Source organism: Homalodisca vitripennis, chromosome 4 (assembly GCF_021130785.1).
Source record: "Homalodisca vitripennis isolate AUS2020 chromosome 4, UT_GWSS_2.1, whole genome shotgun sequence".
Lineage (NCBI taxonomy): Eukaryota > Metazoa > Arthropoda > Insecta > Hemiptera > Cicadellidae > Homalodisca > Homalodisca vitripennis.
In genome coordinates, this window is record NC_060210.1 from 51,264,669 (window position 1) to 51,553,026 (window position 288,358).

Here is a 288,358-nt window from a genome sequence, read left to right on the forward strand (position 1 = left end):
GGTGAATCAGCGGCCTGGGGTAGAAAAGGAACGCAGGTTCTTTAAGCATTAATAATGTAATATGAACATTTCAAGCTCGGAGAATCAGATCCCTTAGGTAGAAAAGCAACAAAGTTTCTATCTGGCCTGTAAAAAATAAGAATGTAAATGTCAATTTAAAGTTCAGTAGATCAATTAATCAAAACAGATTCTACAATAGAGGGTGCAACAAAACTCTATACACAAACATCAGGATATTTTTCCATGGACCAATAGGAAATAAAAACTAAATTTAACCAATCGTGCATCTCGTTTCATTTTCCCTTTGTCTTTTAGAGTTTTTATTTTTGTTTCAGAAACCTGTGAAGATATAACATTCAAATCTGGTAAAATAGTATTTCTTGCAGTGTTAAGATAAGACAAAAATCTATATTATATTACAATATCAAGTTTTCAGATGACTGGCAGTTGAAGTGTTTAAAGTGTAATTCCGTAAAACTTAACAACATGATCAAACTTTAAGATTATCACATTTTTTTTAAGATTAATAAAAGTTCCACGATCTAATTACAAACATTTTTAAACCTTAAACATATACATCGGCCAAGATATAATGGAAGTTTTAGGGTTTAACTGATCTAATGCAGGGACAAATTTGCTTGTTCGTATGCTACAATATTAACCAGTGCATTACAAGCGTCGAAACATTATATCAACATACTTTCTTGGCTGATTTTTATGTCTTAGGAGGCAAAATGATTGTAATTAAATTTAGCAATTTTTATTATTCTCTACAACTTTAAACGTTTTTAGTTTACTACGATAAATTTACTAACTTCAAAAATCTTGATTTGTACGCTGTCTTGAAACGTGATATGATACTAAATTATAAATTTTTATCTTAATTTGAGACGGCAAAAAATATAAATGTACTAAATCCGAGTTTTATATCCTTACTGTGTTCTAAAAGAAAAAAGAAAATCTCAAGATTACATAAAAACAAACAGACAATAAACGAAGAGTGATAGACCATTGATATATAGACAAAAACTTTCTGCATCATAAGTTATAATTGCCTCTATATTTGCTCTAATATTTTATAACCTTACGCTTCGTCTTAACCTTTATTTTAAAGGACTAATGTAGTGGGATTAATTTCTTATGCGTGTAAAAGAAATATACATTTAAACTTAAAACTCTGTGAAACGAATCCCTTAGTTCAAAAGGCAACGCTTATTTCTATGAGAATATAATAGTAATATGAATGTATATCTCAATTTAAATCTCTGTGGTTTTGGGCCTTTAAAAGATAGAAAAATAAAACAATTTCCAAGATCATCTATAAATAGTGTGAATGACTGTCATATTAATACTCAATGGAGTAGATAGAAACTTTAACTTGAAAAGCGAAATAGCTTTAAGAGCATCTATAAGGCAATATCAATGAATGTCTTTGTAAATTATAGATAAATCTATTAACTTATTTAGGGTATTTCTACCGCATCTTACTTTATACTCCCGTTGAATTTTGCTGTTATTATTCATTCCTAGCTTTGGATAAAAGCTAAATGAAATATGGAATATTTCATTTAAAATGAAATGGAATTTTTCATTTAAAATGAAATGGAATTTTTTTAATGAAATGAAATATTTGGATAAAAGCTTTGGAGTATGTAAATGAAATATTTACATACTCTTAATTAAGTTTTTAAATTAAACGTTACACTGAGCGTCAGCAGAAGCGGGATGTGGACGTTTAATTGCGGATTGTCAGCCATGCTGGCCGAACCTCGGCCCCTGCGGTACTGTGGTGGGCTCTTCTGCATACTAATCCTCAGATTTTCACTTTATTTATTGTTTTTCTCCATTTTATTTAGATAGAATAAACAAACTAGTAATATACGTTTTTCTGTTGAACATATTTGCTCGAAGTCTAATTGATTCGTTGATGAAAACTAACGGTTCCTCACATATTATCTGAATACGAATTGAGTCATTAATTGGCGAGTAGCCCCTTTGGATGAAAATAAAATTAATAAAATCTTTGAATATAATTTCATTTATACCAACCATTGCATATATACAATCTCCTGATAATTCTTGACCTATAGTCTTTGTTTGAGACTTCACAAACGAGGACAAACGAGTGCTTATTACTAACTAGGACATTTATTTTAACTGTATGTGCTATATATTCTTGAAGTTTTTTCATTGAGTAATTCCAATGCTAGTTCCCAGAATAATGAAAAGTACAAAATGACATGTAATATTCCTGGTGGAGAGAACAGAAACTGAGTTTTGAGGGAAGTGACTGATACACTTTCTCTCTCCCACGCAAACAACTGTTAACGTTCCCGGCCATATTTACATATCCCCGTGGATAGCTGTCGGGCATGTAGGTTGAAACTTATCCAAGGAATGCCGCACCGTGCCTTGCCTCGCCGCGCGTCATCTGTCGGGTGTCTGACAGCCGAAATGCATCAGTAATTAGATTAATGCTTGGAACAGAGTAGCCCTGACCTGAACCATGAGGCACGCCATTAAAGCCATTATCCAATCCAGACCTGTTACATTAAGTGACTTGCTATTCGACCATTAAATACCAGGAGATTGCTTTATGCCTATGTCATAAGAGAGCTTTACATCCGGTCCAGCCGGTCATCAATCTAGAACCTTTTTTAATTAAGGTTGTCAAAAAAACTCTGTAAATAATAATTTAGGATTGAAATCCCTTAGTAAGTGATGTCTTATCCCTTCAAATGGACACACATACACTTTGTTAGTGCTCATACTACAAAGTGAGTGCAGCTCCCTCAAACGTTGTAATTAGTATGAAGACACTGTGTAAGTTATGTTCTGTCAACACATATGTTAACTTACTGCAAACATTGAGAAGCAGCTTGTAGTGAAGAAATTTCAAATTACACACAATAATATATCCAGGAAGGTAAAAAGGCTAGGCATAAAGGTGCATTCTGTCCGGTAATTACTTCCATTAACTCAACTCACAACCGCTTTGGTGGAGCCGTCACTTGATGCATTGCAAGGTTAACCGCCATATAATTACTGGGAATGCTCAGAATCCGAGGAGGTAATTCGAGAATGGACCTTGCGGACATTAATTGCGAGGTTCCCACCACGCGGCAGAGAAAGCGCCATAAATAAAGACTGGCCCGATCTGCATTCCTACACAAATTTGATTTTTCAACGACCGCCGACGCGACTCGACGTTACGTTACGTTATCAGGGGTTGTACAACTGGACAGTATTTACGTCTTGCGCGGCACCGCGCGGTACTGCACGTAACCGACACAATTATCTGGCCGTTGTATATCACACTAGATTAACACCGGGCTAGCCGTTATATATGGGTGGTATATAGGCCACCACCCCAACTCTGTTGATTAAATCATCCACATAAATTGCGACTGGATTGTCGCAAACTGGTTCCTCAACGGAAACATAAACTCGGGTTAATAACTAGCATTGACTGCGATAACACCGGTGTATTAACACGCGCTGCTCTCTGCTCCTCGATATTGTAATTAACCCGGCTACCAGTTGTTATTACGTTGGAGATGATATCGGTCGCACTATATTACTCTAAGCAAATGTTAATGTGTAAGGGAGGTGAATATTGGTGATATTGTAATTATCTACAGCAGTGTCTCAACCTAGCCATTCTAGTTCAGAATAATTTTAGTAAGAATTCAAATTTGTTCTCAAATACTGTTGTGGCAAGATAAAAGAAAATTGCGGTATTCTTGGGATTTTGTTGACGTTACTTCAATGAATCAACCGACACAAGATAGACGCGAAGAACGAAAAATTTATCGAACAGATGGACCTTTTAGCTCCAATACAGTTTTCCTAGGACCTTTATATCAAGACGGACAAAGTCACGAATGTGAGAATTAATTTAATAGTTGTTAAAAACTTCACGAGTTTTGAACATGAAAAATGTAGTTTTAAGTCTATATAACATGGACCGCATTTACGTTTCTCAAGATATCTGTCTTTTTCGTGTTAAAATATTTATTTATTCACTATTTATGATTCACTGTACAGAATTTACAGAGAAGAGAAATTACAGAGAACTATGACGTGGAAAGTTTGTTCCGCTTCATGATTTAACGTACTCATTAAAAGTAAACGTTGGATTCCGTAAAGCGCTTAGTGTGTAAAAGCTCTAACTATAATTTCCAGCATTTCTCACGTTAAATAACAGGCTATGGATGTTGTTTATTTTTAATGACGATAACACTGACGCTATTACACGGTAAGGTGTGTCGGCGACCGTCTGTCTGGAATCGAATAATTACCGGCAATGAAACCTGTTTTGCGGTCGGCAGCGGTTATTTGTCTGTACAAGAGTGATCGCACCTCGCCGGGCCGACAATCGCACGGTTTGTGATGACACAGACAGCAGCAGACAAGTTAACCGGATTTGATTTACAGCTACGGCGGTGTGGGCCGGCGGACCGGGCGATCTCGGTGTGGCCGCAACACCGTGTCGGATGGTATCGGCCTACAAGCCCCCGACACAACTCACACCTTGTACGACACAGCATTAGCATCCTCAGCCTCGGGCACAGGCACAAGCTCCCTGTTGGTGTCGGAGTACAGAGGGTGCTTTCGTGACGTCTTGGCAGGACTGATTTCTCTGAAATTAGAAAATATTTTCAGTTGAAGGAATTAGTTAACTAAAACGAAAGACATGGATGGTAAAATTTAAAAAGTTTTTACACATGATATTTCTGTTTATTAATCAATTCTGTAGATCAAACGCCTCAATATTATTCTGTTAGGAGAATTTGCCAGATATACAGGTCAACCTGCGATACAAGGAAATGTGACCGAACCATTGAGATCCCTGACAATAATAAAATGGATTATAGACGAACAGAGTTGTGGAGAGAGAGCGTCCCGAGGGTTTGTGCAGTTTCTTTATCTAACCCTACCGCCCCAACTAACATGAGCGATAGGTGGAAACTGTGACCCTTCTGCTTTTTTCTAGTAAGTTCTCGAACTTGAATGTTCTGACAGCGCCAATTACTTATGACGAGCTGTAAGGAGGGACATAGAGAGCCATTGGAGTATTAGAAATATACTTGTGAAGTAACAGAATTATTAGTAATTTCGTTATCCTGACAGGTGGAATTGTGTCAATAATTATTGACTGTGTCAGTGTTTTGTGTAATTAGATAGTCAATTTGGTTAGTAATAGATTGTGACAAATTAGTAACAGTTTTATAAACAATCATTTTATTAATAGCCTGCTTAGTTTTAAGCATGTATATATTATATTTAGACTTATTTATAAGATAAATAAATATTTAGTGGATTCAATATTTACCGAGTTTTCCATTTCAGCAAACATTTTTCCTAAAGTAAATGCCTCTCAATATCATGTACATTTTATCAGGCAATATAATCAAATAAAATTTATTATATTATTATATTATAAAATACGTGTCGCTCAGATTAAAAAACCAAGAAAAGTTTATAGTAAGGTGAACAAAACACATAGAGGAATAGTTTACTTACCACAATGTAAAAGTGGTACTATACAATTGACTGACCCACCGCTCGATGTTCGCACTGCCGGTAGCCCGTATTTGAATTGCTAATAAATAGCACGTCACTTAATATTTGGGTATGGCAGATTTAAGGTGTTCCTAAATTAATAGGTAAATATTTTGCACGTTTCGGTGTGTCATATTATTTAGCTGTCAGCAAACACGTTTTGTCACTGACGACTAATTTGTTTACGCAACTGAGCCCGACGGCGAGGTCTTGTCTGAGTTTACGCTGTCCTGTCCAGGTGCTGGTCCGGCCACGCAACTTTACACATTGGAGTCAAGCATGCAAGGCCATTGTGCACCCCAAACCTCTAATAAAGTATTATCTCAGATAAAAGTATTTGTCGTGTTTTTCGGCTTACAGCAGTCACGTTGTGTCCGTGATGACTAATTTTTGCGCAACTGGGGCCGACAGCGAGGTCTTGTCTCTGTTTACACGGCCCTCTCCAGCTGGTGGTCCGTTCTCAAAATTTGTCGTAGGCCGAACATAGTTCTTACAATTCCTCGACCTAGTCCAAATGTGTTCCAATACTAGAATAAAATATTATGTGTATTTTAGTTTCTGCTGTGTTATTCAGCTCTCAGCTGGCACTTTGTGTCCCTAATGACTAATTTGTTTACGCAACTGAGCCTGACGGCGAGGTCTTGTGTCTGTTTGCACGCTCCTCTCCGGCCAGAAGTCTATCCTCGCAACCAGATTCCGCCTTTTCTAAAATCTTTAATAAGTAATATAGGTTTCCATTACGCAATTTACTAAAAACTACATTGACTCTTACAGAAACAACAATAAATTAACTATTTTAGTAACTTTGTTTCGATATATTAGTAGTAATCAGCGTTTTTAAAGTTGTAAACTTACTATTTGGATTTGAAATTGTGTTGATAATAACTCCAATCTTGATAGATATTTATATAAAGGATGGTTTTTGGTTGAAAGTCTTGTAACAGCAAGTACACTTTCACTCAGTGCGGGAGAGGATAAACTTAATTTGCTGAATTGAAGTCCTTTGCTGTCAGATAAGGCATGGCGACAAAAGATGGACTGCCTACCACATGATAACTTACCACTTTGTCGGCCAATTGCTCCGCGGCGCTGCAGTCCGAGTAAATCTCCACAGCCGCAGTGTGTTCGCAGCACTGCACAGTGTGTCGCAACTGATGGACGAGAACCCCTGTAATTGGCGGCCATTCGTAGACCAGTCTCCAGACCATTACAATTTCAAATGGTCGCTGTAAAATTAAAAGTCGATAAGGTCGAGTTGATAAGTGTTCAGAGCCGACAACGTTCCAGTCTTGTCTCATTCAGCCCATGTGAACGAGGAACGTGGAACTCGGACGAGTGTCTACGCACAGCGGTAGGTCACTACGTGTCACTTCAATCGATGTCTGACAGTTGACTAACACGAGTTAAGCACCATCTATAGAAAAAAACAATTCCTAAGAATTCAATAATTTCATGTAGACACAAGTACAAGTAAAATAATGCACGAAAGCTTTTATTATTGGAAAATATACCCTGTTATTGTATAATTCTATTCTGGGCAATGGAAGCATAGAAATGGTTTGTTAAATTTACTAATCTTTGAACTAATGTAAATTATATTTAAATATATAAATAAAGAAAAATGTAACATACAACAGAACGTAACAAAATAGGTAGCGCACATAGAGACAGCCAGACGTGGACCATATTTCCTTAATTGTTATAATTACTTTTAATTTACAATATGGAAGGACTACAAATTAACTTCAATGCAGCTTTATATGAAACCTTTCCCGAACAATTTAAATTTATAATTAACAGAACTGTATGTTTCTAAAGACATAATCACAAGCTGAACGAGAAAAAATATATTCAAATGAAGTTGACCACATTTTTATCTTCTCCTAAAAAGAAATATCATTATAAAAATCGAAGTGTAGTTTTGTTTTGTCAACAAGTTTAATAGAAAATTGTCTTTAGTACAATATTTTAACCTTCTCTGTATTGTTAATAGTATAAACCGTTATTTATATAAAATTCAACTAGAGAAATATACCATAGTACACCACCCAAGCCTCTGTAATCTTATATTAATTTTAACATTACGGACCTAGCTTATGATCTGCCCAATCGTGGAGCCAGGCGTTCTGAAAACTAGAGAGTACAGAGATAATAAGTGTTTTATGCTGAAAAGTTAACTTTTAAAAGGAATCACTGGTATAGTGTTATTTTATTAATTAAAACCTTTACTGTGACTCAACAAATTGCATACAGCGTAAGACTTACATATTGTTGCACTACAGCGTAGAGTAGAAATCCGTAAGAGGAGAAACGATGAAGTAGGCCTACTATCGTAGTTAAACTCACTTCTTCAATACCTTCTAATGCTGTAAAAACTATATCAATAAAACAAACGGGCATGTGTAAATTAAAAAAAAAACTGCCGTTTTCCTTTTCCCCTGCAGATTTTACGACCATTATTGTAACAATTTTATCTCAGAAGCAAAGCGAAATCACGACCCTGTCTAAATTCCTGAGTGATTATATACGTGGGGTTCAATGAAGGAAGTGCAGGCACAGACGTTGATCAGCTTTCCTTTTCACAGTATTATAGAGCGATTTAGTGTTGGTTGATCCCAGTGTTTATCACAGCGTCCAACACATTCCGGCACGCGCTATCAAATACGAGGTGAATAGCAAAGTGTTCTTTGCTTAACCTCTTCTAATATTCACCGAAAGTCCGAAATTTACAATAAGCAATATTGAGTTTGATTATCGGAGTATAAAACTGGTCATTAAATCTTTATAGATGCACTGCTATTTGTGACATTCGACAGCCCCTATAGCGGTATTTATTATTCTTTGATGGCTAATTGTGATGGTGTTACGAACGCAATAAAGTGGCCGTAAATTTCCACGTTAAGACTCCTCTAGGTTCGTGTTCACTTTCTAGGCGTGTTTATTTTATGAGGGAACGGGTGAAATCGTAAATCGCTGTGACCTTGATGGTCAGCTTCCTTGCTGCAGTTGCAGAAATTTCTTTTACGTCTGCCATTAGCTTTCCGATTCAGCACTTTTGGAAATGGGCAATTTTCTGTTGAGTCTGAACATTGTTTTGTGCCAACATTATTTTCTCGTTAGGAATAAGTCCCGATTTACTGATAAACAGCTATAACTATTATCGTAATACATCGTTTGGCCAACAACCCCAAAACACATACGTGTGTTGTACTTGATTAGTTTGTCTTTCGTTGGATACTCACTATAAGGTACAGGATGTACCATGAGTTACTGTGTCGTGTATGTAACTAACGCGAGGTTTCTTAGTTAAAGCCAGGCAGCACTGAAGGCGTGGGACTCTTGTGTGTTCAACCCTAAACTTGTCTGGGGTTGTTATCAAGTCGTTTATTCCCTTGCCAGAATCAATGATGTGACTGTTTGTTCGATTCCTGGCCGTGAGGGGATCTCTGGAAACAAAAGAGCTGATACTCTGGTCAACTTGAACTCATCGTCCAATATGGTGGGACCTCAACCGTTCTTTGGCATTTCTAGGTGAGAATCCTTGGGGGCTGTCTCCAAATGAGTTCGCGCTGAATATGAGAGAAGGTGGAGGCTGCATCCGGATCTGCAAATGAGCAGAATGGTTCTACAGTCGTCTTTCCCAAGGGTGGTGTCTGACCTTCTCTCGCTAAGTAGATCAGTGTCTTCTCAGGCTTTGGGTCTGATTACGGGACATGGTCATTTGAAGAAGCATCTTCACAGAGTCTGTATTCTTCGGGAGGATCTGCTCCGTAGAATGGGTGACGAGCAGCAGGAAACTGCTGAACACCTGCTCTTTGATTGTCCTGCAATAGCATGGGAGCGATATGCCACCTTTGGTAGTTTGGGCAAGGTTAGTGAACTTCCCCAGAACAACCTGTTCGATTGTTTATGGCGGTTTGTAGAACCGATGAAACCTTAGACTAGTCGGCTTCATGGTGTGCTTTCGCAGTGCGCAAAATATCCTTGAGGCTTATGTTAATGGCAATAGGCTGTCCCATAGAAGAAGAAGATGAACGTGAAGAAAGTGTGAAAGGTCTCAATTTAAATATGTGACAATGAATTGGAACAACTCATACTTTTCCGAACCCTCTCACGCTTACCAAAGGCGTAGTGTAGCGGGTACAAAGGTTATCGCAAGATAACAGAGGTTGGCTGCTGCCTGGATGGTGACTGCTGAGTGGTCCTGTCATTGCAAGCCATCCGTTTGCCTGGTCATCAGTGGTTGTTCGGAAGTCACCTTAGAGCCTTGGTTATAAGTGTAGATAAGGCTTCTTAGCCATAACCTCGGCTGGTAAAATAAGACATCTTTTTATTTTACCTGTTTTAAGTTTTCAGCCATCCTGATAACCACTGTAAAAAGACAATAAGATTAACCAGCATTTTGTAACACTCGGTTCTGATTATTATTTGAATAAAAGTACTTCAAAGTACCTATGTATGAATTATAAAGCTAAGAATTCATCCCAACTTTTTCTCTTTCGTTCAGAAATTTTTTTCATACTTTAAATTTTTTAATAGTGTAATTAATCATCAAACAATAGGTTGTTATATCGAGCCTGGGCTGTATGGAACGGTTATTACATATACTTAATACTACAGTTACTTGTTGACAAAAGATTTAGAATGGTTTACGTGTTCAAACAAACATCAAAACCTAATTTTATTCAAATTGTGTGAAATAAATTTGTTTTATCTCAGTACCAACTATATGCGTTTAGTCAGCTCAGAGTTAGCACGCTTATTCAGTGTACTATATTGGAAAACAATCTTCAAGTATTGTGAGGATACGTTTTAAAACAGTAAAACGAAGTCACTTTCTAGGAATGTTTGCAGGAATGAATCTATGATTTACCTTGTTGTGTAAAAGCATGATAAAAATGTAATATTTAGACCATATATTTTAGGAAATACGAAAATGTTAGTTAGTGATAAAATTGACCTTTTCTTTCAAGTTTGAAATCAAAATGAGAGGAACTAAACTCAAAAATAAGTTATCGAATTAGATGCTTCCAATATCAGCCAGGGCACAGAAAACGATTTGTTACGGAGTATATATTTAGCATTTGGCTTGCATTAATGTTTTGTCTACCGTAATAGGTTGAAGTTATTTTTACGTCGTGAGCTCTTTGTCTCGAAGTCTCTGACACTCTTGCCGTCATTACTGCTGAAATGTTTATTCAATACCTTACGTCACTATGTTGTTTATTTTTACGACGTCACAATGCATCAATTATTGGGCTTGCATTGAAAGCGGCTATTCTGGTTAACCAAACCTGTATTCTAATTTATTTTGTAAGAAACAGAAGTGTCTTACGACGAATTGGTAAAATCATATTTTAGCCATGTTTTTCAAAACTTAAAAAGAAAAACCGTAACAACTTTAACGATATGGATAGTTTTGCATAGTAACTTACAGAACATTTAGATCATAAACGAATTCTTTTACTTGTAAAATTACGTTCGTCGGAACCACGTTAGTTTCTTATTTAATAAATAGTAATATTACCTCTCTTCAACTTCCTCGGTGTACGTTAGCCGTCTACTCCTCCATTGTATTACGTATTCGCGGTCAGTCGTGCGTTCAACTCCCCCCTGCCCTCTCCCCCAGCGCCGACCCTCTTCGCCTTATCGGGTCCCCCAGTATCTGGGCCAATTACCGCGTATCTCATCCATCCATGCCATCCGTCAAACTTCCACGTCCTCAAGAACTTTCAGGAAGGTTTTCACATTATTCTAGAGGACGATAAGGATCTCTAGTGTTTCTACTAATTAGGATATCCGCATTCAGATCAGCCTCTTTGCCTGAAGTGGCGGCTACTCTCAATATCGAGACGTCTTAAACAAAGCCCACTGGAGTGTTTTCAAAACGAATTTAACCGATATTGTTCTGTACATTTAAATGGAAGTATATAGTATATTATATGGAGTGCAGAAAATCCTAAATAACGTTATGAAATTAAACTTATACTTAAATAGAAAATTAAATATATAAGTAATAGACTGTTTTATATCTGCTCTTTGACCTTTTGAAACCAAAATCCATGCAACTCTTTATTGGAACAAGCGGAACTTAAATACCAAGCTTAAACCATCTATGATCTTCCTATCAAGAGTTCAAAGACAGGATGGAGAGAGAAACATACGGACGGAATACCTTTTAAATGCCAAATCTTATATCAATGGCGTCTTTCTTTGGCCTAAAATGAAATTACGTTCCAAGTTTCAAGCGTCTAGAATCTTTCTATCAAGAGTTTACAGACAGACGGGATCGGCTTTTACCCTTTAAGACTAAAATCCATACGGTTCTTCCTTGTACAAGAGGAAAACTGGGTTTAAAGTCAATTTTCTTTCCAAAGTTATTACACAAATGGACCTCAATAAGGCCTCGTCAAATCCTTAATAAGGGTACTTACAGGCTTTACATTTTATAATAGAGACTGCACCATAGTTGCACATTAATATTGTGAAAACTAGCTTTTAATAGAAACTATTAGCTGAAATTGTCAAAATAAACGATACTATAACATTCTCTACAATCATGTACTCAGAACTCCAAAATTCAATATTGCTAAAGTAATATTATATTCATGCGTTTACAGACTTTCTATTACTTGTACATACAATTTGTAGATAGCCTTTTAATTCTCATAAAGAAATAAAGCTGTCATATTTTTGAACTATTTTTATTGATGAGCTTGTCCGCAACGTCTTTGTAAATATGTACTCTCTCTGTAGGAATACAAAACTAATAAACTGAAGCCAGCCAAAAAATGAGACATTAAATAAAACGGTACCATGACTTGTGCACGATTTTAGCAACACCATATAAAACAAACATACATCGTAACATGTAGTGCCAGTAGTACCAAACCCAAGCTATTAAGTATATGATCGAAATGTATAAAGACTATTTACAGAGTAAAAGTAATTGTCGGTTATTAACAACTTTTATATCATTATATTTCATGGAAACGTGTTGCCAGTTTGCAGTGAGTGCGTCATCCTTTGGTATAACCTATGCATATCCTCAAATAGGTGCAGGAACTTCGACTGTGTGCTCTCTTCTCCTTAATTCCTCAAATGAAGAAATAATAGAATTTTCAGGATATTAAGACCCATTCATTGAGAGTCTATTTGAGGAAGGAAAAGTAAATTGATTCTAACTGTTATTTTCTAGGCCCATGGTGGAAAATAATCGATATAAATAATAGTCGAATATATAATGAAACAACACTGTTGCACGATTGTTGCAATAACGTTTAAACATTTCATAAAAAATATATATATTTGGAATATATTTGATCTATTGGTTGCGAGACTCGAGTGAGGGAACGATTTATTCGATGAAAGCCTGTTTATTCGTTCCAGTATGGCATCGTGTAACAGTTCATTAGCAGTGACACTGCCACGGTGACCGTTGACCGGTGACCGGTGACCCAGCCGTGCTCGGGTAAGCTCGAATTGCGGTAACGGGCTAGTTAGTGTGAAGGACCTACTCACCATCGGTTGAGGACCGTGGCGCGGGCGTGGTAACTCACTACCGACACTCTGTTGGCGTGCCGACCCGTCAGGCGCGGGTTTCTCCTCTACACTCAGTCTTCTTGTCTTACAGAAACTAGTTTCCTACTAAACTGGTTGCGTTTCTATAAATACCTGTGCTTACATATTAAATTACCTCTTGTATATTCACTTCAAGGACGTAGACAGTTTATTCTCAATAAACCGGATAATCTCGACCAGCATTGTCAGTTATGCCCTACTAATTTTTCACATCTACACTGTAACTAAGAATATCCTAAATCGGACGATATACTCGAGACAAATAACGCGCATACATCCAGCCATCCTCGTCAGTTATGTCTAGCCCTCCTCCTACTAATTTTTCACATCTACACTATAACTAAGAATATCCTAAATCGGACGATATACTCGAGACAAATAACGCGCATACATCCAGCCATCCTCGTCAGTTATGTCTAGCCCTCCTCCTACTAATTTTTCACATCTACACTATAACTAAGAATATCCTAAATCGGACGATATACTCGAGACAAATAACGCGCATACATCCAGCCGTCCTCGTCAGTTATGTCTAGCCCTCCTCCTACTAATTTTTCACATCTACACTATAACTAAGAATATCCTAAATCGGACGATATACTCGAGACAAATAACGCGCATACATCCAGCCATCCTCGTCAGTTATGTCTAGCCCTCCTCCTACTAATTTTTCACATCTACACTATAACTAAGAATATCCTAAATCGGACGATATACTCGAGACAAATAACGCGCATACATCCAGCCATCCTCGTCAGTTATGTCTAGCCCTCCTCCTACTAATTTTTCACATCTACACTATAACTAAGAATATCCTAAATCGGACGATATACTCGAGACAAATAACGCGCATACATCCAGCCATCCTCGTCAGTTATGTCTAGCCCTCCTCCTACTAATTTTTCACATCTACACTATAACTAAGAATATCCTAAATCGGACGATATACTCGAGACAAATAACGCGCATACATCCAGCCATCCTCGTCAGTTATGTCTAGCCCTCCTCCTACTAATTTTTCACATCTACACTATAACTAAGAATATCCTAAATCGGACGATATACTCGAGACAAATAACGCGCATACATCCAGCCATCCTCGTCAGTTATGTCTAGCCCTCCTCCTACTAATTTTTCACATCTACACTATAACTAAGAATATCCTAAATCGGTCGATATACTCGAGACAAATAACGCGCATACATCCAGCCATCCTCGTCAGTTATGTCTAGCCCTCCTCCTACTAATTTTTCACATCTACACTATAACTAAGAATATCCTAAATCGGACGATATACTCGAGACAAATAACGCGCATACATCCAGCCATCCTCGTCAGTTATGTCTAGCCCTCCTCCTACTAATTTTTCACATCTACACTATAACTAAGAATATCCTAAATCGGACGATATACTCGAGACAAATAACGCGCATACATCCAGCCATCCTCGTCAGTTATGTCTAGCCCTCCTCCTACTAATTTTTCACATCTACACTATAACTAAGAATATCCTAAATCGGACGATATACTCGAGACAAATAACGCGCATACATCCAGCCATACTCGTCAGTTATGTCTAGCCCTCCTCATACGCATTTTTTTAATATGTACTCTGTAACTACGTTATCAGTTTTAGTGTGAAGTTCATTTACTGAATGTTAAAGTAGTCCTTGATAAAAATAAGGCATGACGTTACCTTAAGTAGAAAGGTGGTAGTAACTTCCCACAAAGTAAAAAAATATAGGCGGTACCAATATCGGAGGAAAAATTTCCTATTGGGCTTTCCTTGTAATAATTGACAATATTCTGGGAATTAACTGACGGCCTCGGGGAGTCAACCACCTGTCGCCCGCGCGTCGGCCTCCTGCCACGGTATTGTGCCGAGGTAAACAAAGGTCCAGGAGCAACGATAATGGGAACCAGGTGGAAAGTCGGGAAAGAAGTGTGTGTAACGATGGCGAGTAACGCGCGTGGCTGTCGAGGTCTTTGTCTGGGAATTTGGGGCAGAACGAACTCAAGGCTGATACGCGTTATATTTTCATTTATAACAGAAAACTGCTTGGAGACACCAACGCTGTGTGAAGGGTGACGTAACCCCGTAGCCGCGGTAGTAGCGTTTACCTACGGTCAAGTGGGTTTGACCCTACCGACAATCATGATACGGCGTTTTTACTTTCTCCTACACAATGTCTTCGGGGAGAAAGTGTGACTGAAAAAAGGTTTATTTTAACATTGTGGAGGAAGTTCAAGATGCTGCTAATGGTACGACGACGGTGGTCTATTCAATCGTACTCTTGTGTTAGCAATCAAGAAAGTAAATTAGGTAACAATCTAGGTTACATCTCAATGTATTCTTAATAAGAAAACGAGTATAGTTTGTAGTATTGTAGTTTCTGCTCGTAAATATCCGAAAACATTTTACTATTTACGCTTTTAAAATTGAGACAATTACTAAAGAAATCGTCAAGAAATGAAATAACAAATAGTTGATTATGAGTTATTCCTAAACTGAGCATACCATATAATAAAACGTGTAATTATTTTAAATAACGGGATATTGCTAACCAAAACTTTCCACTCTATACTAATACAAGTTTTTAAGAGTTTCTTACTAATATTAAAAGAATAAAATCTACCTACTTAAAAAATATTCTATTGAATTCATTCACTTTTTATTTTAAATTTCAAATTAACATTAAGTTACAAAAGTAATAAATGTAATTAAAGAAACAATTACGTTTCAATTATCTGTTAGTTACGTAAAAAATATTAATTTGTCGAAGTGTAAATATTTGTGTAAAAATAAGATACAGTTCTTACATATCCTTATATTTAATTCACGTATTGATCAAATATCCGTTAAAACAATTAAGGAGAGTCTTTGTAAAAAACTAAACTAAATGGACATACACAAAGAATAACTAATTAAGTGCTCCATTGGCCACAATGTGCTACCGGATTTGGAAATAAGAAATGCATTCCATTCCCATTCTCTCTGTTCGCCACCTAAACAATAATGACTGATGGCGGATCAGTTAACACTTACACCAGCACCTGATTATCAGGTGATTAATAACACCTGAAGACCCTAGCCCGACCCTGCGGCACTAATCTTAATTAAATCTCTTGTGCATGTCGAGCCCCGTGTAACTGGTCTCTCTGGCCGGCCGGTCGTCTCTTCACCTCTCCGATCTCTTTGTCCAACATAATCACTTCATTGTAACTCATATCTGCCTCGTTATATTGTCCACTGCTCTGGACAAAAATATTGGTTCCAGAAGTGCGTTTCCTACTTGAATATTTACATCATCATCATCATAGTCTTGTTCTATAGATCGTACATAAAGTTGTTGAACAGACTTACATAAAGACGGACTGTCATTTTTAACTTTTAAAAATTAACATCAATACAGCTCTTCCTTGGATCAAGAGGATCTTATGTAACAAGTCTGAAGCCTCTAGGTAGAAGAAGTATGTATGTTTTGTAACAACTGAAATATTAATATTGCTTGTTATAGAAATACAGGATCCCAACTAAATTTTTTTTAAAGAATAGTTTTCTAGGACCTATGAATATTGTAGTTGTAAATTATTTTCAAGTTTGAAAAACCGCCATATTGGAACGCAATTACGCTTCGTTTTATCTTAGCCAATATATTTATAAGACTGTTTGATCTTGTTTCACTATTTCTTTCGGCAGTTCTCTATGATTGAAAAATTCTGGTGGCATTCACATGTAATAGAAATTTTGAACACCTTACAAGATGGTTTATACCAAACGATTAAGGAAATGGCTGATTCAATGTGAAAGTTTAATCCAGCTCCAGTTCGCCTTCCACTTAATGCAGCGTCTGGAATCTGTGCAGTTGTGCACCTGATCTAGACTATGAGAATGCCCCTTCACCTACTTTTATACTACTGTATTTTGTAGTTTGGTTTTACCTGATGTCGGAACGATATAAAGAGTTCGTTTTAGAGCTTATTCGATGGTGACTTTTTCATCTCTTCAGTCAGATATAACTTAGATACTAGCATTAACTAGACTATGAGAATGCCCCTTCACCTACTTTTATACTACTGTATTTTGTAGTTTGGTTTTACCTGATGTCGGAACGATATAAAGAGTTCGTTTAGAGCTTATTCGATGGTGACTTTTTCATCTCTTCAGTCAGATATAACTTAGATACTAGCATTAACTAGACTATGAGAATGCCCCTTCACCTACTTTTATACTACTGTATTTTGTAGTTTGGTTTTACCTGATGTCGGAACGATATAAAGAGTTCGTTTAGAGCTTATTCGATGGTGACTTTTTCATCTCTTCAGTCAGATATAACTTAGATACTAGCATTAACTAGCCTATGACAGTGCCAGGTTCCAGACGCTGGACTAAGAGGAAGGTGAACTGGAGCTAGCTCAAATGCACGTTTAGGATATGTTACATGTATTGCAAACCGATGTTTATTCTTCTTAGGTCTATAAACAAGGAGTTATACATTTTATCTTAATGGAATGGAATGACAATAATTTGATAACGAGTTTAGACAAGATAAAGATACATTTTTTAACCTATTTAAACCTGTTTGGCCTTTTTCTGACAGTTATTATTTCCAAAATCTGCGTTATTGCCTATGTAACCTTTAAAACTTAGGCCTCTTTTGCTCATATTCAAGTTTCGTAAACATGTTCCATAAGAAGTAATTTACTGTGTACTAGTTTTTGAATTTTGTATGTAAAATTTCCTTTAAATAATATATTTGTCGAAATTAACAATACCAAAGTAATAAAATAAACATATTACTTTTTGTTTTATTGATATTTCGTTTGTATACCATGTACCGTGTCTATCAAAGAATCAGGTAAGTTATTGAGTAAATTAAGCTGAAAACTCGAGTGGTATTACCAAAAGTGTCTTCTTTAAACGGAAGTAATTTATTGTATAGATATCCTGATAAAATAAATACATTTTTCTTGTAAGATGGTTCTCCAGTAATATATTTCGGCAATTAATGGCTTAAGAGAAGCGTTTTATCTGCCTAAAGGTGGCAGCGGCGCGACCACGCACATTACAAATGTCTTTCGTACCCGACTATTCTTTAATTTGCATACCTGTTAGGAGGCGTATAAATGTGTCCGGTTTTGCATAAAGCCTCATTATGCTGGTTCCTCTCTCATATTTGGCTGCTATGGAGACGTTCACTTGATATTATGACCATGAAATTATTTGGTATTTTATTCATAGCTATAGCGGATGGTGAATTTCATGAGACTTGTAATGAGTTAATTAGCAAGTATACAATTCTCGTACATTGATTGTGCTCGTCTCCACTATCTCATCCTGAAATATGATTCGGAACAGACTTGTATACATCAAGCATAGACCATCCATGTATGTAAACATTAACTGTCCCTCCAGGAGGGTCCATTTGTGGCCGGTATAAATAGGTACGAAGAAACTGTTGTGTCACTTATATCTGGGCAACTCAGTGGGGATGTTTAACAACAGCACAAACTAAGTGTAAATGCCGAGATATGCAAAGGATGCCTAATAAAACTAGTATACAACGGAACATTACAGTTGAGTTAGACGAGACTCCTTTCGAGTTACAGGTTTAGTAAGCTTCGAACAGAGCTTAGGTATCAGACTGATATTGTAAAGTGTGATGTTTCTCAGCTTCTTGTCTTCCGGGATAGAAACAGTTAACTTAAGCTCAAAGTATTATCGCCCTAGACCTCTTGAAAAGGCAAACGAATTCCCTTCTTCCAAAGTGACTTGGCCAAAGTATAGATCCATCTATCCCTTCTCGTGATGTCTTCACGGGAAGTGGCCAGTATCATCAACAATACTCAATACTCATCCCTATTATCTTGCCACTGCAGAAGCAAATGCTTTTTCGTCATATTCTTGTGCTAAGTAAAAAACGGCTAGGCTGAATTAATCCATATCTTTTGGGAAGTATCTTATTCTATATGGTTTACGATTTGCAAGCTCATTTCCTCAACAGACTGCCCAATTCAATTAAAGATGCTCCTCCTAAGGCGTTAAAGACTCGCCTTAAACGCTTCTTGGTGACGCAAGTATTCTATAATGCAGGTGATTTTTTGGCATTCAACTGGGGAACCGCCCAATTAGAAAACTGACTCCGCTATACTAAGTGGGTTTTATTGGTGACGGATGAAAGAGGAGTAACTGTAAACTTGTGTGCGCGAGTGTGTATTGTTGTATGAATGTCAAAAATTAAAAATCCCATGACTTTTGCCATACAATGTAAATATTGTCACCGCAATAAAAAAGGTTTTATTTTATTTGAATTTATGAAAATGTTTGTAACATATTTTAACAGCTTTAAAACATCTAGTCGTTTTACCAAGTAAAACTTATAAACCTTTGTTCAAAAATTCAATACCTAATCCATAGTACAAAGGTAATGTTCTAGATTTCTTGTGACATTTAAATATTTAGAACGTAAGAACAAAGTTGTTAACATTAGCCCTATCTATTTGACTTTTCTATTCAACACGAGGTGTTTACCGATTCATCTAAGTTCAAACGCGTGGAGAGTTTGAATCAAGATGACCCAATCAAAAGAAACTGTGGTAAATACGAAATCACGAGACACCACAAAGCAGCCGGCTCCGACCGTTTCGCAAGGCACGATATATCACCACGATGGTCGATAAGCGGTCGTGTTAGGGCGCGATTTATTGCGATCCCAGCGCTATCAGCCCGCGGGCCGCGGTCTGCGGGAGATCGGACTAATTATACAAGATCGGTAACACTGACGTACTTGAGATAACCGATATCAACGTGCGTAACACCGAATTTCAATGAAGGATAATTGAGGATATTATAATATGTTGGGGAAGCAGTTTTGTGGTATATACTATATATCAGTTAAACTGACTTGCAAATGGCCGATTAGGAACAGGAGTACCACATATTAAAACTGCTATTCGAAGAGAGATCGGAAGAAATATTGCAACATTACACTATTGCATACTAAACTCACATTCCCAAACTAATATAATATTAATCATCTTTACTGATGCCCGGGAGAGATTATTTTAGATTTGTATATAACTGCCAGTAGCACATACACTGGCTATAACAAAAATAGATGTTGTCACCACCATGGATTGTAAATATCAACTTATTTTGATAAAGAATAACTTCACTGATCGGAATAATGTACTGTGGAAAAGGATAGTTTAAGTGGTTGGGGGTGCTCTCATTATTGAAGTCTTAAGGAACCCTAAATCTGAGCGAGGCCTTGCCCATTTTTACTGGCAGTCGCTGGAACAGAGAAAGATCGCCTGAGATGTTACCCATTACCTTCCTCTTAGTGACTTTATCATAAAATCTCGGCAGGAGGCAGTCCTCTACCCTTACTTATTTTGGAAACCTCAAGAAACCATGATATCACCTGCAGAAAATGTATGCGGTATATCTTTCCTACCTTCTTCTCATACAGAAAACACATTGAATTGTAAGTACTGTAAAGTCTGATTTATGTGAAGATTCAGTACCTATATAATTAACTGATTTCCCACACTGACGATGAGCACCAAGTGCCAACAGAGGCGTGTACCGTACTTGCGGCCTGGCCAGGGGGTCGTCGGGCCGCGTGATTGTGGTCACTTTTGGACTTTTTACCACAAAAAACTATTACGGGCGCGGATCTCCCGTTGACTACCCATACAACCCCCCCCCCCCCCCCCCCGTTACTAATAACACTGTCTCAATGACTGTCTATTATCTTAGTCTGTCAGTGTGACGTCCCGGCCATTTACACAACTTTGGCTATTGATATTGCTGGCTGCTGTTGTAGACCTAGTTGGACACCAAGATGGTTATATCCCGACTGTCTATTACCTCAGTCTGTCAGTGTGACGTCCCGGCCATTTACACAACTTTGGATATTGATATTGCTGGCTGCTGTTGTAGACCTAGTTGGACACCAAGATGGTTATATACCGACTGTCTATTACCTCAGTCTGTCAGTGTGACGTCCCGGCCATTTACACAACTTTGGCTATTGATATTGCTGGCTGCTGTTGTAGACCTAGTTGGACACCAAGATGGTTATATCCCGACTGTCTATTACCTCAGTCTGTCAGTGTGACGTCCCGGCCATTTGCACAACTTTGGATATTGATATTGCTGGCTGCTGTTGTAGACCTAGTTGGACACCAAGATGGTTATATCCCGACTGTCTATTACTGCAGTCTGTCAGTGTGACGTCCCGGCCATTTACACAACTTTGGATATTGATATTGCTGGCTGCTGTTGTAGACCTAGTTGGACACCAAGATGGTTATATCTCGTTAATATTTTAAAGCTTCTACGGAACAAAATAACTATTACTATTATCATCAAATAGACAAACCTGTGTTATACATTGAATAGATTACATGGGATTTGTCGCATACAACAAACTGTTAGTTATATTAACTAAAATATTTTTTTGAAAATTAATAATTACTTAGTGTGAAAAATATCTTTAAGTATTGAATACAAAATTAGTAATATGAAATTGTAAAACTATTAAAAGAGGCAAAATGAGGTGAACCCAAATCATCAAGTGCAAATGGTGACGAGGGAACCGAAATCTTGATTAATCCAACATTTAAATAAAATAAAATTAATTTTAAATTATATTGACTGTTGTGTTAATAAAGAATTCTGGTGTGCCTTTTTGATAGGCAACAGTCGATAGATTGAGCTCACTACAAGTCTATATCTATAAATCAGTAAATAACAATTTTCAAGTAAACACAATAATCAGCGCCCTTCCAATTTGTAAGTAAATGAACGAACAAACTATTCTTGTCGTTTTATTTATATTGCGAGTACAATATTGCCCCAGTAAGTTCGTACTTAAACACTTCCTGTTTGACTTACTAAAATTCCTTAACTGAACTTTAAACCCATACCCGAGAAAATATAGTTTGGATTAAATATACGTCTTAAGGATACGTCTTTGTACATATCAAGTTTTAGAAATGGTTTAAATTAAAAGAACGTATTCGATTTTTTATTTGTGATTTCAAACTATTTTAGTACTCCTGTTTGATATAGATTGGTATAGTATTAATATGTATATTTATATGAAATATCTTATAATATTTAGTTATTGCTCAATTTATGCTATTAGATAAGTTGGGGAGAAAATGTTGTTTTATTTTTTTAATGACAATTAACATTTATCATCTATTGACTGCAGTAGTTAAGGAAATCATTAGCTAGAACTGCGCCCGCAATCTGTTGCGCCGCTATCTCCTTTTAAACGATACATTCAGCCATTTGTGCAGACTTAATTTTTTACGTGATCGATCCACGACTCTCTCTTCACGAGAAAGTATAAAGACAGCCGTCCGAGAGTCCAGAGGCGGAAGTCCAGTTGGGATTGGACGAGATCGGTATTGGGCATGCCTTGCTGTGATACGGTATTTAAACTCTGTTGAATACTTTAAACCGCATAATTGTAATATAGCTTAGTATTAAAATATGTATTGCAATTTACTTAAAAGTTATATGAAGAAATACCGCGTATGAACTACAATAATAAGTGGTACAACAATACCCACTCTATTGTTATTAACTCTTACAGTTCATAGCAGTCTGCATATAAAATAAACAAACATTATGGTCCACCTCTGCAGGAAAGTTCACGTCGGGCTGCAAGGTGTGTTTAGCTGGCGGAAGCAGACCCCGTGCTCTCGTGCTCCACGGCATCTGGCCTTGACATATCACAGAGCCACAACGGTAATGCGGCGTCAAATTACTCCTCGGCCTCATCTCTCGCCGGCCTTCAACTCTTCTCCAATTTCCGATATCGGCCACCCTTTATTTCGGGGCTCAATTTACCGAAGGCCGGATAGAATATATAATGATTATTAGCTACAGTTGGATGACTGATATACATTCTTGCAATCCTTGATCTTTCTGCTACAAGGCAATGAAAATAAAGGTGGTTTCAAAATAAATTGCTTTAAAGATATTCAAATCTATTGTTCTCTCTAAGGGGTCAACGGAGCTACAGCTCTGAAAGCCTCACCGCTCCGACTCCTCGGTCTGTGTAATATGTGTAATCACTGCAGCCTTGAGCTACCGTTCCTGATACCATCAGCAGGCTCATTAAAGACAAGGTCACCCGGAATGTCGTACAAGGGGTCGGTCCTGACAACAAGTGTGTATCGATGATCGTGCATCGGGTTACACGGGACATATCATGATTTTGCTCTTTCCGTTAGCTTGCTACGATGTCTGAGCTGTGGCACTTGTTAAACTATTTAATAGAGAAGCATAATTTTTGCACAGATGCTCAACGGTACTATTGAGTGGGGCGTATAGGCTTAATTTAGAGGGATGGGAAGACCACGGCATGACAAATTACTCCCAGCTGGTGTAACTAACAAAGGTATTGCATTATATTTTACTTCTCGTATGAGTGCCTATGAGATAACAGTAAGCCTTACTGGATTGATAAGGCATTAACATATATAGAAGACTAGTGGTCTGTACACTAAATGTTTAGGAATATCTAATCTTCCGTACCACTGGTGTACTTAATACTGTAAAACACATAATTCTGGATGAGTGAAATTGTACAGGATTGGATGCGGAGGAAGTCATATCTTCCATTGTCGGTCAGTTAAAAACTTGGTGATATCTCACCACCAGAGTCATCGTGCTTCATACAATCAGCTGCAGTACAGTGAGAAGTGAGATCTAAGTGGCCATTGTAGATCACAAATATACTAAGGGAGATCTTAAAATTCTGTCTGGCCAACTACGTATTCCGTCAACCTAATAGCTGCAAGAAGGACCTTTTACATTTCTTCCACTAGTTTAAGTGGTTAGTAGACAGTTGTCGTCCATGTCATGGTGCAGGGTGTTGTTTTTAGAGGTAACGATGAATGAGAGGTCCAGTGTAATGAGACGGAATGAGGTTTTCTCCCATGATATGCATGGACTTAGGAAAGAGTTAGAGCTATCTCGCCTTCCAAGTAAGGATACTTAAAACGCGGCCACGCTGAAGTTCATGAGGTCTGAGCTCTCTTCTAACACTTGGAGAAGGTGTTATTATCTTTTTGCCAAACTTTCATAGATCACCTAGATTCTCAGAGTTGTTTTTGTTTGTAAAGTCATATAATTTATAATGATTTTGTAATTTGTTATTTTCATTATCAAATTTAAGAACATAAATACCTAATATTTTTATTGGTACGATCTGTGAGAAAATAACTTTATATCCAATGTTAATGCTAATAAACTTTAAAGTCGAGAAACCCCTAACTCTACTACTAGACACTATCAGTAATACTGCAGTACCGCCTCGTTACAAACTCGGCAGTTGACCTTCACGATGTACTTTAGGAGAAATCAGGCGAAAATCACGAACGAGCTCGTACCGAACAACATTGTTCTCGGTAACAAGTACGGAGCTATCGCCGACCCCTATGGTACGCCCTCCGCCTTTCTTTACGAAGCTATTCAATCCGTGCATAAGTAATTGATAGGAGCATAAAATTGAATTTAAATTTATAACTCGAAATACGATACATAATAACAGCGGACACGAGGTTTCTAATGGATCACCGAGCCGTGTGATGTACTCTCAGCTATTACCGAGAGGTACGGCCTAGTTCGTGCAGGTCGGCTGGCTTTATGGCTAATGATGAGAAAACGATGCCATATGTTAAACTATCAAATATCGCGGCGAGGCGACGGCGCTGAGAGGGGTTCGCACCCCGGGATCTGGAGCACAACGACGCGGGAGACTTGAACGATGGGTCAGAGAGGTGAACCTTGTGTTGCTCGCCGTCCTAAATAAAATGTAAGCTACCACCTACTTTATACTCTTTTAACCAGAGAATGTTTTCACGTACGTCGCTAATGACGGAAATACAGTTGTTATGCATTGCGTGTATTTAAAACTCTTGAGGATGAGCAAATCATTAGTTTGTCTTCCTTCGTTTTTAATCATGTAATAAAAACACGCATAAAACTAGTTTCCTTATTTAACTAGTATTATTTAAAAAAAACTCTTACGGATTATTAAAACATACTTTTATAAATTAATGCTACTGGAATGATTTACAGCATTAAAAGTTGTATATAGTTATAACACGTCTATGAAGTTATACAACTTTCTTTACAGTTTAAAAGCAACTGCATGATCTCATTGTTAAGAGAAAAGCATAATTGTTTAAAGTAGAATCCTAAGTTACATGGTTTTATAAGGCCTATAAATTTATTAATTTTTAAATAAAAGTTTTAAACAATATATATATATATATATATATATATATATATATATATATATATATATATAATGTTTCCGATTCAATTATTTTGTATTTGGCCGTATCTGTCACATATGTGTTTAAATAAGCAAACTAACATATGATCGGAAGACCAAATACCTGTCAAACGAAATTTATTTTCATTAAATTGTATAAATGGCAATAGCCTTATTTAATTTCAATAAACATTGAATCACAAAAAGTACTTGCTCCGCCGGGAGTCGAACCCGGATCTCTCACTTGCCGGGTGAATGTGCTAGCATTACACCACAGAGCGCTTCCTTTTTACTTTACACCAAAAGTAAGCGCTCTGTGGTGTAATGGTAGCACATTCACCCGGCAAGTGAGAGATCTGGGTTCGACTCCCGGCGGAGCAAGTACTTTTTGTGATTCAATGTTTATTGAAATTAAATAAGGCTATTGCCATTTAAACAATTTAATGTGTATATATATATATATATATATATATATATATATATATGTATATAACCTTTAGTTATCTAGAGAATACAAATTCGCCATTTTCTATCATTTTAACAAGGTGAGCTCAAAATGAGAGAAAGTGAGAGAAAAATCGATAATATTCGTTAGATACTATATTAGAAAGATTCCGCACATAAATTGCAAGGTAATGATTTTATTTAATACACTAAGTCCATCAGCATGTTCTCATAATAAGCTCGACCGTTACAGGCAATAAACAAGCATCAGACAAGGTTTTCACGCTGTCACAACAATAAACAAGCCATGAATGACAATTACAATAAAATGAGGCGTGCAGCTTATCTTCCATCAGATGATGTACGAGTGCATTGTTGGCAGCCATTGTTGTAGTTCATTGTAGTAATTTGATTGTTGACTTTGATTGTTGTAATTCAGTTGAGCCAACAAAGGTTGTAGAACAGGTTGCTGGCTACGGGTTGTAGGCTTACTCCTACGCCACCTTGACATTTGGCGCATAGCGGTCTGCTAGACCCTACTGACCGTCCCATTCTAACGTGTGTTAACCGACCATTGTCTGATTGCGCGGCACGGCTCGACATGGAGCGGTGCGGTGGTCGTGCTAGTATTCTCGCCCTCATGCTGATTTCTCATTATGCTGCTGACTCACCCTCCCCCCCCACCGTAACTCTTTCTCTCTCTCCGACTAATTTGCCCGCAGAGGGGTTTTGTGTGTGCGATTAAATACAAATATAGTCTAAGTTTACTAACATTGCTTTAACCTCAATTATGATATAAAAATTACCAAATTCATATTCTTACTGCTAAAGGAGCAATCATGACTAATTGTAGTACCCGGCGAGATTTTATTGAGCAATTCATGTATACATTGTTATTTACTTCTCAATAAATTATACTGAAACTGCAATTGAATTGAATCGCTCTTTTTGCTTGTTTGCTTTTAAAAATCCTGATCTTGAATGTTAAAACTACCCACAAGGCGATACAAAAATGTGTTCTAAAATAAATCAATTATGTTTCTTTAATCTTTTTTCAGTTATGTGTTACCTTCATTAACCATACATGCATTTATTCAATGACGGATTTGAATTAGATTTTAGCTTCTTACATATAAATGTTTTGTTATTACAGATCATAATCCTGCTGATTGACTATTTTTTAGCTTAGACTTTGTTGTTCTTTGATTAAGAAAAAGGTCTACTAATATCATTAACATTGAATTTGAAGAAGCAAACATTGTTACGGCCAAGTGTGGATGGTTTTATTTTCTCATCGTGATGCGTGGTATAAGGAAGTACAATTAATTTTATTTCCTATTTGGATCGGTTCCATAGTTGTTTTAGATCGCCCACATAAAAAACTATGAACCAAATCCTTTTTAATAATATTTGGGTCAGAATTATATGCAATTTGTTATACTAGCATTAAAAATGGTAAAGTAAAAATATTGTCCATATTACAAGTTTGAGATAGTAAAAAATAACGATTCTTTATAAATTATGTTTTGTCTATTGTAAGTTAGTTCTTATACTCTCCTTATAGGTACATATAATACTTATTTGCGCCTTCAATAACGTAAAATGAACTTACGATGATTTTAAGTAGTACTTTAATAGCTTTGTTCACTCATTTTATTCTTGTCAAGCCATTTAAACATGCATGCATCATTATGCTAGATGAAAATATAGCATCAAATTCAGTTGCTTATACTAGTAATATTTTAAGTTAGGCCGGTTTTAATCTTAGCGACTCATCTTCAAAAAAGTTAGTATAGAACATTAGACGTAAGGTACGTAATCCTCCCACTCACAAATTAAAGGTAGCAAAGTGATAAATGTTAATAAAAAGGATATATTGTTTCAACACAGTGACAAATATCTTGACGATCAAACTGAAATATGTAGAAGAACGTAACTGAGAACCATGGTTTAGGTCACTTTTTAAGACAATAACAAAATAAATAATAAAATAACCCTCCCAATATTACCTACAACTGTCCAATCGTTGTATAATCGGCAATGAATATAACTCGAAATGCCTAGTTAACTGTTGAAGACATTCACTGTTATAAAATTAAAGAGTAGCTAAAAAACCATAACGTTCTCTCGTAAAATCTATCAAGTAAATAAAATTTACTGCTTATTTCGTTATGTAGATTACAAAGTTATATAGCTGTATAATTTCTTAGTGTCACTCAGCTGCGTCTTTAAAATGAGTATGTTTATTGTGGGTCAAGTAATACCGACAGCAGTGGGCCATAATTTTTAATTTACGTTGTGTTTTTATTTATATTAGTAGTATTTTATATAAGTAGAGTACCCGCTGCAATTTACGTGTAAGAGACCGTAAACGTTAAAACTGAGTTTTTGTACGACTAAGATACAGTCGGCAAATCATTCACAGTTGTCAACACATAACACAGCTTTGATTATAAGGATCGATTTAATGTGAATGTTGATTCATTTCAACTGTCGTTTAGAACACTGACATGATTATAGACTTGACTTCTGGAATCTGAAGTCCAAGTCTGTCTGAAGACACTCAGCAAGACCACAATAGTAGAGAGACTTGGCAATACTAATCAGTACTATTCAGTACTTAATACGTGTATAAAAGGCCATCCCAATAGTTAACAACCAACCTAGGCAGCCACGAAAACATCAGAGAATTGAGCACCTGATGAGACAAACCTCTTCTGTAGCCTACGTGTCTTTGATGTAGAAACGGTGCAACTCGAAAACAACTAAGAATTTTTTATGTTGTCGAGAGTACGTTATGAAGGTCTTCGTCACAGATTGGCTAGCAGATTCAAGCATCACCCCTTATCTTAATATTTGGGTGATGCTTGAATATTTGCCATAAGTAGTATTGTCAAGAGACTTGGTATTTCTGGATCTCGTCAGACAGAAGTGTCGCGAGATTCAAGAAGTCAAGTTTTTGACAGAGACAGATTTCATACGTTCTAATGTAGTGTTGGCAAATTGTGACTGCGGCTTGGACTCAAGTAGTTTACACCAACACACACGCACACCCCACACTCAAGAGCAGGATATTAGGACCGACCGTATTTCAGCCCTATTTGTTTATGTTACTTAGTGCATTATACAGGGTGTTTCCTAAAGGTGTTCCAATATTGTGGTATTTTGTTCTAGACTTGAAAATGAGCAAAAAACTTCATATGGAGGTATGTCCTAAAACTTTTAGTTTTCCGTCTATCTGTCTGTATGTGATTTTTACAAAAAAAGTTTGTTATTCGATTTTAATGAAACAACCACTGTTAGATTTATAATAAAGTTTACAACATTTTAATATTCTTGTAAAATTTTCATACAGGGTATCGATTTTGCGGAATTTAACATCAAAATTTAGGATTGGCTGCCATTTTGAAACGCGTAAAGATAATTTGTTAATATTTTTTTTCAAATGGGCCAACACAACTGCAAAGTTTTTACTTTACTGGTATAAAAGATATAACTTTTTTGGTAAAAACCACATACAGACAGATAGTCGGAAAACTAATAGTTTTAGGACATACCTCCATATGAAGTTTTTTGCTCATTTTCACGTCTAGAACAAAATACCACAATATTGGAACACCTTTAGGAAACACCCTGTATATGATAGTTTATATTACCTAGGTTTTTGTTACCCAGTGTAACCTGTTGTTATCTAGTGCACCTCCCCAATCATAGCCAGATTTTTCGTTTTTGTAGTTTTACCAAAAGGTGATTACTATGTAGATTGTAAACATCATAAGAAGAAACATTATGCCAAACAATCTATAATACACTGAAAAATCCGGGATGGAAAACAGCAGGTACTGGGGTGGCCCCAAACCTCGCATGTGAGTGTGGAGCTGCGTGCGTGCGTGCAACTACCTGACCCTTCAGAAGGAATCCCTAATTACTAATTATGTAAGCTGTAGATGAACTGGTCTCAATTTAATATTGTTGTTGACAGTTTGCAGCGAATAGTGGTACCATTGAGTTCCAGCTTTAAATGACTTTTAAACCCAGTAAATTAAATATAATAATTTTTTCTGTATGTGGAAGTCTATTTCAGGCCCGCGGTGGTAAAGGGGTGGTGAGCGGTCATGATAGCTGTGTCTGCACAATCATTACTAACGCTGCACGCTTTTGGGCTGAATCATTGTAATCGAGACAGTTTTGGCCAGAGACGGATTTCACTTTCTTTGGCCCGTAGGCAAGAATAAATTTGTGGCCTCCTGTAGAAAAAAGCTTGAGTTATGTTAAAACTGTCTACTAGAAGGTAAATAAAAGAATGCATTCTTAATAATTACGCAAGTAATTTTCATTAAATTTGAAGAACTATAAAAGAAATTACATTATGTTTTTAATAAAAATCATTAGTGCATAGCAAATTAACAATAGTAAGTCACTGCACATTTTCGTTTCTTGTTTTCTTTCACTCCTTCAAAATTCATGACAAATATGCGTTGAAATTAGTAAGGATAAGTCAGGCCTGTAGAGAGGCTATTTGTAAATCTTTCATTTATTTTGGCAGTGCCATACAAATTGTGAAAATTAAAATCATATCAAATTCATTACTATTAAAACAGAATAAATACATATACTAATGCTTGTTTGTAAAAATAAAGAAACGCAGCAGATTCCATACATGACCATGTAAAATAGTTATTAATCTGTAAAATAATATAATCGCATACAATTATATCAATCTTACACACGGTTACAATTGTAATTTAGTTCTCAATTGAACACGGCTCTATGTTAATTACTACTAAACATGTTATTATGCAGAGAAAGCCCAAGGCCTGATTATTATTGTAATTTAAAGATCCAATAAGGAAGTCCGGTAGTAAGTTTGTTTTAATGACGTCTTACTCCATTTCATAAATATTCCATACCGCTCGATTTTAGCCGAGCGTGCTTTCATGTGCGCATTATTAATAAATATTCTATTTAGTATTTATTACTCATTATAATTATTTATGAGGACGCGATTGATCGCTTCTTGCACGGTTTAATGTACCGTTAAAAGTTAGGTTTAAACCCATACAATTCATTCTTTTGAGAATCCAATTACTGCTGTGTCCATTAATTTGGCACTTGGACTATTCTTTATGGAATTTGATAAACATTTATACTGATTTGTTTTTAATAACAGTAATAATGTTAGAAGTTCACTACAACGTTGTTGGATTCCAAAAAGAGCTACACACTGAAACTTAACAACGATTCTACTAAATAGCATATCAATACAACTGAAATAAGATTACGGTATGAAATAAATTAAGTAAACTTAAACTATTAATTTAATACATTCTAATAATTTTGCAAATTCCTGCGAGTTACGCTCCAATCGTCCCTAAAGCAATTAAAAATCTTATCTCGGTCTCTAAATTTGCGAAATATTAACTTACCTAAAGAGCCTGTTAAATCTTATCGCCTTATATGTGTAGACATTGTATTATGACAGCATAATTGCGTGTTGTGTTGGTTTAACTACTAGTTTAAATTTGTTTACACTTATAGAGTGAAACCAAAACAAAAGTAACAACACTTCTTATTTGTACATCGTGTTAACAAGGCTAACCAATTAATTTATTCTGTATTTTACCTCAATGAACTAAATGAGAAAATGTACATGTAATGTATTGAATTTGGTTTCATTAGACATTGAGTGACGACATATTATTACAGCACCTCAAGGAACAGAAGTTGAGGGACTGTGCATTAGCATTATTCAACAGACCACTCGCTCCGTTATTCGAGGAAACAAGCAAGCCCAGTGAGACCGTGTATATAGCAAGTGAAACCACTAAGCGATACACGAGACACAAATGCAACGTTTATGACAGAAACTCGTGAAGGGGACATCGCATCTGTTTCTCACTGATGAGGTCCACGATCCTGATTAGGTATATAAATACAGATATATTTTTTAGACTGGACGGAGGAGAAGTATGGTAAAGCGAATATGGGTTGGAAAGAAAAGGATATAACAACTGCCATAATGCAAGAACTAAAATGTGTTAGTATTATTGATGTTAGTTTCAGTTTTAAATTTTCAATAACAATATCTACATCCGATCAATTTAGAAAACTTTAATGCTTTGAATGCAAAATTATTAGTTTCCTGTTTCTCGAGAACAAATAAGGCACTCAAATTTTTCATTGGAAATATAACTAGAACTAGAAGTGCAAAACCTGAAATACAAATTATTTGCAATTTTGCTTAACTTCTGGCCCTCTCAATTATGAACACTAAAATAATAATTCTATTTTTAAAATATTATAGGACACTATCGTATTACATCACAAGTGCTTTCACCAAGAAAGCTACGAACTTCGACTTTGTAGTTCCTCTAAAACAGTCTAGTGTTACTGAAATCATGGGAGCAGGTCAATCAAATACTCGGAATGTGCATAGAAATTGCGATCGAATCCACTGGTGTGCTAATTTTTAAATAGTTTCTCAAGACAAATTACAGTGTTTATTTGTATTTTTTAATTAATATATATATTTTTTTTTCAGGCGTATGTTTGCCAATGGATCCAAGACAAGTGTATATCTAAACACAGTAATTATTTCTTCAAATTGAGAAGCTCAAATATTTCGCTTGAAGAAATGAATTAAAAAGGTACCCAAAAAAGGGTAACATAATATACTTCGTATAAATATACCACTTCTAAACAAAAACAAATTAACCAGGTATCATATGTTTTTATAATATAGTAGTATCAGGCAGGTTCTATCCTTTCCAACAAAACCTCGTTGTATCAAAAATAATCCAAGTTTACTCTTCTTTTGCCCAGGACTACTCATGGCAGTTTCTGAAAGAAAAGATCAAGGGTTAAGTTCGAGGTCAATGGTCGAATTTGCGTTGCAATTATCAATATTCATAATATGACTCTTTTCGAATCACTAATTGAGGAGCTAGTTACTAGTAATACTACTGATAAAATATTAGAATAACATTAATAAACCTCTCACGCAACTTTCCTAGCTGATTAAAGTGGTCTTGACATAGTTGAATAAAGCAACATAAAAGCCGACCATGCATGTAGTAGACAGCTGACGTATCGCCTTGAGCAACCGTTCACACTCGATATGCATTACTATCGACTTTAAAAGTGACAACCGGAACGGAATCAATTTTTTATTTATCCAGCCTGGAGGACCAATCGGCTACTGAGATACTTAAATCGATCGCCCACAGCCAGTCGCAGATACATACACGCGTTCTATGTCGTGACGGAGGCGGAGGTGTGGCGCTGATAACATCGATCTAGTTATTGATTTATTCCTAACGTCTTATTGTCTTTAATTGGCTGTTAATTCCTTAATTAGTGCGGCAAATTCATTATTCTGTCGTCACGCTTTCACCGCTGAACAGTCACTCGCTTATTAAACATCGAGTGCATATCCGATCATGTCAACTAGAATATAATGATGTTCTACATGTAATAAGTAGGAGAGTCCAAGTTATGTATACTGAATATTGTATTAAAGTCCTTTTCATCCTTTACAGATGTATTTGTAAGAACATTTGGTGTTTGTTTGTTTTATTTTTTTGTTACGTAGGAAAAAGCTTCACAAACAGTTGTCTATGTGAGTAATAACGTCAACAACACCTAATATACATACATCGTTGCGTAGGAATAAAGCCACTACTTTAACTGAGAAGTCATGGGTTCGATTCCCGGACAGGTCAATAAAAAATATGCATTTGGGTGAGGACCATTTTCCCATAAAATGGTTTGTGTGACTAATTAAAATTCCTCTGACGTAAGAAAACATCCCTTAAAACAGCATACTTGTCTTTTCCGATAAGACTAACCATCTACTACCTGCGCGATAAGGGTAGCCAATAATATACGAGTATCACGAAATAAAAAATAGATGTAAATAAAGATTACACTAAAGAATAACCCACTTCTTTAGTAAATATTAAATTTGTGGTTTCTTTAGTTTGGCGTAGAAGCAGAAATTTTGAAACAATTATTCCAGATCCAATTCCCTTATTGGGGAAAACATCACCTAAGACATAAAATCATTGCACTGAAAAATCGGTGTTGACAAGAAGGCACATAAAATATAACATTATAACAATAATATTTTTCTATTTTACATTAAAATTAGCTTTTAAACAGATCGCAGTATTTTCAAGCCGATAAAAAAATTATTGAAAGGATGTTCATTGAAATTTCGTTCAATGTAATTTTGGATGAGTGGTAAGAAACTTTAACTACTATTAATACGGTTTAGTTTGATATTTCAAAATTTCCTTCTCCCCCCATTTTTACGTTACATTGAAGATGTAAGGGAAATCAAAACTACAAACAACAATTCGGTAGTTATTTACAAATGTTTGATACCTGCCTGGTCTTCGGTCAATATTCAATAAGTTTTCAGTAAGACTATAAGTAAAACTGTTGAATTCTTAAGAGAAGATTGTGAATAAGATTAACATATTCGGTTTGGGCGGTACTGGCCTCCCAGTACAACTCCGAGGAGACCAGACCTAATCTATGGAAATGCTATCACCTGACCAGCTGTAAACACATCGTTTACAATGTCACGTACTTTACAACGTACCGTTACTTGTCCATTCCGGCTCGCTTTACGTGCCGCGGTTCTCGATAAGGCACTTATCTGGTACGGTCCCGTCTGATTGTTTACTGTCGTCGACAACGGAATATTGCCAAACAGGGCAATCACTATCAGTGGCGTCATTTATATACGAGCTTAGGTCATTCCCTCTAACCATCATTCGTTTACATACTGTAAAATGTTAACCTCATCTTCAACTGTTTCTTAGTGCCTGATTATAAGATTCCCCTAAATCATACTTACAATTCTTCTCTGAATGATGAAAACAGATTTTATATTTTTTTCTGCATTCATATCTTAAAGAACTGTGGGCAAGATTTCTATAGCATCACATTTAGCTACATCTATCATTTATAGGATAATAGGATTTCGAACATTTACCATTGTTATAACTAATAAAAAATAAAAATAATAACTATGCTTTGAGTATTGAAATATACTCTATTCAAAAATTGTAAAATTTTCTAATCAATTCAAAAATAACTAATTTCCCCCCGTGAAATCACAGAGAGTGGCAACGTTGATTTTTCCAGTCTTCCTAGATGGTGCGTGAGACACGTGTTGTGTAGTGTTCTTGGTTCTGAGCAGTGACGTCGCTTGGGTTCATTCTCACCAGTCTAGAATTTATGCTGTTGTATCTATGACATATATTCTAGATTTTTGCCATTTAATGCTTTGTTGTTAAAGTTAGTTTAGTTTGTAACAAGTTTGTATAACGTATTAGTTTTAAATTTGGCGTAACATTTTAATATTTTGCACATATCTTAAAACTATAGCAAACGACTGAAATCTTGTAATCCTTTGAAATCAATCATCGTTTACAACAAACTTAAAACAACGAATTAGAATTTATGTATAGCATATTCGATTAAAACATCAGTTATCCACAAATATATAGTAAGAAATTAATTACATCAAGGAAACGACGGTGGATGATGCACGTTCTGCAATAATGACGAATGACTCAAAGATCGAGCTGAACTAACACTGTTCCTATAGTGGATAAACAACACGGGACCGGGAAGCTTATTAGAGAAAGCGACGGGAAAATTTGATTACGTGGTGAAAAATTACAATAGCAGAGACCGAGTAAACGGCCGGCTAAGTGAGCCTAATTGGTGGCGAGTTTTAAAAGTACGCTCGTGCCAGTTACATGGCCCATTGTTCCGACATTTTCCCAACCAGTATCTCAAATTGCAGGCCACCAGGAGTTCGCCAACCTTGGAAAGACCATTAAGGACTAATAGGGACACTTTTTGTCTAGTCACACGTACATAGCAGAGTAAAGGACCTCTTCACAAGTGTTTATTTGTTGCGGTGTCTTTTTCGTACTTTAATTTATTTCGTGCAGATAATTAATTCTTAAACGAGTACAAATTTTCATAAAATGTCGAAGTCCACGTCATGAGTAACTGAATGGAAGGAAAACCTTACGACACTTTTGTAAATAATCCATACTCCTATATTACTCCAAATGATAAACAGTGTGTTTTATCCCCACCCTGCAGGCCTGTAATAGATAAATAACTGAGCATTACGTAATTAGGTGTACCAGCCACAAATCAAACTATAATCAATTTAACCCAGGGTAGGTCTATCCACTTGGCCACGCTGTTAAGACGTTTATCGTCACAAGTGCGGGTTATAATGAAACATTACAGCAAGGTTCACGGTCGGCTGCGGACAAAATGGATCATTTTTGGCGATCGTGCTCTGGTTTTCTCAAACCCTGTGGTTTAGGTTAGGCACCGTTACGCAAATTATATTGCACTCAGGTCTTGCAGAATCCGGGGCGTGTACCATTGCCAAATACCGACAGAAACTCCCTAGTGTTAAGGTTACTTGTTGTCAATTATTGTTAAATCATTTCGTTTTTAAGTTGCTATTTTGACGGTAATAAGGTAATACGGTAAAAAGGTTTAGTTCTTATTTAGTGAACGATCTAATGTTGTTTCTATGTTTGTTTTTTTAGAAAAGGATAATTTAAAAGGATAGTAAGATATTTGTCATTTTCTATCATTATAAAAATAAATAAATAAAGACTACGTTCCAAGGATTCCATCTCTCAGCTTTTATTAGAGGACAGAGACATCAAAGCGCAATATGTATGCACTAAAATTTAAAATTCTAGTAAATATCAATCGATAATCCCATCATGAATTACCACTGAAACATATTGTACCCGAAATGTATTTCTGTGCAAGCAAAACCTTTCATCTAATAAATAAAATAGCTTCCAAACTACGAAAAGTAGTGTTCTCTTTTGTAACATTTATATTACATACAATTTGTATTATTATTTTTTGTTATTATTATTCCTGTTATGATGTGTTTGAAAATAGACACAAAGATAAATTACCAAACCAAAGTAGTACTATTTAATTTCTGTCTTAATTGTACACAAGTATTGTACAAAAAGTTTTTGAGGATGGTTGATAATAAAACAACCAAAACAACCCTGCTTATACCCGAATAAGAAGGAAACATAAATATTTGTATATCTGAAAGATAAATTATATAATATAAGTATGAATAAATTGTACAAAAACAACACAAATTTATTGATAAAAAATATATAATTATATCAAAAAGGGAAAAAATCAATGATTCATTTGATTCTTCAGAAATTGAAGAAACGAAAATAACAAGTTGTTGTGAACTAAATAGATCTGATAGCAGTACAGTTATTCCTTACGGTGACATGTTGGTCTGTGACCCACCTTGTCAACATCCGTATGACAAGGTGTGGGGCGGCATCGTGGGGGGGCTGGGGCGGGGCGGGGCGGTGTCAGACGACTTCCAGACATATTAATTGTACTAATAGCTATCGACTGAACGATTCAATTCTGCCATGGTTGTAATTTGTCGACGTATATAATTAAATCTGCGTGTTGTGACGTTGTAATACTAAAAACGTAGCTAATTTCTTCTGATTAATGTTATACTAGATTCAATTTGAAATAAAATAAAGGTCTGAACAGTACCGTTTTATCTGAATGCCTCATTTCAAATTTAGTGGTACTAATATGAAAACACTTTTACATAATGATATGTTAAGTTATAGGCTCTAATGGTGAACAACTTTGTGCATAACATATGGAATGTGGAATAGCGGTATACAAGGTGTATAATTTAGACAACGCTTTGCACAATTGTGAGGACTTACAGTTAAAGTGAGGTAAAACTTGAGTCTATCTCATTGTGTATACTATCCACTCATAACCGAGTTTAACGCTATCCAGTCGTTGTCATAAGTCCATGTTGCAAATTATGTTAAATGAAAACTTTTAGCATTTATTTAGTATTTGTGGATGATGATAACTTATCCATATGTTACATGAAACTGATTAGTTTTAACCATTGAAAATCTGTTGCCTACTGGACCATTAACAAGTTTTACTCAACCATTATAAGTGAGTGTAGGTGTGAACTGGGCGAGAATCCAGCGAAAGCGTAATCGGTTGATTTATCAGGTGGCCAAATTGAAAGCAACGTGCTCAACTCGTGATTCGAAAACACAGCCTCGCTTTGGAATATTTATTGCATGATTAGCGAATGGTTAGCAATTAGCACCAATTACAACTCTCCCACGTGCACGCGCTTCCACACGCGCTCTCACACACGGGGTGGCGTGAAATATAGGGACCTAACACTTCTACAGTCTTGGCTGAGTTTCAATTAAATGGAAAAGAAGTACTGGATTCATTCGAATTATTCTGGGACGTCAAAATCATTAATTTTATAGTTATATACCTTGCCTACAAACTGACCGTCTGGATACTTGAGTTTTAAGCTTCAAATGTGGGATGAAATTGGCCAAACCATGTTTAATGCCAACACTTGCCTACTTTGGAATTGGCTAATAGAGTTTCTGTTAGAAATGTATGTGTGCAAATAGAGAAAATAAAACTTTTTGCCTAGATTCAGAAGCAATGAACGAAATCTTACTAAATGTTTACATCTGCGGCTTTTGCTTTTGGAGATTGTGCTAATATTAACTAAAATATTCGTCAAATCAAAATATAAATGTAGTAACAATATAATTATTACTCTCGTCATAAAATACTGAAGCGCGACCTAGAGGGTTATTTTTATAAATATTACCAACTTTTAATATATTTATTTTAATACAGTTTGTATTTTGCTGTTACAGGTATACACAAGCTCTCAATCGTCTTATTGCTAACCTGTAAGTGATAACTTATCTACTAAACAACTAGCACAGAAGAAAAGCTTTCCAGTTGAACTGAAATATATTGTATTGTTATATCGCTTAGTAATTAGCCCAATGTGGGAATGAAACACTGACTATTTTCTCATAGTTAACATTTACATGGAACTGAACGTTATATTGTAGGTGAATGTATTATTTAACTTTTGTATAACTGTTAATTTGTATAAACATATTTAACTGTCAATCAATGATCTATAAAATCCGTTTGCATGGAAAACACGATATATGCAATGCAACTATTTTTATCTTACATTGACCACAGCCTTTACAATAGTTATTGTACAAAGTAGTTATTTATAATTAGCAATCAGATGTTAAATTCAACAAGAGATGTATAGGAATATATACATAAGTATGAAAAAGTATCCTATTAAATTTGAGTTTAGCTCTTGCTCATGTTCTTTTATTGCAGCGTTTGGTATGTGACGCTGTCTGAGACTTGACGTCTGGAGTCATACTCGTCCAAAGAAAGTTGACGACGAAGAAGCTCAAAACGAAACATTTATGTCGTTTCGACAATAAAAACACCTATAAAAAGATGAAGTGGTAGTCTCATTGGGTCATCAGGTACATAATTGAGTGCACTACGATGTGATGGACACTATGTCTAAGCACGGCGGAGCAACCAATTGAATTTTGCGTTTGTAGGTGTCTCTGATATCGAAACGATGGAGATGTTCCGTTTTGGGCTTCCTTGTCGTCGGCTTTCTTTTTGGATCTGTTCAGATGAACATGACTCCAGATTCCAGGTACTGCACCAGATACCGCACCATAACAAAAACGCTATACGCAACTAATTACACGATGATAATGTTAATACATTTTATTAAACTCTCGAATTATGATATTTTGTTAGTAAATGGCAAAACACTTCCCAGGTAGCTTATAGTAATGAGAGGATATTCTCATCTCTAATATAACAGCATTTCCTAGTCATTCAATTTCAAAGTTCTAACAGAATTGGGTCCGAGTTTTGAAATCAATGAACAAAATGATTTACAAAGACAAAACGTATATAACAAAGTTTCATAGCATTATCTGAGTGGTTTCTGTGATTTTATTAGTTTCTGTTGATAATACTGGGTTACTATGAAGGTACAATAATACAATACAATAATTGAAGCAAAGTATGTCTTGTCATTTATTAAATTGTTTGTGAAATTTAATTTTACACTGCAAGAACAAGAGCATAGATCTGGAAACTACTTTAAGCCGGGGTTTAATTTCTCAGATAGTACTACTACGTAGCTTTCGCGATGGGTGACAGAGTTTTTTTTACAAAATTTTACACGCACAATTACGCTGTGATATGATACAATAACAGAAATACTACTTTACTAAAACTGTATCTATCCACTACTTCAGTGTATGAAAAAATCATTCTCATACACTATTACGTTTAAGTACGTGAAGAATACACTAGACCCGAAAACATAAAATATAAATAGCATCTTTTTCCAGAAATTCAACACAAAGAAGAGTGAATGGCAAGGGTTGCCAGAATATGAGAGGACTGTGGTTCTCGTTATGTTAGTATCCGAATTATCTTGCCTTACGCGTCTTGTTATAACCCGTTTAAGTATCCTAATTTAGTATTTTTCTACGTATTTTAGGTATACAAATTCATATGGATTCGCTTTGGATTTCCATGGGGAGGTTAGCGATTAACTAACTTTCGTGTTAATAGTTATTATTGGTGTTATATCATTTAAAAATATAAGTTATCGGACGATTTGTATCGTTATATTTTACAAATATATAAAAATATCTCTTAAGGATTGGAATTTATTTTCTTCATAATTTGTCCAGAAACCTTAAGGAATAAGATTAGGAATTAAAAACATTAAACCGTAATCACTATAAAGCGTCGAACCCTCCTAAGTGGAAGTTGACGGTAAAACATTTACGCATCAATCAACTAAAGCATTAACTTGCTAAGAGTGGTTAGAATAAGCATAAAATACGTCACCAACACAGTCGCACTGTACAACACGTGCTGTACGCATCAGATTAGGTGACAGACTGTAGAAAAATATTTCAGCGTTATCTTATGGTTTTTGGCACCTAAAGAAGACACGGTTTCAATCCCTTGTCTGTACCCGTAGTAAAGAGTTTGGATTACCTACGGACCTACCAAGTCTAATTTATGTCTAGACCGAGCCGAGTGGCGAAGTAGGCAGTTTATAATTAAGCCGCAAAATGTGGAAGTCAGGACGCGAGTAACGGCTCTGTAATGGGTCCGTGAGAAAGTGCGCGAGCACACAGGAGCCGAATGTTAATTGATTAATCTATCGGTTCCCGTAATAGAGGCACAGTGAGACGCACCCAGAGTGTGTATATTAACCCCGCACACACGTACCCACGCGCACAAGCATACATTGCACTCTGGCACTATCCTGCTACTCTGGCAGTTTAATAGCTTCAGCGGCCTCATCATGCGGGGTAATTAACAGACAGAGGGACTCACGTGAATTGCATCTTAATAAGTATCCCGGCCGTAAGTAAACCTTGCTATTAGTCTCGTTGGTGGAGACGGCGCCACACTTCTCTTATATAAAAACAATTTTTTTACGAAAAATAAACGGTTTGGCTTGCTTAATTTTGTTTAATTTATGGCTTTCATCCATGTACGATCCATCAAAAATGTATTGTGTTACTGATCATCCTAGGTCATCCTTTCCTTATAAGAGCAGTTTTTATCGGTAGAAGAAAAGTTTGCACTTGAACGTAGATCTAGTTGCATGCTATAAATATCTCTTCATAAAGAGCTGACCAATAAAGCCATTATTGAGATCATCTTAATACAAATATAGGGTAATCTAAGTTTTCATTTTATTATTTGACTATCCATAGCTAACTTCTAGAAACGTTACTAAGAGTTTTATACAGGTTGAATAAAACAATTAGTAAACTTAATTGAATTTGTAATCACTATAAAGAAAGACACAACAATCAGTACCTTAAAATTTGTTTTTGATAAAACGTTGTTTGCTTGAGTGTTAGTTGAATTTATCTTAAAGTATTCTAAAATAAATCAATATTATTGCTTTGTATTAAAGATGTTTGTGGTTTTAACAAAAATCTATATTTTAACAAAAAGGATTAGTATTATTTTCTTTCCAAAAAAAGTCCTATGAATGGAAAGCGTTAGGAATAATGAGGAGCTCACTAAGATTTAAAATTTTCTCGATCATTCGTAGCTGTTGAAAGTATGGGATTGGGCCAGGGGTACTGTTCTGGTTGAGTAGGCCTACTCATCTATAAATAATGATGTAGCAGTGTGTTAAAATGAGGGTCGCCTATAATTATTGTTCTTAAATTACATAAATGTTTCAATTTGCCCTGTTATCTTTTTAAAATAAATCAATTCACGTCAACAAAGAAAACAGTTTTTCATTCAAAGAAACAAATAGTACAGATTTAGAACTAATTCAGACTAAACATATTTCCAGTTATATAGGAGCAATTATTTTGTTTTCCCTGCATATCCATGTCTTACAAGTAGGACGTAGAAGACTTCGGAAATAAATATTAAGTGCCGAAGGACACTTTTGTTCTGTGTGATGTAAAGCTATTTTATAATATGGCAAACTAAATTAGAACTTATAAAATAGTACTATTTCATTTTTATTAAAACATTATCAAAAAGAAATAAGATTTGAAACTGCCTAATAACAATTGGTAATAAGCTCTCATAGTGGTTTGACGGCAATAAAAGGAATAACAAATGCGGATGGACCCCGCCCCAGCCCAGAATGGTGCTATTGTACAATATATACCAGTGAAACAATCGACCACCAATAGCACTCCCCAGGAGGTCTTGCTGGAGGGACGGCCGACAGTTAAGCCCAACTGTTAACTGCGAGACTGTTAACTTTGTTAAGTGGTGTGTTGGAAACACCGCGCGCCGCCATAAGGTCCGCACAGCACCTCCTCGGCCGAGCCGTAAACGTCACTCGATATCCCGCCAATTTTATGGTATCTCGGGCAATAACATTTAAATAGGTCCTGCAGACAAGCCGCGGATTTGCATACAATGCCGATGTGGAACGGTGAGGCTAGAGCGGGATAGATGAACGTTTATATAACTGCAGGTTGGATGTGTTCTCACAACTATTATGCATATAAAAACGTAATTTTATGTTTCGTTTCATAAACCCCATTTACATGTATTATTCTGATGCTTCCAGTGCTAATGTAGGTTAATATATATTATAAATAGACGCGTCTGTCCTTTTTGTAGTTCATCTAATTCTCCGTTTGTTATTTGATAAGTAATTCGTTTAAAGCACACAGAGAGAGGTTATTGAATAAATATATCACCAAACAAGTAATTTAAATTTCATTAATTTCAGAGATGGGAAAGTAATATCTGATTTTTGGGACACAATGAAGCAACAGTGAATACAATAGTATGATTACATATCATATGTATTTCGTGCAACTACAATACGGATTTGGATTTTTCGGCATATTCCAACGCGAAAAATCGCGTTGGAACAATCTTTTGGCAGTGTATGACTCTACAACGTGAACATCGATAGTAGATTTCCTGGAAATTGTGTGATTGTTATATTTTTATGAACTGTATTTAAAATAAGTGTTGCTTATTCTTATGGATAATTAAATAAGATACAACACGAACATAAAAAATAAAATTCATGTAGCACAATATCACGTAAATTAGTGCTTAGCAGTACTTTAGTTAATTTAGTAATATCTACAATATTAGATTTGAATTTGAGAAACCTCTTGTGGGTAGTAAAGCGATTCGTTTACCATAATTAATAATCTACAAATTTATTATACTATGTGATGAGTAAAACATTACAATTGTATTGTAAAAAGTACACAGATATACACGAAATAAAATATTTTTTTATATTAAACAGTCATTATGTCAAAAACAATAATTTCTTTTAATTTTTTTATAACTATTTGGTTTTTAGTATATTTATTTAAATTTCAATACCTCAGCGATGTCCCGGTTAGGTTATTAAAGTCACATCAAACTTATTACTAATAGTAAGTAAAGTTTGATCATTAAAAATCTAACAGTTTTCCAAGCGATGGGAAAAAAGAATGAGGGGATAGAGGTCATCTTGGGTCTACTTTTCCGTATATTATTGTTTGGGAAATAGTCTCTGACACCTTGGGACAGTGTCTCTGCATATGAAAGAGGGTGCTGAAAACTCATAAATTGAAAGACAAATAATACAGCTTCCTTGCTGCTCGAGCGTTAGATTGATAGTGTAGAGCTTTCTGTAGCTCTTTACCTCTTTACTTGAAAAGTGTTGCTGATGACAGGGAATTCCTGAATAAACTTCAAAAGTTCCTTATTTTAAAATAATACTACAGTGTTTGACAATACCCAAAAGAGAGAAAAATGTAGACTTCCATAATAGTTTAACTGATTTTAGGTTTCATGGGTAACTCTGTATTGATTTATTACTTTTATATACCACATCATATATACATGTACTTAAACGATTGTCCTTGAATTTGTTTTGACAATATTGCGTTGAGTTGAATTGATTTGGGCCTAGAGTCAACATTAGTGAAAATTTAGTGACAGAGTGTATCTCTTTAAGAACAGTGCTAAACCTCATGCACTTTCCCACCCTTATTTCTGGATGAAGCGTTATCAAAGATGTCTCATTTTAAGTGTAGGCCTTACTAATACGCAAGCAAACGCTCTTCAGTTATTTTATCCAGTTTGTACTTAGTTATTATTTAAAAGATGAAGTAAACAAATTTTGAGATTTGTTCTGAATAACTTACATAAATATTGAAAATCTAAAAAGCTTTAGCATGCGTTTTAAATATATATTTGAAATAAGACATCAATCAGAATTCTAAAAGTTAAGTTCCAAAAAGTGCACAAGTTTTCAGACTATTCCTAAGGAGCTCCTATCAGGGGGTTTGTCAGTAAATCCACATATTAAGTAGGCTAGGCATCTTCTTCAAGTAGTGCAATAGCAGTTCGAAGTATTGCCTGGGCAGGGAGTGTTTTAACAGGAGTATATATAGTCCTGGTTGTTAGTGTGTGAGTCCACTAGCTTAATACGCTGACGATGTATTGCATTTTCTCCGTAGTAAAAAACATTTAAAACCGTAGGTTAAAGAGTACAGCTTTGTAGCTGTTGAACAGTTTAGGAATATCTGATGCAGTGAGCAGCTTTAAGGAATGATTTTGTACTGATTCAATGTGGGTTCGATCAGCTGTTGCTGAGCGGGTGCGAGTCGGTCGTCCAGTCGTTATCCCGACGTCTGATTTGATTACACCAGCACGGTTATTATGGTCGGCCAGACTTCCCGAAATAGAAACCGATCTCGCTGAAATGGATTGGTTTCTGAATGAGTGCAGTGTTCATGTGTAGAATGCCGTCATCTGCTCACGCAACACCACGGCCACACCGTGCTCAGACGGCATAATCACCACACCTTCATCGAACACACGGCAAACATCACAGCGGCATTGTTGCAGCGTCAGAACTACTACTCAATGTCACTGTATGACCAAGGAAAATAAATAATCGAGTTTGATCTTTATAATATCAAACCCATTTCAATTAGATAAGATTATAGTCCATTAAGGACATTCTGTAGTCTGATCAAATCAAATCAAATCATTTCTTTATTGCTTTTAGACAATATATAACATTGTATAGCAGTCGTCATATATTCAAACAGCAAATACTCTACACACTCACACACAGTCAGACTTACATTTCACTCATTCACACTAATTCACACTATCTTTGGATCCAGATTTTAAATTTTGGTAATTTAAGATATTTTTAGATATCCCAGCGACTCATCATAAACTCCTCTAGCGAATAAAATGCTTTTGACACCAACAGGCATTTGAGACGAGTTTTGAATTGGATTTGATTAGTTGCATTTTTTACACTTTCAGGGAGCTTGTTGATTAAGCCGACGCCAACCTGATGCGGTAAATGCTGAGATACCGCCAGTCTATGACTATGGACTCTAAAGTTGTCCCTGGCTCTAGTTTCATACTGATGAAAGTCCCTGCCCCGGACTAAAGTGCACTTCGATTGACAGTACAGGATCACATGATACATATAGAGACAGGGCAATGTCAGCAAACCCAGCTCCCTAAAAGAGTCCCTACACGACTCTCTGTAATTCAACTTTGCAATAATTCTAATTGCCTTTTTTTGAAGCCTGAAAACGCGTTCCATCTTGTGTTTGGCACAGCCCCCCCCCCACAGTCTCAAGCCATACGCAAAGTGCGGATATATGAGACCGAAATATGCCGTCATTAAGACTTCAGGGGAACAGTATTTAGCTAGGCTTCGCAAGGCAAATATGCCAGAAGTAATTCTAGCACATATATTGTTAACGTGGTCGTCCCAGGTCAGACCTTGATCAATGTACATCCCCAGGAATTTCGTGGATCCAGTTTCCTCTAAAAGGATATCGTCCACAAATACAGCAGGTTGCCTTGCAAATTCCCTTGGTCTTAGGCATAAATTGATGACATTTGATTTTGATTGGTTTGTTTTCAAATTCCTGTCAGTAAAATACTGAATGCATGAAGTCAGTTCCACAAATGATGTGATTTCCAAATCTTGTGTAGTTTTTCCTTTGAAGCAAAGAGTCGTGTCGTCGGCATACTGAATCAGATCACCATGCTGGATCACTGAGTTAAGTCTACAGACGTAAACTAAAAAAAGAATAGGCCCAAGAATAGAACCCTGAGGGACACCGTGGGCTATTTTAATTTTACTAGAGATGACATTCGAAATCTGCACGCATTGATCTCGATTCTTAAGATAAGAAGCAAGCCACGCGTTTGGCAGACCCCGAACGCCACATTTTTGTAACTGGTGCAACAATGTTTCATGATGCACACAGTCAAATGCTTTGGATAGGTAAAGAAATATGCTGAGCACTTGTTCTCGCCTTTCCAAGCCATCAAAAACATTGTTCAAAAGACTGTTTACAGCGTCAATTGTTGATCTTTTTTTCCTGAAGCCAAATTGTTCAGGATTTAGAATTTCATTGCTTTCTAGAAAGCTTTCAAGTCTTTCACAGAAAACCTTTTCAAAAATTTTGCTGAATACTGGAAGAATTGAAATTGGACGATAATTGCTGGTTTTGCAAGGATAGTCTTTTTTAAAAATCGGTATAACTTTAGCTGTTTTCAGTAGACATGGAAAAGTTGCAGATTCAAATGAAAAATTTATCAATTTTGTGAGTGGCCTCAAAATGTACCTAAAGCAACGTTTGAGTAACCAAACTGACATCCCGTTAGCGTCACACGATTTCTTTGAATGTAACCCCTGTACGACACGAGCTAACTCCTCCACACACACAGGGGCCAGAGCCATGGATGCAACCGGTTCCCTAACACCAATTTCATGATATCGAGGTTCTGAAATTGACGAATCAGTTGACGCCACAGAAGAAAAATAATTATTAAACTCGTTGGCAACCTGCAACTGATCATCAATTACGCGTTCATTAATTTTTATTGATATAGACTCAATGTTTCGGTCCAAGTTTGATTTTTGTGCCGATTCATTGATTATTTTCCATGCAGTTTTAGAAAAGTTTTCACAATTTCTCAGGGCTCTATTAACGTCATGAGCTTTAGCAGCTTGAATGACTTTTCTATAGACCCTTCGATATGATCTGTAAAATGTTTTAAAATTTTCGTTTTGTGTTTGGACAAATATTGAGTGAAAAAATTTGAGTTTATCTCTGGAAATGAGAATCCCTTTAGTTAACCAGGAATTATTTTTGGGTTTGAAATTGTTTTTGGTTTTTTTAAAAGGACACGAAACGTCTAAATAATAAATGAAACGATCATTGAAAGCTTGATACATGTCATTGACATTCTCAAAGCTGTTCAAAAAGCTCCAGGTTTCGTTTTTTAATAAATCGTTCAAATTGGAAATGTTTTGGAAATTGAAAGCTCTTTTAATTTTAAAAGATGATTTTTGAGTTTCTATTTTACATCCATGTATCACAACCTCCTGCGCAAAGTGATCCGAGACAGCCGTATTCAAAACAGAGACCGTGACGTTAGGAATTGTTTGTAATGACGTTGTCGATGGCAGTACTCGTCATAGCAGTCACTCGTGTTGGGGAGTTCACGGACCAATTTAGATTAAATGAGCTTAAAACATCCCGCAGCCGCTGGGTCAGGGGGTCGGTGGGATCCAAAACGTTGATATTTAGATCGCCAATTATAGTAAATTTCGATGAGTTTAAGAAAAGACCATTTATAAGATTTTCGAGGTTTGTAAAAAAAGATTCGGCAAATCCATTGGGTGATCTATACAACCCTACGATTGATATTTTTCCAAGAGTGTTAGATATGATCTTAACACCACTGGCCTCAAAGTTTAGATCGGTAATGTGATTAATTTTGAAATTTTCAAACTTCAATGGTGCTTTCACGAAAATTGCCACACCGCCCCCTTTAAAGTGCGTTCGAAAAAAATTTGATGCCAATTCATAATTTTGAATTTTGAACAAATTTATTGTTTCAGTTCTGAAACCGTGTTCCGAGACAACAAATACATCAGGTTTGAGTTCGTCACACATGAGCATTAGCTCATCTATTTTATTGGTTGCACATTGGGTGTTTTGATGTACCAATATAAACTTTTCAGTTTGTTTTGAATTAGAAAACTTTTGAAATTTTGGCAAATTTTGAGTTGGGTATTTTTCTAAATTTTTAACTGGATCCAAAGTTTCTCCTAACCTTTCTTTAAACAAGTGTCGACAATTGAGTTTTTTTGGTTAGGAGAGCGTCCATTTTCATTTTCCCTCTCAGTGAAGGTTCCTGCTACGGCGTCAGCGTAGGTGTCAAAATTTCCGGGACGAACTATTGGATGATGTGGAGTGTTATCCGTGCATGGAGTGTCCAGAGAGGGCACTTGAATGGGAGAAAGAGAGCTAGTTGATTGGAAGGGGGTGGAGATTGGTGATAACTGCAGTTTGTTTGGGGATGTTGAATCAGGATTATATTTTATAGGAGAGGGAGGGGATTTAGAGAACGGCAAACGACCCACTTCCACCAGACTTCTCACCAACAGTCCGGCCAGAATCCGCTTGCCCGACAACCTCAGATGCAGACCATGGCGAGTGAACCAGCGCCTTTCTATGCTGTTGATGTTTAGCAGCTGGGCTCCCTCGCATCTGGCACATAGCTCCTCGATATAATGGTTCACGGCGGTGGTTGTCTGGTTCACTATATGATCGACTGGGAAGTCGTGTCTTTGAGGGATGGTGGCCACAATGACCCGGGATGAGGCGAGGCGGGCGATTATTCGCTGCTCCAGATGTCGGTAAATACTCTGAGACTCACCGGTTGCAATATCATTAGTGCCGGCGAGTATGACACAACAGCTCCCAGGTGGTGGCGGGGCGCCGGACGTAGCATCGAGAAGTCCCGCTGAAGGCTTACAGATCCCACTTACTCTCGTAGGCAGTTTCACACGTTGCTGAACGAGACCGGCCAGATGACGTGCATGGCTGTCCCCCTCGATAATAACGGTCTGGAAGGGTAAAGACGTTGTAGGCTGCTCCTCTTGACGATGTTCAACCCCTATCGTATATCCCTCCCGACTAATGGCCTGAGTTTTAGACTTTTTCCGAGGGTTTCTCTTCTTCTTTTTCTTTTTCTTCCCTTTCTCCCCTCCATTCCTTGTTTTTGGAGAAGCAGTCTCATCGAATTCAGGTAAGGTGGCCAGGGGTGTAAATTTGTTTTGGGTCTCGATTGGGACATTCTTCATTGGGACGACAGTCCAAGTCTCAGTGCTCTTCCCGCGGTGGCACTCACATCTATCAGCCTCCGCTCTTAAACACAAGTTGTCGGCTTCTAAGACCTGGATAGTATTTCTGAGGCGTGATACAAGACTGTGAGTTTCCACACACCGTGGATCCTGACAGGCATTGGGCACTTGCTCACACTGCACAGCGCGGTCGATCTTGGATACGCATGATGATGTTTCGATCCGTGAAGTATCTGCCACGAAAATCTGATTGGTGAATTGCAGGAGGCGAGTATCTGATTCCAACGAGTGGTCTAGGACATCTTGATATTTTCTTTGAAGATCCGCAATCTGCAACCTCAATCTCATGTTTTCGTCCTCTAGTCCACGTAGAGCCACCGGTGCAGGTGACCCAACATGTCCCGCTGATGACGCGAGAGGCGTGGATGACGAGGGAGGTGTGGACGACGCGGCAGGCGTGGACGACGCGGCAGGCGTGGACGACGCGGCAGGCGCGGACGAAGCGTCAGGCGCGGGCGAGGCAGCAGGCACGGGAGATGTACCAGGTGTGGGAGAAGATGACACACGTGAAGACATAAGGGATCTCATTGTTGACGGGTGAGGTCCAGAATGTTTTTCATTAGAAGAGACAATCGATTCCCTATTTACATCCGTCTTCAGCGTAGCTCCACAAGATCTACCCTAGCAACGCCATATAGTTTCTCCACTTTTTAGTGTATAACTTTCTCTATATTTATAATTATTGTGTATTATGTGAGGTTTGCCGTTTTTTGTTAATTCTATTGAGATACTCATGATTATTTATTTATTTAAATATAGGAAAATTTAAAATTATTAAAAAGTTATGCACACGTCAAGTAAAATAAAATAGTACATAAAATAAGGTTTAATATAGTTAATAAAAAGTCGACAAAAAAAGATAACTGGTAGTCCTTGGTATCGAACTCGGGTCCTTGAGTTTATCAGTCAGTGAGCGTTCCACTAGACCAAACCTGATTGTAAACTTAAGTGCAGACACTTAATGATAAGGTGCGTCCGGCGTGATGTCAACGAGCGTGTGCACCTGTTTGCATGTTTTATACAGCACAATATGTACAGTAGATTTAGAGGTTATAATACAGTTCAATAAATTAAAGTCTTACCACGCCTAAAATTCTAAACACTGATAAAACACAAACATAGATACACATTTAAAATTCACAACTAAATACATACAAACATTACATTAAATTACAAAACTTTAGTCAATTAAATTAAAATGCCACACGATATAGAGTCGTGTTGGTAGTCTGATGGTTTTAATCTGAAAATGTCCCGACTGAATTTGAGGTTTTATTCAAGTAACCTACATCAATACAACCCAGTAACCTAACTAACTATAAACCATCAATTAATTCGTTCTGTATAAGCTATTTTTAAATATCCCTAGAACTGGCTCTATGGCGTTATATTTGAATCTTACGTTAAACTCAAACCTATACGTATTGCCTGTGATATTATAATGACTAAATGTGGTTTAAAACCTTAAAAAATTATATATCTAAAAAGTCGTTAGGTTTGTAACATTTTTAAACATTAATGGTTTGTTATAAGTTTAAGAAAAATCCAATTATATTTTATTGTTTTAATTTGTTGAAAAATAAAACAGTTACTGTATTTTAGCGGTTGGGTGTTTATTCTTTATTACGGATCAAAGTGCTTATCTTTTATTTGTTGGTTTTTAACATAACCAATAGATAACAACTGTAAATATTCTAATAGACTAAATATATAGAGCTGTAAATATATTTCAGCCAATTTAAACAAACAGGATATCGTTGTATTTCATAATCAATTCGATGCAAAATTGCTCTATTAATAACAGTGTTCAAGGTATTCTACATCTAAAACTTCTAAATGACGCCATTAATATACATTAATCAGTCCCCGATATTGGTTTTTTATTAGTGATCGATAATACTATTAAATCAATTTGTGCACACCTGTTTACCCAGTTGTACACTCATTATTCACCTGTTTATTATACGTTATTACACTAGTAGTATAGTTTAATCTTTTATCTTGGCTGGAATGCTATTAGGAGAAAGCAAGGTCGCTTGATCTTCAACTGTTGGAGACTAATCTCTACTTAATAAAATCTAATAGATTAATACTTGTCTATATGCCCACTATTTTATAATTGTTCACTTTATTGAAAGAGAAACGTAAGTAACTTTTATGAATAAATAGAAACTTGAAGGAGTTACAGGGGTGTGTTGCTTAGGAAACCACGAAATTCGAATGTGAAAATCACGAGGATCCTACCAATCCTCTCTGGAGATTGGTGAATCCACGGATGTCACAGATATGGCTAATGTTTGCGGTTTCTCCGACCGGTGTCACAATTGCCGGGTGCCGGGCTATAGTCTCAAGCCGCAGTCACACATAGGTACCACCGTTAGAGTTTTTGTGTCTTACCAAGGTCCACAATTAGCCGAGACGCCGCGCTGTTGTGGGGTCGACCTTATTGACAAGGTCGCAATATTCACGAATCCACTGGATTACTGTATTTACAAATTCGGCTGCGTTTTCAAAATTAGAGGTCCGGTCTGTCCTTGAGACGCGTAACGGTGCCACTTGCTGATTCCGCATTCTTGCATTCTTTCTCTGTGCTGTCATCTTACCCGATGGTAGATTTTAATGAGTTGCCCGGTTGACTAGTTTTTTTAGCTACCGAGGTATTGCATGGGTATACTCATGCAATATCCACATTTTTTTCTTTAAAAGGAATTATACTTATTTTTAGCAGTCTATATACTAAATTATCTTTATAGAACAAGATTTATAGAAAGTATTTATAACATTTTTTAACAACCTGCATTAAATAAATCTACAGTTAATTTCTAGGCCTAATACAAATTTAACACTACTTTTATGCATGTGTAAAACATTTCAAAAATTAAAAAAAACAGTCCAATTTCATAGTTGTTCGAAATCCCCTCCAAAATTATTGTACCAGTTTCGGGTCTGTAAACATTGCCCAGCCACCCGCATGAGTTCGACAGAATGTTTATCTGACATCGGTTTGGCTGATAAGCTCGATACACCAACTGACCCTTCACCTGTATCGGCTGATAAGAGTTAGCTGTTTGAACTGGATATTGGTTTGTTTAAACTGGATACTAGCCTCTTGTGTTGACGTGGCTGAAATGGTCACTCGAGCTGGGTCCTGTGTATCGAAACCGTTTGGGTCGGAGCCCTCTTCTTGTTGTCCAGGATTTTCAGAGAAGAGGTAAGGCAGACTCGACATTTTGCCATATATTTAGTGTAAACATTTATTTGGCATACTGCCAAATAGTTAAAACTAAATTGATATATCACTAATTAATACAAGTTATTAATTTATTTCCTTTAAATTAATCATAAGTTAATCATCTTATTAAAAATACATTTTAAATCTATATATATATATATTATCTATATATATATATATATATATATATATATATATATAAAATCTATATATATATATATATATATATATAAAATCTATATATATATATATATATATAGATTTAAAATGTATTTGTAATAAGATGATTCACTTATGATTAATTTAAAGGAAATAAATTAATAACTTGTATTAATATGTATATATAAAGGTTCTATAAGGATATTTATGCTATTATGTAACTGTTAAAGTAATATTCACTTCAATTAGTTATTAGTCAATTACTACGTAGTTTTCAGTTAAAATTTTATATTTTTTCTTTTTTTAATTAAATGGTAGTATTAAATATTCACGTGAATAATAATTTGAGTTAATCAATCATTGTTGAGTATGAAATAATGTCTAATTAGATATTGCTAAATTTTTAACATCTAGATGAATACCAAGATACAAACTGTCTTTTAGTTACCAACTGAAAACTGTATTAGTATCTTTCCTCTTGGCTATTAAATCCGCTTAAATATTAGTTGATTTTTGTAATTATTGTATTACATTGTAAATGTAAAACTGGTATTTTGGATATTAGTGCGGACTTGACCCACATTTACCTCATCAGGAGAACTCCAAATCATGGGGCAACATTCCTCCGACAATTTCGTTTCGGATTACTTATTTCTTTTAGGAATAGTTACTGAGATTCTCTATAAAATATTTAATTTAACGTCCATATTATCGTTCCAATGTTATTATGACTTACAATTTTTTAATATTTACTATGGGTTGGACCTTATTTTCCGTTACGAGTTCTAAATGGATGCCCTGAATAGTTTATTTCTACTTAAAAAAGTAGACTTGAGGTTTTCCAAACCCGACCTTCTCCTTGAGCGATCGAGGCACTCTAGAGACTGGAATATCCAGAAGTCAAGTAAATTCTGAGAGTAAGAAAATTTTGACTTATGGCTCCAAACTTTCGGTGCAATTCAGTAATCCTAAAGGGAGAGGGGCAATTCTAAGGAAAGTGAGGAGCGAAAGAACTAGCCAATGAAAAACGAGACTGAGGGTCCTCGAGTGGAGTTCAGTTTATCTGGCACTTAATATTCAGTAAGCGGATAACTACATTAATAATAATAAAATTAAATAAAACTACGGCCCGGGCCTACCAAATGACGTGGCTGTTATCACAGAAAGGTGATCAAGAGAATGCTAAGCAGGCCCCCACCTCCCGCCACCCGCGCCGTTACAGTGTGAAATATGAAGTCGTCGATCCGGAACTGCCGTCATGACATTGGCAACAACCTACCACACGGGACAAGGTGGCCGAACTTACAAAACTCCTGTTGTCTTCAAGATAAAGCCACTCGGAGAAATTTAATTTTCTTATTGATGATGTCCTAAGAATATATCCTCAATAATTAATCATGGATATAGATAGATAGACGTTGCAGACAATATTTAGAAGTTTATATACGATATTAAAATATTGTACAAAAATATTGTAAGTATTCATTTTATTGAATAGCTTTTATAATACTTTATTTCATGCTATTTTACACAACCGTTTTCAAATATTTCCGAAATATATTTAGTACAGTTGGAGAAGGGAATAACTTTTATATTGAGAACTTACTCTTTTGGATTTTGTGTTTTTGTTATCAATAACATAGTGAGGATGACAATTTTCGTTATGATTAAGAAAATTTGTACTTTAATAGCATCGTAGCGTTTTTACCTTAATATCCTATCTCTATTTGGAATATAAAACCTCACATACGTATACGAGTATGTGTAAACGCTCGTACCAAGAAACCAGCAGAAGCTAACATTTATCCTGTTTTTTTCCATCAATCTACTTATCTCGGTATAATTTCAATAGGTGACATGAACTGCTATTAAAATGTGAAAGTTTTAATGTGGTTTACTATGGTAATAAACAATTTATATCAATATTTTACGTAAATAGTAGTGTGAAGTTTTGAAATTTATAAACAAATGCTATTAATTTGTGTGGAACTGAACATTTTGATGAGAGTTGACATCGCTCGCGTAGTTATAAGAAATAAGACAATCAAGATAGTTTTTGTATTAAAAAATTTCGTACCTATAATTTACTATTGGCGGATGGGAGGGTTAATTAGTTAAAGATATTTTGTAAATATATTGTACTGAGCATTATAACAGACGATTGAGTAGGGTGGTAATTGTGATCAATTTAAATTAAGATTTTTGCGGTAAAAATTATATCAAAATTAAAATTTGTACATACCTGGCCTTTCCTCTTTTAATGCTATCACAGACCACATATTGTCTTACACACTTTAGAATGAGTTCTTCAAGTCGGAAACGGCAACATGAGGCCCATGGCCTCTAGTAGTTTTTCATCTTCTTCAGGAGTAAACAGCAAAACTCGGTTGCTGCGCCATGCTTTGAGATCATTTCTGAAACATCGTAGTTATTCAGTTGTGCACCTGATCAGGCAAGGAGAACACTCTTCATCCAGATCGTGTCTGAGGTCAAAACGATGCAAGGAGTAAGTTTTAAACGTCTTCGCCTCCGACTTATTTTTGGATCTCTTCATACAGACGTGGACCTTAGTTTACATGAGTCGAGTCTGTGACTGTGTCAGATTTCAGACAACACATTCAGCGGAAGGTGAAATGGAATCGATTTAAAATTCACATTGAATCAACCCTTCCCTCCATTGCTGTGTTGGATGTAAATAGCGGTTTCGTATACTATGAGATTATTAGTAACCAAATAACGACCTCATTCAGCACAAAACGTAACGTTATAAGTATTCAATAAATCGTTGTATTTAATTTGTAAAGACATTATCTAATAATACAATAGCATCCTGACGGAAAATTCTTTCCAAAAACTCATGATACTGTCACATTTAGTAGCTTTTATTGAGCTTAATAAAATCTAAAATAGTTCTTTAAAATATCCAACTTTATACCTGGAAGTATTTGGACTGAAAAGAGATATATTACCAAGAATTTGTGCTGGATTAATACTTTTACCCAGCTCTAAGTTACACCCAGATCCTTCATTGTATAACTAATGACAATAAATTAATTTCTTTTTGCACCGCAAAAGCCATGCTTACAGGAAACTACCTGGTTGATCAACTTTTAAAAATACTGTAATATGATTAACATTATACACAACAATAAAAACTTGAATATCCAGATTGCTAATTATTTAACCGTCCATACTAGCCTTACGCAATGTTAGTTTTTATTTAATTTCATGTTTTATGCATAAGTAGTTAACGGATATGTGTTTACATTAAACCGCCGACTTTTTCGGTTGTACATATTACCATTTAATATATTGCTAGTTGCGTACAAAGTACAGTTATATACTGACAATAGTAACAACCACGTAAGGTAATGGATGTAAGCATGTTTAGAAACTCTGGTAAAATATGTTGTATAACTGCCTTGTTATTAAAATGTGTATCTGTATAGGATTAAAATCTATGAATTTTATTTGCATATTCGGTTTATCAATATTGTACTCTCATATGAGGCGGAACTTACAACAACCCTGTATTTCTGCAAGATATAGATTCAAAGCTGAAAATAACTATCATAGTTAGCGATCAAATTTAACGCTCCGAAAAGTATCTTCTGGCGGTACGGAACCGGCGCTGACCGGCGCAGTAACCATTTCCATATCGTGCAGTTACCCTTGATTGTATGGTAAACCGGTGCGGCACAGCAGCCTGGGGCGGCGTGGGGGAGGGCCTACCTTACAATACTCCATCAATCTCTGGTAGGCTGAGACAAGCATAGCGGTGCCGGGCCAGCCCGTGCGGGCTAGATCCGGCCCCGTCCCAGCTGATAATGATACAGCGCCGCGTGATAACATCACCGTCACCTGGCAGACGATGCCCGACTCCTCGCAACTAGGGCCCGCCACCGAAATTGATGGGTCAGGTGTCAGGTGGATATCGGCTTCGTCAACGATCCGCCGGAGTCCGATGAAATCATGGAGATTATCGGCGAGGGCGAGCCCGATTTTGGGATCCACAATTGCGACGTTGAAGGTTTAGCAGGTTGGATTTAAAAGTAGTGTACCGCAACCGTAATAAAATCCGATCTGTTACAGTAACTACATTATAGTACTAATGATAAGTGTGGAAAGGTGGTTGATCGATGCTCATTATGTGCATTCACTGCAATCTCATTTTATGACCTTTGGTATTAGTTTTTTGTAAAAGTAGAAATTACGATGTATTGAAGTGGTTTTTACTATAGTATGTGTTATTAGATTTCGTAAAACTGTCTCGGAATTTATGACTTATTCTTGTTTCCTGTACGAGATTTAATCGTAACAATTAGGTCAATGCACCTGCGTGAACGTTCAGTAAAGTGTATAAAATATTACAGATTGGATTGAACTTTTTATCATTGCACTCATATATTAGCATGAAATGTAACAGTTTCAGCTGTTGCAGCCTTCAACTGGTTTTAAATTGAAATGCGAAAACAGATGACGGACATTCCTTCTCGGTTGGGCGCCGCAGTGACAAACTTGATCTGGGGAATATTTGGACAAGCAGGAATCGTGGCGGTTAATTAACTGGCATCGCATGAGGCGGTTCGGTCGGCCGAGATTCTGTCTAACCAGGTTGTTATACTTCTATAGATAATATCGTACAAACAGTATTTCTTTAGAAATAACTTGTACTGACTCTAAACCGATAAGGAGTAATACATTTCTGAATTTGAAAGCAAAATCCATATAATTGTTTATCAAGATAATTTGGTAAAACCGTTAACAAAATCTATGGCAATCTACTGATGTATCATTTTTAAGATTTACTTCGTTTTCTATCCACTCTCTTGTTGGATAATCCAAGTATTGTTTCTTTAGCCATATTTGAGAGGAGCATTCTACAGCCTAATCTGTATATAAATAGTTTTACTATTATATACTTCGTATTCCTGGGATTAATACATATTACCCATGTACTGATAAAATATTAGACGTTTCAGTAAAAAAGAGGAAATTTTATAGCATGAATACTTGCTATATAACGAGTTGCTATATTTCGATTAACGATAAAACAAGTATGTTTTAAACAAACATAAAATGCAGGGCTATCATATAAATCTATTCCTTTGAAAGAATGAATGTTTTGAAAGTTTATTATTTGTATAATTTACGTTCGTTTACTCAAATCTTTGAATCGTATGGAATCACAGAAGTGAGTTAAATTAATGTAGATAAACGCAAATTTATTCTAATGCTATTCGGAAATATTCTCTCTTAGAACAAAAATACTGCAAACAATAAAATCAGTTAATCCAATACATGGTTTCTTTGAAATAACTTATGATTAAAGGTTTTATTCTTAGTCCTACCCTATAGGGAATATAGCAAAATATCTTTCGTAGTATAGCCGATAACTGTAATTTTGTCAATTTTAGGTTTTCCTGAATATTTTGAAAGTAATAAATTAAGATTTTATGAGAAAAACTCATTACGATCATTAGCGACAAAATGGTGGCTTGTTGTGATTTTAAAAGTGGAACGACTCAAAATCGACTGGATATGCAGTGTGGTCATAAAATATGGAATACTTGAATAATTCTAATAATAACTAAAAAACCTTTAGTACATAAAAAAGTTATTTTCGGACAGCTAACCTCTTGAATACCTATCTTTATCTTGCATTTAGCTGAAGTATTGTAAATACAAATAGGGTAATGTGCAATATCATTTTAAATGGTTTTTTATTCTGAATTCAATGGAACAAATACAAGTTTTTGGTCTATCTTTGCAAATATATAAAAAACTGTGTAATTTCCAAATATTAATTTTTTATTATTATTTGTGTAAACCTATAACGCCCAATTCCTTCTAAAATATGACACTGGCGTAATCAATGTTTAAATTAGTAAGCACGTAATTAAAAAGCGATCCCTAGTTTGCGTATTGTGCAACTATAGTGGTGATAGTTGATTACGCATGGAATGTTCACTAAAGTTCGTTTTTTGAATCCTTGGTACGGTACACGAATTCAATCATCTTTTCGTACATAATGTATTACCGTTCTTTCTTTAAAATACGAGTAGCTTAACTTTCCTCAACGAATTTTGATACAATAAGCAATCTCAAGCAAGATAATGTACGAACTTATATAAAAGTAAAGGATATTTTTTACTGCTATTACAACCAAAATTAATTCAATTCCGTAAAAAAAATACGTGTGGTTTTAACGCATAATTGGTAATTTTATACTTTTATTAGCATTTTAATTGAAACGATATAAATATATATAGAATAAAGTGACGATTAAAATCATAAGAAGAGGTTAAATCATCTACAGTTTTCATATAATTGGTATAAGTGGTCAGATCATGTTGTTTACATGGCCATTGGTGTTGCCGAAAGAGCCTTAGCCTGGGGTTGTTCGTGTGTGCGCATTCTCTCACGTCATCCTCTAGAAATAATATCTCTGTTAACAACAAGTATGACTTTTCCTCTTTCACACTGTGTCAACTTTCTTGAATACAATCAATTCCTGTAAAACTGTACATTTATTTCGTGGGAACACAAACAAGACAGATGCATGGTCGGGGTAGCGTGAGAGGCTTCTCATTGCACTAACTATTGTGCTTCACGGACACATATTTCCCTCATTCGTACTGCACTACTTCCTACCTCGCAAATATAGTGAGTTTAGTCTAAGAAGCCGATCACCGTGGTGTACTTCTCAAAACCCCTGCTGGCATGACGCTATTCGACGTCAGTCCCAATATTGCGCCGGTTTTTTTAAGCGACAAGCAAGAACTGTGCTTGTAGACTTAATCTCAGAGAAGTAAGTTTCTACTCATGGAGGTCGTTTATAAGCTCTTGTTTTCAACAATGTACTGGAATCCGCCTCTATCAGCTTCGCTAGCCAGCATACCTTAGCTTTCAAACTGTTTTAGAAAAAATTTTACGAGTTTTCCCAAAATGTTTTCGCCAGTTGACTATTTAACCGGACACCTCTTTATTTAACCATCAATGCTTTAATATATGTGATAAAATGTGAAATATGAACCATTTACCCTTCCATCATATCATCAGGTGCGTAATTGTGCACACCTCGAGAATACCTCTTCCTCTAGATTACATTGAGTTGTTGCTGTATGAACCCCACAGAGCTCTTTTATGGTATAGGTGTCTCTAATGTCTAAACGATGCATAGAGTTTGTTTTGAACGCCTTTTGACGACAAACTTGACCTCCAGATTCAGGAAGCCAAGTCTGAGACATTGTCATATTTCAAACGCAGCACGAACCAGAGGATTAAATGTAGCTAAAATGTACATTCGCATGGAATCAACACTTTCCACCATAGCTACGGTATGTGCAGATAACAGCAAATGTCAAGGTATTAGGATGGAAGGGTGAATGGATATGTCTAGAGCACAGCAAAAGATGACTGTTGGACTGAGTGTAAACCTAAGCCTTTCATTGTTAAAGGCTAGCCTAAAAGTGCTGTCAGGGGCACGGACCCACTTGGACTCGAGAGGTCGGAAGCTGTCCTCCCTTTCTTCCAAGTTGATATGACTGAGATATTAGTAACTCGCAATCTCCCCTTATGTGATCCCGACAGGAGTTGGTTCTTGCCCACAACTTTACCCACCCTAAAGATCATATCACTCCGGAAGTAAGCGAATGTTCCGTTAGAATGTTGAGCTTCTTGTTATAAGTTAAACAAAATGTACAGTCAAGGAGAAACAAACAATCATAACGCGATATCACTAACAAGCCTGTAAATAATGGTTTGATTATACTCAGCTATTTAATTATGGAGAAATTATTTATTTTTTTATGTACGTAGTAATTTGGTGCTTAAAATACAGTTTATATTAACAGAATTATAAAATGATCACACAAACCTATCCATCACTGATTAAATTTGTTTTATATATCTTTCAGCGTTTGTAATTATGCAAAGTGTGTTCGATTTGGAAATAGATCACGTTATCTTTAAAAGTTAGGAGTTCTCAATAAAATATTGTACTCACATTTTATAGAAGTGTACAATGAAACGGTCTTCAAGTGACGGAATGCTACATAAATGAAGATAAGTACCTGCCAGCTTATCGGAACTGACGAGACTATATCGATAGACAAGTTATGAGAAGTGACTCTGCAGTGGAAACGATTACACGAGAGCCAACAGCTGATTTGCATAGACTAACAGGTTTATATTTCGATATGTGAGATCCCGGGCCTGGGCCGACTGAGCGTTAGAAACTGTCGTCGGTTTGTCAGGTCGCGGTCGGCAGCGTCAGAGTGGGGTGGGGCGAGGTTAGCCCGCAACATGACGTGACATTTATGCTATAAAGACTCTCAGACAGTTATATACGTGATGCAACAAGTAGGTCCAATCACCTGGATTCGGAATGGTGCTAGAGACTTCATACCTCCTTTCGTGATAACAGATGTTTGTGGTAGCAATTCTCAACAAACACGAGAAGTTCGTGCGATTCTTACCATGTTTAAGAAAAAAGCAGCTTTACATAAAAATATCTACATTATCGGACATCGTTAGTACAATACGTGACGGAAATGAAACAAAATAAAAAACCTACAACAATTTATCGGTGTTCAATACACGTCGAGATTTCTCTCTGTTACACTCTCTTCTGTGATTTGTCGACGTTACAGACACTTACTTCATTCTTCAGTTCAATCAACATTTGAAGGCGTAGAGTCTGCGGTATTTTCACACCAACCGGTGTTGAAAGCCGATAAACCTAATGGCCTCCTTAACACGGGTAACATTTGAAAAACTACTATGGACGGAAATTTGCTGCGCGGTGCTTCTTGGAACAAGGGGTAATGTGACGCCTAGCTTGCCGCCGCAACCGTTTGGGGCTCATTAGCGCTCCTAGCGGGCTCCGGGGAAATCACAGGTAATTCCAATGTAATTGGTGCTCGGCCGTTACTAATTTTATCGAGAGTGTGGTCCATTGCGAATTATGGATTTCACACGTGGAGCCAAAAACAGCCAAAAGCTCAGTAAAATTACCGGAGGCCTTGCGTGAAATTTTTAGGCGGAATGGAAATCTCGATATGATGTTGCAAGAGCCGAGTGTCGGATATTATAATGTGGGCCGCGCTGGACCGGAATGGGGTAATTTGAGCAGTTTAGAAATTGAATGGTGAACAAAAAGTGAATATATACATGAAACGGCGACCCTTTAATGGGAGGTCAGCTATGCTGTGGCATCGGCGTTTCGTGCTTACAAGATCATTTCTCAACCAGTGTATTTGGCACTCACGTTTGAAGTCGTGATTCTATTACAAATCGTGACAGTGTATACACAAAAGTGTTAAATGTTAATCTTATACTTGTAATAATGTTTATGTTTGCCCCTACTAATAAAACGAGGTTGTAGTAACGAATGTGGTCCAAATAAACATTTTATTTCCAATTGTTTAGTTGGAAATATAGTGTTTAGTTGGTTCTAATAGTCGTGTTGAACTAGTTTTTTAATTACTTTTTGCGCAGTTCCCAACTTATACACTACAACGACAATATATTATTGTACTACTACTAACAATTTGAAAAAGAATTAAATGTTGTTATTATTCTCTCAACCTTCGCTCTCAACCTGTGAGTTTCTAATGTCTAGAAACCCAATTGCCACCCAATTGAAATCCGTTAATAGATGTTGCTGGTCCCGGAGCTTTCACGCTTTTGTAGTGAAGATGAGTGAGTTAAGATAAAGAAATTTATGTTTCAATTTTTAAAGTGAATATTCAATTCATGTAACATGTTGGATTTTTTTATTTTGAAATACTGCAACATGCTTAGAAAATTGGTTTTGATGACTTGTGATTAAAGTTTATTTGTCATTATAATCCATGAAACATGGCACAAGCCGCATTATTATTAGCATTCTGACTCAAAATACTTTAGATTTAATATTTTAAGTAAAATTGCACTGAACCATACGTATTATGTGTCTGAATTTGACGAAATTCTATGAATCCTAATTTATAACTAACTGAAATACATTTAGATAACACACTGCTGCTCATACAGAGTGATCTAGAGCAATTTTTGAAGCTAGCTCGCCTGTCGCATACAATGTGTAATTGGAATTTAGAAAGTTAAAAAATAAAATTGATTTCTGGCTACATGTATTATTGTAGCTAGACAGTTGTAGCTGAACGGTATTTTAAGAGCAAGGCTTTCAGGCTACGTCTACGACCGAAAATAAGAGCATGAAAGTTTTGAGATTAACATTGATCTAATAGGGTCAAACTCCGTATCATTAAAACCCAGTCTTAACACGTTCACTGCTGCAAGACCTTTTGGCTTGCTTGCTCGGTACAACAATTGGGAATTTATAATGAAGAGAGAAAACAGCAAACTTAACCTAGCCTTTTATTTTGTAGAATGTACTTGCCAATTTTCGTCGAGATTTATTAATAATAACTGTGACCATAAATCTGTATATATATCTGTATCAAATACAGATTGCGAATTTATCAAAATATGTTATTTTAGATGTCAATTGTAAAAGAAATTACCTTAAAACAGGTTTAGTGTAGCCATATTGATTTTTCAGGGATTAAAATAAAATAATTTTTAGTTGTATCCATTGACTGGCATATTATATCAATAGATAGAGATTTACCACCATCAGCACTTGAAACTGCCTCAACAGTGCAAAACCATGGATTAAGTGTCTTTTTTAGTGCTGGCTGTTTGGACACGGACTTGAAAACGTAACGAGCAGATAAATATATGATAGATCAATAACTGCTCCCAAATACGTGCCTGTATTGATGAATATTTACAAACTGGGGGGAAATTTTAAAATCCAAAGTTTTATTCCATGGTATAAAAAGTTCATGAATATAAAGAAGTAGATTATTAAATATTGTTTAAATGTTATTAAAATTCAATTTAGTATACAGAAAAAAGGTTTGCAATAAAAAGTAACAAGGGCAAATGACGTGAATAAAAGTAAAACCGATTACCTAGGAGAATCGGTATATAAGGAAGCAGTGAAAGCGGGGCGCGTGCCCACCTAACGCAAAATATTTACAATTAAACTAATTATAATGCATTAACCGGTTCATATCCGCTACAAGCGCATTCATTATCATAACCAGTTGACGGTTGCAAGAAGTTGGACAATCAAGAGTTGACCGCAGGCTTGGACAAGCGCTGCTGAATGTCAGAACCTGAGACTTCACCGGCCACTGTCGCACAACCATTTTACTTGTTTCTTGTGTTTTATGTATGCTTTTACCTGTTTTATCTTTGTAGCAATTCCAGTGTGCTTCCAAATGTATAAATACATTTAATGACTTTCCATCAACCGAATTCCTAAATACGTATATCGTCGCCTCTAATGCACCCAAGCATTTTCAACATCTTAAAATTACGTTTTACTAAATAAAAAAGGTTTTATTCGTGCTACTGTAGTATAAGTTCAAAATACAATTAGAATACTATAAAACAACATTGTGCCATCAACTATATGGAAAATTAGTTCGAGTATTACAATGAATATTGTTTATTGTGACGATGTTAGTGTGACCGTTTGTTATCCTTAGCCAACGCACGTCAATATTTGTGTTCGGTTGCCAAATACTTTGCTGTAAATAATTACTTATTTTCGTGACTAGAATATTCTCGATTGTGATAATTCAACGACATTGTGACAAGTGGTAGGAATTGCCAATGACCTGTTGAGTAGTTAAAAAACCTAGTTCTTTGTATAATAAATAAATCGCCTCAACGGAACTTCGAAAGGCTCGAGAAAACGTAATATACAGTCATAAGGTAATACGGTAACTTGGCTGCCCTTTGACATTTGCATCCCAAAATCAATTAATTCTTTTTTGGGCCAAGAACAATCAATGTTTCAGAATAATAGCACAGCTAGCCAGACAACGAAACGATGTTAAGAAAGGTCTATCGTTTCATAATGTGTTTAAAGGCGATCCTGAAAACTAACTCATTATTACCGCTGAATCAACTCAGCAGTGCATTTTTATGAACAGCCTTAAATTTATTTTGGTAGTAAAGAATTGTATCAGATCATAAATTAGCGCAGGTTGCGTGTGACCAAACACTCTTACACTGCATGTAATGTCTTATATATTGAAGCACGTGATGTTAAGAATGCAGAGGAGCATCTCCGCGCTAATCCGAGTCACTGCCCGACAGCGTTATTGAAACTACGGTGTTGAATCACAAGTACATCAAATACCGGTTTAACTCTGCTGGAAAATAAACCTGGAGAGATTCTATCGTCGAGATTCCTTATACTACTAAAAAAAATGTTCATTTTTTATTTTGGCCCATTCAATTTGTGGGATAAGACAGTACTTTTCTCTACAAGCTATCCTTAATCATTTTTAAGGTGGCTGTATGCACGCTGATTGAATCTTCAATTGCGAATTATTTGAACGACGCAACAAGGAAAACTGATCAAACCGTAAATTGAGGTGGTGACAGGCAGTACGTGCCATCGGTTGGCCAACTACTGCCGTGTGGTCGAGTCGTTCTAGGACGTTTTAACTAGTAATTAATCCACTGCAGCTGTGCAAATTTATAAAAAAAACGCAATACGCAATACTATACTGTAGGCTACCTGGCCAGAATTGGAGTACACGATTAAACCGGTATACTTTTTGCGTAGGCTAAAGCTAGTAGGTTTAGTCTATTCAATTTGTTGGTTTTTGTCGCACGACACAGAATGAGGTTAAAATGGCTGTTAAAAGTTATGGTCTAGTAATTATTGTTTGCAGACTGTCGAGTCATTCAAATCAGAAATCGGTTTTATTGCGTTATGTGAAACCTCACTGCATGCAAACAGTAGAACTCCGTCTGGCGCAATAAATGTAATGAAAACTTGATGGGAAGAATAAATTAATGTTTTACATCAAAGCCTTTTTAAGCATGAGTTTTCTCTGTTCTTCTCACACATTGTCGTAGATGAAATTTATTTAATAACTTGGAAAAAATAGCTGATATGTAACTCCTTTAAGGGGATCATTTGACAATTATGGTAAATAAATTTGAAACATAAATAGAACAAAAAATTGTAATCAATTTATAATGCAAGGGGACATTATGACACTTCTTAAAATTACTTCAAAGTACGCAATGTTGTCATATAAAGTATTTGGAAACTTATAAATGCGTATTTAAAAAAGGAGGGTATCTATACTTTGTACTTTAATTTTGAGCCTTTCCGAAATACAGCGGTGGTGATATTGTTAAGAATTTTCAATCATGCTCAATAGTGAGAAATAATTTGTATAGTACTTTGGATAAATGCTAGTTATATCGATCTGTAAATTAAAACTTTCTTCTGTAAACGCTTACATTTACAAATTTTAAAGACTTACATGGGTGTTTCTATTGTGACGACTAATCACCAATATAATTCTGAACGAAGTGAACTACTATACTAGATGTCTATAGCTTGCAGCTGACATCCGCACCAGCGCCTAAGATTTATTCATTCAGAAACCTATACCTTACTATCGTGTAGAAGCTGTCTATTATATATCGTGTAAGTGATGTACATTAATTAATAGAAACATAGCACTTTAAGGTATATAAACAACATTTCCCGCAACAAGTGAATGTAAAAAAAATATTTCTGAGAGCACTTAAGTCAAGTGTTACAAAAATGATAAGGAAGTGGCACCTATACGTTTACTTTACTTTAATTACTTGACGCCACCGTGCAGATTCAGACAGTTAGGGCCTGACCTGAGGATATTCTAGCGAGAGCTTTTGACTAAATCCTCGCTTCTGAGTCCTGACCCAATTCCTCCACTCTTGCCAGCCGAGGCGCAACGCGATGAACCAGTAGATGATACGAGAGCAACTAGTAACTGTATGTCCTGGTGTTGCTACAACAAAGGAATACTTCTTTCTTACATTACCTTCGTGTCCTGAGTCTTGACTCAATTCCTCTAGTATTGTCAGCCGTGACGCGATGTTCCAGTGCATGTAAACAGTAACTATATGTCCTGATGTTGCTACAACAAAGGAATACTTCTTTCTGACATTACCTTCGTGTCCTGAGTCTTGACTCAATTCCTCTAGTATTGTCAGCCGTGACGCGATGTTCCAGTGCATGGAATAGTAACTGTACGTCCTGATGTTGCTACAACAAAGGAATACTTCTTTCTGACATTACCTTCGTGTCCTGAGTCTTGACTCAATTCCTCTAGTATTGTCAGCCGTGACGCGATGTTCCAGTGCATGGAAACAGTAACTGTACGTCCTGATGTTGCTACAACAAAGGAATACTTCTTTCTGACATTACCTTCGTGTCCTGAGTCTTGACTCAATTCCTCTAGTATTGTCAGCTGTGACGCGATGTTCCAGTGCATGTAAACAGTAACTGTACGTCCTGATGTTGCTACAACAAAGGAATACTTCTTTCTGACATTACCTTCGTGTCCTGAGTCTTGACTCAATTCCTCTAGTATTGTCAGCCGTGACGCGATGTTCCAGTGCATGGAATAGTAACTGTACGTCCTGATGTTGCTACAACAAAGGAATACTTCTTTCTGACATTACCTTCGTGTCCTGAGTCTTGACTCAATTCCTCTAGTATTGTCAGCCGTGACGCGATGTTCCAGTGCATGGAAACAGTAACTGTACGTCCTGATGTTGCTACAACAAAGGAATACTTCTTTCTGACATTACCTTCGTGTCCTGAGTCTTGACTCAATTCCTCTAGTATTGTCAGCTGTGACGCGATGTTCCAGTGCATGTAAACAGTAACTGTACGTCCTGATGTTGCTACAACAAAGGAATACTTCTTTCTGACATTACCTTCGTGTCCTGAGTCTTGACTCAATTCCTCTAGTATTGTCAGCCGTGACGCGATGTTCCAGTGCATGGAATAGTAACTGTACGTCCTGATGTTGCTACAACAAAGGAATACTTCTTTCTGACATTACCTTCGTGTCCTGAGTCTTGACTCAATTCCTCTAGTATTGTCAGCCGTGACGCGATGTTCCAGTGCATGGAAACAGTAACTGTACGTCCTGATGTTGCTACAACAAAGGAATACTTCTTTCTGACATTACCTTCGTGTCCTGAGTCTTGACTCAATTCCTCTAGTATTGTCAGCTGTGACGCGATGTTCCAGTGCATGTAAACAGTAACTGTACGTCCTGATGTTGCTACAACAAAGGAATACTTCTTTCTGACATTACCTTCGTGTCCTGAGTCTTGACTCAATTCCTCTAGTATTGTCAGCCGTGACGCGATGTTCCAGTGCATGGAATAGTAACTGTACGTCCTGATGTTGCTACAACAAAGGAATACTTCTTTCTGACATTACCTTTGTGTCCTGAGTCTTGACTCAATTCTATCAGATTTGACATCGGGGAACGACGCACTAATTTATGAAAATAATAACTGTATGTCTTGATATTGCTACAACATAATAATATTTCTTTCTGACAGAACCTTCGTAACCTTTCTCCAATATTTATAAGGTTTTCAAAGCTTATATAGGGGTTTTTTACGGAACAAAATACATTTGTTTTTCATAGCTCCATTGTCATCCAGGACTTTTGAAGAACGTTTTGTTTAAGTTCTTCAAACATGTTATTTAAATTGCACTAAAGATAAAAATATCATCATAAATCCAAATACTAAAAATAAAATATGTGAATATTTGATTAAACACCATTTTATAGGAATGAAAATTAATTCAAATTTTTATTATGTATATGTCATATATTATTAAGATAAGTTGAATGTTACAAATGTTTGTATTTATTTGGTTATTTATTTTGTTTTCAGAGCCTATTAATGTATGTACTGAAGATGGCTTGGTTCCGAGACACGTGTCTATAATATAATAAATGTTTCACATGAGTCTATTTTTCCTTTTATAATAATAATAATAACAACAATTAAATTGAATACACAATTATAAAAGCAATGACATTTTACATTATTTGATAAGCAGATAATCCATTAAATAATGATTGAATCCAAAAAGATATTAGTTTTTGAAACAGGATTTTATATTTTCTTCCTTCCATTAATAATATATAAAACAATAAAGCACTATTTGTCAGATCATATTAGAATAAACATGATTCAAATCACGTTGATAATTTTAACAATGTTGGATTTTAAATAAATCTCTTGATTAGGTGAAATCTTTAAATCAATTTAAAACTCTTTACAGTGGTACCCATGAAAGTATAAAGACACTCAGTGATCAGAATACAATATTAAGTAAGTTGAATTGTCGTGAACTATTATTGTAATTTAGTTCGATTTTATAGTATTATTAACCAACAAATTGTACACGTACCACACCTTAAACCACACGAAAGATTTAACGCAACTTCCATACCTTTTTTCTAACACGGTAGAAGATATTGGCCTACTCTAAGTGTATTGTTTAAAATTAAAGATTTACTATTCGACATAACGACTACTATTTTGTATCCAGGTCTCACAGTTATGAAGTTGAACATTTTATTGTAATAAAACAAATGCTAGAAGAGAATGTTTTTGAATAATTGATTTTCTAAGTGACAACGTGTTATTCATTCTTTTAAATATACAACTAAATGTAGAGCAGTTTTTATTTCCACTCTTCATTTAACTAAAAACAAGTAACTACAGTTATAATATTTTCCATTTCTTAACATAAAGTCCAATATTTAAAAAAAATCCAATAATATACTATTTAATTTGCGAGGTCTATCGTGTACAAGGAACACATCATCAGTCCCACATCGTCTGATGACGTGTTCCTTGAACACCAAAGACCCCATAAAAATAAAAAGTAAATTATTAAAGTGATTGTTTTTAAATGTATAAATAATTCAAATAAGAAAATAGCTTCTAGAATATTTAAAGTTCATTGTTGACAAACACAAAAAAATACAGAGATCTACATTAAGTGATTATAATAAAATTTATGCATCCATAATTTTGACGCTTTGGATTTATAAGGGAATATTTGACGGTCACTATTAACATAGTGTTGAACTGGAGAAAGTAGCGGTTATGTACTGATGACATAGCTCGTCAGCCACAGTCACTGGGTCAGATATAGTTACTTTAGTCTAAACCTGACAAGTTCCAGATTACCTCTTTGTTGGGCTGTCATCCTGTCCGTCTGTCGGTCTGTCTGGAGGCGAGATTTCCAGCTCCAGAAGGTTTGGTAGAAGGAGCCGGATCTGGAAGTAATCTCGTTATTCTTGCCCAATATCTCACTTTCTGTCTGACATTATTGTCATAAAGCATTCTACGTTTGGCTTATTCAGAATGACATTAAGACATACAGATATACGTTTGATTAGTTATGAGTGAGTTATTACAGTAATCAGAATGAATATCTGCCATCAATTTCACTGATATATGTCAACACAATGTCGTCTGGAAAAAGCTTAAATATCTTATCAGACTATTCTATTCGGTTGTTGTTGGATTATATCAGAGAATGTCACCCTGAAAATACTAAAGAAATATAAAACTATGAGGATAGTTGCGTTTGTGAAGAGTGGTCGGAAACTTGTAGTCAATTTAATTATTGCTATTAAACTTAACTGACCCCATTATTTAAAAATAAATCCGGATATCCGTTTTATATTAACCCAATATTTAGTCTATAAAAGCTTCAAACTTTATCGTTTTTTTAATTATTACTAAACTCATCAATTATATGTCGTTAGACATTTGGCTGCTAGATCTTAAGATCTTCTTTGCTGCTACGGCAATATTAGCTTGGAACTTCAAAGAGTTATACATTTTAAGATTCTATAAAAAGGCTGTGAGTATTACTCGTACTTGTGCAAAAAAGTATGTTTGTTCACTTTCTAATAGTTTTATATTTTTATTTTTGTTATCATATTTCATTTAATCTTTAATTTAAAACTTATTTATTTAATATCATGTTTTCTGTTGTTTTATTGTATTATTTTGCTATGATTAATGAATTTAAATAATCACTAATATTAACTATTACCCAATCTTAACCCTCACATGTTCTTGTTTCAATAGTATTTCTTAATTAACAAGTAGTTTTCTAATAACACGTAAACTTGTTACTGTGAGTAAATCTAAATTTGAGGAGGAACAACGTGTAAAATAGCAGTGCTACGGTACACAGAGTCCACAGGAAGTACGAGTTAAATATGGGTTTACTAATTTATTTATATTTATTTCTTATTCCTAATATATGTTCTTAACCATCTTTGCAGTGAATATAATAATGGCATAGTTCAAGATTCAAGATATTTATTCGTAAATGCAAAATACATAAACGTCAAATACTAAGAACTAGATCTAACCTAACAAATCTTTTACACAGTTATAACATTTGTTAAGAAAGTGTGTCTATAGTTTTTGTTTAAATAAACGTAAATTGTGCTCATTTTTAATATCCAATGGTAATTTATTGAATGCTTTTGCACATAAGTGGTATGGACCCCTCTAAAATGCGCTGGTACTATGTGCAGCCACAGATTTCAGCTCTCTTGATCTGGTCCGGGTACCGATGGTAGTATCCATTGCTTAAAGAGCATAGATCGTACTCCACCAGACCCGCCAGAGTAAGGATTTTCAATTCACCGAAAAGAGGTTTACAAGTCTCGAACCTCCTACGTCCTGAGAGATGATTCGCAGACACCACTTCTGGATGACAAACACTCTATTGAAATGTACCACGCTGGATGGACCTCGGAACATCAACGAGTCCCTCAAAATCGGTTCAACGTGAGAATATATACTGTCCGTAGAACATCTTGGCTACAGACCTTGGCGAGACGGTTGAGAGTAAATCCCATGGTTTGAAGCCTTTTGCAGACGTGTTCCATGTGAACCTCCCAGTTTGATAACACCCTGAATATTATACTGGTTTGTGTTGCCCAGATGAAACTGGATGATATTGGTTTTGCTGGAGATTATCCTAAGTTTATTTAAAATGAACCACAGATTTAAACTTTGCAACTGGCTGTTTGAATTCGTTATAATCAAATGTTTGGATTTATTGAACACAAGTAAAGAACAACCATCGGAAAACATCGTAACTATGAGATCTGTTGAAATTTTGATCGTTTACATAAATTAGTAATAATATAGGACCGAGAATAGAGCTTTGAGGAACACCACGAGTAATAACTCTATACCATGAGGAAACTTTATTTTGGCCATCGTGGATTTAGGCGGTTTGATTCCTATCAGACAAATACGGTTTCATGAATTGAAGAGCGACCTCTAACTCCATATTTATCTCCATAGTTCCACCAATATCCCTTATTCTTGAATATCGCATAAAGGACTGGCATAAGTTTGTCTCTACGTGTTTGAAGATATAGGCTAGACGTCTTACACTGACAGTGGTTTAGTGAATGCTATACCGTATCTGTCCAGGATTTATTGACAATAACAGCACCCGATTAGGAAACTGCGTCTGTGCTATTCCCGGTTATCAGGCAATCTGACGCAGCAAAACACCACCTGCGGTTGTTGTGAGCCTTATCTCGGTGTCTGTTCTAATCGTGGCTGAGGACCTCGTAAGTCATAAATGCTTATCTTTTGGGTAGATTTTGGTAACCTTTGTGAGAAATGTTAAAATAATAACGTGTTATTAGTTTGAAAATGTATTTTCTGAACAATTATTACGAAAACAGACTTTAAGTCAATCTTAAAACAATTGAAACTGTGGCACCTAAGCACTGGCTTACAGTTTCTCAAACATAACATTAAATAATACTAATATTATACTCCTCTTCGGCCTCTTTTACACATATTCCACACCTAATGAGGTTTTTATAAATTGTATTCCTTCCACCTTTTTAATTACTCCCAAATGTTTGGCTTTTAATGTCCGAAGTTTATAGACATTGCCTTGACATCCTGCAATGAAATAGCATGAAATAGCAAAGTTAATCTTCACACCTTGACCATTTCTATTTCATTTTCGTTAAAACTTCAGGTTGGATACTGTCACTCATAATGTCTTTTAACTAGAAAGCGACATATAAACACATAATGTTTTGATAAAATAAAGTCGTAGTCGAGTGTTAATAGAGATCTAGCACAATGTCTTATTTTCGGGATAGGATTAATAAAAATCCTCTACATTTGATTTTTGATTAATATTGCACCGTTTCCATATTGCCTTTGATCATTTGCTAAAGTTCTTGTGCACATCACCACAAAATAGACCAAATTGAAAACAATTGGGTGAAAAGAAGTATCTCGCGATTAAAGATAATTCGAATTAAAATATAAAAAAGGAGCTGCTGTTTTTTAAATCAAAGTTTTCAGTATATTAATATGATGGCTGAACCTAGTAGCAACCACTAAACTCATTAGTGAAGTGACACTAACGGTCTCGGTTTTCATCCAGATCTATGTCAATGGATAAAAACAGTGCAAGAACGGTAAAACAGAGAAAAAACTGCACATAGTAGCATGGGCTTTAAATCAACGTAGAACAACTAATTTAGCGGAGCTCGTGGCCAGTTTTACTTTTACATAATCGGCACAAGCAAACCAGTTTGTGTTTTACACCCGGCTCGAGAAACTGACTGGAAACCTAATTAGAAGCCGGAAGTGGAATGACCGGATATGTTGGATAAAAACGGGCAACTGGCAATTACTTAGGCTGTACTTGGCAGAATAAAATCCCCCACGATCCAAGGGGATAGAATAATCGTTAATAGCTCCGTGAATTCCAATGGATCTTTATGGACAAGATTGCGGTCGGTTCGCGTTGCGCAGCTTAGTAGTATGTTAATTGCTTTTCCTTCTGTCGACTCATTAGCGCTAATTAAGTTAATAAATATATTTTAAATCCACAAGTTAGGGCAAACATTAAACCAAAACAAAACGCCTTTCGAACTATAGTTGGCCCAATAACAGGTCCCTTGTTGTGTTTAAGTCGATGATATACAACACAGTGCATGCAACCAAGGTTTACGTTTATGAAGATTTCCTCATCCCCTAGGTGTACCCCACCCACCTACTGTACTTCGGTGTATTGCAAAATGATAAACTTAAATCTGTTATAAAAACTTCACCATAAGTTATGTTAACCAAAATCAGAGATAGACTCTGTGAGGTACGCAGTTTATAATATAGGTTTGGGGATTGGGTATCTTGCCGGTTCGGAATATCATCAAAACGAGATTTGCTTTCCCGCTAAACAGCTGAGATAGCCCCAAACAAGCAATTTTATTGGAAGCTATCTCGGAAAGTGTTACTTTATACTATAGTCAATAACAGCTGTCCCGCGGCCGAATTCCTAGACAAACCACAGCCGACTCGACGACTAGGCCGACAGATTAGGCCAACGGTACAGCTGTCTGTGATTACTTCCTGGGGCTGTAGCTGTGGTAGGACTGGGAACCTGAAATTTGGGTGCCGTTCGGCCTGGGTGTCCCTGTCTGACAGACGTGTTGAACCTTGACCCTGCAAGACGAATCCGCGACAGGGACAGCACTTAGATTGCCTACTCGTTAGTTCGGACATGTTGTCCTGGCTAGACGGCCTTGTTGACCTCTTGCCCCTGCTTTGTGGATGCTGCTTTTAGTTGATGTCTGGATCCATGGTTGCTGAGCATATGCTGGACGTAGCAGTTGAGAATCCTGTGTACTAGATCAAAATACACCTAATCCAATATGTCTGTTCAGTCACAAACACCGATTTCCAAAAGTAAGCAATCACATCTAGAATGAAATACCTTATCCACTCATTACTACAAAGTATTGATACTAATTGGAGTTATGTATTCAGTAAATCTTCATGGCAATATAGAGGCAATCTATTCGTTTTGGATGATCTTATTTGAGAGGCCTATACTTGCCGGTCCGCTCCACATTGTTCAACCAGGGTATAAAGTACAACCTAGTACAACCAAGCTAGTACAACCATTGTACTAGCTAAGAATAAACAATCTTACTTACGAGAAACCTCGTAGTTACCAAAGAAATTAAATAAAAAAATGGCGAAATAATAAAATGAATCATTTGCTTAAATATTTCTTAATAAATAAATACCATTAAATTCATACGTTGCAGCAGCGTTTAGAGGGTAAGAAGCATCTAATTGTTTTGTTGGAGGCCAGAACTCCGCCTCTTGTTCTTGCTTGTAGTGTGTCCTTTTGTGGCCAGTCTCATTCCTGGCACAAAAACCTTACCATACAATCCTCTCGTTGGGAATGGACCATTTATTATCCAAACCTCAGTGTACACTTTTAAATCAAGTAGTAGAAGACCAATTTCTGCTCATTGTGTAATTTCCTTTGAGTTAGGTATATTAAAACTAGTCAGGATTAAATAAAGTTTTATCCTTGTACATGTTTAAAGAGTACGTATCAGAGTCAAGTGTTCTCAATTTCAGGATGCCTTAAGATATGTCTAACGCCAAGGAGGCCTCTATTGCGATTTTGTTGGAGGCAGGAGTCGATTTGAGTAGGCCCTGAATGTATTCTGTACAGGCCACACGGAACTAATAATTGCCCACTTTACACCACCCGTTTACAATCGTGAAAACTATTCGTCATGGTACAATTTTGTAGCCATATCTGGTATGAACCCATTTGTGAAGGTGAGAAAATTAACCTTAGTTTTACACCTAGATATCTTGGAAAGTGGGGAACTGCAATATACATCGCGATCTATGATTTTGTAACATCATTGTAGCCTAATCATCGCAGAGTTGAAATGCTCTCCACAACAAACCTCGGACATGCCCCTTTAATGTCTGGGACCGTTACGCAATCACCACAGTGCAATCTACTGTATCCGACAATACTGTACACACACACACACAACTGCTACTTGCCTATGATAGATCCAGTCTAATTGTCATAACTACTAGAATTTGATCACATTAGTTCCTTAGTTACTTATCTGGAAGCTGAAATGTATTACTGTATTGACTTTTCCCCTGTTTTCAGGTGTGGCTTATCATGGATTGGAGTTGATGTAATCTGCGGGTGTCCTACATAAGTAAGTGGTAGATGTAAGCAATCGTTTTCTAAATGGGTTTAAATTTACTACAAATTAGGTCCCTGATTCCATATTTTCGCCAAATTTAAGTGTTTGAGATTGTAGATGGCATTACAATGATATTATATGAATTTGATAACAATAAAAGTATTAGTGAATTCTTGAAAATTTATATTTGAAGGTCACACTAAACCTCAACGAAAATTTGTATTAATGCATTTTAAAACACAAAGAGGTTATCACAGTACGTTAAAGTAAGATGAGTACTCTTAAATAGATGGTGTTTAAAATATAAAAAAAAACACATTCAATCGGATGGAGAGTAGACATAAAAAGATGGATCATTGTTTGAATTTGGTTTTAACTCATTTTGGTCTATGAAACAATGTCATATAGTTATGCTGAAATATATCTTGAAACAGCCTTAAAATTAAGTTTACAACTTGTAATTGTACTAAAGCATACAGCAAATAAAGAATAACAAATGCTAAATAAGTAAATGTACACTTTATATAGGTCTTTGCATTTACAACATAAATAACAAGGAGTTGAGTCACTTAAAAGGGACGAGTTTGTACATTTCTGAAAACTTAGAACATAAGTTTTCAGAAATAATGGTCATAATGGGATTTTGGACAGTATTGAGCTGTTTTCGATATGGGGTTTGAGGTTTAGGAATACTACTCTTAAATTTAGCGATATTTAAGGACATTTTGTTTCCTCAATAATTTTCCTGTCAGAGTTTATAAGGCATTTCGGTATGGTAACTAAGGATGGAAGTTCGAAGATTAGAATTTCTCTTAATAAATATTATTAACATCAGTGTTTCTTAATGTGAAACGTGCACTTTTCAGTTAAAGAGACACAATTGCGTAAAATTAAGTAAGTGCAGATAATGAGGGATTTGCCAACATACTTCGAACAATATATTAATTATGAGGATTATATGACTGTATATCACATTTTATTTCAAAATGGTGGTATTGACCATAATATAGTATCAAATATTAAAAACTCAATCCTCCCTTAATTTGAACGTAAGATTTAGATGAAAATACTGAATCTTAACAAGGACACCTGTGATATTAGTTTGGTCACAGCAGGGACACAACTGCTTTTACTAACATAATCTTAAAAACAAAAGTCAAAGTGTTCTCATTACCACAACCGAAGATTAAAGGACAGTATCAGAATTAAATTGCTAATTTTGGTGAAAGAATTAAGAATGGAACGAAATGAATAAAAACATTCTTGGACCCCAAAAATTACCATGGGTACGGTCTTTATAGGACTATCGGTGTCGTTTGCTTCTAAGTTAAAGAATCAAGATCTTGCTTGCACCAAATTGATTCGTGCAGTAGCTCCTACTGTAAGCCATTACTAAAGATAAGGAGTGTCAGGGGCACCTTTTCGACGGTTACGGTCCTGCGGGCGTGTTCTGGCGGTATACCAATGTGGTGTAGGCTTGCAGCTACAAATTACATGCCCCGCGACCTTGCACTAATTGTTCCAACTGTGAGTCACTTTATTCACAACACAGGCAGGTGTTATCTCTGTCCTTGTTCTTATTCATTGTCAACTTGATAATTTGTTTCTCCTATTGTATTCCACGCGCTGTGATCAGTCACATTCAACAAATAATGGTCTTTGTTTTCTTACGTCACTTCCAACCTTACACAAACGTTTCCTATTCCTGTAAATCCAGATTTTGATTTTTTCAGTGGTTTTGGTCTAGTTTATTACTTGCTATGTTATATCATTTGCTTAGAGTTTTGATTGACACTTACATTTATATTTCCTACAAGTAGAATATTAATATGCAAATAGTACAAAGAATACACTTGACTAATTTTACTTGTAAGAGCAACACATCCACATACAGTATTAAATTATCTTAGGTATTACGAATGCTGGTCGTGCATCCGGGGCTCCACTTTTAACTTTTACAAATAAGAAAACGTTCATTAGAGGGTTTATTTTAAAAACTTATATTTTAGTATCTCAATGCTTATAAATAGATAAAAGTACGGTTATCTATCAATACTAATTAATTGTAATATATATTTGATGTAGGTTTCTTATGTATATATTTAATAATTAAGGCAGAAAATTCACCTAAGCCATGTAGATCCATCGGCCGTGAATTTAGTAGTATTGCTATATTTATTTCTTTTACTTCTTGTAATGAAGACTTTACAAAGGCAGACTCTCTCTTGAACCCAAGGTTGGTGGCTGTCCCATGTGCTACAATGTAACAGAGTCTGTCATAGACTAATGTCTTCAGCTGGTAGCTTATTCGAGTCGTGATGAATAGAGGATTTCAGAAGTAAACACTGGACACTCAAGATTCAAACAGTGTGGATGGAATATATTGTCATTGAAATCCTGGTCCTGATAGGTGTTTTATTAATTCCCACTATCAGACTGATTACAGTTTGATGGATTCTACAGGTCATGTGATAAAATCGTTGATACAGGTTTATGGTTCAAGCTTCTTAAGCCTGCATGACTTTATATACTGTTAGTTGTGTGTTTTGGGACCTGATAACTATATGCGAAATCGATTAGACCGAGGAAGAGGATTTGATAGCTATAAGAAATCAGATAAACCCAATATGGCTGTAAACCGTCTTTTTGTTGGACTCACATAGCTGAGTTAAGTTAGTGGCAAGCTGTTGTCGAAATCAGTTATATAGATTCCGATCACTGCCTCTAGTTACAGAGAAGTATTGGGAGTACGCAGGAAGGTGTTGAGTAAATATTTCAAAGTAGTATTTTTTGTGTTTCCGGCTCTTTGTAAGTTTGGGCTTTACATTTCGGTTCTTCGGGGAAATCAAAACTAGGTTTGTTATTTAAGTATGTAACATGAACTAAAGTAGTTAGAATAATACATGAATGGCCATCAAAGCTGTTGGCATGGTTAATGTGATTTACCATTAATCAGATTATGACGAACCCTATTTCATTCAAAAGAGTCGGTCTTTAAGTATCAATGAAAATCCTATTATTATTTTCTTATTTATTGATACAAATTTCCAAATAATTTATCTTGTTTTGGTTGTAAGATGAAAACAGAGTAATTCAATAGGAAGGGGACGCTTAAAAACCAAATTTTGTTATAAAAAAGTGATCATAGAGATTGAATAACGTCGTGGTGTCCCAGAAACTAGAGGTGAAATGACAAGAACCTCGAAGTACCTAGAGATTTAAACGCATGTAGAGATCAAGTGGTCTTAATGTTTGGAATATTACACAGGCCAGGTGGATATATAAGTTGAGCACATAAGAGGTATGTTTCCTAGACATTGGATTGTTTTAGTGGAGGGGAAAACTTTGAGAAACTATTAGCCAAGTGATCATACTGAGTGGAACTGGAATATTCAAGGCCTGGGGTCAAAAGCTCTTTAGAAACTAAAAGGCACTAAAAGTTGAATGCTCCATAGGTCTCATGAATCTAAATTCCAGGATTTCTAATTGGCAGTTGGTCTCATTTTCCATTGTAGTGAAGCTCGTACGTGTTAGAAAGTGCTAAAAAATATAACGTTAAATTTTACGTCATTAATTATGAGAGGAATTTCACCAAATCACGTCTTGTTCTCTCAAGAGCAATTTAGAATTTATTTAAAAATTTCGTTTTTTAGACAATGTTTATAGTGCACTTTAAAAGTTACTCTGACTAAGCTCTTACTCAACAATAAATTTCTAAAGTCAAGAATGTAGTTATGTATTTACTAAGTAACATTTTAAAATTCTGAATGTACAGTTTTTTTATTGTACTATAATAACTGTGAGTTTCGTATGAAAGATTACTAATTTAATTTAATTGAGCATAAAATGTTCTATAGACTAATAACTATAAAAAAGTGTATGGTTTACATCGCATTTTATATGTTTTTAAATTTATTTTTAGAAGAATACATTTAGCTGAGAGTAGGCTAATGTTTTCTATTTAACACAATATGGAAGATATACATTTTAGAAAATTTAGTTTATTTATTGTCGTTTGTGACACATACAGGATTCTTTGCGTCCGAGATAAGGAAATAAAGTTATATATACTTTAGTGATTAATTTGTGGTATTTTTTATTCCTTAATAGCTGGATTTCAGTTTCACTTTGAATTCCTGAGAGGGCAGGTAAGGTTTTATGAATTTTTCAACGAAAAATTCCTTGCAGCAACACGTATTATCCTGCATGGTGTATGTCTCTCTGCCCAGATTCTTGAGATTTTTAACCAAACCTCTTAGTCTCTTAAGTTTCTAGATCAAGATTCCTTCAGCCTCAGCTTATGTTGTTAACGGAAAATATAAATTATCTGCAGAATCAAGACAAGATTCCTCCGTTTCACACCGCATTCCGATATTTAATTTCCTCAAACTGGATTTTTAACTTTACTCTTTACAACTCAATTATAGTAAACGATTATTGGTAATTGGTTTTCTCTAAGGTTATTAGGTATTTTTTACTAGGCTACTTACGTACATAATTACTATTACAATTTTAATAAATTTGTTAATTATGAGTCCACACAAGGTGTACTGAACAACTATGGATTCCATTTTACTTATTCAGAATATGATCAAATGTAATCTAGTTTAAAATTTTCAAATTCTAGGCTATGTTTGTTAAAATTCAATTACAGTGGTTATTAATGAAACTGTAATGCCGGGATTTGGCTCTGCTTTAGCCTCCCATTTGTCCAATATAATAATGTAATATTGTTATAATTATAATACCCCTTACACCCCTTGTGTTCGTTGAAATACTTGAAAAAATAATGTTGCAAATTTCTAAAATGTGTATAAAGATACAATGCTACATGTACTTATAAATAGCAAATGGTTAGCACTGCACGAGGGATTGGTAAGCAATCTGTTTAAGAGCCGTATGTAGGACTTTTAAATCTCAAAGTCGAATCACTAAAACCGGTTCTTTGGAACATAAGAACACGTTAACAAGTGTTGGAAGTTGAACAATGATCTTACGGGGGCTAAAATCAAGATGACGCAATTTAGCCGGATCTTAAGATATTCCCTTCATGAACAAGTTACCTTTTACCTTTGTAAGTGCTTCTTACCTTGATCATTTTGTTATATTATTTTATGCAAATGAAAAAAAAAATGGAGTTGTAAAACATGTATGCATACATATTGTTTCGAGCATAACATCTGTAGACACTGGTGATCCGGAGACTTTAACGCCTAAAGAAAGACGTCGTTGCTAAAGAATTGATTTTATGATCCTTGGACATACCAATAAACGCGTTCACCATGCGTTGATTGAATATAACTGGTTGAGACATATCTCTTGATCAGGCGGAGTGGAGTTGTTGTCACCCGACCTTTTCAAAATGTGGAGTAGTGAGACTGAGTAGTTCCGCTCGGCGCTCGCTCGGCATTCGCTCGTGTCTGGCGGCGCGGCGCAGCGCAGCCGCTGCTAGTACTGACCTTTCTCAACTCATCATTCCCGCCACGCTCCACATTGCGCTCCGCTAAACTCTTGTTTTCTCCCTCCGTTATTTATACCAGGAGCTAACTGTCTGTTTTCGTCCCTGCAACGTAAATTGTAGCAAATTACCGCCATAAATAAACGGTTCTTTGTGATTCATCAATTTATTAACCTTTAAACCATGATGGATGGCTGTGTTATTCTCTTTTATGGATTGGTTTAATTAATAATTTGTTTAAACCCATTTTGCCATTCTTATGGTTGAAAGTTGTTGTCCGTTTTTATGTGTGAACTGCTATCCATAAATACATATTGAAGCTAATTATAACTGACATATATATGAATTACAGGGTTGTATTCAGGATTTAATCCACGGCTAAAATACGTTTTCATGACTTCAAAAATCCATGGGAACTTACAGTAGAGCTCAACCTTTCCAGCTAACTCAATTAAGGACTTAAATGTCCTATGAGCTTGCGAGTGGTTATTTTTTTGTTAGTTTTATCATTCCGTTTAATATATTTTGAACAATACACCCTAAATTTAGGAAGTATATATTATTTTTTACAGTTAAATATTCTGTACTAACATTTGGTTGCAAATTGAGTTTCTATAACGTCACGTATAGAATAGATTTCAAAAGATGAAAGTGATTACGTTTTTGACAGTAACCTTTTGTAAATATTAAGAAACTTAAAACATTTAAGTATTTTGTATGTAAATCACTTTCTATAAAAGTAAGTAATTACATCCATGAAAACATTAAGCTAGTAAGAGAAGTGTAGTGTGAGATGTGGCCATGAACAGCCAGCCACCTCAGTGCGAGTTGGGTTGCGTCGACCTTGCGTTAACGTTGGGACAATATCACCGGTAGACACGCGATATCCAACGCTTTTGTGAAACGTTTAGCATCTGTTACAATCAAGGGCAATAAGATAGTTCTCCACATCAACAATGTAGGCTTAGAGGGTCGGGTAACAAACAGCTGATCTGGGCGGCTTTGTTGACGAGACAACCTAGAGCAGGACATGCGTGGTAGAGACATGCTATGACTGCGCAACTCACCTGAGTGCATGTATACTGGCATGATTGCGGCCAACCAGACGAATTCCTCCCATATTTGGATGCAGTCGGTTCGGTTTGCACGAGGCGGAATTTATCAGTACGAATTGCGAAATGCAATGTGCAGCTATGACTATCCTTGTTATGATAATGGCGGTGATGTCATAAATCGGTGAAGCAGGAAAAGGAGAAAAATAGGACGATATGCCAATGACCGGAGATTTGAAAGGAACAGTTTTTCATATGCGTGCATTGGTTTTTATTATATTTGTTCATATCGTTATTCAAGACAAGTTCTGACTCATTTATAGCTCAAGACAAGTTTTTTGTTACATCTCGTGATCCATAGTAATGTAAGGGATATATTTCGACATCGCACAACACACTTTTGTCTTTTAAATAATTTTACTCTGATCATTTCTAAATCGATAATAATCAAGTAACACTTTGGTGTTCATAGTGAAAAGAGAGACGCAAATTAGAAGTAGTATGTATGTTACGGTAATAAACTGTTATCGTATAATATAAGTATTGCCAACGGAAAAATGGCATAAAGATAATAATTTATTTTTGTTTTAGTCCACATTTGCATATTGCTTAGTTGTGATTCTAATTAATTTATATTTTTGACTCATTGACGTATTGCTTATTGTAAAATAAATAGTTCCGTGCATTAAGCCCAGGCACGCAAGTAAGACCACACCTGTATCTCGAGACCTGATGCCGATAAGGTGCGGGCATACGGATTCTGGTGCACGAGTATGCGCGACCAGGACATACAAGGAGAGACAAACCCACATTGCCTTGGCGTGATTGGTGAGACAGTTAACAACAACGAAATTATTGCAACAATGACATCTATTAATCGAGCGCCCATTGGCTGGTGTCGTTTACAACAATTAAAATATTGCACCAATGACATCCATTACTCGCGCGACAATGGTCTGGACATTCGTTACCAATCAAGCGGGCACGCCGGCTATAACTGTACCATAACCCACCGTGCCCGGGCACAATAACAGTAGATCACGGTAACTCTATCTCGAGCATGAGCGGGGACGGCCGCGGCGAAGGCCGCACGACATCACTGTGTGCTAGACCGTGCTCTTAGTTCTAGATCCCTCCACACTCAACTGTAACAGGTTCAACTCGGATCTATTTACACGGGACCGATTTTGGAATACCCACTTGTATTACAGTTATCTGACGTGGGCTGGTCGTTAAGAAACAGTGTGTAGGCAGTAGCTCTTTTTTTCTTTCTGAACATCTATCGAAACAATACTAATCTAGTGTTTGCAATGGATGAAGTGAATAGAGAGGTACTTAAGTAAAGGGGAGTTCGATCCTTTAGCTTTATTCTGCCTTTTTTCAAGGTCCATTGGCCAGTGCGAGTATCTTATCAAACAGAATAAGGTGGAGGGTCACATACAGGATTTGAACCTGTCTGACCCAAAGTCCGACGTCTTAGATCGCTCGGCTATCTGCATTCCACTTAATTTCTTACGATGGTCTGAAGTAATTACTTTCATTCTAGTGAATAGAATGAAAATGCTTCCAAATGTTGAAGGAGGATGATTTTTGCGTACTTGATTCAATAGACCCCGTAGCGTTTGCTCCACATTAATGTAAATACAAATAATACCATTTCGTAGTAACTACTTCGTATTTGTTGAGTGTGGCTTAGGTCAGGCTATATTTTAGGTTGCCAAGGCAGTGTTCAAGCACATTCATAAGCGTAAGCTGTATCATCAACTTGGGCATGTCAGTAATAAACAATTTTTACAGTCCGAGATAGAATGTGTAAATTTTTGAAATGCTGAGATTCTGCCTGAAAGTAATAATAACAATATATTGTTTTATATAACAGTGATATAATAGACAAAAATAAGATTTGGAAAAAATGGTATTTTGTTACATGCTGTGGGCACTAGCCAAAGATTAATTGTTAAATGAAATTAGTAAAGTTGTTGGGTGTGATGTGAAAAGAGGAACAAAATGTTTCTAGTTTCGTCTAGATCTACAGCTTCATTACTTGGCAAAATATCAAAATATGATCAGGCATTTAAGCCTTATACGTTTATCGTGTGACTCGAGTAACGTGTCCCCAGAAATAGAGGACTTGCTACGGCGTAGTAGATAGTAAGGAAGTAACAACTACCACCTGTTCCGGGCGGCCTATAGTAGTAGGGTAACTACCTAGTAATAGCAGTTGTTCATCCACTTCGTTTCAACAAAATGCTATTATTTCATAGTAGTTACTGCACCTATTTACTTCTTTCTATTCACTTCACCCAATGAGTTACTCAAGGAGGAAATGGTATATGATCTGATTTTGGAAACCAATGAAAGACATTTATCAATTTTGCTAGCTTATAATGTTGAAAAACCTGTAGAATCTCTTAGTGATGCAGCGGTTATGTGCGTTCATCATCAAGTCCACCAACAACAAGCGTGGTTGCGTTCATGTCCTTCCAAGTTAACCATACAGCTCGTAACAGTCCGGCCATTGTTGTCTGTTTGGGTGTCTGCAGAACATAAATAGAAAATATAAAACTTAGGAGACAAGACCTAAGGACACTTTGATTGGAAGAATTAAAAAAATTATAGTAGAATGAATGATGGTAGTTTATTTGTAACAATAGATTTTAAAATGATTAATTGTTACATTAGAACGATTCAATACAACAACATTTGGATGGGAGTAGTTAGTGATTAGTGTCAATTAGAGCTAAACAAATATGTGCTTAATAGCTTAATCACTATTTCTTACCATTAAGAATTATTTGTAGCTACCACACCACCACAATCCATTCATATTTCTACACAACCTTTTGAATGAACCTATTGAATTCTAGTTCTGGAAATTGGTGCTGTGTAAATAAATTCAAGTATTTAATTTAAACACGAAAGTGGTCACGATGGCCGCTGAGGTAGCACCACTCCTCTCACTAACAAGAGCTAGCCAGTTATCTAAATTAGTATAAAATGCCGCGTTTGGTGATACAGTAGCTTCATATATTATCAATTAGATATTTAGTTTATGTCTACCTATTTATGTTCTATGGTGGGGATCATAGATATGCTACATATTTTATTCCATATCCATCTAAAACCTTATGTGGGAATATATGTTGTAAGCGATGTGCTAAATAATATTGAAGTAACATATTACAACGCTTTTAAACATATAAAATCATAGATCAATCAAGAATAAGTATACAGGGTGATTCATGAAGTTCTCCCCCCACTTCTACAGCACATTGTACTAGTAAAAATAATGAAAAAATGTTATATAAACATAGGTCCGAAAACGCTTCGATAGCGAGTTACAGCTAGCGAAAGATTTCGCCTGAATTCCTGGGTAAAGAGTAAAATAAAGCCATACTGAACTTTTGGAAAGGTTAATTAAGTAAGAAATATCGTGGATTCTTATGTATTTTTACCTGATAAAGCTAATAAAATAGGTTTCAGAACTGTACCTGTAGTAGTTTTTGAGGGATTCAGGGTTAAATGCAAAAAATTGGGGCACGAAACAATGTTTTTTTAAGTTTGATGTACAATAACTTTGTTAAATTGGTAATAAATACATTAAATCAACAAACATTAATTGTAGAGAATTTAATTCTGAGAAAATTGATATAATCAAAGTCTAAAATAAAACAGAAATAAGTACCAAACATTTTATTTTTGTATTTTATTTTATTCAGTATAATACATTACTAGCTGTAAAGAAATACCGTACGGTATTTAGTTAAAATAAAACAAAAACAAAATGTTTGTTCCTTAATGATGAGATAAATTGAGAAAACAAGATTAACTGTTAAATAAATTTGTTTGTAAATAAAAATATCATGTTTTATTACGTTGTATATTTTTTTTAATAAAAATTTACATCAAATGTTCGAAAATAAATGAAGCAAACATTTTCCAATTATTGTTTACTAATGATCGAAATGCAGTTTTTTGTTTTATTAATTTCTAAGTTGGTAACGCACGAATAACAACTGATCAACAATGGTATTCTGTACTGTTACGTTAGAACTGTGTATTAGTGGTGTTTTGCAAGCTACAGCAGGAGATCGGGTTCTGTGAATCGTGTTATTAAATGCAATTTTTCTGTGAGTTATAATTCGATTGTTTATTCAGCGAAAAAATTCCTTACTTATTTACATCAGAGGAATACGCTGATATGGTTTTTATTTTGGGTTACTGTAATGGTAATGCTAGAGCTGCTGTAGAAGAATATGAACTACGTTACCCTAATAGGAGGATTCCAGATACCAAAACAATTTCAGGAACTTTTCGTACTCTTCGGGAAACAGGATCACTACCAAGTACTAGAACCAATTATGAACGAGCTGTCCAACTTGATGATGATATTGTTATTAATGCTGTTCATCGCAGTCCAGGTGTAAGTACACGACGTTTTCTAGGCGGATAGGAGTTTCGCAGTCAACGGTGTGGAGGTCACTTAATCGAAACAAATTTTATCCGTTTCATAAACAAAAGGTTCAACATCTACAGCTAGGGGATGGTCCGCTTCGCTTGGAGTTTTGCAACTTTTTGAATATTAATAATCAACTCTACAACCGTATTTTGTTTACGGATGAGGCACAATTCACTCGGGATGGTGTCAATAACTTGCACAATGAACACTCATGGGCAGAAGAAAATCCACATGAGGTAGTGGAACAGAACTTTCAACACCGATTTAGCGTCAATGTCTGGCGTGGCCTTTTGCACAATCGGCTGATTGGACCTTTCATATTACCTGGACGCCTAAATGCTGAGTTCTATTTGCATTTCCTTCAAGAAGAGTTGCCGCAGCTGTTAGAGAATGTTCCTTTACATCTCAGACAAAATTTGTACTTCCAGCATGACGGAGCACCTCCCCACTTTTCACGTGCCGTTTCTGCTTACTTAAATCATCAATTTCCTGGACACTGGATTCGATGATAACTGTAACTCGCTAACGAAGCGTTTTCGAACCTATGTTTATATAACATTTTTTCATTATTTTTACTAGTACAATGTGCTGTAGAAGTGGGGGGAGAACTTCATGAATCACCCTGTATATGTGTGTATATATTGGGTGTCCCAAAATTACAGGACCAAACTTTACCAAATTGTTCAGGAGGTCAAACTGAACGAAAAATGTTATATAATGTATAGTCCTATTTTGCTTCGTTTACCTTAGATCGGCCATTTTGTTTTTTACATACAAGTAATTTTATTTTCAATACGGGTTTACAGATTTTGTTGAAACTTGGCATAAATATTATAAACATGAACATAAGTTGTAAAAAAAATATTAAAAAAACTTATATGTATTTTCAAAATGGCGGCCATTTACAATATTAAAACCTAAATAACTTGAAAACCAACCTTTGTTTTAATGGCCGCCATTTTGAAAATATACATAAGATTTTTAAAAAATATTTTTTTTACAACTTATGTTCATGTTTATAATATTTGTGCCAAGTTTCAACAAAATCGATAAACCCGTATTAAAAATAAAATTAATTGTATGTAAAAAACAAAATGGCCGATCTAAGGTAAACGAAGCAAGATAGGACTATACATTATATAACATTTTTCGTTCAGTTTGACCTCCTGAACAATTTGGTAAAGTTTGGTCCTGTAATTTTTGGACACCCAGTATATATTTAAATTAACGATACTGACAGGTCTTTCTTCAAATCGTTTCTTTTTAAAAATATCTGTATAGAAAGGTCCAGACTTGAAACTAATAAATAGATTCCTCTAGGTTCAAGGAAGAACCGTAATAATTTTTGGGTCAAAAGATAAAATGGCGGAGATCTGTATGATAACTGTTTTGTTACGTTCCTTGGTTGGAGTTTATTTTATGTCTTTAGCAAATTTTTCTGTAACCTGTTTATTCCATTATTTAACATTAAAAAATAAATAAGTTCAAAATAACTATTTAAAATTACTAATTATAAACATCCGAAAAATAAAGTAGGCCTAATCCAAGACTATGAAGTTTGTGTATACTGATACCATTTCGTACTTTCATACTTCTAAATGTCCATCGTAATTACTATAATTTATGGAACACAGGTTTTTAGATGTAAGATGTGTTTTGTTTAGATTTGAAACTAGTTAGTTCGTTGCTTAGTTTGTACTTAGCTAATTACAAATTACGCTCCAAACGCTCCTCCTCCCAGTAGTTATCAGCAGCGTTTCTTGTTTATCTCAGTGATTGCTGTCTTGGTGGGCCCGCCTCGTGGTGTGCGTGCGTGTGTGCGGGTGGTCCTCTCTCACAATGAAACTTCCACAAATTATGTATGAATGGTGTAATCTACAATTCCAAATAATTCATAAATAAAAATGCCCTGTCTAGATGAGTTATTGAATTATAAGACGACCGTATTTAATATACCTAGCTACTTTGCACTGCGTTTTATTTATTTAGACACCTATTGACTAGTTCATCTTATCATCCGTAAGGCGTTACAGCAATTAAGAAGAAACACTTACTGTTGAACCAAAAACTTTTTTTGTCATCTATGTACGTTCGGTCTAAACATATCTTGCTGGTCACAAAAAATGCAATCGGTATAAACTGTAATATTTCTTTTCTTCTTGATACTGTTCAACGAGAACTAACCCTAAAAATATACGCCATGTAGATGAATAATAATACATATTGTTATGTTAAATGTTAGCGCTATCCTACCTTTCATTCTAGTTTTATTATCGCTCTTCCTATAGGCATCCCTATGACTTCCTTTTAATAGTTCTTGGTTCATTCATTTGTTTATGTGAAAATCTTGCATTACATTATTTTTTTTAAATCAAGAGGCGGTTAGTGATATTGCAATTTGAACGTAGCCAGTGGAATACATTTGATATCTGTGTTCACAATGAGTACACAAGTAATAATAATATTTGGAACTTTTCCGTAGCGAGGATTGTGTTGTGGGTGTCCAGATGGAGTACACGAGTAAGTTAGAGATAATATTTGAGACTTTGTCACAGAAGGAACTGTGTTGGCGGTGTCCAGAAAAGTACACAAATAATTTAGAGATAATATTTGGGACTTTGCTAGGGAGAGGGTTGTGCTGTCGCTGTTCAGAAATATACCAGTAAATGAGAAATTATATTTGGGACTTTGCCAGAGAAAGTGATGTACGCGTAAATTGAGGACCATTTTCGGAGTTTCCGGAGGTAGATATGTGTTAGCACACGAAAGAGAACACGAGTAAGTTAGAGATAATATTTGGGTGTCTGCAAGAGGGAGGGGTTTTTTGGCTGTGTCCAAAAGAAGTACACGAAAATTTAAAAGATAATATTTGCTAAGCAGAAGGTGCTATTGGTATCCAGAATGAGTATACAAGTAATTGAGAGATTATATTTGTGACTTTATCAGAAAAAGTGTTACACGAGTCCTAAAAGAGTACACGAGTTAGCTAGAGATAATATTTGGGTCTCTGCCAGAGGGAGGGTTTTGTTGGTTGAGCCCAGAAGGAGTGTACAAGTGATCACGGCGGCAGCAGACACCTGACCGTGAAACGCATTAGGCAGATGCGCACCGAGCAAGCAATCGGGCATTAAAACACGATTACCTTCAGCCCGCGGCCATCTTGAATGTTATTAGCTCCAATTTATCTGGTCGAGGTAATGTGGTAATCACCGCAATGTGTCGGATTACGTTTATTATGACAATGATCAGCTGTTTTTGACAGCACGTGTCCGGTTTAATGGCTCGTGTCCGTACTCGCGTGTATCGCTTCTGCTGTGTGTGAACTGTGTGGCAGACACCTTCGTGAGGATATCCCCATTTGACATTGTAGTGCAAATCTGACAACTTAATACTATTTCACGATTACAATTACGTATCGAAAATGTGTACATTTCCTATCTGTACTTTCTTAACTGCAAAAATAACAACACTCTGTCACGTTATCCACACGGGCTTCTGGTATTAAAGCCACCCCGGAGACTTTCTATTAGTTCACGAACGTATCCATGAGAACAGAAACCACTGGGTAGAGTTTCAGTCAAATTGATCTTGTATTTGACAAATCGGTCTTGGATTTCTAGGAAAGATTTAGAACCAATAATCGCATATGATCCAAAGCTTTTTTTGGTGTACGACGATACAGAAATTGTTACTAGCTGTCTTCACCGATATAACTGTCTGTATTGGGATGCTTTCATATCGGCATTTGACTCACAAGACGATGATAATTCCATTTGAGAACCTCTTTAACCTACTTGTCTATATAATTTGGCGATTATGTATGTTGCCTAAAGATTAGTGTAACTTTCTGATGAGAAATGGCTTCATATTCAAACATGAAACAGGCAGGACTTTACATAAATTGTGCTTCTATTTAACAAGGGAAGTCATGAAATCACGTATCTTTTCTATATTAATGGTTACATAATCAAAATAAAAGTGTATGCAAATTTTACAAAACACCCAAATAATATATCCCCTCAATTTACTTCAATGATCCAGTTATGTATACAGCTTAGTTCCTAGTTATGAACACAGCACTATGTCTCTACTTTGATTTCAAGAAAGATCGTAAATTTATAACAATTTATTGAGTTTAAGGTTTTTGCTGACGCACTTGTAGAGACCAGTTTGAAGTAAATATCTGGTTCTAATTGGTGTGAAAATAAAAGAAATATATTGATATTATCAAATATTATCTAAGAAATAATCCATATATTTTGTTCCACGTTACTAGCTACGTCCAAACTAATGACAGAGATTAGCTAATCCCTTCGCAAGGTTAGGAGCAGATTACTTATATAAACACATTGGATATTGTTGATTCGTAAATTGGACAAGCTTATCCATACACTAGTTTGGATTGAAGTAGCTATTGTTTTTTTAACGAGATAACACTATTTTTTTACCTGTTTTATTACAACTCGATGCGTTCCTTAATTCACATGACATCATGACTAAGATCTTGTTGTCTCTCGTAATTATTTAGTAAGTCATAGCGAATTCAATTTTTACGAAATTGGTAAGGCCGTCTAAAGAAGATAAACATTAAATTGAATAAATGTCAAAAGTTTTCTGTTTGATTATTGTAAAGTGAACTTATATGATTATTGTCACTGAATAAAACATTACAATATGAATGTTATTACTTGTAGGTAATTAATTGTGTTATAATTGAATGCAAGTAGCTTTTATTAAGTGAATAACTAGCAGTAACAGCTGATTCTCATACAACTTCATAGGTACTTCATGAGCACTGCTTGTGCCAGTGGAATTATATTTCCGACATCAATATTGAGTTTCCATTATCTCCGCGTTCAAGAAAATCTGTACATTTATGGCCGTTGTAATTTACACCGATTTTATTATTTTTCGTCCCATACATGATTTTATATATATACAGATACGGCCTAATACAAAATAATTGAATCGTAAAAAGTGAGGGCTCTGTGGTGTAATGGTAGCACATTCACCCGGCAAGTGAGAGATCCGGGTTCGAGTCCCGGTGGAGGAGCAAGTACTTTTTGCGATTCAATGTTTATTGAAATTATATATATATATATATATATATATATATATATATATATATATAATATATATATATATATAATATATAATATATATATATATATATATATAATATAATATATATATATATATATATACAGATCTGAGTAGCCTGCCTCTGCAATTGACAACTAAGATAGATTTTGTAACTGTCTTTTAATTTACAGTAAAGGTTAATAAAATGTTCTTTTAAATACAATCATTGCGGAAATTGTGGCTCTGGAAGCACAGCAATAAACCATAAGGAATTGAACCATACATAGACGTGGATACGATTGATACACTATGTCCTTAACGTAAGCTTACGAAGTACCATCTATAACATTTTCCGTGCACTAGAGTAAAGTGGTCAGAAGTAGGGCATTGTGCACTTGTCAGGAATTACACCTTTAGTCGTATCCTGGAGGAAGTATTTTAGTCATCAGTTACTGCCTCTTTACTGCACGTTGTAAAATAAAGATAACATCTTGCTCAAACTAGACTGTAACGCGATTCGTTGTCTCTTCCGGACTACTGTATTGTCGGTGGGGCACTTGGTTGGGTCTCTCTGTACTAGGCATATCTACAGTATACGAAACTTATGGAAATAATTTTACATCTAACAAAAAAACATTTTTTAGGAACCTAATAATCATGAACCTATCTATTCACAAAGTATATATAGTTTCAAACTCACTATATGCAAACTACTAAAACTATTACTTTGTTTTATTTCTCCTTGTGTCCATTATGACGTTTTGCGTTGTATAGTAAGAGATACAATTAGATACATAAGTATCAAATCCCTACTCCCCACAAACCTCCCATTATTGAAAATTTAAACAAACTAAAATATACAATAAATCATAAAATATTTACACTTAAATGTAAATCATGACACATAAACTTTGGAGTACCAAGTAAATAAAGGACTCTGTTATATTTCAGATAATCCTCATACGAGTACGTACTTATGCACTAGTGTAATAATTGCATTTGTAGGGCAAATAACAATTTATATTTAGAAAAGTAAGGTATAAGATATTCTGTACCTTATTGTACCAACAAATTATATAATTCTATTTATGACAAAACTTTCCAACCTTAAGGGAAAAGCATAGTGAGATTAACAGGCTTACCTATGCTACTTTTCTACCGAGCCAAAGTTTCATTAAGTTTACATATTAGGGAAGAGTTTTATATGCTACCGAGAGATTTATTTTTTAAGTTTATCATTTGTGTATAAAGGGTTGCTACAGTACACAATAACAGTGCCCCACATAATATAATTAAGAAGGGTAGCAACACACTCCACCACATGCCCCACATGTTACATAACATGCTTCGCTGAGATTGTATGAAAAGTCTATATCTCATTTAATTCTCTTCATTAGGCTACATGTGTTGCTATATCAAATGTAATATTTTAATATTACCTGTGATTGTACTCACGTTATTTAAAGATTGATTCATTCTGAGATTTTCTCGTTATCGTTATGGTTACCAATAAGACCGATCTAAGAATGTTCGCTAACGCGCAACCAAATCCCATGAAGTGACTTGCACCAGCATCAAACTCGATATTGCCTAATTACAAATTTTCAGACTTTGAAGCCTCTCCTATCAGAGCGGGCAGGGGACAATTCAAGGCTAGCAACAGCCTTCCACACTAAGGGAGGCTCATCCCAACAGTAATCTTCCCCAGTAGACTAGACCTATTGATCCACCCTATATTATGACATTTTCGGTTAATGATGTGCTACAAAGTTGCCAAGATATAAGTAACACATTGGTTTTTTCTGTACGCAGTGTAGGTTTAAGTGGAAGGTCCAAACCAGCCATAATAAACCTCTCTGGGTTGACGTAAAGTTACAGTTACCTATTACTACATATGGTTATTATATGTAATAACTGGCAAGCTTTCTTGCTCCACATGACCAGGTTAAAAGTGCCCAGAAACAATACCAAAACGGTTTAGGAGGCCTATTTTGGGCACACCCACGCCTGCGCCCTTCGGCCAGTTTCAAAACTGATTGTTGTATAACGGCTGGCGCGGAATGGGCGCTAGTCACGAGGACCGGACGCGTGCGACTTCGGTCAGACACAGGACACGATCTCTTAATTGGCATGATGTGGACCGATGTAATGCGACTCATTCATTAGTTGACACAACCTTAAGTTTGCGGCCCGTTGTGCAACTCGGCTGATAGTTGATAGCGACGCTCTAGGCTCAGCTCCCAAACAGGAAAGGGTTCCAGATTCGTGATTAACAAGACCGATATGCTTATGTTCTATTTTTAATTTAGAACCGAACAGAATTCGTGTGTGGGGTGTTTTATGCCGACCATTTTCCGAATAACATTCAAATGTGTTTTTGATGGTTTATATAGTAGGCAGTCCAATGACACTGGCGGAAATCAGGTTTGAGCCGCAACAAATTGGTCTGAGTCTGATTAAGACAGGATTTTGGAGTTTCTGGTTTTTACGTCATCTTATTTAGATATTTATTGGGACATTTAACTTTCTCAACTTGTACATTTGGACATATTAATAATGATACATTAATTTATAATAATACATTCAGTGATGATATTCGATGATATAATGCTGACAGTAATAATAAAGTTCCCAATTCCACCAGCCTACATCGCCTCCAAACAGGTTCGCCCAGCGACACCTCGAGTTGATCAGTTATTTCGATATTAGGCCATTGTTCCGACTCCGCTACCACGCCGCCCTCGGCCTACGATACCCTTAACTTTCTCCGTTAACCCATTAGATCCTTCCAAAAACAGAAAAGCTGGGGAAACTAGTCATAAATATTAGCGATGTGTAAACAAAACTGGGAGCTCTAATGGAGCCCATATCCAGCAACAGTAATTTGTATTTCTGTCTCCGAGGATGATTTAGAAGCGTCAGGTCTGTGCTCCGTGTTTGTATCAAACCTAAGTTATTACTCTCGATTTGTATTACAACGCCATTTATTTATTATCACAACTATATATAAGAAATTGATAAAGTGTTTTACCATTAAGTTTATTTCATAAGAAATGGCCACACCATGGTAATAATAAAAATAGTTTTTGAGATATAAAATCTATTCTTCTTTATAATGTAGTTCAAATTGTCAACTAAATTTTAATCAAATCATTTATAACTCTTTTAATAAATTTTGAGTTGGATTTAAGAAAATAAAACACGATTTTACTTTTATTGTTTTGAGAGTTTTAATGTATTCGCGTGTTTATTATTGTAAAGCTAACCTGTATTTTTCAGTAAATGATCAAATATATTAATTTAAAAAAGAATAAAATGACTTTTTTATACAATTTAGATTTTTCGTAGAAGATATTTACTTTTTACGTTATTATAGTAGATCTAAGAAATTTGCAATTGTATCATGTAACGTAGTTATTATTAGTTATAACAAACTTATGTTTTGTTACAAATAGGAGGAAGAAAAAGAACTATGATATTAGTATTAATATAAAATAGTTCAGTAATTTGATCATTTTTACTTCAATGAAGTTTTAGCTTTAGTGTGTGATAAAGTTTTTAACAATATTATGATGTATTTTGTACCAAAATATATTACTACCAGTGTAGCTGGATAAAAAATGAAACCTTTAAATTAATAACATTATAAGATCTACAATACTGAAAAATATAACAAAATAAGGACATGCTACATAGACCATGAGTACACGCAACCACACTTTTAACGACATTTGCAGATCTGATAGCTTTCCAAATACCCCACTGGATATTTATGTTAATGTTTTCACACCTCATCAGTTGAGTATCACGAGACATAAACTTACATTTTCATCCCGACTATAATGCCAGACATCAAACGACACCTGTAAGGCTGTTGACACTCTAATGACCCGCTGAATCGGCAGCTCTGAAGCCCGTTGTTGGCACCGAGGGACCGCTTTCTCGACTCAAATGGTTCACTAAAAGCCCTAATCTTACGAGGGACGTTCCTGGTCTCGTCACAATTGGCACATTAAATCAGGACCTTAATGATGTGCATTGCGTCTTATCTTTATGAACATATCGCCTGCGTAAATCCGCCAAAAAGATGGACCGGCCAGTAATTGGAGGTGTCCAGATAATGGGTGTTGGCGGTCGGACGGCCGGGGTGGCGACGAGAAAAACTGGCCATCTGCACGAGGCACAATGGCCCATTTTAACGATTGTTAGCAGACCGTAGTCACCCTCGGACAATCTCAGTCTAACTGCTTGTATTTATCGAAGGCATTGTTTTTAAATGAGACTTCCTTTTTTAGGTCCAGCGGAACATCATAAGACATTATCGCATTGACACTGGATGATGCTGCAATTAAAATTTGTGTAATTGATCCTTACGTAAAGCAATAGGCAGAGGCCTTATTTATTGGTTTTATCGTAATTACTTGGAATAAGTTTCTTGAAGCCCTATAATTAAATTGGTAATATAATAATTAACAATAACCGTATAAATTAAATTAAAAGTTACATTATGTAAATAACTCAATTTTTTGAGCCTACAAGTTTAAATGTAGATTCATTCATTTTACTATAAAGTGGCGAGGTACAGTACAGTTAATACAGAGGAGTGTCCTAAACAAGATCTTTCCATACAAATCAACTTAACATCAACAAATTCGTTCATAAATTTGCAGTTTAATAATGTAAATAACGCATCAGAAATATCGTTTTAATGTAAGAAAGCAGGCTAGAGTTTGCATTGTATTTTCAAACAGCACCATTTTCTTAAATTCATTTATACTCCTGAAGCTCCATTTTTAACATATCACTAATGTTAAAATTGAGTTATAAACGGAACTTCGACAAATCCATAAATAGTCTATTGCAATATATAAACTTGGATTTTATTCTGCCAATATTATTGAATTGTTAAAAATGCGATTATCTTATAATCTATTTTCAATATGGATTTTCTCATAAGAAATTGTATACTTAATACAAATTATAACTCATTATTATTGACAGAATATCTTATTTTTAACAAGTTCCTAGCATCGAAACACTAAAACCTAAGTTCCTGTACTGAACCTTTTATGGGTTTGAAATAAATTTCTATTTATAACCCAGATATAAACTTTACATTCGTGCTAAGGCGGAGTCACATACGCATGATAGTCAGTAAACTAGTTTGACCTCTTAAGAAGCTGTATAGCACACTTTCCCAATCGTATTAGGGAGTATGAAACTGCAACACTATTTATAATCTTGACTGAACATAATCTTGGAATGAGTTTTGACTTTTGAACTCCTCCTAACATAAATATCCGCTTCGTTTCAAATTAAACATTGCAACATCCCATTACCAAAGGAGAGTTTTTCATGCTTCTGGAAAAGTAATGATTTTGTTGTTTGTCAACAAGGAAAGGAAAAACAGTGAAGACTATTTCCTTTGTTCTTTGTTTCTACAGAACTATGATAAATGATGAAACTGGTGTAGTTTTGATCGGTATGGGCCATAGAATATTTTCACGTATAAAAAAATTATTTCATGTGCGACTGGCTACTTGTTAGAAATTTCACACACATGCACAAGATAATTTAAAGGATTTAATTGTTATTAGTTCGTTTGAAATACTTTCGTAGATGTGAAAGTTTTCATTACTTTTAAAAATTAAATATGGCTCTCATAACAAAAGTACGAAATATAAATACACTCTTTATAAAAAAGTTACTTTCAAACATATCAGAGCCACCATGACGGCCTGATATATGGAACATAACTTTTCAACAATACCCGCTTTATCCCATATAGTATTAGTATATTTATGGGATTGCAGTTGAGTATAGTTACTGTCACATATGCAAACCCCCCTCACCACACACACACAGGCGCGAGCGCGCGCGTGAGTGGGACCGGCCGCATTTCTGCTCAGTCACATACAGTGTTCTTGAGATTTTTTTACAATGATTTGTAGGCTCTTTTTTAAGGGTACACCAAATTAAACACATTTGTACATATACTGCTATATAGTACTTTTGAGTATTTAAGATCTCTGAAATGATACACCCATGTATTTCTTATAGGCAAGGAATAAACCAATTCTTATTATCACAAACTAGTAATTTTAAACGCGAAAAATAAACTTTACTTCTGGATACGTGTAAAATGTTCATAAAAAGTGCTCAATGCGCTTTATTTGCTGTTTTCTCAATATTTTATAGTAATATCTAAACTAATATCTATACTGTATATATTTATTAGTAGTAGAAAACGCAGTTAAAGACATGGGTCCGTAATAATTAAATGTCTTTGTCTTTTGAAGATAAACGTTGAATTGCGGTTGATATCTGATACCAAACATGAAAATATAATCCTAACATGACATTATGGCACGGCCTCTATTGTACGGGAAACAGTTTGGGTGCATGGCAGTACACTTTTAAGGTAGTTTTCGGTCATGAAATGCTTGGCACTTGCACTAACACGCTGTATTCATTTCATTTTTCATTGTTATATCTGTAACGTAACTGTTGGTATGTCAGCCCTACAATGGGTAAGCTAGATGTTACAGTTGTAACTAATTAAACCGTACCCGTGCAGTAGCAGAAGAGGAAGCAGCTGTCAGAGTGTTGACCTGCCGTGTGTCCACGCGCCTACATCCCACATCTCCGTCCAGACCACACTCCTGCAATTAGCAACTCATTGCTTCGTTTTTGCAGCTTGTTTGGCCGGTTTATGACCTGACAGCATTTGCAATCATTCGTTATTACAGTTATATCAGTGACGACGCGGCGACAAGGACTTGTCATTCCAGCTCTCCAACGCTCCTGACCCGTTACAGTCATATACTGCTTTAAACATTCTTGTCTTTATGCTACTCTGTGGAGCGGTGCCAAACAGTATCTATCGGTGTACATTTAGTTGGTTCCAGAAGTAATAGAAAGTGAGAGTGCTCAATTGTATCGAAAAGGTTAAAACTATGAATGTTGTTTAATTTATTATATCACGAACAGGAAAGACATTTTTAATATAGGGTTAAGTTGATAAACTTGCATATATTTACAATATAAACTAGACATTACTCCTCTGCTATTTCAGTTACCTTAAAGTATCCACACACAGAACTGACTTCCTTGGAAGACATTTGTTAACCAATAGCATTAGACTTTACAACGCTCTCCTAGCCTCCGTAAAAAACAAAAACAAGTACACAGCAGAGGTCTCAGCCTCATTATAGTTTCAGGGGTTTTGTCCGGTTGTCTAACATACGTATTTTATCAATTAAAAGACCTCTGAAAGTCATTTCCAAAGAAGTTTGTTAAAAAGGAGCTGGTTCATCTTAGATAATAAACCCTGCTAAGGGTCGATACTGGATATCCTTTACACTGTGACCACACGCATATGGCACTGATTCGGTACGATGGACTAGTTGCTTTACTGTTTCTAGCGTCCAATACACATTCGGCAATTTTCCAGCATTATGTGTAAAAAAATAGACAATACCTACCATTAGACCTAAAGGCAATACAAACATGGCTTAGTTAAATAGTAAAAGTATAGCCCAACGTTGCTTGTATTAAAATACCACATGAAGTGGGTGAAGTAGCATATTTCAAACATAAACCTATTGAAGCTGTATGCATGAAAATTGCAGACTCATAGTCAAGTCAATCTTATAGTAAAGTTACTGCACTTTGACTCCAAATATTTAAAATAGCAGCTAGCAATCCAACAATTTTACTACACTGGCAAACATAAACCAATAAAATCGACATGCAAAAGACTTTGAGATCCAGGAAGCCAATAAACCGCAAAGCCAATAGTTTCTGCCCTTTATCCCAGTCCCTTTTTCTAGACCATCACCTTACAGCCTCCTCGTTTCAGATGCACTATCGCGATAACACAGGAAGTGTCTAAACTGAATTGCTCCACAGTCGTCCACCTTCATGGTGTGTGTTATATGTGGTTTGCAGTGCATTTGTTTCTTTTCAGTGACATCACTTAGGTTCATAATAGGCACAAGTTCTTTCAGACATAATTAGAATGAGATAGTTATATATTACATATTAGACAGTTCCAAGCTGAAACCCAGACTTACTTTTTCTAAATTATAAAAAACTATGTTTATCATTGTTATTTTATTTATTTTTTATTGTTTCTTTCTTTTTTTTTTAATCGTAATATGTTAGTTAAACTTTCTTTTAACTTCTTCATTATCATTTCCCATATTATTAACTTAGCTCACACTGCAACTTAGTCTACGCACAGGCTCTTGCCCATGTAGACTATTTCCTTTTTTTTTATTATATCAAGGTGTTTTTAGTTATAATTAGTTACACTTATTTTAAGATTATTAATTTAAAAAATTAATCAACAATATGCTTATTTTTTTCTTTTCTTTCTTTAGGTATGCACCATGTATATACTTGTGGTTGGGAATAAAACGATATTTCATTCATTCATTCATTTTGATCAGTCTGGGCTTTATGATGTTGTTGGACCAGTTAGCTATATGATTGGCATAGCCTACATCATATTCTGTTGAAAATTTTAGTTGAGTGTGTAGAAAACTTATCGCCAAGATATTTTGGAACATTTAACATTATGTCTTAGAGGAAGAGGTTGGATTTCAATCCTAGTGTTCTATTTTTTAACATTGAATGTTGAATTCATATAATCGGTCAATTCATCCATCATGAACAAAACAAATAATTCTCATCTAGTATTTTATGTAGGTCACTTACATACAATCTGAGTTATTTTCCAGTGTTTTTTGTTGGTGACACTGTAAAGTAATAATGAAGAAACAGGAACGTGTAAACGCAGACATGTCGTGCCTGCATGGTTCACAACGTATGCACGCACGTACTGTTATTTACTTAATGTGTCTATGAAAGCAATAATATCGTTAAATAATTAGACACAAGAAGGAGAAATGAAAGTAGTGACCAGCACGTGCCAAGAGAAACTGGCGGCTAACTCACAATTATAAGTGATGTTTAATATTATTGCGAGCGTGGGGGAATGTCGTCCTAGCAAGCTGATGGTAGATGTCAACTGGAAATATCGATGTTGTGACGTAAGTAGGTTCGAGTTTTGCCGAGTATAGCACACTGTATTTAAAATATCGGCTCACAATCAGTAACACAAATGAAAGACTAATAAACGGTTACAGTGCGGTGTGTTGCTTAATGAAAGAGTTTGTGTCAAAACAGCTTTTTGCCGGCTCGACACCGGATCAGATGTCGCCATGCCAGCTGGTCACGATCCTGTTAACCCTTAGCAGCCAATTTGTTTAATGCTTAATTTAGTGCTTTAGCTTCCCCGTCCTTCCGAATACATGTTTTAATTAGCATACTTGTTATTTAATTTAATTTGGAATGTAATGATAGCGGATCTTTCCATTAACACTTTATACCGTTATAACAAGTTATAAATGATGACAAAGAATACTTTAATTTTAAAATGACGTTACACGATAAAAATTAAGATATATTTCTTTAATATTAGTAACATATTTTGAAACTGTTATATTATATGACTAAGAGAACATTCTCCTGCGGCACAACCCTGGCTCATTGTACTATTTTTATTTTTCTGTCTTGGTTCCTACAACAGAGTGAAACCCATAACTCTGCAAAAAAAAAAAAAAAAAAAAAAAAAAAAAAAAAAAAAAAAAAAAGCATTACTTTCAAAACCGTAGATTTATTATTATTATGAATTTAAGTTTCGGTCCAGGTTTTTATAAAGTTTCACTTACTTCGCATCCAAGACTATATTCCTTTTTTTTTTTAAAAAGGAAAATTTGATTGGAATCAATACTCTACATGAATACGTTTCAAATTATTTCCATCTTTAATATTTAGAACCTTGTACAACAGCCTTGAAAATGTTATTATTTATGTTGTTCTTGGTTAAAATTTCCCTCTCTACAGTATAATGCGAGTTGGAAGATAATAATGCAGGTACCTTTGTAGATAAAATTATAAATTACTGACTACTGACAAAGGCATGACAAAAAAAATCTAGATTGTTAATTTATAAAAAAAGGTCTACCTTTATAACATTCAGAATATTTTAGCCTCTTGAAACTTAGTGTGCCAAGTACTTCGTTATATTTACAAACATTAATTCCATCGGGATCTCTTAAAGTAATACCTTTTAATTTTATGTTCTACGCTATAGCAGGTTTAAAACAAAACTTTTTTGACAAATAATCGTACAAAATGGTATTTAAGAACAAATATGTATTAATAGAGACTTCTTTTATATGTTAAATAACTGATAATCGTACGTGTCAGTATCCGTGTATATATTTACACACTACTCTTATTTACTATTCGTATAAAATGTAATAGAAAATAAGTTAAATACGTCATTATTGTAGTTTGTATTAGAAAAACTGCAAATATTGTATTTATTATTGAAAAGGACTATGTAAATATATTGTTAGACTTTTAGCTAGGTTACATAGAAATATGCCCATTGCAATCGGTCTTATGGCGAAATGAACGGGAAATTGCGTTTTCTTCGATCACACTATTCTGAAAAAAGATAAACAATTTTAAGCAACATTTATTCTTATGTTTTTACAACTCTTATGATGACCGTTTAAAGTTATAGACGTGTACAATCAACCCGTTATAGGTAAATATGTTTACAAATACAATTTCTTAGCAATTGTAACTAAATCAAGTCCTCGGTTTTACAAAGAAAAGGGTATGCTTACACAAATTGTCTTATAAAGTTTTAAAATGATGGAATTTGCAAATATTTGAAAGAATCACAATTATATTAACATGCCAAAGTTATTTTCCAATCAGCATTAAACATCTAAACTAAAAAGTGCATCTTCAGTTTGATATTTATAGATGATGTGATGTGATGTTAATCTACCTTTCTTCTGTCTGAAATCGAAGGTATATTTTTCGAACACTCTTGCACTGTTATTTTAAATAACGAGAAAAAAATCTAACCAAGTGTTATGAAAGGTCTAAAGAATCTGCGGGCTAAAGTTGTTTTATATTAATAGCCGGCTCTAATGTCAGCTACCTCATCATTAATTGTCAGGTTTTTACTTATCCTACACTCTTTTAAATTGCTTTATATTAATGCTTGTAATTTAAAAAAATACATATCTTCAGTTGAAACATTCTATAATACGGAAAATTACGTATATTAAATAATACATACACTAAATACATTTATATCAAGATAAGTTGTAACTTTGTAGCGAATCATATCACAGACTAACAAAGACAAAATTGCTAAACTATCGTTGACCTATTGCGTAAAATACAAGGTCGTTTCAAAGTTGCCGGTTCTTGATGGTGTAGAATAAGGATTCGCGAGAACATGCAACCACGAGAGCGGCGTGATCTAGTTTGTTACTAGCGGAACTCTACAAAGCCAAACCAGGCGGATGTAGAGCTCCCTCCAGCGGCGTGACCTTGAAGATGCGCTCTGGTTCCCGTGCCGTCGCGCTCGCCCCCGCCGCAGCTATGTGCCTGTGGCCTGCTTCCTACTCTCGCGCCATGCAGCGCTCGCCTCTCGCACACTTCCGCCTCGGCCCACGCGGCTCTGTCCCGCGGACCGGACCGGTCCAGCGTGTTAACGCTCCGAGCGACTGACGCCCACGAAAACAATGAATAATATATCGGATATTGAAGAGAATGCCCTTGTCATAATCAAGTGTATTCACTATACATATGGATGAACCTGCGCGTCCATATTGTATTCGTTTTAAAGAGCACTGTTCTGTACTTTCCTTGTGAAATTAGTCGTGAATTTTTACATTAGCCAAAGAAATATACGTTTGAATTTCCCCATACATTATTATTATCTAAAACTGTGTCGTTCAACTGCATAGTAAGGATTTTTTTTACAACAAAAAACATACATTATTATTAGGCATCTTAATAATATGGACTAGTGGAATACATAACACTCGGACGTGGTGATGACATTAGAAGATAGCATTGCATTCCATTCTATAAGTCGTACATGGTAAAATTACAGTTTATAAAACAATAAATAAATGAATAAATTTATTTACCGGTAAAGACAATATAAATTTATTAATTACAAATAGTTTTGACCATACATTGTAGGTGTTGAAAAAGAGATGAAGTGTGTTTTGTTAGACAATGTGTGGAATAAAAATTATTAAATAGTATAAATAGTAAGCAATTAATACAAATTAATTCATTGTTGAGAATAAACTGGAATAGGTGCTACAGCGCGGTAATAATGAGGCAGTAGAACAATCAGGAGATAAAGACAGTACTAACGAGCAAAAATAGTAGCACAGTAAATAGATGATAGCCCAAGTCCCCTTATATCTGAGAAAAATGAATATACGTTATCATCATGGTTTTTTTTATCTTAATATTACTGTATAACTTTGTTACAGGTGTAAAGCAATGGCTGTAGCACACTAAACAATTGCAACACCAAGTAAGTAGAATTTTTTTTACACCACTACCCCATCGGTTTTTTAAAATAATTTTAATTACTATCGTACTCTCTTAAGGTAACTTCTCGAAGACAAAAATAAAATAATTTCCCTATTTCTCATATTTCTCTAATGAGATGCGGAGAAGTAGAAAATTTGGGCAATTTATTAACCAGGTCACAATAAAAACGACAAAAGAAGAAAATGTAACCTGCATCAGTTGTAGCTTCCAAAGTGACTTTGTTTTTATGATTTCTGACTTGAGGAAAATTATTTTATGTAATAAATTATAATTTAAGAACTGTATTAAGAAAAAGGAGTTTGAGGTTGAACACTATACATACGGAGTAAAACTCTAGTGCAACTGTGGCCAGAAACTTGTTTAATAATAACAAAAATGTTATTCCAACCAAACTTTTTGTTAATTCTACAGTATTGTATATAAAATCTCCTAAATATTTATATAAAATAAGAGGATATGAGTTACAGAATTGCTTTTTAAACCGTCTATATAGTGCACCCCAGTATGGTTTATTAATTGTCTTTATTCATCATGGTTACGGCAATTGTAAGTTGATTAGGCTTATCGTAAACAATATATTATGTATATTTTCATTACGGCATTATTTTTATAATAATATATATCTGAGTCACACACTTTTGCTATGTGATTATAATATTTTTGCAGGTTAACTTTCGTTTTAACTGGCCTAAAAATACCAAACTCCGCTACTGAACGTAAACAATGAGATATTCGGAGTTATTCCAACATGAGTTCCTTTTTATAATCATCATACAATGGACGCTTCGTTCGAATATCCAGATGGTAACCCAAGTCATGCCGATTAGATTATATCAAAATTTAGAATTTTCATAGCTAGTCACCGTACCTTTAAATTTTGGTGTAGAGATTTAGATGTCACAAGCAATCTGCGGCTAGGAGTTAGAAAAACCTGATATATAAATGGCAGAGTGTTAGTTTGATTTATTCTCTGAAAAACGAAATGTGGCTCGGTTTTTGTCGGCTGTTTCCTCGCCAACGCGTCGCGACATCCTCTGCCAAGCTCGCTAGACATGCCAGGCATACTTTACCCGCTGCTTTACAAGTAACCGGGTTTTTATCACCAATTGGGACGCCGACCCCTGACTGGAGTTTACGGGTTGCTGATAAGTACATGTACAGAGGCATGTAAACGGAATTCTGTCCCAGAGTTGAGGCTCCAACACATCGGTAAAAAGAAATGTAATGTCTGATTGGAATCATCATAAATAGTACAGGAAGATATCAATAACGCGTAATGGATAGCCTGTCCAAAACTCGCTGGGTTGTAATGTCCGTTATGAGGCCAATTGTTGTAATTACGTACTTCAGATCCTAAGTTGAAAAGACTACAGTCCTTGATCCTTAGTAGTTCAGTCGTATTTTTATTTCAAAGACCAAGGCAGACTGGATTTTAGACTTTACCCTTTATTTGTATAATGTAAGTGATACTACACTGCCGAGACCTAGTTAACATAGTGGCAGGCTTTTCCGAATATTCAGAATACTCTTCTGGATATTCACCCGAATGAGAATAGAGGCAGGAAAACATTCTCGTTCAATAGTACAAGAAAAAAGTTATTCGAGCGAAACTGCCGCTATAAGTTGGTATCATCATGATCAAAAAGCTCCCTGACAGCATGAAACAAATATACAACTCTAACCAGTATAAAACATTAATAAAAACCTGTTGGTGCCTATGCTTTCTATTCTGTTCATTAATTCACGATGTGTCTATGGAGAAATATTGAATTACATAAACGAATCCATAATGCGGATGTTGAGAACATGTCGTTTTGTATTAATAAAGTTGTCAGTTTAAATAAATTCGAATAAATGAACTTATCGCCATTTACATGATTATCTCTTCTCTTGTTGAGTTATTTGGATTTATGTGGACTTAAAGACATAAAATATTAACTAATTAAAATTTAGCATTACTGAGAAAAAAATTTCCCTAAGAGATGTCCAGTTATATAGATTACCGAAAATTAATAATCCATCAAAAACTCTCACAGTTTTTATGTTGAATTCACACTTCCAATTCTACATTTCATTTACTTTCTGGCTCCTTACTTTCTATTTTTAGTTCTAAGAGGTATAAATTATATAATGCAAAATCTGTTTTTATGTATATATATATATATATATATATATAAACTTTTTGAAAAAGAGGGTAAGATATGTACTAGATATTCCTTAATATTATCTTACCATCAACAATAATAAAATATAGCCAATCTAAGCTGGAAAAGGTGTTATTTATCTTATACCTGTTTCACCGATCGTTCCCCTATCAATGACAAAACCAGTATCAGATAATATTCATCTCCTTTATTTTCAACAAGGGTGGGAATATACATTTATAGGCACAAAAAACTAATTAAAATGTCTGTTACAGTTCGTGTGAAGGAGAAATAACCAATTTTACAACACTCTTATAATATTTACATTACATACAATTATTATAACGCAAAAGGTTGAAGTAAATTATAGCTTGCTGCTTGTCGAATGCTGCTCTACGCCATAACTTCAACTAGGCGTATAATGGTGACTAACTTCTTTGGTCGTTAAGTACGTGGTGTTATACTGTAGCCTGCTGTAAAGGGCGATTATTGCCTTATATATCCGTCAGTATTGCTTATTTGACATACATCATTGGCTCACAATTGCATAGTCAACCATCGCAGCGTTAGAATAAAATGGAAGTTAATGCCTTTTGCCTTCTCTTTCAAAGTCTTTTTTGTCAGTCATAAGGTGGTGATATAGCTTTTTAAGTCACTTAAGACAATAAGTTAAATATTTGTATGGCCTAATAAGGCAATCTTAAATTCATGTAGATGTCCATCCGTCTTACCGTATATGTCATACACCTTGATATAAAGATCCTGGAGGCTTGAAACATGGCTCATAGGTTTATTTAGATCCTAGGAAGAGCTGTATTAATTAGGGTGACAAAGAGTCAAATAACAATCCATCCGTATGAGGATAACCGTTGATATAAAGATCCTAGAGATTTGAAACATAGTTCATAGGTTTATTTAGATCCTAGGATGAGCTGTATTAATTAGGGTGACAAAGAGTCAAATGACAATCCATCCGTATGAGGATAACCGTTGATATAAAGATCCTAGAGATTTGAAACATAGTTCATAGGTTTATTTCGAGCCAAGGAAGGACTGTATACATTTTGGTGTCAGAGAATTAAATGACAATCCATCCGTATGGGTGATAACCGTTGATATAAAGATCTTAGAGATTTGAAACATAGTTCATAGGTTTATTTCGAGCCAAGGAAGGACTTTATTCATTCTGGTGTCAAAGAGTTCAATGGCAATCCATCCGTCTGGGTGATAATCCGTGATATAAAGATCCCAGAGACTTGAAACATGGTACATAGGTTTATTTCGATCCAAAGAAAGAATGTATTAATTCTTGTGTCAAAGAGTCCAATGGCCACCCATTTGTCTGTATGATAACACTTTCGTCACATTCTGGCATATACTTCGATACTCTGTTCAATCGGTTTATCTGCCAATTAAAAGTAGTATTATTTATCAGCCAATAGCCACTATAATGCTAATACCGCTTATAAAATGACATATCAAACCGTCTCTAAATCTACCGAACGGAACACTATGACATTTAGCAGGCATTCATGTAGTGTGAGACTCTTGCAATAGGAAGCATTTTGCAATCTGGCCCACTCTGTCCCAGTGACATTAAAACTCAACCAATAGTGAACGAAAATGCAAAATACGAGTATATTGAGACTTGTCGAAACGGCAATTAATTGTTATTTTGTATATCTGTTTTATAATTGGTGTGTTACGAAGTCAATTGAGAGTCAACTGTACTCACACAATTTTGTATAGTTAACTTTTAATATACTTAATGATAAAATAGGGTGTTATTGAAGTGAAAGTACGAATGACGTAAACAGTTAGCTAAATTGGTTATGTTTTTACTTTTACGGCATATGCGGTCAATACTACACTGAAAAGATCACGCTATCTGATTTTTTTTGCATATTAATTTTATTTAGCATATTTGAACAGTTTTAGCAATACGTATTTTGGTTAATTAATACTCTCATAATATGGCAACAATTAATTCAATTGTTAATTATAGTTTATTTTAGCGAGATTTTTCTTCGGACCGACACTTGTAGGGGAGTCTGGCATGTCTAGGTTGCCTACAAGATTTTGGCACCTTTTCAGCGGATCTATACTGCGTTGATTGTACTACTATTGATTGTATTAGTTAAACCGGGTATAACTAATACAAGGTTATTCATTCTTAAGTATAAGGTGTGCTAAGGTCCGAAGGAGTACTTAGTTAGTTCCGAGGTTAAACGCTAGGGCCACGCCTCGTAGAGCTAACTTTAATTGTTACAGTTCAAATATTTACTACCTGAGTTACTTGAGCCTCTCGCTCCACAGACGGTAGTCCGAGCTCTTACTCTTCCTTACCTCAATTTATAACATTGTATGAGTTGTCTCTAAGTAATTAATACAGTCTAAAGAGTTAGTGAGTGCTCTTAACCATCTACACGCTCTAGGACGTTTGTCGTTAACTTGTACAGTTCAGTAGTCGTTTAGCTATAATACATTTAGCAAACTTTATAATTATGTATTGATAAAATCACGTTTGCTTCGTCCTCTAAAACATTCTTACTTCAGGATCATAGTTTGTCTCGGGATAGTCGCATGTAGTATGAATATGTCTAAAGGTTATGTTTTACACTAACTTCCGCAACTGCACGACGCGCGACGTCACGTTCACTGACGATCTCCTCGCAACCGTAAGGATCTCCTCGACATTGTCCTTCTACGAAGCGTGTTTCTAACTGAATTAGCTTGTTTTGCGTTTCAATAACTGTTCTCAATCATGTTGCCGTGGATTTTGAAGCTGCTTCCTCTTCTCCAGAGTTGTTACATGCTATAGCACTATATTTCAATTCCAAAAGATATCAGTAGAACTGATTCACACCATCAAGATATCTCCAGATATACAGTTTAATATTAGTTTTTAATTTTTCACAACAAAGCATTCAAATATATTTTATAGATAGCTTCTCGTAGTAGTGTACTAAAGCTCTTTGGTATGGAAGATTTACATGTAGATGCGATTAAGTTAGATATAAGGGTTTTGACCTCTTTATGAAAAATCCAACAATCTTTCAACTAAATTGCGTTATATTTTGGTTTTATAATAAAGATGACGCACTGAAATATGTCATTTTTCTGATGTGAAATCAAAATACGAGTATTAAATGAGCTAGGTAAACGTCAAAATGGAAAGGGGTCGATCTTTCGCAAGACGATGTTTAAAGTGATTATTCTACGTTTCATAGGAATATAATATTAGGAATTACTCTGTTCCGGTAAATCTGAATCGGTCTAAAATTTCCATAGTATATTCTTCCTAGGTGAGATATGTTCATTTGTCTCTTTTGGGGCATGTACTTATTATATGTATTGGTTTTGTAACTATTTGTAACAAATTTAAACAACTTTAGGTTTTTGTTGAAAGTAAAAATTACGTGAACAATGACTTCTTCGTCTACTACGATTGTTTTAAAAAGCAATAGTTTTTCTCATATGTTACGTGCTTAGAGTTAAAGGTACTTTTAAATTCGATATTTCGAAAGTTTTACTAAATGAATGTTAGATTTTCAAAGCCATACTATTTCCTTAAGTACGTCATTAATAGTAATATTCACCCCTACCTTAGTATACACTCGATCTCAGCTTGTTAAGTTGAACTCTAAGAGAAGAATTCGTGGGTTCGAATCTATTAATAGTTTAGAGAAAAAGTACTTATAAAATCGCCGTGTGTCGCGGACTTCTAGTCTTTAGTTACGGCATTAACCACTCAATTTGAATTTTGATGGTCCTGACCATATTTTTAATGTAAATCAGGGGCTATAATTCAATCAACCAAAGACGGTAGTTGCCACATAGTATATATCAATTTGGGCGATAACCTAATCAATTTTCCCGGTTTACGAGCCATAACCCGAAACCCATAATCACTTAGGGAGGTTCCAGATTACATTAGGGAACGCAACAGGAGCAGGTGAAAATAAAGAGCGCCACGGCCACCGCTCGGTGCCGCAGGGCTGTGCTGGCCCACACTCATTGATCTCTCTCTATAAAGTCGTCAAGTGCAGAACGGGTTTGCTTGTATTGCTTTTTACTGTATAATTTCGACAGCCTTTCTTAAAAACCGATTAGTATCTCTTAATCCCAGTTTGTGTGAGTCTTTCATATCCATCATTTAAAGTTTGAGAAATATGAAGCAAAACTATAGTGGACTGTTATAGTTGTTAAATCCTATTAAACTGTTTTACTCGATTGCAATCCTTAGCTTCGATTGTTGGTTTTAAGGATAATGGTCCCTTTATTTGCCACGGTCATGATATTTGAAAATAAGATAAATAAGTAACATTGATTAGAGATTAATGTTTCTTTTTGTACATTTGTTATAAGGATGATATGTGGATGTGATATATAGTAGATGTAACAAGGAGTAATAATTTCAATTTCTAATAATTTTAATAACAATTATTTTGTTCCTTAATGAATATTTTATGTTTCTTTAACAGAAGGATGAATTACAAAAAAAATTAGCGTAAATCTGGTAGAGCGCCGGTCGGGAAACCAAGTAGAATAATTATTGCAGTTATTGTATTTCTAGAAGAATGTTCCAGGTATCTTTTACTTATGGAAATATTGGTGCAAATACTTTAAAGAGCTGTACTAGAAACTGAGAGTAAATTAATTTAGTCACTGTGTTTCTTAAACAACGTAGTACGCGTCTTTAAGCTTAATAATTGGGTCGGAATAAGTTCGTTAAAACACTGGATTAGAAATGAATGGAAAAGTTAGTATAGCCAATATGCTTCTAAAACAAATTTATAGTTCCTTTAGCGAACTAATGATTCAACACAGATTAAATTATATCAGTACCTGTATTTCTTATATTGCTTTAGCTTCTCATGTAGGATAAGAACAGAATAATATCGTTAATGCATTGTACTAGAAACTGTTTATAAAAAGTCCTTTAGTCGCTAGTCTTCTTAAAAGTTGCCGTTGTTTTTGTAACATACGGATAAATTAACGATAAGATTTACGTCCAAACGCTCAGTTTTCGACTGTTGAATGGCTTAATCGACTGTTCCACTTCATCTTAAGTACACATTTTATACGTACAAGAACCACTCGGCATCCGCCGGTGGCGCGCTTTGCGGACGTTTGTCGTATTAATGACTTATATCCGGGAAGTTAAGAAGCAATCGAATTGGCGGTTTGACATCCTGCGAGCCGGACTACTTCCTCCGGACCCTGGTAGCTTTCTTTTGCCAAGAAACCTGCCGCCGCTCCGTAGCTTCGGGTCATCTAATGAATATTTATAACGCAGGAAACCGTCGAATAATTGATTAAATGTTGAAGCAACCCATAGCAGAATTTGTTGGTCCCCTTCTTGTATCGCGTCAGAGGTTATGTCCCAATGACGGAAATCTGTTGATAGGTTCTCGTGTAATTTCAAGCCATTTCAACTTCAGTGGGTGAAATTCAATGGAAGCAGGTTCTGCGTGGCGTTCAGTTTTACACCTCAATCTCATGTATAGGTATGGAATTTGCGTTACCATGGGGAGCAGTGTAGGGTTAGCTAAGTTATGCGTATCAGCACCGGAGTCCATGAATGCATTAGTAAATATTTCATTCAGTTCTATTAGTATACTATGTTCTTTATTGCAGGTTAAGTCAGCAGGTTAAATTTTATGATCAAATTCACAAGCAAATAAAATATCTATAATTTCAAATATTCCGATATCATCATTGGTAAATTAAATATCTAATGAAATTTTTTTTTATTTATCAAATAAAGTACATCTCTGCTTGCATGTTGAAATAAATGGCTTCTTCAAGTAAGTACTAAAAGACGATGGTTAAAATTGTCTCTGTTATATTGTTTAATTTTGCAGAAATGAAAACCATGCGGTGGTATTTCAAAAATTAGAACCCCATCGAATAGTAAACTATAATTACAGAAATGTAAACCATAAATTTTACACTTTTACATTAAAGAAAATATAAAGCGATAAATGATGTAAATTTGCTGAGAACATTTAAGGCTGTCAAGAGCGATAGAGTATGTATCAAGGTGGCTGTTTTCTGGTACAAAAATCATATTATGGACTAACTTAGTCTGTTTATACATGTATCTTATGTTATTACACGTCAAATACTTAGCCCATATCATCTTTTTCTCGCAATTGACACCGAATTTCCGGTTCACATCTCTTCGAAACACCGATTACACAATTAAACTCTCGAAAGACTGAATTGACTGAAGGTGTTACTGCAATGTGACGTCATTTAAATAATTTAATTGTTTAAGCGGTGTTTTAAGTGGTGCCAACCGGACAATTTGGATGCTATTTATGACACTAGCTGAGTAAGTTTAAAAATTAGGAACTTTTTTCTTTGTTTAAAATAAATGCGTAACTGAAGTTTATGATGTTACTGAAACAAACTAAGTTATCTGAGAGTCGACAACGAAACGGCTGGAAAGATAAACAGTAGGGGCTATTGTGAGCACTTAACAGCTCCAGTGTCTGTAACGATGAGCTGATGGCCGGGGCAAGTCATGGTGTAAACATTACACTGGCCAAAAACAGCTTCATTTGATGACCGAGACCGCTGCTTGCGCGTGGGCAATCACTGAATGGGGAGAATCATTGCTCTGAGGCGTACAAGTCACAGCTGAGTGAAACAACTTACCTTAAGACTTCTTTAAATATCTACACTATTAGATAACCCACTTACAGGGACTGTGAGCATACATTCCGCGATATGTGTATAAACTAGAACATAGTATTGTTAACCTCTTAGGACTTTGCTCTTGATGTACCAATTCACCTTTAAGGGCCTTTCACAGTCACACGATGAAGCTAAAACAATATTCTATGGAATAATTATTTTGAGTTAATACATGTTTTACGTTAAGTTTATTCTTCAGTATTATCTGATTTAAACTTTGAACTTAACAGGGTTCTATTTAAGAGTAAAATGGATGGATTGGTTGGCTTTTGTTTCATATGTACTTTGGTTAGTGTTAATTGAATAAATCCCTGAATAACAAAGTGGCACAATAAGTGTGCGAAAAATGTTAGAGGTAGAAATTATCGATTTGTCATATTTAATACTGGTATCAAAGAAAGTACATAACATTCTGTTGTCGACTTGCTTCCAAACGCTTCAGGTCGTCGTAAATTGCAGTTCAGACGGAGAGCCGCCCGAGACTGCCAAAAGAAGGCGTTCGCACGTCGCGGGAAAGTAGGTGGCTTACAATGGGCGATTATTCTAATGAAAGCTTATAATTAAAAAGCACGTTAATTGAGAGCGACTGTGTGTAAACGAGACTGTACTAGATAATGATAAGTCTTGGTACAGTCCGTTCAGAGCCAAATTGGTAACACTTTCTCTGTTGGACGCATAAAGCCGAGCTGTCGGTTGTCTTGTGAGATATAAACCATCGTAAACGGCAAAGTTTCCGACCATTAAACTAGTTTTACGAGCAAAACAGAATCTCCGGCTTCTCGTGACTTGTCGGGGCGCAGGCTTGGTACTTGCATGTTTTCTGGATAATATCATTTTTTCACGACGATATACGATCTTCAAATGAGTTTTATAGAGGGTTGGATCGTTCTCCTGTTTTACACAAGATGCGTGTATCCCGAGGTGCAATTTATATGCACTTTTAATATGCACTTCATGATTTACATAGTTATCCCTTATATCTTTATCTGCGTAGAGGAGAATATAAATAAAATACTAACTATCTATCGATCTCAGTGATTTATATTTGGTGTAAAGTATTGATTTTATTGCACATAAGTTGAAGTTCAAGAACGGACTTGTTAGGTATAGACCGGATATCTGTGCTGAACTCTCAAGTCCAAAGTACCTCAAAGGAAATTCCTATTAGAGGAATCAAATTATTACCAGAGTTAAAGGGATTATATACGGTGAAGTAATGCGTTTGGAACATTACTTTTTCTGACAATACACAGCAGACTTAAAATGTTTAATGTAAATATAATAAGTATTTTTCTCAAATTCAACCTTCTTGGATGTTATATTAGTCAAGAGAATGCAATTAATTTACTTATTAAACATATATACTCTATGAACTAACTAGCACAATACATGTTTAAACATCCACATAGCATGCATCCCTTTCTCTATAAACATCATTATGACTGTTTATACTACCATATGTGACCTAATCACTATATACTGCCAAGTAAAGAGTTAAAACCAACTGTATTGTGATGACCTTTGGGTTTAGCGTTTATGGACGTAGTTTCGAGGTAAATGCTCTATTTAAATGGCTAATACGCTTTCAAGAGCTTTGTAGGTTTTCTTGTAAAGTCTAGTACTTTTTGAGTACTTAGTCGAAAATGCCAAATAATGTTTGTGATAATTATTTTCGACATATAAAAAACGATCACTCACTACGTTTTGTACACTCTATTAGACTTTGGTGTATGCGTTTATTTTGAATGCTGCTGTTTCCAAACATGTTCAAAGTATAGTAAGGAAGGACTGGTCTGATAATCGCGTGTTTTCAAACTCTCATTAAAGTAGATGGCGTGAGAAATATCGTGTAAACGATCGTGTTGCCTCATAGTGCTCAATATGAAGCTGTTTCGCTCTCCGACTTCACAGCTCCGCTCCACTGAGCTTCAAAGTTTCAGTAGAAATCATTTGTATCTCAGAAACCACACAACCAGAATACATTTTGCAACTCACGTTACCTCATAGAGGTATCTTAAGGTTAGACCGGCTATCAGACTTCAAGGTTCCTTGCCTTCTTTATCACTGGCTGTCTCACAGTCTCACAATGTCACAGTGAAACTTTTGAGTCCCACGAGTGGGGCTCAAAAGTTTCATTTCTGTCTCTCTATATATGTATGTCAGCACGAAATCTTGTAAAGAAACTCACCTACAGATTTAAAATTATACATGAACAAGCACTTTTTACATGGACAGAAATGAGTTCAATGATGTAGCATGACCAACCATGGAATTTGGCTGAACGTCGGTGAAGCCTACCTATGAGTAGGCTGACACAGTTTCTATTCTGTTTGCCGGGGGTTGTAAATGTCTATGCCGTATTACTGTATGTCCAATAATGAAATATCTTCCATTGTTCATGGAAAGAATTATTTAATAGCAAAGTTGAACTATTAAAGGGTTATGCATGTTCTCTTTCATTATTTTTTTTAGTAAGTGTAACTATATGGTATTCAGTATTTATATATGGTATTTTTATAAATTTTATTAAACAGCTATACCTTAGGTTTAGAGAAAATATAATTCAAATTTTTTATTACATACGAAGTTAGGAATAGGAGGTTCTCCTTCTCTCTGTGTTCTACCTGACAACGAATATTCCAACTAATAAGGTTTTCTCTTGATCACTGTGCAACTACACTTGTATCGTGGTTAATAATGTTCTTAAAATACAGAGTTCAGTGCAGGATTTTGCACTGGTCAAATCGATTGGTCAAATTTGTTATATATTATTATATAGTTGTGTGCTAGGTAACTGTAGCTAATAATAATTATATAACTCTGAGGAATCCTAACCATTGGTTAATAATTACTTATTACTCTCACGTTTTGTACTATAGTGTATCATGATGGTTATTCAAGTAGATTCATTATATTGCACTACTTAACCCTTACGTTTTATTGCGGATGTAACGTTTGGAACTTTGTACACTAGAGAGTGTAATTAGGTAGAGAGTTTTTAAAATTTTAAGTTAGAACCGTCATTGTATAGCTCGCAAATCTATTTAGTTTAATTCCAGTATATTACTCTGTTTTGTAACCTTGCTAATCTAAATCTAATCTTTTCTGCAAATAAATTGCAGACAATATGTTGCTGTTGTATAGGAACAGAAATAACTGTGGGTCTAAGACAGATCTTTGCGGAACGTCTGAACATCTTCAATTCCAATTTCCTTTAACATTAACATATTTTTTACCATTTTTTTATTTATTAGTTTTAGGAAACATGAACTTAATAAAGCCGTTATCCTAATTGTAAAGAGATCAAGATCACAGTTCTTGGTACAGGTCCGATCTGTGACTCACAGTTCTGGTGGGGCAATAACTTTTCGTAATCATTACGTCAGAAGGTTGCGTTTCAAGGTCATATCAGACCTTGGCATTGTTATCGAGTAACCTTGAGCTACAAGTAGTACAAGCCAATTTAAATGAGAACCGGAACTAAGCAAAAATGTTAATAGCTCGACATTGGCTGCAATCAGTGCGAACGTTAAACTGCGGCTTGCGCATGTAATTAATAGCAGTATGAATCGTTAGCAGCTCAGTATGAATCAATTGATACCCACCAGGCACCGGTAATTAATGAAATTTGCTGTACATCACATTTCTCAACATAACATAACTTTCAGCACCAATTACTCAATCAAGGTGTTCCACAAGATTATTAAGTTAACAGATAAACCTATTCTTGATGTTGTTTCTTTGAGTAGTTGAACAGGTTTTCCAACCACTCATTTGTAGACTATTTCATTACTATCTCACACGTTGTGAACTGATAATTTGAAATTATAAAATAAGGTACAGCTAAACGGATTATTTATTTGGCTGGTAGTTATGCTACAAGGTACTTTAATGTTGAAAGGTCATCTCATTTTACTCAGGTTGTTTACATTTCTTTTGCAGTTTTGTTGCTTTACTCGCAGTTACTCGCAAGACTAATAGAACAAAGCACACTACCGTTGAGTTAAATCCCATGGCGTGACGTCATCAATCTCAGTATTACCTATATAGAAATAAGCTTCATTCACAATTTGAAGTCCATAGGTCATTCGAGTTTTGGTTGGTAACTAATACAAATTATAGAGTGAAGACTTCAAAATGTATGAATGATAACAAATTTTTGTATAATGAATTTTATATTTTTATGTGTTTTAAGGAACGGGTATATATGTAAACACCATGTGCATTAAATATTTGTGTACTTTAGGTCAATTAGTTATACGACTAGTCAATAGGAAACAATAAACTCTTTATTCTTATTATCATATAAACCTCGATGAACATTACAAAAAAACAAAACATGTTTATAATATAAATCAGCATTGTACATGACGAGTAATGATTCGAAATAAAGATGTAAAAGTGCACAACTGTTTTTGGGGGAAGAACTATGTTTGTATGACAGGAGAAACACTCCCACACTCGAGAAAATTACAGCCTACAACTTTGCTCTGTAAAAGTCCTTTTCCAGTAATAAATACTCTTGCTTATAATAATTTTCATTATTCATTACATGATAAACCTTTTACATTCACTTTATAAAGTTACGAAAGTTTGAACTAAATAAATATTTATTAAGCTGGTATTTAATCATTTATATTCAACAACAAGTACAACGTCATATAGTGATATTATATTTATATATTATACATACGCATCATTAAACATAAATAGACCGCCATTTAATGAACACTTACTACTGAAGATCGTCTCTTTGTTATGAAGACAGCCAAAAAAGAAGGCTGACACTCACAAGAGTCACGAACCGACCGCCACAAGTCACCGGCCAATCTAATCACGGTTGGGGGAGTTTCTAACTCAATATATTGTCCGCCCTATAATTCGATCTGCTAATTCCTTGCAATAATTAATTTCATTTTCAATTCCTGGCCGTGCCAGATAAGAGAGAGGAGGGTGTTCGGGCTCTGATACCATCTGAGGCCGTGTTCGGTCCTGCTTCTTGTCTAATGAATATTTATAAATATGGACAATGTAGCGGGCCGTACAAACACTGCTGATCTCAGATGACTAAGATAGAAGAGCTGTGTAGGTGGCCTCAGCTTTTGTGCCGACCGCAGGTGTGAGATGTCGGTCTGTTCTGACCTTATAGCTGCAGCCTGCTATAACTGACGGTTAGAGTTATTACACTTCTAGTCGTGGCAATTCCGTTATAGCAGTCGTTATAGTTTTGTTTGAGGATTAGGTGTAGTTGCAACCCAGAAATAAATAAACAACCCATATTGATAACATATTATTACTGCCTTTATAACGTGTCATATGTAAGTTTATTGTACCAAAACATCGTAATAGCCTTTATATCTGTCATGGCCTGATTTATTCTTCATGTAAAGGAGAGTAAGTGATTTATACCACATAGTTACAACAAGTTCACTTCCAGATTTAACCGGAATTGAATATATTTAGCAACTATTTAGAATCACCGCAGCACTTTAGAACCCCTTGCTTCATCGAAAATATTTTACTAGAATATCCGGTTTGGATCAGAAGTGGAAATAAACATATGAATTGCTCAACGAATTTTGTTATAATATATCTTAATGGATTTCTTATGATAGATACTGCTAAACAGTTATTAGTTGTCCATTTTCTTGATATTATCTATATGTTCTAACTATGCAAGTGTTAAATAAAAATATATAATTAAAACGTACAATCTATCACCAATAGCTTCAAAATCCTATATTGGACTGTAAAATGGAATTTCTCTTAGTACCATTATTAATAAAGATTATAACTGTTACAGAATTACATTCCATTTATACATTCACTAATGGTGATGAATGTGCATTTAAAAAGGAAATGCCAAACGGATATCTGTAATAAAAATATAGTGATGTCCTTTATGGGGTCCATGTAAAACAGTGGAAGAGTATAGGGATTAGGGTGCATATCTGCAAATGTACCAAACAAATTTCAAAGAAGTTCAGTGTATATTTTACCTTATCAGATATTTTATTCAAGTTCTATAGTTTCAGTGAATAATGTTATATATGTGATATGACCATTTGCAGTCAGAAATTATTAAACCATTATCAGCTGCAACATTCCAGCTTGCAGTAATCATCTAAACGCAAGTAATTAAAGATACTTATTTCCTACCATGGAACTGCAACGGTTGTATAACTTATCGAGTAAAATATTCGGTTTTAAATAAAACTATATTTATCGCATCAACAGTGGCGAAAGGTAGACTATCCGTTGCTATTCATTTTCTCGGAGCTCGGAAATTACTCAGAGGTCATGTGGGTAACGGAGAAGGTACTTTGATACATTAACTTGATTTGCTAGCAGGGTCAGCATTCTCACCAGGTAACTAAGAGATCCGGTTTGGTCTTGGTAGAAAGAGTATTTTTTTTATCAACAACCTCACTAACATTAAACCAGGCTAATGCTATTGTATAAACATATTATATAAGTAAATAAATAAATAAATATATATATACATATATACACACATTTGAAGCCCATTGTACATCAATTTAAAGGTTGATAAACAAAAGAGAATGCTATCCTTTTGGCCTACGTAACAATCCTTTAGTTTTGTCTATAAGTTATTTTGTTTGGTTATTGATAGCACACATTTTTGTCTTCAATTACGTTTTTCTTTTGCTAAACTTAAAAATAAATTTTGAGAAAATAATGGTGCAGTAGTTATTTACGTCAATATCATATACGTAAATACGACTTTACATACGTCGCAAATAATATCTTTCAAATAATTTGTTTTTGGCGGTTGTATTTTTGAGGTTATTTTGGCCCACTCTGACATTGGTAGCAGTGTGACAACGTTCGTGTTCACAAACATAACCAACAACTATCTTCAATGGATGTGTGGACACAAACAGCATTACTTAAATACAAACAGCACCAAACTATATACAGGGTGTTCTGAAAAAAAGGTGCCCATAAGTCAGGGCGTGATTCCTCACATCAAAATAAGAAAAAAAGGTCTAATTAACATAGGTCCGAAAATGCTTAGTTACCAAGTTATACAGGGTGAAAGATTTCGTCTGAATTTCAGTTCCCCTGCTGCAAACGAAGCCCTACAGGTATTTTTTAGCTGTTAATTAAGATGTACAATTTAGCGTACTTTATGTAAAATGAACTGAAAAATTGAATAAAACCATTTCCAGACCTGTAGCTACAGTAATTTTTAAGATATGTGACGAAATACGCGAAACTTGGTCCCGAAAAACAAGTTACATTTAGGTTTGAAGCAGATTTACTATGTTAAATGTACAATAAACACAAAATATTTTTTCACGGTACTTGTAGAAAATTTAATTTCGAAGAGAAAGATGTAAAATAAGTCTATAATAGACAAACGCAAACTTTAAAAAAATAATCCTTAATTACATACAAAAACGCATGAAAAATAGACAAAATCTGTTAAGCTCTCTTACAAATGTAATATTGAAATTAAAAACAGCTGTTTTATTAAAAACAAATTAATGAGTTACTATTATTTTTTATCAAGTAAATATTTTTAACAATCATACATTATTCATACATAAAAAGTTATCAGAATTATCATTCAACAAAAAAAAGTTACACTTGTCCTAAAAAACTAACCACGTCACAGTAGATGTTCAAAAATGTTTCCCCTCATTCAAAATACAAGCATCCAGCGGTCTTCTCATAGACTGCCGAACTCTTTCGAAGATCCCATGTGTCTCACGTATCCTTTGAATCCCGTTAACAATCCTTATTCGCAACTCTTCTATGGTATCCACAGGCGAGTCGTAGACAAGCGTCTTTTAAATGTCCCCATAAGAAAAAGTCTAGAGGATTGAGGTCAGGTGACCTTACAGGCCATGCTACTGGGGCTCCTCGACAATCCATCTGTTTGGATATGCTTCATTTAAAAATTCTCTTACTTGTAATGTGTAATGAGCTGGAGCTCCATCCTGCATGAACCATATGTTGTTGCGTGTGTATAGTGGCACATCTTCGAGTAACTCATTTCAGATTAGTCGTCAAGAAATGTAAATAATTTTCACCATTGAGCGTATCAGGTAAAAAACTAAATAAAAAATGTTATCACCCAGAATAGCAGCCCATACGTTTATAGAAAACTGATATTGGTGACGGTTTCTCTGAAATAGCACGTGGATTTTCAATTGCCCACATGTGAGTATTGTGGGTGTTAAGAATAGCCATTCTTGAAATTTTGCTTCATCAGTAAAGATAATGTAATTTAAAAAATGGTGGATTTCTGCACCTTTGGATAAGCCATTGGCATAGCTGAACACGAGGAAAGTAATCTCGAGGCAAAAGAGCCTGGACTCTTTGATAGTGATAAGAATGCAACTGCTGCTCGTGTAAAATCTTCCAGACAATTGAATTACTAACACCGAAATCCAAGGCTAGTTCTCTAGTACTTCTTCCAGGATGATTCTCTATTTCGTCCAACACGCCCCTCCTCCAATTCAGCTGTACACGTTGTTACGTGGCCGTCCTGATCTACCAACTTTTCCAGATTTAAAGGTTCCCGTCTCGCTTAGCCTTCTATGAATGGAAGAAAACATTTTATGAGTCGGTATCTGTCTATGAGGAAAATGTTCCTGATAGAGTCGTCTAGCCTGACGACTGTTGCAAATGTGCAAGACCGTACATTAAATGCATGTCTGCCATTTCACCATTAGTGTACATAATATTCATATTACCTGCCATGATGAATAAGATATTATTAGCTATCAAAAATTAACTTCAACGGCACTCGCACTAACTTGTATTAAAGTACAGATCAACACACGCACTTAATGAGCAATGGAAAAATAGCTGCTTGTAATGTTTATTTAAATTATTATAAACAATGTTACATTATTAAAACATATGTTTTAAATAGAAATTATTTTGTTTCTCAAATCAAATATTTTAATAAAACAGCTGTTTTAATTTCAATATTACATTTGTAGAGAGCTTAACAGATTTTGTCTATTTTTCATGCGTTTTGTATGTAATTAAGGATTATTTTTTAAAGTTTGCGTTTGTCTATTATAGACTTATTTTAACATCTTTCTCTTCGTAATTAAATTTTCTACAAGTACCGTGAAAAAATATTTTGTGTTTATTGTACATTTAAAATAGTAAATCTGCTTCAAACCTAAATGTAACTTGTTTTTCGGGACCAAGTTTCGCGTTTATTTCGTCACATATCTTAAAGATTACTGTAGCTACAGGTCTGGAATGGAAACGGTTTTATTCAATTTTTCAGTTCATTTTACATAAAGTAGGCTAAATTGTACATCTTAATTAACAGCCAACAAATACCCGTAGGGCTTCGTTGCAGCAGGGGAATTGAGATTCAGACGAAAATCTTTCACCCTGTATAACTTGGTAACTAAGCATTTTCGGACCTATGTTAATTAGACCTTTTTTTCTTATTTTGATGTGAGGAATCACGCCCTGACTTATGGGCACCTTTTTTCAGAACACCCTGTATAACCTGTGAGCACTTACCCTAGATAGAATATAAAACATGTCCTCCGGAAAAAAGTGTTTGTTCCTTGTGGTAACACTTTATATCTCCAATGGGTGACTCGTGTTTAGGTACCGATAGAGGTAAAGTAAACGTCAGAGTAGTTTTTATAATTTTTTATACATTTTTATGTAGTGATGGCTCTTTTTTCTTAAGTTTTGCGCACTTAGAATATGAATTTATTATAAATATAATTTTTACCAAAACTAAAATCAATATGAAAATATTATACTAAATGCAGATAAAGAGAATGCGAAGTGAACTTCAATCTTACGCAATATAGTAAATTTTGATATTGTTTGAGATCTTTATATAACATCTTAAGTACAACTGTTAAACTTTCTTCAATTGATCTTATTTAGAGAATTTCGAATGATATAATAATTTTTTCTTTTATTTACATTATTGATAATCCCATTTCTAAAATAAGCTAACATCTTTATAAAACAATGTTTCATCACGTGTTTCGTTAAAAAATTTATTTTGATGTTTTTTTTATAATAAAAGTGTAGACACTCTAATGGTTTGTTACCATAACTTTTAACAAAATATTAAAAAATGGGGACTATTTTACACTTGATTGCCAATATACATGGGAGAAATGTGAATCATTCATGGTTATAATGAATAAATAGACAGAAATATAGGACTGGATATGTCTGCACTCGGTTACATATATACAGCGTTAGTGACTTTAACGCACGTACGTTACTAGTTTTATGGAAATAACGAACGGTTTTAAGACTTTAAGGTCAGGTGACTTTAATGCAGGTTAATGCAGTTGTCAGCATTCAGTAGAGAAATCAAAGACGTAACTCTCGCAAAAAATGTATAAATTCTAGTTTTACACTTTTAAAATTGCTAGGTCAGCCTGGGCATAGAGATGTAAAACAGATTGATTACGTTACGTGTCTAACATGCAAGATTTGTAGTACGTGCAGTATTGAGATGAAAGTATACTATATTTATGATATTTTCATATTTATGAAAATAGATTTGGAAAATATACCACGTAATTATGCGTTTTATTGTATTATATTTGGCGAATGTCAATCTTTGAACCACAGATCACAGTATTTAGATTTTATAAAAATTTTCACTAAGCGTGATAATTGTTCCTTAATTATAATAAAAATACTGTACGTTACTCCTTAAGCACGACTTTAGGCTACTCAAAGAGCAATCATCATAGTCTTAAACCATACATTGCACAATATTATACTGTTGTTTTGCACAGTAAAATACAAACAATGTTAAGTTACATGAAACCTAATAAAAATATTCGTTTAAATACCTACATTCTTATTTAAATCCACTAGTGAACTAGCTGTTACCCACGACTTCACTCGTAAAATTATAACCTAAGCCATTATAATTTTTAGTAAAAATTGTTTGATGTGATAACATGGTGCTATGGATTTTCTTAAACGTACATAGGCATACATTAGGCACATAATATTTCAGTGTTAATACTTAAGTCTATCAAAGCCTAACCTGATTACTATATCATGTTTTGCATGTGTAGGAGCATTTCTGGTTCAAATTAATTACGTTTTCAACGCCACAGCTGATTATGCCTTGTTGCCCCGATCAAAATTTGTAATAGTACCTACATTGGTGTCGGAAACCTAATTCGGTCGAGAAGAGTTTACTTCTATCCTAAACATGTACTTCTGGTCTAAAATATTTTTAGTGTCATAGCGTCATATTTTTAGAGCTTTTTTTGTAACGATGGAGAAAACAAATATGTACATACATAGATGTAAGAGAATTTCTGACCGTATATATTCCAATTGGTACCAAAGTTGTTTGCTATATTGCTCCGATAAAAACCAAATATACACATGTAGCTCTCAGAAATCTACTCTGGTCAAAAGCGACTTCTTCTGGGTCTTGTGATCTGCATTCGATCTAAGGTATTTCTAGTCCCATAGTTGAGTTTACCTTGCTGATCTGGCGAAATAAATAAATATATATATATATATATATATATATATATATATATATATATATATATACATGCCTAGGATTGAGAAGATTACTATGCCCTAAGAGAAAACTCCTGCTTACTATCTACTTCCGGTATAAGGAGAAAACTTTTATTAAGTTCGTGCAACTTTCTAAAGTAACCATTTATAAGGTTTTACATTGTGAAATCTTGTTGTTTTTCGGACTGTACACTAGGGAGGAACGGATCATTAAGGCATATTCTTGTCCATCTTTATCTTTTTCCTAAAGTCACTGTTAAAATTCCATATATTATTCTCAAGGAAGCCCTCCGGTCTGAAGTAATGTTCGTGAAAACATTCACCGTTGTGTTTGTTAAGATTGGTTTTGAAATGTTTGGATATTATTTACAATGTAATAGATGTTTTGAATTCATCACTTGTGAACATCGAAAAAAATTTACACATAAACTTTACATTTTTATCTGTAATACACTACTGATCGAGCAACGTTTAAATAATATTTTATAACATTTAAATGTGAGAAGATGTTTCAGCTAATTTATCGAACTTCGTCCAAAAGTATCAACAACTGTTTAGAGTCAGTTAAATTTAGATTATAAAAATAAGTACTATAAAATGTTTTTAGAATTCCAAAATATTACAGGTATCTTGCAGGATATCTTTATCTTCTCATAAAACTTCCTCGGACTTCAACGAATATTTTACAAAGAGAATTAACCGAATTGCTCCAGCTGTTCTCGTAATTTAGTCTTTTTTACTCATTTGTTAACTTATTTGTAGGAAACCGAATACTGCAAGAGCCATTCAAATCAAAGTTATGCGTTTTTCGTTTACTAGAAGACCAACAATTATATTTATCCTCTCTGGCAAATAAGTAATCGGATTTACATGCAATTTTGAGCAAAATATTCTGAGGTTTATTTCCATTTTAATTTTTTATGGCAGCCACATTTACATTTTACTTCAACTATGATTAGCTTTTATTTTTATTGAAATAATAATTAATGAAAGAAATTTAAAACAATACATATACTTATAAGTTGTTAAAAAGATCAGAGTAATGAAAAAGAAAGACGTAAGTCCCATAGAATGACTGGAAAAGAAAGCGGATAATCAGTGTTTGGAGAACAGGAGGTACCGTAGTACTAGTGTAAGCACCAACAATGCAGTAGTAATGCCGCTTGACAGACAGTGTCTGCTGGTGAATTAATTAGGTATAATTAATTACCAAGTAATTATCGTGGAGAGGGCCGCTCAGCACGCCGCCGCATAATGGCCGCAGGACGTCTCCTGTAGGAACAGCGTCCTGGATTTGACAAGAGAGTGATTATCTGTGTTTTGTACTTGAGATTTATATATTGAATTTATGTTTTAATCTCACGAATTGTTTTATAAATTGTTATCAAATTACGCATGGTGTGTACCTACGGGTAACTTATTTTATACATACTATCAATATCGATAGGATATCAGGTTCAAGAACGTTTGGCATTGTTATATGTTACATAAACTCCGCACTAAGAACTGAGGAACTATCTTCTTCTTCAGGTGGAAAAACAGATTATGGAACTAGATTAAGCCAAATAAAAAACTAATCAATACATGTACATATATTAACCCATTTGGTTTTTGAAGTATATATTTGAATTTACAAAAAACATTAATCTAAATTTTAATTTGGCAGGTTCATAACCATAAATTTATTAGTTTAAATGTGTAGCTCTAAAGACTTACGAATTATTTGCAACCGAAAAAGCGGTTGGATTCCAACCCTATAAGCGTAGTATTATATTGTAGTAGAATGTAACAATGAAACATTTCTAAATTCCTGTAATTCTTTAATACATCCATAAACAATAGCAAACGGTTCACAAAAACAAAATAAGGGGAAATATTGTAGAAACGTTAAGTTGGTTTGCTTAACTGGTTTATTAAAAACAAAGAAATAAAAATTTTTCTTTTATAAATTACAATTCTCAATGAAATTAGGGTTTATTCAGGTTTTGTCGTACAAGCCATGACAATTCCTGAGTCACAATTCTGCTCGTTGGCCTACAGTAATTTCATATATAAAATGATGTGTGTTAAGCTTTCGTAATTTTTTTACTTTGCATTTGGATAAATAGTAAAAATTTAAAAAATGTTATATTATAAACTCACAAATAGTAATAATTATCTTAAACTCAAACTAATACTTGTTTTAAAATATTTATACTTCGTAAAATATGTCCATAGTAAACAGTTAAAAAAAACTGCTTATATACTTAAAAAAACCTAAATAATCTATTTTTCTCTTAATTAACTAAATCTGTAAATCAGATTTGAACTTCGAGTTTCTGAGGTAAACTGAAATAATACTATAATTCAATACAGTTCCTGTTTGCATTGAAAATGTGTTGCTATAATGTCAATTACATTTGTTAATTCCTTATACCATGTGAAATAAAATATTTGTTACATAGTAAAACATTTCAATTTTAAAATTTAATACGGATGTCTTACAAACACATTTTCAAACGTTTTAAACATGTAACTTCTAGCTCTAACTTCAATAATATATTAAAGTAACCAATATAATATATAAGAGAAATGATCATTAATTTTAAGTGAGCCACTATGGTGTTCACATCGGTGACACGTTGACCCACTCCCGGGCCCTTGAGTATGGGGGAAGGCATGCACAGCGCACCTGTATCCATCCCACCAGGCGAGTAGTAAACGCTTTATATCTCTATTTTACTTTCCTGCAATTAGTCGGTGCCCACTTTCCTGCCACGGCGCATTGCGGTGCGGAGTGGAGATTACCGCCCATTGTTTCCAAGTGGGGCGATATTCCGGGTACTCCACCTCGAAAACGGGAAAAGAAATGGACCTATTACCGATCCTTGTGGCACTCCGGAATGACAAAGAATCAACAATTTATTCCAAACTACGACTGGCAATTGATTCAAAAGACTGCAACTGAGATAATGTAATCTTTGCCTGTAAGAATTTAATCTTTGTTTTCCAAGAAATACTTAAATTAGATACTAGTTATTTAATCAAACTGAATTTAAGCTTTTCGGCTTTTATGGTTGGTTATAGTTCTGTGTGAATATGTCAGTCCGTTTTCTGTAAACACAACTGAGGTAGTGATAACTTAGATTTTAGAAGTATTAGTGTGAAGAAATTTAAATTATTAATATTGTTAATTTTTTATTTCGCTTTATACCTATGCGGTTAGTGAAAGCAGGATTATAAATCGTATCTTACGTCAAAATAGCTCAGTTTTACATTTTCTCCAAAAACATCTTCTCTCTATAACAACCGTCATTAATTATGTTAATATTGAAGTGTTATTATTATACAAAAATAAGGTTTTTATCAACGAAACCGTAGTCACGTAAAACTCGCTTTACCATCGAAAGATAAACTTGTGCAATATTTATTTGTTGTTAGCTTATGATAACTAATTTCTTTTTAATACTTATCACTAAATCGCTTCAGTATAAATTTCAAACACCCATAATGCATCAGTATGTAGGAAATTATGTGCGCTATCCTAGAATACAACATTGGCTGGATTATTTTATTAATAATTCGGTAATATATGGCTGTTCTATGGCAGAGTGCGAGGACAAATGGTTTAATTAATATTAACAATAATCCAGTAATAACGTTGATTTCGTTTACGTTACAGTTTAATTTGCAACTAAAATAATTAAACCACTATGATATTGTTTATTTGCTATAAAGTTACGCATGAAGAAAGAATATATCATGCCACGTTATTCTTAATGGTGATAATATTGATTTTTCTGGATTTAAAGTGATTTCTTATGTAATTAATGTTCAATTCTTAATTGCTGTTTTGATATTATTACCAGCGTTTAGAGATTTATTTATTTGATGATTTTATTTTTTTATTTACTAAGTTCTGTATAGTTTTTGTCTTTTTTGATATTTGACCAAATCTCCGTTGTGTTAAAAATGAAAACTGGCAATAGTTAAATTAACTAGGATAACTTGGCATATTGATGATTTACCAACACTTCTGTTGGGTAACACAAAATACATATTGATAACGGATGTGTACATTTAGCGATAGACGTCTACTATTTCAGATCATGATGTAGTATACATAGTGGTTGTTTACACTAACAAATGTGGGACAAAATGTTGTAAAACATGGGTAAATAGCTGTTAGAAAGTGTGAAAGAACAAGTTCGCGGAGAGCTGTGGGCAGACGACAACCACCAGCAGGTTTAATGGCCATAAATGTGATTAATGCTTGCTGCCTCTGATGAGGCCAAACCGTAATCAATTAAGCTCTCCCGTCCTTCCCGCTGCAAGACCATCCTCATTACGTTTAGTCCTCCTGGAGGAGTCGCTGACAGATTCATGTTCTTGCTGACAAATATTCTCTTACATCATAAAATCAAAGATTTTTGAATTTTAACTAAATATATTTAGCCTATTTTTATTATTGTCTTTTTCTGGTTTGATTTTAAAATTATTCAATCCCAGCCTAGATTACTGACATAGCTTTGAAAATTCTATACGGAGGCTTTGTTAAGATGCCTATGCTTAGATTACTATTTGGCATCTACCAAATATTATGGTAACTAGGGATGATAATATAAGACACAATATTGATTTGCATGTTTAATTGAATTTTGTAAAAAAAAAAAAATGGGTGTACGGGATGGAATAATTTTAATTTTCCACCTCTACTATGAGGGGTTTACTATTGAAATTACAGCCAGAGTTAAAAAGAGTCCGATATTGTGGAATCCACAACTATTTTACGCACCTGATTTAAATCATCTTTAATATCTATCAAACTGTTCAACCTTGAAGATAGTTTTGGATTTAATAAAATTGAATTTCTAGTGAGAGCGTAAGTCACATTAGTTATACTTGGTTATATATATATATATATATATATATAATATATATATATATATATATATATATATATATATATATATCTAGGCTGTCAGAAAAGTTCTATACCCCTATACATTTTCAATTATTAAGAGTTTTCATTTCTTCTTTAATGGGTGTATTAGTGTAACATCCATAGATATATTTCCGTTGCAGGATCTCAAAATCACATCCCTCTTCCTCCAAAATAATAGGTGGTAGTCTAACCACAAATGTTAAATGGGATGGCCCATTGAGTGATATCTTAAATTGAAGTTTTTTGTAAGAAACCGCAATATTGCTAAAAACTTATTTCTGACAACTCTACCCAAACTGTGTATGGTTTGAATAAATCTAATAATATAAAGAGTTGACAATACGGGTTCAACTTAGATAGGTTTCTTCTTCCTTCAAAATGAGATGTCACACAATACTGTTAAGAACTTATTACTTCTCATGCATACACTAATTTCTGGTGATATGGTAACCTGTTTATATAATCCGTTATTTTAAAGTTTTCAATTTTTTAGCTATCTCCACTTGTCATTTCGGAGATGTTCAAATCCATTAAAACAGTTGTCAGGTGACTTATCCAGAAATGAATTCCAACATTCCTAAGTTCGGTATACCGAGAACGTCAAGTTACAAAGTCATCGTTGTAAAAAGAGTACCATAGTAAGGTTCTGCCTTTTTGGCCATAAATATGCTCATATCACATAAATATCCATAAATACAATATTTGGAACAATTTAATAAAATATCAATGCGAAACCTTTATATTATTCTGTCAATTGATAAGATGTACAGATCTATCACAGAAGTTACCGCTTTAATTTTTTACATCAATCCATTAGGCGATTGTGCCTTGAGAGATGAAATCATTCAATCTAGTCGATATATGATCACATTAACTGTTGAAGATGCTCTATATCACGTATTCAAGTGTGGCTAATAGCAAACATAAGTTCCCATCAAAGTTAGTATCTAATTTATATCAATTCGGATAAAAACTATAAAATCTGTTTATAAACAGCCAAATAAACAGAGAGACCAAAACTTTAAATCTTTCGCTGCATGTCACTTCAGTGATACATCTGTGCATCTTATTATTTGGAGTACTAAGCTTCACTTTATTCGTACAACCAGAAAGAGGGTATGTTCAGATCTTCTCTAATCTTATTATGTTCAGTTTATTTTGTGTTCTTAATATAAATCGATACAAGTATCAGAGAACGTGTCATTTAACCTTTTGACTTCTCAACCAAAACCGTGCTTCCTTGAAGGAACAAGAACCATATTCCAAGTTCCTAGTCTCTAGAGTTTTCTCACAGACGGACGGACTGACATCAACACAGATTTCAAGAACTTTCGGGTCCTGGATGAATTAGTATTAATAGATTAATATTATGCCTACTTTGTTAAACGTGAATATTATTAACATTGGTAATCGAGGTAATATAACAGAACTACTCGTAAGTTATACTGTGTTCTTTTATATTTCTGTAAGATCAAATTTAGGTTAAGTCACCTGTTCAGTTATAAAAGAATATATCGTGCTTTCTTTTCTAGAATTAGTTCAATCTATCATCTCAGCTTGCTTCGAACCCAATTCATTAAGGACGTCCTATTTGAAATAGGATGTCCCGTGCTCAATATAAAGTTGACGGCTAATTTATTGCAGAGATGATACCCTAATTACTTGTGACAGCTAACAACAGTAACTCTGACAAATGGTCGAGCAAGGAAAAATGCCATGTGTGGAGGCGGGGCAGTGTAGCTTAGTGGGGCTGACCTTCACCTATACACCGCACCGCACGGCGCACACATACACCTGGTACTCTATACACACTGCAGTCGACAAGGCAGCACGGCGAACTGTCCTACCAGCTGTGTTTCCTGTACGGCTCTGTCATTATCATTACGTGTGTCGGCGAGTTTTACACTCAGCACTGGTGCAGAGCAGTTAACGCTTACGTAATGTCTAGTGCACCACATATTACACGTAACGGCCTAATTAAACGAGACGCCCAGAGCGTTTTCCTTACTGATGAAATAAACAAGAACTGTATTTTTACTGAAAAGGTTTTATAGCAATGAAACTTAACTCCAATAGACCGATAGAATGTAATCTGCCCGGTTTTATTGTATCTACTTCTTTCATTGCAGCAAACCTGAAATGGGCATACACAGATGAAGACATTTTTTGCATTTTCGTTAGCACTTTAATAATTCTGGTAATCCTCTAAAACATTGCAATATGAATGTTTCGTTATAGGTCATTAAAATACGTTTTAGTTTCTACATTTTTATTTTGTTAAGTTTTTTATATTTGATAAGCGACTTGTTTTGTAAAATCCTGAAAATGAATTATTTTTATTCATATTTACTGCTATATTGTAAGCTCACGTTTGTATACAATTATCAAGTGATCCCTTTATTATAACTATTTTGTATTTTGCATTTCATACAAAACGGTTTGCTTATTTTCTTTACTGTTATAGTGGTCTGAACAAACTATAGTGCAATCAAGCAGATCCATATGAAGTACACTGACCGTTTGGAAGCTATATTTATATTAAGGAACATTTTTCTTTTTAATGTTACTTATAATTTTTTATTCTTGATATAATTATAAGCTATTAAATATTTCGTTTTCAACCTTTTCAGTGAACAATATACCACGGGTCAAGGAAAGAGTTCGGAAAATAACAACTTAAATCTACTGTACTGAAAAGGATGTGCAGTCACTGAATTTGAATATCGTTTCTGTCATTACCGTGTACCATATGCTACAGTTCAACCAAACAATAGTTCTGTAACCTCTATGTACTCCGGTGGAACCAAAGAATGATACTGTGCTTGGCGATGTTGAGCAGAAAAGAATGTTTTTAAGTGACCAATCATGAAACTCGCCCAAGTGAAAGTTCCTGACGCGGTCCTTTGCCGCAGGCTACACTTCTTCCACACTGTAGTTTGCATTAATGTGCAGGCAGGATGGGCGCGTGCCCGATGAAATGTTCTACCCTAATAGTATGGTGTAGATATTTTTATAGCTTTACGGGCGTTTGTGTGTTTATTTCAATGTTCCATTTCTCTACTTTAATTGCAGTCTCCGAGACCGCTAAATAGTAGGGTTTAAAGTGAAACTTTATTCAGGTGTTATTTTCCGAATTATGCCTATGTTATTCCATCTCAGAAATGACATAGCGGTTTTGCGTACTTTTTGGCAATACACAAATGTGTGAAGTTAAAATGTAACAAGCTTGACTTGCCCTTAGTTTTGTTGTACAAATTTTATTCAAATTATTTCCTGAAAATAATTAACGTATAACGAAAGCCCGATTTTTATAAAATAAATCTTGTATTGGGGGAGAAGGGGGATCAAATAAACTTGCATTTCAAGATGTCTTTTACTAACATTAATATCTGTTGTGACATTTTGTATCTAATTGCACGATTTCCAACCTTTTGTTGACTTCAAAGGAGTCAGTGCAGTCATTGACAACTAGTTGTAACCAATTCGTGAGTCAAAGAGTGCTGGAAACATTCTTATCTAAATCTCATATTTGCTCATTGTACGGCAATTGAAACTTAAATTAGAAAATCCCTATCTCAATCCATGTCTCATACTTTTCAATTGAATCATGGAAGACCATCACCTACTGAATAAGATCATGTTCACTTCAAACATAAATTTTCGAATATACATGAAATCGGTTAAGAAAACCCTCATCTCCATCAAACTTTGTCCTTTTTAACTGTATCATAATTGCAACGTTCTAGAATAGAAGTACACCGTATTAATTTTAATAGCGATGAATAAGTTTCCTGGTTTAAATTTCGGTTTCTGGAAGAAATCTTTATCTCCTTACTCTATCCTAGTTCACTGTATTAATCCTAAAAACTAGATATTCAACAGGGGCGTTATTAAAACTACATTTTCTGAAATTAGTAATTGAAAATAAGAAGAATCCACCATCCATGGAACCCACCTTTATTCTAGGCCCAATTCTAAAGCTCTTGGATTCTTACAGAATTTTATCCTGCATCTTTATCATATCAGCAAGATGTCGCCAAGAATCTCAATGTCACTAATGTTTATTTAATGAAATACCCATCCATGTAATTTGTACTATCTTAATATATTAGTCCCGACAAAAAGTGGACAAAATAACTTTGGTCAGTAGAGAAATTGGTAAAAATTGATACACAACGTCAAGTAGTATGAGAATTCAAAATTTATTTTAACTTTTGAATTGCAAAATAAAATAAACTAGTTAAATAATTATATTATAACTATAAAAACTGAAAGAGATTAAGATATACGAGTACACCTAAACTGACATTTAAAAACTTAGTTTTTACATAAAAGTTATGTTACAGTTAATAATGAATTAGTAGTTTAATACATACAACTTTTTACTTAAACCTATAATCTGGAGCCGAAAGTCAATGTTCTCAAACAGGCAAGACCCCACGTTTGCCTAGGTGGTCAAAGCAAATCTAAGGCATTTCCCGAGTCCACCATTGTCCTGTTGATATATCGCCTTGTACTGAGACCTACGACAGCACATTGTTGATGGCAGACTTCTACATCTCCAGTTACATTCTGCCACTCTCTGATTTACTCGCATGAATCCTGCACTGACGTCTCACTTACGATGCGGTGGGTTCGCTTTTCATGCTTTCTCTCTATTCCCATATATTATTCTGTTTCTTTTAGTTTTAATTCTACATTTGTCTTGTAAGGCTTGATTTTTGTGAATATACATCGCTTAATTTGAATTTGTATTACATCGTATTATACATACTTCAGGCATAAAGCTTTATCATATTGCAAGTAGTTTGAATTCAGAAAATAATTTACCAAAACTTTGCGATTCAACATTTTTTACAAATATGTAAATCTAAAACTTTGATCGCGAGTAGCCACTACTAAATTGACAGAGATGTATACCGCTGTGATATGCCATATATTTTAATGAATGATAAGTTCGTAATTATTTATTTTAAGGTTTAAACCCTTTGTGCTCGTGAGGATCTTTTAAGAAACACTTATTCAGGTCCATCCTGGTTACCTTATTACGCGTCCGTAGCAAAATAATAGAGTATAAAAATCTATTTTGATTAGCTCCTGCTTGTGATATGCTTAGGAAGACGATATAATAGGGGACAAAGCAAACATCTCTGAGTTGCCAATAAGACTGGCCATACGATTGCAAAGGCTTTCCATTTTTCTTTAGATTAAAATAATTAACAAAAATTACAACAAAAAGTAAAAATATTAAATAAAAAAAAAGTAATTAATGACATATTTTACACTTTGAGTCACATTAATTATCTAAGTAGCTTATGCAAGAAAGTAACCGACAATTTTGCGTTTGTGAAAATTATTACTATAATACGAAACTGTATAAAATAATGCCATGGTTCTTTTGCTCGCGTGTAGATTACACTTTTACAAGTAGTTTCTGCACAAGATATCAACAACAAAAATAACTGAATGACTGAAATCATTGCGATTGTTTTTAGTGCTTTTTTGTACAGTTTAAACCTTGAAGTTAATTACAAATAACGACATTAATTGCAATAAAATCACTGCTTTTATATAATTTTACGTTAAAAATTAGTTATACTACGGGAATTATTGAATAAATATTTAGCACTTCAACGATGGAAATATTTCATATTTCAGTTTAAATAAATACATTATATGTCGATAGAAAAGGTTTGACATACGACTTCTTTAAACAATCTCCCTGAGCGTTTAACTATCTTTGGCTTAATATCGATCAATTGTAGAGATATAGACACTTTCAATAATTGTTGTAATTATTCGTTTATGCTGACCCTGGACTCAGGTTCATATTCTGATTTGGGCATAACACGTTCGGACGCTAACAAACAATATACGAGCGTAACCTGAAGTGATTGGTAAACGATTCCGAGAAGCAAATCATCCATCCACAGAAACCGCTGTCTAGGATGTAGAATAAACTATCCTTTGACATAAACCCACAGTTTATTTTAACGTAGGGACTGCCTCATTAAATAAAAGCCAACACTTTATCTTGATGTGAACTTGATGACTGTATGCGCTAGTTACGAGGTAGCGCCCACGCGAACATTGGTTGTAGGCTTTAATATCTCGTAATAAACGAGATGTTGAATAAGGGAACGTGAGTTTTAAGACCTGCAATTACTACAAGGAAGTACATGCTTTGTACATAAGCTACTACCTCTTGTTAATCATTACAGTACATTGCGTATTACTTAGCCATAATTTATCTAAACTGCAATATATATATATATATATATATATATATATATATATATATATATATATATATATACATACATTGTACAAAAGAAATACAATGAAAATTAAAAATGTATAACATTTTCCTAAACGTTTTGATTGGTTATGGCTACTAGTGAAATAATGCAAAGAAAATTTTGAAGAAAGTTTACTTCTTTTTTAAAGATATATATATATTTTGTCCACCTGTTTTACCTAAATAATTTATTAACAGTAAAAAATAAAACAATTTCTATTTGAAAGACACAAATATATGTGAGTCCATAATTAGTAAGTTTTGTACTAAATCCTATCCTAACAGGAAAGAATATACATTCAATGTACCTCTAGTAATAGTTGAAGAAAGTGATTGGGATTTACAATATTATAATTTACATACTTTATCATTTGATTTTTAAACGACCAATCCAAACCTAACTGTTTATTGCTAATATTATTCTGAAATCATGTAAAAATAATAACAATAACGAAACTTGCATTTATAACAGGAAGTGAATATAAAGCTTGATTAATACGCATTCAAATGCATTTTGTAATTTAAAAAAATTATGGTTGCCTGTAAAATCGGTTTTACGGGCGAAGATTTTACGTGACAACGTCTTTTCTCGGTAGAATATTTATTGATATGAATATTATTAAATTGCACAATAGGAACAAGGAATTGAATGAAAATAAGAATGGCACAAATTTTAACTATAGAAATATATTTTGTTTACTAAAACATTGTACATAATTTGAAATTAATTAAAATTTGTTATTGTAAATGGTAAAGTTGAATAAAACATTTACTAAAATTGGAATTTGAAATTCTTGCTAAACACAGTTAAATTCTAACTCCGCGCGTGGTGATTGGTCGGTTTAGTTCGTTTGTTTGGTCGCACTGTTATGACAGGCTAGAGGTTATAATTTGTTATTTTAAATGTTTGACTAGCAATACGCGCTGTTTCTTCTCAATCGACTGAATTACGATTGATTGCAGAGTGATTTAAACTAATAATTTACTTAACACTATCAACATTTGTCAATAGTATGACATAACCTATAAACTCAGTTTATCAACTTTTGTGTCAATCTAACAATTAATCAATCAATCATAGTTTACGATAATGAAATATCAGTGTACAATTATTTACCTTTATTGTTGTAGTTGTTGTAAATGACGAATCTAAGCACTCCACATTTTCACGAATAAACATAGTTATCTGCTTTATCCCGTGCGGCGGACCCACAGTTATCTGCTTTATCCCGTGCGGATCCCGTGCGGCGGACCCACTGGACGGGCATCGTAACGTTACCGGGCGTTACACTTTTTCATGAGTGACTCCGAGCCGCAACCTAATTTAAGACGTTGTCACGTCAAAAAATGTATTAGTTAATCAAACCACAAGTCTGCTTTACTTCAACGTTCAATCATTTAAAAAGTATAGAATTTACTACATCAAGTATTAATAACACCTTTATGGATGTTAAACATTTTTCGCAGCTATATTAAAGTTGAATAATAATTCCCCGTTAATTACCTTAACTAGAAATATTTTAAAACCGCATTTCTTTCATAGGTACTAAATAAGATATAGGTTCTTTACGAATTACGAGTAACTAAAAACATTCTTATAAATAAAAAGTCGGAACTGAAGTGCCATTACATTAATGATATCAACCCCCAATTATTTTCTACCACAGTTTCTCTCCACCTCACTACTAACAGTTTCAACCTCTCTTTCTCCTACTACACGATAAACCATTCACCAAGATGTCCGCTTGGAATCAATTAACTGTACATCAGATGTCCAGGTAGTGACTAGGATCTCTGATTAGTATTTAATGTATAAAATATGTTTCTTTAATTTCGTGAAAATGTGGAATTAAGCTATTCGGTTGAGTTAAAATTGAGCTTATTTATTTAGAAGCTATACTGATTTTGTCTGTTTCAAGAGTCTATGTGACAATTGACGACTCACTCTGCGTAAGATAGATTCTAAAACACTATAATTTTAGTGTTTCAACACAGTATTTACATAAGAAACGGAGAAAATTAATTAGCAGTACAAATAAGTCCATGCAAGTTATTAGAAAGTTAATACACGGCTTGCTAGAAATGTAATCCGCTGATGCCTGAAGTCCACGAATGTGTGAGATGCGAAATACCACTGCACGAGTAACCGGCGTTTCGCGGCAAATATGCAGTGGAAATGTGAAATGGCCGAAGTTACCCGACCACTTTTCATAAACTATCAGGAAAATCTAGAGTTGTCGAGCTCCCACGATAAACAGTGAAGGTTTGTGTGTGTGCATGCAGCGGGTGGTGGGTGGTGGGAGGGGGGCGGGTCGGCGCATGAGCATGTCTCGCCTACTGCCCCTTGTACAGTGTACTGTGCGGCTATATGATATACGTGGGACATGCGCTTTCTACCGGGCACGACACGGCTATGACCTACCTGCTCGGCAAAGAAATGGTCCACTTGAAATGCAATAAGGGTCATATCCATAGGGACCCGTGTAAATCAAAATAACGGCGCTCTTTCTCGTATCCAGCATTCCAGAACACGAACCATTTATGTAAGACTAGAACACGTATATTTTCGTTAAATTCGTACTTACTTGAACATTGCAATGTTTCACTTTCATCGTTTCCCGAATACATACTATAGTAAATGGTCAGCAATCAGTTAGGTGGCGTAGGCTATGCAGAGAATGATGATGACATAACCAGTTTAGCGTATTATGCAAGGGTGCTGGGTCACGTGACAGAACCAGTGACGTCACTGCCCGAGGCTTATGCTGAGGAGACGTCCACTACATCATCGTCTAGTCGGCCAACGTGCGCGCGCGCCCGTGTGTGTGTGTGTGTGTGTGTTGCCGCTGCCACTGTTGGTCCCGGCTACTCGACGTGCTGATGGCGCAACAAGACTAGCAGTCATCCTGGAGAGGATCCTTATGAAACGTCATCAATCAATCAATGTATCACACTGTGGATATTGTGTCTAGTCCTTTATACGCGCCTTCAACCATAGGACCATCACAGCAGTTCAATTGCACCCTCGCATATATCTTGTAACTGTGAGCAGAAAATACTTTAACGGTTGGTTTTATAGGTTTTTTCCAGTTTAATTCTGATTACTTAAAGAACAACGATGAGGGTATTCGCTTGATATAATCTTGATTATTGTGTTTTGTTTTTAATGTATTAAATATGAAACGTATCTTTGCTACATGGTAAAGCCAATCTTACCAAAGTTTCCATCTAGAAACAGTTATTTGTCTATATGCATAGTTGTATTAAATCATAAATACTTTTATTATCACACAGTCAAATTTGCTTTTGAAATAATTGATTTCTGAAGACCAAAACCGATCCTATCCATTGAAATTGATCTGTTCCACTTTTAATGAGTGATAGAGATTACCAGCAATCTGGTACGTGACTTTTTGCAACTGACCACTCATTCTTCCTTTTCCGGCACAAAAGCTCCTATCATCTCCAAACGATATTTCCAGTGTATATGCAGTTTCTTTATATAGATACCCAATGCCATTAAACAGTCAAGAGATTTGGAGCGAGAGAATCGCCTATTGTTCTGGAGTCTCGTTAGGTCTCCTAATTACTCCTGACAAATTGGCTGGGATATAAATAGTGGCTGTCCGGGACCGATATGGCATGTGGGGGCGTGAGGTCAGGGCTGGCAAGGCACAGGCATGGGCATACCACAGTGACGCCCGAAAGATAACAGCACCTGGGCTTGACTGAAACGTGTTGGCGTCGTGCGGTTTATTAGACCCCAACTAGGATGCAATAAAGAATTTTTTAGTATAATTAATGAGCGATAGGGAGGACGCTAACTTTATTTGACTGAAAAGTCCTATTGTCTGATTGTCAGTGTACATGACTCCTCAGAATCATTAAACCTCGGCTTAGATCATTATAAGGAATATTTCTACACAATATTTGTTCACAGTATTTCATTTTTAACTCTTATGCGCTCTTATACCATCTTATGCGTTTTTTATTCCAACGTTACGATATTGCTTAATTTCTATATGCATTTCACACGAGAAAATAATAAATTGTTAATATGATAAAATGAAATATAGACAAAGGAAATGAATGGTAGGCGTTTACTCTACAATTTGTGTTATTGTATACGACAGTGTATGTTTTTATATCAGTGTGTAGCCAGTTGTCATATTTTAATAAAATGATATAACATATTATATAGGTCACGTTGGTAACAGTAATCAATAATATCTAAAAAAATCATTACGTTACTAGAGGTAATTATTTAATTATATGAAATAAGATACACATAGTTGCTGTGTGCTGTGCAAAAGGTTTTGAGTTTTTTGCACATCAGATGAAAAACAAACGTTAGTATAGAAGCCTGTATTCTTTTAGATACAACAGTATGTAGAAAAAAACCTTAGTCAATCTATATTTCTTCGCAGTGCATTCAACTCAATATCTAGATATCTAGTTGTAGTTTGGAAAAATTTTTTCGTTAGAAAAATGAAATAACTATAAGGAAATCTTATATCATAGTAAGATAGATTAGGCATTAAGACGTCACAGAAGAGTTTATTAGATCTGCAACTGTTGGTGCAATCAAGCTGCCTCGTCTCAACCTGTCGGTGCAAGCTTGGAACTGAGCGAGATACGAGTATATTCCAGTTGGATAACCTGTCAGCCCGGAGCTGGGCAACGACTGGACGGTTGCCCGGAGACACACACATGGTCTGATTTACGCACACGCGTACTCCGGCAGCTATCCACTAATGGGCAGAGATGGCCCCCTGCAAACCGATAATTGTATAACTACCACTCTTAGTCTCCGATATGTCGTTTGCAACTGCGACCGAAATGGAGAAAGCCTAGGATGGGATGGCGACTGTATAATTGCCGACCACTTAGTGGAATCACCTTATTGATGATCCCTCCATTAATCAGACCACCTCATCCATGCTTCCAAGGAAGGTTTTGGTTACTTTAATACATTCATGCTTACTTCTATCAATTCACTGTTTATATATGTTCCTACCTAATTATTACTGACGAATCTTTTCAAAATGTTCAAGTATAATAGCAAAATACTTATAACATTATATTTTATTTGCAATATTTACATACGACTTGTTACAAAACAGCACTTTTTAAATCATAGAATCTAGTATTCGTGGTCAGCTAGAGATACACAATCCAGTACATTATACTATACTAATAAACAGTATTTTATAAAAAGTTACTTAAAGCGAATCTCATTCTACTGAGCCTTTTGAACTGAAACAAAATTATACCAGAACGTATGCTTTTCTTGTTTAATACAATCAACAAATAATAGTAGAATAATAAATAATGTACATTGTATTCTAGGACAGAAAATATGCTTTATATCAATGTTTCTGCTTTCATAGAACTACAATTTATAATAATAGTTTGCTCTCATACAGACTGTGTTTAGTTACTTATCCAATGAAACACAGTCCTCATATCATAGTGAATTTTAAGTTAATCGAAAATGTTTGCCAAATGAATCTGGGGTGTGATCCAAACCTTGTTGTTTATTCATTTTTATAGAACTAATCAAACCTTTTAACAAACTACAAATCTGTTAGAAACTTGATCTATGTAATGTATAACCTCTGGCTACAGAAGACGCGATATAGTTTATTTTAAAACCAACTTTCACCAAATTGTAAGGTACATGAACAAACAGAAGACGTGGCTAAGGACCTGTATCTATAAACATTAAATTCTTAAATATGCTCATCCCAGTATTTTACTACAACGTAAATGTGAAAGTAATTTTATTTGGTCAAAATAAATAGAAAAATATTACAATATTGTAATAACAAAAGTACTATTTTACGTATTTATTTAATATTTTAAGTACAATGAAGAACGACCATATTTATAACCAGCCGTTCATTAATATAGCCCATACAATTAGGTAGCCACGAGATAGGGAAACTATTAACATAATTAGTTCCAAACTGCAATTAGGGACATCCTGCAGTGGAGCCCCTGTAGAGATCAGAGGCAGGTCGGGTCATTAGCTTCCTAATCCTATAATTAACTGTGCCCAGGGAACTTTCTTTAATTACGTGAACTCGAATGCAACTGTACGGCCCAAATTGGATTTCGGAGCCCACGCCCGTTAAAATGATTGTTTTTTGTTCTTTGAGCTGGCCTATTTGGGGTTATAATTTCAAAACAGCGAGTTTTTTCAGCTTTCTCAATAGTTGTCTGATCTAACAAACCGATCCAAACCCCCAAGACAAAAACCTTGTATTGGTTTTTTTTCAGCACATAATTTAACTACTAATTACTAGCAGAATGTTTGAAATTAACTCTTTGGTTAATGAATCCTATCCGAATTTGAGGATGTGTTGAACCAGCAAATTAGTAATCTCGGTTTATTTAGATTGTGGCCAGATTCTTGTTCTGAAGCTCAAGTACATCGAATCATTGAAATGCAGACATTACAAATCAATATAAAAGAAACAAACATCTTTGTTTATTCGTAACACTGTGTTAATACTCACACAAAAAAAACATGTAAATAACATTTGATGTAGTAGTGGGCTGGCATGGATAAAAATGTAAGTGTTGTATTAAGAATTATAAAGTGTTGGTTATCAAATAGTATATGTTTGTGAATGTATCGAAATTTAATGTGAATATGTATAACGATGTAGACCATAATGAAGCTAAAGAAAAAATCATTTAACATTTTTTTCGGGAAGTGAATTTCTCAAATGGATGCCACTGGTGCCAGATTGACAGCAACACTGTCGAGGCAGGGGTCAAACACCGCAGCAGTTGCACAACTCGCATGACCGTGACATAATCCGGCCGGCCGCTTTATGTAAGTATAGTTTAAAATTTCATAGCCGATAGCACACAGAATTGATTCCCTCGTGTCAATCGGATCTCGGTCGCGACGGATGGAAGAAACAACAATCAACCCAACAATGGACCACGACAATGGAGGAAACGGGCCAATCAGCGTTTCCGGCCGTGGAGGCGCCACCAGCAACTTTCTCCCCAGTTGCTGACCACTGCTTAATCTGAATTCGTGACGCTCCGTGGCTTGATTGCTAGCAAATATGAGAGAGATTATTGAATAAGTGAGGTGGTGATTAAATTTCCTTTGTCATCCGGGAAATTACAATACGACCTCAATGCAAACTATTCGTAAAAATTACTGGGAAATAAGCCATCTACTGTTTTGACTCTTTCAATGTAACTACTAGATTTTACAAATTATTTTAAGTAATAAAATAAATTGCAATGTTTAATATATACAGTGTTATAAATAGTAAATGATTAAAGACAATTATGATAGTTAATAAAAGTAAGATTACAATTATTTTGAGTCATAATTTTAATAATATGTAATAGTGCATACTCGTATTAATCAAATAAGTAGTTACATGTTAACCTCATAACAGATGTACAAGTGTTTTAGTTTTGAGACCATTGTTCTGGCATTGCAGTTTTATCGGCAGAAACTTTCTAAGTAGAAAATAACTAATACATATATCATATCTCTACAGTTGTCTCAAAGTAGAACAACAGTAAAAGTCAATATTTGCTGTCATAAGGACACAAATGCCTAATATACGTAATATATGGTAACATATAATCATACATCTTATGTATAAGGATATGATTAAAGTTAGGTGTGAACAAGGTTGTAATCTACAGTTTCAATTAAAAGTATAATAATTAAAATTATTAGCAAAATAGCTAAGAATCAAACATAAAAGCAAACTATTATTTGCTAAAGTGACGATTTTAGCAAATTTTTCAAATAAAAACAGTAAAGGTATTGGATTTTATTCATCAATAACAGGGTCTAGCCATGCTGAGGACTGCCCTCTCTGCTATGTAGGTTATCAGAGACCCCATCTACATGACTCTCACCTTTGCTCTTACTACTTACTACTGCAAAGTAAGAGTCTGAACTCAACTATGTGTGTTCACAGACCGCATCTACATTACTCTCACGTTTGATCTACTACTAACTAACGCAAACTAAGAGTCTGAACTCAACTATGCGTGTTCACAGATGTCATCTACATGACTCTCACCTTTGCTCTTACTACTTACTACTGCAAACTAAGAGTCTGAACTCAACTATGCGTGTTCACAGATGTCATCTACATGACTCTCACCTTTGCTCTTACTACTTACTACTGCAAACTAAGAGTCTGAACTCAACTATGCGTGTTCACAGATGTCATCTACATGACTCTCACCTTTGCTCTTACTACTTACTACTGCAAACTAAGAGTCTGAACTCAACTATGCGTGTTCACAGATGTCATCTACATTACTCTCACGTTTGCTCTTACTACCTACTACTGCAGACCGTCTTAACTAAATTATATGTATTCACAAACTGCACCTAGGTACACTGCGTACTTCTTTTATTCTAAGACATTTTCTAACCCTAAGGTAAAGAGCTAAATGTTAGTGATGTATATAGTAATAACTATGTACATATTGATGTTTAATTCTTGTGGAGTGTGTTTTTTTAGAAACTGGTTTGTAATTTGTTTACAGTTGATGGTTATCCAGATTTAATCTGTTTGATATAAAATCTTCTAAGAATATTTGTCTAGTGGTATATATATATATATATATATATATATATATATATATATATATATATAATCGATTTATTGGTGGTAAAAAGTCTTCTGGAATTAGAAAAGTCAAGGAAAATATGTTTTTAACGTATTGAAAATCCCCGTTTTTCATTTCAACAGTAGATTAATGGTCCCAAAGCTCTTCAAATCAATATTCAAACCAATCGTAGCATCGTAATGCGTTCATTTCCTCCAAGTTTTATATAAAACACAAGAAGATTAAGTTTTATACCCTCATTTGCCAATATTCCTCGTCATTCAATGAACATAATAGTTACTTTGCACGTTAGTACCATAATGGGACCGTAAAATTGATCTACCGCTACTGGAGTCATTAAACGTTGTTCTAATATTGCTATAAATTATTATATGTATGAATTTAGTTATAAATCCTAGTTCTAACATCTTCGTTTAGTATTACAACCTTGATACGATGATTTGCCGACCAGTAACATCAATAAAATAAATCTTTGATATTTTTTCTAAGATACCTAACCGATCGTTTTAATGCACATACTATGTTCATGACTAATCAGCTTTATAGATCTTTGTACAAATGATAAAGATCTGTACGGCCTTTTGAACATATTGGTTATTAACGTTACCCATTAAAGATATATTACACAATACTATGGTAATCATATAACGGTTTTGCTACATGCCATCAAGATTGCTTTGGTTGTTTTCGATGCTTTTGTTAGAAATTCATGCCACGTATTCTTGAGTCAAATGATGGTCATTCGAAGATCATCCCCATCTTCAGCTCTGCTCTTAAATGTGCTTTTAGTTTGTCTTTTACGACATATTCCAATACCTACAACAACATTTTCCAGGATATTCACCCAATATAGATTATCGTTTCAGTAACCAATGTGACGAAAACATAGAAATATTCGCAAAGGTAACAATATGGGGACGCCTCTACAGACGGAGAAATTAAAATACAAATGGGAAATTGAGGATATGAGACAGGCAGACCTTGAGGCTACATAAGATCTTATATATGACGCGTAGTCTAAACACGATGCCAGAGAGTTCTATATATCAATTTATCCGTAAAGGATTGCTAACATTTGTAGATAGTTCAAGGTTCATCACATCTGTATAAGGTTCAAATAGATCATGTTGTTACACTGGATGCAAAAGTCCCGATATACAAAAGGGTGTTATAGAATGGGACATGGTTTACTATTATCATAAACAAGATATTTCTAGCGTTCTTAAAAGGCTTGTACCTATAAGGAACGAAAGGCTTCAGAGATCAGAAAATATCAGAAGACAGACATTACAGGTATAGATGTTTTACAGAAGCAAAGATATACCTGTTAGTAATGCCACTAGAGACCCGAGTTTGTAGTACAAAGTGATGTTTTAATCAGTTTGCTTTAGAAGTTTCAAGACATCAATATCAGATACTGACAGTGGTGGTTCAGAATGTAACGTGTTTCATATGTAACTTTATGTTGAGATTTTTCTGGAATGGCATCAAGATTCGATTCTGAACTGTGATGGAACTCTATGACGCATGCTTACGTATTGTATCATAAAATGAAATGCTGGAACCTTCTATAGACAGAAGTATTTTATGGCCAAAGGTCAGATAAACCCAGTAGACATGAACTTGTGGATATCAGATTATCTCAGATTTGGGAAGCTTTCCAAGATTGGGTGCTCGATCGATTATAATAAATCGACAGTAACACGCCGATTGGTATCTCATCTCAGGAGTACTAAGTGCCAAGACTAATGGACCACAGATATATTTTAAAATCATTTCATCCTTCAGTTTTCTGAAATAAACAAAATACCAAACTATTCATTGAAATTTTTTTGGATATTAATGCAACCCCGGCCGTGTAAGTAGGGAGGGGAATTAAAATTAGCGCCCTACAATAACACTGCAAAACTAGGGTAGTAAAAATACAAAATCTCCTTTCCTTTCTATTATTTAGCAGCAATAAAGTGACATTTTCGGATATTGTTCATTACTTATACTTAAGCTCTGTACAGTTTGCATTCTTTATAACCAATACATAATAGCTTCGTTACATCTTCGTCGAAATTTACTGAGGAACGTCACGCAAGCGTTCGGGTTTCAAAAGACATCCCGCTTCGAGATAACCCGCTGTTAAAAGGCAATATTTTACAATTAAATAAACTCATGTGTTTTTTTAGACTTGTGTCTGTGCAATTTCCAAGTAACAGTGTTGGTATAGGAATGCTACGTGGCACCTTCTGATTGATGATAAATAATTATATTGTTTAGTGCGAGGTAATAGACAGTTTCTTCAACGCTATACGGGTACTCAGCGCAACGTAAATACTTGGTTAAAAGAGTTACATAAACAACATATCTGATGATGGTTACATACGATGTTGGCGATTCCAGCATTGCGAGTGCGTGTTTAAGATGTTTTCTCTCAGGGATTAGTAACTTAGTCCTATCAGCATAATTCACAGGTACAGCGCTGAGTCCAGCCAATTATAGTACTAGGAATAATCATACGGTCTTGCTGAACAGAGTTTTTCATTATTATTTGATATGTACAGTCTGTTGGACGTTGAATTGGGGATTTCGACTTGAATTTTGTTATGAACACGTTGTAAAACATAACATCTAAATACTATTAGTTTATTAAAATGTGAGATTACACAATCTATTGCAATAGCGTAATTACAATTTTAATAAATTATTCAACCCTTCAATAATACATTTATGGGTTTATTCCCATGCTCTCAGCACTAAAACAACCAAATTTGATGCAAGAGCATAGTTATTCATCCGTTTAATATTTTCTTGTGGTACACGTAATTGTTCGAACTGCTATAAATTATTGTTTTTATACTTTAAACTTCATATGTGTTGTATGTCTTCGGCCTAAAAAAATAAATGTTAATAATGACGGTGGAGTACCGCAGCGCAGTATGGCCTGGGGCTTGAGACCCTAATTAAGGGCAACTTTATGACCGCATATTGTCGGTTGCCTCACCACAATACACTGATGTCTCTATTCTCTAAGTATGGGCACGTGGACATTTCATGCCTCTATCTTCGTGTCTGCAGTTAGATGCCATGTTGAGTAAGTTATACTACATCTATACTTCAAATAATTTTGCCTTTCATGCTACTGAGAAATTTACCCTGGAGATTTCTAGCGTTACAAATTTCGGTTCAGAAAAATAATAAATATCCTGAAATTCTTTTAAAGTTAATGCATAAAAAATATTTTGTACAATAAAATTTTAATAAATATTAAATAATTAATCGCCATATAAAATTATCCATAACTCCTTTAAAGTTGACTGTAATCTAATGTTTAGAGTTTTCCAATGTTTGATAATGTCGCGGCATATAAGCAACTTATAACAGGAGTTTCACGAATGACATTTATTTCATTATATCTGTATGCTTAATAATAGTAAGTTTTTATGCTTATAGTTTGTAGTACATGGAAGTCTCCGTTGACCTGAAAAGCCTTTTTACATTCGTAATGAATTAACAAGAAGAGTCGTATCTAGGAATTCCGGTTTTCGCTAAGGCTAGTATAGTACCAATCGTGTGTTTCATCCGAGATTGGGATGTGATTTCAGTGATAGAATGATTACGTCCTGACTTTTTGTTGTTGCGTAGAGTCTACCAGGAAGTCTGTTTATTTAAGGAATTTACTTTTGAATAGAAACGGATTGGAATTTCTGGCAAGCGACCACAAAATTACCCAGTAGGCTTTGAAAGTGGGCAAACGATTCAAGAGTCACTTAAACATACGTTTGCGTTAAGGAAAGACAATTAGAGCCAATCGAGTTCTATAACTTTAATATGGGGCTAACGAACATCTGGTCACTGCATCCTTTAATGGCTAGGTTGATGTAGCAGCTGAAGCTGGCAGGCCGTTATGGTGGCTTTAAGCAGACAGTTCAAGAGTCACTGACAAATATCTTTGTGTTGAAGGGAGGGAGTTGTATAATTTTGATAAGCAAATAGCGAACATCTGGTCGCTAAAGCCTTTAGTGGCGAGGTTGATGTAGTAGCTGAAGCTAGCAGGCCGTTATGGTGGCTTTAAGCAGACGGTTCAAGAGTCACTGACAAATATGTTTGTGTTGAAGGGAAGGAGTTGTATAATTTTGATAAGCAAATAGCGAACATCTGGTCGCTAAAGCCTTTAGTGGCGAGGTTGATGTAGTAGCTGAAGCTAGCAGGCCGTTATGGTGGCTTTAAGCAGACGGTTCAAGAGTCACTGACAAATATGTTTCTGTTGAAGGGAGGGAGTTGTATAATTTTTATAAGCAAATAGCGAAAGGGTGGTCACTAAAGCCTTTAGTGGCGAGGTTGATGAACTCCAACTCCTGGGTTATGAAATTTAACTACAAATTAATTATTAAAGTTACAGTGGCGGGGACTACAGTCAAATGTGGCATCTTTGTCTCTGCGTTTAACATTATATATCTCGGAAATTTTTCGTCTGAATAAATACAAATTTTCGTACTATCTATATACGAGGGCGTTGAGTTTTACAATTAGTACATAATTTTGTTTTCTTGGCGACAATCTGGGATTGGTCACGTTATGGAATTTTTAGTTAATGTCTTGTTAAACCACTATAACCAAATTTAACTGAGCATGTTTTGTTAAATGTTTTGTTACCGCGTCCGGCGCTTGTTCATTTCGACGCGCAAACGAACAGACTTCTGAGTCAACCCCCTAAATATGAATATGAGTTCCTTTTACAAGGAGTAAGAATGAAAAGTTGGTTCTAGGGTTCGAGTACTTCTCTTGCTGATATTACCACTGCACGTGTGAACGAACTAAATGTGTTCTGGGCTTGTTTGATCATAAATGTGTTATATTAGTCTATTGGTGACAGCTAAAAGTTTAACACTCAGTGTAATAAATTGTAAAGTTAGCAATGTAGTAAATAGATTCTTCTAATTAAAACTTCAAGCAGGAGTACAACTAACACATGATTAGATATGGCTGGCAGTAGAAACACATACAAAACAGGCTCACCTCCTAAGCGAAGTGGTTCAGATGAAGTCGTCCTAGTAGGAAACTACATCTGGCTACTCGTAATTCAATAACCGAGATGTAAATACAAACTACTCGCGCAATCCATTCTCGATGTAATATTTAAAACGGTATATAAGATTGATGGTTGTGTTTTAATTAAAACAAACACTGTATAAGTAATCATTTTACTAACAATGAATAATAGCGAATGTGTTTTAAATGTTATTAAGTAGGAATAGCTGTATTCTATTCATGATTAATAATGCCGGTCGGAGTTGGTTATGAAATCATACAGTTAATAGATTCTAATGTCATTCGTGGATTTTTACCATACGAGAAGATAAATAATTGTTAATTAGTTTAGAAGAAAAAATACTACGGCCAATACAATAATGCATTATTCGGTGTTGGAAAGACCATCATGCTATGTGGTGGAGTACACGTCTTTAACTATATATAAGGTTGAAGTGCGCCACACCTCATGTCGTGTAACAGACTTTGCTGAGGTTGCTTGCAAAATTTCAAACCTGTAGCTCATTTAAATGTCCAGATATACTGCGGACATATAGATATGCATACATTTATAAGAAAACAAATTTTCACCCTTTGCGGGAGGCAGAATAGGAACTGTGTCAGTCTACTGAGTGATAGGAAGATGGTGAGCCACATTCATTGGTTGGATATGCACTATCATACAACTAATTCTTGTCTTGAAATGAAGATTGATGCAAGTTGTATAAATGAAATATTTTTAGATATATTGCCACATTTTAATCTCTGTTCATTTATTTAGGTTTCACAACAGGTTTAAATATAACAGGTTCGTGAGGTCTTTAGCAAAAGTGCGCTGTAATATAGAGTTGTCCTCGGCTTTTAACAATGAATTTCCAAAATATTATTTTTCTTATTTACTGTGCGGATAATCTACATGGGTTAATATTGTGTAACATGTTGAATTTGACATGATTGTACTCAGCTTTATTGTTGCAATCATGGTTACACATGAGCCAATGTAAACATATTAGCTAACGGTCAACCAAATCCCATGAATTCACATGCACCATCATCACAATCTGTGCAGCCTATATAAAAATGAAGATTCGATAAAAATTCCAAATCTATAGATCAATTCGTTTTCGAGATATGGTGTGAACATACAGATAGAAATGAAATTATTGCAGCCCTCAAGTGATTGGCTTGGCTAGTGCTCAGCCAATTATTATTACTGTTCATTCTGTTGAGATATGCTTAATTTTTGGCGTTGACTCACATTTTAGGTATGGTTCACATACTTTAAGAACCACAACTTAAACTGTTTTTATCTATTATGTTAGTAAATAAACCGTGCTACGGTTTGGGAATGACTGTGGTTGTAGTCCTTGTTTCGTATCAGTTTGTTTTATTTTCATCCGGTTCAAACTGTTTTAAGGGGGTTCTTTCTACACTACTGCTATTTTAATCCGTTATAGTGAGCTTTTTAATGGGCAACGACTAATGGACAACATTTAAACTTTTTACTAACCTCCTCAGGCATCGACTCCATGACTTTTCAATCAGAAAGTCACAGAGACCCCATCAACGCTGTTAGCTATCAATAAGGTTAACCTACGCTATGGTGAATGTCTTGAAAAGTGAATTGATTGTACTCGGAAAGAGAAGTTTATAAGTATCATCTTGACTTTCTTGTTCATAAATACAGGCAGTAAACCCATATTTGTTACATTCAACGGTGTTTATCCGAAAGAAAATTATTGTGTAATAGCTATTATGCTATAAAAATACATTACATAAATGCCCCTTCCCGCCTAGGTACTCTCCATATAAGAATGTTACTGGTAATAAATCAATTCAGTTCTTTGTGAATAATATGCAGTATGGTTTACACTTTAACGAAATTATGTAAACAATGTTCCATAGTGAACAGTTGAGAAGAGAACTCTCAAATGGTGAATTTAAACAGTACTGTGGCCAGGGCCGCATTTACAAATTCGGCGCCCCTAGGCCTACAGACCAAAGAGCGCCCCCCCCCCCCCCCCCCAGAGGACTCTGATTACACTGACGTAGAAATCCAGTAAATTTCTTAATTACGTAATTTTGATGAAAGATAATTACAATAGTATATATATATATATATATATATATATATATATATATATATATATAGGAGTGTTTTGAATAAATAAAAGCAATAAACCAATGAATGAGTCAACGTCGCACCCCGGACCTAGTTGACCTTGGCCACCCGCCCCGCCGAGCGCCAAACACCACCCGCCGCCGCAACTTTTTTCTTTTGTGTACTTTAAAATTTATGCGCCCCCTAAAATTTTGCGCCCTAGGCCTGGGCCTAGTGGGCCTATAGGGAAATGCGGCACTGACTGTGGCCAGATAGAGGAAGGCTGCTTGGCATCCCTGGTCCCTGGAGCATGTAAGTAGGCTATCCAGGATACCAAAGCCGTGCCCTTGGCCTTTCCATCCTATTGTTTATCACCCATGCAAATGGTCGCTGCCGTACCCTTTGCTTTTAATTACTGCTATGATATTTCTAGTTCCACGTTTAATTTAACACGCCCAGTCCCATCACATTAATTGGCGATAAACAGCCCACGACTTGGCAATAGACCGTGGAGATTGTTAACTACTTGCTCTCGAGTGTAACTACGATTGGTCACACTGTACCCCTCCCCTCCCTCTCACATTACCGAGGCACTGCATTCGTTCACCGTCAATTGATTTCCTTCCCTATGTTTTTGCTACAATGGAAGTGTGATTTTTGATGAGATTACTTAAAACTTGAGATATGAAAACCAATACACTAATCGAAGGTCACACCAAAAGTTCACACATAAAAAATAGTATACTATACTTCTACACCGAACAAAATTACTAAACAGATAGTTTTAGAATAGCAATTATCTCAGTTTAGCCGAACGTTTACGGTCCTTGAGATTTATTTTCTTTAAAGTTCATAAAATTAAAGGAATTGAAATAAAACAACATAGCTGGATTAAGGTTGAGTTATATAATTTTATAAAGGCAAATTCACTTATAAAACCATGTATTTTACGTCTAGCATTTTTCGCGTCACATTTCGTTAGTATATTAGTTTATGCTTCTGGACTATTTACTAACAGCATATTTTGTTGCATTTTTGCGTTTGCAAAGATCCGATACAACGGAGTATCTAATCCGTTTTACCAATGAATCAAACAACAATTAATATCATATGATAAAACGTAATATTATTACATGTAATTTGTTTTAAAATGACTTAATATGCAACTTCACCGTTGCCATCAATTTTTTATTGTTATCTATAATGTTGCAATTATGACCACAAAAATGATTAGAGTTCTTCCTTGGATGAAGATGGACCTATGTTTTAAGTGTCAATTCCCTAAGACTATGACATGGACTTATAAGACAACTACACGATATTAAGAAGGCTCTGCCAGGTAAAAAGTGATAAGGGAAGAAAGGAATAATATGGTTGTAACACTGACTTTTGGCCAACGTAATGTTAACTTAATTCCTGAACAATTTAGAACTTTGATTAATTTCCCTACTCAACTACATTATTGGTTAACTTGTGCTATTGTTTATTTTAATCACAAGGTTACTTCAATCTGCAGTTAGTTGGTTGATAATAACCACGACGTAAATTAGGGCGTAGCCCTCATATCTATCGAATCAAGTTACACATAACAGATTTATACAAAAGTGATACTATTTTTTTCTCATTGCAACATTCCGCGTTGATGGAGAGTGTTGGACGTGCGGTGGCATGTTGCGACGTATCCCCACCGACCTTCTGCTACAATGAGAACCCCAAACACTGGAGTGTGGCTAACTCCCTAAATGTCAGGGACCGCTACAATGAGCCCTTCTCATTAGTCGCGCCTTGACATACACAACACACCTCGTCGACACAGCTCCCTCACTACCAAACCATTGTCCACAAACTGTCTAATTGTTGCTATATAACCAAAACATATTAACTTAATTCTTTAATGATCTTCTGTTTATTTGAAACCTGTTTTGGGACAAAGCTATGGGCAATTTATATTGTACTTTTATTATTATTTAATTAATTGTTCTAATGGCTGAACGGAATAAAACAGTACGGTGCAAGACATAAAGAAACAATGGTATAATTAAGTCTAAGACATAAAAATAACTATTTTTTCAATATTTATGAATATTCACACATATTTTAGTTCATAAAATACAAAGAGTTGAAATGTATAACTCTATATGTAAAACGAGATTTAAAACAGTTTTGAATTTTCATCAAACAAATTGTAATATTTGTATTTTTACTTTATTTTGAGCGCGAGGTCATAGAATTAGTGTGCTATCACTGAGTTACCGATCTGAATACAAATTGCTCAATAGAGGGTTGCACAATCGGCCAGTTTTGTATAGTTAAAGTCCACTCAAGCGCCGAGCTGGGTTTCCCTCCTTGTATAGAAGCGACGTGGAGTTAAACATACAGTTGCAATTCCGTTGTAATAACGCGCCGCCGTGTAAGGCCGGTATTCCGCAGGCCGAGATCATTGTTCAGCGCAAATAAACGTCGCGTCGGTAAGTTAGCGTGCGGTGTGTGTGGCGGCAGGAAAGTAGTGCAGAGCAATAACTGTTACTGCAGTACGACCCGTGGGGGACCGACCTGTGATCGCCGTTTAGCCGCTATTTAACGTTACTCCTGCAACTGATATCGTTAATTTTACGGTCTTCGGTCACTCAACGTTTTCTCTTTATATTGAGTTTCTCTCATTGGTTCTTAGTACTGTGGGTCAATGCATACCAGAAGTTATGTTTTGAAGTGCCAATGTATAATTTAATCCTTATATGAACTGAACGAAATTACGCTGAATATAAACAGTAGAATAACTTAAAGTAACTCTTTACTACTTGTGACAGTTAAGTCAACAGGTAGTTATTAAGTTACCTTGTTATTAAAGTTACTGCCATGGAACTAATATCAGTTTACGTAACGGAAAAACATAAGCATACAGTAAATGCGCCGTTTTATTTCTCCGATAATAGCCTAAGATCCGAGAGCCAATTTGCGCTATATAATCACCCAACCTGGTTTTCCTGGAATATAGACAAAAGTATATCATAACAAAGTAATCAATCTTCAGCCACGCTACTTTTGGTAGTGATCGAAATGGAAGGATACCGAAAGGGTTAAACATAGTAGAGTATAATTATTTTTCTCATGTTATGATTCCATCAGCCAAACTTGTAAGGCACAACATTTAATAATAGCTATATCACTGACAGACAACTAGATAAACAGTGAGTCTCCACTTTCAAGATTTGTTTATGGTTACTTGACGCTCATGTAACATTTATTTACGTGGGTTAAGACAAATTTAATTTAAAAAAAATATCGTTTGATATTCTTAACCCTTCTGATGTCCTTCCATTTTGACCTCCAAAAAGGCCCAACAGACGATCAATTTCTTTTATAGCGAGAATTCTTCGTTATTCTGATTTTAAGGAATAATTAGACTGTGTGTTTATAGTATGCAAACGGAAATTCATATGCTACTACATTACTGCCTACTGCACTGTGGTGTCATTGGTAATGCTGTTGATCGGTTTTCTTCCTATCTGACAAACAGGATTCAGTTTGTTGAAATCTCTCAACCTACAACTGTGTCTAGGTTTAAATTTAGTTTAATTAAAACTAAATCCCTCAGTTAGACTTACCTTCTTTTGTAAACAACCCCGCCTCTTCTAACAATCCAAAAATAACTTTTTTTTCGATGATACTAGTCTTCTGTTTAAGGGTCACTCAAGGGTCATGCAAACTGTAATAAACTCTTCCTAAACACGCCCAAAAATAAATTTTCTCTTCTAACCGTCTTTTTAAATTTCTTACAACCTCCATCTTAATAACGAAATACTCGGCGCTTCAGCTGTATCAAACTTTTTGGGTATTAATAATATTCAAAGTAATCTGAAATGGGTCCACAGATTATCTATGTTAAAAAATAAACTCATCTATTTATGCCTTGAGACGATTAGCTTCAGTTAGTTCACAGGATGCTCTATTGCTCGCTTGCCATGGAGTATTTGAGCCCCTTCCAACTTGCGAGTTAATGTGGTGGGGGTTTACCACTCAAGATCGTTTTGAAAGGATTTTTGCTCACCAAAAAAAGGCATTGAGAATTGTTTGGTGGATGTGGTCACGTGACAGCTGAATTTAGTGTTTTGGGAAGGATAGTGTCTTAACGGTACCTTCACTAAAGTATACCATGCAGTAAATTTTATTCACAACTACCCTAATTTTGTTCCTAATCACTTTTTATTAACTCATTTATTATCAAGGGCCTAAGTTGTACAATAGTACTCCACCTGAAATAAAAAGAGTGCTATTAATTCATCAATTTGTAAGAAAAATTTAAGTTTCTATCTGTCCGAGAGGGCTTTCTACAGCGTAAGAGAGGCCATGTAAGTTCATATTATATATCATTAATGAGGATCTTGACAATTATTGCACTGAGCGGTTTTGTCCATGCTGCATCATAGAAATAATATATACATATAAATTGTAATGATTTTTTATTTTAAACTAGTTATTTTATGCTTATACTAAAATCTAAAACAATGCTCAATGTTCAGTGGTGTAGTAAATATTTCGACTTTGACTTGTATTTACTTGGCTGCTTATGGATTGAGAATGTTAGCCTATATGAACGAGCCCCAGTAGCATGCAACGAAACCATTCACATTAGGTAGTTATTTGTTAAGTAGTATAGTTGTCACATATTATTTTATATTACGAGACTGATGTTTACGAGTATAACTAGGACACATATGCAAATGAGACATAATCTTGAGATACGGTCTCTGATTAGTGCTACCGAATGTGGACTGGTAGCTGCAGTTGTAGTTGTATTGTACTGTATTCAGCTGTCATCTACCGACCTCACCTTGTAGGGTGACAGAGGCATTGTTTATGTGAGTGGACACCGCAAGTGAGTGTGCGGCAGCGGCAGTGGCAGCGGGAGCGGGGTTAAGGCCCGGGGACTAATCACTGTGACGTAACACCACGACCACCAGAGGATGCGATCACTTGCTGAAATATTGCGTCCTGCTCGTGCGTTGTGCAACTGATGGAGCCCCAGGATCTGTCCTGACCACCTGCTCCACGGACATAAATAAACCAGTCCGGACAGCGATGCAGATCTGTCCACGTCAATCGGCAGCTCCGGCCGCAACCGCTCTCTGAATGACGGCAAAAACAATCACAGCAGTACTCCTTGCGGTTCGTTTCCTGCCTCGGCCGTAAACTGTAAAAGGGGTAAAAATGTTTATGACAAATAATTTGTGTAGATTGTTTTGGAAACGCCTGCGTTCTGTAAAATATTTTTCGAGAACATGTAGGGAAACACAGATGATTAAACGAACGAAAACTGATATTTTTAGGAATGAGTTTGTGTAACTGATTGAACCACAATTAAAGCAAAAAATAAATACAACAGAAACTCCTTTATCAATCGTAAAATATTTCTAAAATTTGCAATCGTTTTAAGTTGAAACGAATTTGTAAAAAGCCTTATCAAGATGTTTGCAATAAATACAATATCCGGCACAGTATTAAATATGCACGTAATCCAGTGTCATTCAAATAGTATGTGGCAAAAATAATATTAATTTATTTGCAGGTATGAGTGGTAGAATCATGAAAATGTATGAAACAGTTAGTATATAAATATGTTAATTTAAATTTGTGAATTTTTGTTCAGTAATTAGTTAGTGGAACATTATATATCGTAAAAATTTTTGTTATTATAAACTTTAAAAAATCTTTAACAGATTGCTATATTACAGACTATTACGAAAAGGCGATCTTTTACTTATTGGTTGAGCTTTACCGAAAAATGTTACTCTAATGGCTGGAAACATTTATTTCATTGCCAGTCCGCACAATATATCTTAAGTGAAATGAAGTATTCACTTAAAACTTTGCATGAATCTTCATTTCTATATAAGCAACACAGCGTTCGATGTTGATGCATGTCACTCCATGGGGCTTGGCTGAGTCTTAGCAAGTATGTTTAAATTGATCATACGGTTGACCATGATAACAACGAGGAAATAGAAGAATACATAAATTTGTAAACAAACAGTACAATCATGTAATATTTGAACAAGTTTATTTCTTCATAGATTAAAAAGAAAAAAAAATTAAAGCGTAATGTCAAAAGTCAATGTTAAAATTTGCTTTTCTTATATGATTTTAGCGCACTATTATGTTGTAGTACCCTCTTTAGATTACCGAAACTAGTATAAATTTGAACCCGCTATGAAACCTAACCTATTAATAATTAATATGAATGTATCATGTAACAAGTTTTCCCGAGAAAACCTTCATCTGTTGAGAAAACTTTAAAATTAAAATCAAACTTCCTTTTTATATAAACAAGAATGTGCTCTATGATGTTGCATGTCCAACTGTGGAATTTGACTGAGCGTTTTTGTGTCAGTTACTTTTCTGTATGGTTGTATGTCTGTCTGTCTGCCAGCAGGATTTATAGTTATGGATGTTTGCATGCAATCATAACAAAACCTGTTACGCTACACGTGCTGTGGCCTACTCTTACTTAACATTATAAAGCGATACGTTCTCAGATATATGTTTAAGCTCATGCAATTATATTCATAGATCAATAGCATTTTATGTACAGTTAGTTTTGTTTTCTTAAACGTTTTAAATCAGTAAATTAATTATGAACTACCATATCACATACACTCGTATAGTACTAATAGACGTGTATTTACTCTAATGCCTACTTGCCGTTAATTATAAACATTCAAAAGGTTATCAGGATTTTCAAGGATTTCCACCGTAATTGTACGTTTTATAAATATTTATAACATCAACTTTATCTAATCTGATCTGACCTTAATCTTGGATCTTTATATACGACATCTTCCTTAATAAACATCACCTCAGCATCTGATCGATTACAATACAAATTCTGTCAGAGAGCTTTGGTTACTATATCGTGCTCTTACTTTTTCATCTCCAATTACTACAGTTCTTGCCACTCGAAGTGACAACACTCTAATCACGTCCAGCACTACTGCTGTACTGCTGCTGATTATATTCCTATCAGAACATAAACAACCAACTCGCTCTATGAAAGGTCATGCATTAGTAGTGGATGATAACTCAAGCGAAATAGAACAATACAATTAATGGTTAAGTACAACAGCTCAATTCACCTTGAAAGTAGCCACAACTCAACCGAAGATAAAGAGCGGTTACAATATATTTGTTGTGTTTAATTACAACCGTATCTGCGTGTGTGAATGTTAAACACGGGTTAGGTAACTTACGAGTGTCCAGATCCGGTCAGTTAGATGGAGGTCTAGTGATTTTTCTAAGAAGGCATACTTATACTTCATTATGGTTGTTGAATTATTTCTGTATGTCGGAGTGATTTCCCTATAAGCTAAATAGCCGCCTTAAAGAAGTTTTTTAATATGATAGAATCTGCATTACTCATTCAAAGTGTATAAGCATTAAAGTAGGGCAGTTTTAATTACACCCAAAGAACATTGCTTGAAATAAAAATGTATTTTATGGTATGCGTATATCACTTGAGAAAGTAGCATTTACAAAAATTATTTTTATGACATGATAAATATCTTTTTATTGCAATTTAGAAACACTAGACTGTTTGAAGTCTATCCCTTGAGGGGCTGGAAGAATTCGTGTCTGCCTGTCTATCTGTCCTCACGGTATCCGTGGTTATCCGCATATCTCGTGAACGGACTGTACATGGCACTACGTCAGGTTGAGAGGTAGCTAACACTTAATTGGTAACCGTGATGGTAACGAGCAAATGGTAGTTCAAATCAACGGTTAAAAACATAATACAGTTGCGCTACATCTTTAAATGTTACATAGTAACACATGTACCCTAAAAATTCGTAAAATATCTCGAGATATCATCTCTACATGAAGAAAACAGGATTTTTCCTACATTTGTTCAGGGAAATAAAAAAAATCATTAACACTACATTTCGAGATCTGCAATCTGATCTCTTCTTCAGGTAAATAGCTAACCTAATACAAAAAATTACAAACTAGATTAAAATAAACGAATCATACCAAAGCTTTGTGACACTCCTAAGTCAGGAATAACTACCACCATGTTGTGTGTCAACTTCACTAACTCTAAAACATGCACTTAAAAAAAAAAAAAAAAAAAAAAAAAACTATACACAACAGTAATCATTAAAACTGAACTACAGAATACATGTCACAATATGTCTGCATTCGTCTATAGGTGGTTTGGAAGTTTCCTTCAAAATCGCTCCATCGTCAAAAATAAACTTCAAGCTTCTCAACATTTTGCGAGAAACTGTCTAGATAGATAAGAATGAGTTCTATGTTGGTTTATGTATGGTTTATGGATTCTATGTCCAATCATTGGATTTGACTCAGCGTCGTATGAAGCATATCACTCAGTAGACTGTCACAATTTATCTTTTATCTGTCAGGTGGATGTATATATTTCTTTACATGTCATCATTGAAACGAGCTATAGACTTCAACTTTGCCATTTAACCTCAGCGAAATTACGTACTCTTTGTATTAAATATTATTCAAGAAAATTACATGTCATAAATTTGAAAACATATCGTTCCGTTTAGTAACCTATAATATACATAATGTAAAAAACGCACGCTTTCAACAGTTTCTACGTCAACCTGATTACAAAATATTCGAAAACCTTCAAAACTTCAAGAACCTGTTATTTTCCATGGAATAATGTATAAGGGTGATCTATTTTTGATTTTAGAACATGTGTCTTTGAAGAGCCGTTATTAAACCATTCTTTATGAATCAAACAATATAGATCCAACCCTAATCACTTTAGAATTTGTATTAAAAACTACTTATTTCAACTATTACCACTCATATACATTAAATGGATACTTGTATTATAAGGAAGCCAGCGAGTTCTCCACATCGAAAATCAAGATACATCGAGTAAGTGCTCGTAAATAAGACAGTCAGAAGTAGTATACATGGTATGTTTCCTTGACCATTCACGGCAAACCCTCCGCAACATAGACCGTGACACCAACATCTGTCTGAAGCGGATCTTTCGAGATATCAAGATAAACGGCTGCCCAACACTCAAGTAATATTTTCCACGAGTCCTTGGCTGGGGAACGTCTATATCAAGTACAACGCGTAAATGTTGATAAAGACATGTAAATTAACTGAATGTCCCCCTTCCAGATGTCGGATACGTTTTGCATAGACGACACCATACAGCCTTTGTCCATTACCGTAGATAGACATCCGCACACGTTCTCTCTTTATTGACGTTGAGAATATGTCAACACCTGCTACAATTAGAGAGTACAATTAGATCTAAATAACTAAAGCACAATGGTAACCTGTAATACGTAAGAATGTTTTGAGAGAATTTTAGGAGATATTAACAAATGGGCATTTAGATTAAGGAATAGATCAAGGAATCAAAGTTCTGGATTAAAATTGTATGTGAAAAATAGTTATCTTAAACAGAGAAAAATGTGCCATTATCGATTTGAGTATGCTACCGATAAAATTTCCTGTTGTTATTATCTTAACGTTTACTTAGGCATGCATGAGCTTTGTAACAATGCCATCAGAATACAGTAGCATTACACTATGTTAGGTTTATAATTGCATTGTAATAACTAACGTGAATTGTTGAAAACTGCTAGTATAAGAGTGTAAAACTATAGTGACACCCCAGTTCATCAATAAATATTTAGTAAAATATTGTTATCCACTACTACGAAGAAGGTTGTGGGTATCAGTTATATGAGACTGATAAAAGGGCTATTTGTGCATGTCCATTGCTGCGGTATGTTCTGAGGTGTATAAAATTCCTCATAATTTATTTTTTATAATGTAAATATAAATAATTATACTGAACTAAACTATATTTACTACTAACTAAAGATGAAAATAAACAATTGTGTATAAAAACAAAGGTATGGATACGGCTCACCACGTTTTGCTTCGCTGAGGTTTGATGTATATAATATTAAACGTTTATAGCTCATTTTATCAGGCTGCAAGTTTTAATATATCACACGTTAAAATTTCATGTGATTTTACTCCATTTACAAATTTATTTATTCTGTGATTTATCATGAATGAAAACAAAAATATGTATAGATTTTCGCTAACATTCGGCCATACCCCAAGAAATGACATGCACCATCATCTAAATCAATGTCAATGTTGTTGCTTTTGAACAATAATAACCTTATATCCTAAAGGAACATCTGTAACAACCCGCATCGTGTACTTGTTTTACTAAACAAGTTTACTAGAAAATAGTTTCGAAGTCTAATTGTTAAACTTAAGTAGAGTTATTTATTTTCAAGGTAGAATTTTAACAATTCATATACGTAATATACGATGTGCTCGATCATATAAAAATTATTTCTCAGACAAATTTATAAAATATATTTTTTTATATATATATATGAACGTACGCGAAATTATTAAACACTTATCTTAGGTATTGGCACGTGGCCGATGTTACAAATACAATTCTTTTCCTGTACATAAGGCGTTCCGAAATAAAATTGGTGAAATATTTTTAATATTTGGGTATTTTTGTCGAGAGCTATCTTCAACACGTGGTTAACCGGAACTTAGGAACTCATGTAGAACATAACAATTATGCACATTTTTTATTGATTTTTAAACTATTTACACAATTAACTAGGAAGAAACAAGTTCAAGATAAAGAACATTCAACACACTAACGGACTAGTAATCAAGGTAGATGTCATAAAAGACTGAGACCATATATAAATAATTTGACTTACTTTCAGTGCAAAACGTAATATTCGTTTGGAAAATTGATGTCATTAAACATAAATAAATTGAACGTGAAGTTTGGTTTCGTAAACCAATAATTCACGGCAGTTGATATAGCATTGTGAAATCGGTGGTTTTAAACCTAATGCAGCATGCATAACTGCGACGACTTGTAAATTATGGATGATGGTAAGTGAAATCCCTATATTGAGATGTTTGAACCATCAAGGCTGACTCTGTATCCGAAGTACAGTATCGAGGCCAACAAAAACTCATTTGAATCCATCATCTCAGAGCGCGGATGTTACGGTAAAATTGTAGCTAACTTTTCGGCTTCTTAAGGGTAAAATGAATACCTTTTACGAGCAACCTATAAACTTCGGTAGTCAATTATTGAATAATAAGAATAAGAATAAGAATAGAATAAGAATATTTTTATTCATAAAAATGTTCCGTACATATTTTTAAACAAGTACAAGAATTGTATACTAATAACTTAAGAATCAATTTAACAATATGTAGTACTTAGCACACATTTAAATATACCACTCGCATGGTGACTCTTACATCAAAATAAACTAAAAGTAAAAAAAGGAAACACTTCAGTTATATGATTATACAGCCGACTCTCGATAATTCAAACATTCGATAATTCAAAAACTCTTGGTAATTCGAACGAAAAGGCCGGTCCCTTGAAAAACTCTCGCTATTTCGAAATTTTTCAATGCATTTTGATACACTGGGTATTTCGAACTTACCGCAGAGGACAGACTAATTTTGAACACGCAGTAATTCGAAGTCTTGTCGGCGGAACTCTCTATAATTCGAAATGACGTAAACGAATTGAGGTTAGGCCGATACAGAACACGCAGTAATTCGAAGTTCACTCGACAGAACTCTTTGTAATTCGAATTGAGAGACGGCCGGTCGGAAACACGCATTTCAACTTATTCCTATCATAACAAGAAACTTTGCATCCTGTGTCCCAGAGCATACTCTTTGCAGTGTTGGTTATCTTTGCGCCGTGTTGTGTGGAAGTCATGTTTGTTGTGTGTAAGAAGTGTTTGTCGTGATGGCTACTAAGCAAAAATATAAATATCTTTCTCTTTCGGAAAAGAAAGAAGTGATCGCGGCGGTAGAAAGTGGTAAAGTGAAGTCGGAAGTTGCAAAAACATTTCAAATCCCTGCGAGTACCTTGTCTACCATTCTAAAAAAAATAGTTGAAGTGAGTTCCGTAGCAGGAAGAAAAAGAACGACAAAAGTTGAATATCCTAGATTAGAAGAGTGTTTAGTCACATGGCTTAGACAGTGTAGAGATAAAAATGTTCCTGTTGGAGGTTCGCTTTTAAAAGAAAGGGCAAGGCATATGCTAAAGAGCTTGGCATCCCCAGTTTTGCAGCAAGCGAAGGCTGGTTGACTAATTTCAAAAAACTTAATGGTATAGTTTTTAAAAAGGTTTGTGGGGAAAGCGCTAGCGTTAGCGACAGTGTGCAGTGTGTGTTCCGATTGAATCATTAGAAATTAATGTTCTTTAAGTTTTGTTAGTTTGCCGTATGACATTGTGTGTTTAATAAAAAAAACTCTTGGTAATTCGAATAGTTTTCTTTTTCTCTCAATAAATCGAAACTCTCGGTAATTCAAAACTCTTACTAATTCGAATTTTTTTGCATGTCCCGCCAATTTCGAATTATCGAGAGTCGACTGTACTAACAAATATTTTAATGAAACATACTTTTATGAATATATAGGGCCTCTAAAGGCAAAGCCTGTGCAGAGGTTCCTTCATGCTAAATTAAATTCATGATAGCTCAGATAGAATGTTGACAATTAATTTTGATTAGAAAAACTCCTGTTTATCAAATATCTATGTTAATTCTAAATGTATACTTATTTGCAACTTTGATCCGAATAAAACTTTTTAACTTATGGTATGCAGAAGACAATTTATATTCTGTTTACTTAATAACCATAATTTCAATAGTTTTGAAAAAATATGTATATTTTTTGAATTACTTATATCTTTTGGTATTGTATTAAACATTTTAGGTCCTAAAAAACAATAGCTTTTTCTAAAAATAGTTAAATTAGGTTTTGGAACTGCTATTTTGTCTTTGTGCCTTAATTTATTTTTGTAGATATTAATTAATACAGGCAAATTACCACTAGTGACATAAAATATTTTTAAAACCTTATACACAAACAAATATGTAATTGGAAAAATGTTTAAACTTATAAATAATGGATGAGATGGCTCGTACCTACATTTTCTTTTAACTAATCGAATGAATTTCTTTTGTTGCATTAGAAGAGGCTTTAAATTGGTTTCATAGGTTCCACCCCAGCAAAATATTCCGTATTCTAATCTACTATTTACTAATGAAAAATATAACATTCTCATAACTTCCTCTGTACACATATTTTGTAGAAAATAAAAGGTTCTTAAAATACCATTAAGTTTTTTCTTTACCATGTCTATGTGTTTTTTCCAGTGTATTTACCTATCCAGCAAGATTCCCAGGTATTTCAAATTGTCAGCCTGAGACACAATTGCACACTCAGGACAATTGTGTCCTGAGAATAATATAGGGGCAATAGCTGTATGGAGACACATAATCCTAACCTCCTTTCTTAATGTAGGAGCCTGGTAAGTTAAAGAAGGGTTGTTTTTGAGATTTAATTCACCCATTCTATCAACCCCATTACTTCTTTAAAAAAAAGCTAAACACAAACACCCTTTTCATAGCTTTTTCTTAAAAGGGTTTAAGCTATTCACATATCGTTCGTTTAAATGTGTTGCTGGTAATATAAACATTACTGAAGAAAAAATTTTTATATGAATAAGATGATGTTATTACAACTCTGGCCGAAAGTAGGAAACACACAGTGATCAGTTACGCAATTCCAAAATGAGAAGGCAGATGTTGATGCGGGATATTCAGTCATTAGGACTACTGGGCTACAGCGACATCGTAATGTTGGATGTTACTAATGGTGATCACCTGCTGTGGCTGAGATGATTTTGTGTTGATCAGCCGTTTACACTTGTATACTGCTCACTTTAACACATTCATCGCTGAACTGTGGGTCGAATAATCAAAAACTAACGATTGACTGCTGCTGAAATGCATCAGCAGCTGACGTTGGACTAGATGCTGAAGGTGATCAGCAAAACATAACAGACTGCTAAATAGGTTGGTCAGTATATAACGATGACATCCTCTGAAATTCATTAACAGCTAACATTGAACTGTTGAAGTTGATCAGCAGCTAATGCTGGAATACTGCAGAGGCTGATCAGAAGCTGTTGTTGAAGTTGATCGGTAATCATCGCTGAACGTCTGCAGGAATTGACCAACTCCTAACACCGGGACGTTGCTCAGGATACACCAGTAGTCAGGAACTAACTCTTCCTGACGTGTCGATGGTGATCCCGCCACTACCAAACAAACTGATGCTTGAGGATCGCAATCGCATGTGGGTAGCGGTGCCGATCTGATGTTTCTCGCGGTCTCTCTGCTCGGTTACCGCACCACTCATTATAACTATATGGCTTTATATCGTAACGCTTTTAACGCCCACATCCAAGCCCGACGTTTAATAAGGTAGTTGCCGTCTCTTAACCAGTTTATTACTGCGAGCCACAGAGCTGCATATATATCTGAGAAGCTCACTCTCTCGCGCCGGTGTTCCCACGGAATTACAATACAGTTTAATCAGTGTTTGTTTTACAGTATCAAAGCAAATGTAACACAACCAATAAAATGTGTTTACTTATTAAGTTTTATAAATAGTTATAAGGTTTTATTATATTTACAGATAATTGTAGTAGAAACATTATCTTTATAAGGTTAAACATAGTTTAGATATTTGTCTGTAGTTTAAAAATCATTACTCTGTTGCAAGAGGATTAATTCATAATGTTAGTTTCACGAACAAGAGAATGTCTTAAAATTAACCCTGTTGATCTAGCTTTCTACGGTGCCAAAAATAGCAATCATTACACTACAAGTTAATATTCTAATTTTTTGTTACAGATATTTGCTGGAAGACCATCTTTATAACTGGTAAGAACCTTATTTTTCAACTCTGTCAGTTCAGGAACTGAAAGCCAATTTGGATTGTATAAGTACACAACCTAGTTTTTGGTATAATCAATAGAGTGCACACTGACAGCTTGACATTCTTAAAATAGACCGTCACACTCGAAAATAAAATAAAATCAGATTCAGCTAACCCTATAAATAGTTTTTGACTGAAAGTGGTAACATTTTAACATTTAGTATCGTAGTCGGTTGCTGATATATATATTCCGTGTGTGCAAAGATTTGTTTTAAGAGCGTTAAGCTAAGAGAAATGAGATCTGAGAAAAATTAATTGTTATATTTTTAACCCTTTTGTTACCCTCCCATTCCGACTCTCACCAAAACTATCGGTTGAAGGTCAATTGCTTTCTTAAGGGAATTTCTCTATCGAGTTCACAAAACTACGCTGCGTGCTTATACAACGCAAAGTTGGTTCTTGGCTCATAACTAAATGCACGTTGTTACAGATGTCCTGCAATATTTCATATCTCAACTGTAATAGTAGGAAGAAAGATAAATGCACTCGTTTTTATTATCTTACATGTATTTGTTATACGTTTTTGACCGTATAAAGGCTTGTTTAATCTAAAATTACAGTTCACGCCTCGTAATACGTGAACCAAATTTAACTTTATCTCCTGCCTTGCTAATTTAAGGACGTTACTCTATCTTCGAAAGTATGTGTACATTTCTTTTTGTTTTGTAACTGGACTTAGTTGTGCCGGATAAAAACCATTTTGCATAGTAACACATGACATGATTTCTAGTAATTTATAAAACAAACAATTCCTAAAGTTGTTGCTTTTGAACAATAATAACCTTATACCTTAACCTTATACCTTAACCTTATAACCTTATAAAGGAACATCTGTAACAACCCGCATCGTGTACTTGTTTTATTAAAAAAGTTTACTAGAAAATAGTTTCGAAGTCTAATTGTTAAACTTAAGTAGAGTTATTTATTTTCAAGGTAGAATTTTAACAATTCATATACGTAATATGCGATGTGCTCGATCATATAAAAATTATTTCTCAGACAAATTTATAAAATATATTTTTGAAAGATGGGCTGTATCTTTTAGTAGAGATAATCTAGCGATACATCGCACTTGTATTAAATACGAAGTATAACAACAACCTGTACGTAGTAAACAGCCAGATGTGTTAGAGAGGAGGACAAAGCCTCTAGCGCGGCGAGTGATGAAACTCCTCAGTCGTGGATGTTGTGCTCGACTGCTGCCGGTCGGTCTGCTGGGGCCGCTGACTCTGGCGTAACTCAAAAACACCTCTTTGTGAACTGCTCCGCTCTCTCAACTTCTGTCGACAGCAGATTGGCATCACCTGGGATAATCTGTTTATGAAATATTGATACTAACATTTGACACGTTGCTGTTCCGACCTGTCACGGTGCAGCCTTGAGAATCAGACCACTACGTGTGTGTTATAGTAGCACTCGTTCTGCTGAAATACAAATAATCCTCACAAAAAACTGTTTTGACCATTGTTATTTATAAAAAGCCAATAGTTTTTTTAACTAAATAAAAAAAAAATATTTTTAGTTATTAACAAAAGTTAACGTATTTGGCCCAATTTGTGAAAAACTTTTGTAATACGACACTAATAATTTTAATTTGGAAATCGAAAGTTAATTTAAAACGTACTGGAATTGAAATATTTGTACCCCATCAGTCTTCTTTGACCTTCATATTCCTTTTGCCGCTAAGACAAAATATATCTTTTAATAATACGATCTAGGACCTATGCGTTGTGATCACTCTAGTCAATTGACCAAAATCATTTTAGCCTGAAAGATACAGTGCGTACTCGAAATAGTAATGGCACCAATATCATTTGATTTCAATCGGCGTATCACTGTCTCATAGAGAGGTCGATTTCCCTAGAATCGGTTGTGGTAACTGTAACTTTGTAAATAAACTGATGATAACAAATATTAAAACTATTCATTTGGCCTGCACAATGTAGGAAAATATCCAATAATGCCTTCAGCAGATAAATAGACAAACCCCTGTGTTATTTAAAGGATGAGTATTCATCTATTAATGGTTTAAAAATTTAAATTTAATTTATATCCTAAGTAATTCAAACTCCATACCCACTATGGAAAAGTATATTAAACTGCAACCCTACGTAGGAAAGCAATAAATTGTGTCAAACTATATAGTTACCAAACCTCGGGATTGTTGATCCCATGAAAGTTAACTCAACTCAGCCAATGACTAGTAAAAGAATATTAGCTGGTGCTTCAGATTTTAACCTTGTTACCACAACAGATCAGACTGCGGCGTCTGGGTCAATGCAGAAACTTCTCTGGAACTCTGAACCTTGGTAATTCTACAGCGATTGAGCCTTTATTAACCCCACTGCTCAGCAGCATTATGGAGTAATCTACCTGCGCATTTCTATTTAGAGTGGTCAGGCTTAGTCTGTGGACAGCGCCTTTGTGGATTTCTTAAATCAAATAAACCAAACTAACTGTAGACTCAAAATAATTTTATATTTTGTCTTCAGTGACACTGTTTTTGATCGTAACAAGTGTCCAATTGTATTTCATTTTTGTTGTAACTTGAAATCAAGATATTATTTTGACTTCTTTCGTGTATAATAAAGTGCTCTTGTACATACTATGAGCTCAAGACATAACTATGTTTTAAAACTTTTTGGCGCCCAGAACAAAGCACTTATACCCTCTCACTTAGAATTCCTAACGTTTTATTGAAGTTAGAATAAGCTAATAGAGTGAGACTTAAATTCTAAAACGTTTGTACTGTAACTTTTGCAGTATCGCCTCCTGTTACAGGATCTACCTAAGATACCTTTATATAGATTACAAGTCCAGGCAAAATAGTAAAGACTACTTGGTCAACACTAACAACAGTAATCAGAGGTTATTAGCATAAAAAGCGGCTTACCGCGCTGAAGTTAATAAAAAAAAACAGATAATTGAATTTACGAAATAGAAAAACAACTTATAAAAGGCTTATTGAATAAAACATACACGATCAGCACTTCGCCCATTCTATATATATATATATATATATATATATATATATATATATTTATATATATAACTTTTTAGTCAGTCATGCGAAAAATTTACAGTGTTGACATTGTTAGGACGAGAAAGTAGAGCGTGTTGTGGTCTGAAGTCAAACGCGCATGAAAACTAATCGGCCAGAACACCAAACATCCACAGCTGACAAACTATTTAGCACTATACGAAACACAATATTGAGAAGGAAAATTAAGTAATTAAAAACCAATTGCTTAATCCCAAATGGTAAATATGTAAGCGGAAGTTGGCAGCATTTTACTACTTTGGTCGTAAAATACAGACCTCGCACGTGAAATAAGCTGACGTTGGGACGGTTGGTCGCTAAGCTCCGATAGTCGAAGCTCGCCTCGTGATCGCCACGACTGTTCGAGATAAGTACAATTTATCGCGCATAAACACCGAATGGCGCAACTCACCACACATGCGCAATCCAGTGCTTAATTGATTAGCTAATTCCAATAGACGCGTCTTTTAATTAGGGTAGAGTTGCGCTTATACGCGTACGCGCACTTCTTATCACTTGGCGCTGTTCCAGTGCCGAGCACGGCTGGAGCCACAGCGTCCGCGCGTGAGGACTACGATAGCACCGCTGTTTCCCACGAGAGGTGATAAATGTTTCACCTCAGCACGGGCACAGGCGTAGCACATATCCGCCACAACTGTGCCAAGTACTGAGCTGGTCATGTTGGAGATTTACGATCGATCAACTGTTTAATAGATACCGTGAGTTTCTGGCACGAATGTGTCAACTACCATTTATGATAATCACGATTAATCTTTTGAACGTTCCGTCTTTTATTAACTTGACAACAACAGTCAAAGACTTTAATCCTTTTATTTTCTTGGAAAGTGTGTTTAAAATTGTATAATTGAATGCACAAGACGCGTACGTTTGTTTATAAAACATGAGCATGTACGGTCAGACGTTCATATAATCACTCATGTTTCACAAATACAAGTTAACTGTAAAGCTGGACTGTAGGATATGTAGGAATAAATATCAACAATGAAAGCTACCATTACGTCCCTGGAGTCAGATTAAGTTTTCGCTCCGCCGCCGACTAACAAGAGAAACCTTGACATGTGTTGAGAGCTAGTCTCTAATGAAGACATTCCCTTCAACCAAAGGATTAGCCAGGCTTTAGCAAGTCATGTGGAGGAGTCAGCGAGCCATCGATCGTCTGCAGCGCAGTCTACATTGTGCTCCAGTTCTATAATTGTGACTCAGTTATTTTTGGATATATTTGTAATATTGTGATAAACCGAAATACACTATCAGATTCTTAATTTAACAGATTCGTTTTTTGCGGCCATAATCTGCCAATTTAGTTTAGAGCCATCTTTACCGTAGGATCTCAGAACCTTCCTGATCACAATTTGTAACTTCGCCATAAGGAAACATAAAATTCCTTATTATAATTTCCATAAATCATTTACTAACATTACATGAATAGGACTCTCATCTACTTGTATACTCTTCCGGTCCAGTAATCCTAAACTCAGTAGCTAGGTTGGTAGTCATTCACAGCTTTAGACATCTTGGTGGGGGAAGGGACGTCGAGACTTTCCTTAGCTCCTCGACAGACTAGGAGGCAACTTATTGAGCAATTTCATGGTCTAATTTCCTGGATAACCGGAGTAGTATTCGAAATCCACAATCTGTAGCCAACGTCAGGAAAATCATAGGAATTTGCTTTCTTCTTAAATAATAAATTCTTTCGAAACTGTACACTTGGTTAGTCATTTGAAAATAAGTCCGTAATTCAAACTTTTTAATATTTCGATCATTTTAACTCAATAGACATTACTTTCGGAAAATTTACTCCCTCAAACATGTGAATGTAAGGAATTTCTGGATGTATATATATGTTCATTTCTATCCATTTGTATATATTTATGGAATTATGACAAGTTGAAGCAAGCAATATATTGTATCTGTTCCAGTATTATTTAAATATCATTATAATAAACGGAAGTCCTAAATATTATTTTAAAAACTCATATGTATAATATTACATAAAGCTTCCTGTATGTATTAAATGTTATTTTTATTCATTACGTCCTTGAATTATAATTATACCAATATAAATTATATACCATATTTATAAATGAGTTATAAATAAATTTCATATTTTAAATGATTTCTGAAATTGTTTATTCCACAAACGACGTCATACTAGAAGTCGGTCTCGGAGTGTCGGACACTTGTCCGATAAAATATGTTAGGGTATGTTACTGGAATTTGGTTGAGCATAAGTAAATACTAACTGATTTAAGATTAACGCTACAAGACTAACGTGTATAAGCGGATGTGTCCATATCAAGGAGAAGGAACTGAATACTCGTAAAAAAATAACAATCGTAACCCAAATCTATCAGTAAGGATTCTGTCTGTCATCCTGGGAGCTGACTGTCCACACAGACTGTACTCTGAACAAGATGTCAAGCGGCAACAGGATGGAGCACTCTTGATCATATTTATTGTTTACTTTTCAACTCAAGCCACCATCTTGACAACGATTAGCAACATCTTCTGCAATTAAAATATGGCTTCAAACTGCCACAGTGAGCATTCAGGACTAATGTTATGTGTTGTTGGAATGTAGAGACTTTCCCTAGATAGTATTTCAATTAAATGAATCGGTTGTAAAATGTCAAATAACACATGCAACTTTCTAATACTCATATTTGTCTTCCGTTGCAATTACAATCATTCTAGTTCTACCCAAATAGAATCGATTGAGACTTTAATAACCAATAATATCTCCGGACTGTTGATTGAATCCATTAATGACGGTTCCACTTTGTCAAACGTATTGGCGCAACCTCCAAAGTAGAAAATTAAAATCATGTACTTCAAATTTAGGACTTGGATACACCCATGACTCGTTAAGGCATGTATTAACTAGTGATCACTTGAACGGGAGGGGAGGGAATGTAGGTCGGGCGAGTCGTGCGAGGGCATGACGAAACCGAGAACACGAAGAGTCCAGATCGCATCACCACGAACTCGCTATAATTACACCAACAGTCGTACTTACTGCACCTCCACCCCCGAGAGGGTTAGACATCATGTGGAGGTAGCTCGTCTGGAGTTAGATCAAGGTCAACGAGGCGTAACGAGACTGCACGAACACAATACAATGAACAAGTAAAAAGAACCCAAATTTTATTCTTTCTGTAATATATTTTTTATACTAATTTCATACTCAAACACAACAATTACGCCTTTTTCTATTACAAGTATCACAAAAACATCAGATAAATTTAACACGAAAGTGTAATTTAAAAGATAACTTAAGACCTATTAACTTATTTCCTTAATTAAAAAAAAAACTTATTAGTGAAATATTACAAGTAGGAAAATCAGTTAGTTGTTAAAGTCAATATAAGTAAGGGTTCAGCATAGCATGCGTTCATTGCAAGAATTGCATCCAATTTTAACACTTCCGATCATAAATAGTTAGTTCATAAAGATTTCGAGTGTGTACCCAGTTATTAAACGAGTAATATATTTTTTTAATGATTTTTTTAGAAATTATCTATAAATGTAATATAATAATTTGCAAAAAATTAAGTACTATTGTTAATTAGTGCATTTTTATTTTCTTTATTTAACATTTGGTCATACTGAGATTAATCTTTTTATGCAATAAAAAGTGACAGTCGAGCAGTTAGGACACCCGGTAGTCAAGATCAACGCGGCTACTGTTGTCAACAGTTATGTTTTTCAGAAGACAGCCGGACCAATCAATCTTGATTTATGTAAAAAGTGGAGTTTTGCAAGAAAACTGGAAGTGGGTTGACACGCGGGGCATTTTTACCGAAATGCTTCTCTGAGGTCATCTAAAAACCAAATCAGGTTTTAGTTTTTGGCAACGGAATGCTTATGGCTTAATAAGATAATAAATAAAACGAGCCTATAACTCGAAGAGGAATTCGGCGGGTGATGCCACCACATTCCCGGCTACACCTGCATACATTACCTCCCCTCCCGGACGCTGGGATTTATCTGCAACCCAAGCGGAACAAATTGTCAGATAATTTATAAGCTATAAAGTCCGCTTAGTCCCCGTTTTATGTAGGTACACATGGAAACGTTATGGTTGTTAATGACACAGGCATAACAACCTTATCTTGGAATTACTATAGGAGAATAATATTCTTGATTTTACTTTAATCCTATTTTAATATCCGTGTTGAGTTCTAACTTACATTTTAATTCCCACTTTATCACGCATAAACTTTCTATATTCGTACGGAAGCTGGCACCTTAAATATTTTGAGTGCTAAAGATTCCCTAATAATCTACGCAGATCTGGTACCAGGAAGATACGATGACGATCAAAGCAAAAACACGGGTAAAGGCCACGGTCGACACGCTCAAGCTCAGATCGGCGGTGTAGTATGTTAATGTGACTGTCGATGGCAGCATCGATTCCATCAACGATAGAGAAGACCATCTGCCGGGAGATCTGCCCGGGAGCCCGGCTCCGGCCACGCACCGGCGCACAGATCCACAGATTCCGGCACAGCCGGGGAGAAAGTGGTGCGGAACCGAGACGAAACGTTGCTCTAGTTATGACTGGCATTGTGGAGGTGTCTGATGGTACACTCGGGGTCTCCGACACCTGTCCGACAAAATGTGTTCGTGTCTCGGTAGCCGACTCCGACTGTACTTCTGGCTCTGGCAGGGCCAGTCTTGACCTCAATCGCAAGAATGTCTTTTAAATGTGATTTCGTGTTAACCTTCACAGTCCATCATAGTTGTATCAATGTCCGACGCAGATTCGTCACCTTGCTCCCAATTGCCGCAATTCAGCATAGAGACATTTTGCGGAGCTGAGGCTACTTCTGTTTGGTGTGCTGAAATCGTGACCCGGAATCGCGTTAAAATTGCTTGAATCATCCGCTGAAAGTTTCTGTTTATGCTGTGCACCAACATGGACTCATTAGTCGAAATACGCATCAACATGGAATTTGGGCCAGAAATAAACAAGATGTAATCCTTTATATACGTTCATTATATTTAACCAAAATAAATGTATTGTTATATTGGGAACTAGTATTTTTATAAGGACGTGCGATTACTATTCATATTTCTATGCAAGATTAAATTCAGAGATCTACCAATAATTTTTTAGGAATTTCTTTTTAAGTCCTACTGAAATGAATCGACCTAAGGCTACTGTATTGGTCAGTTTTCTGGCCATCTTCCTAATTAAGCTATTTTTTTAGACGACATCCGCCATTATTACCTTACATCCCATCGCTTACATACAGAGATGCTTCGAAGTAAATAACATATAAGCGTGCACGTACTTTATCAACTTTTACGGTACAAAACAAACACTGGTAAATCAATTGTATTTTTGGGTGAAGTGTAGGTTGAGGATATATGCACGATGCTAAGAGGCGATTGAAGGTTACAATTCGGTTATTCGTGATCGTGTTCATTGTTCTGTCTTAAAAAAGATGTTTCTCAGTCGTTGAATTTATACTTAATCACTTGATTAATTTATTCTTCTTTTAACACTTATTATTTCCAAGCATGTTTCACTTTGTTTTTCACATTACTACGCATAACGTTAACCCCTGATGTATTTATCCTAATCCTGCGTTAAATAATGATTGTATTGCAAATTTTGAAGTGGTACAGGTCATAAAACAAACAAAAATTATTCCAATGAGTAAAGTTCAAGTAAAAATAGGGTATTTGGTTTCCCATGTTGGTCTAGTTATCATTTAGGCATTTTTCTGTAATACCCTATATATTAACAAGTATTCCGCACCTAGTATCCAATTAATTTTAGATATAAAAACGAAGAATATTTTCTTAAAATATTGAAGCACCACGTTTAACACTTTACATAAATTACAAACGGTTTATTTAAAAAAAAATCACAGTCACACTGGTGCAATGAACTATCACTGGAATGTTAAACACTCAATCCAAATTTAACTTGTACGCTAACTCAATCGGCGAATTGTACAACTCTGCTTTGCTGTTTCCTTTATAAACTTTGAACAAATAATCACATAGATTCTGGCTAAAGCATGGCGGAAACCAGATGTAATAAGCGTCTCTACGGGCAGTCCACAACCGGTGTCCGTATACGTGTAATGAAGTGGGGTCCCGTGAATCCACTCATTGAGGTAGCCGTGGTACTGATAAGCTAACAACTGTGTTGAACCCGATGTGTCAGCAGAGCTAGCCATAACTCTAGCATTAATGAATGCGGTGTCGGTAGCATGTGTCGGCTCTGTGGGTGGTCTGGCTGGTCTCGTTGGTCGCTCCCGAGTCCTAGTCCAAGTGTGAATCGAAATTCATTCACTGTCCTGCACGTTGCACGGCCTCCCCTGCAGCGGTTCGGGCTCCGGTCTGCATTTCTAATGTTCCTCCGGTGATTACATCTCCTGAATCAATTATCGGGATCTATGGGGTCGTGATGAAATTGTGATAGTAATTATATATGAAACCCACGATGATATATGCATTTAAATTGTTCACGGAATCTCAAGTAAGTTGACCTTAGGGAAATCAAAAGAATACCGCTTGGAATTAGTTAACCCATATAACATTTTTATTACATATGTAGTACATTTATATTGACAAAATTAAACGTTACCAAATGCTCTTGAATGTCACAATAGAGTTTAATTAAAATTTTGTTTTACGCTTTAATAGCTATGGCGACAATTTCTAACTGAATAATTTTAGAAGTATTATAAAAAAAGATACGTTATAATTGTATAAAGATTACTTTTCTTTGTATTTCCCCTGTAAAATCCATAGCTCATCTTCTTCATAACTTCCTTCATTATTAATTAAGGTGTTGTTATGCACGACTAAATTGCATAATCGATAATGGCGACTGTAAGAATACGTCATCATTTTCCCTTAAATTCTATACTGCCATTCAACAAAGATATAATTAAACTATAACCGCTTTCCTCCCAAAACAATGTTTATCTGCCATCAGACCATCGTTGCCCAAACGAGAGTGCATCTAGGGCACGGTTGTGGAATCAATGGACGCAGTAGACCGCTTCCCTCCGGTACTTCCTCGCTGTTTTGCCTCTATAAAGCCAACGAGACCATGACGCAAGCAAGGCAAGGCCCCAATCAATGACCATAAGTTTGGCAACTGGCCGCTAATGAGCCTAATGTCGACCGTCCATGTCGTCGCTCGTTCTGCGCTCAACTTTCTCTGACTTTGTTCTGGGATGCGTGGTGGCCCCGGGCTCTACAGATGGTCTAGCTTGGCCTGGCCTCGCATGTCGACATCGCTCTGCAACTCTGCCCTACCCTTGCCTCTCCTCATAAAAATACAACCTACCGTTAAAAAGTATTTCAATTAATTCGAATCCATCAAATATATGTATGTACACGATCGAAATGAATTTTAAATTATATAATCTAATGAATTATTTATCAACAGCCTAGACAAATCTGCAGACGTTTATAATACCTTTTGGGATCAGCGTTTAGGACTGTCCCGTATTACTTTAAACCACATCGTACGTATAACTGTGAAAAAATTGATTACGTGTATTCAATACATCCGTGTTATGTATCAGATCATGTTTACTAAACATTCTTATTTTCCACAAAGCTAAATTTCCTTATATTATCCTGTTGCCGCACTGTTTATATTAGTTTATGTTATATTTTGAGAAGAAAGACATACCTTTTGTACATAGTCGCTTGTAATACATTCCAGTATATTATTTGGTAGGATATCATTAGGTAATATTTTAACACGTTATTATCAGATAGTTTTTATCGTTATGTTACAAAAATAAAACACTGTGGTGTATCGATACACATACACAAAAATTAAAGTTTTTTCAAAATATGTGGCAATGAACTCACAGAAGCCTCCACTTTTCAAACTCATATTATTCTTAACAATATACTATTGATTTAAAAATGTATGATAAAACTGTCGGCTAGGCACAACACCTGCAGGAAATATTTTAGCATAAAAAAATTGCATAATAACATTATTTTGTTAATTGTCTCCATACACTATACATTTAGTAGTATAAAAGTGTTTTAAATTTTAGAATTGTTTGAAATTTGTAACAATAAACAAAATATATGCTTCATTTCCAAGCTTTTCCGTGACTGTTCAGTCTGAAAATAATTCCAGCACGTTTTGCAGCTTTAATAGCCATTGAACAATCGGCTACTGAATTATTTGTTTTTTCAGTTACTTTTCTATAAATTTCATTAACTTTCAACATGTGTATTATAGTACAAATTTTATAAGACTTAGGTCTGATTACTTATTAAATTAGAAATCCCGGAGATTAAGTGAATTAAAAAACCAATCAGAAAATAAAAACATTGTAATTTGCATATAATTAGATAAGTTTCCTGAAAAATTGAGGCTTTTAATCGGGGAATCCATTTGGTGCTTAGACAATGCAAACAGTTGTGTATTCCTCCAGTTGAACAGTTGGAATACTATTTATAACCTATCGATGATCAAATTTACAGTTAGTCACAAATTGATTTAGTCAGCAACTAGCCGCGCTCATGCAACAATAAGGAAACCCTTCTGCTGATTTATATGTGCTTCATTAGCATAGACTTGCATCGTGCTCTCGCATACTTAAGTGCGATGCAGCGCAACTACGAATGCCCGGCATAATTTATTCTACAACTTCACCCAATAATTCTTTACAAACTGACGATAAATACTGAGGACAAGTTGGCGAAACATAACACTTATTAAATGATATATATTCGCAAGTTGTTATAAATTGAATTAAAGCTGTTTGAATAATTAGTTTAGATCTCTAGTGGTTTCTACATGTTAACAATTTTTTAAATATTTTTTTACAAGCTACTGCAAATACTTTTGTAACCACTTTACGAGAAACATTTACTATATAATCAATGCACACTAAAATATATACAATACTAAGAGAATTTTATTTATTTTAAATTTTTTTTTAACTGTATAACTACGGTAAGTTATGAAAACCACAAATTAAAGCTTTTAACTATAAAATAATGCGGTAGTTGTGTAAATCTTTTTGTAATTAACCTTAAAAATCAAAGAAATGTATTCATCCGATTACAAAGCCATACTCGCATTGTCATCACGAAAACGTTACTTAATTATTTTATTACTTGGCTAATCGTGGTAGTGCTTAATTTTAATGTAAATCTTGAGTTTAGCTCCATTTCACTTTCCGCTTAGTGCAGGGTCTAAGATCTAACAGACTTAACTCCTGGAATCTGGACTCCATGCCCGTCTGAACGGATCCAGCTAGACTGGAACAGTAGAATACCTTGGCACATGTATAGTACAGAGCACATGTCTTGATCTCAGTCTTCAAGAAGTCTCCCGACACACAACGATTTCTTACTTGGTTTCATGTTGAATCCTTTCGACGTCAGAGACACGTAAACCACAACAGAGCTCCGCCTGTTTAACCCACAACAGCACAATTCCAGTTTAATCTTGATGAAGAGGTATTCTCATTGTCTCATCAGGTGCACAATAAAAAAAAAAAAACAGATGAAGTAGAGCTAAAATAAAAAAATTTTATTGAAATAACCCTTTCCACCATATCTGCGTTATACTTTGTACGAATTTAATATTTTAGCCCAAAAATACAATAGATCAACTTTTAAAATCCCAATTTACATTTAACTAAGAAATAAATCCGTAATTTACTCAACTACCTACACAAAATTCAACTTTTCACTGTTCAAACTAACAATTAAACTTAAAAAAAGCCTTCCTAAAAGATCATTCTTCATACAGACTGGTAAGTAGTTCTAATATAAAAATCACTATTTTATACAATTTAAATTTCTTCAAATAAGCTCCAATAGGCAACACTCCTCTTTACGGTTGCGTTCTTCAACATAGAATAATAAACGATTCGTAACTGAAAGCCTAAATACAAAATTCAGTCCATTGTACCCGGTGTTGTTAAATAAAATACTAAAAGACAACTAAATTAGAGGCCAAGTGACCCTTGACTTATTGGAGACAACTGAAATGGCCGGAAGTGAGGTCCAAGTGGCAACACTCCAGCTGTCAGTGTAGTAACTGGCAACTGGTCGCAAGATTCAAGTGCTAGCCAACACTCCACCACTGTAGCTGTAGCTGTTGAGAAATCCCACCAACAGCTAACGGCAAGGTCGGCGAAGGACGTCTACTGTTTGTTTGCAACCTCCACTTTGTAATAACACTTGTCTAAGTACTGGTTTACACAGTTGTTAGTATGAATTAACTCTTGATACATACTCATAACCAACGTCAATCTAAGATTTCTTCAAGCTTCAGATACTGGTTGGGGTCAGCGTTGGATAAGCATTCGAAAAGTTGTTTACGCAAAGTAATGAAGCAAAGTTTTATGAAATAACAGTAAATACCAACCATAAATATTAACCAACATCAGAATGACAAATTATGCTATTCGACCATACAAAGTAACTAGCACCAAGAATTAACTCTTGATACATACTCATAACCAACGTCAATCTAAGATTTCTTCAAGCTTCAGATACTGGTTGGGGTCAGCGTTGGATAAGCATTCGAAAAGTTGTTTACGCAAAGTAATGAAGCAAAGTTTTATGAAATAACAGTAAATACCAACCATAAATATTAACCAACATCAGAGTGACAAATTATGCTATTCGACTATACAAAGTAACTAGCACCAGGAAAAGCGTTATCCATTTCGGTTTGAATATTCCCACGGTTTGGTCTTAACATATCTTTCAAGAGATTACCTAAGGGGGTGGACGTGTGTACGTGAGTCCAAGACAACTGGTGTAGGAAGAAGTCACAGTCTGCAGCCGTGCGTGGCTTGTACGAGTACTACGCCGTGTCGCATGCGTGAGAAGGCATACAGTAACCCACTAGTCATGATTTATGAACAATTTCCAGTAGGCAGTTAAGTACCCTCATCTTTGTTGTGTTACTTTATGATGCGATTTTGTTTTATTGTAAACAGCTTCTTGAAATGGGATGTTAATAAAAAACACTATTGTTTTCTTAAGGACTACAATCGTTTCACACGAGACTAGAAGCCTGTTACTATGGAAAGTAGTTTTTCGATCAAGCAGACTTAAAACTTCTACAAGACTGCTGTTATTTTTCAGCTCATTGGGTGGTAAGGTTTGAGTTGATATAATAGGAAAATATAATCGTTAAGTGTTTGCCTGTAAAAAAATGAATTGTGTATTTTTTAGCTTACATAACCCAGATAAAATAAATACTGTATATTATAAATAATTTAAAATTAAATAATAGATTAAGGATTGAGAGAGCCGTCAGTTTTTATCTGGTTATCTATACCTAACTGAGCATATCTCGAACATTTCCGGAGATAAGTGACACTGCAGCCGGTAGTCTGTAGACAGCTCGTGCTCTCTGCACCACTCAGTACTACCGGTAGCGGACAGTCGTTATCAAGTTGTAGTCAGCGACTCGTATCCGTGAACTGATAATCCATTACCGGCCGAGATAACTCGGTCGTGACCATCCACTGGTGTTATGTAAATGCTATAATTGCCTTACATGTGACTCGCATGATACAGTGCGCTCTGAGGCTGCCCTGATAGGGAAGGACATCTTGTTGACTCATGACGTGGGAACTGTGGATCACTTATCTGATGGCTCCGCCGCAGAAGCATCTCTTACCTGCACTGGAAGGCCTTCCACAACCTTTCATGGTTAACAGTTCTCTGACATAACCGATCCTCGTAGAAACATCTGACATAAATGATTATGCAACTCTTATAGAAGTTAAATATTTTCGTACTATTAGATAACACTAGAAGGTACAGAAAAGACCACACCGAAAGCTAATAATTCTCCGCCACTACTGATGTAAACCGTTTTCTCAGCGTACTTATTTGGCATTGAATCCTAAACCTTGAACATTCGTGGCATTGATTGCTTCAACTTCGACATACGAAGAGAACATTGCAAAAACTCCATTTGGAGCACGATCTAATTGAACTCGGTAAAAGCCACAATTCGTTAGCAATATCATCCTCATTGGAAACTGAGGCAAAGACATACAGCTGAAATAACTTTTCCTATGGATATTACTCTTACTGACATTAAATCACAGTAAGATTTCGACATATTTTGTTGGGAATTACATATGTATTTTTGGAATAGATCATCTATAGACTATCGGCAATATGTTCTCTTGAACAGCAAGCAATCCATCTCGAGACACAAAGACAACGTGTGTTCCTAGAAAGATATAATTTAGATTTTGCAATATGCGTGGAAATTTAACGCGCGGGAAACTTAATGATGTATCTTGATTTTCATAGAGTTTCTTAAGTAATTTAACGTTAATACATGCATATGAAAATGTATATCTTAGCATTTTATTTTGTTTTAGCACTAATCAATTTTTAGATTGTATACAATTATTATGGATGCACACCTTAAACGTTACGTGAAATCATGTAGCAATCATTGATGATAAGGCGTTATAGTTTATTACATCCAGTGACTGTCTACAAAATTTTTCGTTGCAGACGAGTCAAAAATATACAGTTCATATTTCCAAACTTCGTTATGAAAATACCGAACTTGTCTTGGGATTTTCAACCCAGTTTATCTGAAGGAAAAGTAAACATTGACTAGGAGCGATTTCTAACAAACCAGCTTGCTGTTACTCCTAATCATCCGGTAGGGCGGAGGTTCCCATTCTGTAGCAATTGCGTTGACTGGCAGCGAGCATGGCAGCGGCGGCAGCAGCAGCTGACCTGTCATCACGGAGATTGCCAATATGAGCAGCAGCAGCAGCAGCAGACTGACGGTGACGCCGCAACTCCTTGCCGCTGCTGCCGTATCACCATCCATCCTTCTGATTAATAGACGTACGAGTATCGAGCTAATGTGACGCGACGTGAATGCCCGCGACAGCTCAATGGAGATATTTTGACTCGTTATCTGCTTTGCAGCTGATTTATCACCTGTCATTCTCTTGCTATATTTTAGCTTCGTTTGATCTGCCCACGTTCCGAAATCGTTTTATGGCTCAATTTATAACTCAATATTAACATCGATTCTCTAGTATATCTACGCAAGTTTTAGTTGACACATTTGCAAGAACGGGTTGAAATTTTCAACATATTCTTAATTAATTTTTATTGCATGTGTAATTGTTACCGTTACCCAAAATGAATATTATTTCTCCCATTTTTCTAGAAATAATACGTATCATTACTTCTTGGAATCTTGGAATTTATTGTATGTTACAATATCGTGAATAACTCTGGAAAACTCATTTACAAAGCTTGAAATCATAATACTGGTATTATTGTTTTAGTTGGTGGCATTGTTAATTTTAGTACTTAAAACGGTCCCTCTGTTCTAAACGTGTTCAGTGTTTATCTTTGACATAAATAGTTCATGTAAAACTCATGTCAGACCTGTCCACTAGTAAGAAGATACTTGGAGGTACTTGATTCACTGCTTACATCAAAGAGCTTCGCCTTTTAGCCATATTGTATTGAATCGGGTCTTTACTACAGGATCAAATAATGAAATCGCCATGTAGAGTGTTGTAAATAATACATTATTTATTAACAAAATTTCTAATGTTAAAATTGATGGAGATGGTCTTTATTATCGTTCTGCCACAGACCTCTGGACAACAAATATTGGTCTTAAACATGGAACAAGAAGTAGTGGTCCGATATAAGTATAAGTTGTTTTGTCGTAAGGACATAACAATTCTAAATTTGAATTTACCGATTAGTTATAGTTATCACAATCTAAAGACTACATTACGTATTCTAAAATAAATTGTATTTTTTATTCAACTTTCCTAAAGTTTGCTTGTAAATAAATTATTGTTTTCGCACGTTTGTAAAAGTATTTCCAATGTTTTGTTACAGTAAGTGTAAGATAAAACCTCTAAATCCAAATAGCTAATAATCTTTCTCGATTGAATATGCAAGAACAAACAGTCAACACGTGATGAAAGAACTCGTTTCCCAGTTAATCCTTGGTGTAGCAAGAAAACAGAACTGGGCTGTTGATAAAACATTAAAACGTTCGTGATTTAATCGATCGACTTTCCAGCGTAACCTGCAGGGCGGCCCTTATGAATGGAGTCGGCCTGATCCAACGATTCGGGTATTGCGGGCAATTAGGTCCTTCTACGACGTTGTGCCGGATGTGCGCTCGAGCGGTGCTGCGGTCCACTTTTTGCCGGGATTATCTTCTTGCAAATAACTTGAAGTCGAGGAGTGAGGAGAGGTCGGCGGACATTGACAAACGTGTGCTGCGGACTCGAGCGGCGGGCCCCATTGTCGAACATACCGCCACCGGCACTACTCCCCAGCGGTGATTTCTTTTGTAGATTTACTGCGGTAAACGATTCCTCGATTATGTCGTTGCGGAGAGGATCTTGTTTAGAGCCTCTGTTCATTTCACTCACTTATTCTGGATTCCACCACAAGTCGTGCCACTCTGTAAGTAATGACGCCGCTTTCGGCCAGCTATGGGACTCACTCAACAGTCTTCAATTCGATTTTATCGCAGCTTTGTCAAACATTAAAACTTGTTCATTATTCAATCCACATGTACATGTAGGACCTAAAATCCAACTTTTATTCTTAGTGGCAATTCTTCACCTTCTCAGAGGTGTGATCAGTGAAACATAAAGAAATATTTAATTTTAACTAAGTCAACTCTCTGTATGATATTAAAGGTTTGGTTGAGACATGAACTTTCATTTGTACAAAATTAAATTTAAAGGATTTGTATAAGTGGTACTAAACACGATATGGTATTACGCATGGAAGTTAACAAATAAAGAAGTAGTTTTGGATAGAAAGATATAAAAAGTACTTGTTACAATTAGCTTACCCTTAACTTATTTTCATTTTCATAGCCCCCTTCTTAACAAAGCCTTTTTCGTACCTTTTGGGACTTTTCTGTGATAAACTATGAGTATTTTATAGATATTCTTATACTGAATTAATGTTTTCATTTAGTGTTATAATAAATGTAAGAGCATGAGCTTACATTCCGATATCTGTGCCGATCTCTGTCGCTTTGAGAAGGTACGAATTGGCGGTGGTGTGAAAAATCTCTTAAATTGTCGAGGATGTAACTTTAACTATAACATTAAGTAATTTGTTTATCATTTGGCTACATATAAATGATTCCAAATGGTTTTGTGAAGAATTTACTGCAAGTGATAATCAATGTACTAATAAACCTATGCAGCGTAGTAACGAAGTCCGGGACAGAACGTAACGAAAGAGGTAACTCACAAAACTGAGAGCTATTTTACTTTTTACCCTAAGAATATCTTCCTAAGACCTACACGAACCTGGATACTAAGTTTCAAGTCTCTAGGAATTTTCTCTGTCAGAATGTATTACAAACAGGCAGGCATAAGACCATGTCGGATTCTTAATAATCAAATTCATCAAATTACTTGCAACTTCAGACGACTATTAAGATACAGTAACCGTTTTATGATATATTGTACAAACAGATATTTATAAGGCCATTAATCATTTTAGATTATTGCCCAAGTTACTTTTTCACTTTATAAAAGCCAGCAAGTCCCGTCAATGCAGCAATCCTTGTACAATTTGATATAAATACTGACTGGTCCAGACAGTCACAAATAAATAAGTGACGATAGCGGAAATTGAGTTGGTTATGAAACATTCTCAGTAAACACTCAAAATAATATGTCCAGAGAACTAATTGTCAGGCAGAGGATAGTGGTTGGTGAAAAGCATTACAATAACTGATTACATTTTACTACGGAGATATGTTCTTATGTGATATATTTTTCTGTGATAGTAAACGATTTTCCAAAGTAAACTAAAAATTAATGATATAAACGTCTTAATCTCCAAATTTGTTTTTTTACGTATTAACTAAACACCCGTATTAACATTTTGTAATAATGAGTATGTAGCATCAAACAAAAGTGTTTATCAAAATATATAACTTAACTTTATATTGTTTTAACACTCTCCTACACTAGTCACCATATCGAAAGGTTAGAATTGTATAGTGTATAAATTAATTAAGGATAGTAATGTGCACAGGTTAATATTAATAGATTTTGACATCAGAAACTAAAACCTCTAACAGTTTTAACAGTCTAAATAATATTTAATATTTAAATTTTATTCGGTTTAAACCATGTATATTTATTCCCCCAAATAAAAAGTGCAATTTAATAACTATACAAGAAATTTGAAATTTGGTTAAAACTTCGTATATATCAATAAAGTAATAATATAATAACATAAAATATTTAATTATATGGATCAAATCCAATATTTCCTCAACAATTTAAGGTAAACGTAATTATAACTAGATATACGCTCTGTAATAAATAAATAACGGGCTAATAAATAACGTGATGGGCTGAAGTAAGAGTTTATTATTTTAAAAACTGAACTTACACTTACAACGTACCCATAACTGCTTTAAGGGAAATTTTTATAGAGGACCTATTCACATATATTATGAGAAGAAATTGATTTTTCTGTGAACTCTCCCCTTTGGCTCGAGTCGTGTTCTATGTCAATAAGCCACTCTCAACAGTAATAAAAAGCCCACACTAGTTGTTTTACTACATTTGATTGAAATTGGGCCTTGGCTAGTTTTAACCACCTTGTTAAATGATGTAAAGAACACTGTACTGTAAAACGCCAGTGGAACTGTTTTTATGATGGAGCTTTTTTTCTTGGGCTTTATTGACTGACCAACGGACTTTCTAGAAATGTTTTATATCCAAAAACAAAGCTTCTATGTAATGGGGTGAATTCGGACAGAAAACACTAACTCTATACTGTTTTTGAACGCATAAACATTGATTTTATCATCGTTTCTCAGGTTACAGGCATCAGTACCTTTGGCCAATCAAACCCGAGAAAGTTCCATAATCCAGAGTCATGTTCTCCACATTCATCAAAGCATCAAAGATGCATACAAAATGATCCTGAGTTGGTTACAGAAGAGATACCCTCCACCATACGACAGAAGAAACGTGTCATTATTATATCATTCTATCAATACTTCTTGAATGCAAATGATTCTACAAAATGCAAACAAATTACAGACGAAAATAAGAGTATCACTGGAAGTGGATGCTCAACGCGATACTACAACCATACACACAATCTACCATTTACGAGCATTTAGTTCAACAATAGCGATATCTGGTGACTATTTCTAATTACTAAACTAAACGTCTATGATTCTGGTTGATAAGAGCTTTTTGTCTAGGATTGTCTCGTATAGAGTCAGTTGTGGATGTAATGGTAAACGTTGAACTGGCCCAAGTACTTACGTTGGCATTATCTCAAAATATATATAAAGAACGTTATTTTGTGGGATTATAAGAATAATGTAGAAGAAATTTTAAGAGTTTAAATATATTGACACTCCCTATAATGAAAATCCCTATAATGTCCACAGTACTAAAATCTAGGTCGATGTTCAATTAAAATACTAATCAATTACATATTTATGACACTCCTCATATAATATTAAACAGTGTCGAACAAAAACAAAATCATATTAAATTCATTAATGCTGTTGTTTCTCCCAGACGGTAATACGGATTTAACACATTAAACAGTTCTTCGAAAACTGCAAACAATAAATGCGAAAACTGAACTAATCTGCATAGGATTTGTTATATATACGATAGCTGATTAATGTAGTATACAATATATAATAATAAAACGTTCTGAAAAAGGGACAACTTCCAAGATCAAACCATTTAGTCAAAAATTCTTTTCAAATCTATTATCATGTATGACTGTGGTATTGAAATAATAAATGTTTTAGTGTAATACACAATTGTCTGAGCATTAAAACATTCAGTCGATGAGCTAGAGAAATGTTCTGCCTGACTGTCAGTCCACGCGAAGAACAGACTGGCCTATTAATAGGCTTGAACATTTTCATAATTCATTCCTATGTACGCAAAATTGAGTTTCATTAGTGAACATTTTTGAATTGGCCATATGAGTAAGTATGCGCTTTAAGATTTTAAATTCATGTAATGGGGTTTACTTTATGCGATTTCGTTTGTTACGTTTTGTCGGGTCCTTCAATACTCGTTGTATCGTTTACTTGCTCAGGTCAGTCGTTTATAGAAAAGATAGATCTTGATGATGGTGTATGGAATTTGATGGAGCGTTAGCAAAACCCCAGAGTGACATCTCGACACTAAACACCTGAACTTTGCATATTTTGTTTAGCTATCACTAAGGGTTCTTGCATAGTTACTCTTCTGTGCATGTCTGTGTACTTCTTTTGTGTGTACACCGAGTGACATCTCGACACTAAACACCTGAACTTTGCATATTTTGTTTAGCTATCACTAAGGGTTCTTGCATAGTTACTCTTCTGTGCATGTCTGTGTCTGTGTACTTCTGTGTACACCGAGTGACATCTCGACACTAAACACCTGAACTTTGCATATTTTGTTTAGCTATCACTAAGGGTTCTTGCATAGTTACTCTTCTGTGCATGTCTGTGTACTTCTGTTCTGTGTACACCGAGTGACATCTCGACACTAAACACCTGAACTTTGTATATTTTGTTTAGCTATCACTAAGGGTTCTTGCATAGTTACTCTTCTGTGCATGTGTCTATCTTAATCTGCCGTTACGTTTGTTTTCTGCATGACATCTCGAGAATGAAATGAGCTATGGAGTTGAAATTTGCCATGCTTCACCGAAGCCTGTTTTTTAAGCGGCATTGTACAATACATTTTTCCATTATTACCAATCATTCACATTGTCCTCACATCGGCAGACTGACTATTTAGACGTTCAGGCATAGCGCTATCACAAGATGATATGGTTTTGTTTGTGTGTACGAGATACAAATATGTAAATTCCATAAGAATACATTTCTAGTTTTTAAGTTGTCACAAAATCTCCTTACTTATTCCGACCGAGTCTAAAGGGCTAATTTACTTATAGAAATAGTTTAGTAATATATGCTCAGAAAATACATAGCTCATCACCGACTGCCAATTTACATAGCAAGAACCTAAAACTGTATTCTTCATGATGCCGGTTTATTATTTACGATACTTGCTGTGACAGATAATAAGCGAGAAACTGAGATGCTATCGACTCACCGAACAGGTACAACAACTCTCATTCACAATTCAACTCACCATAAAGTCAATACTGTGTTCAATATAAATGCGTAATAAATCATGAATGTTCTGCGAGAAACCTCTGATTGTAACGTTTCCCAGACGTACGGACAAGCAGTCACGAGAGTCCATGCTTCTGCTTAACCCGTCGGTGACCTTGGCAAGTAGTGACTGACCTCTGCACGCTCTCCAGGAGTCCTCAAGAATTTGATTTCGGCTTTGATTGTACTTAAAAGCAGTTGATAGAAAGCTGGGAAACTCGTAGTGAGCGAATACCGTTGTGGGCGTGCGATCTCCGAAGAAGGTAAAGGATTGAAAGCGGACCTTACAAACCATGAGAGGGAGCTTTTGCGTAAATGTTTTGTTACGTAAATTAGGCATTCACTATTTTGCATGCATTGTTCAATATGCATTGTGGTTCATTAGTCGATTTTTCCAGCGTAATAAAGGATATGATAGTAAATAATTATAAGATTTTACACAGTAAGGAATTTATCGATAGTATTTTTTTTAATTGCATCTAGGCTCGTACAATTGTATGTTATAATAGGACAAAATAGAGTGTACGTTTCAAAAGTCCACAGTATTATTCCATTTCACACTACCCTTCCCACTTCCATAAGTTTTACTTGTTGGCTTTTCCCTAAGAAATTAAAAAAAAAACATTAAAACTGTCATTTACTAATTCAAGTATATTTTTAAATAACAGAACATTTTCACACACATATAACCACGATCATTAATACTCACCCCTTGTTATCTCTGAACTCTCTATATGATTTCACAAGAAAAGCTGATTGAAAATACATGTTACCTTTCTATACTAATTTACTTCATAAGTTAGATATTTTAACCCTAGAATTAAACTTTCGTAATCACTACATCTAGAACACACAAACCAATATTTGAAACTTTTATTTTTGTAAAGCCTTTCGATAGCAAGACTATCTTCGGCAGACAAATCACAAAAGTCTTCAATCTTCTGCATATCTGAATCTTGCTATACGTATGACTACTTGTGTCCATTAGAGAGTAATGTTTAAAATATCTGCAGTAGAGTATATTTGTTCATATGTATAATTATTTCATAAGGATAATATATTTGAACAATTATAATTTAAGGCCGAATTAAAATTATGGTGAGATAAAACACAACAATCTTCAAACTAAGTTTTCACAGCACGATAATATAGGTTAGACGTAGTACTACTATTGGAACTAGCACTGAACGAATTTCATTGATGTTCCGGATTGCTCAATAAGACTTCTAGGTTTTCATTTTCTTCAGTTTATAGTGTTATATAAGTTCCACACATATGACAACAAATAAGGATATAGGTATAAATTAAAAAATAAAAATCGCCAATTATATCGTTACATTGTCGTCGCATCTGTCTGATCCTGCTATTCCCGAAATTTCCTATCAGCTTAATCGTTCTATAAATATACCTCCGGGTGGAGAAACGTCGGTGTTTGACCCGGCGCGGCGTTAATTGTTTTCAAAGGTCGGCCCAAATTACAGGTTATGTGCGTCCCAAACCGTGGAGCGGAGGTTAGCATCACCGCGCTGTAATCGCTAATCAGCTGTTGGTCAAACAAGCGGGTAGTGATGGAGTGGGGGAGGGTGGTCTCGTGCGGGATACCGGCAGATACGCGCCTACCGGGCTAGGCGAGGGCCGATACTTCGTCGTGGCCATTCCTCATCTGCGAGAAGTGTATCCAGGACGAACTCGTGACTGAACGCGGGTCGGAGCCGCATAATTGCTCGTACACCGGATCATCTGAGGAACGGTATCCAGCGCACCCGACCGCGTCCAGCCGCCGCGCCGGAGAACGCATTTGGATCGTAGACCTGCCATTTACAGTAATTTATTGGCGGCATGCAGAGATATCACAGTCATGAAGGGAATTTTATGACTGCGTAAATAACCGATGAGTCGTCTCCACTTTGAGTGAGTTTTGTCAGTTTAATGCATAGGCAACAAAGCCGGTTCTGTGTACAAAAACAGAACATTAACTATGTCTCGAAATACTCTCGTACTCAAAGTACATATTTAAATTTATAATTTATAACTGAATTTACAGTCATCTAAACTGGCGTTTTCAGTGTCATTCTGAGGTATATCTCTTTTTTGTCGAACCCTTGTTGAAGTTTCTTGACCCTTGTAATTTTATCAATGTTCAGCATCCAAGAGAAAACACAATGAATCATTTTGTCAGATAACAATCGAACCCTAAATTCCATACAATCACTCAAGATGAATCCTCGATGTACTCAGATAAATTGATATTAATTGTCACAAGAGCTCCAATTATCGGTGACAATGGTACTGCAATTACCAATCAGAAGCCATTCGTCTTGGCCTCCTCCTGTCGGATAAGGTCACAACCTCACTTTCCTCGCGTGTATGTCCTGGTCTTCCTTCTTTTCTGTCAGTCACTTGCCAGTCCGAGCCAGCAGTCAGTACATGACTGACGAGAGTGTGGGAAACACTGGCGGGTGTGGTTGCAGAAATGTTAATATATTCCAGCCCCAGGTCGCGTCTAGACCTTGGGCAACCGATGTCATAGGTCGGCATTTCTTGCACCTCCGCTGCCGATGATAATATTTAAATTACCTTACAACTCACGGTGCACTGTCAGAAGTTTGTTTACTTGAGGTATTTCGGTTTTTTTTTGCAGGACAAGATATGTGATTATTCACAGTTTTTTAACATCAATGTTCACGGTAGTTTCCGTCAAAAATAAATGAGTAGTGTTTAGAAATGCTTGGAAATGATCATGTACTTCGATAAAATTAGAGATATAACATCTGTACTAGCAATTTTCAGTGTCAATGAATTTATGCAAGAATTTCATATTGTAGCGCGCGCGTGTATTTATCCATGAATATGCATCACGAGATCACTATATCAAGTCATTGTAAACTTTATTTTTATTAGACAAACGGAACTATCTAACCCTAATTTGTATTCTTTTCTTTCAAATCAATTTTGAATTAACCAGAAAGTTTTGCTTTATACAGACCGCAGCTGTAATAAACTGTAATAAATGTCTACGCCTTGGTACAGACCAAAGATTTAGAGATGGAGCTTAATGTTAGTAAGCCTATGGAACCACTAAAACAAAATAAACAGCAGTTAACATACGTGATATTGTTACTGCGGTATAAAAATTTTACAAATTAAATCTTACAGTATAGAGAGCAAAAAATGTTTAACGTTTATGTTTTAAATTCTTAATAATACGTGACAACACTAATCAATTTGTATAAAGTACTATCAAAAGTAAAATATACTTGCATGAGAGGTAAAATAATATTGAAATCTAAAAATTAAATGCGCGAAATCTGTGAAACAAAGTTCACGTGTTCACACAATAATATTTTTTCGTAAAATTAGCACAATAGCAAGGTTAAAATACTATGGGCATTTATATTCCACATTTAATGAAGTTATATTTTACAGTTTCTGTCATTCTGCATCCTTTTCTATATTCCACTTGAATATACAGTCAGTAACACAGAAAGGAATATTTAGTAACATTTAGTAGTATGGAACCTTATTATACGTAAGTTGATATGAATTTTTAGAACTTTATTGCACAACTCATTTTCGGCATATTTTCCTGAATAATAAATAGGCTTTGCTGACGCTAAGCTGATTCCGTGAATCAGATACTCATCATAGAATTTTATTTTTTTCCTATGTAGAAATGAAGGTTCGGTTAATATTTAAAATCTAGAGCTAAATACTTTCTTTAGACGTCACGTGATCTTTTTTAGAAGCCTTGACTGTAAAAAAATAGTCCAAGTAAATATGAACACTAATTTCCGAAAGCTGATGCAATAACTATTATTATTACGAATCGTTAAAACGAAACCTAGTATAAAGTTAAACGAATAAAGTTAAAGTTAACGATAATAAATGACTACATTAATTGATTATAATTCACTATAAACGATCGCGTTGTCGCTAATACTTAGGTATTATAGATAATATCATATACAAAGAGTGTTCACAAAAGGGTGTCCCAAATTTCGGTGGGTTTCATCATTTAAAACAAAACATCATGTTATACAAACATAGGTCGAGAAATATCTTGTTTAGCCGCTGGATGCCATATTGTAATAAAAATATTATTATCTCTAAAACTAGTTAATCGAAATTAACAAAATTTGGCACATAGGTTTCAATAGATAACAGAAAATGTCTAAGAAGTATTGATATTATTTTCCTTAATATTAACAAACTGGCGTCCATTGAAGCTTTTAAAAGTTAAATAACATGAAACCAGTAAAGTTATAAAACATGTTACATAAACCAGTTATTTGAAAAATCTCATTACAATTATACGGTACCTTTATCGAAATCCGTCATCGCATGAACGAGCCGACCATTTTAAAGATACGCTTGCACAAGCCGGGAGCAGCGATCATTTTGACTTTTGATATGCATCAGCAGTATTACATCAGTTATAACAAATTTACTAAACACAAAGTATTTAAATAATGTCCTTAAAATTCCCATAAAATATATATATTTATTTATTTATTTATGTATACACACACATTTTGTTTTATATTTTATGCTTTTAAAGAACACAAAAATCCGGCAGACAGGAGGGTAATTGTGTAATGGCTACAATGACGCTGTATTGTTATATGCTTCGTAATCATATTACCTGTATAAAATTGAACTTTCATGTAAAGTTGTAAGTCTACATATGGAAACTTTCTTGAGATATCGTACGGATAGGTAGATTGCATGTCACATGTTAAAATGTTATGTGTTTGTGGTCAGTCTGTTTACAATTCATTCTGCGATTTTCTTGTTGCCGCCATGGGTGTAGGACCAAAAATGCTCACTAACGTTCATCCATATTACATAGTCACATGCACTATCATTAAACTCAATGCTGCCTATATGAAAATGAAGCTTACTGCAAAATTTAAAGTCTTCAAATCAGTTTGTTCTCGACGTGTGTGCGGACTGGGAGACGGGCAGAAATTAACATTTTTCAGCTTCTCGAGTGATAGACTTCGTTAAGGCTTAGCCAATTATTTACTTTCTTTTATTAATAAAGGATGCAAATACGGGTTTAAAGTAGTGAACTAATACAAAACTTAGGCAAAGCAAAACATACTGTTTTAATTACAAACAGTTACGTGGAGGTTTTCATAATTATTTTATATCTTCTTTGATTCATGTGAACCACATTTCCACACAATAACTAATGCCATTCTTTATATAAATATTTAAGCACATAGAAAATCACACAAAACCTTTTTAACTACGCTAAAGTTTGTGTGTGTATTTCACGTTAGTAAACCTGATTTCAAATGAATCATAATTCATCCTTCAAGTTCTCATGGTACCTGGTATCTGTTCAATAAATTCGGCCGGATTATTTGACATTCTACGAATGAATTGAGCCAATGACCTTTAAATATCCCGTTATCCGGTCTCGGACACCCCGCACTCCAGAGTACCAGAGCCAATGCTGCGGACGAGCGGGATATTGGGGTACATAAATCCTGATGGATGTTAAAGTACGTTTGGCCGCCTGTCATCACTTGATGGATGGCACAGGGATCTACTCTGTTCCCAGTTCATTGCTAATAGATTACCGATTATCTGATGTTCACGCCTCGATTAGCCGGATTCGGAGCTTGAACGCTTTAATTAGTTGATCTATTTATTGCTACTGACGCGAGGCGGCGATTGACTTATTACCCGGCCCTCGACCGGTTCATAAATTCGCCAATTAAAGTATTTCATCGATCATTGGCCTAATGGGATCGGACCTTTTCGAATCAACGCATTTGGTCGGACGGAGGTGTGTCCCACCGGCTGATTAATTCTGGGATGTGTTCGTCGGAGATTAATGCTCCAATTAACCCCACTTTCGTTTTTATCTCTAGTGGACTTGTTCCTGTTTTGATAAAGCATTTTGTTAAGTGCACAAGGGTTTAGCTAATTTAATACTTCCTGATATCAGAGAACTGTATTATTGTGGAATTCACTGATTTAAATACAGCGTTAATGCTGTCCTGAATAAATTTAATGCTTCTACCACTACGGTTACATTTTAGTAGCTAAGAGATACAACTAACCTAACCTAATTCATTTATATCTTATAATTCCATCACCTGTCGTAATATGAAAATCCACTGAAAATAAAATGTAAAGTAACAAATAATATACATTTAAAATTACAGTACCATTTGTTTTTTAAGATCTGCAGTCTACTAGTGTTGTTTCAAAAACAGATTATATAATTATTGTGAAATATAAAACCAACTAGGTTGATAAAAACTGGAAGGGTTCAATCAACTCTGTTAATCCACGTACAATTTGTTAACATTTATTTATCCTATTATATTTTATTTATTCTTTCAACGACTGCCGCCAGTTTACAATAGTGCATGCAAGTAAAATCAATACAAATAGAAAAGAAACTGAAGTAACGAAATTGTTAACATCACAACACAAGTATGTACATTACCAATTGCAATAACTATTATGAGTAAATAAGAAACGTTATATAATGAACTGTACTTATAATACCATATACAATAATATTGAATTACTTTAAATAAATTAAAACTAATATTTAGGTTATTAATAAGAGCCTTAAAAAGGAAATTTAAATATTATTACGATATAAAGGTAACTTTAAACTCAATATCAAAAGTAACAATAATAAACTAGACTAACAATAACAAACTATAGTATAATGTAAGCTATTGCAAGTGTGTGTAACATTTGTACTTAAACAAGTGACACACACTGCCGCAGACATCAGACAGGAATGTCCGCCTCGGAATGAGTAGTCCCAATTCCATTGGTGCCAGTGCCGGGTAGCGGTGCGCCTCAAAATAAAATGACCATGCCAAAGTAAAATGGCCAACTACTCTCCACAACATCCCTGACCCACTGAGACAGGATGATACCGCGTGGCGACCCCGGACTCAGCGCCGCATACATCTGACAAATTGCTCGGTACCTCCCCGCCTGCCGCATAAATATCTGCCGCTCTCTACTTGCCGCTTCCGACACTCCGAATTACCCTATTTATTGAAATTTATTGCACTGTTATTGCGCCGATACGTCCTTAAATTATTTCTAATTTTCGGCTTCTTACCTAGAGCGAGACCGCCCCCCGGAGTATCGCCGCGCCGGGTCGGGTCATTACCGGGACAGAAGCGTCGCTTTGGGAAATCGTTTAATGGGATAATTCACCTGTAATGGAAAACAAAACCCGCATTTAGGGATGGGCCGGCCAAGTGATGAGCATTTACGGGCAGATAATTCGCGTGTTATGGTACACGCCTTGTAGCCGTAACTCACTGCGTTATGACACTTGCAAGTGGTGGCGCCGTGTCGTTCAGAGACTAGTAGAGCTATATGCTGAAAAATATCTATTTATATACAAATCACAAGGATTGCTATCGTGGAACGTCTCGCCACTGGCCGCTTCGTAAGTTATATTAAATGTGCTGATCTGACGATGCATTTAGTCAGTAAACATTGTCGAAGGAAACAGCTATTTTTTAGTAAACTTTGAAAGTCATCGATAAGAAAATATTTAAACATCGAATGAACTGTTAATATGGTAAAGTGTGTCTGTTATGGTTATATAAAAGTAATACAAATTAGATTCAATATATCATACATATAATTATTAAAACCTGTTATCTTACAATTAAAGTATATTATAAAGAGTAAAATATTTAAAAATATCAAAAAAGTACATATTAATCCTCCATATGGTTTATTTCCGAAATGTATCCTTATCCCCCCTCCCTATCGTTATTAATTTGTGTTCCTATCATTTTCCTGTCTCCACTTTCCATGTTGTTGATGGCTAAAATAAAATTAAAATGAAGCAGATGTTATGCACCGTGTTTGTAAAACCTATAACAGCGCTATTCGTCTTTGTGAATAGGACTTTCGCGAAGTTTATGCTCCAAAACGGACCCGAGCACTCTGGACGGTTTATGAAGCGGAACAGAAGACATTGGAACGGCCACGAAAAAATGGCGAAATAGCTCAATTAAGCCGGAGTAATCAAGTGTAGGTGATTTGCCAGTGATTGTTGATTTACACCGGCCGAGTAACAGTTCTCACGATGTGCTATCCGGACAATTTCACACTGCTTAGATCTCCCAACCACTATGACTGCTGCTCAATTTGTGAGAAACACCGCTAGGCCGAGATATGTGCAGTGTACACCTGTCCTGTCATTTTCTCATCATGCTATTAAAGTCCCGAGGACTCTGCGGAATCTTCCGTCCAGTCGGTACCACACTGTTCTATATTTAAATCACTCCGACCGACAATCCAACTCTAAATTTATATTCTTTCCTAAAAGGGCTGTTTTGAAGGAGTGTTAAACCTTATGCCGTTATCTGGTGACCTTAGCGTTAATAACTGAAACAAACTGTCTAGACAGCAACACAGACATGTACTACCTGTACATTAACTTTCTTTTTGAAGGTTAACCTGCCAGATATTTGGATTCTTTAGAGGCTTAGAGCATTCCTAATTCTATGTTCAAAGTCCGTTTTTTGGATAAATTATGAATATCATGGTAAATGTGCAGACAAAATCTTGATACCATTCCTAATTCTTGTAAATCAAAATATGAAAAAAAATATACGTTAAGCATTATCCTAAAACCAAGCACAAGGAAGACAAATCCCAAAATACTAACTAAATCACCACAGCGTAGGGTAGATTACTCATATAAACATCGAGAGATAAACGAAGTATCCTATTTAGTCTTACGAAAGATTAATTCACTCCGCACACGTGCCAAGGAGACTGAAATATCCGGAAGCAATGTACCAGAGAAACCCAGCGTACGCGGCATAGCGTGGAGCGACGCTGCTCGGCGCGGCGGCCCCGGTCTCTCGTAACGAATAATTGGTCACACCGACATTCTTGGGTTCAATTACATAAATATAGGGAAATATCAGCGCTGACACGGTGCGACTCAAAATGGCACGTCTGTTTTTGCCGCAGCGGCACCAATTAAAGCTAACTCAAGTTGCTGGCGGACATAGCGTTGAGGACTCATTAGATGGATATCTTAATTAACACTATTTCCTGATGCCGGGTTGGACACTTAGTTACAGCCACCCTGTCCCTCTACATCCTCCACCCAATCTTGTAGTGACAGCTGTATACTAATGAACAACATCTACCCACATAAATCCTAGACTGTTCAAATCTTCTACAGTTGAAGAAAATTTATAGCGTCGGTAAATTTGTCAAAATTTACTCATACTAAATAAAACGGGATTTTTGAAATTAAATTTTATTTAACTATGGCGTATATTTTTAGAATTTCTAAACTCGTTAGAGCTATTAAAAATGCATAATAGCATGTAGTGAGCAGTAAAATAGTTCCATAGAATGAACAACGTAGATCACTACTAAAATTACGTTGAAATTATAAAATAAATAATTTATCGCTTGTTTTAATGACAGTGTATGACAAGGACGATAAACCAGGCCATAACAAGATGTAAAAATCTACGATCCAAAATAAAAAAAGTTTGTAAAATATTCTAAAATCAGTTTGTGACAAGCTGAACGAGTATGTGAGAACTGAATCTTATATTTCTTTCGATGTCCACTCAAAGATATGGTAGTATTAAGTATGGCAATTTTCTGGTTTCATTATATGCTTTAAAGCTCCAGATCATGACAATGACATATATTCCACTAAGAGTTAGGAGTGGACATACCTGGAACGTTTATACATTTGCGTTTATCATATTTTTACATGTTAATTACTAAAGTGTAAAAAATAGATAACTTCCAACATTGAACCCTGAGATACCCCTTATGTGACAATATCAGACTAAATCTGCATCTGTATTCATCATTTTACGAGAATTGGGTATCTGATCACAAAGTTAGTTAATAATCCATGAATTGATCTTACACTAACAATAAGGAGTAAAGTTATATGTTCAGTAAGGTTTAAAACTTTGCTATATCAAATAATATTCCAACTGCCACCATAGTCGATTGATCATTTTTTAAATTAGAGTTTATAGCGACAATCGTAGGTATATAATCAAATGAAACAGACTTGGTGGTAAAATGGCATTTTTGGATAACTAACTTCAAGTGTTTGGATAGAAATATTATCTTAAACAGCTTATAGATTGTGACGCTTAAAAGGTCTATAATTTTATTACTTGTCATATTTGTTATGCCCCTTATAAAAGCTTCTGGAAATTTATCTAGGCAAAAGGACAGAATAACCAGGTATAATAAAAATCGCCTTCGGCTCGCTGCGGATGCCTATTCGAGTGTTGACCGCATTCGGGGATTAGCAGAATTTGTCATTGGTTAAAATCGGAGTGATGATTTGGCAGGGAGTTCGTCCTTTTGTTAACCTGATTATTTATTTCATCTAAAAAAAACTCTAATTGAACACCAATAAAGATTTGGAGATTTGTTGCTTTAAACGATTTATGGCAAATATTTCTGAAAGATATAAAATATAGTATTGGTGAAATTGTCTATGAAAGCTACCGCAGTTATAAAAATGAGTTAATTAGGATCATCTGTAACTCGACACTGTATAAAAGAATTTATTTATATATGTAACTGTTGGAGAACAGTGACGATTCTGAATATTTGGTATTCAAAAGTTGCTCTGTCCATATCCACCATGTTTATAGTAGAGTTATGTATAATTTCGATTTCTGTTTGAATAAACATTAGATTTCAGCTACAACCAAAGGTTAGGCAGCTGTAGAGCCCGGGAACAAAACTCTGTCTTAAAATTAGAATTGTTTTGCATTTAATGCGTTTTATGGCCAAGCCAACAAAGATAGGGTAAAAAGTGACCTGATCTTTTTTTAGATCACATAATTTCCTAATATCCGTGGAGAATTAGATTTGAATTACGACCAAGGTTCGGCCGTTACCGGGCTCAAATCATGCTCACTATGCGAGCGTTTGTAGCTGAATCATAAAAAGTAAGACAAGTCACTGGACCTTTTCTGTAGTTCATTTAAGTTTACACTAACGATTTCCGTCAGATTTTACCTAGCTCTAATGGTTTGAAAAAAGCCTGTATTTTGAAAAAATGCTAAAATTTGCGGATTTTTTCAGAAGTTTAAAAGTAATTAAAAATGTCTGGTTTTCCCTGTTTTCCTGTTGGTTAAATGGCAAAAACTCCCTGCGTGTCAAATTACAGGTTTCTAGCGCTTCTTAAAGTATGCCAGACTGTTTATATTCTTTTTATATCTATACTGTATCAGTGAGTGAGAGAATAAGTTTCACATTTGTCTGTATAAGTATTTTTAATAAAAAATGTATAACTATAGAGCATATTAGTCTCAACACACTTAAAGTTACATCTTTAGGATCGAAAAAGACCACACACACACATCTGTTTTATAGTTATGTGTTATTATGTTTCGTTGGTTTTTGTTGAATAAAGAAATACATTTGTAAAATGATTTTGTTTTGCCGGACGAGATATAACAATTTTATTGTGTACTGCTTCTTACTGTGAATTACGAATATTTTCTCTGTGAATACATCTTAATTCCTTGCCACCATACCAAATAGAACGAAAGATTTAATATTACTAGTATGTAACATTTTACATCTTTAGTTTCAGCATTTTTGAACTTTATTTAGGTTTTCCCCCTGTTTTTTGTTTGCCTCTAAGCAATGGGTAACATACCATTGTAGTAATGGAATTACTTGACAATGGGATTATTGTATTTGTATGGTGATTTATTAAAGATACATATTTATCGTTATTTTTAAAGATGACTGGTCTGTTTCTCATCAGTCAACCTGCCCTAAATAAAATTAACGTATATTTTGTCATAAAATATACTTGTTGTATAGATGTACGTTGTAATAAAGACCTAGAAGTTGCTTAATTACTCGACTTGGATAATTACATGGGAACTTTACTGATTGTGTAAACTGCCCAACACAAAATAATCGATCGAATAAGTAGTTTCAAAGGTTTAACACGATGCATTTGATTGGTTCGTGATATTTTACGCTATGCTAATTGGTAGAAAGTTTCCTTCGACCAATTGATGAAATGGACACGATTAAGCAATAATCACCTGAAAAACGTGTTGATGGATGCATTAAGACACGACGAATAATATTTATAATCAAACAGGAACATCTTGTATAATGCAAGTGGTCGGCGGACCGTTAACTCCTAATAACATACTGCTCACCTGGCGCGTCGCGGTGTTCGCTAATTAAATCAGAAAGTGGAATCAAAGTTTAGTTACGGTAAAAAAACAGGCGGTGCGTCGTGGCGCTACGGTGGGGGAGGAGGGCGTTGTTGATAAATCAGATCTGCCCCCGGATCTGGCGGTCGGTGTGGTATCACACCTGTATCCATCACTGGCCTATATCTGGACAATAGATAACCCGGTGATGACGCGGTAACACCCATCACGAGCTCACAATGGCCGCCCGCCCTCCGCCCCCCGCACGATCCCACGCCGATACTGCTATGCTAATTACCCTGTGAATATCATTGGATTGCATCGATATGCAGATCGCTGTGTTGGGCATCGTTGACATTACTTGTGCGCTGCCTGGCGGCAGCGTTCTTGAACTAGTTCGTGATCCTGGAGCCGCTAGACGAGAGACGCACAACGCTACGTGTCCGCAATCACAAAACTGGCAACATCGCAAATTGCTATTAATTAGACAGACTGGTATTTCGAAAAGTAATTTTCTAACGAAGACTGAAGTTTTCCACCTGATGCATGAACTTCATAACAAACGAGATCGATACTTAGTCTAGTTGAGAGCTCCTTAAATTCAATCTTGCGAGTACTCTTTCTGCCTTGCTGAATTACAGGAAAATTATTTCGTACTCTGGTCCTAAGAATGCTTAATTTTAGATGATATGAAACAAAATACAGCACCTTTTTACTATTTTGATACTTTTCTCTCTAGCGTAATATCTCAATTTCATTTTATATACAGTAAAATTTATAAATTTTCTCCTAAACAAATTAAGATTTTCAAACCCTAGGAGTATAATAGGTTCTATTTACAGTATGATAGTGAAAGAGATGTATATATAGGCTATAATATATATATATATGAATACTATACACAGACAGATTGGAAAGAAAAGGAAAAGGGTTAGAGAGAAAGATATTTAGGTCATTTTTATTTTAGATCAATTTCAGTTAAGTTTTTTTAGTTGCTCTATATTTCACACTGTACTTTTTTAGTTTCATTTTTGTCCTCTATAATAAACCTTTACTTTCTATGACAACCGATACTATGGAGTGTATATAAGAACTTGACAGAACATAACGAATGGGTTATCGCATAGACAGACGTCTCTTGTTTCACCTTTTTATCTCTAAATTAATATTGTTCTGTCTTGTCTGTGCACCTAGGTAAACCTCTGTACTTAGTTTCTAGGATCTTTCTACTAAAAGTTATCACATAGTCGAAATTCAAACTTACAAACTGACGGACAGACTGTCATAGATTTGTTAACCCTAAAATTATTATGGTTCTCCTTGAACACAGAGAAATCTGTGTAAGAAGTTTCAAGTTTCTAGGACTATTCTTTCAAGAGTTTTCTAACAGGCGGGAGGGCTCACGATTATAAGAAGGCGCTGTTGGGTCCTTGATAAAAGAAGCCGGGAGGATTTGTCCGATCACCTACAACACCTGAGTACAGTGTCACGTGACGCTACCAGTCGTAGACCTCTGCCTGTTATGTACATAAGTCACTGTAATGGCGTAGAATGGTGCGCTGGCAGGCCGGCCGGGGTCGGGGTGGTACAATAGTTCAGTGGTAATGAGAGGTGGAGGCGCGACTTGCATACACATGTACGTCTATGTCTATACAGAATACTGTCACTGACTCACTATCCCCGACCCGCCACACATTCCTTCTCGTACCAGCTCACAACAATAATTACTCGCTAATGGGTCGGCGTTGTCTCTCTAGGATCGGGAATTATCCGTGTTTTCTAATATTAGCAAACTGCTTGTCAGTCTCGCGTTCTACCTAGCGTTCAAGTCTCCCATCGCGTAACGTAGCGCCACCACGCTGCGCCGTTATAAAGCATTAACCCGTCTACTACTCTCTGTACCTTACATTGTAAGAAATATAATTTTGGGTTTGTAGAATCTGTTTCTATTTTATTATTCACATGTGTATGCCCATGTCTCGAGTGTGTTTTATAAAATATTTTTCAAAAAACTATTGTTTTTATGGATACCATGAAACACCCAAAACAGAGCAGTTTCTATAGTTAATGGGGTCCGAGTTAAGCGTAATCCCATACCTCCCACACCACCAAAATAAATATAAACAGTTAAGTTATAGTTTATTACCTAAGGACTCTCTCAGTCTATGAGTTTGAATACAGTTTTCATGCGTATTTTTATTGCAATTCCAAATTATACTACAATAAAGCGTAGGCGGTAACTGTATTATTATCAAGCTTCCTACTTTAGCTTCAACCGCAACATTTATGAGTGCTTTTGTCTAAAGTCGCCCCCTTCCTTTTTGAACGGCCCTGCTAAAACTTCTCAAAATTGTTGGCTTTATGTTTTACACTATAATAACATACGCTAAAATAAAATATTAATTAACTGCAATACACGATCATGGAAGAACGACAGTTTTAAGCGTGATTAAACATAATTTTTAAGCAAATCATCCTACGTTCACCATTAACTATTCAACAGTTATTTTCAAAGTTACAAGTTATGAAAATTACTTTATAAGGAGAGTGACTACGAAATCTGCTGTCATTTTAATATTAGTTTAGTAATTCATGTTATACAATAATTATTCCATTCATGTACAGATCCAAAAGTGCTTGCTCACATTTACATTTACTTAATTATTTGTACGATAAAATAATCATTATCTTAATGGTTCGCTTTTGAGCAGAACCTGACGTTAAGAAGATTAGAAAATCGGTAAAATCATAGCGAATTAACACATTTAGATACGAGATCATTTTGTTGTAAATAACCCCTTTGTTGCTTCTCGGAAGAAAGAACATCTTTTCTACAGATAAGTTCCACAAAGAGAGCCGATATATTGATTACTAAAACATGCCGGGAATAAAAGTTAACGATCCATACTTATCGTGTAAACTGTATGACGCTGTTATTGGATTATTAAAAGTGGCGGTAAGGTGAGTACCACGGCGGTGTAGTGGTCTGTGACCCGGGACGCCGCTCGACCAGAACCTGGCCGTTATGCTGTTGGGGCTCAGGTGGAGATAAATCTAGTGTAACCTGCCTTACACTAGTTAGCAGGTTGTTTTGAACGTGTTTCCGCCATTATACAGCTATATTGTTAGGCTATTGTTGAACTTTGAGGTCAAATTGGAAATTCTAGGCTATATTAGGCTTGTTATTTAGCTTGTTATGATATTTTTATTTGTGGTAATATGTATTACTAAAATTCAAACACTGAATATACGAATATATTAAATTCTTACTACAAGACATTATGCTAATAAAACCTGAAGAACATTAATTGCTTGTAAAACATGTATTATTAACTTTTACTCCTTTCCAATGATATCATTCTACTTCAGTGTATATTGAATATGCTTAGTTATATTTATTTCGTCTAATAATATTGAACTAAATTTAGAATTATGTGCATTAACAGTTATCCAACCAAGCTTCTTCTTTATTCTACCTTCCAGAGTAGAAACTTTGGTCTTTGGTGTTTGTTAATTATCATTGAAAATTAAACAGCACGTTTATTGGTTATCACTCATTAAAAGAAATTCCCTTACGTTTGCTGTTCAGATGCAAAGGACTACGATGTTAGCATAGAATGTACTGAATGTAAATCTGTGTTGCGAAACAGCTCAGTCACATCTGGGTACTCATCCAATAGCTCTCAATGGTACGGACGGATCTTCCCAGAAAGGAGTGGGGCATACTAAATAGATGTTACACCTGCAAGTGGGGATGTGATACTTGCAAAGTAGAAGCATGTTTTCAAAACAATGCCATGAAACAATGAAACACGTAGTAAATGTTGCCTCCTGCGTACTGTTCCGAGAAGGTTCATAGGTCTCCATGATGTACGCCATCCTTATATTGGTAAAGGTGTTTGATGCGGCTGTGAAGGACTATCAGTTTTATTATCCTTTTAACATCTGTCGTAGATAAAAGAGGTACCGAGGCATAAAGATACGATTTTACAATTCTTATAGAAATTTGAATCTTACGTAACTTCCCATAAAAGAAACAGTTTTCAAGAATTCTTGTTTGAAGTAAACGTAGTAGCAAATAATATGGAACAGGAGCGGTGTGGGTGAAGAAACCCCTCTAAATATTTTACTAATGCAACTGTATTGATGCAGGCTGATTTATATTAAATATCTCAAAATACGATTTCACTAGATATTTACTAATCAGGATATGGTCTACAAAAATCTAAAACAAATGAGTGGATACCATATAACAAAATCTTTTACATGCACAAAATTAAAACGGTTCAGATTTGTTACGTAACAGTTTCAAGAGGGATATGCTGAATAGTTTATTTGATCATAGTGAGATACATTTGCAATAAATTTATTGATTAAAACACATTTTTAACAATAAATAATTTTAAAAAACTACTAAAGGATTGTTGTTCACTTGGTTGAGGAGTGTCTAGCTCTATTGGATCAATCGTTAGTAATGTTTATATTATTTAATGTAAATTTAATTTTTTATTGTTCTTTACTTTCATACAAATATTAGTATTTTTATATTGTACTCGTAATTTAAGTCTACAATAATGTGTACACTGACGTTTGTCATAAATATAATACATGTATAAGACAGTAAAAAGATTGAAATTGAAATATAATTAAAAGACATGACTTTATTTAGTAAGTAACTTAATTTAATCCACATATCATCGAATATCACCCTGAAAATAACTTTGATTTTGTCTATATTCAAGGGGTAGAGTAGGACAACGTTTTGCAAATAGCTTCTGTAGCCTTAGTGTATATAATATAAGTATAATAATTTCTTATTAACCACTTGTTCTTGTAAATACATTCATATTAAGCATAGCAGTTGTGTGCAGTGAAAGCTTCGTGTTGAAAGCTTATCAGTGATTAGTGTTTAGACGCTATGGAGAGCAGCTCGGCTGATAAAAACTTGTACTGTCTTTCTGGACTCAGATAACAAACACGTTTTGTATTGTTGTCCACTGACCACACTACTTGCAGAAGTGGTCAGTTAATTCCAAGTGAGTCTTATGTTTTGTACAATGTACTGTTATGATGGAATACATTCATTTATGGTATTATGAGATATGAAGCTTATGTACGAAATGCAATATTTTAAGATAGTTTAAAATGTTATCAAGTTTGTTCGCTCAAAATAGTAACGTTATAATGAATCTATTTTGCTGGTGAAGTACCATTCCTCAGCGTCTCTACTTCCCCGTCCCAGCACGTGACTAGTCTGCAATAGGGGCTCACGTGTTCACAGCACATCCACCCGTGTAAGTGTCCGGGTGTCTCCCATATAGAGCGGTCACACCGAGATTCTATCTCTTGCCCCGTGTTCTTTCCTCCCACGGCTTTAATTGCCCATCGACATGGTCTATGGTAATGGATGCAGATATGTCCTTTGCCTTCAACACAGGTACCGGTACGGCTATAGCCGGCGTGTGGCCGTGCCGACGTACCGAGCCATCCTGCATCCTAGTGGTCATCATGCTGCACTAGTCCCGCTCCTCGCAACGTGTCCAAGGTGAACCGCCAGTCCGTGCTACACACCATCACGCATCTTCATTCCTGTACACTCCTTCTGCTAACGGTATTTCTCAAGGTTGATGGAGCCGATGGAAACATTTTTAACGTTGAAGTCAGCTATTGAGATTGGCCATGGAGCAAGGAATAGCCAATTCTTGTCAGTTCTATCATGTGTTAACCTATACATACAACAGCTGTATATTAATGTATCTATATCCGGAGCTCAGTTTAGACGGATTTCACCCCAAATTATGACAATATCCACATATACGATAAAACAAATCACTCTCTCACTGAAGTTCTTCATGAAAAGCCTAATAAGATAAAATTTCATTGTCTCCAGCCCTTCTTTCTTCTTCGCTAGCTCTAATTCCTATCCTAGTTTCAAAAAGTTAATATCAATACAAAATAAATTGATAACGAAACTATTCCATACTCAAACTGATCACGAAAAATGAAATTAGTCTTAGTAAAATAACAAGGATATACTGTATATGCTATTTTAATACACTGCTAATAAATCAGATTGTAATATCCACTAATAATATAATGAAATGTATGTGGTTTTACCTGAATAATAATATTGTCTTCTTTCTTCTGCAAGATCAAAAGATGGATTCAAAATCAAATAGAACATCCGGAATTCTTTTGTTGTCAATTACGGACGTTTTGTAATGGAATGAGATCCAACTGATCAACCGATGATGATTCTGACAGTGAAAGCCGATCAGGATCAGCGTAATGCAGAAGCAAGGCCTTGACGGGACCACCCTTCCTGATGTTAATGAAGTCGGAGAATTGTATCAATTAAATAGACGGTAGCGGAGATGCTCTACGGATAGCTATACAGAGCGATACAAATAGGCCGGCCGATGCCATCTACACCTGTTGGAGTGGCAATTAACCGGACACCAGGTGGCAGGCCGTGGCGTTCTAAATCAAGCGAAGAGACCCCTTCCCACTTTATATGTATGATCGTGACATTATTTATGAGAGGTTTCGCGGGACGCCTCCGCGCGTCAGCAGAGGACAGCCGGACGCTCTGGGCGACCCGCTCGGTGAGACTGTCGTGATAAATCCGTATCACTGGCAGAGGAGGCGCTGTGCCATGATATATCCGGTGTGGGTCTAGGTTACACTGTATTTATGAGATGTACGTTCGCTCAAGATGACTAACGCCGCTATAATGGACTTCCACACGGAACCCGGATGTGAAATGCAGAATCGAGTTACAAGTGGTCTTACTGGTGTATACTAAACTATAGCAATCCCGCGGGTTAAACTTGATCGCACGGCTATATCATATATATATATATATATATATATATATATATATATATATATATATATATATGGTGTAGGTTAGGTTAGGTTATATATATGAGATATATATATATATCAATTTATTTTAATGAGAGAAAAATTATATTAGCTACTTGAGTTACTAGTGAAAAATCTAATTTTCTTAGTTTAAAAATATAGAAATTATTTGAATCTTTGGTGATTATTTTTTCCAAGGATTATTAATTCGCATTTGAAACGGAAAAATAAGAGACAAAATCGATTTTCTTAGGCATTTTGCAAATCATAATAAACACTCGATTGGTGCTCAATATTTACAAAAATATTTTTCGGATTGAAATAAAACACATTATTATGTAAGCTCCAAAATATGAGATATCATGAATTATATATTTTACACAATTCTTTGTTAATGAATAATTAAATGGCATCATAATCTTTACATTGATATTTGATAACATCGATCACAATAATGGTGTCTCAAATCAAAATGTTACTTTATCCATGTTACTTACCAAGATACATTTCTAATATCTCTTCAAAACAAATTCCTCCCTGTTTGGCTCCTAAATTAAGATAAACAACATTACTTTAAACATTAAAAATGGATTAAGCATAATAATTTTAAGCACGTCAATCTAATAAATGAAAATACGTTTCTAATATTTTTCTATAACAATTATTTCCTCATCAAATTTATAAAAGACTAAACAAAATTAAACAAGTAAAGGAGCGTTGGTGGATTTTCCATTTTTCCTCCAACGTGTAGTAGAACGTGGTCACGACCGTCTAAGATAGATACAGCATGTATAAACCAAGGGGATCATGAACAATAAAATAAGGCGATAAGCAAAGAGCGTGAGAACCATCGAGAACATAAAGCGAGTGGAACATTACAACTCTCAACAACAAGCCTAGACTATAACTAATGACATCTCAAGGTCCTGGAACAATGGCGGACTCCAGTTCCAAGCTGATGCTGGAGGCTCCAGCTCGAGCACTCCAGTGACCCCAACTGCGGGTGAAGGCTGCCCCTGACTGACCTTAATTACTTTAGGAGGGGCCCACCTCGGTTTGTCGATAAGTCCGGCTGCTGAGCGAAGTGACCAAGATGAATTGTTGCGCGACGCGGTGAACCTGACTGCAATCGCGGTCGGGCCAGATGTCGGGAATTGAGAGGTTTACACTCGATTCTTCAGGCCATCAGGTGGACTAGTTTTCAGAGTGCAGTAACTCGTTATGCAACCTCCATCAAGCTTGGATAGTTTGACAAATGTGCTTAAATCAGTACCTTTCAGTGAAGTGGATTACTCAAGACAAGTTCTCGGTCCAATTTAAAACGAGGATCGTTTGTGTCAAACTGAATTTACTTTAACCTTTTGACGAGTTAATGTTTTCTTAATAATTTTAACATGTATTATAAAATATTTAATGCACGTTTATAGTGATCACAACATATCCAGCTAGCTTTTGAACTGCATTCCATAATGTAATGAATAAATTGGAGAGTTGCGTTATATAACACTAGATGTTATCAAAGCATCGATAGCGTTGCCATTCATCGCTGATTAGGTTTCACTGGATAAATATTCAGTAAACATCAAGTTCTCCAGTTTTAACTGATCTAGAATCATTTCAGAAAAGAAATTATAGCTATTGGGAGAATTCTACATTCCTGAATCTTACACCATCAGATTCTCTGTCAGTAACTCCAACTTATGCTCAAGTGGTGATTCCTCACGTTAGTATTGAAAACCTTCTGACTTGTAAGCTTAGTTCTGTACCACCGATCCTGAATAATTTCACAAATAAGACTCGTACGATTAAGGCCTAAAACAGGAGCGTCACCAGGGAACACTACCGTGGCGTCCCCAAGTATGTGAAAGATTGTAAATCCGAAAAAAATCTTATTGAATGTGACAAAACTTTTATTTTACAATTACTATAATCTTTTCACAAATTAAATTTCAATAAACGGGAGAACATATTTAAGTGATAGTCACCCTTTATTTAAAACATAAGTAATAGGCCGTTGAGTTTAAATAATTTTAGTAACACAGTTTTATAACATTTGGTGTTATTACCAAACGAGTGTCGTAAACCGAGTCGACGTTTATTCAACTCAAATCAAAGTATTTTATTTCTTAAATAGCGTGCATACATTTATTTTACATATTTATTGGTTATCTTGAATTGTTATATTCCAATATTGTATTCTGAACAAGATGAAACAAAACTCTTATTAAATAACATTTATGTAACGCATTTATTTGTTATCTTGAATTGTTGTTATATTCCAGTATTGTATTATGAATAAGATGAAAGCAAACTTCTATTAAATAACTAACAATGTCTTTTTTTTGTTTCAGATTTGTGTGAAATCATGCCTGAAAGCTATGATCACCGAAGTATGCATACATTTTGACATCCGAAGAGCGAATGCAGAATTTATAAGAAAAAGCAGTTCTGGAGCATTACTCGTGTCAGCTTCAATCCTAGATTCCACTCAATGTTAATACGTGTCAGTTCAGTACAAGAAAATGGAAGAAAAATAGCAGTCATCATGTCAAGAAGTTAATTTGAGGCATTATTTATTCAACAGCGAAAGTTAACATCCAATTATGGATATATCTGAAGCTTTTCGGCCTGAAGATATAACAAAAACTGACTTCTTCGATTTTGTGGTGGCTCCTGACGTCACTGACAATAGTGCTCTTCAGCAGTTTAACAGATCAATGAAATCCGTTGGAATATTCTTGGAATCTTACAATAATAACAACAACAACGAGGATCCATCTACTGAGAGGAAGGAAGCCAATAACAACCATTTAGTTTTAGGAAATGGAACGTCGGACGGGTCAGCTCAGTCTCCCGCGTTTACTGGAACGCCATTTTGGTCTCAGTCGTCAAATTGTGACAAGGAGGCCGTGCGATGGGAGCCATCGATGCTGGAGGATCTCAACTGCTGGAGTCAAGGTGGCCAAGGGGACAACTCTTCCACATCGAAAACTCTGACGGAAACGGAGAACACTGACGGTGCCATTTATACACTGACAGTATTGAATGGTGCTGAGCAGTCGTCGACCTGGTATCGGCCTCCGGAAGCCACCGAAGAGGAAACGAACCGGAGTCAGTCGACGACATCGACTACTCTTTCTTCCCACCAAAATTCTGTAGATCTCGATACATTTTTGGATAGTATACCTTCTTCCGTCGTTAAAAGTCTATCGGAGACGACCTCGTACCAGAACGGTTATCCCAGGACGTCCACGGAACTGATTACAACGGTAGCCTCGAGCGACACACCTTTGACCACCACAGTGAAGAGTGAGTTCGCGTACAACGATAGTGGCTACGCGGATACGAAGGAAGAACTCTGTAACCAGTTGGTAAACGAAATAGTGCTCGGCAACAATCCCACCGGCGGCCAATTTAACAATAACAATGACTGGAAGATGTCGGACAATAACAGTGACAGGCCCCCACCAGGTATGGACTCTCTTTTAAGAAACGCCCTTCAAGGAAAAGCTTTTCTGACGAGGTACAATGGAAACAACTCAATTAAAACTAAAAAGTCTGATGATATGAGAAGAGTTTTGGGCAGTCCCCCGTCGACGAAGCCCCCGTCTTCGGAGGCTAGTTTTTCTACAGAAATGGAAGAAGATATCAAAACCCGATCTCCTTTAATGGCGGTTTCCTTAGAAGGCGGTACTGTGGTAATGTTCGACGGTGGAGGTGGAACCGGTACCATGCTCATCGACTCTGACAATCCCAGTTCGGCCCAGAGCATGGACGACATCTTCCTCTCCCAGTTAGACGCCGTGTCTTATCCCGAAGATTACGAGAAACTGAAGAGAATCGAAAATGAAGTCGCCGAATCCGTGGAACAATACTGCAGTTTAGACCCGTCGAGTCAGAGCATATACATTCCGACTCATCTGAGTGACGGGGGCAGGCTTCAACCCATCGGCCACCTGGATCATAGTCTTCTCAACGCACTTCCATCCACTACTTCCAAAAATAAAAAGTACACAAAGAGATCTTCCAGCAGTAAAAGTCCGCATCAGCTCCAGAGTCCTGGTAGTTCGTCAGGAATCAGGAAAGAGAGATCCCTGCACTATTGTAATATATGCAGTAAAGGATTCAAAGACAAATATTCAGTCAATGTCCATATCAGGACGCACACTGGGGAAAAGCCCTTTTCTTGTTCGCTGTGCGGGAAAAGTTTCCGTCAAAAAGCACATCTCGCCAAGCACTACCATACGCATCTCGCGCAGGCCAAGAACGCTGCCAACGGGTCCACATCGAAGCCTCCGGCTACAAAATCTCGGTAGCTAGACGAGCCTGTTCCTCTTGTCGTGCAGTGACCGTTATACACGTTTACAAAAGAACACGAATGGAATGTAAATAAATTTTCTTTTAACATTATTTTATATTGGTTTGAAAATATAATAAGTATTATTTTTGTAAATTCCTGACGAAATTTTCAGCTGAACCATATAAATATGGTTTTAGCTCTTATTGTTGCATAATTTACTGAACTCAGTTTGTGATACTAGAATTTATTAGTTATTAATAATCTTAAATGTACACAGTTTTATTATACTCGACCATTAAAAGGAACAATTTAAAACCTCGCAGTAATTAGAGAAGTCATGTTTTAGGAAGTATTTCATTTTCCAGAATGTGTATTTTTATATTTTTGTGTAAATTATATAGCGTGTATTTCGATCAGCGTGACGTTCTCTATTAAACGTGCTGTGACTATGGAACTGTGTTCATACAGAGTGCTTGCCATTTTTACATTTAAGTATTCCATGAATAATGCCAACATATTTTAGTTTGTTTATAGTAACATTGTTCATTATCTAGATTATTTATATCATTGTTGATTCTTTATTTATTTTTTCTTCGCCCATTACATAGTTTATCGAATACACTGTTGCCAGAAACCGTTAGTTGTGCTCTGGTGCCAAATAACATGTAACTAAACTGCACTAAATATAGCATCATGTATTTACGTTTTTACAATGATTTTGAGGAAAAGAGTTACCTAAATCTGTTGTTATATTGCACGTTTTGTTTTCAAACTGAATTTCCATCTTTTCCTTGGTTTTAGTTCCTGCTTCAAGTGTAAATATTGTGTACAAAATTACTTTCCTATTCGTCATTAAAATGTTAACAATTCATTAAGCCCATAATGTTAATAGAATCATAACATTAATTTCATTTATAATGATTTCACATAAAAAGTGTATACGTAAACTGAATATTAAATTGTTGTAATAGAAAGACTATTTTAGTAGACTGATGTGTTAAAAGTCCCCACCCCAATATTTATTCTAATAACCAGCAATCAGTTTTGTCAGTGTCAGTATTGAGTGTTACGCGAGCGTCTTCCAATTCATCTTTACTTCCATATATCGTTTAGAGCATTTCATGCACATCCTTAAATACTATCTCAAATATTCATTATACATATTATAACAAAATTACCTAATATAAATATTTATTTCTTCGACAATTGACTGTAAAATCTAGTTAATGATAGACGGACACTTAATAAAATTTAAAAAAACACTAATTCCCCTCCTAAATATCCAGCATATCAGGGTCGTAAAATATATTTCACTTAAAAATGTTATATTTACGGCACTCCCTTGTTATAAACTGAACTACTTTGACACTCGTGTACATTTAGTAGGAAACTAGATTCTTTATTCGACACCTAATTACTCTAATAAGCAAGAACATTGAATGAAACAAGAAAAAATGTAAAAATTTTATCCCATTATTTGTATTCGAGTCAGTACTAAGCAACATTGTAGTTCATTTCTGCCGCAACAAATATAATCTACCTAAAGGTCAGTACATTTGTCATGAAGGATAATTGCTTTTTTTATCAAGCTACATCTAAACTTTGTGGTTTAAATTGCGTCTTAGCGATCCCCCCTCCGTTACCGTCATTTCCTCGTTCGAAGGACATAAAAGATCAATCAACCAAATCAACAAAAGAACCATAATCAACTAGCTGTGGAGTGTTAGATTTTTTCAGTTTACAAGTGTTGTTCTGACCATGAAGTAGAAGGTACATAGAACCGCCGGATAGTACCCGCCGCGGTTTCCCAACCGACATACATGTGTCTATATAATTGTCGGCGTTGCAAACCGCGAGCGCTAACGACAGGCTTGCGGCGCGTTTTTTATGATCGGTTGCCACACCTGCAAATGCCTTGTTTAAATCACAGCAAACAATGTGGCCGGGCCGGACGTTACCGTGGCCGATAGCCTATCGAGGAGAGAGGCGACGATACCGCGGCGTTATATTGTGCGAAGGCGGGAAAAGAAAGACAACTCAAAGTAAAATCAAGTACACTGGGCTGCAAAATTTAAATAACACCATGAGGTAAAACTGTATGAATAAAATTTACAAGAATTATACCCTACAGTGTTGAAGAAAAATCTTGGTTTTACAAATAGGGAATGTTTCTGGGTTCAAGTAAAAATTATTAATCTGTGGTATGAAACAGAATACGTTATACAAAATATATATGCGAAAAATAAATATTACAAATTTATATTCAAACGAGGCACTAGGTCTACAAGTATTGTACCTGTACACTTACACAAAATATTTTTTAATTGCAAAAAAATATAGCCTATTTCTTTTTAATTTTTTCTTTATCTATTCCATCGCAAGCAAAGAAGATAAATTAAACTATTCCACTTTACTTTAAAAAGTTACTAAATTCCACTTTAGCTTGTTCATGAAGATCAGTTTCTAAACTTACGGCATATTTCATTTTCAGTCTACACTTTAGAGCTCGTGAAATTGCTTTCATGTTATGCGTAAGCAGCTTATTTACAACTGATGTTTAAAAGACGTTAAACCTTCTATAAGTCTTTACTATAATGAATAAAAACTGAGCCTAACAACATACATAACTGAAATATGACTAGACACTACTCATCTTTATGTACAATACGACGGTAATATTCCAACAATACAGTATACGTTGTTTGTTTGTTTGTTTGTTGTTGTTAGTAATGATACACTAACAGCAAACAAATATATATCTTCAGGCAGGGAAACACAACTGTGTCCTTCAGAGACCAGACTAGTAATTGTAGACATCCACATAAACCGTCATAAAACCATAACGTTAAATTATGTAAATAAATTTCATAACTTATTTATAGATATAACTGATATAAAACATGGAAATTTAATGAAAGAAATGAACCCTACATAATACATGAAGCATTTCATTGTGTTTATACGCACTATAAAAGCTCTCGTGAATTAAGTTTTTATTTCAAATTCTACTTTTATTGGTTATTGTGGGTTACAGTGCTTTTTCAATTTATATCATCAACATATTCAAAATGTAAAAAAATTCGAAGTAAACGTAATTTATGTAACCTACATTATCATTTAACGATAGGTCTTAATGACTGTTACATAATCTCATTAATAATGTCCTAGAGAATATTATATATTTCAGACTGACTATCTATAGTTTAGACGAAATTAATATGTAAAACTACTCCACTTTATCCTTTTATGAACTCTCTCTTTAAGTAATGAATAGAAAGTCGACCATTTGAGTGGCTATCAAACTGTTTTATATCATCTGACCGACAATTGTTTTATATCATCTGACCGACAATTGTTTTATATCATCTGACCGACAATTGCCATTAATTACAGCACTGTATCATTCGCTCTGAACTATAATATATCCAGCATGTTCCTATAGACTGCCACACATCGGTATTATACGGGCTTTCTCCAACAACTATACTCTTCCTCAATAGCATTTATGTCTCCGTCCTTATACTCGTCATCCCAAAGGGTCTTCTCTTATTACGCGCATCCTTTCATACTCTCACCACGATATTAAGGTCTTGTTCTAGAACTCTTAAAATTTATAATATTTAACCTCCCAACAAGAGTTTTATCCTCAAAATATAAAAAAAAAACTTATTTAATTATTACAGTAATACTTCTGTGGATTAATTCCTTTCATCGGTTCTAAATATCTAACAAATTACAGTGTACAAAATAAAAACGTGCACAATCGAATTATCATAGAATATTTTCAAAATGGTACTGTTGCTAAAGTGTAAGCTCTAATATTAAGACGTGTATTTATTATTAATAGCAAGACTGGACAAATACTCTTGGAGGTAGGTGAGATACTTGCTCTATTCACCTTTATACTGCTGCTATGTATAATGGTTCAGACCCAAGTATACACCTACCCCATACAATTACATAGTATATGTAAATAACCATACGGTTTCAGTGTAACATAGTTTATCTCTGTTCTGATGTATCTTTGTGTTTTAGAGAGTTTACTGTTGTTATTTTATAGAATATCTATAAGTTTACTGTATAGATTTCATAGTAACGTTTTGTACGATTTATTTTGAATAAATGAGTTTATACATTTCTAAAAAGCGTGTTTATGTTGTATTTTTTACCAGTTTTGTTATTTTGATTCCCATTACTTTTGGAAGGCAACTCATTAGACATACTTATGTGGAACAGCCGAGTTTTCTACATATGCTTTGGTGGGAAGCGTTGATTCAATGTGTCAGTGTCAGATATTAGACGCTGAACTAGACGGAGGGTAAAATAGAGATAAACACAACGTTCGTTAACATAGGTTCATGTTAAGAATCAGCTCTATTGTCTGCCGATTTGATTTTATCTCCATGAAAACAATGTTAAAATAAAAATACTTACACGACCTTATAAGTCGTAAGATGATTAAAGATTTATCATTTAAAGATATAATTGAAATGCATAATTTTTTCGATATTCTTATTGGTTGATCAGTAAAGAAAACTTTTTTTGTACTTCAACGGATTAAAGTAAAAAATACATGTAACAAGAAAAGCTAAAACCCTTGTGAATGTGACTTCAAATCTTTAATATGAGACCGTATCCCATAATTATACGGTTTAACAGTTGTTTTGGAGTAATGTTTAACATGTTTCACTACAATCGGTTTTTAAATGAAATAATACATCCAATCCACATTAATAGTTTGTGAAGTCATTCTTCAGGAGCAGTATTCCATACTCTGATTATATAGTTTTTTAAAAATTTTTGCTCTTGGCACTCAAAAATTTACAACACAACTATATTACAATACCCACTATATAAATTTAAAATACCGATTATATAAAATTTGCATTACTGCCTATAGTTTGTTATGATAACAGGGTTTCGGGAATTCGTCATCGTTTTATGTTATAAAAAACTAAAACATGATGTTTCTAACACTATTATCTGCTATTCTTCAAATGTAATCCTTAAAATAAGGTTATGATGCACTAAAATAACAATCTATGCACTACAGAACAGAAACCACATACATTTACTTATGTATTTTATAATGTTGTTTCTAAAGATAAAGTTCTAGTTTTTGCAGCTTATGACGAAGACAAATGTTCAAGAATCCCGTTAATCAAAGGTTTAGCAACTGAAATTTGTGTCTTTTAATTACGTATTATTGTAGTGGAGAAGAGAAAAGTCGTAACAGCACTTCATAATGAGTAATTGTACTCATTCCACGATTTATCTTTTCATGGGACCCCTGCAAATAACATGTTAATATGTACATTAACTCAGGTCAAACTGCACCTTCACAAGTAGTAACGCAGGATTTACTAAACTTTATGTGGAACTCATACAAAATACGAAAAAGAACAATATATTTTCCATACGTCTTCGTGCTGTATTTACAGAGTGATTCACCAAAGATATACAGAAACTTTAGGAGATAATTCTACATGTAAACATAATGCAAAATGTTTATATAGACATAGGTTCGGAAATACTTCGTTAGCGAGTTATGGCTAGCGATAGATTTCGCACGTATGTCAGCTTACCATGTAAAACGAGGTCTTCCTGAAATTCTTGAAAGGTAGATTAAGGGGAAAATGCCATAATTTTTATGGTTTAAGACCTAATAAATTTAATGAAATGGGTCCCAGAATTGTTATTGAAGTAATTTTTGCGAAAATCAGTGTCAAAATATGGAGTGAAAAAAACGTGTTTTACCTTTGGATAACTATAACTTTGTTATTTTGCCAACAAACAGTTCAAATCTTTTAGTAAATTTCTAGAAAATTGTATTCTGAACAAAAGTGTAAATAAAGTATACAGAAACGGAATAGATGTTTGATTAAAATTATTTTTTATTCATAATAGTACAACATGCCTTTTATATTTGACTGACAATAACTTTGCTAATTACCCATTAAAACAATTAAATTTCTCCTAAGACATTGTAAATTTAAATTCTTAAATGACAAATTATTTCATAGGGTAAATTTATTTTAGCAGTGAATTCACGTGCTGCTGAAATACTGTACGGCTAGATTTTATTTTATTTTAAAACACAGAATTATATTTTTCGAGAAATTTTTATTTAATAAGTTGGCCATACAATAGGCAGCTGTTCAACAATGATACGATTTTAATTGTAGAATTTAAATAGTTCTGAAAGCTGAGTTTTAGTCCACGTGCGTATCGTTGGATTCGTAGTAATTGAGCTTCAGTTCGTGTAAGTATTATCTTATTGTAGTAATTATTAAATTATTGGAGTAGTAGTAAGAATACGCTGATATCGTATTTACTTATGGTGTATGTGAAGGCAGAGCCACGGTCATTGTTGAAGAATTCAGAAAACGTTACTCTTACCGAAGAATTCTAAATTCTAATACAATTACTACAATTCTTTTGTAACGAGAAAGAGTATCACTTCCTAGCGCAAACTTCCAGTATGCTCTTACCAACACGATGTTATTGCGGAGGTAAACATTGTTTCTGCTGTTGAAAATAGTCCAAGTATTGGTACAAGACGTATTTCTAAACGGTTCAGGGTTACGCAAAGTAAAGTATGGAGAACACTCAATAACAATAAGTTCTATAACTACTATAAACGAAAAATACAGCATTTACATCCAGGAGACAATGTCCATTGCTTGAAATACTGTATTGCTTAAACACTCATCGTCGACTCTTTAAGTTTATTTTAGTTACCTATGAGTCACAGTTCACTTTTGATGGCATTAACAGTTTACGAAACAAACATTCATGGGCAGAAGTGAACCCTCGTGAAACAATTGAAAGTAACTTTCAACAGCGTTTTAACATTAACGTATGGTGAGGTATTATTCATGATCACTTAATTAGCTCGATTATCTTTCAAGGGGGCTTCAAAGGTCAGCTGTACTTGCAGTTTCTTCAAGACGAGTTACCGATATTGCTTGAAGATGGTCCTCTTGCAACACGGTGCCAGCTGTATTTCCAACACGATTGCGCATCGCTACACCTTTCAAATATTAATTCCATCTACTTGAATTGGCATTTTACCGATAAATGGATCGGTCGTGGAGCTCCTACACCCAGGCCACCTAGGTGACCAGATCATACGCCGTTGGTTTTTTGCATTTGGGGAGGGAAAAGGCCCAAAACAAAAACGACAACGAGCCTCGTTTGTTTTTGTTTCTTACGAGGTCAAAGTCAATTTACGTGAGGTGCCAATTAGAAGTTACTTATTAATAACACTTGTATGAGGAATTTTTGAATTACGGAAAGCAACATGAGCCATTCTTAAACGAGCATAAAAAATTTTGAAATATTGAAACACATACCAAAATTTACTTAATTTGGTTAAATAGGTTCAGATTAATATTTCCGGTTGATTTTACTGTGTACTGTTATGAATAAAAATTGGTATAATCAAACGTCTAATCCCTTTCTGTGTACTTTATTTAAACAGAATTAAACTTTACAAGTTTTATTTAAGATGTTAATTATTCCTTGGCGAAATAGGAAAGTTATTGATGTGCTTAGACCAAAAACTGTGTTTTCCACTCAATTGTTTTGCATTTGAGGCTGGGTTTTTCAATAAATACATGAATAAATACTTACAGTTCTCTGGCCTGTTTTGTTCAATTTATCAGATCTTAAACCATGAGATACAATTGGATCTATCTTACTACAATTTCAAGAAGACCTCGTTTCACATGGTGAGTTATTTCCGGTGAAATATTTCACTAGCCGTAACTCGCTAACGAAGCAATTCCAGTTTATGTAAACCTTTCTATTAATTTTACATGTAGAATTAGCTCCCACAGTTTCTACATATCTTCTTGAACCACCTTGTGTAATAACAAAAATACAATACAAGGGAATATCCATTACAAAACATGTGGTTGAATACATGTTACGATGTTGCTGAAAATAAAGAAAACTAAGTGAAACATAATCACTTTCCTTGTGGCTCTTCCATAGAAGGAATCATGTGGATAATACTAGTGGAATTTAATGGTGGTTTAATAATTACTATAACATATTGAGCTTGTAGAAATTAGGAAGAAAAGGTATGTTTTGTGTTGTGTCCTTCAAATGAAAAGTGGAATTGAGTGTCCTGCTCCGTTTGTTTAGTGAGCAACGGTGAAATAGTACCTAATGGTAAATTCATTGCATATGTGTTATATATGTGGCATCACAAACACATGCTACCCCAACATAATATGCATAACGATTTCTTTAAATTCAGTCTGGAGCAACTTTTATCCTACCTTTCACGGAAGTCTTGGTAGAATCTTAGTATTTTAATTTAGACTCACTGGAATAAATTAATAAGAAATAAAGTTTTTATTTTCGTAAATATCCAAAAATTATGGAAAGGACTATTTGGAGCTCAACTTCATAATTTACCAACTTAGTAGAATATTATATTCCGTAGAACAAAAAATATGCACCTATCATATTTCATAATAAAAATATAACTAATAATAACTCGTAACTACGATAGAGGGCTTTGAGAAGAGGAGGAATTAAAACGAACTCAGAATTGAAGATGTACATACAAAGTAGGGGTGACAAGATGTTTCATATACAAAGTATATATCCGTATTATTAAAAAAGATATGAAAATTCAGACATTGTTTATAATGCCTCATTCTATACAACTAAGGTAAAAAATAGGAAATGTATATTTTGCATTCTTTAGGGAAAGACTTATAGCCGTAACTGATCACTTTATTAAAAATATGTTTAGGTAAAAAATAAAAACTTAAAGTAAACATCTTTAAAACCACAAGAAATACATACTTAGCTGTCTCTCGGTTTAACAAAGAATGATGAAGTCGAATCCCAAACCTTTTCTTGTGAGCTAAAATAATAAAACATTGCAGGAATAATATCCGAAAAACGTTGAACGTAGGGATTTTAGTTTCTTGCTGGTTGCAAGAAACGGATTGTAATTGCCATTTGTTGTCTTGATAAGGAATGTACACACTCTCATACAATCAGGCTATGAATAACTAATTTACGTACGTGGAATGTAGGATTACTACTTGTTGGAGCTGTTTATATTTTATTTTATTTCTTAGTAATGTGATCCCAATAAATACAATTATATTAACAAGCAAATGTAACTTTACTGTGTAAAATAACATTTATTCTTATACCTTGTTTATTTATTATTTTTTTAAATAATAATGAAAAATGTCCGCAGACAAACAATCTGGTTACAACAATCTGTGGTAGACAAGGGTTTACCTTTTTTCATTCCTACCTTCATTAATAACTGCCCATGAAGCCTTTGACTTTTTCATTGATCCAGCAATCAAATTATTGCTATATTTTAGGTTGGCTATCCTAATTACACATTTATATTTTTCTGTTAATGGTTTTTATTTTTCCCTAATTATATTGTTATTTGAAGTAAAGCGAAATAAAAAGTAAAGTCTATGCAACTCCTTTTTTAGCTTAAACAATCCCTCACGGTACGATTTGTTATTTGATTTTTTGTTCTCAATACTTTTTTTTATTTAGATCCCATATAAACATAACAAAGAACTCATTAAACGTATCATTAATATGTAGGTTATTATTATACATAACAAACCAGTATACTTTGCTAATATTTAAAAAAATCTAGCAGAATTTTCACAGTTTATAGGCTTTGTTATATGTACATTTTTTATTCTTTTTGAGTTTGCAGACTCCTCAGTAGCACATAAAAGGTAGCATTGTGATCGGAAGCTGTAGCATTTAACACAGAAGCAGTCCAGCTGTCCAGATGCATTGTAGGCACGATATTATTAATACAAATGTCTTTTGAAGCATGTGCGTCAAAAGGTTTGCGCGTGTTTTTTCTCTTACAGCAGTACGTAGACCAATGAATTTATTACACTGTTTAATTCTTGCTTTTCTCTGCTATTTTCCAAAAAGTCTACATTCAAATTTCCTATGCACATAAAGTCAGACTTCACACGATTCATACATAAAAATATGTCATTCAGTTTACCTATAAATACGTAAATGTTATCTGTAGAAATTCACCAGCCAACTATTAAAAGTTTGCAGATGAACTGCAGGCAGTTCTAAAACAAGTTTTTCAGCAACATTAGGTACATTTTGGCAAACGTGTGTGTCAGTATGGTGTTTGGCCAAAATTACACTGCCACTATGCAGTCACTGTTCTTGCAAAAATGCTGCAGTTGTATATCCTGGTAAATCAATATTTACAATGTCTACTTTATACAACCAGTGCTTCGTTACACAAATAACATCAACATTATTGTTTGAACTAAAAAATCGAAATAGTCAATTTTATTATTCATACTCTTAATTTTCCACAAAAACGCAGTTATGCTACTTTACAAATACAACACGTACTCTGGATTATTAAGTGGGAAGAAATTGGAGCCTGTATTTACACGTAATTGTTATTAAATTACATATTCAGATTGTCTATAAGGGTATAAAGAACTTACGATTACAATATAAAAAGTACTACAACAAAGAAACTTACTTGTTTCCTAGCAGTTACCCGCGGATTCACAGCCATTGTCCTAATGAACAACTGGTATATCACAGGCATTTACTTTTTAAATTTCATACCAAACACTCTGGTGGTCTCTGGAATCTATTCAACGATCCTGGCCCAATAAAGTATAACTAAATTTTATATTTAAAGATCTGTATTTTTAGGCTCTGACGACGAAGAATGAAATAGTTTATAAGTGTAAATGAAATAATCAAAATTTCTCAGCAACATTCTATGGCTTAATGTTCATGTTTGTTTTCTCAAATTTTAGTAAAAGAACTAATGTGACGTGGAGCCATATATTTTTGTGCCTGTTACTTATGTTTCTGTTTCGTCAGTTACTCTAAATATGCCGTATCGAATATAGGTAGTATTCCAGTATGAACATACGTCTGTGTTATTCTTACATCCAAGCAATGTACATGCCACAAATCTCTCTTCTACAGTTTATGTGATTATGAAGTATCGTACATTTAAACACACAAATATATAAATATCTAAGCTTCCATACATTGTTCTTCACAATTTGTCGCATTTATAACATGAATATGATCTGTTTTGGTGTTGTTAAAGCCCGACCATTGCTTAACATATAAACACATTCCCACTCAGCGGGTAATTACCATCGGACCATACAGAGTTGATGATAGAAATCATGTATAACGATAACACTAGGATTCTTTGCTTTGTTACTGGGAAAGTCTATTCGTTCCTATTTAAGTATACTTGTATTTGGAAATCCAAAAATAAAAAAAACACTCATTTCCCCATGATGTGAGTTTCAACAGCCAATTTTGGCATTTCATTTTATTTGTTTTTTTTTTTTGTCGATAGTAAGTGGAAAGTTTTCAATGTAGATATAACAGGCATGTTCTTTAACCACATAATATGTAGAAACCTTTAATCATGGCCATAAAATGGTGTAATAAGAAATTCTTATTCATCAGACAGTTAAAAGTCGTTTTCATATAAAAATTTGTATAATTGTTGACAGTATTGACTTCGTCCTGCTGGGCGATTTCAACATCAACGCGATGAACCAAATTCATCGGGCGACATGATATGCTGCAATGCTTTGGCTTGGAGTTGATGGTCAAAACTCCAAAAAGAGTGACGCCAACACAGACTGATATAAAGACAACGTCATTTCAAATCTTCCTAATGTCGCAGGGTCCATGATTAACACATCTATCGCGGATCATTATGGCCAAGATGAAAATAAATCGAGAGGGAGCCCAAAAGTAATAAAAGAATAAGAGACATAGGACTTAGCAATATTGCTCCTCTAAATGACTCTCTTTTTAATGAAGAATGGCTTTTTCGAAATTAAAGCCAACCAATAGAAAAGCAGTTCCAGTCATTTAATAATTACCTAAATTTTCATTTATATTTGTTCTGCAATTAAGTTCTGCCAAAAAAGGTAAAAAATACTTGGGTTATAAAAGGAATATTGGTTTCAAAATATAAACTAAACTTCTTTTCCGAAATGTATAGATCAAATTCAATTGAACAATTTTAAAAACTATTTCCGAAAACGAAACAAAAATTTACTGAAAAGTGATCCAAGCTGCAAAATCAATATGGTGGTCTCGCAGGCAGATGTTTGTTTCATTGAAATATTGCAACATATTCCATGAACAAATGACAAACGCCTAAATTCTTAAAAACTGGTCTGAAAAGCTTTTAGCACCTAAGGCATTTTAAAGTGTTAACGAGTTTTATAGTTGGGTACCCTCCAATCTGGAAAACTGGCAATGGGGTTGGTGGTGGAGATAATTGGAGAATGAGTAGTACGCATGAATGTAAAGATTGCATGTCAGAATGCAGTATTGTAAACGAATGTAAAAAATAGATTTATCCTGTGTGCTATAAAACCGTTACATTTTCTACGGCAAAAAAGGTTTGACTTTGACAATGCAACAGTATATTTCTTCAGTAACTTCTATAAGCCTTATTTTTTATGTAAAATTATTGGAGATACGAATACTACCCATCCGTATTTTTACTTTTTCTAGTAATGTGTATACTTTTTTTTAAATTAAGTGATAAAGTACAAAAACAAAGTGATATATTTCTGAGTAACCAAAACATATTACAACAAATCATATCTTTAATAAGGGACATTGCCCAGAATTCAGATGAAGATGTAAATTTAAAAAAATGTTATTATTACTATGGGGCAAATATATATATATATGACAAAAAGCTGCCTATAAATTATGAATTCTTACAGAAGGATTTAGTGTTGATAACCATGTATTATGGATACAATATGACTTTCATACATTTTAACTAAGGGCAAATTAATGTTTTATTCCAGACATTTCAGATTAAAAATCAGACTGGTTGTATTAGTATTAGAATTATTAGCCTTGCAAAGCTTTAAATAAATTTATAAAACATAGAAATTATATTAAAAATGTAAATAATAACGACTCTCTAAAAGATAATTATTTTAGTTATTATAAAATTTAATTTAATTATCAAAACATATCTGATTTCACTGTGCGAAATAATTTACCTAATAATACGCAACAGTTTATAACAATGAATGAGGACTCAGTTCAAACCAAAACATTTTATTACACCTACAACTAACTATAACTCCGTGGAGAGGGCTGGTATTTATATCCAATGTCCAATATTATATCCAATATTTATATCCAATGTCATTTATAACTAATGTTATCAATACTAAATTATATGCTTTCCTCACATTAGGCATTTAAATCTAGTTTCTTCTTTAGCATTGAGTTAAGGAATTTAAATACAAAGTTAGGAAAAGTTAGTGGTGTAAATACAAATTTTTCATCTTACTGTAAAGGAGAGAAGTATTATACCTAATAACTTAAATGTAATAGTGCATACAATTGAATATTACTTCAAACAATACACTAAATAAGCCAAAATAGTATAACTCTGACAAGAACACGGTTTATGAAATATTTAAAATGTTGGGCAAATATTAAGTTTCATTCTTGCTTTTCAAACGACATAGCCATAACGGAATGATAAAAAATAACTACAACAGCGATAAAATATACAATCTACAGGTGTGAAATATGTTAATTATAATGTTATTAACTAGTATATAAACCGCCCATGAGCTTTGAAACTTTACGTTAAGAGTATACTGATTGTACACTTTCTGATGAAAATCTTGTTTTAGTGCTTGTCCGTAGAATGGAAGTTGAGGGAAAAGCCGCTTGGTCCCGATAACAACCTTCTCTTTGTTACCTACTTTTACACCTGTCATACTGATTTTCAAAATAAATTCTGTACATAATCGAATTGATACATAAATACAGACATAGGCTATATATTTTCAGAAGCGTTGAGAATAGGCATATTTTAATAGCTACGTTTTTACTACAGCATAAATCTTGAAGCCTTTTCTGTTAGTTTAAGCTTTTCTTGCAAAATGCAACTGTGGCAAAAACAAAGATCGTGTTCCATTTTGACGATTAAAACATTATGTATTATAAAACATAAAGTAAAGTTGTAATGTTAAAACATTCAGTCTTACTTCCTACCAGATATAAGTAATAACACCATTTACTCATAAGAATACTGTACAGTTAATAAATAGCAAAACATTATGTATCATAAAACATAAAGTAAAGCTGTAATGTTAAAAAATTCAGTCTTACTTCCTACCAGATATAAATAATAACACCATTTACTCATAAGAATACTGTACAGTTAATAAATATCAAAACATTATGTATCATAAAACATAAAGTAAAACTGTATGTCCAAAAATTCACATTTACTTCCTACCAGATATAAGTAATAACACCATTTACTCATAAAAATATCGCACAGTTAATAAAGACTAAAACATTATGTATCATAAAACATAAAGTAAAGCTGTAATGTTAAAAAAATTCAGATTTACTTCCTACCAGGTATAAGTAATAACGCCATTTACCCTTGATAATACCGCACAGTTAATAAAGACTAAAACATTATGTATCATTAAACATAAAGTAAAAATGTAATGTTCAAAAATTCCTAAATGTCAAAAAAACTTTTTATCACTATCCTAACAGAATGTTTTTAATCTGATGATATATTCAAACCATTTTTTTATCTAGCAGACCTATTCGGCAGCCCACAATTTATATTGTTACACGAATACATAACGAATCAGATGCAAGCCTGAATCCGCAACAGCGCAGGCTTGGGCTTGGGCCTCGGATTTTCTTCCCTTCTCGCATTCAGCATTCTGGACTGTCTCCTGACCCACTATCGTGGTTCGTCTCGTACAAGGGCTATGATGCCGACGCTTAATTTTGATATCCTGGTTGGTATGATACCGTACTTTTAGAACTTTTTGTGATTCAATCTGTTTGTAAAATATTTGGAAGCCGCTATGTCTAATGTGAGAGAGGTTGAAATTGTAAATATATATATATATATGCTGTCTAGCGTAGTGAAAAACAAAAGTTGGAGGAATTTTAGAAATATAACAAATTATAATTTTTTATTCTAATTGAATTCTACAAATTTAAATAACTGAAAGAAATTAAGATCACTTCATAATAATAACACTTATTTTAAATAACCTTTTAAAATTGTTTGGTTAAATTTAGACAAAAATCAGCTTTGCTAAATAAAACTATACATCTCTTTAAGTAAACACCAATTTTTAATAAATATAAAAATTATTTACTTAAAATATAGGCTAACTTTGATAAATTATAAGAATCTTTCAATGAAATGATGCTCGAAAAACTTAGCGTTGAAATAAAATATGGGTGGAAATGCACAAGATGGGAACAAAAGGCCCAAATTTTCGACCACCTCAAGACAAATACATAAAACATGGCAATTAACCTGTTTCATCCGGTCTATATAACTACACTTAATATCAAATCAGTACAAACCATTAATAAGTGAATAGTACATAAATTTTAACATTACTTTTTCTCTTGGCAGAAAGAAGTGTTATTAACTTTTTAGCGGTTTATGTTTAAGGTTCATTAGGAATTGTAGAATTATCTATAGAGGAATTATCTAGTATAGAATTATGAATCCATAACATATATCCACAGCCCATGAACGTGCACGACAATTAATAACAAATAACAATGACAATAATCATTAACAATAATAAATACTTTAAACCATGTTTTGTGGCATAAAATAACAATTAATAACTATATGAAATCACACTATAAAAATAACTAATAATGTTTTAAATTGATTTTTAGAAAATACATTTATAATCAGTTAATACAGTCTCATATATATTACACATTACCATTTCCCAGACTTCCACCAAAGAATAATCTTGACGCATGAACATGAAAAGATGCTAGATTGCTAATTGTGTAAAAAGGAAAAGAACTACTCATTCTCTCATGCTCTGTTCGATTCAACATTACGGGCTACAATCAATACAGCAGATATAAAAACCGGTACCGTAGTGGCGGCATTACTGTTTATCTCAAGAATTCGTATGAATAGATTGACAGCCCTTTTACCATCAATTTAAATGGTATTACCTCGTCCGATCTTGTTTTCGTAACTCTTCGTCTAGTCTATTTGACTATCAACATTGTAGCCGTTTACTTGAACGTGTGTTTTTCAGTTTGGAATATTTAGGAGATATAAATTGTAAATTTTATAAGAAAATCAATACTTACACACATATAAATCTTTAATGATCAGTTTTGCCTTGGAATCATTGATTAATGAACCAACCCGTATTGTCGACGGTAGTTTTATATGTTTGGATAATTTGTACATAAAAGTAATATCTAATACTGAAAGTTTTAACTATGGTGCACAGATTATACATTTAAGTATTACTGACCATTCTCTAATTATGTCTAAATTTTAGACGGAAGAATTCTAGTTGGAAAATAAACCATCTCAAAATGCAAAGTCATTATCCTTGGACAAACATATATTTTTAATAGTATAGATTGGTCAGTTTTATACTGTTAAGATACTGTTTATGAGACCTTCTGTACATCCAATACAATTAATTAATACATAGAATACAATTAATGAGGCTGTTGTCAAAGTAACATAAGACTTTTCAATAAAATCTACTGAAGATTTGCTCCCTGGCTAAATAACTATCTACGTTCAAATATTAAAATAGGTTGTAAAAAGCAGTGAGGTTTCAAACTGAAAATTATAAACCACAATAGGTATAGGAATATTATTAAAAAATGGAATGAAATCTAAAAGCAGAAAACAATTATTCTGAAATGTTTGTCTGCTATTGGAAATACACTAGCTCAGTGGGGTTAGGTTAATACGTTAATCAACTGTCCTGCTAAAACCACTTGTGTTAAGTAAATATGTGTAAAATGTCATTTTGAAACAAATATTGATAAAATATCTTCATAGTTCATTAAATGTTTTCACAAAATAGCCGATGAGTTAAGAAACAATATCAATAAAACAAATTTACCATACAATCATAATTTTCTATATTCCTCCCCCCCCCCACAAGTTCATTAATATTTTGATTCTTTTTGACATCCAAAAACATCAGACTAAATCACTAATATAGTTCATTATTCAAAATTGGAAAACCTCCAGGGTTGATAATATAACATATTTTGTAGTGAAGAAACTTTGGAAAACATAAACGTACTCACATTTTATCTTTATAATATTTGTCTTTAGCAAGGGGAGTTTCTTAACTGTCTTAAGGTGAGTTAAACGGAAAAATATGCAAAAAAAATATTTTTTTATTTTATGGGGAATTATTATTCTACATTCCTTTACGAAACTTTTGATGGGTCAATCATAATGTTCTGACAATTAAACGTTTTTTTTTTTTTTTATTTTTTTATTTTTTTTTATTTTTTTTTTTTTTTAATGTTTGCACGACATTTTCTGATATATTGCCTCACATATTTTGTAGTCACTATTGGAGCTGTCAAACTGATTTGTTTACATACCTTTGACCATAACCTTTTTTGTCTGCAGCTGATTGTTGGTTCATCTGCTATTCAGAGTTCAGTCAGAGTTGATATTTGTTGACATTAGCTCAGCTGTCATAATAGTGTTTATTATATTATTACTTGTGTATTTGTTGGAATTTGCGACTTTTGTGTAGTTCTTATTTTTTGTGTGTTCTTTTATCCAGAAAAATGACCAAATCTAAATCAGTGTTTAAAAAACGTAAATTTGGTGGAAATAGGCATGCCATAAAGGTTATAAACCAAGGACGCACAGGTATCTCAAATAGTACTATTACTAACCTAGATTTAGCTTCAAACTCTAATGTAACAAACATTAGGCCTACACCTACTCCATCACCTAGTTCATCTAAGATTAAATTAGATAGACAATCTGAAGCTTACAAAACGTTTGAAGGCAAGGATACCAACATTATAATTAGTTTGAATTTACTATCAGAAGCTTTCTTACAGTTTACAGTTTGCAGGTTATGTGGTGGAAATCTTAGTTTGACCGAACTACAGGAGCAAAGAAATGGTTTAGCATTCAAGCTTTCATTATTGTGTTTGGTATGTAACAAGGAGAATCTATTTTGGAACTCTAAACAATGTAACAATAACTTATATGAAGTCAACTTGAGAATGTTGTATGGGTTGAGATGTATCGGTAAGGGAGGGGAAGGCGGTAAGGTCCTTTGCGGAGTACTAAATTTACCTAAGCCTAGTACTTCCTACACTAAGTATACTAAAATACTAAGAGAATGTGTAAGTACAGTATCAGAAAGATCAATGATTGATGCTACAAAAGAAGCTGTACATGAAAATGCTGGTGATATAGATATAAGTATTGCGTTCGATGGAACCTGGCAGAAACGGGGTTTCAAATCAAAAAACGGATGTTGTACTGTTACAAGTGTAGACACTGGTAAAGTCCTAGATGTGGAAGTTTTAACTAAGTTTTGTAGTGGTTGTACCAAGAGTGGCAATGACCAAATAAAAATAGAAGCACACAAGCCAAATTGCTTAAAAAATTATCAAGGTTCAAGTGGAGGGATGGAACCCGTGTCTTCTGTTGCACTCTTCAACCGTTCTATCAACAAGCGAGGTGTTAGGTATAAGGAGATGTTGAGTGATGGAGACTCCGAGGCTTATTTAGCTGTTGTAGATAGTAATCCTTATCCTGATTTAGTAGTGTCTAAGTTAGAGTGCATAAACCATGTAGCAAAGCGTATGGGATCAAGACTGCGAAACACAAAAGCTTCCTACAAAGGTAAAGAGTTGTCCGATGGAAAGTCGATAAGAAGTAGGCTATCTGACAAAAAAATTGATGAGTTGCAAACTTATTACAGCAATGCCATAAGAGGTAATTGCACAGATCTAAATCAAATGAAAAGAGCTGTATGGGCAATTTATTATCATAAGATTTCGACAGATGAGAATCCAAGTCATGGCCTTTGCCCTCCACCGCCCAAAACATGGTGCAAGTACAGGCTAGCTGAAGATAAGAAGGAGCTCTCAACATTCAGCCATAAGAACTCCATTCCTGTACCTGTAATGGAAGTTTTGAAACCAAATTTTAGACATCTAACCAACCCAGACTTACTAAGAAGATGTGTCCATGGAAAAACTCAGAACGTCAATGAGGCTTTTAACAACGTCGTATGGACTAGAATACCAAAAAAAACACATTTGTAGGAAGGCTAACACAAGAGTTAGGAGTGTATGAAGCTGTCAGTACATTCAATGATGGCAATATTACTAGGCTAAAGGTATTACATGAGCTTGGACTTAATGACTGTGGGAAGAACACGGTAGAAACGATGAAAAAATTGGACGAGGAGCGACTGCGAAAAGCTGAAAAAGCTGTACTAGATGCGACAAAAGAAGCAAGACTAGCCAAGAAAAGGTCAAACCTTGTTACAGAGGCCCCAAACCTACAGGATTATAACCCTGGAGCTTTTTAAGGTAGGGCAGTTTTTACTTTTCTGTATCAATATATGTTATACTTTGTTTAAATCCAATTTACCGAAAACTATGTTGTTACGTATAAATGCCCCATTATCTCAGAAAGTACTTGACATAATATCTTGATGATATTTTTACCATGTTCTCAGTATTATTGGTTGATAATATGGAACTAGAATTATCTCAATATGTTAACAAATAAAATTTAAAAAAATATATCTTTAAACATATTTTATAAAAAATATACTATTTAAAAGAACATTTTATAATTCATGAAAATATTTTCATAATATATTTATTCTAGTTCAGTAATGTTATATTGGTATAAAAAACAATCTGTGAAATTTTGAAACCTGTACCATTGTTGGTTTCTGAGGAAACAGGTCATCAAGTAGACTAATTTAACATGGGCGGTATAGGGCCGTTTAACTCACCATTGTAATGCCAATTGTAATACTTTCGCATAAACGGGAGATGCTAATTGTTTAAGTAATTACAGGCCTATATCATTATTACGGTATTTTCAAAACTCTTTAAAAATCTATGAAAAACGCTCAGTAACATTTTCCACTAAATAATTTGTTCAGTAAAAATCAATTTGGCTTCACCGAAAATCTTTCTACAGAAGACGCTTTGTTAAACTTACTTGAATATATTTATAATGGTATAAAGAATGGTTATATTTGTGGGACTATATAACCTTGATTTCACCAAAGCGTTCGATACTGTGGATCATGAAATTTTGCTGCAAAAATTGTAGTTGGCACAGACCGCAAAACGTCAAAGTTTATAATTACTTGAGTGAGTCGGCCTTAATTAAAGACGGTGTTCCGCAAAGATCAGTATTGGGGCCAATTATATTTCTTGTCTATATCAATTATTTATGTAATGCGAAGTTCAATGGTGTTGTAATAGATTCTACCGATGATACAGCACCTAGATATTGTGCTGGAAATCTTCATAAACTGCATAACAACGTTAAAGATGATCATAGATATTTAGAATTTTCGTTTTCGAAACATGTTCTAACACTAAAGAATTCAGCGAAAAAATGAACTTGTCCACTGGGATGCTTATACTTCATCACTGATGTATGGTTTTGGGTGTGTGTCAATGCTTTTTGTAGAATGCAATTTCGTTTTTTAGTTAAAAATACATTACCAGTGATTTTCGTATGTTTAATTTAATATTAACTTTCTTATGCACATGTAAATGACAGTTGGTATTACTTTCCTCTTAAAATCAATGTTATGCATGTAATCCCAATCGGTCTAATCCTAGGGAAAACGATTATTTATCAAACTGAATACAATAATGTAATTTAAACTATACAAATAGATTTATAACTTTCATTTATGAAAATAAAGAATTATTATTATTACTATTATTAATATGTAGGAAGTAGTTCTGAAATGTTTATAATTTATCCTTCTGGTACTTAAAAGCTTCTTCATACTTGGAGATCGCGTTACATCACTGTTCCAAACAAGTGTTTTTAATGTTCCTAATCTATTTTTTAAATTGTACACCACGTGATCTCTAGTTTTAGGGGAGGAGGGAGGTGGAGAACTCCGGAATATGATCACAGTTCGAGAGCACGAGCACAACAAAGGTAGGTCAGTCAAATGGTCCTCTCGAGATCCGGTAATCAAGGCCTAAGCACCACCAGGCCCGGTAGGTCAAAAAATGTTGGTGGAAAAAACTAAAGCTTAACTAGTCCTATATATGTGTTGAGAGGTACAGATTACACTACATTAGAACAGATGGCCACTATAAAGAACCTCAAAACAAGATTTACTGCTACCATGTAAGAGACCCCTAGATATGCATATTTCATAGAAATATGAATTTGTTTTGCCTATTTAATCAGTCCATAAAAGCACAATTTCATGTTTCATAAAGATCCCTTCAATCTCAGAGAGTTTTATGCAAATCAATCTTTTACCTAGGTTCTCCTTAATTACGTTCAAATTAGACTCAATACGTGCCAACGATTTTTAGTTATAGATCGGAACCACGGTGAAAAAATATCGGACAGAAAATGCGACCAATGTATTTTTTACAAATTCAACTCTAACGTTTTGATTTTTACATATTGAATGATTTTACATAGCATTTTACATCAGGTCTTTAACTTCAGATGGTTTAGTTGGCATTGTAGGCGTCACAAATGATGAAATAGAAAGAAATAAGTAGTGTCATTGTGCTAAGCATTGTAATTTCAAGCATTGCCTTTCTCTAAAATAATTATATTTTCCTGGTAATATAATCTCACCATGTTACATTCACTAAAATACGTTGTATTTTACCCGCGTAAAGTAAAACATTAAAAACCTTTTTTTAGTGTAGTTCAATAGCATTAGTAAGTTATTATACAAAAAGTAGACGAAAAATGAACAGATAATGTCATATATTGTTACCATGCAATCAACTAATAAATATTGTTTAATAATAAAACCAGTAATATGTGCTAAGATATAATAATGTTTTTATTTTGTGCTTTGAAGTTTAGAAACCTAATTCTTATTAGGCCTTACATTAACTTCCTAGCCTGATAAATCAAAGTTCTAGCATTTTAAAAATTAAAGCAGTTATGTGCCATCTTTAAGCATGTATTTTAAACGTTTTTAGGGCAATTCAAGCCAATTTATCAAAACGAAAATCAAGTAGTTAAGTTACTATAATCACTTGTATGACATATGTGAAGATTCGCCGAGTAAAACCCATGAGTAAGTAAGCCCTTACGTTAAGCACATAATTGTGTTCAAATTATTAAGCATTAATGATTGACGAATGACAAATTCATATTCAACTGTTGGAAAGTCTACAAATTATCGCCTACAAAATGTTTTAATTAAACTGTGTTTAAACTTCCATGCAAATACTTTAATCAATTAGAAAACATTATAGGATGTGATAAACATTAAATTTTCACCAATGTTAGTCAATTATACCACAGTGTTTTATAATAACTTTCCATGTAAGCTTCAATAATATTAACATAATAAATGAAACATGATTTTTTCCGAAAAAAGTTATCGTTGTATTACAGGATTCTTGTATCACTAGACCATGTCAACTGCACCGTAAAAATCCTGTTTCCTTCACAATCCTCCAATCTTCAAAAACGAACTCTTCACAGAGTTCAAGTAGCATAATAATGTATATTAAAAGAAAACTGATTACAGAGAACTGAATACAGAATAAGTCTAAATAATCAACCCTGTAATTGTGTACTGGTATGGATTAGAATACAAAAGTCAAACATGACTCTGATAATAAATCTAACAGACAACATGTAATTTTTTGACGAATTTACAGTTTAAATAGCAGTTTATTACTTTTGGAATTGTAATGGCTACATATTTAATGGAATGTAGTATATAACCATAACCCAAAAGACAAACGTCCAGGTAATATACAAGTTTCTCCGTTTAGTCGAATTTTGTTGTAGTTGAATCTGTAGCCGCTAGGTCGCAGGAGTGGCCGGTTATCTCTCGTTTCTTCATGTAATCAGTTATTTTAATTACTGTTTTACTATGTGTTGAGTACAAGTTTTCTTTTGTGAATCTTACCTTTTTTTCTCGTGAACAAGTATGTTATAACAAGACATACTACTCGACGGCGGATTTCCCGAGTTGATCTTTAGTTGTCATATGTTCAATCTTTATTGACTTGTCGCTTTTCCAACACCTCGGGCGCCATTGGAGATCTATGTCAAAGTTGAGTGAGGCAGCTTATTGGAAATTAGTAAGCATGGAAGTTACTTGAAAATTAGAAACATGTGTAGTTTTTAAGTTGTAAAATATTCAAGATAAAACTTTCTCCGTCTTGGTTGAGAAGATTAACAAGTTTGTCCAGTCCAGAAAAAGTACTATCATGGTACGAGGTACAATTTGAATCAACTAAAAATTACGGCAATTGTTGTTGTCACTTTTATTTCCGCAGTTTTATTTAACACTTTCCAACAGTTTGTACGAACATTGTCTTGCAAGTTTAGGAAATATAAAAACATACATACATACTTACAAGAACTTTTTAAGAGATTTTTCGTTTCGCTTTACGAAGCATAATAGGCTAAGTAAGGTATGAACTTTCTTCTTTCATATTTTTAACGAACACCATTTTGAAACTTGAACAGTTAACCATTATTTGTAATAATAATGGCTTTTTAACATTACGAAATATTTATTCCAAATCGTGTTATTTTGTGTCTATGTTTAGAAATAGACTTCTAAAAAAACGTTGGACAGACGCCAACAGCAATTATGTTGAGAGTTCTTATTTAGTTTTTATGTTGAGGGTTGATACTGGCTAATGAACCTATTCTAGCTACATACAAATACTCTTTGTGTCTGAATCTATTTAACATTAGGCTATACATATACAAACATACATGATGTTTTCTTTTCTTGGAAAGGTCTGAAAAGACGATCTATTGCGAATTTTATTATGAATGTACTTTGGACCATTGCTAGGATATATTGATATCAATAAATATGTATATATATAAATAAATATTATAATACACACACACACACACACACACACACACACACACACACACACACACACACACACACACACACACACACACACACACACACACACACACACACACACACACACACACACACACACACACACACACACACACACACACACACACACACACACACACACACACACACACACACACACACACACACACACACACACACACACACACACACACACACACACACACACACACACACACACACACACACACATATATATATATATATATGTAATCTTACTGAAGTAGGCAGATGTCTATAAAACTCTACCTAGAAATTCAACAATTTATGCTACTAGAGATTAATGTGTAGGCACCTCCCATTGCTACAGCAAACCAGGAGTTTGTTGAGTCAGTCTGCAAGGTGACTGGGTGACTGAGAAAGGGACGTTACCGCCCCATCTCGAGTGTTCAGCTCATTACACAAACAATCAACATGGGTAAGAGAAAATGGTCTGAAGAAGTTTATGTGATGTCTTGTATACCATATTATAATTTCTTGGATACTCTTGTTTAAGAGTGAATTTGCCACGATAGGAGTTGGAATTATACAGAAGATAAATGTATTGTATGTTACTATTTTAGTAAATTACTAATGTATATATTTTTGTCTGTACTAGAATCTAACATTTTCAGACTCAAGCCAATGTTTTATTGGCATATTTAACTGAACAGCTCTTATTTAAGTTGAAAAGGTAACAATGTATGCCTTATGTCTGTAACCACGCGGTTTTGCGAAAATAGAACTAACATTTTGAAGGCTTAAACGATTTCGTATTTAAATGAATCTCAAAGTAAATAGAACTTAATTAAGCTGTTAAAATCACCCAAGAAAACGGATCTCCTCACAGTTAAAGTTGTATTAAAATAGTACTTTTCATGTTTACTGATTATAATATTAAGAGAAGATTAATTTGAAAATATACGTGACATCTAAATAGACATGGAGTTTAAATTTTACGTTTATTAGTGCATATTAGTTTCGCCAAAAGCTACTATTAATTTAACAAACAAATTTACGTAACTCCATGGCATTTTTATATTTGTTTGGTTGATAATTAATTGAGTTAAATATTAACTAATACGCCTGTATGTGTTTCTGTGGGTTCAGGGTAAAATTGTTCGTACTCTAAACTCTACTAAATGTTTAGGTATACACCTTGCAAAATCAGACATATTCGTGAATATTTTTAACACACATAAAATTTTAGAACGTAATAAAGTGTTTTACACAAGTTCAGCATTTTAACTAAAAAATGTGAAGTGCAATAAATAGAACCAATGTTCGGGCTAGTACAAACATAATTTCTATTTATTCTTTAATTAGTGCCATACAGATAGTTTGTAAAATATATTACAGTATTTATCTCGCAGATAATTTTAAATGCGTTTTTAAACAAATTATCATGTCTTAACAATGCATATTACTATACTGCAGAATTGGACATGAAAACGTGCTACTAAAATGAGTCAGCACATTTACTATTCGCTACAATATTAATTCCTATGCTTGCCGAGCTTCTTTAGAGCAAAGAGAGAAAGTATGTACTATAATGGGTTCTCTCAAACATACATACAATAATACAATACAATAATAATTTATGTTAAAACACTGTTTGGAAGCATATAATATTAGATGTTGCAGTATCCTATTAATCATTTGAGTAAGACGTTTCATACAACTTAATATTGTATTAGTTTTAGTAATATTTTTTCAAAATAAAAGCTTTATCACAAAGACATGAGATACGCTAAGACACTAGACGTTAAAAATCAACTAAGACAATCCGATATTCTGGCAAAATGCGTTTGGAGCATTATTGAGTTCAACACAAAATATTTTAAAATTTGCAAATCCAAAACTTAAAACTCAAAATAAACTAATTTATGATTCACTCAAAGTGGCAAATGCATTTTATATATTTTGATCAACCGCAGCTGAAACAGTCAGTTCTTTTAATCAGAATATCGCTTGCAGGGTGTTACTTGATGAGATCGGTCTTGTCAATTTTCCGTTATTCTATGAGTGAGATAGACCTAGTCTTGGTTTCATGCAAAATCTCAAACAAAAATTATTATCGTTTTATTAACTGTGTGGTTAATTAAAAAGTGCTTCAAGCATATTTTGACACTACTCACAACATTGAACAATCTATCGTTCGCATAAGTTGTGTTTGCGTCCGCATTGAAGATGTCACTGGATTTCTAAATGAGATGATCATTGTATCTCAAGTATATCGTGCAATTTCAATTATTATAGTACTTAGCAAAAGGTAATAAAAATTGTCTCAATCAATTTGAAAAACGTCTTAACCTCCTTAAAGATTTGCCTCCTAATTAGTTCGGGTTTTAATTTAAAAAAACCTATAATCTATGCCGCAACTGACCTTGTGAACAATGATGTCGGTGGCCAGAGGTGGTGAAGAGAGAACAAGTGATTAGCATATTTTCGAAGCATTGGACTGTGTGTATCATGTGACAATATTGCACCATTTAAGAATTAGAAGTATTAGATGTTTGCCACGATTGGCTCTGATCTTAACTTATCTCAGGGATCAATATTAGAGCCAGTCATGTTCCTTATTTATGTTAACAGTTTGAATTCATCAATCTAGAATGGAAAGGTAACACTATATTCTATTTCTCTGTATTGAATAAAAATCTAAAATTAATCTTGAAGCAAAATCATTTATCGACTTAAATTCATAGAATATTTCTCAAAACACAATTTGAAAACAAATCGCTCAAAATAAAATTAAATAAATTATTGCTTTGGGCAACACACTCATTACCTTGTGATAATGGACGATGGTCCCTTGAGCAACCAACCAATTAAGCTTCTTTGGAATGTACCTTGATGATTAAAAACAAAATAAATTTATACAATTAAGTGAACACACACGTACTCGTATATCTAGTATCAACAAATAATTTATTCTAACGTTTAATATTGTTTTATATAAGGTCCTTGTCTGAATAGGTATTATAATATATAATGTATATATATGGATATATGAAAAATCCTAGCTTCAGTTGCAATATATCACGACAACGAAATAAGGTTATATTTATTAGTATTATCTATTGCAATCCGATGAGAAATAAAACTAGCTAATACTACAGTTTTGAGGGTTATTTAGCGCGAGATATCATTATTAGTTCGAATCAGTAATAAAACTAGTTCTATTTCATTATGGAATATCAATTACTAGGATTGTCATCTTGGATTAAGAGCAAAGTGAGCGTGAGCTCGATAGCTAAAAAGTTTTCTGTAAGTTTAACCAATCAACTTGACCTGTTCGCTATACTAGATTATTATTATGGAGAAATTATATAACAATTCAACGTACCGTTTATCTCACAATGTTTTGTTTTTCCAACAAGTAGTATGAAGTACCAAAAATGAAAAAAGCCCATAAATACGTGGAGAATAGTACACAAGTGAACATTTCTGACCATAAAAAATTAAAAGGAAAAATTGTAATGAATCTAGAACTTGAGCACACCCAGATCTTAGTAGCATTCTCTAGAATCCAGGGACGTAAAACCTTCTAGAAATTATACATATTTCAGAGGTAAAGAGTTCCCAAGAGCCAGGGTTTTCCTTGGGTACAAAATGATGTACTATATATCAATTACAGTGACAGAGCTCATTAGCCTTTATTTAATATCTTATACGCCACAAACTATGGTCTTATACCTATGTATGTATTAGTTCTACTATTAGCTCAGTGTGACGACACCATGTTTTTTTATTACCTTGCTTTAACCTCTGACCCGATGTCTTCCTTGCCCCACTCCCCCCCCCAAAATGAGGTTGCTTACGTATGGAATTATGCACGTAATTGTTTTTCAATGAGTAATACGTGAAATTCAAATCTTTTGGATTAATTCCATGACCATCAAATCCCTTGTCATCAGTATCCATTATTGGTCAAAAGTTAATTGATGATCCTAACGTTTCCACTTCCAGGTGTTTAATATTGGTATCACTCAGTATCTGAAGGCTATAAGAGATGGATGATACAGATATCTTGGTGGCTCGTGCAGGTAGTGTCAAAGTGATTCCAGTGGTATCTTATTTACAGATCTCTTAAGAACATGGCCAATTTCAAGAGATCTTGCTCTTGTAGAGATGCGATGCGATGGTCTCAGTAAGATTTCTAGGTGGTAAGTGATCTTTGCGTGAACGGGCTTTAGTAGACTTACAGGTGAATAATTCCAAGTACCAAGGGATTCCACGTACTCCTACAGGCTTTGAGACTTACGCATTCAATGGCTCCATGCCCACGGGATTCCATTCGATGGAAAATAATGAAGGCCAAATGTTTCTTAACAGATTTCAAAAGATGCAGATTCGCCAAATGCATGGGTGTCATTGGAGGTTGGATCATGTAGGAAATGTTGTCAAGAAGTGAGTCTAAATGTTTGTAGGACCTCAAGACTCGCAAAGGCTCTGATAATAAAAAGTAATTTTTTAGCCTTGCATTCCATATTTACCCAGGAATTAAGAGTCTAAAATAGAGTGGAAATTCCAAGGTAAATCACACACACACACACACACACACACACACACACACACACACACACACACACACACACACACACACACACACACACACACACACACACACACACATTAGTTTTAGGATAGTAATAGACTTTAGTAAAATCATAAAACTAAGTACTAAAAATAGTATTAACATTTAGCAGGACATTTAATCAGGCTGAGGTAGGTCACGATTTACTGATGTATTGCATTTACTTTTTTATCGATCAACTGCACAAAAGAAGTATTAAGCCTCGCGAATGTTTAACTGTTTGCGCAATTAAAAGGTCATTTGAAAGTAATGCAAGGAAAATTTGTATTTCAACGGGGATAGGTTTCCTTAACTTCACAAACATCACAATTATGGCGTATATAATATATATATATATATATATATATATATATATATATATATATACATATATATATATATAATTTTAATATTTTTCATTTGTTTAGTCACAAGTTTCCGCAACATTTAAACTTATCGTCTCATCTATCAATATTTTGACCGTTATTAACTTTTTACTTCTAAAAAAAGTAGGCTAGTCGTAAACGATTAAAGTGCTTCAAGTTAATTTAAATCAATAACCCTAATACCAGACCATGGAAATCTTGATTTCATTAATTAACTATTCTATTCACTGGACGGTTGTTTCGTTTATTCAAAAAAGGTCTTCCACGACAACTCATATAGTCTAAGATATGTAGTTATGGTATTTAATTTTTTTTTATTTTTACCAGGGATTGGTAATATATACAAAATGTTAAGACAAAAAGAGTTTTTTTTAAGTATCGTCGTGGTCTACTCTAAAAAAATCGAATTTTTCATAGCCTTCATAATTCACCAAACCTTCATATTACTAAAAACAAAAATATAATTATAACTTGAAATAAAACGTAAATGATAATTAAAATACCATAGCAAAGTCATTAGAATACAATAGAAACATACAAATAATAGTATCGGTGTTAGGTTATCCCAAAACAGAGTGAAATAAACCTGTTAGAAATTACAATTAATGTTTAATTTCTTTTAAAGAAATGGTGAGATTATTCCTGAAAGAATCAGTTCTATCGTTGAAGAACCAAGCCAACAATACTAGTCAGGTGTTTGGAGGCGGGGTAATAAAAGTAATAAAAAATATTTGTAATATTTATTATAGCTGTTTGACAGAAAATTAATATTAATTATCGTACGTAAATAACAAATTAACCAGCATTTTACGACTGCAAGCATAGAAGGAAACAATGCTTGTCATGAGGGATACACACTTCCAGATTATTTTGTTCTGAAAAGCAAATAACTGAAACGTCAATGGTGTAATGTAGGTCAGTGATGAACATCGTTGCTTTGGCGGCTGTAGTATCAATCAAACGACAGCGAATCGCTGGGGGATAGACAAGCAATACTGAGGAACACAGGAGGGTGATGACGTCAGCGGGGTACCGGCCTTGAAAACGGTAATGGTCGGTGGGAGGGAGGGGGTGGTTCACCCTTGCCCTCAACACACCCCTAGCGCGTGACAACTGCCAGTGCCGCTGATACTACCGCGGGCGCCGTGCCGAGTGTTGCTGTGGGCCGCACACCTCCGCCTGTCGCGGTAAGTCGGACACACACTCGTGTAACTTCTACTATTGTCCGTGTTCCTCTCTATCCACATTGTCACGTCCTTAATAAATTAAAACCCCATTATGAATCAAATACAATCTTCATAAAGCGGTTTATAAAAAGTCACTTTAACAAAACAATAAGTTCATAACCATCCTTGGAGTGATGCAATTTCAATAGAATATCCAATGTTATATACGCCTCAATTTATGAACAATATAGTTAGATCTCTGTTCAAGCAACGTCATTTGAAAATTATTTTGATTAAATGGTTCATTAAGCACACAAGTTTTATGAAAATAACTTTATTTTCGCCTTTCATTTCACCATATATCTATCTGCTTAATACTTTCTTCGTATTTTTCTTACAAGAAAATACAACGAAGGTCTATTAATTTAATTGCAGCAAAAAATATCCCTCACGTCGCATCACACATAGCACAACGCCAGTTGGTATCAGATTTATTTTACTGAAATCCTGCAGGAAGTAGGTTTTAAAAAACTGTCCATCACTTTAGTATTTAAAAACGAATTACGACTACACGAATTCCATGGATTTAAAAGATATTATAAATTTTGTGTATTGCGTAACAACATTTTTACATAACCATTGTGCTTTAAACATTTAAATTTTATTTACGTCAAAAATAGTCTCAAAAAATAGTTCGTAATTCCCGTTATTGCATGCATGGTCTAATAGATTATTAAAATAATTCATGTCAATATGTTCATTAATAATATATGCTATGGAATGAAAGGATTAGTCTACCCACTGGTAACATTTTTACATACTAACACGAATTTTGTTAACACCTACCATAATGTTAGCACCTTTTATTGCCGGTTTTGCTGTTTGACTTTGCGACACTTTGCGACACTGACGTTTATACTCTAGAGTCTAAACAGTAGGAATGATACAATATTTTCATTACTAAATTACTCACAACTATTAACTAGCAAAGAGTCCATTCAAATAACGATCGTGAGATATTAATGTCTAATAAAAAGTTAAATTTAATTTACTATAGGTAATTGAGTTTTAAAGTAAGTTTAATGCTGATACAAAAACAAATTTCTTTTACTAGTTAACGTGGTATCAAAATGTAGCCCCATTAAGCGTCGATGGTGAAGATTAAGCTGCACTTCAGTCAGATAACATCGGCCCGCCACTGTCGTGCTGCAAGGGTTAAGATTGGGAAATAGTAATCTGGAATATTATTACTACACAACACATATTATATCTAATTTATTGTGACTACTACTGACATTGGTGACAAAATAAAAAATGCTCACATCTTTCAGACATAAGCTATAAACCTCTCAGCTTAATTCCGTGGAATCAACGATTTACATAATATGACACTTGCAAACATGTTTCGTATGACAGATCCACCTTACTGGTCTTCAAAATTTTGTTTCAAACTATTCAAATCTCAGGAATTACATACTCTAATTCGCTAAACGAATTCAACAAGATATGATAAAAAAATTAGTAAACTGGAAATATTTTGGCTCTTCTATTTTACAACTGCTCCATTAGTTTTCAAAATAAAAAATAATGAAACCTCATTAAAACGTTTGGAATAAAATGATGCACTCACTGACTAACAACCATCTAAAGGAGTAAAGCGTTAGAGCCTGTTGAAAATTATGTGAAGCAGATTTTCAACGGGTAAATTTACGGGAATGGAGGAAGGCTAATTATATTCCGTGAGCCGAAACTAAATTATTATTTTTTTTACTGGTGGTTTTTATTGTTTCGCTCACTTTTCCAAAATTTATGTATGACAGCCAAATCTTTCCATATAAACACTGGATACGTGATGCCTCACTTGATATATATCATATTAAAATAATTAAATTTAAATATGGATTTATTGTAATGGTTGGTTCAATTATTTAACATATTAATAAGTGAGCACTACAGTGTGTAATGTTGGCTACATTATTATGTGCCCGTTAGCGAAGCCTCGAGGGACTGGAAAAATGTCGTTTCAGTACGTTTGTATGTCCGCACGATATCTGGAAAAAAGAACTGACCTATAGACTTGAAAATGTGCATGAAGCTTAATTTCTTTGCAGGTAATACTGAGCTCGATGATGATTCACGTCACTATGCGATGTTGCTGACAGTTAACGAATATTTTAAATTGATCTTACATGTAATCACGATAGCAAAAAGAAAATAGCAGAATAACAAAAGTATAAACAAACAAAGTACAATCGTATGACATCTTATCATGTGCCATAGCAACACGTGCATCCTAATGAAGTGAGTAATAAATTTGACATTTGTATGCAACCTCTGCGAAACCTGCTGTGCTACACGTAGTTATTATATTATTTGAGGTAGTAAAGATATTGTATGATTTCTAAAGGTGTTTATAAGATGTGCAAGATATCTTTGAACTACTTAAAAAGTACATAATTGGAAATAATCAATTTTTTTTAAATCAGATATATTATATAGAGTAATTTCAGTTCTTCGGTTTGAGACTTAAAGACATGACGTAAAGAGTGATAATGGATGTCTAATTTCACAAGTATAACCATTAAATATGCCCTTTATTTTGTATTATTATGGACACAGGTTGCAAGCAACTGTACTTTTCACAACTAATGTAAGAAGGATAATCACTTTATCATCAAGATTTAAAAAGCAATTAATCTGAAAAAACTAACAAACCATGAACTATTGACCAAAACAAACGTGGAGCTTCTTTTAATATTGAAATGTAATTTCACTTAGTCAAAGTCGCTGAGTCTGAGAGATGTCATAAAACATGTCGGTATACTAATAGGATTCCCAGTGACGTTTCAGTTTAGCGTCATATTCAACAGTGTCGGTTTCTAGTAAGACCGGATGTGATCCCGGGACATAGAATTCCACTTAATTGACTTCGCTGATCTAAGGGGTTTTTAAAAACATGTCCGTATGTAAATGAGGACTTCCAGTGACGTTTCAGTTGAACTCAACATGCTTCAGGGTCCGTTTCTAGTAAGACTTGTGATACGACGAAATTGACGTCACTGATCTGAGGGATATCAAAATAAGTTTGTATACAAATTAAGAATCCTAGTAACGTTTCAGTTGATGGCGACGTTCTTGAGGGTCTGATCCAGTAAACCAAGATATACGCTAATACGAACGTATACGAGTCTTTTCCTGTTGAAAATACCACTTTCTGGGAAAGTTGTAGTGAAAACTTAAAATTGTTTCCGGATGTGTGCCATAGGACGTACTGGTGTGAGGATGTCTCTTGATGCCTATTGGTGGATCAGGGATATTTTTGAAGATCTAGAAATCATTGCAAGGGTATCTGATGACCCTTGGGGCTCGACTAAGAACTGTAGATATTACCATAATTTTTACCAAATATCAACCTTATATTCACTCAACTCAATAATTTTAAGCTATACGAATGGTTCATTTGTATTTGATAGGTGAATGTCACTTATTAAGTAATTCCACCATTTGGAAAGGGAATTTCACTTGTACACATAAAGCAGATATGGTGGGAAGAGCTGATTCGATGCGAATGTGCAGTTTAGCTCCTGTTCACCTTCCTGTAACGTGCAGCATCTGAAATCTGATGCTTTTGCAGACTTGATAAATGAAATCTGGAGTTATGTACATCTGAACTGATCCAAACATAGTCAGCGATGAAGAACGAAGTTCATAACAAACCCACCCGAATCGCTTTGACATCAGAGACACCCAACTTCAAAAATAGTGCAATCTACGTGAAGAGGTATTCTCATTGTCACATCAGGTGCAAAATTTTAAACACTACGTTGTTTACAGACATGATCCCAAAGAACGGTAGAGCAACCGAATCATCTACGCATAAAACGAAGCATATATGTAACTATATGTATATATTATATATATATATATTTAGTATTTTGTCCAATCACCTTAATTTTTAGTATTAAATAATTGGTATATGTACGAAACTGCCATAAGTGTAAATTTTACACGTATATTTGAGAGAACCTAAACTATGTATGCCATGCTGCGATGTCGACCTAACTTTTTGTCTAATTAATTACCCAATGTGAAATAGATTTGTTTTTTCTAATGGGGTCCAGTAAGATTAATGACAATAGTGAGATATTAAATTCATACCTTCATTAAATACATTTCAGACGATGCAGTAAGCGGAAGGCGAAATAGAGCTTAACTCAGGATTCGCATGAAATTGACCCTTCCCACCCCTGCTTCACTTATGTGAAGTATTCTTCATTTTCAAAAGAATTTATTTCTTATAAATATTATATTTTTTAACCAAGCAAAGAATGAACCTAATGAAAATATTGTATGTTCACTATTCACAATACTGTTATGGGTTTGCTCATACGGAGTAAGTAATTTTATATTATTAATACTACTTTTAATAATAATTAAACTCCTTGTTTAAGAAACTCGATCGAATACTTTTATTTTCAATAGCTTTCATTAATATGTAAAGAATTTGTGTAAACTTCCTTTTGTACTTCGTTTTTCGCGATTTAATTCGAAGTGTAATCTCACCATTTTTTGACCACAAATAGAAAATAGCAACATTTATAAATATTGTAGGAGCTCCTCTATAAGTTTCAAGACATCATATGAAAATACTCTGATCATTCCTAATATTTTTCCCTGTCAGTCTGTTTGATGGCAGGAGAGGACAGACAAAATTCCTGAAAAGTGAGATTGATGTTTGCTTATTCAAGCAACACTTCGTTAATTGGCATAATATTGACACATTCAAGAACTTATGACTTGTCACACGATGTTAGAATAATGTTGTGGTACATCGAATGAAGGAAACAATTCATCCGCTTTTGGGACACCATCCAATTACAGAAAAATATGATTATTAGCAATGGGTGAAAAAATTGGCTAATGATATCAATGTTTAAGGAATTTTATGTGTACAATTGCATAAAAATATAGTAGTGTCTGTCTATGTGTTTGTGTGTATGTTACTCAAAACCAATCGACCGATTTTACAGAAATGTGACCTGGGATTTCAAAGGGGACCTGGTTAACATGTACACCTATTCCTGTTTCGAAAAACTCTCCGGACTACGCTCCACTGGTCTTGAAGATTACCTTAACACCCCATTATCTGTTACGTTTATGGACGTGTTTTTGATCACCTGGCAAGTCAATAATAATAATAAGTGTAATCATTTCTACTCATTTTAACATGCGATAGTACATGGTTTCTGTTGTTATTCATCTGTAAAAGTCAGTTGCTTTTCATGAATGTCACGTTATGTAGAGAAGTTTATCTTTGTCGGAGTTTTTAGGGATTTTAATAAATGAAAGTAAAATTACGCCATTTATTACATCATAAGTGTGTTAACTGAAAAGCGAAAGACTTCGACTCTTTTCAAACTTAGGAATTCTCAACACTAGCCTAAAGTAATATAAACGTTATTGAAATATTTGGAGCTTTTCAATAAAATATTGTGAATAATTTTAGACAATTCGAAAAATATATATATAAAAAAAACAGTTTCACTCTCTTACTTCAGAACCTCAACTTTAACCTTAAATGGTTCAACAGATTGGAATACCTTTCAGTGTCTATAACTTATTTCAGGATTGCTTGGAACCCCATTTCAAAAGAATATGCTGGCTGTGTCCTTGCTTTTCAAAATTAAATTGCGTGCGAAGTCGCAGATGACTGCTACTATGAGATATTTATTATTATAAAACTATAATTGTAGACACTACACAATTTGAGCCATAATTAAATATTGATTTATAATTCAACCAATTTTACTGCATACCTCATATAATGAAGAATATCACCTGGTGAATTCGAGGTTGAATAAATTAGTTTTAAATTAAATATTGATCTTGAAATGAACATAAGAAATAACAGGGTTAATAAATAATCCTCCACTAGAAAAAATCCAAGAACAATTATGTTCAACATCGTTATACCTGTCTGAACCTGTCTGAATGTATGTTTATTATCAACACTGAGTAAAGATATTAGCCATAGAACATATTTACAAAATCTAGGTGTCACTTAAGATTTGTCGTTAAATTTATTGCTTTATTTTTAAAGCCACCCCTCCGATGACCATTCTCGATTGAAATCTAATCTTAATCTTGGGATCAAACAATAACATCACCATGAAAAATATTTTAGAAGATTTCGCAGCAATAAAACTAATTATGCTTTTCACTATAAGAATCTACCCCCACGCTCCTAACGTGGTCAGCCTGGATCTTGGGTTAATTCATATGATGTAAAACGTTAATGTGCTATCGGGTAAGCTACATCCAATGATAATTATGCAGTGTAGGCCAGTTGTCTGATTCTCTGCTTCAAACCTAGGGCTTCACTCTCTGGTCATATTTGATTTAAACCAGGTCTTAATAATGGGATCAACATACCAAATCAAACTGTCTCAAGTTCTCTTAATATTCTTTTAATATCAAACGGCCCTGCATAATTATGGTAAAACATTGTTTTTGTCCTGCAGATTATTCTTCTCCATATTGGGTTATATAAGGAAGCTGTGTATTGAATTTAAAAGAAAAAAATTTTGTCAAATTCGGTAATAATTTGAGAAGAAAATATAATACTTACCGCAGTTTTTAGAGGCAGACCACAAGAAATGCGGACGCTAAAGTCTGTTCCTGCTATCTATTATTAGGAAAAAAATGATTGCCTTTCATCAAATGCAACGCTGCTTAAAGTATTTATTTATTTTTAAATTTAAATTCATTTAAATATCCAGTTTGATTATACGAATAATTTAGCGTAGTTCTTAGTTTCCAGGATCTACTCATTACTTTGTGTACGGCTCTCATTAACACACTTTAGCTACAGCGAAGGATTTAGCCTGTATATTGTTTTGAACACTTTTTAACATAGTAAAATTTCTGAACATATCAGCGTATTCTAAATTCTCTTCAAACTGAAGTACTAAATTGCCTCTTCAATACAAATATAACGCGTTTGTTCTACATAAAGATTGGAAATATTACATAAAGGCGATTCAATTAAAGAAAAGAATGAAAGCATGAAATTGCATACTACATTATGTCAGATGGTTAGGTGTAGAAGATGGAAAATGCTAATATTGTCTTTTCTAGTCTCGATGTTGGATGGATTTCAAGTTATTCCACACGTATAAATCATGTCTGCCAACATATATTGAGTATAGACAGTGGGGTAACAACACATGTGATGGGTGGTGCTCACTATGCTATTAAGGCTACAACACATATAATTGTTTGGATGTTCTGCGAACAGACAAGCAGAAAAAAAAAAACAAAACAGAAGAAACTTTTATATTTCTTTGACAGAGAAAAGAGAAATTGTGCCAGCCTACTGAGAGATAGGCTTCAATGGCGCTCAGCCAAATCCCACTGACGGGCATGCCCCATCATAGAACTTATTCTTGTCTACGTAGAAATTAGATTTTATAAAAAGTTCAAAGTCTACACGTGTAATTCTTTTTCGTATATCGGATAGTTACGCAACATGTGTTATGACTGTGCTCTATTTGTTTATAAGTGGATTATTCCTGGATTTGTTCATTGGCAATATGGTATCCTATGAGAAAAACGTAAAAATATTCGCTTACGCTCAGACAAATCTTGTGGAGTTTATATGCATCATCGTCGACTAGATTCTGCCGGCAATATTCCAAGATTTGTTTTTAGTTTATGCAACATTTCTAGTCGTTCTCCAGATATCGTGCGGACATGTAGCTTTTGAGTCACCAACGCTAAGACAATACATAGTTGAGATGACTAACCTATACATCAGTTGGAAACATATTGTACAAGGGATATTAATATATTGGGATTTCCTGCAAAGCTTGAGAGAGACTCAATCAATGATTCATCCTTTTTGAGTAAAATATTTTCAGTTACATTTTGGCTCTGTTTGTAATACCCAGTCAGCCTTTTGATCTGTTACTTACCAATTATCTCTGCTTAAACCATGCTAACGCTTCAGATAGAATCAGGTCGTTAAGACTAGTTTCAAATTGAATTGAAGACCTACCCTACGATTCAACAGTGATAATAATAATAGTCATGTAATTGGTTGATAATTCATCTGTAAAAATTAATTTAAATATAAATTATTTGTATCTTGTTTATCATTTTAAAACTATTAAACGCCCATTAACCTCTAGAATATAAATGAAAAAAGAATCTATAATGGTCTTCTACAAGAGTTCGAAAAATCATAAAAATAGTATACGAACTATTATTAACTAAACATATTTTCAAATTTGGCAGTTACACCTAGTTAATATTTTTTAATAAATAAGTCCACATGCTACAATCACGTCTAATCATTTCACAAGTGGAAACATATAATTTCTTTTGCATTGTTTATCTACAGTATTTGTTCTGCAGAGCGAGATCTAATGAGTGTTTTACGGTTAATAATGAGTTGGACATCTCGATTTTGTCTCAATTCACAAGACCACAGTATATTTTAAAAGTAGTAATATTAGTCGCAAAACTTATACTCATACTGTATGTCTGAAACATACACTTACAAAAGCATTGTACGTACGCTGTATGTAAAGTAACTAGGGTTTAAGTGGCGTTTTAATAACATATATTCGTACAATGCAGTGGTTGTATGTAATTTATTAACGACGTAAAACTACATAATTTAGAGAAACTAAATAACTAGTATTCCTTTGTTAATTCAAACAATGTAATTATATATATATATATATATATATATATATATATATATATATATGTATATATATGTATATATAATTGTATAAATGGCAATAGCCTTATTTAATTTCAATAAACATTGAATCACAAAAAGTACTTGCTCCGCCGGGAGTCGAACCCGGATCTCTCACTTGCCGGGTGAATGTGCTACCATTACACCACAGAGCGCTTACTTTTTCCGATTCAATTATTTTGGCCGTATCTGTCACATATGCGTTTAAATAAGCAAACTAATATATGATCGGAAGACCAAATACCTGTCAAACGACTTTTATTTACATTAAGTTGTATAAAAGTTTAAAGTGATTCAATGTTTATTTAAATTATATATATATAAACACTCAGGCAGAAAAAAGTACTTTTAATAAAAAGTTTCATGCAAATTTTCAAGGTAACACGTTAGTTTTGTCTCGAGATATTGTGAATATAGAAAAACAAAAGAAATGTTTTGGCAGTCCGATGAACCATAAATTTTGCTAAAGCTTAAATAATGTGTTATTATTTAAAAACAGCCCAATATCGATAATTTAAGGCTTTTTTGTACAAATAAAACATGGATATCAATAGAAGTAGGTAACTTACTCATAACATACCTTACAATTATATAGACTAGTGAGCTTCAAATTAAAATCCGCAATCCAATTCAGACCGCTTCTTGAATTCAAAACATCTTATTACTTCTAACAGCTGATTAACGATATAGGTCAGACTCCGAGACCGCCCTTATTGATTTTGAAGGGTTTCTTTGCCTTAATAAGATTAGGTGAAATTTCCTGCATTAAAAAACTTGTAATTTTCCACGTACTAGTTTTATTTTCCGTCAGCACCAATCATTCAAAATCAATAGAAAATATTTTTTAGGAACGTATTATTTGCTGCAATGATTTGTTTTTTTTTTTTGTCTGGTCTAGTATATGAACTGCGGTAATCAAAACTAAAAAATATATACTTCCATACTATTATATACAAATCTAATGAAATTTGTGTGTGTTTTTTTTTTATTAAATCGCATAAAAACTATTTGACTCATTGCACTAAAATGCTACAGGGACATTTTAGGGTCTGGTTAACATATAGGTCTACTCCTATTTCGAAAAACTCTGGGCTACGCCGCACTGGTGTCCATTATTGATAGCCATATTTCTAGTAGTGAGAAATTAGATTTTGGTTTTACTAAAAAGTCTACTATATGTAATTAACTGTTCTGTGTAAATATTTGTATAACAGGACAATCATATTTTAATTAATTTCACCATTATTTGCAATTTCAAACATTTATAATCCTGAAAAATAACTTAATAGTAACAACACTCCTTATTTCAACATTTTCTGCAACCACTGTTTAACATAAAGTAAGAAAATAATCACATAAAAAAATGAAAACTTTCAGTAAAAAAAAAAACTAACATTTTACCAAATAGTAGTAAGTATCTTGGTAAGTTCTTGGTTAGTACTGCAGATATAAAATACAACGTTACTAGCTAACTTATAATATAAATTATAGACTGATATAAAATCCATTTTAGCTGTCTTTACAAGGCTTCTCATATATATTCTTGAATAGGAACAAATGAAAAACGAACTATAGAACAAAAACGTACAATCTGAAGTAAATTTCAATGGCCATAAGTATATATTTTTTGACATTTTCTCTTGATCGTGTCAACAAGGCAAACCCAAAATTGGCGTTGGAAATATAATTGAACCTGAAATGATCATTCACGTCCAAAGACTACGAAAGTTATGCGAAGCCGCGAGTAACTGCTAGTTCATTCTATATTGTTGAACAAACTTTTCAAGCAATAAAACTAAATAGCTTTAAGCAATACTTGTGTAATTATGTACAATTGACTGTTACATCCCAATTAAATGGTAATTATTTACAAACCATTCTCCCGTGTAAATAACAGATCACATTTATATGTGTGCATTTATTCACTTTAAACATATACATGGGTCTCATTTTTACGCTGCTCTGTCCACTTAATGACAAAAGTTGATGAAACCTCTTGATCCCATGTTACATCCTCCACGGAAAGGAATAGCTGCCACTAGATATCAATCGTGGCACCTTGGAAGAAGGGGAAGCTAGCTCCGGTCCAGCCCCTTTAAGTCCAAGAGAGCAGAGGACGATAATCCCTCATTTTTAGGGCTACAGGAACCCTTAGCGACCTAACATCCTGGGTCCTTCGTAGTAAAGTAGATTAACAACCCTTTTACTCTAATATCTTGATATTTGAGATCAGAGATGTACAGCCCTCCATTGGTTTGCCAAGATGTAAGTGTCATCGCTTTCCTGTACCAGTTTAAGTTGATATAAACCAACCAGAATTGATCCTCCTGGAGCAGGTCTCTCTGTTTAATCCGTATTATAAACTATTTATTCTTATTTAAAAATGTAACGACAGTAACTGTACAATCATTAAGTTTCATACAAACATTGATCCGATTTCCTAGTTCTTTTTTTTCAGTTAATTTCTTTGATTACTTAAATAAATTTTTAAAGTTTCAGAATTGTAGAGCCATGATTTAAATAAAATATTAAAAAATCTCTCTATGATTCTTCTAAATCTCAAGAAGCACTGTTTTGGCAATTTTAGTTATCGAATAGAAACAGTGTAGTCAACTAATATTTCATAAATTCTTTGTATATGTTTTCTCAGACTTACTTATTTTAAAAATTTATTTTATAAATGTTTATTATTAAATAAATATTATTGTGAATAGTTATTATTGCAATAAATACAGACAAATGTTTCATATAGTGAAGCAATAATGTTCTAAACATTCACTTACATTAAACGCGTTTAGTATATCCGATTAGCAGTTGGTACTGACTTTCTGAAGCAAAAATTGCATTTCTTAAGGAACAAATTAAACAAGTAACTGAACTTTTAATCTAAATATCCCTGTTTTGACAATTTCCGGCACAAATTACATTTTGTTGAGAAATGTTTACAAATGATTAAAGGCTGAGTTATATCATTATTGTACATTATCTGAAGAACACGCAAAGGCATTCTTTTGTACTTATTCAAAACGAACCTTTTCTACATGGAACGTTCATGATCAAACAAGCATAATCTATATTATGATTTTTCTATGGAAAGTATTATATCTAAATAATTCGGTTAGAAATACACGCACTAAGAGAATTAACAATTATCATGCTTCAGCTTATAAGATGGATTGGGGGTTAGTGTTTAAGTTAATTGAAAATGATCTTGAATACCTGAGAAGCCATATTGCATCCATACTAAATGCCACCAAATGTTAAATATAATTAAAATAAAAGAAAAAGCACTGTAAACGAAATTAGGTAGGACAATAATCACACATGCATGTACCACACTCACACTCCCAATTCAAATTTGCTTACAAGTATTAACAAACACGCTTGCCGTGTAGGTAAGACTGACATTTAATGCAACATTTATGAAAACAGAGGCGCGAAAGGCAGCTATGTAGAGAAAATCTATTTAATAACTCTAGCAAAGCTCCTGACCTAGACCATGTGATTGGGTAATGTGTGAACACAATCCCTTGAGTAGGGTGGTTGATAACATCAATCACAAATTAATATCCCTATTGTCTAAACCTTGAATGGCATAATGCTTTGTCTCAGACATCACCAAATTAATTATCCCTACTGAAATAGAACATGTTCACTATGCCTAGAAATCACAACTAAAAAGGTACCAAAGTATCAATGGCTTAGTAGATGATGATGAATGGCCATCCTGGGGATGAAGATAGGATAAAAGCTTTGGTGATATTAGCTTTAAGTTCCATTATTCACACCTCACACTCACATAAGTGGTATAGTACCTTTAAGTTCCATTTATTCACACCTCACACTCACATAAGTGGTTCATTTATCTGATTTCAGGCATTGTTTCTTCGATGTGGGCCAACAGGTTGTGTGAGATTATTATATTATTTAATAGTTTCCCCGCCTATTTCGTTTGTAAAAAGGCAAGTTTTTTTACTTAATATTCCATTTATTATTTGATTGTTGCTTATCACCTTATTACTTTATGTGTTAGTATTAATAATTTTAAAGTGTGTGCCAATAGTCTTTGAAGGTTATTTAAGGCTAAAAATCAGGACACTCAATACTATTAACACCTCTTACATTGGTTTTATTCACGAAAAGTGAGAAGAATGTCGAACTACAATAAACGTAATAGATATCTCACAAGCAATCTTTCATTCTTTATCTTTCCTTAAGTTTTCGTATTAAGTTATTTGAGTTAGGCCTATTATTCAGAGGATAATATTATGTGTCTATATCTATTTTTAGCGATATAAATTAAGTTAAATGAATTCTTAGCACGTAAATGAATTGGTCATAATTTTTACACTCTGAACAGTTAAATCATGTCAAGTTATTTCCAGGCTTTTTGACAGTCTGTATATATTTTACTATTAAAATCATCATATTATTTAAAAAATTCAAAACTTGTTCTAGAGAATCGCCTGACTTAACCTTCTTATGGTTATGTTTATACAAAAAGACGATCGATATTATTAATGTTTAATAATGGAGTTTGATCATAGCCTCGGAGTATTACCATGATAGAACATAAATTTACATTAATTTCCTAACCAGATCAAATAAGCTTTAGAACCGAGAATGAAAAATTATTTCTATCATCTATTACTGTAACAGGGATAACTTCCAGCAGGCTTTAGTGCCGTAACGGCGCTTGTAGGCAATATCCAGGTAGATATGCTTAGTGAGCTGCATCGTCAGCTATGCAGGCTCACATGCAATTCCACTTAATCCCAAGTTTTAAAAACATTTTGGTCTTTTTTATTTCAAAATATTTTATTGATATATCTTTTATTTTTGTACATGAAAAGTACTCCATTACATAATAAGACTTCAGTATTACTCATGACTAATATGATTCATTTGATATCGAAAATAATGCTTCGAAAAACAACTTGTATATTGATTATATACTTTTAAAAACAATTAAGTTTATTTAAAAAATGGCTGTTTTCTCTCTCTCTCTCTCTCTCTCTCTCTCTCACTCACTCTCTCTCTCTCTCTCTCTCTGTGTGTGTAAATTTATGCGCTATATATGTGTTTTTTATTTTTTTTTATTTTTTTATAATTATTGAAGTGAAAACTTCTTTAGGCGCGTTGAGCGTTTTGGTAGAGGGTAAAATCCTCGGTTCGCGTCACCGACATGCTAATGATACTAACCTGCATGAAAAAGTCAGTCTCGCTGTGTTTTTTAACCGTAGACTTGGCCGCGGACTACTAACCTGCATGAAAAAATCAGTCTCGCTGTGTTAAAAACTGTCCCGGCGGAGTATGAAAACAGACTGCGAAAATCAGTGACCTTTACGGCTTCCTCTCGCGATTTAAAAGTGAAGCCAATGTCGTACAATTCTGTAAGAAGCGTCAAATTAAAGCTCTTAATATTGGCAATCTATTGGTTACATTTTTAAATATTAAAAAAATTTCGAAATAATTTTGATTATTGTTTACATTTTACATAGCGTTTACAATGACGAGAAAAAAGTAGTAAGCGAGGATTTTTTCTATTTTTTGGTCAGACAAAATTTGTCAGCGATAAAGTTGTGTGGAAATAGATGAATATTTTTTTTGTAATTTATCATTTTTTTATTGGAAGTTTAGTTTAACCTGTAGTACCGTATGAAGTGATGAGTGAACGTTTCTGCCGGAACTGTAGTTGGCGCATTGGCTCACTGATACCGTATTAACTCAATAAATTAGTTTATTGTGCAATAAAAATACCTTTACGAAAGAACCAAGTTAATTTAACTAATTTATTAGTTTTAAAAATATTGTGGGTTTAATTGTTATTGCAATTATATACTTTATCCGTAGCAATAACTGTGTTATTTACAACGGTGTTCAACTCACTGTTGTTTACTCGGTGTTTACTCACTTATAAATAAATAATGAAAACAACGAATATATTTTTAAACATTTTTAATATTTGTATTTAAAATTTAGCATTATTCATTTTAATTATGTTTTTAATATTTAACCTCTTCATCATGAAATGAGTGTTATTACGGTATAAGATTTATCTTACTAGCGTGGTAAAATAGATTTCTAGTTATTTGATAATATTTTTTCGTAGATTATAAAATTGGAAAATTAAAAACGCGTCACATTTACAATTACAGATGTACTGCTACTATAACGTATTGTTAATTACTCTCAACTTAATAGTTCTGTTTTCACTTCTATCGGCAGTCCCACGACTGCTACTGTTTTTTTTTTTTTTTTTTTTTTAGGATACAGATGGCAATGGTCTGGCTTTTTCATTATTTTAGTTCAGCATCTTGAGCAGAATTATCTAATTCTTTGTCTTATGTTTGTAAAAATGGAGATATGTCCGTTGATATGTAAAATAAAATAAATAGGAACCAGGAAATCACATACTAAACTTCAGAGCACATTCTGTGGTTAATTTCACAGAAAGAGTGTATTATAATTTCCTCAAGATTATTGTAAAATGTTATTAATATAAACATATTTTACATAAACAAATGGTTTAGTATGTTGGAAATACCAGGATTATAATTATATTTTTCTCAAACATTATACTCGCATTAAATACATACTTATAAGTAAAATGTATTACATTTCTTAAATTATGTCACACCATAATTTGGTATCTAATTACAATAACTTTAAATATTCTGAACTTTCAACTAAATTAGAATACATGTATCACAAAAATAAAAACAAACATGACTGACATACCTTAGGGGTTCTGCTATTTAAATGACCGTTGAAATAGACAGTACTTTTAAATAATATAGTGTCTCTAATATTTAGGCATGTTTAGGTGTCTTTAGGAGACGGATTTGATGATGGAGGGAAGGATAGATGTATTTGAATTTATTTTGGGAGTATAGCTTTCTTATTAGCCTTTTCATAAATCGGGGATCATCGTTTTTTAAATACTGAAATGAATTAAATCGAATTTTCAAAACGGAACGGTTAATTTCCAAAATATTTACCTGCGTGCAGGTAAATTTATGTATTTTTAATAAAATACAGCTTCTTCCAAAAATGACAATTGAAAAAAAATTTAACAAAAGTAATTATAAAATTAGTTGTTATACATATGATAGAATTAAATTATTTAAATTATTGGATATTAATTTATATCAAGTTTTCATTATCTTATGACCAGTGAAATTTTGACATAAAACACAATAAACATAAAATTAAAGTGGCTTAGGAAATTAGACTATATAGGCAGCCTGTTCCGTAAGGTCGAGTTGTTTCCCTGGAAATTTTGGACGCATTATATTTAGATTATTGTCGTATAACATCAAGCACGGTATAGGAATTCATCTAGTCTAAGTACTTTAAAATACGAAAAGAAAAATTTGAAGTAGTGAAAATATTAGGAATTTACTTTAAGAATAAAAAAAGTCGAACAAAGAACACCTTAACATATTGATAACAGATGTCATGATGAAATGTTATGAAGTTACAGTTAAAAAATGTAAGAATCCATTGAGAGCCATCGATTTGTCAGATTGGTATAATTAGTTAGTATGAATTTGACTAATCAGAACAGTTCCTTTTACTGTTAAATTACTCTGGTCGACCATTTAACGAGCATGAAGGTATATGTACTTATTTATTGTTTCAAATTTCACTACATAGTTTATTTACTATTTTAGTATTTGAAAATTTCAGTTTTTTCTGAGAAAAAATCTGACTTTGGGTCTAGCTTTATTAATAATACTTTAAATTATTATGATTTTCAAAATACTGACAGAAATAAAATTGTTAAGAGTACTTTATATTATTTGAATGGCGTGCATATAAATATTTTTTTAAATAAAAGGAATTTGTATCAAAAACACACTTTTGATTTAAAATTGTGACTACTCTGACATGTTTTAAAAACTACTTTGCTTAGGCTCTTGGGCATTGTGACAGACCCCCGCACGTCATGTCACGTCACGTAGCGTAGCGGAATACCTGCTGTATGTAAGGTCGTGAAACGTCACATCACAAAAATGAAAGGAGTGTCAGATACACTGTGATTGCACTTCACGTCACGGAATTATACTGAAGAGTGTACAGTAGAAAATGGGACCCAAAACTAAAGAAAAATATTTTATCTACGATTACTAAAAAGTAATCTTTAAAAATAAAATATCCGTTGATGATTTCATGTATCACAACGCTTGATAAATGTTACTAAAGAGAATCGTACAAAATCTATTACCAGTCCCTTAAAGTTCAATTTCAGTAGTTACCATGATTACTAAATTAAATACCTACAGTATTTCTGTATAGGAAATTACATCTGTACACTAAAAAAAGTGATATGAAAAGAAATTTATAATTCTGGAACTTCTATTTTGAAAGTTTGCTTTTTACCTATCCAAACTAAATTTAATAAATGTTAATTGGAACTAAAATATAATTTATTCATGATGTATCTTTGTAGAAAATTAAAGCTCTTGAGCTTGAAAACAAACTTCTAAAATAAAATTGTAATTATATGAATGAAAAAACATGATATCATAAAAGCTATTTTAAGATTGGCTGAACGTAATCAACAAATATAATTCTTATATCAATAATCAATATAGTTTTTTTATACTACAAGTTCATAAAATATAGTGTTGTTTGGTTCGGAGGTTTCTTTTTAGTAGAGTAGATCCTTAAAACGCCACTGCTTTCTTCTTGAAAGCGCTTAGAAACAAAATTTCCAAACTCAACAGAACAAGGATACTGGATGCTAAGACAACTTTTTGATTTTATACTGGGTAAATAACAGCCTAGCTTTGTCAATAAAGACTATTTTTAAACAGCAGCAGAACTTGGGTAGTTGGATCATTCGCTGGAGGACCAGTTACGTATTGGGTATCACTGAATCGTTATTCCAAGATATTTTATGGAAATAATAATTCTTTAGTGGCGGTATCAGATGTCAAAGAAAGTCACTGCTAGACTCAATCAGGACCAAGGCAGCTTAAAAATGGACTGTTGATTAAAGAATCCACTACGTCGACAGTTAAGTTTTAAGGGGCCTTAATAATTTGATTCAGGATAGTTTTGTGACTCAGGATAGAGATTTTGAGTGTCCTGTATCATCATCAGTTATCAATGAAGGCCACTGTAAAACTCAATCAGGACCAAGGCAGATGACAGCTTGTGAAGATGGACAGTTTATTAATGGATCCACCACTCTGTTTTGAGAAGCACTCATTGTTTCTCTCAGGATAGTTGTATAGAAGTCGAGTCTCCTGTAACGGTATCAGTTATCAAAGACGGCTGTTGTCGAGTGAAGCAGGACCAGGATAGATATTACCCGATTTGATGGATCGGGGGTTGGCAAATGCCTGCGACACGTCATCAGTCAAGAGGCGGCCATACATGGGACAAGCGATAGCCGCGGCCCTTTACACTTGGGCGCCCAGCCAGCAAATGCTTTTAGTCGTAACTGATAACCTATTATTGGATATTAAACGCAGATAGTATAAAGCCAGTTTTAGAAGCGTATCTCGTCATTGTTCTTTGGTGTCATAGCTCTTTTGTACTATTATATCAAACAGAAACAATGAAGGCATCTTGATATTCTGAATTACAAATTTAATATTCATCTCCTAACTATATATAAAATTTCATTAGATCTTCCGCCTTAAGCATAGTCTTAGATCCAAGCATTTTATAATAAGATCTTCTAAAAACAAAAACTAGAAGCCAATAAAGATAATTAAATGGCCATATGCCCACAATTTAAGTCAGGACTCTAAAACAACATCTAGAAACTTTCAGAAGGGGAGGTTAGAAACTTCCAGATCTGTAAAATGACGAGACCACCGTATAAAGAGTAATACTCGTATCATTCAGTACCACTACTGACCCGACTGTTGGGCAGTAAAATAAAAGTGGTAAACTCTACTTCTATACAGATTTGTCTGACTATATGACACCATACATACGTCTTATACATTTATGGTAAGGAGTAGACGTTACGTGGGCAGGAAGGAGTAGTTTGGAGAGTCGGTGACCTAGTTGCTGAGCACAGAAGATACAGTTCACCTGATAACGGCCTCATCCTTGGCGTTTTCGTGTTTCAAAATAAAACAAAATCAAATTTGCAATAGCCGAATGCAATGAAAATATAACGATTGAAATCGTATTAAAATTATTCTGTTTTAATTATTCACTGTTATTCCAAAATTTACCCAAAATAATATGTAAGCCTATTTCTTTTTATAGTACCCCATATTTGTTTCCGCAACTCTCTCTCTTAAAAAAATTGGAATGACTATCTTTTTTATGCTACGATGTATACAGCAATATCCTCGTAGTGCACCCAGTTGAATGAGTGGGGGTAACTATCGACCTAATCTGTGGACAAACTATTAAGCTTATCAGCAGTAGGTTGACTCAGGTGGTGTCAGGTGACTTTTGAATGTTTATAATCTGCCGTAGCCACGTATACGAATTTATTTATATTTTCCATATCACTTTACAATCCCGTATTATTTTATATCGAAAAAATAAAAAAGTTGTAAAGATTCAATTTATTTTTGAATAATTTTAGGTTTAGCAGATACATCGATAACAATACAGAAATTTATTAATACAATTCTCGCGACATCTCTAAAATTAGCACGGAATCTAATTTCTAATTATCAATCCTCTATATATGAATAAAATGATTTTAAACAAACGAAAAAAATAGTTAATATAAAACTTTTCGTTAAAATTTAATCGCCTTAATCAATCGTGTTCAAAGCCTCGAATTGTTATGATTTTGAGGGACGTTTTTCGTTCGTCGTCAGCAGTCCGACGAAGCAACGAAGGTGCTGCTGTAGTCGGCACTGATGGCCAGGAAATATTGTATACTGTATTCAGGATGCTTTCGTTCGTCACTGAAGGCCTATCCCTAACTTTACCCAATATCATGTCACTTCAGAAGCAAGGGCGAAGATCCTTTAAGGGCTACGTGCAATGAGAGGTAAGTAAAGATGACTGCAAAACGAAACCCAAATATATATATATATATATATATATATATATATATATAATGATATTAACTATTTTGTCAAGTTTGACGTTTTAACAAATATAATCAGAAAATAATACAAAATTGTTATTGAAATAAAAATTTAATTCTTACATAACATATTTTATCCTTCACGTGTCTTTTGATTGGGATCTGTGTTCCACAACCAAAAGTACAAATGCATATAAATAATAATGTAATTAAACACTGTATAAGTGTAAGAAAACAATAAAGTCATTCCCAAGGGCACACAAATGTAATTCTTGACGCTGATCGAATAAAGACTCGGCAACAGATGTGGAGACGGCGAACTTCTATATTAGCTATTGCCACGCGCCACTGGATGGTGTGGTAGTAGAGACACGTCCCGGAAAATTGCATTTATACTCAGTCCAACGTTGAATATCAACAGTGTGTTCGCTACACTGGGGAATAAATGGCTTACAGTGTGGTACGCGACTGAAGCACATTTTGTGCTACTTTACTAATATCCATTATATAAGTTTGTGTTATAAATTAATATCATTCCAACATAGTTAAAAATTGATTGATTCCAAATACAGCTGTGAATATAAGTATGAATAACAGAGTGAAGATACATATAATTTCAAATCTTACTTCATAGTTTAACTATGATGACTGATATCCTGGTATAAACTCTTGGAAGAAAACCCGACCATCTTCAGAGCACAGATGACCGCGAATTGGATATAAGCACATTAGTAATTGGCTAAAATAATAACTATACAACTACTTTTAGTATATTTCCTTTGTTGGTTCATACACTTGACTACTAACACATGAGTCAAGGAGGAACGTATCCACATGTTCATCATTATAAAACTAAATATATAAACGGTGTTGTGACATTTTGAAAAATGAAAGTAAGATTGGCTATATATTTTTCTTTAAAATACGTATATACATTAACCAAACAGAGTGTGATAAGAATGAGTTTCTGTTTACGATAGGTGTCACGTTTCCTAGTGCTACCGTTGTGTGAGTTATGTTAAAATTCCAAACCATGATAGGACCGTCGCCGTATTCAAAGAAAATCTAGAAGAAACCTATTGGTTTAAACTAATAAAACCTCACGAAACATAAAGTATGTATTTTACAATAATCTTACAAGGTATCGAGAAAGCTATAAGGCCTGAGTGTCACAAATGATACAAAAATTGTATTAAAGACATCTATCATTTTGACTCTTTCATGAGGAGAGATATCATTAAATTCTTAAGAAAACTTTATGTCTCATCTTCAAAATTTAGAATATTAAATTAGATGTAAAAACATTTTTTTTATATATTGATGTGTAAACAATTTACTTATGTTTTCTATTACTATTCGTCTATTTATTGGTTTTCGTCTGTGGCATTCTCATATCTCTCGAGATGTATACATGATACATAAAAAATATCGGAGCGTAGAAATAACTTATCAACTCTAAAAGCTCCAACAGCCCTCAGGGCATTCCTGTCTGTGAAAACTTTCTATCTCTAGAAATTCCAGCCATCGACCAGCGAAATCTAATAAATATATGAGCAGGATATTAGGTTTTGCCATTATACTATGTCATGGCAGACCTGGCCATACGAAATCTTTTTTGTACTTTATCTTACAGTTTTTGAACCCAAATGACTTAGGCCAATTAATTAATTCTCTTTTACATACTCCATAACCGCACTTTTGTGGCGATGACATTGGTTTTGGTTTTTCTTTTCATTATATAGGTCTTGTTACACCCCAATTTAACGATATCCGTACCCTAATTATTTTATCGATTAATATTTTATTACAGTTAACTGTATATACAAGGCACCAAAGAATAAAAAATGCCTTTATGTTTCAATTTATTCTAACTTTTTTGTATTGAAGAGAAACAACTTCATCCGTAATTAATAATGGCACTTACCAATCTCACATTACATCTTTATGATTTTTTGTGTGAAGTTGGCAGCAATGCTGAGGTCAATAGTACTGTTGTGACAAACTAGTGGTAATAGTACCAGTATTACATTCAGTCTTCATGATCTTGTTTTGTTTATGAATTTGTTAGGAATGCCGAGTTCATTACTACAACCTATAACGACTACTTATAAGATATTACCATAACATTCAACGTTTACGCACCTTGTGGATTCTTTTGTAGATGGACTAGACAGATAGAAACATGTGCAAGCATATTTTTAGAAATATGGAAATAAGCAAGTTGGTAGAAATGCTGAGTTCATTAGTACATTATCCAACCAGCAAGACTGTGGATTTAATTAGTCCATTAGCCTGTCAGGAGTGGTTATCATCTATAATGTCACTCTTGTTACGTTCAACAATAATCAATTCTTAAAATTAATTTAGATATTTTTAGAAAACTCCATCTTAGCACTATTCTTCTTGACATATTATTTCTCTTATAAATATTGAATACCGTGATCCTTATTCTTTAACTGAAATATCTTAGTTATGTTTTCAATTATTGTTCAAATACAAACTTTTACACCTTTTTCACTAAATATATTTTAATGTTTTATATCTTATTAAATTAATTAAATTAGACATAGTTTGCAGTTAAATAGGTACTATTGAACTTTGGCACAAGTTAAAGTTTTACACCTAGCAGACTGGAAAAGATTTAAAATACTACATTTACTTCGGATATACAATGCTATAATCTTAATAAAATGAATGCATCTTTGTTATGTACTGATTTATTTGATATGTCAAATTGAGTATTTTTTACTTAAAATCTAGCAAAGGTGCCAGTAGACATAAATAACAAAATGTTTAGATACATATTACGTAGTCTATTGCATCTTTTACATGTTATTGTTATATACATAGTAAAATACACTGTATACTATTTTTAATATCAATACTTTATTTCAGTAGGGCAATATATACGAATAGATTGTATTGCATAATAACGTACATAACTATGGTAGGAAGGGTTGATTCAATTTGAATTGTTGAGTTTAGCTCTAGTTCACCTCTCTGTTATTGCAGCGTCTGGAATCTGACACTGCCTCAGACTTGTCTCCTTGAAACTGGAATCATGTTCGTCTGAAGAGATCCAAAGAAAATCGATGAAGAATAAGCTCAAAACAAACCTTTACATCGTTTTGACATCATATACACCTATAAATAGGTCAAGTGGCAGTCTCATTGTCTCATCAGGTGCACAATTGAGTACCTCACCTCGAGAATCTCTATATTCAACAAGTAAAATTAGTAACCCGAGCTCATTTAAAGCGTTCTACACAAATGTCCGATATCTAGTCTTGAGATGTTTCTAACGGCTTTCTTTTAAAATCCAAGCACTCTTAATGATTGTTGTTGTGAATAGCTTCCCCAAAAGGCAAATTCCGTATGTCGAGTGGGGGAAATAACGACAAAATAGACCATTATTAATACTTCAGAAGACCATTTTTTGTAAGATAACGCAATATCTGATGTTACTTTCCAACACACTTTGTCAATGTGGTCATTCCGGATCAGAGCTTGATGAAGTTACATTCCTAAGAACGTGGTGGAGTCTTTCATTTCAATAAGTACATTTTCCGCAAATATACAAGGCTACATTATGCTTTCAGGTTTTCAGAAAGAGAATGTAATGGCAATTTACGTATTTTAACTCATTCGTTTTCATATTTATATCTAAAAAGAATTGAACTCAATCGTTTAGTTCTATGAAGGAGCTTATTAGAGAGCTCCAGTTCTTGAGAGATTTTAGAGGACAAACATGCGCATACTGAATAACTCGCACAATTTGGACTGATGCTTTTCAATCGATTGCATACATTAGAAACAAGGCATATGTTAAGGTTGGCCCAAGGGTGTATTTCTGAGGAACACCATAAAGAATATTGACTTTTTTGCCATAACACCAGCGATGTGGACACTGATCTTTGTCTTTTACACAAGAGGAAAGCCACTTATGTGTTATTCGTATACCATGTGAATTCAACTTGCGCAACAGTGTTTCATGATAGACACAGTAAAAGGATTTAGGCATTCTGAGAAGTATGCTTGCACATGTTTATATATCTCTAGTAAATCTATAACAAAATCCACAAGTAGCTTAACGCTAATCACGCAATACCTGATATTACCTTTTGACACACTTTTTCAATGTGTTTATATCAAATTACTCCTTGATGAAGGAACATTCCTAAAAACGTAGTGGAGTTTGTCATTTCTATAAGTACATTCTTCACAAATATGATAAGGCTACATTACGCTTTCATGTTCGTAGAAAGACAATTTAATGGCAATTAATTTTAACTCAATTGTTTTCAGATTTATATCTGAAAAGAACTGAACACAATCGTTTAGTTCCAAGAAGGAGCTTATTTCCATATTTCGAGAAATATGCTTGCACATGTTTCTATCTGTCTAGTCAATCTACAAAAGAATCCACAAGTTGCATAATTGCATCCATTATGGATTTGTTCTTCCTAAATTTACACTGTTCCGATTTTATATATATATATATATATATATATATATATATATATATTAATTTTTCCAGAAATACTTTTTGGACTCTACTGCAAACTAGATGTATTAAAATAGGACGGTAATTGCTTGGCTGCAATGGATCTCTCATTTTAATAATTGGAATTACTTTAGCGGTTTTTAAAAGTGATGGAGACTTTTTTTCTCTAAAGAAGAGTTAATCAGTTTCCTTAGTGGCGTTAAGTTATACTTGAAGCAGCGTTTTAGCAACCACATGGACGTGCCATTGAAGTCAGGATCTTTTTCGCATTCACTCCATGTTCAACACGAGCCACCATCACCTCGCTAATCTGAGCCAGCACCTTGGATGATACTGAGTCATACCCTAAGGGATGATTATGACCTTGAAATAACGTATGAAACAGACAGCGACCGAAGAAAACAATTTATTAAACTCATAAACCACTTCCTTTAGTTCTTCGAGCATTTTCCATTAAAATCTATTTTCATTTTTGAATTTTGTGAAAACTTATTGCTGTATTTATGTTATTAATGATATTCCAGGCTGTTAAGAAAATGTTCTTTTTTAAGGATACGATTCATATCACCAACCTTCATAGTTCTGAAACATTGTTTTTAAATTCTTTTGTATGATTTAAAAAATATATTTCAATTCTCATCATTACTTTTAATAAAGATAGAGTGATAAAACGTTTCTCGGGATTTGATCAGTAGAAATCAAAATTATTTATTGAAACGAAGGCATATTTATCAGCCATTCTGGAGAAACGAAGAATAAGCCAACTTAAAGTAATCCAAGGACGGAAAATTGTCAATGAGTGACGCAGAAGGAAGCTGAATACGAGAATTACAGAATTATAGAGTTCATATTACATGTTATTGTGTGTTTTGCGTCAAAGAAAAAAGTACTGTTATTCCTGATTTAAAAAAAACACAAATGGTTTAGCTCTTTAACTATTATACTATTAGTATTATGCAAGAATATTACTCAATACCTTACTAGTGTAGTGTTTACAATGTCGATACAGCAATAATGAAAGATCTATTGAAAGTGGTAGCGTAGACCTTTCGTTACGGCAGACCATTACTCAATGCCAGGCGTCGGTAGGCAATATTGATACAGTATTGTAGTGAGGTAGTATCACCCTTTTATTTAAGTAACACAGGAAATTGAGTTTGGTTCTTGTTTGAGTTTACCCAACGTTGCATTACAGCTCTGCCTATTGACAAAAAGGGGAGGTAAAAGTTTAGCACGGTAAAAGTTTAAAAAGTAGAATTGAGAATATAGATTTAGATAAACATTTAGAATGTCAACAAACAAATAATATGATATGGTTTATTCTTAAATTTTTATATGGAAATTTTACAAAAAATTAGTATTCTTTCATTTAGATTTATTACAACTTTTTATATCTCGCCCAATCGACTTAATTTACAGTTTAGAATTGATATTGATTGGATGATATTATTATAACGTTTTCTCTAAACGTTTTTAAGCTGTTCATAAAATGCGCAGGACTGAATATATTGTAAATATATTTTCAATATACGTGCAGAATGTGTATAATATCTTAATAAATTGTCGTATTTATTAGCATTTACCCGCGGATTCGCAAGCAATTTTCTGCCGAGTAGGGATTTCATTGGCACCTAATTATTAAGAGGCCTAAAATGCACATACATTCTCATATTATGGACTTAGTTACTGGAGACAGAAAAATATTCCAACCTCCTGATTCATAGAATAGAATAGAATATACTTTATTCCAGAAAATATAGTTTACAAAAATTTACATCAGTACTGATAGGAATTACTAGCCACAGTATCCAGTAAGCGTGGCTAGCTCAACTGAAAGTTGTACTTCATTGTATAATGATCAGTCAAAACTTAACAAGTACATCGTGCGGTTAATCTGCAGTGTGCACACCCCACAGTTAACATTATTTTAAACATAACATTTTTCAATTATAACTTTACAAATTAAAATCTTTTAATATAAAACTGTACAAATTCCTAAACTAAAATTTGAAAAAAGCTATCAATATTAATAAAATTTAAAAGCCAACTTTTCAATTTATTCTCAAATTTTCTTCTATTTTTACAATTTTTTATTTGTAAAGGCAAAAGATTAAAAAATTTTGGACCCAAAAAAGAAAAAACTTTTTTTTGAAAATTGACTTATTTACCTTCGGTCTCATGAACAGCCCCAGTATGTCACCTCTTGTGCTTTGGTAAACTCTGTCATTCCTGTTTCCACTTTTCTCATAGAAAATTTTTAATACTTTGAATAAAAATAAATATTTTAGTGGTAATATTCTTAGATATTTATAAATAGGTAATGCAGATTCATATCTTTTCCTTTTTGCAATTATTCTTACGAAGTGGTTTTGTGTTACATTCAACGGTTGTATGGTTATATTGTCAGCAGCTCCCCAATTTTCTATACCATAATTCAATTTAGAATGAATTAGCGCAAAATAAAGTGTTCTCATTAATTTAACATCAATAAATTTCCTTAAAAAATAAAAACTTCTGATATTTCTTCTTAAACCTACTTGAATGCTGTTTATATGCGGTTTCCAGCTCAGTTTTTCATCAATGTTTATTCCTAAATATTTAATTTGTTCAACTTGATCAATAATTTCACAATTGCAGTTTGAAATGGCTTGACAATCTAATCTATGAAATTTTAGCACATTATTGAATTGGTATCCTTTTAAGTCGAAATTTATAAACTTAGTCTTAGAGGCATTCAAGACCATTCTGTTGTTTTCACACCATTTCCTGACTTTTATCAAATCTTCTCTAATATGATTCCAGATGTTTTCCCATTGTTTTTCAGAATATCTAATCGCAATATCATCAGCAAACCCTATAATTTTTCCATTTAATGGTAATCTCAGCAAGTCATTTATGAAAATTAGAAACAACGTTGGACCAAGAACGGAGCCTTGGGGGACTCCTGTATTAACAATCTTCGCGTCACTGAATGCATTTGATATTTTAACTTTCTGTTCTCGATTTTCAAGGTAGCCTGCAAACCAGTTTAAAGTGGAGTTCCAATTTCTTTAATAAAATCTTATGGTTAACCAGGTCAAATGCCTTACAAAAATCAATAAAAACTCCAGCTGCTTTATAGTTATTATTAAAACTAATGTAAATTTGTTCTACAAATGTTAATATAGCTCCTTCTGTGTTTTTCCCTTTGATAAAACCATACTGATTAGGACTAAAGAAGTGTTTATTGTTTAAAAAATCAATCAACCTGTCTTTCATGCATTTCTCTATAATCTTGGATATTACAGATAAAAGAGCAATCGGTCTGTAATGTTGAATTAAGTCTTTCGAGCCTTTCTTATGAATGGGCACAACAATTGACTCTTTCAGTTTACTTGGGAAAACACCACTGCTAAAACTCAAATTTATTAATGCTGCTATAACCTCTGCTATAACGAATCCAATACTTTTTATAAGTTGTACAGAAAGAAAATCGCATCCAGTTGACTTTTTATTTTTTAAATTATTAATTATTTTTAACACCTCTTCGCTAAAAACTGGCTTCAAGAATAAAGAATTGTGGCAATTGTAAAAACCAGAAGTATCAAGACCATTGCCCCCAGGTAGGCCTGACTCGACTTTGCCCGGTGCAGATACGAAGTATTCATTGAACAACTGCGCCATTGTTATCGGATCAGATACTGTGTTACCCTGTTCATCTCTTATCTGAGCTATCGCTTGTTGATCCTTCTTATCTGTAAAACTATTTATTAACTTCCACTGACCAGCAATATTTCCCTCTTGCAATTCGAATAAGCGCCTATAATAATTATTTTTTATTTCCACTATTTCATTGTCTAGTTTTTCTTTAAAACGCGTGTAATATTGTTTGAAATGTGTGTCATACGGCCTACTTCTGTTCTTGATTGCCAGTTTATTTCTTATTTTAATTTTCTTTATTATTCGTTCATTTATCCATGGACTTCTCATTTTTGCCTTCACCACTCCAGGTCTACAAAATTTAATCTGACTGTGGTCCTCAATGTGCTTATAGAGAATCTCATAAAACTCATTTAATGCCTCATTTACATCAGTACTTTGTAATACATTATTCCAAATCGTTAAATCACTAAGTTGATTTTTTAAGCTTTCAAAATCCAGAATTTTCTTGGTTAATATGACATCCTTATGGACATTGTTTATTTCGTTCTCAAAATTTGCAACGAGGCCTATTAAAAAATGATCCGTTATGTCGACATTAAATATTGCAGCCCTAAACAAATTGGAATTTTTAAATCGAATAAAAAGGTGATCAATACAGGAAGCAGAATCATTATTTCCTCTGGTAAACTTATCAATCAAACATAAGAATCCGTTATTATTCATAAGCGACAGATAACTGCTGCTTATGTTATTATTAACCAAAATATCTAGATTGATATCGCCTATATAAATTACGTTATAACTTATATTTGGAATGATTTTTTCTAAATCAAATAAAAAATTGTTTACAGAGAAACTGTGTAACCTGTACAAGCTAACTAAGTTAAACATAATATTTCTAAACTTAATTTCTAAAACTAACATATCAGCTGATTTAATGGTTAATCCCCTATCTCGAACTAAAATATCATCTTTAATGTAAACAATTACGCCTCCTGCTCTTTACTGCTCGTTTGTTTTGTAAAATGATTTATAACCAGTAATTTTATAATGTGATACTTCCTCTTCATAAATCCATATTTCAGTCATAACAATAATATCTATCGAATTATTTAACATATGTACATTGGCCATGAAAGTGTCAAAATTTTTCCTTAAACTTCTAATATTTATGTGAAATATATTTAAACTGTTGGAGTTGGAAGAGAAAAAACTATCATTTATACTATTTAGAATTACACATTTGTCTACCATGATTCAATGTAAGACAAAATACAAAACAAGAAAAATACATAAGCACATGCTTGAATAAAGTAAACTAGCATTCTAGGCTAATAAATAATACAGTAAAACAAACAAACATTTTCTAAGTAGTTTTTTAACTATTATTTTCGTAATATTTATTCAGTATTATTTAACTCACATATTACTTCACTTGCTTCACTGCTTTCGCTTGGTTTACAGCTTCCCCAAGTCGTCCGAAACATCGATCCTGATGCACTTCTCTCCATTTTCCCTCCTCACAAAAGTCTTTCCCTCCATGCTCCACACATACTTGTATCCCTTGGACCGTGCTGCCTCCTTGACTCTGCCTAGAAGCTGTTTATTTTCAGGTGACAGGTGCTCGTTTATGAAGATCTTGTCCTTGTTGAAGTGCCGATTGATCTTGTCCGCCGTTATTGGTCGTACCTCCTTGAAGGCTTGGAGCCAGTCATCCCGGTCCTGCCTCGTCGTGAACTTCACGATGATCGGCGGTGTTCAGTTTCGGCTGAATGTTGGCACCCTGTGAGCTGCGATCACCCTCTCCTTCTTCAGTTCCAGACCGATTGAGCTCGCAACATCCTTTAGCAACTCCTCCATATGCTCTCCGTTTGTTTCTGGGACACCGTTAATTTCAACGTTGGTCTGTCTAGAATACTGCTCCATATTTCTTAATCTTTGTTCCAAAGTGGCAACGGATTTCTTAAGGACTCTGTTTTCTTCTTTTATTTCTTCCATTTCCTTTTTCTGTTTATTACAGGCTAGCTTTAACTCCTCCATCAACTCATTGCTCTTGTCAATTTTCTCAGAGAAAAAATCTAGAGAGGTACGAAACTCGGTGAACTCCTTAGCATTACGCCTCAACTCTACAAACATCTCAGATTTAAATGCCTCCAAAGTTTGTATTAGAAATTCTTTAGTGACAGGGGTTGCTGGAGTAGATCTACTACTTGCTATTGATGTAGACTTGACAGGTCTGCAAACAGCGCACTGCCAATCCCTTTTCGCACCTCGAGTTTTAATAGAGTCCTGATTTTCTTCAGAAATACAGGCTAGGTGGAAAACACTCTGGCACAATCCAACACATTTAATCGATTCATTTTCACTGCTACATTCGGAACCGCACACACACCGCAGATAACCGGCATTTTAGTGTAAAAAATGAACTTTTACAATAAATATAGATTGTCTGAACAAGCCGATCACCACACGTGCCGCAGTTGACCTTTGAGTCTCGTACAGACAGAGATAGCGACCGCACAGCTCGAGCGACTGATAACGACTGGATCTACTCATTTTGGAGAGTAGAGATTTAGGATCACAAATTATTAAAAAGTAAAAGAAATGTTATTTAACCCAATTAAACACAAAAGATAATTTGTCTGCATTAGATGTATTTAATAAAATAAATCCAACTATTTCAGTAACACGAAAAATTTGATTTTAAACGTAATTGGAGAAAGGTGCTCTCTCAATGAAATTACTTATGAAGTAATAATAATTAATGTAATATATTTGAAAATGACAGAGTATTATATCAGTTACATATTTTTATGTCAAATTGGATTTAAAATGCTACACACACACACACACACACACACACACACACACACACACACACACACACACACACACACACACACACACACACACACACACACACACACACACACACACACACACACACACACACACACACACACATTAATATTATACATGTGGTAGTTTGCGAAGATGTTTGGATGTTGGATACCTTGTCACGAAGAACATAGTGGTCAGATTGAACGAAATTTATATATATATATATATATATATATATATATATATATACATACACATATATATTCATCTGTCTGAAGACTACAATGGTTCTTGTTTATTTTGAAATTTAATAAAACATTTTGTATTTGACTATTATTTATTTTTACTGTTTTTTTCAGTTACATATCACAAAATATTTCAAAACGTCATTTTAATGTTCGTATCCTTAAAGTATAACATTTTCAACACATCAACACATTTTTAAATCTCTTAAAAAGTATTTTTGAACAAATGACAGACTTTAATAAATTAATTTAAAATCAAATACTATATGAATATGGTTATAAATTTCCGTTACAAGATATGATGGATCATGACATATTGCAATACTTGTACTTTGTTGCCATTCTCTCACTAAATAACTTTTCATGCGGCATACGTTACATATCGAGTGAAAGTCTGGCACTCTATATGCAGGAGTACACTTTTAGGTCAATATACTGTAGTGAAATAGCTTCATTTGAATCCTTCAACTTATCTCTGCCATCAGGGTTAAAAAATTGGAATTTATTTATTTGGTAGGTTTATCAACCTTATAAACCTACCATAAAGTCGTATGTAATTAGTAACATATAATAAAAACGGTATTTTAAATTTGTTCAACTTTCTGCAAAGGATAATCCTAACTAACTGGCCACGCTTACCTGTGGCTTGGTTATTATACGATTAATAATATGTACATATTATTCATTATTAAGTATTGTAAAACAAAAAATAAGGAATTAATATCATAATTCTGTCATGCTTAGATATGTGTGAATAACATTTAATCAATTATGTATGTAAAGATTGATTATTATTCCAAAAACTTATGTTACTATAAATTATAAATACAAATTATAACTCAATTCAGCGCAATTTAGTGCAAAATACATTCAGTTAATCTGTATTTTGCTAATATTAATAAATTATATATATGGTTTACCAACACATGAGCACGCAATATATAATTGGACATGAGAGAAACATGGATTGTATGTATAAAAGCCGCAGATGGTCATCGTCTGCTCTTTTGACCTAGTGTGTAATTAATTAAGCGTTTTTTGTTCCATAGCTGATTTTGTCTGGTTTCCCGATATGTATATATATATATATATATATATATATATATATATATATTAAACTGTATAAATGGCAATAGCCTTATTTAATTTCAATAAACATTGAATCACAATTTATATATATATATATATATATATATATATATATATATATATATTAAACTGTATAAATGGCAATAGCCTTATTTAATTTCAATAAACATTGAATCACAATTTATATATATATATATATATATATATATATATATATATATATATATTATATACATAAACATTGAATCACAAAAAGTACTTGTTACGGTGGGACTCGAACCCGGATCTCTCACTTGCCGGGTGAATGTGCTACCATTACACCACAGAGCCCTTACTTTTTACGATTCTATTATTTTGTATTTGGCCGTTTCTTTCACATATGTGTTTTAATAATATATATACACAGGACAGTGAAGCCTACTTGTGTCAATAAACAAAACAATTAAGATCGGCTTTAAGAGACTTTAAGTATATAGTAAAGGTTAGATAGTAACTTCGTCTTTTATATCTACATTAAAGTACTGACCAAACAGTACATACTTGCCAAAAAAATTTGACTTAAATGTGTATATTTATACAAATGTTTAGTTTTCTCTTTCGGATATTTTCTTACTCTGTATTGTACAGCGATTGCAGAAAAGTATGATATTGAATATTTGAATAAGTGATGTTACTATCAAGCTTACTCTATGCTTTCAAGAGTATAAAATAATGTAAACCAATTGAAATCTGTGCTAAAATTAATTAAACGTATGGCTGTACTGTCATAAAACTATGATTAAACAGTCGATTACATTTAACAGGCTCTAGAAGGGAATTCGACGCTTTATCTATGAAAAACCTTCAATTCGCAATAAAATATTGACGTTTATTAATAAGATAAAAATCATCCAATCTTTTAATTCGGTGCAAGCAACATATATGTGTTAAATTTCATTACAATCGGTTTGGTTGGTTCGGAATTAGCGTAAACGAACGTCGTGACACAAGATAAAAATATACCAACAACTTTTCATTTGCCCCTAAATTCGTGATTAAAAAAGTATGAGGTAATTAAAGAGGTTCATGACCTATTACTGTTCTTATTCAAAGAGACTAGGAATTATATGTTCAACAATGTGAGGGAACATTCATAATACATTGAACATGAATTATGTTACTATAATCTTTACATAAAAGTGTAATTACTTATTTTATTACCAAAACATCACGTACATCATGGTAGATCTTTAGTATTATAAATAAAGTTTCTATTTTATTAATGCATTTAGCATAATAAAGAAGCGTATGAATTCCATTCGTCATTGACACGATTAACTAAGTCATTAGAAGTGTTAAAATTACTGTTTAGATACAATCCTTGGGTAACAGATTCATTATGTGTTATGCACAATAATATCAAATTCTAGTGTGTCATTAAATTTACTCTATCCAGGATATCACTTATCTATTTGTGAGAATTATTACACAGTCACAATGAGTTTTGTTAATGAGATTGTACACGAAATTGTTAATATGTTGCGTGAGGATATCATTCGTTTCGGAAAGGGAGTTCATTAATTATTTACTGTAGGAAATCCCTAACTAATAAACGTTCTTCTCGGAATTTCAGTATTCAGACAATCCAATTTGCAAAGGTAACCAAGGAGATGAAATTTATTTGATTACATTTAAGCATCAGTTGCCAAGTGTTAAATATATTTTATGGGAAAGTTTAGTGGCTTTATTTATATTTCATTATATTTCATATTTCATGTAGATCTACCATAAATAGTAACTATTATCACAAATACTCAATTATCCTCTTATAAAAATGTAAATCTGTGTAAGCGTATCTGTGCATTAATGTGACAATTCACAAATCCCGTTAACTCTTTCCCAAGCCAACAATCACTATGTAATCCAACGTAATGCTCATTGGCTTATAACAAACGCCAGACATAATACATACATAATAATACTATACAAATCCAACAAGAATGGGATCACACTCAGCCGCCGGGGTAAGTATGTAAGTTAATGTTTTAAAGAAGGTCAAACATGTAGGCAAGGAATTACTATGATACTGAGTAGTCAAACAGGTAGCTGCTCGACTCAACATGTATAATAGTCAGAATATCCTAGAGGCTTTTGGGGAGAAGCGCCTCATACTACTCAGCTATGTCGAGGTATCTATATTGTGCACGTTGCTTAGACTGTTTGACTGTACTCTACTTATAGTAATTCTCTAGTTAGATATTTAATTTGTATGTAAACTGATACCCAGTCTAGTAACAGTCTAAAACTCTAACAATATATATATATATATATATATATATATATATATATATATATATATATATATATATATATATGTACAGGGGTGCTGAAAAGTCCCGGGACGGTCTAATAACTTTTGAACTAATTACAATATAAGAACCAAAATTTACATCAAGCTTTTGCTCATATAAAACTATTATTTTATGTATTTCACCATGATATCCTGCTTATGGGGACGTCCCGCTAGGGGTTGGTGAAAATTCTTAAATAGAAGCATAGGTCGAGTCGTACATCAAATTAAAGCTCTTTTTAATTGAAACATTTTGGCGAAAATCTGACGTAAAACAGTTGACGCATTACAAAATGGCGGACACTCAAAGATTATAAAATACAGAATTTTTCAAATGCAAACATTCTAGTTGTAAGAGAAAACTGAGACGCTTAATCTTTTATTTTACTTCTTTTACTTCAAATCACTTACCAAAACAGTTATAACAAATGTTCAAAGTGTTTGCCTTCAGTTTGCTGACAATATCCCAATCGATTGTAGAACGCTGATATCGCATTGTTTATCTGGAAATTCCTTATCAGCAGGTAAGGTTATTACCTTCCTTATCTGGAAGATAATCAGCTGGAGCAAACAAGACCAAAAAGACAACAATGAAATTGCCAGCTGACAGATACAGTTGTTTTTATCAACTCAGTCACTTAGAAGTCTTCAAGCCCTAATTTTGCAAGTAGTTTCAGTAGTGCTAGTTTATTTTGCTATGGCGCTTTCCGAGAGAGAAAGAATAACTTTATTAATGATGCGCGGGTTTGGTGACCGTATTAGATCATGTGATGAGGTAAGGCATCTGTTTAATGATACTTTTCCCAGATAAGAAAGGTAATAACCTTATCTGCTGATAAGGAATTTCCAGATAAACAATGCGATATCAGCGTTCTACAATCGATTGGGATATTGTCAGCAAACTGAAGGCAAACACTTTGAACATTTGTTATAACTGTTTTGGTAAGTGATTTGAAGTAAAAGAAGTAAAATAAAAGATTAAGTGTCTCAGTTTTCCCTAACAACCAGAATGTTTGCATTTGAAAAATTCTGTATTTTATAATCTTTGAGTGTCCGCCATTTTGTAATGCGTCAACTGTTTTACGTCGGATTTTCGCCAAAATGTTTTCAATTAAAAAGAGCTTTAATTTGATGTACGACTCAACCTATGCTTCTATTTAAGAATTTTCACCAACCCCTAGCGGGACGTCCCCCATAAGCAGGATATCATGGTGAAATACATAAAATAATAGTTTTATATGAGCAAAAGCTTGATGTAAATTTTGGTTCTTATATTATAATTAATTCAAAAGTTATTAGACCATCTCGGGACTTTTCAGCACCCCTGTATATATATATATATATATTATATATATATATATATATATATATATATATATAACTCTTAAAACCAACAGACGGACATAACAGACAAATCAGCTCCAACCAACCATTGGGACTAATTATTTGGTTGAAAATAGTGTCCTTCAATTTCTTTATGTTCTTTACCTGACATTGATACAACTGCCATTATTTAAAATTTCTGGCAGTTAGTATTACGTGTGTCTAAATAAAATTATAACCTGAAAAACACTTTTTGTTTTATATGTTTAACTTCTGTAACAACCTGATATTTGTACCAAAACCAATATTATTATCATACTGATTATTAATTTATTTCCTAGAAAGTTTCCCCATCGATTTCACGAAAAAGTAGATTTTATAACTGCATATTGTATAATATGCAAATATGCAAATTGATTATCGACTATTCAAATATAAATTGTATACTTATAAACCAATACTGTATCATTATCAATACTGTACATGATGTATCATTACCACAATATGAGTTTAATACAACATAAAACTTACTTACAGCTCTATTAGTACCTGCACAAGAATATCGTTTAAATTTGCATTTCATACAAGGTTTAATAAATGTATCTTATGAACATTCCTTATTACCTACTTTAGTCCCTCTAGTGACCATTTCGCTATTTTAAATTAAAATAATATTTATTAGCTTTCTGATTATGAGACAGGAAAAATATTACCATGTGAATATATAATAAATTGTGCTAGTCATAATGCTATTTTATGAACTTGTATGTCAATTTGCGGTATTTTATACAATATAATTCAAATTTGGGCCCACATAGTAGTCTAATATGATAATTATAGTAGACAGTAAGTAACAATATCTGCTCATTACAAAAAACTTGAAAATTTTATGAATTTATATATGCCTAATGAGAGTATCTTCTAATCTTATTCTGCAGAGCCAATTCGAAGTCTAAATTGATTAACTTAAAACATTCAAACATAAGTAAAGTTTACTGTACTGAACAAGAAACTTTTGTATTTATCAAATGTGATCAAATAAGTGCGTATGAATATTTAGAGTTTACCAGTCGACCGGTGACATGAGTAGCAGTAACGGCTATTGTGACGGAGTAGTAACAGTGACGTAGCCGTCAATCAACAGAACGACCACTCTTTAGTGCTGCCTGCTTTCTTTGTCCCCGGGTCCGCATGTAAATGGGCCCAAATGCTGGCAAAACATCCACTTTGTCCAATCCTCTATCACAAAACCTGCACCAAACCCTTTGTAAAGAATGGTTGGAAGAAGCCGTGTTTGTTGGTCAACTTCTGAAGTTTCCATTGATATAGGAGGATTATGTGACTTTTGTTTTGAAGACCGTGTGTGTTTTTCTTCCTCTGTATAGATTAGTAGAACCAAAAAACACGCGCTCAGTTTTAGTAATCAGAACTGAAACTACCTCTTTGTTTTTATTTTTGTTACGAATTACGATGGATGATTTGTCATCGATATAATAATGTAACATTAAGTCGTATTACTTGTGACATTTCTGTCATATAACATATAACGATGGGAAAATATGCTAAATGCTGTTTCCTGTTATCTGTAACAATTAACTATGCTACTAAGATATAAATAGTTATATATATATATATATATATATATATATATATATATATATATATATATATATATATATACATATTTATTTATTTATTTATATTGTAAATTATTGCATGTACACAGCATACTTGTTAATTAAATTAACATAAATGGCTCAAGAAAACATAAGATTATTAAGATTTAATGTGTTCTATTAAGACTATATTACACTACGTAGCATGTTTGTCATTACTTTTGCTAAATATGCTAAATCAAGTTTCTTGTAGGTCCTCGGGCCTTAAATACGAAAATACAAGCATTTAACATATTATGCAATTAGTGGACTAAATATCCATAAACATATCCTATATGCGTACTACACATAGATGAGGCCGAGTCCAGCTGCTGCATTTCTCTTCAATTAGCAGGCATACCACCCCCACCCCCACCCAACCCAAAGCTTGTGATGTTGATTGGGTCGTCTTATCTGGAGATCACCGATGTGTGAGGTTGGCAGGTGACTTGCTGAGTCACAGATGTGTAACTTGGTTATGAGTTGTAATTATGCACATTCTGACATCCCAAAACTCCAAAGCATGTCAACACAACGCCACAAAAAAATAAAAAACTCTACCAAAATGCACAAGGTAGCCTATGTATGGTAGGTTTTTTTTTATATTTTAACAGTAAGTCTTTCAAAATAATTTATGTTTAAGCTCATTATTTTCACTAAAGTTCGAGGGAATACCTAAGACCATCTTAAGGGTTTTGATATATCGATGCACCATTTATCTTTAACAAATAAATAAAGTTATGAGTAACCACGAATTTCAAAGTACTAAGTTGAGTATTATTGTACTCATTCTAGGAAGCATTGAAGTCAAATTGAAGAAGGACTCTGCGTGTTTGTATTAAAAAAGTGAAAAGGTTTGTGACAGCTTCAAAACCATGAACGTACCAAATCATGCAAACATTTGACCCTTATTATTTTTCTTAAAATAATGTGAGGGCCACAAGTATATATATATATATATATATATATATATATATATATATATATATATATATATATATAATTTCAATAAACATTGAATCACAAAAAGTACTTGCTCCGCCGGGAGTCGAACCCGGATCTCTCACTTGCCGGGTGAATGTGCTACCATTACACTTATATATATATATATATATATATATATATATATATATATATAGTTTTTTATAAGATACACATATAAACCTAGTTTATAACAAGTATTTTTATTTTAGGTCTTTAGTTTTTTAGTTTTATTGTTTTTAACTATCGAGTGCAGAGATAAAATAAACTGATGGATTAAAATCTATAGGTAAAAATAAATATGAAAATAAATATAAATATACATCACACACACATGAAGTCACATGAAGTGAATCTATTTAATTATACATTACAGGCTATATAATTTTAACTACTACAAATTAAAATGAAAATGTTATAATAGTATCATACTTTGGTTGAACTAAATAAAAATAAATATCAATAAATACCATTAACGCTTCTTAACAGGATCTAAATGATCTGAGCCTAGGTCTAACTAGGGCTCACTTTGTGGATATTAGTTTGGAGACCGATGGTACTGAGTGAGACACCCAAACGGCTAGCATGTCCCAATTAGCCCTATCCAAGCACCCAGCGCCCGTACGATAAAGTCATCCACGGTTACTGTGAAGTCGCCGGAGCGCTGGAACTGGGCGAGCAGTGTACTTCCTCTCTCTATCATCGACTATGGAACGCCAAACGTCCTCGTAGGGCGTGGTGACATCGACGAGTCGGACAGTTTTACGTATATCCACCAAATCCGGTTTTGGTGTATGACCACCAAGTCCGGGCGGAGGTGAACCAAGTCATACGGGAGCTCAGGGCCGACCAGCAGACGATCCAGAGGGACACGCTGGTACGATGGTCCTAACGCACCTCAATTCCTGGAGACCGACGGACTACAGCGTTGAGGTTGCCAAGTTCCGCGTCGTGCCACTTAGAGACTTCGGACAACGTTAGTAGGCAGTGACATAGCACGAGCACCGTGGGCTCATCGTGACGCCCACACCGGCAATAGCGACGTCACTGGCTACCCACCTTCTGCAGCCAATTAGAGGGAGGAAGTTGAAGTGAGCCCTATGAATGAATCGCCAGTTGGCGATGGCGTCGCTCGGATAGAAAGTGGTTGGAAGAGAGGCCAGAACGTTTCCAGAAGGGTCCCGACGCCTGATTTCGTCTATCTGTGCTAATAATTTAGTCATTTACAACAAGGACAAAAATTCCTGAGTATTTTAGTAACTTCTTCAGCTTTTTAAACAATTAAAAAACATTGGTACTTAATAATGTAATGCAGTTCTAAAACTTGTGACAACCGTGTAGTGAATACCGCTGCTGTAGATGGTTTTGAGGATGAATTAAAAAGATAGTACATTGAAGTAGAAGGAAAGTTCTTATTTAACATTCTAAACATTATTTACATAATTTTGTCTGTGGAAATATTTGTTTACTTTGTATTCCGTATGCAAAGAAACGGGAACTTAAATTTAACATTCAAACACCATCCAAGCAGTGATATTTAATACTCTTAATTGTAACATATTTAATTAATATTTCTTTCTCTATAAGAGGAACTGGGAAAGGTTAAAATATAATAATGGTATGCTTGTTGATTTGCAATTTTTTGCTTATTATGTTTTTCTAATTTAGTACACTTGACCGCAAGAAACATAAATTATTTATCTATAAGTTATACATTGACGTTAGATATTCAGATCAGAACACTAAGAGTCACCACTGTCAGCATATATATATATATATATAAGATTAGCTGGCGTTGGATTGAACATTTCTAAAGAGATTGACAGTTGGATTTAAATATGCCAAGCTGAGAAAAATATGAGTTGTGATAAAAATTATCATTTCAAATTTTTAACCCTTTTGATGCCGTCTCTCCTTCCAAACTCCTCAAAAATAGTGCGGCTGACCATCAACTTCTTTCGTAGGTTAGATTTTAAAAAAACTACGTTGTGTGATTGAAAATCATCTCGGTACTCAGCTACCTTAGATGCTTGAAAAACAATCAAGAGAGGAACTCCAACATCATGTCGTCAAGAGCCCTCTGTTGCAGAATGTTGGAATTATGGCGTAATCTTATAGGCAATATGTGTTAATGTCTGCAGCACATTAACAGATGGAATGAAAATGGTTCTTTATGTCTTGCGTCTTTCTATTTTTGTTTTTTTTTTTTTTTCTTTTTCAATACTGTACGTTCTACACGTGGCAACAATGGGTCTATGCAGAAGGTTCTAAGGATATTGTTTGTGTGTAAATATATATACCGGTATATATATATATATATATATATATATATATATATATATATATATATATTAAAACAAATGAAGATTCATTAAAGTGTAAAATTAAAACTCGGTAAATTCAAAAATATTAATTATTAGCTAAGTTTTTCGTGTATTGATAACCTTCTGTAGGCTCCATAAGTTATGTTTGTATATAATTATGTACATGCTTAACAATTAAAAATTCATTAAAGCCACAGGAATTATTTTTATTTAGTTTTTAAGTTTTTTTATCTATCTAAGAATTTGTGGCTTAGATTTGATTTCATTTTAATATTCGGGTTGATTCATATTCATATATATTATAATAATATTGCATAATATTATAATATGTTATTAATTATTTTCACTTATATCCTACAAAAGGTTATTTACATAATATACTAAAAAGGAATAAAAACAGAACGATAACAACAAACAACATTAGAATAAGGTAAAATAAGAGAGCGCTGAAAAATTATGTTTTGGGATCATCCATTGTCTATAGTTTGATAGTGGTGCTGGATGATTTGATCTAGATAGTGTAAAAAGGATAAAATAACACAAGCTTTTAAAAATTAGAAAAATGCCAAAGTATAAAAAATAAAACTAAATATAAAATATAACTAAGTTAGATAACTAAATATCTTTACAAATATAAGTTACATCCTAATTTGTATTTGTTTTACTAAGCGAAATTGTAAACCAAACGTTAATTTCAAAAGCCATACTTTTACTACCCTAACTATAAATTTTAACATTTTAGAAATTTACAAATAATGATACTTGATTCATGGTATTGCTTTTTGCTTAAACGTTAAACTTATATTTATACCATTTTTTTTAATAATAGCAAGCTGATAATGATGAAAGATTAACATAACCTTAACTCAAATGGTTCGTATAAAGGCTAGTTACGAACAATTTAATAGGGTTATTTTAGATTTTTTTTACTTAAATTCCGGTGTAGAGATGACGTTCTCTGAGAATAAACTGCCTCCCGTAAAGAATACGAACGACTAGGGGAGGCGGAAATTGACGTGATGGCCTGACGTGTATCGGATATTGGGTCGCACGTCACAGAAAATAAATTCCGACGTTTCCAAGATAAAAATATTTAAATTCTTATAATATTGAGTGTGCCAAAAATTGCCGGTTTAATAACAATTTTAGTTGCAATATAGGAGTGGAGAAGTTACTATACTTAAAGAAGATACGTAAATACAGTAGTACAATGGATATACCACATAGAATAGATAGGTAATAAAATATATTTTAGTAGTAGAACCATCGGTAAGTAATGGGTACAAAGGGAAAGGATCTCACATACGGGAATATCCACCTCTTGAAATTAATAATAGATTTGTATTAAATAAAATGTAATGTTTTTATTACTTATTTACAGATCTACACATTTTCATATCGTATAAATATTAGATTTTAAGACATAAATTTTGAAATCAGTAACAACATTTTACTGTGCTAAATTAATTGATACAGAAAGTAGTTTATTATTAAGTGTAATTACTTCAAAGTGCAAGTAGAGACTTAAAAACGAATTTCTTAAATTAACAGGACCTTCTAGTCAAAAATAAAAATTTCATTGTTTTCTCTTTTATTACATTCTATGCTTTTTGCAGAGGATTTTGATATAGGCCTACAACACAAAGATATTTCGGGCTGGCCCTGCTGAGGGTAATTGTATACTTATTTTAAAACTAAGTGACCAAAATATGGTCTTAGACGCCAAAAGATAAGCTTTAGAATGTTTAAAGGAGAAAAGAGAATATAACAGATAAGTTAAAAAAGGGAGAAGGCAACGGGAAGAATCATTTGTTGAGTATGTTGCTAGACTATGTTAGTGTGGCAACAAGACATGTTTACAGTTTTTTGCACATATTGAAAAAATTTTTTCTGACATTCAGGCAAGCTTTTTTTACTAATCCTCTTATAATATCGGTCTAAAATCTTTTACTATTGTGTATAGATGTATACCCGACAATTGTAAATGGCTGTTTTAGGTATAAGTGTTAGAAATTAATTTAAAGTAATATTTATGAATATCATAAAATTTTAATTCTTGAGCATATTTTATGAATAAATTTAAAAAATATTGTATTTATTAAATAAATCAATACTAATCCAAAAGGTATAAATAAAACAATGAACGGAATTCTACACCTGTAAACCCATCGGTTTTTTTTTCTATAAGTGTACCTAAACATAGCGTTTTCAACATGGGTAGTGTAGGAACTACAAGGACCCCTTAATTTAAACAAAAAAAAAACCTCTCGTTACAATGTAACAGATAGTGCTGATGCGCATTTCAGGAAGAACAATATATGAGACTTAGAAGCACACATTTTTAGGGCATTAAATACTGCATGGAATAATATTTCTGTGTTTCGTTATTATAACTGCATTAAATTTTGGGTAGTAAAACTGTTAGTGTCACCTGTTTAGTTCAATTTTTTTTGTGAATTTCAGGACACGATTTTCTGCTTCTCAGAGAATGGTAAATTACCATAGAGAAAATTGTGTACAGCGTTTGTCATCGTAGAAATACCTAAGTCTTGTTAGTTAAAACAATTACAAATCTTAACATCTAGACAAGTTTTGAAACGATTTCCAAATGTTTAAATGAAGGTAGTACAAGTGTATGTCCTCTACTAGCTGGATGTATTACAATTTTTAATTGAATTTTGCATATATATGTATATCTAGATTACCAATTACATCCTGCTCTAAACACTCAATACAATCTTTAATTAGCTCATTATCTGGTGAAATTTGGTCAAAATACATGTATTTACTGCGCATACATTTTACTAATTTATAATGTATTTTCCAAAAAGCGACATTCTTAATATTAGGAAGTAGGTTGTTGAAGTCGGTATTTCCTTGTAATTTATTATAAATAGCACTTTTTCTATAACTTCTACACGTATTGCACAGTTTAAAATGTCACTGATTTTCACATATATTTATGCTACCTATTTGTATATTTATGTACTGGCAATGATCCGTGAAGTTATTATTCACTAAATTGTTCTCAGGGGTTTTAATTGAGAATAATATAATCGCAGGATATATGTGAACATTAAGGCACTATATCTCTCTCTAACTTTGGGACATCCAGCTACTGACCTATTAATTATTGATGTTTCAAAATTAATTAGGTGATCCTCGAATGACCATGATATTTCCCAGGAATACTGTGGATGGGCGGTAACCATATTGAAGTAAAGTAAGTGCGGAACTGTAGGCAAGTTAGGTCCTTTTGAGAACTGTCTATAATCATGTCAGCGTTTCCTAGTGGTAAGTTGATGTAGTGAACCACAAGACTTTAGTAAATAATTCAATTATTTGTAACAGTTTTAGCCTTTTATAAAAAAAAACCCCACCAGATGAATAAGAGGGTAATGAGTTTACTACAGTTGGATATAATTTATCGTAAAAAACAGCTTTTCAAGATGCTTAACAATATCCAAACCAAGCCCAGCGTTACAATCACAACTCATGCTACGTAATAAAACTTCTTCGGTTCCATTGCCTGTAGTAATACCAACATGGGATCGAAATCGCATATGTATAAATGATATTTTGGAGCATTATGTATCATAATTATTTTTATTTAATATGTATAATTAATTATGTATACATATTATATGTAGATATAGTTAATAACAGAAAATAGACTTTGTTTACTGTAAATAAAAAAAGTTATTATTTCACTCGAAATGTTTTCCTGCAATTAAGCAGCATATTTTTTTAACTGTTTTTGTGTAGCAGCTGGACTAATTAGCAGAGAAAAACGACCACTTCACAGTGAGTCCTGAGATTGCAACAGTGCCGCACGCGGTCATTCTCGTGTTCATTCATTACTGTTGCTTTTAAGATTATAAAATCTAAATTCAGAGACGTTTTATTTAATGGAGATCTTATATACTATATCATGTAAATGACGGATATTTCTTGTAAGCCTTAAGATTCGCTATTCAACATGTTTTCAAATATTTTCCTTAATATTTTTACTCAAGTAATTCATTTTGGTATATTTGCAGTTTTCAGTTCACTTAATAGGCAAATATTCGTGCCTGCTACTTGATGCCCGTATTTACGTAGATAAATCAATATATAAGGGAGACAGAATAGTATAGATTTGCTAATATAATATTTACCCTTTAAATAACTTTCATAAATATGCATCCCTACGTAAACTATGATATTAGGGATATTACACTTGTCGTAACGTAATACTAATGGCTGACACTGAGCTTTTTGATAATATGTCTTGAACATAAATAAATATTAAATTATTTTTCTAATCCCGCATTATAAATTTCTGATAGAGTTGCGTACTGTTTTATTGTTTTACAAAAAAATACTATAATATATCTAAGTATAGTTGTATAAAAAATCTAAATTATCAAAACGTTTCATCATAAATGATCACAGAGAACGCATTTTCGTAGATTAAATTACACATATAATCAATAGCTAAATAAGTAATGTTCAATTTGCGACAAAGGCCAACCACTAACGTTTGAACCTCAAAATGTAGAACGTTATCAGTTCGCAACGCGTGTGATTCCTATGGAACAATTTGAAAACTACACAATCTATATATTAATAGTTGAGAAATGTAAAAACTGTTAGTGTTTGTACAGCACAACTAACCCAGTTCCGTGCATTCATTGAAGCGGATTTGAGGTTATGTACGATTTCAAGCATCAACTACTGTAGATGTACATTTCTTTCCTGTTTACTTTTATGTAATCTTCTCGATATATACTATAGTGATAATTTACAATAATTTTTTCATTTTAATTTGGCTTTTTAATGAACTTTTCACTATTTTTTATATACTTTACTAGTTTTGGCTGAGAGTTAGCTACGTCCTCAATTCAGAATATCGGCAAAATGTTCCTTCTTTCTTTCCGTAAATGAAGGATCTCTAGGTAACAAACAGAATTGTACACTGTTGCATGAAACTATTTCTACATAGGCAAGGTCTAGTTCTATAAATGCGCATGTCCAACCATAGAATAATCCTCACTCCACTCATATAGAAGCATGTTAATCAAAACGTACCCCTAGCTTTTATTTAGTTGCTTATTTTTTATTTATTTGATTTTGAGAAATTTTCGAAGTTTTGAATTTATAATACTTAGTGTTTATAAACTAAAAATCTTATGATAATTTTGTCTAAAAAAATAAAACAACAAAGCCTCAATTTGTTAAAATTTTCAATGTTTAACATTTAAG

General features: G+C 34.3%; 1 protein-coding gene across 2 annotated transcripts; it reads left to right on the forward strand.

The window, feature by feature from the left end:
• Positions 1-52,684: 52,684 nt before the first annotated feature.
• Positions 52,685-213,246, forward strand: LOC124359308 (transcriptional regulator CRZ1). Of its 2 annotated transcripts, XM_046811937.1 has the most exons (5): positions 52,685-52,795; positions 75,900-75,951; positions 104,380-104,423; positions 166,578-166,607; positions 210,319-213,246. In XM_046811937.1, exon 5 carries the CDS (start codon positions 210,571-210,573, stop codon positions 212,281-212,283), a length of 1,713 nt encoding a protein of 570 aa, XP_046667893.1. In that variant the 5' UTR covers positions 52,685-52,795; positions 75,900-75,951; positions 104,380-104,423; positions 166,578-166,607; positions 210,319-210,570; the 3' UTR covers positions 212,284-213,246. The 2 variants fall into 2 exon arrangements, with proteins under 2 accessions (XP_046667893.1, XP_046667894.1); XM_046811938.1 differs by lacking the exon at positions 104,380-104,423.
• Positions 213,247-288,358: the final 75,112 nt, after the last annotated feature.

Coding starts and splice junctions, on each gene's coding strand:
- LOC124359308 (XM_046811937.1), top strand. CDS start 210,571: ATGGATATATCTGAAGCTTTTCGGCCTGAAGATATAACAAAAACTGAC.